This window comes from Sylvia atricapilla, chromosome 4 (genome assembly GCF_009819655.1).
Source record: "Sylvia atricapilla isolate bSylAtr1 chromosome 4, bSylAtr1.pri, whole genome shotgun sequence".
Taxonomy (NCBI): domain Eukaryota; kingdom Metazoa; phylum Chordata; class Aves; order Passeriformes; family Sylviidae; genus Sylvia; species Sylvia atricapilla.
The window spans coordinates 44298176-44586533 of NC_089143.1; the positions used below are offsets into that span (position 1 = coordinate 44298176).

At 39.1% G+C, this 288358-nt stretch overlaps 1 protein-coding gene across 3 annotated transcripts; it reads left to right on the top strand.

The window, feature by feature from the left end:
* Positions 1 to 6058: 6058 nt before the first annotated feature.
* FBXW7 (F-box and WD repeat domain containing 7) lies at positions 6059 to 182063 on the top strand. Of its 3 annotated transcripts, XM_066317720.1 has the most exons (12): positions 6059 to 6178; positions 81411 to 81968; positions 151473 to 151555; positions 154643 to 154784; positions 161932 to 162066; positions 166333 to 166456; positions 168310 to 168446; positions 170077 to 170190; positions 173293 to 173474; positions 174509 to 174734; positions 178743 to 178953; positions 180005 to 182063. In XM_066317720.1, exons 2-12 carry the CDS (start codon positions 81480 to 81482, stop codon positions 180271 to 180273), a joined length of 2112 nt encoding a protein of 703 aa, XP_066173817.1. In that variant the 5' UTR covers positions 6059 to 6178; positions 81411 to 81479; the 3' UTR covers positions 180274 to 182063. The 3 variants fall into 3 exon arrangements, with proteins under 3 accessions (XP_066173817.1, XP_066173819.1, XP_066173818.1); XM_066317722.1 differs by lacking the exons at positions 6059 to 6178; positions 81411 to 81968 and adding an exon at positions 101991 to 102323; XM_066317721.1 differs by lacking the exons at positions 6059 to 6178; positions 81411 to 81968 and adding an exon at positions 148860 to 149033.
* Positions 182064 to 288358: the final 106295 nt, after the last annotated feature.

Consider the following 288358-nt stretch of genomic DNA (forward strand, 5'->3'; position numbering starts at 1 on the left):
GCTGGCTTAGTCCTTGTGTAATCACAGCCTTGGTGGACCTGACAAACTTTGTATTTTGGTGTGGATTTGGAGAACTTTCAGAAATTGGTTCATATGAGTGCGCTATCATGGGTGTTAGTAATGGACTGAAACACCTGCCCGTGAGGTTTCTAAGATTGGAGATCTGAACCCGCAATGTTGCACAGGATAGAGAAAACTGGGGCTCAGTTCCAACCATTTCACCAAATCCCATGTTTTTGCTTAAAGCTGTATCCTTTAAAAGTCCAATTTTGCATTCAGTGCAAAAAGAAAACCATCAGCAGCACTCTTGCATTAAAAGCAAATTAATCTATCAGTATGAGGCACATTTAGACTGGAACTATTTTAACTCTAGTGATATTTGCTTTAAGCTACAGCCAGACATACAATGGTAATTAACTCTATCATTGAAACTAGGATGTTTATATAGATGGTCTTTTGCCAATCTTCTCACTGATTGTACTGTTTCTCTTCTTTTATATGTTACTTCTACTAAAACCATTACACTGCCAATAACAGAATGAGCAGAAATGGAGCAACAGAATAAGGAAAGAAAAAGCCCAAAGATATTGCATTGCATCATCCCTGTAAGTATCAAAAGTGAGGCTATTTTCCTGAGTCAGGGTCAGAATTCACAAATCCTCTCTGATATGATATTATTGCTATGAAACTTACATGTAAATGTCCATAGCAAAAGAGGTGTTGTTACCAAGAGCTAGGGTTTGAGACTGAAATTTCCTGCTGATGAGATCATCAGTGCTATCAAGTCTCTGAGCCGATGCTGCCGATGCTGCATTGTCCTTTATCTTTACTTGCAGTCAGATCCTGGAACTGCTGTAGTTATGTCTGGCTAAACTTTCATCAATGTTTCTTGCAGTAAATTTACTCCCTTTGTCTCCCAAGTGGGAACGAGTCTTGGGAAATAGAGTCCAGTTCGTTGACTGCCTCCACAAAAATTTGCCTTATTTATCTTGGAAATTTTATCTCTTTTCCAGGCTTTTTATCTGCAACTGGAAGTGTTAGACCTTTACACCTCTTGAAAATGAGATCTTGTATAGCTCTTTTTTTTCTTTATCTCTTCATTTTATCGAAGAGAATATTTACATTATAACTCCACTTGAGCTCAGTATGTCCATAATGACCTGTTCCCTAGAGGAATTAAGATGAAAGAAGATTTTCATTTTTGTTTTCTTGTTATTGCTTCTTTTGAATCTCCTCTATTTTATTTGAACGCAGTAGGTTCTATCTACAACCACGATTTTATTGTCTAAGCCTAGTGCAATGTGCTTGCACACGATCTTACAGTACTCAGTAATGCTATGGGAGAAATGTAAATCATGCCTTACCAGTGACTTAAAAAACATTCTTGAAAAGAACAGGAAGAAAAGAGAGACAAATCAGATGTCTGTCTGCTGGGAAGGAGACAGTCTCAGTTCCATCATGCAGGGTATTTAAAATGACCTTCCCAAGGTCAGCCATGAGAGCAGTTTCATTTGTAGGGAATTAAAGTAGAACTAACCGTGTCTTTGCTCGGAAGATTGCCTATCAAAAAAAGGAGCTCCTTGCTTCTTTATCTCAAGTATGTCATATCCTTACATGAAGAAGATAGAGACGATGTTTCATACCATTTAGGAAGTGGAAGCAGGCAGTCTGAATTAGTAGATTTAGTTTTAAGTAAGGTTTTGACAGCCCATGTGCGGCCTAAGCACTGCAGCTCAAAGGGTGAACTTCGAGCTGGATGAATCAATCTTTATTTCACTAACAACAAAATGTGTGGCTCTACTCCCTTGTAACATGCTTATCTTGCCCCTTTTGTCTGCTCCTGAGATTTTTTTCTCACCCAGCAGAACAAGCTGTGATTATGACAGCTGCTGATCTGGTGTCCCCTGCTCCATTGCCTGCCTCCTCCTACACCAGCAGCACAACAGCACAGCTTCCCCACACCTCTGGTCTGTGTTTGGCAGGGGGAAACCAAAGCATGGATAAGCACTATGCTGCAAGCCAGGACTTAGTGTCTGGTGTAACTCCCTCCTCACAGGAGTCCTGCTAAAGGGTCTGTTTCTCAGGTACCAACTCTGCCTCAGAAACCTTCTCCAGTCTAGGACCCACACATGTGTGCACTGCTGATGACCCCATTACATGGGATGCATGCCTCTCCATCCCAAACCCTGACACACGCAGCCTCAGCTATGCGAAAGTTAGAGGAGCTGAAGCATCTGCCCAAGGCAGAGCTTTGTTTTCATTCTCAGTCCTGCAGGCAGTGGGATGCACAGCAGTGCCAGCCATCAGGATATATCTACCTGTAAACAGTTGGGGAAAATAATTTCTAAAAAGTAAGGATTTAAATTAAAATTGCATTAGTCAAAGTGGACTAAACCTTGTACAGAAGACCTCCTTCAGCATTACTGTAATTTGGGTCCATGTTTTCCCACACAAAGAAATCCTTTATTCTTCAATTTATCTGCAAACAGCTTACAAGATTTATCATAGACACCTGATAAAACCAGCATACAAAATTTATCCTGGGTGCCTGATAAAACCAGAAATATGGGCAAATTAGGCAGATTTTTAAAATGGTGACTTAGTATTTGAATGTGCTCCTTTCATTTGTTTTTTTCAACTTATTATGTATGGCATTCTAAAGATTACATCGTATAATACAGGGTCAGCTTTCCTCTATAATAACGATTCTATAGCAGATTTGTTACCCATGCATGTGCTCTCTCCCTCTCTCCTGGCTCTCATTTTCAAATCATCATCTAACTTCTATGCCTTTTCGCATGGAATCTTTTCGGTAACAAGGTTGTTTATAGATCACAGTCTTGCCATTAAGCTTAATACTGATCTCTGGTACGGGAGGTAGTCCATCAAGATTAAAAACAGCATGGGAAGAAAATGCATCCAGACAGACAGCAAGTATCCCTTCAGCCTCTAGGCAGAGTGCTTAAAAGCCCCAGTGTTTCTCTTCCTCTGTCACGATTTCATGCACAGTAATAACCTCTGGCAAGGTTTTTGCATTCTCACTGGATTGTATGTTGAAAACAATACAGTTCCACTTAAAATTGTTCTGTGTGTTATTTTTAAAATCAGTTTTATTGAAACTGTCTGTGTGGTGGCATTCAAGTCTGGCATATGACAGTGTGATTAGTTCTGCCAATGCATTGATCTGTAGCACAATTCCTATTTTTATCCCTACTGTTTGAAGTATAGTCAGTCATGACCACATTTCCATTAAAGACTATGAGCTGAACCATTTTAATCTGTGACTAATAAAATAATCGTAACATTTTCGTTAAATCCTCAGCCAGTCTGAGCACTATCATCAGTGCTGGCAGAGTAGTGATTTTCTGTTTCTTGAGCGATGCATCTGCCATTGTCAGTGATCTACACTGATTAGACAGCCAACTTTTTCCTTCACTCCCAAGTAATGTGTACTCAGTATTAGTGTCCCAGTTTTGTCTGACCTATGTGTGAATTGATTATTCACCTGGCAAAGAGAGAGAACAATTAATAGAAAGCCAGTGGAATAAGTAATATATCCAAGAAATAAGAACCAGTAACCCCTTGACATGGATAGGGTCTGAGGAGAGAGACCTGTGTTCTCTTAGCTCAAGGGGCAGAGATCCATACTGCAGATACAAAAGTTTTAGCATTGCTATTTCCTTTGTAGAGGGCAAAAAGTGCAAGTGTTTTTGTAAACTTGTGGGGGAAAAAACCTTGCCAAAATGAAAATATTATTCACGCAGATTTAATTCCTGTGTGCTCCAGGAATAAAAAGTTCAATTACCCAATTACATATTTACCTATATATTTATTGCAGGGCTGCTTTGTCCTTCTGTGGAAAAAGTGAGTGATGTTCTGTGAGGTAGCATGGCTCACTAGTGAAGGAGGCTTCTGTCTGCAAAAGCACCCCTTGCCAATTTGCTACAATAAGCATAAACTAGGCAGGAATGGATGTGTGAAAGTTCAGCTGGTGAGGAAGGGACGTGCCTGAAGCTCTCAAGAGTGAGAGTGCTCTTCTGCTGCATTGTCCCAACGGGGACATGGGAGAGGTTTGGAGATTCAGGTGAGCTCAAACATCTGTTTTTAATACACAGGAAAATAAAAATCAGGTCAAGAAGGTAACAGCAAAGGGTAAAGAAACACCAAGCAGAAGATGACAGAGAGTAAGAGGCAGAATCAAAACTGAATAGCAGACAAGGAAAAGCTAGTGGGCAATTGGAAGGCTTTTAGTGCAGTCAGACATGCCATGGCCCAACGCTGCGGCTGCCGTGAGGTCTGGGCAGAGCAGCCAATGTCTGCCTGGGCACACCCTGATGTGGCAAAGATCATTCATGATCTTTGGAAAAGGAAGGAAATGCCAGACCTAAGGTACATGAGTAACTTAAATTTTGTTCTTGTTGCATATATTTTATGATGGCAACATAGTCAAATACCACTTTTTTTTTTTTTTTTTTTTTTTCATGAGGCCTAAGCTTTTCTCGGTGGCCAGGCTGAGTGCTGCATTCAGCCATCCCACACACTTAATGATTGACAATTAAGTATTCCGTTTTTACCTTGTTGTTTGTTGAACAGCGCCATTTACTCAGCGTCACAAACCAAAGGATGCCTAGTGAAGCTCTCGTTTGACAGCCACAACTCTGCAATAAACTGGAGCACATGTCCTGTGATGAGTGGCTGAGGGAGCTGGGGTTGTTTAGCTTGGAGAAAATAAAGGCTTGGGGTGACCGTATGACTCCAAAGCTGCCTGAAAGGAGGGTGTAGCCAGGTGAGGGTCAGTCTCTTCTCCCAGGCAACCAGCATCAGGACAAGCGGACAGTCTTGAGCTGCACCAGGGGACGTTTAGGTCGGACACTAGGAGGAATTTCTTCACAGAAAGGGTAGTTTGGAAGGGGCCGCCCAGGGCGGTGGTGGGGCCTCTGGAGGTATTTAAGGAGTGACTGGATGTGGCTCTCAGTGTGCTATGGTACCGTTGACCATGATGGTGTTCAGTCGTAAGCTGGACTCCATGAACTCAGGGGTCTTTTGCCAACCGAACTGATTCTATAATTCTGTTAGAGGCTCTTGTAAATAATGGCTGGTTTGGCCTTAGGAGAGCAGCGACGGGGTAACCATCATTCCCGAACCACTGGGTTCGCGGCGCCCGTGACAAAGTGCTGCTAGGGACACGTAAGCCCCGGTTCCTGGAAGCAGCGAGGGTAACCAGCACTTCCGCCCCTCGGCTCCCGGACAGACGGAGCGCCGGCCGAGCACGGAGGGCGCACCCCGGGACGGCCCGGGCACCGGCCGTTCCCATGGCGGGAAAGGGCGGGAAAGGGCGGGGCGGGCGCGGGGCCGCCCCCTTGTCCCGGGCTGAACCGCGCGGCCGCGGCGGGACCTGCGCGGCTCCACCTCGCCCGCCCTCGGCATCATCGCTCCGCGCCAGTACCGGGGCGGGGCGGGCCCCGTTGCCGGGTTACCGCTGTCATCCGCCCGCGCCGCCGCCGCGCTCGCTCCCTCTCCCGCCCGCCCTCCCCGCCCCCTCCCGGCGCCGCAGGAAGCGAGCGGATCCCGGGGCGCTGCTGCCGCCGCTCCCCTCACCGCGCCCGGCGTCCCCGGCCCGGCCCTGCCCCGCCGCCCAGCGTCCCGCGCCGCCGCTCTCCCCACATGCCGCAGAGCGGAGCGGCCGCGGCGCCGAGCCCCGCCGCCCGGCCGCCCCGCCGCGCCGCCCAGCTGGGGCCCTGACGGCCCCCCCGCCGCTGGAGCCGGGGCCCGGCGCAGTGCATGAGAGGGAGAGCGGGGCGGGGGCCGCGGCCCGAGCCACTCGCCTCCCGGCCGGCGGCGGTGCGGGGACCGGCCCGGGGGGCGCCGAGGGGCGGCGAGGCGGCGGCTCCATGTGAGAGGACGCGGCGGCGCACCTGATCCGCCGCCGGGATAGCCGCAGCCGGGGGCATTCCTCGAGGGCCCCCAGTCCGCAGCCCGCCCGGGGCGGGCGGGGGCCGGACCCGCTTGCCCCTTTGAAGTCACCCGGCCCCCGGCGGCAGCCCCGGGGCGGGGGGGGGCAGCGGACCCCGTCCCGCCGGGGGAGGGGGGCTCCGCCTCGCCGCCTGCATCGCCCCGCCGGCGGGAAGGCGCGCTCGCCGCGAGCGGAGGGAGAGCCCAGCGGAGCCCGTCCCGAAAAGTGAGTGCGAGCGGGAGGAGCCGCCTCGGGAAGGGGCCGGGTGCCCCGGGGCCGCCGGCGGAGCGGGCGGGGGGCCGGGGCGGGGGGCGCGGCGCCGGCCGCCGCCGTTTCCCATGCGGCTCACGTTGCCGGCCGCGCACGGTCTGCTGCCCCGCGCTCCAGGCGCCGCTCCCGCCCGCCGCGGAGACGGGGCAGGAGAGCGGGGAGCCGCTCCTCCGCGGCCCCCGGGCAGGGCCGAGGTCTCCTCCGCAAGTTGTGCCGCCCGCTTTGTGCCGGGAGCGGCGGCCCCCGCGAACAAAGGCGGCGGGCGGGCGGAGGGCTCGGACCCCTCCGTCCCGTCCCCGCCCGGGGAGCCGAGCGGAACTGCCTCGGCGGAAAGTTGTGCAAGGTTGGGAACGGAGCTCACGGCCGCGGTGCCGTGAGCCCCGAGGGTTTCAGACATCCCCCACCCCGCTCCCCCGTTTTCCTTCTTTTCTCTATAGGTTGAGTGGCTCCTAACAGACCCCGCGGCTGCCTCCTGCCCACTCATTTACATAACACTTGGGTGGAAAATGCAGCTAGCTCTTGTCGCGGAAAAACGTTATTGTAGAGTTGCTTATTTTCCACGTAAAGTATTTTGAATGCGTTTTAAAAGCCAGGAGAAGCGTTGGCTCTTCCTGTTTATCGGAGTAGTTGCTGCTTCATGAAGCACGAGAGTGCTCTTGCTCACTCCAGACCTTACTCCGAGACTGGGGAAAAAAGGGTCTCGTTTGGGAATGGGACTGTATTTGCTTGGGTTCTCTTTTGCTTTGCTTTTTAGTATTTCTGCCCCGTGCATAATTTCCCGCTAAGCAAAAGCTGTATCAAAACTTGGAATGTTTTAATGCATTCTTGTTGGCATTCCACGTTCATAAATATCTCAAAAAGATATATCACTTCGTGTTTTTAAAATTACTGTTTTCAAGGTTTAGATTTCTCCTCCTACTGCAGCTTATATCAGTGTAGGTCCTCTGTTCAAGCTGAATAATTTATTAATACAATGGTGTCTGTTTGGAAACCTAAGTATTTATCAGAAAGTATGTGATTTTCATTTGCATTAACTGTTAGAAAAGCTTTTATAACAAATAACTTTTTTGGTTTAGGGGAAGAAATTATTTTTCTCTTTAGATGTAGACTGACAAATTAACTTTACTTCCCCTTATTATGTACACATGCAGTACTTTGCAAAAGTTTTGTTCATTACTTCAATGAAATTTGTTGTCTCTGAATCAGTAAGAGAAAGGAATGGTGTGTGATGATTTAGGCCAGGCAATGTTTTTAAACTGGGAGGAATGCTACTCTTCTGTCTCTTCAAAGTAAACAGAGTTTTTAAAATTTGGATGGTATTTAATGAACATGTTTCATCTTCTGAATCTTTTTGTGAAGAGTACATGCATTGCAGTGTGTTACACTTAAAATAAAAGTAGCCTAAAGACCTTATCTGCAGAGCTGCTTCAGCCTTGTCCTATGTGGACTGTGTACGTCAGGTTATTCTAGAAAGGCACAGTAAACTGTGTGTAAATGCTCATGAAAATGCTCTTCCATAATAAAGTATTGTGCTTTAGTGAATTTGTGGAAACTGATGGATAGTTCAGTACTGAAATGCTCTAGGTGTTCACCGGATAGACAAAATCTGTTTACTGGGATCACTGCTGTTGACTTTAAGATAGTCTCTTGTGACAGCAAAGATTTTGGGTATTTGTCTGATGAAGACCTAGACTCATGCAAGCATGGAAACTGACTGTCAGGAAACTTGTTGATCTTGCTTTGGGGTGGTACAGCTGCTGGTTATTTCACAGGCTCTTCTGGCTAAATCAAGCACGGACAGTTTAGCCCGGTCTCCTCTACCTCTCAGTGGTCAGTGGAGGATGTCTGTGAAAGACTGTAGGCAGCACTAGATTCTTACAGGTCCCTGGCCCAGAACACCCTTCCAGCTGCTGTCACTGTGTTCTTTAGGGCTGTGTCATTTCTGTGTGTTTGGCAACCCTTAGTGGCTTCCTCTTGGGTGAACGTGTTTGGTGGCTTTGAGGGAGGAATGGGCAAGTCCTTGTTTTGAATAAATGTATTGGCAGGTATTAGTATTGGTATTGGTTACCTTCTTAATCCTATGTTAGGAGAGAGGAAGAATCTCTGTCCATTCGTCACCTGTCACAGTTTTGTATTTAGTAGAAAATGAAAGGTGGTTCTCCATCTTTCACTTTGTAACGATTATTGGTGAAATAATAAAGTAAACACTTTTTGGCTCCCTTCTCTGTTCAGCCAAAATCAATAAATAAATGTAACAGCTTGATTAGGCTCTTACTTACATATTAAACTACATGTTTGCTTTTCTCCTTTGAGAACTTTGAATATGCAGGATGTTTTTTGGCTGTAATGAATGTAAGAGGCACTGCGGCTCACTTGTGAGGGGACATTTCTTGGGCAGGAAGAGGGAATGGGAGTAATTAAACTGTTGCAATGTTGTGAATCCTGCCTGGGTCTTTGTACCAGTGGTTCTGGTCAGCTACTCCCGTGTTCGCCCTGTATCAGTGCATACACTGCAGTCATGTATTTTCAATAGATTTTTGCTAGGTTGTTTTGTCAGTAATGTGGATGCGATTTATGTCTGTAAGGTCAAGTACTTCAAAAGTAAGGAATGTCAGAGTAAAAGGAACTACTGCATTCAGTTTTGTTCGTGGTCACTCTGGCAAAAAAACACATGTTCATCTCCTCAAGACTTCTCGTTTTTGCTAAATAGACAGATCTGTGTAATTCAGTAGCTCTTCTCTATTTTGTTTTCTTAGTGTTCTCTGAAACAATTGCAGTTATTTTTACAAGGGTGAAATGATGCATTTTTTCCTATAATGTCATGCCTAACCTACCAGCACGCATCTTTTCCCGTTTGCTGTGGCAATTGAAGATGTTACCATCAGCTAGAGAATACAGCACCCATAGCTGGTTGGTAAGAGGAATGTGTGAAATATTGCCCAGAACTAGCTTGCTTAGTTCAGGTAAACTTTGCCTGAGTCTTGAGCTGGGACAGTTGGCTTTGCTTTGTGCTGGAGAATGAAGTGTTGATGTGTGCTGTTTTGGTGGCACACTTCTGGTGTGATGGTTTCAGCAGCTGTGTGTTTGCAGATAGCTGCAACAGCAAGATTTGCTTTCAAACAGCTCTTTTTTTCCCAATCCAAATCCATTCAACATCATCAGTGTTGGCTATTGCACTGTGAACTAATAGAACTTGTGTAGTTTTCAGACTAAACAAAAATATGGCCATAAAATAGAGAAGCATGGCATGTTTTAATTAAGGTATAAAACAGACAAAGAAAAAACCCCAATTAACAAAAACGTATGTGCTATTTTCAGTTTTGGCTGTAATTTAGAGTTATACCAGTGTTACATATTTTGCAGTCCTATTTACCTCAGCTTATACTGGAATAAAAAGAAAAACAGTTTTTCTTTAACACTCTCATAAAAAGTTGAGTGATGTTTGGATTTTTGTAACCCAAATACGTAGTTATGAAACTGATTAACATATTGATGTACCTTAGATGTTTTGTGGGCAGGGGTCATTGGGATATGGAGGGGAAAGGAATGGGTTTCTTGAAATTGTTTGGTCTGTACACTTTCTAAGCATCTCCAGTGTCAGAGAAGCCTATTGCAGGTAGTGCCTGGCTAAGCTGGCCTAGGTGAGTCTAGTTTGTCTTGTGACCTGGGACTGAGTGGCTGCTTACAGCAGAGGGGCAGCTCTGAGGTAGTTAGGGTTGAGTAATGCTTCCTGTTCAAAGGCTGACTATTCAAAGTTGTCCAAAATATGAACGTTTTGAAATGCTTTTTTCCTTGAAAACCTTTCAGTGGTGCCAGTGGCGTGACCTGCCTGGAGAAGCAGCACTGAGAAGTGTATGAACTCTTCAGCATGGGCAGGCTGACATGAAGTGCACTCAAGAGGGCAGGGCATACTGCGGAACACTTTCTAAGCACAAGATCTGCCTCCTTACCGAGGAGGCAGGAGGGCTGCCCTAGGGTGGAGCCGAGAGGCGTGTGTGTGCTGTGGTGAGATCTGGCCTTGTGGAGCTGGAACTGTGGCGAGTGGGAGGTTAGAGGAGGGTTGCGATAGAGTTGCAGTAATTTCCCCTTAAACTCTTCGTAAACCTCAATCAATGAGTCTCGACACTCCAGTATCCTAGGTTGTAATAATGAATTAAATCTTTCCCCTTCCTCTTCTCCCTCTTTACACATGGGTCTCTCTTTGAAAATTAGAAATCTGAACCGATTCTGGGATAGTCGTTGTGCTTGTTCCTATGTACCTCAGTTCCTGTGTACCTCACCTATGTACCTCACCTGTTCCTCAGTTTCTTGGTCCAATGTCAGAGCTTGTTGTTCTCCCTCTTCAGCACTTCATCCTTAAGAAATGTTGCTCTGGATGGCTTGGAATGTGGGAGGTGACCTTTACATGATACAGGTTTCCAGAGACTTCCCCTGTGTGTTTCCTTGGTCGGTTTATCAAAGAACTTAAGGGTGATGGTGGAGACTTGATTACACATGAAGTTTTGGTGGGTCCTTTTGATAGATTGAAGGATTCCTTAATTTGGTCTTGCAGAGTCAGTTACTCAGCTGTGGCTTTGTGTTCTTGTAGGTTGTGGCAGTGGCTGTGAATTTCAGGACAGGAGCTGCAAACCCTGGGTGTGTGTTGTTGACAGTAGCTACTTAAACTCTGCCCTCTTTGACCGTCATAATGTCCTTACTGCACACATTAGCTCTGTGTTCTCAGGGATGCTGGTGGCTACTTTTGGAGCACGTGCTTCTCAGGATAAAGTCTGGCATGTTTTCTTAAAGGTGAAACTTTACACTTGGGTCTGTTGTAGCATGCAGGACCTGCCTATGCTTATAGGGAGTTAGTTTGCTGTATTGCAAAATTGCATGTAAAAGGTTATTACTGTCTTTATGTAAAATATGGGATGTGCTCTACAGCATAGAATGTGTGTCCATTTATATCTGCAGGAATGATGATAGTCACAGGGAATTCAGAACCGAACAGGCTACTTCAGGACAAGCTACTTGTCTTACTAAATGACTAACAAGACCAAAGCATCATAAGCCAATGGGGAAGAAAAGGTTTCAAGCTTTTCCCCAAGTTCCCTTTTTAGGAGGGTAAGCTGCTCAGTGTGATCCCTGGCAAGTGCAAGCCTTTTCAGCATTGTAGCATACTTCATGCTTGTGAAGTTGCTCACTAGCTATTGCAGTAGCTGCAAAATCTAGCATTTCTTTGCTAGACCTGACAGTAATGGGTACATTGCTTTTGTTGACTTCTTCATTGCCTAATAAGGCTTTAGAATATGCTAGTGAGTATTTTCTTTAATGTTCAAGGCTGTAACCATTAAATAATGATAACCAAAACTACAGCTATGGATTCAGACCTTTCTGAGGAAATGTTACTCATCTTTTGTGGCAAGTGTGACTCCACACAGCTTGGCGTAGTGGTGAATCTCTGTTAAAAACAGGATGTCTTCACCTTTGCTTCACCATTGACTGTGTCTTTGCTAAGCTGTGTTACTTGTGGCCCTGAGCTTGGGCCAGTAAATCTGCAGTTTGCCAGGAGTGTCTACTTCTTTTGCTGTTTGTATCTTCTCCATTTTTTTTTTTTTTTTTTTTTTTTTTTTTTTTTTTTTTTAATTCATGCAATGATACTCAAAGCAAGAGATGATCTAGCACAACAGAAAAGGCCCTGAAACTGTGATCCTGGAGATACCCTTGTCTAAGTTATTTTTAACGTTTGTTTCTGAGTTCTGCTGTGGCAGTTTCATCTGCTGTTGCCAGAGCTGATGAGTGCGTCTGCAGATCTGTGGCGTTTCTCTGAGTGGGTGGATCACTGCAATGACAGGTAACTTTTTTTCTTTACTACAGAGTACAACAGTGACAGTTTTGTGACAGTTTTTATGGCTCTTGAGGGCTAATCTTCAGCATCCTTTAAAGCATGCTAAGACAAAGTTACTGTGGTTTTCAGTGGTTTTATCTTTCTTTTTTTTTTTTTTTTTTTTGCCAAGAAACTTTTGACACTGTTTGTTTCTCCACATGCCTAGATAGTAGTCCCTAGTTGATCTTTCAGTAAGAATGAATTTTAAATGATTGGTGTGTTTGGGGCAGACTATTTGGGGATTGCTTTTCTCTTAACTTGCTATTTGCCTGCAAGTGTTGAGGGGGAGGGAGACAATGATCAGACCTGCTACACTTCCCCCACCTGGCCTGTGTTTAAACCTTCTGTGTAGGCAAGATGGGGCACACACGACCCTTATGACAAGCCTCTGGTGGAAGGGGGCAGTTGTATCCCTCTGCTTTCATGGTGTGCTAGTTGTGTTATCTGTGGCAGCAGGTGGATTCTGACTGTGCTGTCCGTGGTCTGGGTAACAACTAGACTTGGTCACTGCTTGACTCCCAGCTTGCTGAACTTTGTGCTGACCTGCGCTTGCTCCACTCTACCAACTGTGTGATACATGGCCCTGAACAGCCATTTGATGTCCATGAAGCCTGCCAAGAGTAGCATGCAGGCTTTGGTAGCCCCTTAGTAACACGTTAGTAATGCTTACTATGTTTTGACATTATGTATCTTCAGGGGAGTGGTTATATGTGTGAAAGAGGTCCTGCTAATGATATCTTAGGTGGGCTTTAATACACAGCTGAAGTTTACATTTTGCCATATTATAATACAGAAGTGTTTCTATTAATAACCCTGATTATCTCCATAATGGCTGCTTCCTTAGGTTGTCCAGATGTTTAACCTAAATTTGAAAGTTTTGCATACCTGAGTGCATTACAACTAGGGTGGCTCTTAGACATGGCTTGCTGTAGCAAAACAACTTTGACATGTGCAGTTACATTTAATTTGTTTCCAGGACATCCTGTATTTTCATCTCATCTTCAAGGTCCGGCTGTAGGGAGCTTTGAAAAACCGGGTATAGGGGAAGGTGTTCCTGCCCATGGCAAAAGGGTTGGAGTTACATGACCTTTAAGGTTCCTTCCAACCCAAACCATTCTCTGATCCTATGATTTAAGGTTGTGTATTGTATTCCTAGCTTTATAGCTTATTGCCACGGCGAATCTATTGTTATTTGTGCTTTGAGCACTGTTAGGCTTACTGTTTTGAAATCAAGTAATTCCTGATATGCTGGAAAAAAGAAGTGGGCTGATAGTGAAATAACTGAGGGTCAAACTTCAGCTCCTCCATTACTGACATTTGGCCTGGTGGGAGCAGTAGATAACACTCAGTGTGACTCAGGAGCATAGGCAGGAGTTTTGTTTGAAGAGCAGAGGTGGGTGGTGTCCCCTGTCATGGGGTGGGTGTGAGGCTGTCTAGTGAGGGGAGCTGCATGCCGTGGTTGCTGCCTGCCTATGTAGGAGGTACATACAGTCATCCTGCTCAGCTTGTGGTTGTTTACACAGGCTGTGGGAACCTTTCAAAAGGGTGCTGGGAATGACTGGAAAAACAAAAGCTTGTTTAGTGGCACAAAAGAAATGTTAACGTGTTGGTCCTTCTCATTCCTATTGTTTGTTTACACTGCGGTGTGGTGGGAACAAAATTGATTGCGTAGGTTAGGCACAACCTAGCAAAGATTGAAAAGGAGAAGCTTATCATTAAACATTTTACCCTTCCTTCATAAAATAATTTCAAATGTCACAAAGGTTGAAATGCTATATTCACATACTCCTTTATGGAGTTGTCATTTCATATTGTATTTGACCTGCTGAGTTGCTACTGAAGGGAATGGCTCCCAACAGCCTCTCCTACCCATATCTCTTCCTCTACTAGCTATTGGTTTAATCTAAGTTTTTGTCAAGATTATTCAAATTAATTTTGTGCTGTTGGTTTTGTATTATTTTAGTTCCCTGAATTTAGGTGAGAAGGGAACTAAAAAGCAAATTGAGTTGTCTCAGTGTGACACGGAACGTGTGTTAGAGCTGGCGCGGGGGACACACAGCTGGCAGTGAATCCTTTGGGCACTGGCTGGCCATTAGATCACTTAACTGTGCCCTGAAACCTCGTGGTTGTGGTTTGATGATCTGCTGAAACCAGTGTGGAGTATGTGCTATACCTTAAGAGCTGCTCTTGTTCCTCTGTCCGATCTTTGCTTTTGTGGTTGTGCTGTCCACTTCTGAAATCCCCCTGCTTGTGAACCAACATGAGTGCTGCTCTTGCCTGACTTCTTAGCCTTTTCTGTAAGGAGAAAGTGGTATTCACCCTTATAGCAGCAAGACAAATTTAGGTAATCTGAAAGTGTTTACAATCCTTATACTGAGCTGCAGAAGTATTGTCATGTGTATCATGCTGTAAACTATATGCATGAAATAAACCACCTTCAGCTACTACTGCTGATTCAACCTTTAAAATGAGCATGTGCTTGATGTTCAAAGGTTTTTCCCTCGAGTTCTCTTCATATCACTGTCATAAACATGCCAGTCTGGACAAACTAATCCTTTTATTCAGTAGAGCTACATTTAACACAGTGATCAAAGGTGCGATGTACAGAAATATTAGTATTCAAATCTGTAAAACACAAGGGAAACAAATTGTTCTGTGAGCAGCAGAGCTAACTAAACCTAGTTTCCTGTGGATATGTATCCTCTGTCTGCTGCTGTATCCCATCACTGCAGTAACAGTCCTGATTACTGTCCTGTTATCTCCTGTGACCTTCCTTATCACAATGTCAGATCCTGCAGCCTGACTATTACACCACTCTCCATATAACCTACCTGCTTGCTGGAATAGAGGCATCATATGCTGTGGTGGTTGCAGAGCTGAGCAGAGCTATGCTTGGTGGCTGCTGCCAAAGAGGGGAGGAAAATTGCGTTCAAGAATTCTACTGATTGTGAAGCTGAGAGTGTAACTTTTGTTCTGTTCTCTCTGCCTATCCGTTGCCATCTCCAGAAAAGCAGTTGGATTTCATTATAAGGGGCGTCTATCTTTTTTTTCAGAATCACTTTTCACAAACATGTACTGTGGCACTGAAAAGTTTAATGTACAAAGCTTCAAGTAGTTCTGTTCTTCTTTATGATGCTTTGATCTTTTATGATTTGTGATGCTTTAACCCCAGTTTAGTTGAATATATTCTTTTTGCTGTAAAAATCCAGTTAAACTCAAAGTTCTTAGTGTTTTTTTTCTATTCCTTTTCCTTTATATTCTTCTGCATCTCTCAGTTACAGTTAACATATCCAAACTTTCTGATGATTTTTGATCTCTCCTTTAAGATTCCTGTTACTAAGTTTCACCTTTTTTAACTTTAACTACATTTCAAACCATTTTTTTATGCCTGCCTAGGAGAGCTGTATATTTACAAAGTGCGTATAAAATGCTGTATTGAGTTTGTAAAGTACCAGTTAAAATATTCTACAAAATATTTAATGCACATGCTAATTTTTTCTTATACTGAGTATTGTTCTTGTATGGACTGTTGAGAGTCAACATGTTTTTTTCTGAATTTGTTGTTAAGATCCAGAAAGCTGGTAAGTAAAACATTGACCCGGATATACAATGCCTTGTTGGTTATTTTCTTTGTCTGTCATGTGTTTTCCATTTTATCTAGCTTGAAGTTAGACTGCATGAAATTCCTAAGGTTCCTTCTCTTATCCTAACCTTAATAGCTTTTATGTCAGTGAGTTTTGCCACTTTTTCCTTTTTAGACTATTAGGGACTATGTGTTCCAGTTCTAGTGCAGAACTGTGGCCTTCTGCTGTTAACCCTTTTCTGTAAATTAACAGACCACTTAACTGCTTTTTCTTTTTGATGCTTTACTGCTGGCATCTAAATACAAAGGTTTTCCCCTATCACCAATATTAATTTTACTTAATGGCCTCTTGAGACTTTGAGGGAGGTTTTTTGGAAGTCTTTTTTTAAGCAATTTCTCCCTAGTTCACTGTTATTATAAAATTCTACTAGCCTAAAAAAGCATGGTTTCCTTTCCAGAAACCATGCTGTGTAAATTCTCTGATATCAACCTGCGTATGTTTTGCAGTCGTATTCTCCAAACAATTGTTTCAGCTAGCTTGCTATGCATGAATGGCTTATTTGTTTGTAACACATTAAATCATATTTATTGGCTCTTTCAAATGTAGGTAAGTACCGTGTTTTCTCACATTCTAATACTAGGTATTTTTAGTGGGAGGTGATTGTAGTTTTTATTATTTATAAATATTTTTTCTCTTGTTCCTGTCCAATCACTCAATTCTGATTTCTGCTAATAAAATGAGGAAGTGCAAAAGTACCACATTTTTTCCAGCTGAGGTGTTGGTGGTTTAGGTTTGTTAGTTCTGTTCTACTCCCCCAAATTGTGTAGTGGTGTGTTGGCAGTTGAGAAACTTGTGTGCTCAAGTAGTCTTTCTTACACTTTGAATGCCCTCCTTACGCTAGGAGATCTTGAATTTGGATGGCAGAAGCACTGTGGGATGTGCAATGGAAAGAGAACAAACAGGCTATAGAGGTCTCCCTAATTAGTGAACAGGCTGATGCCTGTGACTTTTTTTTTTTTTCCCCCCCCAGAAGGAAATCAAGCTGCAAATAAACCCAAAGTCAGTCATTTAGCTTTTCTCTGGAGAAAAATGGCAGCTGGAACTGTTCAGTAGTAGAACCGTTCTGTTGCCCAGTAAGGGCTTGCACAGGCACAGTGTCCATGAGGCAAAGCCATGAAACTACTGATTATTCTCCACTAAAACAGCCACAACAATGTTATTCCAGTGAAGATACAGTTTTGTAACTAATATTTTGAATGAAAGGTCAAGCTCCTTAAAACATTTGAGTGTAATATCTTTTATCAAGATGGCAGTTTGGGCAGAGGTGTCCAAATATTAAAATACTTCTATATTTTAGTTGAAATGTTCTGTTTTAAACTATGCTTAATAAATAGTTTTAAATGTATTCTAGAAGAATTGGCCCACTGGATCACACTAACAGTTGCTCTTTCTAGCCTAGTATTCTGTGTCTGATAGCCATAAGAGAGAAAATCTTGTCCAGGAACCCAGAAGTTCCCTAATTCTTCACATGACCCATCTCAAAAAATGGATGTATGGAGAACATTGAGAACCAGATAAATTTTAGATGCTTTTCATTTCATGCTTGTTCTCTAGCTACTTTCAGTTATGGAATCTCTGAGCTAGATGTTGTTTCTGTTTATTCAGAAATTCTTGAATGATTTATCTTCTGAGAACTTTTACAATTTGTTCTTGAACCCTTGTAAAATATTTTATCTCAGTTGCATCCTTTTGCAGCAAATCCCACAGATCTTCTGGCTGTTGCCTGAAGAGTCACTCATGTTTTGAAGGTGGCTTCTCCTTGCTTCCTTAGCTGCTGGCTCGTGTTTGTGTAGCAGAGGGCAATGAATCACTACTATTCTTTGCCATTCATGTCACTTGCCTCTGGCATAGTCCCTAGAAATGGGTATTTGTGTTCCTAAAAAGACCATTTTTTCAGGTCCCAGTTCCATCTATATTTAGGCATTTTTTGCTGTAAGAGCTCACCTCTGTAAGACAACAGATGCTCCTTCACTATGTATTTTTCTTGTAGAAATATAGAGGTGCTGTTTGGGTAGCAGTGCTTACTGGTGTTTCATCAGTGAAGTCAGCCCTATGAATGGCACTGCATCTGGAGTTTAGGCTATACTGGAGGCACGTTTGCTGAAGAATTGCTTGATCCTGTGAAAATGATGGGTACTCAAGTAAGGGTAAGGAATTCTCATTTGTGTCTCCAGGAAATGGCAATTCCTGTATGGTTGTTTCTGTGGTCGTCTTTTAATGTGGTTAGAACCTCAGTTTAGCAACTCTGAAGTTTTACTCTATTGATGTTATAGATCATGAAAAAATAAAGAAACACTAGGATCTATCTGAAATTATAAATAGCAAGTTTCCCATATTAGTATTACAACTGTTGCAACCAGGCAGAGCAAACAAAAATTCAGCTCTTCTAATTGAAATTTTCTTTTTGGTCTGTGATGTTAAGAGGACATTGTGAACTTGAATTTCATTATCATCCCATGTGAGTACTTTTGTGAAGAAAAGTAAATTTAATCCTTATTGGTTTTCTGTATGCCTCTAAAGCCTTTATTTATCTTGGTGATTTGTAGATCTATACAAATAGATTGTGTTTAGGAATAAGCATCTATAAGAACAGGTTGTAGAGTCTATTATAAATAAGCCTCCTATAAATGTATAGATTTAAAGAGTATATTATGTACAGAAATATGTAGAAGGGTTCTGCGAGCTACATCTTGAGGTGTTAATGTGTTAAAGGCATGTAACTTAGGGTGTTTGTTTAAAATACTAGTTATTTAAGTTATCTAAGTTATTTATATAATAATCATAGGGTTTAAAATTTTTTTAGAAGTTTTTTTTTAGTGTTAAATTGATTGCTATCATGGAGGAAAAATCTAAAGATCCTTGTGAAGCATTTTAACTCAGTGGTTAATTTTTAGCTGCCACTAGTGATAGGCTATCATATTAGCTCTTCTGGAATACAGGTGAAGATAAATGAAATCTAGGTTTGATCCTGCAGTCTCTGGAATATACACATAGATTTGGCCATTAGAATAGTAGAAGGCTGTGCACTTGCATAATGTTTGTTGCATCGGTAGCTACAAATGTAAATTTGTCAAACTTCTTACTCATGTACTTTCATTGCCTCAGAAAAGAACTAATTGTCAGTTTTCCATTGATAAAAAATCATTAGTCTAAGCTTCTGTTTATTTACTTGTGGGAGCAAGAAGTTAATCTCCGAAGAGTGGGACTTTTCAAGTATGCTTAAGTCATTTAGGAACATAAATTCCACTGCCTTTGTACTGTGAGAGGAGTAGAATTGAACTGAAGGAGAGGATTAATTTGTAAGTTAAGCAAACTGAAAAGTGCAGTTGATCACAAATATCAGACAGTGTATTGTGTTCTTGATTGATTCTTGTATGGATCTTCTCATCCTAAATGATTATTAGACTATAGAATTGTTGGAAGGCCTGATCAGGTACGGGTGGGGAGAATTAGCAAAATGTGACTTCAGGACTTAAATAGGAAAATATTATGTCTAAATTATTTTTAATTGCTGTTTGAAAGTCGTGTGTATCCTCTCTGAAAGAGAATATAAGAAAAGCATTGTGTAACTCGTTAGGATCAGTGTCTTTGCAATAGTTATTGTCCTGCTGATTCCTTTGCTAGCACATGTCAGTGGTGCAATAGTAGGCAAAAGGCTCCTAAGTCCAAAAAAGATTTAAGTGAAAAACTTAGATGGTCAAAACTTTACAATTAAATGATCTGTCTCTTTTTGCTATGAATTTTAATGATAATTTGTTTGCCTCTTGACTACTCACTGATTAACTATTTGTTTGGCAGGAACTGGGAAGTCTGCAAAACTTGTTGTATGACTTGTTTCAGCTATCAGTTGTTTTTCTGTGCTTTATCAGGCTGCTTGACAACTGTTTAATTGAAAAGTTTCACATGCTGTTGAAGTGTTATTGTTAGAATAAGCACTTAATTCCAGGAGGAGGATATAATCTCGTGGTTTGATTGTGAGAGTCACAGTGTAGAGGGGGGGTGCAATCTCTGTCCTAGATAGCAGACTTGTTTATTTTATAAATAAAGATTATTTTTTTGCTGAATAACAAAGGATAGAACTTTGGCTGATTGTACGTATCATATCTCTGAGTAGGAACAAATATTTTACTGTTATTCTGTTACAAGAACTTTCACTGAGAATTCAAATGCTATACCCAGTGTAACAAATGGGAATCTTGTTCTGGAGAAGTTGCAGTAATAAGGATGAAACTTGCATTTTCTGCTTGGGTTGTTGTGCATATAAAAAAGTCCAGTAGTTGCAGTGTGCTTGATGAAAAGACGCAGATGAGAAATGGCAAAAAAAGAATGACTTCAGATTGCTTCTAGAAAAAGGGTGTTTCACTGTTAAATATGAGTAAGAGTATATATACTTTTCCCCGTCACATACTGTTTTGCTTTATTTTCTGTGTTAACACCTTATGCAGCTTTGATACTTACATATTGCTGCTACTAAAATTATCTTTTGCAGGTTTTAAACACAGAAGTTTAGAGGAAATACCTGCCTGGCCTTTTTAGTCTAGCTGATGGTAATTAGATGGAAAAGGGCATTTTTCCCCCCTTCCTTTTGGTGGCCCAGTCTCTAATCACATAATAATGGAGCTACTTGTTACCGAAGCAAATCTAGAAATTGTAAGGGAGGAGACTTCATTTTAATGCTTTCGAGGATTGCTAGTATTGTGCAGCCAAAGTCAAGGCAAAAACACTGATGTTGTTTGAAGGAAGTTTGTGGCAATTGTCATGTTAGTGCTGGTTATTGAGAATAGTTACAAACCCCCTCCAGACAGCAACACTGAGTGCTGGGAACTCAGGTTCAGATATTGTTTCAGTTTAATTGAAAGCAATGGACACAAGTGCTAACAGCATTTTTGATCTTTGCCTGCTACTGCTCTTCTCCTTTTTGTCAAATCCAAATGAATCTTTGGGTCCAAACTGAATGTGTCTATTGAATGGTTTTCTTTTTGTGTATAGTTGTGGTGGTCACTAATACAGGTCGTTGGTGTTGCATAGGAAGCTTTACATAATGAATTAATATGATGGATTTGAGCTCTTGTCAGGGGAGATCTCTTCACCAAAAGCCCTAAATGTTTCTGATGATGAATAGGCAGGAAAGTTTGTGTCCCACTTGCTGTGTTTGGCACAAAGGTATTCTACTATCAGTTTAAGGAAGTGGAGAAGTTAACAGATTTTAGAACTTCTGAGTTGGTGATTTTTAAAGAAAGCATAGTTAAATGCATTCTATGAGGTTTCTGATGTTTCATAGACTAACAAAAGGTTGCTTTATTAGTAGCTTTAATGAACAAATCGCTTTATTGGCTTAGACATACTGGTTGCTTTGTCGGTCTAAACAGCTATGGGTTCTTGTTTCAATTCACCATTGTGCTGGAGTAGAGAAGTGATAGCCATTGACCTTCTGTTAAAGCACAATAAGAAGTTTTTTGTGAAGAAGGAAAGTGTGCAGGGAAAAGAGCAGTGCAGTGCTGTGTCTTGAGTTCAGCAACGTAAAAATCAAGAGACCATGTACCTCTGTTGCTTTTCTGACTAGGTGACTCAGTGTAGTGAACCACCTGAAACAAGAAAAGGTAGGACTGACTTTCTGAAGGCTGTTTTTCATGGAATGTGTGTGTAAAGAAAGAAGGTATTTGTGTCATAACTGTAAGGAAACGTATTAAGCAGGTACTCATTCACTTTTGAATGGAAAGTGTGTTGGTCTTCAAAAAAGTTTTGTTTTTACTATTGATTGTCTGACTTGTTTATTGTTTTATTAAGTGCTTAACACACATGACTTAGCCATAGCTTGCGGGTGAATTAAGTGACCTTATTTTATTTCTTGAATTACTTCCTAAGAATTTATTTAAATGAGTAAATAGTGGTGTTTTTTTTTTTTTTTTCCTCCTGGCTATATGCTTAAGATGCAGAAGAAATTTGCTAGATGCTGCAGACTTTTGTTAATGGTAATAATCAGCTCTCAAAGTTGATGTCTATGATACAGGTTGCTATATCAGGTGGGATGATATTGCAGTCATTTTTGTCATTATCAGCTTGCTTAAAAAACTTATCATATTGCTTGTTAAAGATGAGCATCTTTCTGTAACTAGAATAATAGTGTGGTAAAAGTGGGGGATTCAGATAGATTTGCCAAATGTATTTACTTTATATGACACATGAAGTTGTAATCATGAATGAAAGTATTAGGGACTTCCTCTCTAATGAAAGCACTGAATGAAACCAATTTATCATTCTCTGTAAATACATTTTTATTAGGGATGGGACAGTACAGTGCAGATGGATATTCTGTAGCTGGCTAGTTTGCAGATTTGCTCTTGTCCTTTGGTGGGAGCAACTGCTGGAATATACTTTGCACTTTAGTTACAGTGTTGAGTTTTGTTGTAGGTATTGTGTTGTATGCTTGGTGGTTACGGCTGCTGGGTCTAGCTTATAGTGGTAACTCCATTTGTAATAGAAATAAAGTCTCTGAATTACTTTTTTTTTTTCTCATGGAGCAGTTTTGTACCCTAAATATGCTCCTAATTTCTCAAGAAAAACACATTTTCCCTGCATCAGTTTGAGGAAAACTATGACAAGCCCATGCGTAAATTTATCTAGATTTTGTTTTTGATAAAGTTGTTTCTATAAACTTGTTTCTGAGATTAGGAATGAGATTGGGTGAGTTTGTATAAGAACATGTTGAGGAGAGGCAGCCATATGCTGCCGTATGTGTTCAGACTGTGCATTGCTGATCCTGGTCAGAGGGGACCTGGGTTGCCATCATGCTCTGTTTAACAGCTATAGCTCAACAGCGCTGTTTACAGGAAATACCTTTGGACTTTCTTCAGTTTTCTTCTCAATCCTATAGCATCAACATGTCATTAATGTAAAATTTGAATGGAGGAAACTTAGAGCGGAAAAAAAAGCACATTTTCCCTTTCCCCTTCCTGTGAGGAGCTGGGTAAGATATTTGATTTGCTCTGTACACAGTTTCCTCTTGCCTGTCACTTCTGGGTACTGCCTTCCCTGCTTTTCCTCTTTCTCTCTGGTCTTTCAGCATGTGCTCGGGGTTTGCTTTGCTCTCTGGTGTAGTCTTGGTGCTATCTGCCTATTTCCTTTTGGCGGCATTTTTTTTCCTCTACCCCTTTGCTTGTCTAGTTCTGCCGTCCCGCCCTTGTTTTACATTTTAATGTTGTTGAAGTAGTTTTTTACATCTTCAAAATATTTGTTTTTCTTTTGTAAGCATAAAAGTTAGTTGAGCGAGCCCTGAGTTTGAAAGGAGCTGCACCTTCTTTAGCACCCCCTTCTGACAGCTACTCAAATATGTTCCTCAGCAATTCTGTACTTGCCAATGGGTCTGTATCTCAGTTTCCCAATGTGCAAATTTTAAAGGTGACTTATATCCTCAGTATTGTTTAGAATCAGTTAAGATATATCCCAGGATTTTGGCAGTACAGGAGTTACTATGAAAGTTCTGTAAGTGAACTTTTGGGATTGAAGAGGTTATGGAGCTTCAAATAATATGTTTAAACCCTTCGTATGACTCTGTGGAAACTTGTGTTTTAACAACTTTATTGGTTTTGAAGCTGTGTTGATGTTATGACTGCGGACCCAGCTGTAACTGGAGTATGTGATAGCAGTTATTGCCAGCTGTATGTGTAAAAGATAACTGGCAGTTCTGGTGCAGTTTTCATTGGAAAGATAGCTTAACTAAAGGTAAAGTTATAAAACAAATTGAAGAGTTTCAGCTGTCTAGAACTGTGCTGCAGTTAGCTTTTTCATTATACATTTCTTCATCAATATCAGCTTCCTAAACATCCATCTCAATATTGACTGGCAGCTGACAAACCGCATATATTGAAGAAAAAAAGATACTACAAACATCTGTTTGTTTTAAAACCAGCAGCCATCTGTGACATTAAATGTGTACTGTATAGCCCTTAGGTATCACTGCATCTGCAGTAAGGAGAGTGCATTTGGTATTCGTCTTTCAAAGCATATACCTCAGAACACTGTTCCTCAAGAGAAATACTAAAATTTTTTACTGTCAAGCAGGAGTCATCCGTAATACAGAGAAAAAAAATCCCTCTAGTGGCTTGGAATCTATATAGAAAATGACTGAACATAACCAGCTGTAGTGGGAAATGGTATGTGGAAGAAATTTCAACACTTTTCCCTAGCTTCCTAATAGCCCCCTACCGTGGGCAGAGCCAACCTTTTTTTTAGGTGAATTTGCATCAAATAGTACCAGGTCTTGCAGAGCAACAAATGCAAAGCTTCCCAATGAATCTTCACCTTCCTATGGTAAATATTTGTTCTCCGCCCCCCTAAAATCAACAAATCTGTGGGTCTTACATATTCACACACCAGAATGAAATATATTCAATACAAGTCACCAAATGTTGTTATGGGAGTAACGGGAGGGAAAGCAAATAATGCTAAGCACCCAAGTGAACACACATCTAGAAATGAAAAAGGACCTAACCTCTCTATTTTTTCAGGCAAGCAAGGTATCAAGAGAAAAGGGATAGCTGGAGTTTAACCCAGGTGGGCCTAAAGGAACATTCAGAAGACAAATCTGTGTTTTTAAGTATGGGTTTATGTAGAATACCCTGGCCTCAAAGTTTGTGAAATTGCATTAATTTTCCCACTCATTTAGATCTTCAGTATATCACATGTAAATAGTAGTTGTCTATTCTGCCCTTCTTAAATAACAAATGCTTTTTAAATTTGGCCATTTTCCTAGAAAAATCTCCGTTTCACAAGTTTTCAGCCTTCTCATATTAATTAACATAGCCCAGATGAAATCAGAACTCATATTCTCAACTTGAAGTTGTTCTAAAGACTGTTGTCTGTCCTTTCAAAATGTGGAGGTTTTCTGTGCCTAGTCTGTTTAGCTGTATCAGTTTGAGTAATAGAAGAAGCTTTATAGGTGAGAGCTTTTAACACTTTACTGGACCAAAATTGTTGTCTTAGAAAACTCAACTTTATTTAATTTGAGCAAAACATTAACCTGGCCTTCCAATGTTCAGTGTCTGCAGTTTAGGTTCTAGTTCATCCTTGAGTGAGACTCTGGCTCATTTGGTTTTCATAGGGCTTCTGCCTTGCTAATCAGAAGTTATTTTTAGCTCACATAGCTTCCTTCATCAGTCTTTTGGAGGTGGAAATGCAGACAGAGCAGTGGTGGTGTGATAGTTGGAAGAACTGGGGTTTCTATTCCTAGTTTCTGCCACTGACTTTGAAATTTTCTTATTCAAGAGCATACTATTCCATTTTATGCATCATACTCTGTAAAATGACAGTAGACATCTGTCAAATGTTTTGAGGTCAGTGGGTAAAAGCTGTCAGATCTGAGTGTTTGTTTCAGGGGATCACAGTTTATGATGCCAGTATAATAGTACATTATGAAAAAGAAGCATCATCAGTAGTTCTATTCTGCATTGAAAGGGTAGCCTGTAATTTATGTAATAATCTTAAGTTAATATGTTCTTCAACACACAGGTAGCTATTAATTGTTTAGTGGGAGTAGTGACTTTAAATTAATTGCTAATAGATTTACTGGACATTAGATGTTTTAAGAAAATAAGCAGCTATTTATTAATAAAGTGGTTTTTGCGGGACTATTTTAGCAGGTGCTAAATTTCTGTGCTGTTGATGTTGTTCGAAATATACTTAATGAAATATAAATATTGTTCTCATGTAATGAATGCAATATCCAAGACAGACTCACAAGTTCCAAGTGAGATGTTGCTCTGCTGAATGGTACACATCCTATGTTTCCTCACTCTCATGGAAACAGCTTACTGCTACAGTTGCTGCATTAATCCGTAATCCAATAAAGGGGATTTATTTGAGGGGTTGAAGGCAGAGAGAAGAAAAAAAAGTCTCTATAGTGCCCTATGGGCGACAGTTAAGCTAAAAATAAGATAGGGCTCTTGAATGGCTCTGTGTTTGCCTTTCTCAGTGTTTGAGACATACACATTAAAGTTTCATGGTACTCTGTAAAAACTTTACCAAAATGCTTGATTTTTCTGAAAGATTTAGAACTTTCCTCTTTTCTTTTGAATATGGGATGTACCTTATCTCTAGCTCTAAGATGGCCTATTCGTGCTTTATTTTAAAATGTTGCTCAATTCTTGTGTGTGAAATGAATTTCACAGAACAGCCAATAAGAATTTCTAATTTTTTAATGCCTGAAAATTTCTCATGCTAGAATTATCATTTAATGAACTAGTGCTTTACTCCAATTTCCAGTGTACGGTTTAGATAAGAATAATGATACTGAACTCTTAAAAGATACAAAAACCTGGAGATCATTTGGTGCTCAGATACACATATCATTCTGTGTGTCAGAATAATTGGAAGGAAGTTTAGAAGTTTTGAATCCTGAATAACAGGATTAAGAGTGTGTTTATGATTTAGAGGGCTAAATTTTGGTTTTGGCACCTGCTGTCGCGTGATGCAACCAAAGCCCTGAGCTGTCTTCAAAATACTCGAAGCCTGTGGGCTGCAAAGAGAAGCCTGCAGACATCACCAGAGTGTAACCCACAAAGCTTTGGCTGCCTGGGGCTGGAAATGTGCAAAAACCATGTCCTGGTCTCCAGCTCCTCATTTCTCTTAGCTGGCGGTGGAGTAGTTCTAAAAATAGTACATGTTACAGATGCTCCTGTTACCACTGCATGAAGGAAGGGGATCCTTCTGCTTTCTGTGGGTAGAATTACAGTCCCTGAACATGAGCAGAAGCAGAGCTGCAGGAACCTTGGTGGACACTGGTGTCTGGAGCACCTGAACCTGCTTTCTGGTGCTCGTCAGCTGTTTATGTATTGTTTCTTCAGAGTCTGCAGCTCTTTGAAAACTGTTGTGCTAATTTAAACAGCAGGCAGCTGGAGGGTCTAGCATGCAGTATGCCATTAGACAGAATTGGCCTTTTTCACTTTATTTCAATTTTGGGAATTAGTATAAAGCAGGTCCAGATTTTTGGAAGGAAATATTAATCAGATTGCAAACCCAGAATTTTTCTATCAAAGACAGTCTTGTTTTTTTTAAACAAGATTTGTCAATTTAAAGTTAGTTTCGTTTTCCCCCCCTTCTTTTTGCTTTGCTATTGAAGTGGTGCTTACTGGGGGAGAGTAGTGTATCCCATTTAAGTTTTAATTCTTTTCTGTTTGTTCATTCTGCTGCTATTTTATAAAGTCAGGCAGAATGTTTTGTTAGCAAACAAATGGGAAGTATAAAGCAAGCTGTCCTTCCTTTTCTAACAAATGCTTCCATTATTCTTTCTTAGTAGTTAGAATGCTATGTTATGGGCCAAACTTGAGTTGATAACTAAGCTAGAAATGATAATAAAGTCTTGGTTGTGGGAAATGGATAAAGTTACTGATAAAATTCTTATTTTAAAAGGTGCCTGGTGTCTTCTTCAGAGTTGCCTTTTTTTAGTTTAGACTTACTGGCTTTGCTAACACTTAAAGTAATGCTTTTATTGTTTTTTTTCTTCTGTTTTTAGTTATTTTTGTTGAGATTGGGGTTTAGTTTTATACTGATAATACCTTAACTTGAACTATTGTTAATAGTTGTCTTGGATCATTAAGAATTGAGTTTTAACCAATTAAGGTAGGATGATACATGTAATAAATACAATATTTATTTTCCTGATTAAATACTAATATCGTGAAAATATTTAGATTGCTAGAGAACTGAAAGATCTTAACAATACTGCATATGAATCTGGATGCAGACACAGATTTATCTGTTAATCTGAATAGCTCCATTTGCTAGAGTATGAGACAAGATGCTGCCTGTCTGTATGCAAGTTACACAGAACCTGAGAAATGTTTTCACTGAGAGTAGTTTCAATATTGTCTCAAGAGCTGCATGTCTGTCCTGTTCCTTGTGGCAATTCATTCTTACAATAATGAAGGCATGGATCAGCTGAGTTTACGTATGTGAGAAATTACATATGTGTGTGTATATATATATTCATATGTTTATATCACTAGACCAACTGCCTCCAAGGAGTCCACTGGATTCTGGGTGTACAATAATGACAGATATGCTGCTGTAGACCAGAGTGCTTATTCTATTTGTGTCTCACAATTTTTTCATCTCACGCATCTGTACGAATAGAGAGAAAAAAAATCTTATATGCCTTTGGTAGAAACTCTTATCCAAGACCATGCTGAGTAATTTCTTGATGTTTATCTACTTCAGTGATGTTAGAGTTGCTAGAAAGCAAAAGTCGTTCTGGAAAAATTTATTCTGGCTGCTGGTACAAGGCAAATAAACAGAATCTCTAATTTTCCATACCTGGTCCTAAAATTAGATTGTTCAAAGAATTTGAAAGACCTGGGGAACTGTTAGGAGTTGCTTTGACGCACTGCTCTTTAATCTTATGCAAACTAAACCAAGCAGAAAATAAAATTGCAAACCCTCCTTAGTATCAGGAACTGATTGCTAGGTTCTTCAGCTGTTTTAGTAGAACACTTGGCACCTTACCTCTTTTGGCATTGCAGATTCCCATTGCTGTAAATTTAGCAGCCTTTCTACAAATCTCTACATCTGTGTTGCTTGTGAATTTTCTTTGTAAATCCTGGTCTGAAAAGAGGCATGGCAAGTACTGCCTTAGAACTATAACAGAGAATAAGTTTGTCTAACTTTGTTAATTTAATAACTTGTATATTGGATGTAAAAGGTCAGTAATAAACATTTCCCTATGCAGTAGTTTTTCTTTAATCTGAGAGAAAATAATGTTGATTACCCCTACCAGGAGATGTGAGCTTGTCTCTCAAAGCATCATTGAAAAAATGCCCTGCCATTTGTGTTTACTCTCTCTCCCGATTGCAAAACAGAATTATTGTATGAGTAGCTTGATTCATTGTGTTGGGACCATTCGGGATTATCATGAGTTACTCATAGGAACTGTCACATCCTGAAAAGTTGTGTATTCTGATGTTTATAAAAAACTAAAAGAGAAATGGAAATCTTTTACAAACAAGATATAATTTGGGGTAGTTTCAGACAAATTCTAGGACAATGAGCCCTTGATGGGACCAAAAGATCAATCTTAAATACTTCATTAATGCCATAGTAATGTTTTGTATTTCTTGGTATGAGGTTGTATAGAATTTCTTGTTCCCTCTTCAGATTAGGGGCACGTCAGGGGTGCTGTTGAAGCTTTCTTAAAGAAAACTGGGAGAACACATAAATGTGTAGGCTGTTTTGTTGCTTAATGTTTCCACCAAAGCCATTCTAATTGCATCCACATTGTAAGCCTACACAGGCATTCCTAGATCTGTTAAATTATCTCCATCTCTTAAACGGGACAAGCTTAATTCATTGCCTTACCCCTTTATGACTGTGTATGTAGACAGAAGAAAACACACAAATAACTTTTAATCTTTCACAGTGACCATAGATTAAATTTTTGTACCTTTGTAAGCTTGAAATTTTTCTCACTGTAGCTTGTGTTGTACTTGAAATTTTTCTTGTATTGTACTTGAATTTTTTTAAGTGGTATGTATGCTGTGGCATCCATTTGGTTTCTTCATGTTACTGCTAAATTGCTGAAATAGTTTCCTCCTTGTCCAGCAGTTGCTGACTTTTGTTCAGTTTTGTTTAGTAGAACTGAACTTACATAACCATGAAGAATAAATTCAGATTGCACTGAAAATGTCCTCTAAGTTTTGATTTGAAAGTTTAAAGGCTGCACAGATAGAACTGAGGACCTAATTGGGATTTAGAATTTCTATTGCTGTATATAAAATCAGAAAAGAGCATATCAACATTCCTGCACTATTCTGTTACCAGCTCTGATAATTACCATCTGCTTTGATCCAAAATTTCACTCATCACACAGAAGCTATACACCAGTCTCATTTCCTCCTTCACTATGAAAAGGAAGAGGCAGTACCAATAACTCGAAAGATTTAGCTCTGAATCCAAGGTTGTCTTGATGGACAACCTAAAGCAGTTTGTTCACTTCCTCTTTGGTTGTGTAACTGTACTGTTGAGAAAATAATTTTGGCATACCATGAAGATTTTGCATTGTGTATGAATTGGGAGACAGAAGATCTCGGAAATATGCAGCTGAGATTCTGTGCCTATGGCAGTGTGGTAAGGATACTCTTTTGTTTCGTCCACAAAGTATTGCAGTCAAAAATGCAGGTGTTGGTCAGAGTTCTTAGCTTCCTTGATTTTTTTCAAAGATTTTTAGCTTCCTTGAGTCCTGATAGGCAAACTTTTTGTTGCCAAATTTTCTATGTCAACTGTGATGTTATTAATAGAGGAGTACACTTGAGGGACTCCACTTCATCTGTGTTCTGGTTTATCATCCATCTACTTTAAGCTTTGCAGTAGTTACCTGTAGAATATATTGCTTTTGGATATGGAAAATAAAGCACACTTTAAATATTGCATAGTGATGTTCTCTTCTGTCATGTGCCCATACTGAATTATGTTGATAAGAAGCCAAGTGCTGAACTGAAAAAAAAAACCCTCCTCTTTTGTAGATACTTAGGAAATCTATGTTCTGAAGGGGCTCACTCTGTTTTGCCTTTTCAGCTTGGAATAGCATGATCTATGTTTACAGAGAATTGTGATTAAAATACAGTTAAAATGAGTTTATTTTCTGTTTCGGGAAGCCACAATGGCTATGAACTCTGCAGCATTTCTTCCTTTATCTCCACTAGAGAGCACTACCAGCTTTGAAGGTCTCTCCTGTATTTATTGAAATGCTGATTTGGATGTGACAGCCTGTCCTGGATAGAATGTCACTAGAAATTGTATTGACTTCATGTTGTCTTATCACATGTGCTTATTAGGCGAAATAAGGGGCAGAAGGGACTTTGGACTTCAAGACAAAAATCTAGACTAGCATCTCTCAGACTCATAGGATCACTAAGGTTGGAAAAGACCTCCAGGATCAAGTCCAACCATTAATCCAGCACTGCCTTATTCACCACCAAACCATGTCCCCTAGTGCCACATCCACACACCTTTTGAACATTTCCAGGGATGGCCATTCCGCCACATCCCTGGGTAGCCTATTCCAGTGCCTGACCACCCTTTCAGGGAAGAAAAGAGTGATCCTGACTTTGCTACAACCTCCTTTCAGGTACTTGTAGAAAACAATGAGTTTGCTACTGAGCCTCCTTTTCTCCTGGTTAAACAACGACAGCTCTCTCAGCTGCTTCTCAGAGGACTTGTGTTCCAGGCTTGTTCCAGGCTTTTCCCAGGCTCTGTTGCCCTTCTCTGGACACGCTCCAGCACCTCAGTGTCCTTCCTGTAGTGAGGGGCCCAGAACTGGATACAGGATTCTAGGCGAAGCCTCACCTGTGCTGAATAGAGGGAACAGTCACTGCCGTGGTCCTGCTGGCCACACCAGTGCTGATCCAGGCCAGGTGACATTGGCCTTCTTGGCCACCTGGGCACACACTGGCTCATGTTCAGCTGCTGTTGACCAGCACCCCCAGCTCCTTTACTGCCAGGCAGCTTTTCAGCCACTCTTACCCAGCCTGTAGTGCTGCTTGGGACTGTTGTGACCCAAAGGAATGTCTTGATATCTTTTTAGGCTGCCAGTGTTCTTCATAGCCAGTTTCTTCTGTCCCTTAGTAATCTATAGACTTGCCCTACGTTTTTGCCCCCTTCTTCTAGTGTCATCTTTCCTTTAAACTCTGTTCCCCTTTTAACTCTCTATTTGCTGTAGACAAGACAAATAGTGATTAGGTTTTTTTTCCTCTATACACACATGCTTTATGCTTTTAAAAGCGTGGTGGTTTCCTTTCCTCACTCTTGTCATCAAAGCCAGAGTGGCTCTGTAGAATTGCCAGTGGTGATGGATGTGAGCATCCAGTGGTGAAACAGCTGCATCTAAAGTCATTACCAGTGGCTCTGCTGGATGATACCATGCTCTGAGGGTAACTTGCATCTTGCCAAGGAGGGACCATGATGCCAGGAGGGCCATGCCTGGCTGAGGACTGTCCCTACCCATCCTGCAGGGATTTGGGGCAGTCCTGCTGCCAAGGCTGAGGAGGTGAAGGCAGCAGGGGGCAGGTGTCTGTGTTCTCAGGGTGTGCTGTGAAAGAAGTCTTGCTGAACCTTGCCAGTTTTTCTATGCTGTGCTAAATGCAGTCACCCAATTTAAAACAAAAAAGGAAGGAAAACACTGCTTTTAACAAAACTCCCTTTTTTTCAGTCTTTTGTTTAAAGCTGCCATTCCAAGAGTCTGGTCATTGTTGTTCCGTATATTCACAGATAATGTGGTGAATACTGAAGTGTTTCTGTTGGCTGATTTGTGAAGGTGTGGTCAAAGGGAGAAACATCTATAGGATTTTAACTTTTCTTTTTAGTTTGCAGTACTTCATCTATTGTTGAAAGCAGCATTATGGAGAAACTGATTTTTACGCTTGTGGATTCAGGGAAGCTGGTAGCTTTTTTGTACTTGGATTGCTTGTTCAGACAGTGTAGCTTCAGACAAAACCGTGGACTAACCTAGAGAAGATCACAAATGATGGACTCTTTCAATGTGCAGAAGTCTGCCCTCTGTTTTGTAGAATGCAGAATTACTTCTCTGTGCTTGTTCAGTCGGTTTGGTGTATTGCAGCAGGCAGCCTCTGGCTTGCTGGCAGAACCTGGCTTGCAGCAATGGTAACTCCTGGCAGGTTCTCAGTCCTGAGTGGAGGGCAGGGATTTAAAATCGTGTATGGTTACAGCTCCTCCCAGTGGCAGGTCCTTCTCTGCTTCTGCTTGGTGGTGCGGCAGTCCTGAGAAACACCACCCCGCAGCATTTTGCAGAGGTGGGAAGGGGTCTTTTTGTGTCTGACCGATAGGATCTGTAATAATGAATGGGCTGAGTATTTATAGCAGCGTGCTGGACAGAAAAACTGCCAGAAACATAGGTGTGGTCCCTCACGCAGCATTGCTTCATGCTGTCGCAATAGAGGTTTTAGAAACTGTGTGTCTCCAGAAAGGACAGGACTGCTGCTGTTGTTTTACACATGAAATCACCTTCATTTTTCCTGCAGAAAAACATGAGATTCATATTCTATGCACACAGTTGGACTCTCATCATCTGGCATCATGATTGCTGCAGTGTCCTTTTATCAGGCCTTTACAAATGCAGTTTTGCTCTTGCTGTATCAATCTCAGACTATTTTTGCATGCTGAATTTTGTTCTTGTACGGCAAGCCATTTTAAAAGTGTTTGGGCAATGCTTCCAGGAGGCAGTGGAGGAGATAGCATGACTGTTGGCACAAACTGTGTTTGACTCTATGCCAGTCCATATTGAAATATTTTCTGTGCTGTTTTTGTATATATAAAACCTCTGTGTGTTCACAGAATGTGAATATGTAACGCTTTATTATTAAAAACTGGACAGGAGTTTTGAAAATGAGTTACTCACTAGACTCCTTTCCATTTCTAATTGCACAGGCATTTACATTCATTGAATTCTGTTTCAGTTCTGCACTACATCTTTTACATGTTTAATTGGTAAGCTTTTATATACATCAACAGACTTGCATTGCAAAGTGCAGACTTTCCACCGGGTCCTCGGAGGTTTCCAAGACTTGAGTGATCAAAATCCTGAGCAACTTGATCTGAATTCAGTATTGAACAGTCATTTAAATAGAAGGTTAGAGGCCTCCTGAGAATCCCTTAAATCTAAACTAGTATTTTTTCTTTTTCTGGGGAGATAGAAAACCTGGCTCTCTAGTCAGTAGTAGGGTGCTTCAGTGCTGAAGGACTAATGCAATGGAGAGTCAAAGAGCAGCAAATCAGTCCCTGTTGACTCCAATCAGTATAACCAAGCACCGAACAAATACATCAGAAATACTGTTTCCCTTTCTCTCTACTTCGGGTGGAATGCTGGGGTGTGCTTCACTTCACTTGCACAACTGCAGAGGGAAAAGCCTTCTGGCTGAGTGTGTACCTAGTGGCCTCGTCGCTGCATGGATACCTGTCTTCATTTCCATTGCATCCGAGAAATACTGCTTATACTTCTGATGAATTATTATGTTTTCTTCTCTCTTCTGGCAATCAACTGTAAATCATTAAAATGAGGAAAAACTAGCTTCTATGTAATTCCTCTACATATAAAGAATACAATCAACTGTAAATCATTAAAATATTGAGTACAGTTAATTTGATAAGATTTTAAAAAAGGCCCGTCAGTCTTTTGTAAAAGCAAGTGGTTACTTTTTTATAAGAAAGTTGAGACTGAAATTTTTGCTAATTAGATGGTATTGACTATTATCGTTGGAAAGGCTCAATTTTGATTATTAAGAGATGGAGCAGAAGAACACTGGGGAGGCAGGGTAGACTGTCCAAAAAAATTGTGAAGGATTTCTGCAACCCTTTTCTTTTTACAGGAAAAATCGAGCATCTTTCTGTATGGTGGTGTATGTATGTTAATGTACAGCTCTACAGTGTGGTACAGTTGACACACCACCACCATCACCCCTCCCCCCCAGTCCTCCTTTCAGTTTCAGGGAGTCATAAGGCGATTTTTTTTCATGGTGCCATAAGACGATTTAGATTAGAAGGGACTTTGGAGGTCATCTAGTCCAGACCCCCACTCAAAGCGGGACCAGCTTAGATAAAGTTGCTCAGCATTGCAATCCAGGATAAGTTTTTAATATCTCCAAAGACAGGTATTCCACAGCTTCTCTAGAAAGCCTGCTTCAATGTTTGGCTGTGATATAAGACTTTTTTCTTAGTCAGAATTTCCGTTCTTGAAACTTGCATTTGTAGCCTTGGTCCTATCACCGTCTGTCTCCAAGAAGAATCTGCCAGAGAGGCTCTCTGCAGGGTAGATTGTCAGTTAAGCAGAGTAAAAATATCTTTGTTACTTTTCTATGACAGTAAAAGGCCCATAACACATGAAGGTACCTGAAAATATTTCTAATCTATTCATTTTAAGACATGAAAATTAATATGTTGGACCTGGAAGCTTATAAATCTGAGCACTGGTACAGTATAAGCAGCTCTCTCTGGTATAAATTAGTGTAGGAAGATTCTTGTCTTCACAGGAGTTTTAGCTTTCAGATGGAAACTTATTTGGAATTTTTGATATCTGAAAAGAAGTTTGTCTTCAGTGGAGCCAGGGGTGGAGTGGAGTATAATTATGGGTAAATAATTATGGGTAAATACTCCTTCTTGTCTCCACTGTTAAAACTAGTCTTTTGTCTTTTAAAATCTATGTAAGATCTCATTTGGTCTGTGCTACCTAATATGAAGCAGGTTGAACTCCAGAACTTTTGAGTTTTGGTCCCACAGGGGATCTAAGCTGTGGAAGGAGGCACAGACTCCTCCCATCTTTTCCTTCAACTGCCAGCCAGCAGTGACTAGATTGGCAAAGCTCTTAGCTGCCTTCCTTGAAGACACCAGAATTGTTAGTGCTTGGAAGTTAATGAATGAGCTTTTTAAAGGGAGCTGCTCTTGATGGGTTTGGCCAAGGGTCACACTCACTTTGGGAATACCATCCACTTCTTGCAGCCTCCATGCTTTCATCTGTCCATCAAGACTGATCCGTGTTTGGACCTTTTGTGTGCTGATGTTATTTGGTTTGTGAATTGTGTTCATTGTTAACTTTGTCAGTTATAATACTTTGCAGTAAAAGGAAGGTAACTTAAAACAATGCTTTAATTATTTCCAAAAGAGTTTTCATAAAAATCAATTTTTGAGGATTTGACATGTTTAATTAAAAAGGTACAAAGGTGAAGTTGCCCAGCAAGTTGCCAGTTGTCTCTGGTTTAACTTGACAAGTAGCTTTCTTCTACAAACTTAATAACTTAATATCTGAATTTTTTCTTCATTCAGTATTCTCAGTGAAAAAGTAACTTTTTATTTTTTATTTTTTTTTTAGATAGGATCTTCTCGGACAGTCAGGTTTTTTGTTTATGATTAAGTAGTTGTAGTAAGTACTGATTAATCAGTGTTGTGGGATTGTTTTTTTTTTTTTATCCTCTTTAGAACTCCATTTAAAAATATTTTTATCTTTTTGTGTAATGTTTTCTATTGTTCAAATCTTGAGCTAGATGCATTTTGAATAATTAAATGAAACTGTACTTTCACTGAACTATTATGCACAGAAAGATCTGAGTGTTTTTTTAGCAAATTAATTTGATACCAATTGCTAATTGAATTTAGAATTCTGTTCTTTAACTTAACACTTCAAACAATACAAATTAGTAACTTCATGTACTTTTTTCCTTTTTCCTTTGGGAATGCACACGTACATTTCCAGGGGGGTTGTTCTTCATGCATATTACTCCACTTTGTTCCTGAGCGGACCATGATGCAAAATATTCTTCAACTGTCAAAGTCCTTTTGCAAGAGAACACTGCAGCTAGTGATTTAAAATGCTAGCTAGCCCTTTGTTTGTAATGCTTGTGAAGAAAATGCTGCTGCTTCTAGTCTTTTTCCTTAAATGGCCTTTGGGAGGGTGATTTGCCTCCAGTGAGATAAAACTGAAGAGCATCTGTCATTGCCCTGACACAAAACAAACAACCTGGCTGTTTTGATGGTTGCCCCTGCTGTCTGCTGATGTTGCCCCCGCTGTCTGCAAGAGTGGCAAAAAGAGAACTTTTTCAGGATAGTTCAAGGACTAAGCTCATCCTGAGCCTGCCTGCTGGAATGGTCTTGAGTGAGAGAGCTAATGATACAAGAGAACACCTCTGTGTTGTGGACCGAGCTGCTTATGAAGCAGTTCTTCAACTGCTACAACTTACAGCCAGGCATTTTCAAGGTAAACAAGCACCATTTTAGTTTGGGTCAGAAAGCCACTTTTATAATTCAGTTTCAGTTGCACAAAATACATGAATATTTAATATTTAATAACATACTTGCAGCTGTCTCTTTAACTGAAGTTGTGAAGTATATGCTGATTTGCCTGCTACTGGAGGATGATGAAATATTTAGCTGAATATAAAATTCAATAGAAAATTATTCTTATGGGAAAAATTTAAGGGAAATACTTCCTTAAATTTATGTGAACTTTTGAACCTTAGGAAATGCTAAAAAAAAAACCAACCAACAAACAACTTGCAATTGAAAACTGTAAGGAGGATGGTTTGACATAGTTATGGGCATCGTTTGTACCTGGAGGTGATGTTTTCTGTTCTTCAGTGCTCCAGTATTTTGGCTAATGGGTTCAATATGTGACTGATTTACATTGCACGCAAATGACAAACTTTGCATTCAAAATTTGAGTGGAGAAGCTACTGGCTAGGAATAAAAAGTCAGTGGGAAGCTGAGCAACTATACCTTTCAGATTCCATGGAAAGTGCCTAAAAAATTTTCAGCTTATCTGACATGCTCCAAAGCTTCTGCTACTTAGCTAGGGAGGCTAGTATTCAGTGTCTTTCATCACAGAATTCTGGAATGGTTTGCATTTGAAGAGGCCTTAAATTTATGTAATTCTGACTCCTTCCACTATGGGCAGGAATCCTTCCACTTGACCAGGTTGCTCAAAGCTTGATCCAGCCTCACCTTCACCACTTCCAGAGATGAGGCATCTGGAGCTTCTCTGGGCATCCTGTGCCAGTGCCTCACAACACTTAGAGTAAAGAATTTTTCCTAAGATCTAATCTTAATGTATTCTTTTTCAGTTTAGAGCTAGTCTTCCTTGTCTTATCTCTGCATGCCCTCATGAAGACACCCTGTCCTGCTTTCTTGTAGGTGCCTGTTAGGTGCTAGAGGGATGCAATAAAGCCTCCTCAGAGCTCTCATTTTTTCCAGGCTGAATAACTTCAGCTCTCCCAGCCTGTCCTGAGGGGAGAGGTGCTTCAGCCCTCTGGTCATCTTTTGGGAACTCTGCTCACCTTGTTCTAATAGCTCCACAGTTCTGTTAAGTTGGAGCCCCCAGAGCTGCCTGCAGCACTCCAGGTGATTCTCACAAAGCAGAAGTGCAGAATCCCCTCCCTTGCCCTGCAGCCTGCACTGCTTCTGATGCAGCCGAGAGTACAGTTGGTTTTCTGGGCTGCCAGGTGCGCACTGATGAGTTGTGTTGAGCTACTCCTCGACCAACACCCCCAAGTCTTTTCTTCTCAGGGCTGCTCTCAATCCCTTCTCTGCCCAGTCTGTATTGGCGCTCAGGGTTGCCTTTATGCAGGTGCAGGACCTTGTGCTTGGTGGTGTTGAACTTCATGAGGTTCAGATGGCCCCACCTCTTGATCCCTCTGTAGTGGCAATGTGTAGACTACAGCACACAGGTTGGTGTTGTCAGTGAACTTGCTGAGGGAGCACTCAGTCGCACTGTCCAGGTCACCAACAAAGCTGTTAAAACGGTGCTGGTCCCAATTCCAACCCCTGAAGTACACCACTCATCACTGGTAGGTTGTTCTCAACACTTGGACATTGACCATTGACTGAAACTCTTTGAGTGTGGCCACCTAGACAAATCCTTAGACATGGAGAAGTCAACCTATAAAATCAGTGTTTCTCAGTTTTGAGACAAGGATGTTGTGCTTTGCACCTGTCCCTGCCTTCCCTTTAATCCTGACCTACATAAGCTCTTGATCAGTTCCTCATCCATCCACAAGCAGACTTCCATGCACTCCAGCTGGCCACTAAAATAGAGGGTAACACCCCTCCTTGTCTACCCTACCTGTTCTTCCTAAAGAGCCTGTATAATTCCATTCCAGCACTTTAGTCATAGGAGCCATCCCAACACGTCTGCATGGTGCCAATAAGATCACAGCTAACTCTTTTTTGTTTATTCCCCATGCTGTCTGTGTTTGCATAGAGGCATTTCAGCTGGGCCCGTGATGAAGCCAAATTACTGGCTGAAGTGGCTGGAATTGCCTTGTGGTACCTGTCAGGTGCTCTCTGACTGACCTGTGATCCCGCTCCAGGCTCTGGGCTTCTTTTGCTGGCACTGACATCAAACTGGTATAAGTGGGATAAATTGAAGTTCCTCACCCGCAGCACTGTTGGTTTAAGCCCTCTTCCCTGGCTTGGTGAGGCTGTGACTGAAGAGACACTTGTCCTTCTCTGACAGATAGACCATATTAAGCCCTGGTAGAACCAGGTTTCTCAAAGCAAGTCCCATGGTCCAGGTAGCTGAGGCCCTGGTGGTGGTACCAGTCCTGGAACCATTTTGTTATTTTCCAGATTCAACTGGCCAATTCAGATCCATTTGATTGGGAGGATTGATTATAAGAATCTACCTGTGCTTCAGAGTTCCTTACTGTCACTCTCGGGGCTCTAGGATCCTTTATACTCCTCACATACTCCCAGTTCTATCACTGGTGTCCACATGAAACAAGATCAGCGTACAATAGTATTTGTGTGTTTTCACAAAGTCATTCCTGGCTAATGAAATACAGACTTTTGATGTTCTTGTGAAACTGAAACACTGAATTAGAAGACTCCAAGGCACATCAGTTAAAAAAACTGCAAGAAAATGTGTAAGAGAAGTTTCCCTGGTGTCTTGTTGATTTCTGTTTTAGTCACTGAGAAATGCAATGTTTGTGCCCAGATTGTATCTAATTTTTCTCATGCCAGTTTGAAAGCTTAGTGCCCAAGAGTTCTGGGATTACTTGAAATTTTTCTGTTGTGGAATGCATGTGACACAGGGTATACGACATGAGACACATCCTGAGGAGTGGATGCAGCAAATAGTATTGGCGTTGCAGCTGTGATGGGGTAGAAGCCTGACAGTAAAATCAGGCTTGTTGTGCACTAAGGGACAGGAGAGGAAAGAAGAGTAATATCCCTTATTAGACCAGCTAACAACAAGGGAGGGAGTGCAATTTTCTAGTGTGTGAATTCTTAGGTGTAAATGGAAAATCGTAAATTGATTGCATTCATTAATTAACTAAAGCATTTAATTTACTTGATTTAGTTAGGTTATGGCAGACAAAACAACCAGCATGAGAAAACTGTGGCTTCACCTTGACTGTACCCTTAAGCACTCTATTTACAGTGCCACAACAAATGAAATGAGGTTTGGTTTGAATGATGACTACACAAATGAATGACAGTTGACTCTTTTTATGTTCTAAAAGGTCTTGGTGTCATTGTCACCTTCTCACCCACTGCCAGCTAACTGAAAGAGGAAAAAAGTGAGTCCCTAAACAATGAAAAATAAACCAAGCAATAAAACGTCAGCTGGTCTAACAAGATCCAGTGCTGTCCTGTAGGTTTTATGTTCTTCAGTATCACATTTAGGAAACTGAACTGGGAATGGGTTGCCTGGGATGCACTGTACAAAGTATACCCCAGCACTGTGTCTTGATCATACTTCACGGAGAAAGTAGTTCTTGAAGTTTGAAAACCAATTAGTCACATATTCTAAAGATGACTTGTAAATTGGATAATCTGGGACCAGTGATTTTCAGAACTGTAGAAAAATTGAATACTTTGGCTTAATTATAAGAAACAAACTGTTAAAAGACTGTTAAATCAGATATGAATTTTGCAAGAATCTTGTATTTCTGCTTTCAGTTAATAATTTTAAGTTATTGTTTTACATGACTTTGTATGGCTTGCTTCATCTGCTCTAGTTGCCTACTGCTAAGTGGTTGCAGGAATGCTTATATGTAAAACTCGGCTCCCAGTATGTGCATAGGGGACCCCACTACTTAATTGGTCTTTCATGTTTGATATTACTTAAGTCTTGTTAACGTACAAGAAAATAAAGAGCCTTAAAACCAAAGAACTAGTAGTAATTTAGAAGTAAAATATGACTTTGGTAAGATGGAATGACGTCTGTTTAGGCTGTTATATTGGTGGTTGATCATTCTGTGTCACTAGGGTGCTTATTCTCAGTCAGTTCTCTTCTTCTCCTATGATGGTGGGTCCAGTTGCTGCTCTAATGCAATGGTAACTGTGGACAATTAAATGCCAGGAGTGCTTTAAGTAGCACATGAGATCACATCCAGCTCAAGCTTCCTCTGAGCAGGGTTTGCAATGTTTATTGCTGCGACTTCGCAGTTTCTGAGTTTTCTTCTCCCTGGCAAGCTGTCTGCAGCATGTCAAACCCCTTAACAACTCTTTCTCCTATACTCTGGTCACAGGGAAGGGAAGATAAGCTACAGCTAGTATTAGCTGTCTTTTTCTTGTCCTGCCTTCAAGAAGTATTGTATATTTCTTTTTTCATCTGCTCTTTAATAATATAATAAGTAACTAACTTAGTCTTTAACTTCCTTACTTTACCCAAGTGTCCTAAGGGTAGTAAGTATTAATCTAGTTTTATTGACAAGGAAGTGAGGAACAGAGCAATAAGTTATTTTGTCAGTGTGGTATATGACATCCATGGATTTGGTTGTGCTTCATTTCCTGTGGTACACCTGTTGTCTCAAACAACAGCATCCCGAACCTCTTCCTCTGGCTGTATTCTACCCTCCATGTTGCCATCCCCCAATGTATTGTGTGATGAAGTCATGTGCAGCATAGCACACTGGTCTAGATTCGCTATCTTATATCTTATGAAGTGTGGCCTTTTTTTTTTTTTTTTTTTTTTTTTTCCCCCCTCCCCCTGTGTTTTTTATCCAAATCAAAATTTTCTTCTTTTTCTCTGTCTAACTAAGTGAACAATTATACCTCTGTATTCCCCTCTGTATGGGAGAGAGAGGAGTTTGAAACAAGGAATCAATGACTGTGTAACCTGGCATAAGCAACAAAGCTTTTAAGATTGAAACTTGTGTTAGGCTGCAGTTTTTAGGTATTTTAAAGTAGACAGTGATACTGAAATAGATTCTGCTGATCAGCTTCTGACTTTTGACTTCTAGAAGTTTTGGAGCATCTGTGAAGTGATCTAGATTTCAGAACTGTTGCAGAAGAAAATTAATTATCTCAATAATGTCTAAAGTGCTTATGCAATCTACACAGATTCTTGTGCCAACACAAGGCCAAGGGTGATATGAGGATGGAAACACTTGAGAGGGGAATGAAGTATGTTTGTGAAGCTGGTGTAAGTGGTTCTGCTGCGACTGCCTGTCAGCCTGCAGCAGCCTCAGGTGAGCTTCTCTGCCATGAGCACTGGACACTGGGCTGCTCTAGTTCAGTAAGATTCAAGATGAGACTGTAGTAGAAGTTAATGCCCCTTGTGCTGGTGTGTGTTTAGCTACAGTCATTAGGGATAGAGCTTTCTTCAGTTTTGAGTTCTGGCACACACTTAAGACTTGTACTCTAAAGCATCTGTACTGCTGTTGTTGCTTGTGTTGTCTCGGTTAAGCTCATGCATGATAATACCTTGGTTTTTGTGTGTAGAAAACAAATAGCATGGTATGCAGAGGTAGGGAGAAGCTAACTGTCCTTTTTCTTGGGTCCTGCGAATAAAGTGATAAAGATGTTTGATAGTTTAGGAAAGGTTACCTATTTCCTCAGACCTTTTTTTGAATCACTCCCTGCTTTTGGCATAGATGAAAGTAGTAGAAGGTATATTAGATTCATTATAATAGCAGTCATGAATATGGAATGTCCTTGTAGGTTGTTCTTTCTACTCAACCCCAGCTGAAGAATGGGTATACTATGTGTTTTTGTGGAAAAAATTCTGCATTGCATCTAAGTGTATGTAGATTTGTCTGTTAGGAGGAGGCTGAAGAAAGAGTGTGATTTCTGTTTACCTTGAGTTGGATTGTACTTTATTTTTATCTATTTCACTTTTAGAGGTGAAGTTAATTTAGTCCATTTTGTTAAAATGTGGAGTATCCTCTAAGAAGTACAGTTTGCAAAATGCCCCCTTTCTCTGACAGATAGCTTTGGATTACCTTAACTTTCTTTTTAGCTGGAGGACATAGTTCCCCTTCTAGGATTACCAGATTGATGATCTCATATGAAAAAAAGTGAACAGGCAAAGTGCTTTTTTTCCCTCTTGCATCAACATCTGTTAATGTTTTCTGCTGTTACATGCAGCCTGCTTCTCCTATTGAGAAAGCTGAGAAGGGCATAGGACATCACTGTGCTGTGGTGAACTTGAATCTAAAGTAAAAATAGTTTTTTAAACTTCCATACCCTCTGGTATTGAGCTAGCATTTTTCCATATGACTCACTCATACAGATTGTATGAAGTATAGCTGTGGGTAAAGCTGTGCAGAAAGGTCTGGACCACGACTTCCAAAGAGTTAATGAAAATGCACTGAATAAGGACTTCAGACGGAGTATTGCGAAAGACAATAATTGTAGTAAATATTTTGCCTTACTGTAAGCCTGCAGGTGGGGCTAGAGTTGAGAAATGGTGGGAAAACCCCCTGTTATTTGATAATGGTTATGTTAATGTTGTTAGCTCTTATTTGAGGTAGCCAGTCTTCTCTGAGTTTTTTATGTCTCAAGCATAATGAAGGCCAGTCCACCAGTTTCATGCAACCTGAAGAGGATAAAGGATTAGAATAACTCCATTGTTGTGGTTGTTGATTAAACATGAGATATAATGGAAACAGTGATCTTTGTAAGGCTCTTGTCCTTCTCTCTTGAGCTTTGAATTTGACTTGTAAGGTTTTCTATTTGAAATATTCCTACTGGTTAACCAAAATATGGAGATCTGCCATTTCTCCCACACTGACATGGATAATTTCAATCTCTCTTGCTTTTGGTGTGTTACTTTTAGCTTGTTTTGGCATTTTCAAAAAATGTTGCTGAAAAATTGAGTTTCATAAAGCTGACCTCTATCTGCAGCTCTATGAAGACCTAGATTATGAATGAGAGTAAGCTGCATTTTTAGAAGAATCTGTTAATTTTGAATATTGCTTGAAATTACGGAGAACAAAAAGAATTGCAGGTCTTGCTTGATTGTGTGATTTGATATGATAATTTCTGTATCAAATGGTTGACTGTTTTGCCACAGATGCCTTCTTGCAGTTTGCCTCTTCTTCCTAGAAATACATCTTGCTGGATGATGTGGTATCTTTTCCAGTAATAGGGAAGGAGTTTGGTCACACCTTCCTTGTCACTTAGCATGATCCACCTGTGAAGAGGCAGTGGAATCAGTGTGCCAATATTCTGTAAACATCAGGCTTTCATCACACATAAGATCATGTCCCTGTTACTTCTCATCCCTCCCCATTTGCCTCAGGGAAACAAGGGGACATGGGGTCAGATGCAGAGTCTGGGCAATGTTATTTCTGGGAATGCTACATGAAGGATTTGAAAACAACCATTTAAGATTGATATTTCAGCCTCACCAGGCCAGCAGCATTCTCTTGCAAGGGTGTAGCAGGAGTTGCCTGGTTGTTATTCTGTGCTGTTTGAAGAAAACTTACCATCCTGGCAAAGGTGACAGTGTGTCTGTATTGAGAAGCTGGTTGTCCTCATCCTTATTTCCATCAGTAGTAGTTGAAATGGGTGGCTCTGAAATTTGCAGTCAGATGGCAGGCTACTTTCTTCCTTTTGATATTTGTTGTAGGTTAAGATGTTCTAGCAGCATCCCTCTTTCTGTAAGATGTCAGTTTTCTTCTACAGTATTGTGGGATTTTGTTTCACTTCCATTGCTTGAAAAGGGGTAACTCTCATAAGTAAGTCACCTTAAAAAAGAAGTACCAAGCATAAATTGATAGTGTTTCCTTCTTAAGTAAGCAGCTAGCCTGAAACAAGAGCTCTGAAGGAAAGAAACATTCAGTGCTTGCCCTGAGAACCTCTGAGGAAAACAGTAACTATTTCAACACTGGGTTGTAATCTTGAAGTCAGATAAATGCTTATCCCAAACTCTTTCCCAAAACTCTAAAGGAGGAAAATGACCATGAGTTAAAAACAGGCACATGGGGATATGTTCAACAACTTTCAGTACTTATGATCTAACGTTTTCAGTATACTAAATATGTGCAGGTAGTATATGGTAGTATGAATTTATTCTTTACTTGAAGCATTGCTGAGTTTTTGTATTCAATTAATTTCTAATCTCTACCTTTGCTGGTGCTGTGTAGAAAACTGTCTTTTACATTAGATTTTATGGAAGCAGTAAGAAGAGAAGGGAAAGTAGAGACTACTCAGTGAAGCTCTAAGTCCATTCCTGGAGGAGAGGAACAGCTCCTGTGCAGATGTCCCTGTAGTTAGCTGTAAGAGCTCCATACCTAATTGGGTGTGAGGAGTTGCTGCTGCCTGTGTTCATGACTCAAGTGTAGGCTTCCTGTCTAATGCCAGGAGCCACATGTCTATCAGCAGCACCACTCAAGCTAAGTGATTATAGCTCCCAAGCCAAATTATGAATTCTGTTGTTCTTAAGCCCACTAGAAAAGGCATTCAGAAATCTGCCACTGGATCATCTCCTGCTCTCTCAGGAGACATCCTCACAAGCCCCACACTGATTGCTCTCATTAGACTGCACTCACTGGGGGAGCTAAACCTTTTATTGTCTCACATAGCTGGAAGGTGGTAGAAAAAACTTCCTCATGTTTTAGCGGGTGCTGGGAATTGTTAAAGGGGTGTGAATTTTTTTTTAACTTAGGTAGTAAAAAGTAAATATAAAGGTAGAAAAAGTAAGTATAATTCCTCTGGAAAGCAAAGTTAGGGAAGTTAGCTAGAGGCAAGACCAGGGGCCAGAGGAATCACTCAATCACAATCAAAGAAATGTTGGTATATTGTGGTTTTTGTTTTGGTTTTGGGTTTTGCATTTTTCTTTTGCTTGTTTCTTTGCTTGCCTGCAATAGAAGCAACTGAGCACATGGAGTGAGAAAGACTTTGTTAGAAAACTTGTCATCAACAAAGGAGGTCAGGTGTGAGAGATGAGGGCCTGATGAGATACAGCCAGTGTCTGTTCTTCATAAGCTTGTACAAATTGTGGTTTTGGAACAAAGAGTTGTCTTTTTCAATGCATTTATTGTTTTGGGGTTTTTTTTTTGGTGATTCCTCTTGCGCAAGAGGGGAAGGAAGGAGCCTGAGCTTGATTACCCAGTCATGTCTCCCCAACCCAAAAAGAGGCAAGGGACCTTGAGATAAGGTGATGAATCTGAAAACCACCACTTCTGTTACATTGCGTCTTGGGTGAAATTGGACATGCCTTCTTATATCTTTCCTATAGCTGCTTTGAAATCTGCCTGTAACAGGGGCAGTGTGCTTATCTATTGTGATGGTGTTTTTTAAATTTGTTTTATTTTCACTGACATGAGAACTCAAATACCCAAAGACCATTTTCCAATCTTTAAGTTGCAATCTTGAGAGCTCAGCAGATGATGTAATTTTTAAAGCAATTTGCTGCTTTTCCCAATGTATGTTTTCCAAGATTTTATTACCAGGAGCAAACCTTCAATTAGAAACTATTTTATCTTTTACCTTTAGACCTATTGTACAGATGTATGAAAGCAGTCTTAGTTCTTTTATATGTACCAATAAAGCAGCTTTGCAATTATGAAGAAAAATATAGCTTAGGTTGAGTTTATAGAGCTACAAGTTCTTCTATTATCTTAATTAGATTTGTAAATCTTCATTGATATTGCTGTCATCTCCCTTTCAAGAAGCCTGCATTCAGATCTTCTGGTAAATTTTTGCTGTGCACTAACAAATATATTCTGATTGTATTAAAAGCTAGGTGTGTATTGAAAACAGCTTTTAAAATTTTTTTAAGGAACAATTTGAGCATAACTTTGAGAAGATTGATTAATTTGAAGGGAGCATACAGTCAACTCTTTTCTTGGCCAGGTATTGATAAGGTGGTTGCTGTTGAATTTATTTTCCAAGGCAATGGAACTTTCAGCAGACAGAACAGAGGAGCTGGCCGTGTTGTGTGGCAAGCTCCAGGGTCTCTGGTGCTTCCAACCATCTCTTGAAGAGTAGCCTTAAAACTCATTCAGCTGTTGTGAAAAGTATCTTCCATTCTACTAAACCCATTGAGGTTTTAGCTTCTCTTGCATTCTCTGGCTTTTTTTCTAAATACGTAACAAATAAACATGACTTTTTTTCAGTTTGAGCATCTTACTGTGTATCAGTCGTGTTGTGTGTTGAGAACTTTGCAGTGAGTTTAGACATTTGAACTTTACAGTGTCTTGTATATAGAATATTGATTTTATCCTAATTGTTTATTACTAATCACAGGCTACTTCCCACCAGTTTTAAGTTGTATTTGTTTGATTATTTGTTCACTAGCTATATTTCATAATTTTTGTATTGTTTCTATATGTATATCTATCCTGTACTTTTTTTTTTAGTTGATGCTTACACTTTTCATAGTGTACTGTGTTTTCCACTCTGTGTCCAAGTAATATTTCATTGATGCTTAAGAGCATGTCTGGCTGCTTGCCTATTGAGATTTTGCCTACAGGAGAGCATGGCCTTAGCTTAGCATAAAATCATGTCTCCTTTGCATTTTTTTTTTAAAGAGAAACAGTCTGTTTCTCTTCATCTCTCTTGTGATGAAGAATATTGCAAGAAAGATTTGTTAGCATGATAAATGTTTCTTTGAAACCATAAACAACCCTGTTCTGTTTTGAAGTTTGGACTTGGCCAAGTTTGTGGAAGTCATGAGATCTAAGATAATGATGAAAATTGCTGATGTTCTGAAAGGTAACCGCAGTTCTGAGGATGTTGTGTTCATGACTCTGTCCTGTCAATGAGTACTATGGAGAACATGATACATTTACTACTTAGTTGGAAACAGCGATGTAAGAAAAAGATTCATAGCAACCAATTTTAATTTCAGGTGAAACATAGGGAATAAAGTTTTATTGAAAGTTTTTGTTGATCAGGCACAAGAAAAATAAAATAAACAAAATATAGTGGTAACACAAATGTAAAATTTAAGCAAATCTGTCTTCATGTTTTAAGTGGCTCTGTAGGATATTTTTGGTGAGGGGAAAAAAGTTTGTTCTTCCATTACCTATGTCACTGTGAGTAGAACTTCAACTCTGCTGCCCATAGATAGAACACTCCCCCCGCCCCCAGTAAAATTACTTTGATTTCTTAAAAACATTAATTTATGTTGCAGACACTTCTGTGAAGCCATGGCTGTCAATCACTGGCTCTATCTGCATGCACCAGGGGATCAATAGTACATTAGGTAAGCTGACTTGAGGAGGGGAAGGATTCATAAATAATAAATAGCAGGCTGCACTGCTGGTGCTTCATCTCTACGCAGAGTAATACAAATTCTAGTGAAGTACCCTTGTACTTCCTAACCCTATTAGGCTTGAAACCATTATCCCAAATATTGATGCTTTCCTCTAGTCTGTTTCTTGTTAATAAGTATGTCTGTGTAATCCTTAACTACAGGCTGCCAAAGGGAAAGCTAGTACAGTAGGAACACTTGTGTAAGAACTGATCTGTAGTATACTGAGAGACCAGGATTTGAAGCAAGGGGACGTGGGGGCTGCTTTCAACATTTTCTTAGCCCTATAAACAATAGGTGCTTCTGTAAAGAGATTTTTGTGGTATGCAGGACGTGTGAAATGTTGAGCATTGGAGCATGATCCTTGCACTTTAAATCTGTGTATTAATTTTTTTTCATTAGCTCTCTGCTTCCACATCCTGCACATTGCTGGCAAGCATGCATCAGCAGTAAGACTTTCTTCAGTAATGTGTCTGAGATATCTCTGAAATGTGGCTGGTCAGAGCTATAGCTGCTTTTTTTGGAAGTCGGTTCTTTTCAAGACATTTAAGTAATTTCACCAGATATTACTTTGAATGTTCTATATAATGTGCTCTTTCGATGAATAGCCATGTAGAATCAGCACGGGAAGAGCAAAGTCCTTGGCAATGCCAGCTCAATTGCATCTGCAGATGAGGATTTAAAATTCTGTGCAGCAGACAGTACCTCCAGCAGGCGAGTAAAAGGTTACTGCATTATTTTGCTTGTTTGCTTCTGTAGTCTTTATCTGTGGAAGGGGTTTTCTTACCATTCAATTTGTTGTGCATGCTTGTATATAGATACTACTGGAAATCGATTTAATAGGAGCATAAATATAAAAAGGGCAGAGCAAGGTGAAGGGAGGGACTCAGTTCAGCTTTAAACCAAGGAAAGAGAGGGAGGAAGAGAGAGAGAATTAAGGGGAGGGGAGAGACCAGAAGAGAAATTAAGGTTTCAGTGCAGTGTGAAAGCGAGAAGTTGTTTTTCAGCTGCTTTCACATCACTTGTATTTTTCTTAACCTTTTGCTAGAAAGGATGCTATTGAACAAGCACTGATAGCTCTATAAATGTAAGTGACAATTATTTCAAGTCAGATTATCCCGTAATCAGGTTAAGCAGTTGTGTTAATGTGAGACCTTCTACTTTCAGGAATAGTATGGCATACCATACCATCTTAAACCAATTAAAATGAGCTTTTACAATATTATTTGCCCTTTTTCCTATGAAAAGGCAAAAGTATGTAGTTACTGCATCATTATCTCTTGTAAACAAGAAAATGTTTCCAGTAGTAAGTTATTTTGTGTGTTAAATTTGGGGCATATTCAATGTATTTTGAGCAGAGTATACTTCTTTTTAAAGGTTAAGAGACCTGTTTATGTCTCACTGCTCATTTGAATTAGTTCTGCATTTTTTGTTTTTCTCAGAGCAAAGAGCTCCTTGAAGACTGTTAAAGCTGCTTATATGATCTGCCTCTAACTTGCTTTGAGATTTGATTGTGGTACCTTTGGACATTCTACTACAAATCCTTTCATGCTTCTTTCTTCCTGTGTTCAAATTTGTGTTGGCTTTTCGTGATGTTCTCCCTCTCATAGCTTTGTAGCAGCCGTTCTTATTTCAGGATCTAGTAGACCTGGATAGCGTTTTTCTCATGCAATCTGACTTTCCAAGAAGACTTTTTGTCCGTTTCCCAGATGCTTCAGGTAGTCAGTCTGAGAGCGTAGCAGTCATTTTGCTGTGTAAGCGGCAGGTCCTTTTCCAGCAGAGGCACGCAGCAGGTTGGCAGCCCCAAAGGTGTGCAGGCAGGCACCTGCTGTGTGCCGTGCGGGTCCGTGGGCGAGTGCGTGGGGCTGCGCGGGGTGGGGCGCGCGGCTCTGGGCTGGCACTGCCTCCTCTGGCCACGGCCCAGGCTGGATAGGCTGCGCTGCTGGGGAGGGCAAAACAGGCTGGAAGTGACAACAGCCAGCGGAGGAGTAGTCAGCAAGCAGTTTTGAGAGATTGCCATCCCTGAATTTGCTCCTCTGTTATACAGCTGTCTGTCTCTTTGAAGCAGCTTACTTGCAAAGAGGAGTAGAGGGAAAAACGCACCTTTTTTATTTTTTTTTTAATGCAAGGTATTACTTGGTGATGAGACAGGCTGACTTTTTTTTGAGAAATATTCTTCCTTTTTTTTTGTTTTCTGTTTTTTCCTTCTCTCTCTGTTTAGCAGTCTTAATTTCAGCCAGGGAGCTGCAGAATGAGGCAGCTGGCCAATCTTGAGTGTTTATGGGACAGTACTGGTTCTAATTTCTTTAAGAATAAACTCGTCTGATGAGCAAGTCAATGTGTGGCTGTGGCTGCAGCATTATTTCTTCTTTAATGAAGAGGCTGGGCTGTTCGACCTGCTGCTCCAATCTTCTATCTTGCAGTCATACATCAGAGCAGTTGCAGAGACTATCCATTGAATGTCTCAATCAGCCGAAGAAGGTAATTATATTTTTAATTTTAACTATACCATGGAAAGGGTGCTGTGTAATTTGGATTTACATGATAAAAAGACAAATTTTAGATCTTTTTGACAGTTTTCTTGACCTTGAGTAGCTATCCAATATCATTTTGCCATTATCAGGTTGTGCAGCAATAGAAATGTGCTGCAGTAATTGATTTTGTAATAGGATCAGGTGATTTACTGGATGCACTGACAACCACTTGCTTGCTTGTTCTGAAACGTGGAGCACTCTAATGGATGTTTTGATTGCAGCCTCGAGTTGCTCTGAAACTGCTAGATGCTCAAAGATGTAACATCTCATTTGTCAGCCTATCCCCTTTCCTGATGGCCACTTAGAATACATTAACATGTATGCGTTATGCATTCACTGAGAGTTTGGTCCATGCTAAATGCAGTCCAAGTTTGCACCTAGAGGAGAGTATAGAACAGGTCTTTATGGGTCGCTATTAAATGTTGGGGGTTTTTTGTTAATATGTTATGCTTTGAAGGTAGAAATCTGGCTCTAATTAGAAAACAAAACAAACTGAACTAAACAAAACCCATTCCATATCAGAATATGGATTTTACTGTAGAAAAAGCCATTAGGAGCTGTGATCCAATGAATTAAAGTGGGGAGGGAAGCTTAATTGGATCTACTTTTGAATCAATCTGTTTTAGGCTGATGAAACGTTGTTAAACTCTAAGAGCTTTTAAGATACATAGTATACCATTCCCCTGGAGATTAATCGGAGAGGGGTATAAGTGTGATGTGTGTTACAGTGATTATTGATAGTTTGTATCTAGTTCTTTTCACTTTCAAAAAAGTCATAAGTCTTTATCCATTATTGTGAAAGAATAAGCATGCCCTTTTGAGTTCACTGTTATTTGCTGTATCATATAATAATGAAAACTTAAATACAAAAAAACCCCACAACCATTGAGGTATTAAATGGCTTTTCATTGTTTTGCCCATTTTGGAGTGAAAACTGGTAAGGAAAATATTACATCAAGAAGTAGAAAAGTCTCACAGGGGCCTTGAAGTAAGATAGTCAAAACATAACTTCAGTAGGCTAAAGTATAGAGGATGACACTTGCTTTGGCTGAAGGACATCAGTATGCAGTGTACAATTGGAGGTTGAATAACTAGGATCAAACATGTAACAATTTCTCACCTCGTTGTATATACAGTGATTTCAGTAGCCTGAAGTAAATCAAGGTGGGCGGATTAGAAACTGTTGAACCTGATTATAATTAACCAAACTGGAGAGCTGTTTATTTTATTCACTCATTTATTGACTAATTTATTTATCTATTTATTTATAAGGAGAATACACTACTATTCTCATGCTTGCTCCTGTTGTGTATGGTTTGACATTCATATTCTTCTTGACCATTTAATCTGGCTTTACATTTATGGTTCTTTTGTGTTTGGTTTGGTTTTTTTAACATTGTGAAATGAGCATGGCTCCCTTTGCAGAAGTAGGTTTCTATGTCACCAGCTTACACATATAGTTCCTATCCTTACACACCTAGATTCCTATTTCTCCAGAGTACAAGATGTTTTTTCAGTCTGAAAGAACTGGTCATTGTGTTGGAGTAGCAGAATAGGCCCAAGCCGTTTTTTCAACCTGAAGAGAAGTAGTGTTCAGAGGTGTTGATGATGTTAGGGGTGGCACTTCAATGAGCTTGGGTTGCAGGATCTGCTTAGTGATTATTGAGTTCAGTGATTTGACTTTTAAAAAGGTGCATGTGAAGGCAACATTCTCAGAGTGTTTCAGCTCTTTGTTTTAAATTGCCTTAACAGGCAGTGGGAAGTTTAAGAGAGAGAATAATTAAAAATCACTTCTATTTAAAGAAGTTTACTTGATGAGAAAAATAAGCATAGATTGCTTCTATTTTGCTTTTATTTTTATATATATATATATTAAGGTTAGTTTATACTACATGGAAATTTTGTGACCGTAATGTTGTATATCATAGAAGTATTTGCAAGAAAGTTGATGTGATCTGCTGTGTTTTGAATTCTAAACATGATGATAAATAGCTAGTGGATTGAGTTCTGAAGTTGAAGAGAAAAATCATTGTGAGTCAGCGACAAGAGTAGTCCAATTACTTTTTTCAGAGAAGGCAGCAAATAAGCTTTTTTTGTAAAATAACGTTTTGTGTGCAAACTTGCACTTGAAAACATACAACTGTGTGAAACTGTAACTGGGGCAGGGAAGAGAAAAGGGTTTTTCTGTGGAGAGTGATATGTATCTGAAATGGCAGTGAACTATTATGGTCTGCAGGTACTGTTGCCCTAGTGGAGCAGAAGGAGTAGCAGAACAAATTGAATAGTAGTATCAAAAGTGTTGAAGTTGTATTTAGCAGTTTGAGTTCAACTGGAGACTCATCAAAATGCCCCTGGCGTCTGTTGGGGACCCTTGGGTAACACAGTCCATGCCTGTGGCTACCCACTGTGTCCCCTGTGTTGTCTCCCAGCTCCCACCCTACAGTTGCATCCAGGGCAGATGGGGCAGCTGGTCCTTACCTGCAGCAACAGTGGTATTTTAGGTCCTGGCACCTCCTAGTGCTCTGGTGCTTAAATAACAAAAGCCAGCACTTTGCCAGATTTAAAATGAGTGTTTCTGCCTTACTGTTCAGCCAGAATATTTTTTTGTAGTGGTAGCACTACACTAGCCCAGAGCAGGATTTGTTTTCTAAAGAAATTGTCGTGAAAGTGAGACTTTAAGCATGTGAAACATCAAGGTAAACGTTATAGTAAAATGGTATATTAAAATAACAAGGAAACTGGCTTTGTCTTAAATACATTCACTGTTGAAAATTAACTTTGGTAATTAGATCTCAACATTTGCTAAAATTGGTTTAATTGTGCACGCCATTTAGTGAGATGATTTTGTAGGCTTAAAATATTGGATGTTTAAAGTGTCTCCCAAAGTATCAGCGAAAGGAATCTTCCAACAAACTAGATGCCTTTATTGAAACCCACCACCCCTAGAAAAAAAAAAAAAAATTGAGAGAATTATATCAGTTTTATAAAAATCGATGCTTCTTACATTTTACCTGTTTAACAGAATTCTTGGAAATGTTTCCAAGAGAAATACTTAAAAAAATGATATGTCCTGGAAGATTTTTCAGCTGTCTAATTAGTTTAATTAGATTTTCCTGAAATACATAGTACTAGGTTTCTGTGTGCATGTGCTGTTGTGCATAACCATACCAGCTTCTGTGGGATCCAGAGCTGTTACTGATTGGTAACAAGCATTCACAATAGAAGAAACCCCATGCTTTTATTTACTGATCTCTTTCCAAAAATGTAGTGAAAAAGTGTTGCTAGTTTTGAACCCCTGTGTAGCTACAGACAAAAGATGATGATTGTCTAAACTGGTTTTCTCATTCTGCCTGACCTTCCAGATCAGTTGAGGGCTTCTGCATCTGATTTCTTAATGAGCAATTGACCAGATTGATTAATAGCTTCCCGTCTTCCACTCCAGGTGATTTCAGTAGGAACAAATATTAGGTCAGTGGCCATGGCAGGTTGGTTTAGGGTCTCACCTAAACCTAACTTGATTTAAGCCCAGAATAAAATAACGAGACCATGAAAATGGATGCATGACATACCTTGCACTTCAAAATTCGTCACACATGCTTCTTTTATGAGAGTATAGATGTCTGTATTCTTGCATGTAATGCCCTCATCTTAAACTGGAAAAGTACCAATAGTGGAGAAGGAATATTAAAAAAAAAGGAGCATTGCGTGAAGTTGAATGAAGACTTGAGAATGCTAAAGATTGGATACTAAGGATAGAAGCAGTGAGTTATAAGGAACCACAAACAGGCAGGTGTTTTATTGGAAGGTGGAAAACTTTGCTGGAAGCCACTTTTTTTATTATCTATCTATATATGAATCTTGCACAGCTGCTTATCACAGATTTTGTTTTACTTGTGCAGATAACATGCAATGTGTGTGCATTTATACATATGAACAAATGTTATAGTTGGGATTTGTGTTTTCTTGTTTGTTTCATGCTGCCCTCCAAATTGGTATCAATAGAAATTTATTATGGAATTTGAATGTCAGACTTCATTCTCTAAGAAATATAAATTGTGATCATAAATCTGCATTTTAGTTCTAATGTGTCTAAAGGGAACCTGGTAACTCCCACATGGCTAAATTTAGCTCTGCTAAGAACAGTGTTTAAAAAAACCTCCAAAAATAAAAATCAAAGTATTCTTTTAGCAGAATGAAAAGAAAATACCAATCTAGATATATCCAAAAAAAGAAAAAAGAACAGTTAGGTCTTTTTAGGTCAAAACCTTTAGTAAATTTAAAGTTAATTATTCTTGTAAATGAATTTTTATCTTTAAATGTTGTATTGTACAGATGCTGAATACTGAAAGTTCCTGTTTCTTTTGGAGATACCCACTTTCCCTATCTTGTGTATGGCACAGCAAAAGCAAGGAAGAAGGCATGAGATATTTCAACTAGGCAGGCAGATATGTCTTCTTTGCAGCTTATTTGGTTGTGCTGTCTTATGGCTGCTTTATGCGTTAAGAGACTAGTGTAATTATAACTGGAGAGAGAACGCTTTACTGAATTTCAGAGTATGATGGCCCATGATTTTTAGGAATGAATGATGATTTATGGAGTGTTTGTTTGTTTGTTTTAACCTGATCCTTCTCAGGTGGGCTATTCTCTCTGCCAGCAGCTTAACAGTGAAGGAGTCTTGCAGGCCTAAGGGGGAGAGACTGAAGGTGTGTTATGTTATGTGTTCAGAAAAGAAGCCCTGCTGGAATCAGAAGGGCAGAGATGGCCTGTGAATACTCCAAAGAGTAAGTTTAAGTAGCAACAGGCTTCTTCTGAAGAACTTTCCTTGATGGTATTTGAGTATGGAGATGGTGGTAAGAACATTGAAGCAAGAGGTAGAAAGCTTTCCGTGTGTGGGAAATGGCAGAGTAAGCTGAGGAACTGAGCCAGGGGAAAAAGGACATATAGATTTTTAAATGGTTACCTATGTTATCTGTGGTTATCTAGTCTGACCATCTGCACAGCACAGGATGGTACCCATGCTGCAACCCCAAGACTGAGGTTCAGTAACAGTATTTGGCATTCAGAGCTAAATCATATTGCTCATTCTTTTGATTCAGACTGTTCTGCCCACAAAGCCCTAATCCAGCACTTCTCGCATTGTCATCTATTCATTATTTAAAGATTCTATGATAGTATTTCAATTTTCCTGGCTCTTTATCAAGCTGAAGTGATTTCTTTATTTTTCTTCTTTTTTTTTTTCCTTAAGAGTAGCACATAATTTTTTCCTGCTTTTAGCAAAACAGGAAGAATGACAGCAACCTAGCAAACAGTAATATTTTGTGGTGAAATGCTATTACTGGCATCAATATTTTCAGAAGAACAGCAATGTAAGAGACAAGAAAACCATTGCAGTGTCCTCTTGCTCAAAGTAGAATTTAGAAAGAAAAGATCAATTTCAGAAATAAATGAAATTTCCCAAAGGTGGTAATTGGTTTATCAGAATGGTAGAGTTTTTCTTCATCCCAACAGGCTGCAAGTTCTGATTTGAGTACAATTGCTTTCTTAGAAATGCTTTTACATGTGCTACAGCACATAGAATCCTGTTACTAGTATTAAGGACTATGAGATTCTGGGTTTTAAATTGAGTACTGTCAATTTTAATCAAACCAATTTTTGATATAAAATCTTAGTAACTCTCCACCCAGTTCCCTCTTCCAAGGCTGCATTTTACTCATTAACTTCCACAAGAGAACAATGAGCCATGAAGAGGGAAATGTCATCACAGCAGCAGAGGCTTTCAGGTTCTTGAGCAGTAATATCACTGGAGTAAAACTGAATTTGTGTGCTTGGCTTGGCTGCTTTGAAAGGCTCTCCAGGAAACTTCTGGTTCCTATGAATATTTGTTTTTCTGAGTAGCAGACTACTCTTTGTAACTATGTGCCCTGACTTGGAACTTGTTGACATTCAGCCTTGGGAGATGGTGTTCAGGAACACATCAAGAGTAAAACTCGTGGAGTATACACAGTTCTGGTCATTCTTGCAACACCTGCAGTTGCCTGAAAATATCTTGCATCCTGACATGCTGAATGATGTGGCCTGCTCATTGCTTGGGTAAAGTAATTGCAAATACTTTGTTTCTTAAACATTTTGTTAAAGCTTCTGTTCTGAAGCTTTTAAACAATTGTTTCCTCAGTACTGTTTTTATTCTAGTTTAGTGGTGCTGTATCTGTTACCTTAAATACCTTTGCAGTTTTGCACTGTAGTGCAAGACAGAAACAAACATCTCACACATTGATATGCTATGCTCTGTATATTTAATATTAGAATTAGACTGTCAGTTAAACAATTTCTTGCCCACAGAGTTCAAAAGATTTCTTTTTTAAATAAATAGATATAATTTTTCTTAATTCCGTAAGAAGCTTCTTTTTCCTTTATCATCCCTTTTGAGATGTCACTGATGATATTGTATTGATCCACTAAAAAGGTTTGTGGTTAAAGCTTTTTGCTTGATGTAGGCTGTCTTTTTAATTATAGCTATGCCAGGATGCTGTACAGAACTCTGTAGTTAAGGTTGTGTCAGCACTTACATATGAAATCTCTCATTTTTATCAGTGACTTAGTGCTGACAATAAAAAATTGCTTTGAGGAAAAGCATAGTATGATCTTAGCCTTCAGGGTGAGTCAGTAAGAGTTCATTATATTAAAAACTGTTCAGATGAATCTGAGTTAATGAAAGGTTACAACCTTCTCTTTTACACACAGACTCAATATGTGTGCTTGCAGCTATTGTTTTAAAATTATTTTTAAGGCTTTTTTATGACTCAAGGTACTGCCATTCAGCATCTAAAAAGCAGCAGAATTCAGTGCTCTCTTCCTCTGGGTATCTCTAAAGGATCTACAGCAGTTCTTGAACCTGCCTGCCTCTTTGTCTTCGTTCCCCTCTGCCTGTTCTTCCCCTTCTCCCAAGCCTGCAGCTGCTGTCAGCAAAGGACCAAGCAAGAATGAGGATGGCTGTCTTACTGGGGTTCTGTTCTTGTACTTACCAAATGTTTGATCCCACATGAGAAAGACGTGTGCAGGAGAGTGTTTATCTCCTTATTTTAGAAAGATAAAGCAGCCACTGTAAAACAATGTGTCTCATACTGCAGACTGGTGGTGTTGTATGCTGGCTCACAGTCCAGAGCACAGAGCTATTCCCTAATGATGGGAGCCTAAATGAACAGGATTGATTTTGTTTTTCCCTAATGGTGGTAGTAAGAGTGCTTACCCTTTGTGGGAAAGGGAAAGGTTCGAGCACTCAGGGCTGGGTTCAGTTCCTACTTGTTCCTGCAAGGCTGGAAGTGCTCATCTCTCCCTTTTCTAGAAGACTGCGTCTGCTCCCTGCGTTATTTCCAAATTTCCTCTCAGAAAAAATTAACAGCTGTATGGAAAAGGCAGGACTAAAATACAGCTTTCCCTAGGAACTGATATCCTAGAGTAATCATCTCTTCTGTTTTTCTGTCTTGTTGTCTTAGAATGCTGTAGTGAGGAGAAAGAAATGCTGGTTTAAATCTCCCTCATCAGATTTTGGTCATCAGGCCTTCCTGGGATGGGAAAATGCTAGTGGAAAAACAAACATATAACCAGCACATTCAGCTGTTGATGACTACAAAAAGTGAAAAGAAGGAAGAGAATGTAATGCTCCAAAAACCTAAATTTAAAGAGTCAGAATTGTCAGAGTTTAAAGCATAGCTATGCTACAGATACAAGTCTGGATTTCACAGGAACTTGCTATCACAGTTTAAGTTCAGTGTAGCTGACCTTGCTGGACGGGCCTCTGACAGAATCACTCTTTCACCTGTGTGTTACTAAGATAAGGCAGTTCACTGTGAAATGTACATGTACCATTGCATAGAGCTTGGAAAATGCGTAGAAATACACTTTATTTACATTCTGTGGGCATGTTGATGGAGCATGAGGGCAAAAATTGGAGTGTGAGACTGTTGTAATGAATGTGCAGGAAGAAATTGGGCTGACCAAGTAACGAGAGTTTTTTAATCCTTTATTTACTTTTCACTATTCAAAGCCCTTTTTCAGGGAAGCATATGGAATAAACATCACTTTATAAATGGCAAAACAGACTCTGAAAGTGAAAAGGATGAAGGTTTTTCTTCAGGCCCCTCGCAAATCAGAGCATCAAAACCAAATCTCATCAGAATGCATTCAGCAGTTTTCCCCCTAGGTCACATTTTCTCCACATAGTATTTTCTTTGTGAGAAAAGCACAGAGAAGAATCTCAGGTGACTGCAAGATGGCAAAACATTTGTAGGGGTATTCCAAATACCTTAAAAAGGTGATCCCCATTTCATTTAACTGGAGAAATAAGGCACAAAGAAGATAGTGGCTTGCTGAAATTCTCTCATCTAGACTTGGGATAAAAACCACATCTGTTTCCTACCTTTTTTACACATTTAACAAAATGGTCTCTGTAGCCTCTTGGACCTTATTGCTTCAGTTTCTTTTGTGCCACATCTTCACAAGTACATGTGCAGTGTCTTTGCCAACCGTTGGGAGCTGTGTGCCAACTAATGCAGCTGTCACTTGATTATTTTTTTTCCCCCAAGCTTTTTGGCTCCATCTGCTTGCCTGGTCACTTCCATTGTTTGCTTTCCATTTCCTACTGTGCTGCCTCCCAGATGCATAGTTGTCAGTAATAGTCAGTTTGTGGCTCTCCCTGCCCCCAGTCTCCCCAGAGGATGCAGATTACACCTTTCCTTCCTCTAAATGCCTATGCCCATACTCGCAATTCAGGATGGAGAGTAGAAGAGACTTCCTGAACATGTCATAACTAATGTATACCAAAGCATTTTCCATCTGCTTTCCACCCACAGCTACAGCTATTTCTCACAGTATCTGCAGTGACAACAAAATATTTTTCTTGAGCAGGTTTTGGTTAAGTGGCATATATTGAGGAAGAAAGGAAACAGCTAGACAACGTGGACTGAAGGATAAGTGCAGGAGCTGGGGAAGGAGTTCTGTAATTTTTTTTATCTTAAAGGCATAAAACACCCTAATTTTAAGTGTAATTTACTGATGGAAGATTGGTCATTAACTATTTTTTTACTTAAAAAGTTTCCTTGCATATCATGAGCAATTCAAGATGTTAAAGTCTGCAGACCATACATATTGTTAAGTTAGTGCAGAGCATCACAGTACATGTGGTGAGCCAGCTGAATTTGAAACAACTTAGCCTAATTCAGGTGAAGAATATGGATAGATTCTACCTGCTGCTTATGCTTGTTTGATGCTCAGTTTTATTTGTCTATTTATTTTAATTATCTATATGTGTCTGTATATTTACTTGCAGTTGATTTGGTGCCAATTTTTGTTTGGGGGCTCAAGAAAGCAGCAACAACTTCCAGTTATAAACTCATTAAGTTTTGCAAGTTTTATTGGTCTGAGAAGTTATTTGTTTCATTGTAAGTAAGATTTTTTTTTTAATCTTACTTAGGTGTATATACAGAAAGGCACACAGTGCCTTTTAAATTTCTCACAAAAAAAATTTGTTAGGATCAGATGGGTGCATTGAAGCCTATGCTTAGGTTGATTTTTAAATACTTTGTATATCTGGGTTAAGATTTTGCTCATTTGACACTTTTTCCATCAGAAGAATGAGGAGTTAACATGTATGTGCTGCAGTTTGTGGAATTTCTAAATGAATTGAGTTCCAAGAGAAAATAATAAAACTGCATCTAAGGATAATTATTACTCTCTGGAGACAAAAAAAACCCCCACAAACCAACAAAAACACTTTCCAGGTTGATTCTTACTAGAAATGTGGAGTTAATCTTTCCCAGACTGAGATGTTTCTGGCCATTTGGTGACCTACCTTCCACTGGGGACAAACTTGCAGAAGAGGCATCTTTATTTATGAAGAACATAATGAATTTTTATGTGTTTCAGTGTCAAACTCTTCCTCTAACCTGTTTCATGCAACACATAACATGAGTCTTATCACTATTCTATATTGCTAGTATGGTTACATTAATTATTCTTCCACTCCCAGTAGTACTCCACTTTAAAGTTGTGACTAAAGTAAAATAGCAGCCTTCTCTCTGTGAAAAAGTGTAGGCAAAGAAGTACAATGAATTTTATTGGAAACTATGTTTAATGGTTCTGAGCTGTTGCATTGACTCTGTGACCCCACAAAAGTAGCAAACAATCACTTGGATTATGGAATGTTTCAGATCTGCTATGATCCCATGGCATCAAAAAAAATCTCCAAACAAAACAATGCCCCCACTACCACCAAGGGAAAATGAGCCATGAACCTTGTTCTGAGAGAGCAGAGATGTAAAATGTGTATTAATGTATTAGAGATATTAGCTAATTTTATAGCAGGAGGTTTGAGTGCGGTAAGCACAGGAAGATGAATCTTGGACATTAGTGGATGCATCACAACTAGTGCAGAGTGGCTGTTTAGGGATAGTGAGTTGCAGAAGTGCTAAAATCCAGTGGAATCAGTTTCTTGTAACTTAAAGAACAAACTCTTAATCATCCTCTCATCTTCTTATATAGGAATCACACTTCTAAAATTTCCTCTGTGTGCCAGATTTCCACATACTCAGTGAAATAGATGCTATGCCAATGTGTGTCGCTGACCTTTGATTCTCAGAATTGAAACTCTAAGTGTAGGAATTATGGAAAATAATGCATACTACCAGTACCTGCTTGTGGGAAGAGCTGAGAAATAAAGAAGTGATGGAAGTTTCTTGGCTGTCTAACTGTTACCAGTTTATTTTAGCCATAGTCTGAAAAGGTCTTGTATTAGTACATGTAGCTTTACTGGTGATTGTGACTGGTTCTGTGAGAAGGAAAATGTCAATAGCTGACAACTGAAATCTTGTGCCATCACTTGCAGAGGGATGGCTATGGTAAATGTCCTGATGACATATATTATATAAGGTGTAATTAGGTGACAGATGGTGTCAAACTTCACTTGCACTTGTAGCTGGCATAGTTTTTTTCAGGAGGGAACAGTAAGGACACACTGGTGCATTTTATTCAGCCACTTCTATTCACAAACCTCCAGGTTTTGTACATTAACTCATGCTGTTTGAATGCAATTACACTTTTGATTTTTACAAAAAAGTTCTCAGATGGCCAGTGAAGATATCCCTGATGCTGAGGAAGGCAGATACTACTGCTGTATAAATTTAGACTGCTTTTTAAATGTCTAAGTGTGCAGTAGTTATTGTATCTTGACAGACCATCTATCACAATGGCAGGACTGACATTCCTGCAGCCATGAGTCCCCTATTATCCACACTTAAAACTTTCTATGACTATAAATATAGGCAAGTGCTGTTAATATGTGAAGACATCTGTCTCTATTTGGTTTATACTAGTGATTGTATTGATGACTGACAAACAGCTTCTGGTATCTTTCTGGCAAAATCTGTCACTAATAGTACATTTTATTTCATTTTTATGCAAAGATTGTAGTACAGTCTTTGGATTTTCTCAGAATAAAGAAAGACCTTATTTTGGTCTTTTCTGTTTCTTTAATTCTCTAAAATTGATTGCTGTCCCAAGGTAATGTTTTCTGCCTGTACTAGTCACAACGAGAGTGCCTGTTTGTAATCTTCTACATTTCGATTTGCTTTTACTCATTTATTTCATCTATAACTCTCCTTGGATCCTGTTCCTGATCTGTCATATCAGCTCTAAATAACTTGGCAAAGGATCCTATGCAAAGGTAGATAGACTTCTGCAACTTTCACATGATGTGAAACTTGAGTTGGCCTTTAGCAACCTGTACATTTCAGGATCATATACAGGTTTACACCAGCCTGTGTTGGGTTTGTCAGATAAGAGGAGTTTAGAGAGATGAACACTTTTTGAAAATACTTCCTTATAAACACTTCAGCTGCTTTAGACATAAGTTAGTCCTGTTAGTGAACTTCACTGGCTGACTGGTTTAACATCTTGCTTGTTAGTTTCCTTTATATATTTCTTGTCTTAACAGTATTGATGGTTGGACTCCATCTCTATTGTTAGAGAAGCTTTAAATATTATTAAATTAAGGAATTGAGTTTTTGGTCTTTATGACAGTTTTCCTCTTTATGGTGCACAAAGCCAATTTATCTTGAAGCATAAAATAAACAACCAAGTACTAATGTTATGAAGTGTCCATTTCTGCTTGTTTCAGCTGTTACTAAATATAAAAATTGATATGCTGGAACACTTACTCCTGAGTTGTCGTCTTTCTCCAGGCCTTGCATAATACAGTAAATCAATAATGCACTTTTTTTGCCTACAGGCACTGAACAGATCTGATCCTGTTTACTCTCTATCTAGTAATGAATTATCTATAATTCCTCTAAGACCTTACACTGTATAATTTATTCTATGCTTCACGGTTTTTCCCTTTCCTATCCCCTTATGCATAGTTCACTTCTAGTTTTACACTGCTACATGTACTTGGAATATTCTCTGTTGTGATACACAGCTTCTGAATTCACCTTGCAATTTCTTTTCAAAACACAGTTTTTCGGTGATATCATCTTCTCCCGCTTTCCTGTGTTGCTGCTTCTAATTTTTTAAAACAGTAGTGGGTGACCTAATAAGCTGCATATCAATCCCACTGCAAGCAGCTAAATGTATATCTTCTGTTCTTGGTCTGAGGTTTGTGAATTCTGTTGAGCAAATACTAATCTTTAGACATTATAAACTATGGAGTCCACTGTACCAGAGTCACTTGGCATATTCCTTCTGGGAAGGAGCACATGTATTGAGAGTGAGAGATCTGGTTGATATTTGTCAAACATGTACTTGGAGAAAGGACTTTGCCTGTCAAGGACAAACAAAAGCACCTGCTTTTGGATTTCATGTTTATGTACTGGGTATGAAGGTTACTGGTAACTAATTTGGAGATAATAATGTGCATATTAAAAAACAAAATCTGGGGTTATTTTACTTCTGCAGATCCAAAAGACTTGAATAAACTTTCGGAAATGGCACTGAGATGGAGCAGCACTGAGCATTTCAGTCATGGGGAAAGTATAATGAAAAGGATAGAGGTAATACGTGGACAAGCAGGAAGAGAATAATTTCCTACAGCCTCTTTTTGGATATGTTAGCACTTGGAAAGATGTGTCATTCTTTTTTTGGATTTTCTTTTAAGAGATAAGATGGAGCTTTACAGACCACTTCATTACCATCTTTCACTGTTGCTACTGTTGGTCATTACTACTGAAGCATACAGTCACTGAACGTGTGGTCACTGCAGAACCAAATAACTGAATGCGCAAATCCAGCTGCAGATGCTTTTCAAAACAAAGAAACTTCTCTCCCGGTGTTTTGGACTCTTGTTACATCTTGTAAACTTTTGTAAGTATTTTATAAAATACAAATGAACACTTGATCTGCAAGTGTTGATTTTTGAGGGTTTTGTGTTAATGGCTGGATGATTCCAAGTCACTCTTGGAATAGCGTATGGCACTACTGCTACCGGAACGCAAGAGATTCAGTTGGCATTTTATTTCTTCTACTTTATTACCACATCTCCAAATATTAGAAGTCTGTAGCTGTCTCTACATTCAGCTGTTCATCTGTTTCTGCTTTGAATTGTATTTTATAGATAAAAATTACTAATCTTTCTACCTTCTTATCTCTTCCATGCATCTATGATCTGCTAAAGAAGAACAAAAACAAACCAAGTCCAAGAAAACAAATGAAAAGATAAACAGCAAAAAACCCAAACCAAAAAGGTAGTAACGTTCTTGATGACGTTCCATTCCTTGAAGCAGGCTCTGAGTTCTGTCATCAGCCTGGATAGTGGAGCTGGCCTGTCTACATGTCTGCATCTCAGGCTCTCCCTGATTGCTCTGCTTTCTTCTTGTAGATCAAAAATGGTACAGCAAAAATTTTTCACTCGAACCTTCTTGGAGATGTGAGTAACAAGAAGTGGTGGCAGAACAAAACAGGCACATGTGAATGCAATGTAGTGGTAGAAAAGCCATTACAACATTCACCTCTAGAACAGCCCTTTTTTATAATTCCAGTTGTGGAATGCATTTGCCCTTGCACAACACATTTCCTTGAACCCACTGATTATGGGATTGGTGATACCTTTTCTTCTGCTTTCAGTCTATTTGCAGATTTGTCTTATATTTTGTTAAATTTCTGAGGTTATTGGAACAACTTAAATTAAAAACCCACCAACAACAAAATCCGTTTTTAGAACTTAGAGCAAAGTTGGGAGCAAAGCACTCTGTCCAAGTAGTAAATTCTGTGGTGAATTTGCCATCTGCATATAGACGTGAACTTCTTTTTTTCTTCTCCCTTGAAATTATCTGTCCTCATGAGCTTTCTCAGGATGTTCACTTATGAAAGTGATTGCTAAAGAAGCAGGAAGCCCATGAATTATAGTAGCGAGATAGGATCTTTCTGGCAATTCCAATTGACCAGTACTCCCTTGCTCTTATGTTTGTCACGAAGAAAATAACAAAAAAATTATTTTGTTGCTTGGAAACTGTTAAACATTTTAATTGCACTTACAGCTTTTTCTCTGATCAAATAGGGAAAGTGCCAGCAGTTCATTTCTATGTGTCACTTGTAAGGTACATAGAATTTCTGAGATGTGTGTTATGTCTACAACTTTGTAGCCCGTAGATGCCAGCTACTTTCTAAAACTATGATTGAGATCCTTGGCTGACTTTGGGCCCATCTTATCAACATAGGGAAAGTATGGAACAGAACAGAGCATGAATCTGAAGTGAGCTCTTGCCACTTTCCCAGGTGAATGTGACTGGGCCGTAGTGGGCACTGAGTTCAGCTTCAGCTGGGCTGACTGCAGGTTGTGGCTGCATGCTGCCTGCCCTGTGCCCCTGAAGTAAATTGTTCACCTCTAATCTGTGTGTGGAACTGCTCTTGTTAGTGCTTCCTAATCTATTTCAGGCAAAACGAATCTGCTTAGCTGAGAGTTTAAACTTGTAAGCTAACCTGGCTCATTCTGACTGAAGCAGATTAGTGATGCTTATGTACGCAGGTACGCCAGGAGATCTGGTTGGAGGCAGGGATAAGCAGGTTGGGTGTGGGAGGCTGAGCCTGTGCCTCAGGAAGGGTGTATGCATGTATCTCTACACTCCTATTCTTTCCGCAAGTCCCTTTAAATAGCTTATTTTAATGTGTCAAGAAGGGTGCTTTAAAAGCAAAATAAATCTTGTGCAGAATAAGCATGCTGAGGTGCTTGCTGCGTGCTTGTTTTTTATTAGCTGCTAGTCCTTACCTATTTTAAACGTAATATATGACTGCTTTGTTGCAATTTTATCTAATTCAGTGATCTAGGGTTTCCCTATAATTCTGGTTTTAGTCTTCATGTACCTCTAGGTATAAAAAGTTCAACTAATATTTCAGTTTCCACTGGAATTATATGCACACAAGTACAGAGGAGAAAGACCAACTACATGATTTTTCAAACATATTTGTTAAAACTGCTGCCAGACTTCTCAAGATGATTTTTTGTATTTCAAAAAGTCCTACTAGAAAGTCTGCTGAAGCTTTCTTCCATTTTTCTCTGTTGCTTAACTAAGAGAATTTCTGTGCGAGCTCATAGAAATCTCATGCTTTATTGAGGTTGGTAATGTGATCTCTACTAAGTCAACCATTTGTCAATGATGGAGCACTCATCATCCAATCTCTATTCCTTCACCAGTGACAGAAAGAGCTAGTAATGCCCAGCCTACTGTCCTGCTACTAGGAACTGAACATTTTCCAGATGTTAGGACTCATCAGAAAAAATCTCTGAAATGTTTTCTGTCTTGTAAATTTATCACCGGTGACTGAATCGGCTTAGGATCAGACTTTTTTAGGTTGCCACCTCCTTCCACTTGTAACAAGTCCTTTAAAACAGGTCCAAGTCTGTTCATTTCAGATTTTTTTTTTTCTGGTGAGGCGTAGAGCTGGGAGAGGCAGATGTTGCTCTCTGTGACAGTTTCAGCTCCAAACCAGATGTGCAGCAGGATTTCTTTGCTCTCTCCCCCTATCCCTGAGACTCAAAAATCAAGGAATGCAAGACTAATTGGGCAGTCTGTGAAAAGTGGCTTTGGGCCAGAAGTTCCATGAGGAACCACAATAAATTTACACTAATCAGTATTTTTTAAATGGTCAGTTCTTCAACAGAGAAGTGAACACTGAGTGCAGGAGCTGCTGCTGAGAACAGCCATGTTTCTGAAACAGTTGGTACTTTTGGTGTCAAAGTAGTTGTTTAACATATTGAAAAAATACACCAGAACTGCCTAAAAGAGCTTGAGGGTTTTAGGTCACTGCCTACCCATGGTAATGAGATATCTTGGAAACATATACTTGATCTCACTTATGTCTGAGGAGTAAGTGCAGATCTGTAGACCTCGGTGGTGCCATTACTCCACGTTGACTGCAGTACCATTGAGAATGGCTGTGAGCTCTGTTGGAATGGATTTCAGTCCATAAATCCTGCACTATTACAAGTATAAAATAAGTTTTTACTAGGCTTTGATAAAAATCTGTGAGGAATTCACCAAGAATTGAAAGCTTTTCTTAGAGCCTAGTTTCTTTCCGTGATTCTTACCGAAGAAAGCAAGAAAATTGGTGTGCTAGGTATTTCCCAGATGTTGAGGTGATTGGAATGGAAATGTAAATACCTTAAAAAGTTCAGCTGTATTTTTTTTAATGTTTTATACTTCATACCTAATTGTTGCTTCAGCTGAGCAAGTAGTTGATTCCTGTGTCTTGGTGAGTAAAAAGTGACTTCTGAACTTTGGACAGAATGGTAACATTTGTTAGTCATCCATACATCTGAGAACATGGAAGCCCATGTGTAGATTATAGGAAAAATTAAAATACATAGTGTCATGAAGGCTGTGAGGGACAACTTGAACTTCCCACTGCGTGTACTATATTCTGTAGTCCTTGGTGGAGGACTAGATTTTTTTAAAAATCAAGCTATTAACTGAGAGAGCCTTACAGTGACTAAAAGCATTTTTGGGCTGCTTCAGTGAGAAAGTTACTGTAAGGTCCATTTTACAGGCTCCAAGCTATGTCATAGAACATAACCTAATCAGCCAGGTTTTCCAGTAAGAACAAATATAAATGCCCTGGTTTTGATGGTGTTGTTGCTATCAACAGCTAATGTGTTATTCAGAAAGTCATCCAATTTGGCATTCTATCAGTAGAAACAGTTGGAGTGAAATGCAACTGTTTGCAGCTGGACTGTTCCACACATCACTCTTACATAGTAGTGATAAAACAACATTCTGAATTAGCTGGATAATGGCCTCAAAATTTGTATTAAATCAGTAATTTTATGAATTTTGTTTTTTAACAGCTTTTCTGTTAGGTTAGAAAATAAACAATCAGCCCAACAATGTGCTTTGTTGTGTTCAGTGGATCCACAGCTCTGTTCTTTTTTGTCGACAAGATTTGGCTCTTCCCTTTCCTGTTGAGTTGTGGGTTCTTGTGGCACTTAGACAGACAAACCATTTTGTCTCACAAGATTGTACCATTTCAGCTGATTTGCATTTCCACCTATTATCAGCAATCTAGCAAATTTCTCCTGAATATCAGTACTTCGGTAGGACCTGAGCATCTGCTTGCTTCCAAAATATGCTGGTCTCCAATATGCACAAGGCAGCTACGTGGCATGGCAAAAGACCTTTGCAAAACTTGATACACCTGGTGTACGAGCGAGGGCAAGCACCAGGTTTGGATGGGGAGTGGTGCAGTCAGTGTTTGATCAGTACAGCTGGTGCTGTTTAGCACTGTCTGGGAAAGATAGAGATTGCTGTTCACCTACAGGAGTCTTGAAAAATCAGGAACATAGATTAGCCTACAGTAAGGTGGATCACTTTACTGTGGAGGGCTGTTCCTCTTTGCAGCTGCCGTTGTGTGGTGGGCTTCTTGTTGGAAAGAAACTGTCTTAGCTCTGCATGCCTTTTTCCACCATAGGCATGAGAAATGATGCCAGCTGTGGTGAACTGGTGGGTTGGTGAGACTCCTGACAGTAGTCAAGTTTGCATCCATAATGCTAGCAGGAGAGCATGCCTTGCTTTTACTGAAGTGTACAGCCTCAGGTTTATGGGTAGGTGCTTTTTTTGAAGTGGTGTAAGATGTTAATTGGTCCCTAATCATTGCCCATCTCTGCTGGAAAGGTGTAAGATCTGTTGTCCTCCAAACAGTTCATATCTGTCATTCTTAACCCAGTGCCAGCAACACCATATATGTTAGAGGAAACTGGTGAGATAAAATTCATTTGAGGCTTTTTTTTTTTTCTGTAATGGGTATGGAGAGGAGAGTTGATTTTGGTGAAGCTCCACTGAAAATGTCCAGTGGCAGAGCAGTAACAGCATCTTAAATTACATGATTCACTGGAAAGAATCTCTATAACCTGTTTTTCATCCACGCAAATTATGATCCCAATTTCCAATTTTAAGATTGTTTATATTTGTCTCCAGCAGTGTCTCGTTTATTTGGTATTTCAGGTATACATGGTCAGTGCTTTACTGCATTGAACATGGCTCTCTTTACTGCTTGTAGTCACATAACCTTTCCTGCTAGGAAACTGTTGTAGAGCAGAAACAGGGGATATTAGAGCTGATGGCTTTGTAGAATTGGAAAGAAGGTTTGAATGCCTGCCTGACATAAATATTGTAGGCCACCTTACATTCTGATCTACCTCTGGTCATGCAAATAGAAAGACTTACTTTCCTGGTCCCAGAAACAGTTTGAGCAAAGAAATCTATGTTTCTGTAGGTTGTTAGCAGATGCCCTGCTGCTGAATCATACTGCTTAATCAGTTACTGAAATAAGATTCTCAGACAGCCATTTTAAGGGCATTAAATCAATAACAATAATTGCAACCATTTCCATTTCTCCGGTGGAGCCTGCTAAGAGTCTGTTTGGGCCAGGGCCAGATTCTTTTAGACAGGCTGGGATATCATCTTCCTCCAAACCTGGCACTCACTCGTGCTGTTTGTCAGCAAGTGCCTTGTTGTTCTGCAAGGTCAGATTTTAAATCTAGTGCTATAAAGCTTCTCTGTGACACAGAGAACATAACACTTGGGAACCAATGTGTGCTAGGCAGTGTTCTGGAAATGTGAGGTTAATGAGAAGGCATTTACTGTTTTTTTAATACCGTGTGGAGACTGTAATTGGTTTGGATTTTTATTTTTGTAATTTTTTTTTCTTTTAGGCACTGGAAAATGTGTTCTGCTTTCTTCTAGTAGTATGTGACCTTGTTTTACTTAGGTCTTTCTACAGATAAAGATCCTGAGGATGCAGACAAGCCAGAGTGTTAGTAGATTTCAGCAAGTCTGGTAAATGCTGCCCGTATGTTTCTCTTTGTATTTCTTGCTTTTATTAAAAGTAGAGAAGTGCAGATCAAAGGATCTTCCTTATCCGATGTTGATGCAGAGGCATTTAACGTGTTCATTGACTAGCTCTGGAAGAAAGTACATAATTTGGAGTTCATCTTTGGAAGTACAGCATTCAAAACAGAGACAGTATTGCTCAGTGGATACTGCAAAAATCTGATATAACGTTCACTGCTGAACATTTTATAAGATATGAATTGGGACTGTGGACAGATAGGCTTTCTTCATAAAAAATGTATTGATCCTTGTTCTTTTAGAGCAACCTCACAGGAATAAGGCTGAGCTGTAGTTTTTCCCACCAAAAAAGTAAAATCTACCAGTGTTTATGTCTTGTGTTGCTTTCATGAGGCATGTTTTCTACCCCAATCTGACCTCAGCTACCTTTTCTTATCTCAGAAATTTGGTTTATAACTGGTGAATTAAATAAGAAATGCCTTTGTCTATCTTATGTTGCAGCCTTTTACTCTGATCATGTAGGACTACATGATAGCTCAATCAGAGAATGGATCAGACCACAGTGGGTCATCTGGTCCAACCTCCCTGCTCAAGCAGGGCCATCTCAGAGCACATGGCACAGGATTGTATCCAGACACTTCTTGAATATCTCCAGTGAGGGAGACTGTACACCCTCCTCTGGACCATCCATTCTGGTCTGCAGTCACCTGCACAATAACTGACTTCTTCCTCAAATTAGGTGGAACTTCCTGTGCATCAGTTTCTGCTCACTGCCTCTTGTCCTGTTGTTCAGTACCACTGAGCAGAGCCTGGCTCTGTCCTCTTGACACCCTCCTTGCAGATACTGACAGACATTCATGAGGTGCCCTCTCTATCTTCTCTTCTCAAGGCTGAACAGGCCCAGCCTTTTCTCCTAAGAGATGTGCTTCAGTCTCTTAATCTACTTGGTTGGGCTCCACTGGACCTACTCCAGGAGCTCCAGGTCTCTTGTCCCAGGGAGCCCAGAACTGGATGCAGCACTCCAGGGTGGCATCACCAGGGCTGAGTAGAGGGGCAGGATCACCTCTCTTCCCCTGTTGGCTGTGCTTTTCCTAATGCACCCAGGGTACTGTTTGCCTTGTCCTTCAGATTTTTTTTAAAGAATAGGCAACTGAAACAGGAAATTAAAATAAAAATTTTGGGCAGTAGCCTGGAATAAGCATTGTCAGTTGTGGATCTTGAGGTGAAATTTGTTGTTGATAACTTGTGTGTTTAATTCTCTCATCGTCTTGCTTAGAACAATATAAAAAAGTGTAAAGTTCAAAAGAAGGGAAGCCTCTTTAGTATTAGGAGAATATTCTTCATTTTTACCATAACCTTATAGTAATTTCTAGGAGGTTAGTCTGCAACTGAACAGAATAGTGAGATTGGACTTCTCCTGGCATAACCTGCATTGCTTCTTCTTTACATCATTAGTCATTATTAAGAGGCTTGAAAATATTGTTCTGTGCATTGAAGCTTCTTGGGAGTAAAGGGAGTTGATTATTCTTGCTTGTTAGAGGTAGTATAAGAGTGGCTTGAAAAAGGGATGTTTACTTCAACTGTTTATCACTCAGAGAAAAGTGTTCTTTAATAGCAATCACAGCTCTTGATTCTCACTTTTCTCGGCATTAATTCCGCTGTCATCCTTTTAACCACTAGAATGCTTTTCAGTGTAAAGGGTATATATGTTCCCATCTGTTTTGTGTTGTTGTTCCATATTAGAAGACTTTTCTCAAACAGCTCTGAGGTAGGGGACAATTTGGTAGTTGGTATTAATTTCCTGCCCTTCCGTCTTTTTTCATATAACTAAATTAATTTTAAATTTGACTATATTTAGCTGCTCTTTGTTCTCAAGGTCTGTTAGCCCAGTTCAGTCAAAGATGACCTTTTTTGGTCCATCTCTTCTGCCCTGTGTTCTAAATCACTTTTTATTTTTTTGGTTTTTCAATGTATCTGCTCTTCTGTTTATCTGCTTGTTTGTGCTGCATTTCAGCAACATTTGCATTGTAGTTTTAGTCCAAGAAATCATGTAACCATTTTGCCAGAAGCTGACGCCAGCCATCTAGTGAAATTGCAAGTCACTATTAGCAAAACCTTTAATTTCAGGAAATGTACCCAAAATTACTTTTACGATTAGTGGACAGGAAAGAAACTGAGACAGAGAAGTCAGTTGGGTACTTCAGAAATCATTTTGAGGTTTGCAGGCAAACGTCTTAATGGCAATGGTCTTGCTGCCAAATGCTGTTTTGCTTTTGCCTTCAGAATAGTTTGCATTAATAATGAGCAGTTCTGCTTGGAAGTTATTCATGTATTGCTCTTACAATGCAACTCTGTGAAGCAGCACCAGGCAAGGTAGCAGTCTGTGTGAATGGATATGTAAAGTGGTTCAGCATACTGTACTGCTAAGGTTTTTCCACTGGAAATGCATCCCAGCCCCAGGGCCCATCAATGTTATGGATGCTGAAGAAATATTTAGGTTTAGGCTGTTTTGGCCATGCAACACTAGCCTTTGTGTTAAGCCTAGTAGTTGTGAAGTAAGTCTACACTGAAACTAGGCAGGGTTTAATCAGCAGTTTGGTCATATGTTTTGTCTCTGTGTCACAGTGGGAGCAGAGAGGAGGTGACAACAGCTCTCATTTGTGTATATTCTGAGGGAGAGGCAGGCAGCTCACCATGCCCTGGGAGCTGCACTTGTGTTGCATGTTCTGCAGTTGTTGAATGTATGTGTTAAACTAAGATGGAGTATATTTCTAATTTAAGACTTAAAGTGGTGATGAATTTACTATCTTCCTAGTGAGCTATTACAGTGAGTAATTATCCTTATAGTTAATTCCATTTGTATTTTTTCTCATTTCAGCCTTTAGTGATTGGATTTTGCTTCTTGTCTGTTAGATAAAATCTAAGACAGTTAGGAAGAATGAAATTGTTTCATCACAGTAAATGTTACTGAGTGATAGTCCTAGACTTTGTAGTTGAGATTTCTGGTTCCATGTGTTGGTACCTGTGGCTTAATGTGTGTTAACTCAGAAGAGTTTTTCCATAACACAGTAACAGTGCAGCGCAGCTTAACCAAAGTTCTCTACTAGAAAGCTAGAGGGTCATCCTCATCATTCCTCAGACTCTTTTCCTATGGATGAAAGACCTTAAGCAGTATAAAACTATCCTAAGCAGTTTTTGGTCTGGGCAGCTGGGGAGGTCTTTGTATGCAGTGGTGTTGATTATGCTGTAAAACTATCCCCAAGGACACCTCTTGTAGGGAATATAGATGGTCTAGTCTGGGGACAGAAAGGCTTGTGAAAATAGAACAGAATGCATGCGTACTGTGGAGGTGTCAGGCCAGCTTGGAAAGCCCTCACAACTACCACAGACCCACAAACTTCACTTGCTTGCTTTTTGAAAAGAAGGTTGAATTCAAACCCAAAATTATCCAAACCTGTAAAGTTTTAAGGAGTGCTTCGTCTCCTTTTGCACTGTAAGAGGATTCACGATCCTTTTTTGTAGAGAAATTATTACATGTATCTCTATCATAGATAAGCGTTTGGATGATTCTGTTGGTGTATCTCTAGCCTTCACTAAGTAGGTGTACAACAGCATCCTTTAATTTGAAAGGCGTATAGGAAACTGCCTGCCCAGTTTTCTAAACTGAGATTTCTTCAGCCCACATGCTTCTCAAGTAATGTAGCTAAAGATACTCTGTTTATGTTGCTTTAAGTGTGATCTAATGTTTGCTTTTGGCAAGAAACTCTTCCTTGTTAGTATGCACAGAAAGTGTAGTTGACACTAGGCTGAATTATCAACTTGCTGTTCTAAATTGAGCAAACAAAGATACTTACGCTGTGTCTCTACCAGTAGTAGTGTAGGCTTCTTGTAATAATCTAATTCATGGGGAAAAGAATTAGCAGGTATTCATTAGTTATTCAAGGTAAGAACTTTTAATTTGGAGAGGTAAAATTTTAATATAAGAATCGAAGTAATGGTACAGTTGTTGTAGTGGAAAGGTTAAGACAATGTAATTGAAAATTGTGTGCTTAGCTTTTATACCTCAGAGGTCCTTTCAGTGGAAAAATAATCACTGTCTGATATTGAATGGCAGCATGCAGGATTATATGGAGGACATGCCTATTTTATTTTTAATAGTTGCTGGAAAACTTGTCACCCTTTGAATAATTCAAGGCTTTTTCTTCTGCTTTTCCTTTTCTAAGGAAAAGGGTAGAGAAGCCTTTCATTAGTTCCACATGATAGTTAACTTGTCACATTTTACAGCTTAATCCTTCTTCTTTAAAGAGTTTTTAGTGAAAAGACAAAGCAGCCATCTTCTGCATAACAGTCATTACTAATATAAATACTAAAAGTAACATAATTGTTTATGTGAACACAGTAAGATTAATGATAATACTGATCTCCTCCTACTGCGGATTGTTGCCTCCCGTGATATCTTCCAATGAATGCAAGTGAGTGTATTCTACATTATATCCATTCACTGTTCTTGATGAAAACATAACAGTGCAAAATTAAAATTAAGGAGTTACTTTTGTACTTTTGCTGTTAGTCTTCCCTTTCAGGGAGCGAAGAAGTGTGAACACTGTTCCTGATAAAGCGGCCTGAGCTCCCCACTTGTACAATAACACTGTACCAGTGTGTTAATAACTTGTCTGTTGGGATATGGCTTTCAGGAAAACGATTTAAAATTGGGTGGTTTGGGGTGGCTTTTTGGTTTGTTTGTTGGTTTTAAATGCAATTTTCCTATTACTGTGTAGTGGAGGCGTTTGACAATTTCCTCATGGGTCACTTTCACATTTCCCTCTTATCTCCACCTCATCCTTGCCACAGCATTACACAGTGATTCTCATTTTCTCATGAGTCAAGTTTTGAGGTAAAAGCAGAACTTCTGTAAGACATTATTCACTGATTATTTGCTATGTTATTCTTTTTGAAACAAGAAAAATGCAAGCATGTTTTGAAACACTTCAGATACAAGAATTAAGCTCATTAATTACTTACAAAAAAGTGTAGAAGGAAGAATCCCCTAGTTTCTCTCTTCCAATAGGATGATTGCTTTAATTTGGACATCAGGTCTCTGTTAACACATTTTATAGCATGATTCTTTGTGCTAGAGCATTAAAAACTGCTATGACTTCAACTCAGATTATCCCTTTTTAGCCAGAGCAGCCCTTGTTTTGAGAATGCACAGAGAGGAAGAAAAGGCCCTTGGTTTAAAGCATTTCGATTTGATACTCCTCTTGCTATTGCAAAGAGAATCTGTGAAATCCATATGAGATATAATACATCCAGGTTCTTGTGTCTGTGTGTTCCTGAACCTTGTAGGTGGTTGTATGATCATACATATTTTATCATCATCTAAAGAATGTGACTTGCTTGTAGCTCAGACTGTTTCTTTTAAAGTCTTGCTTATGAAAGGTCTATTCATCTCTCTTCTACCTCTGATATTTCTTTATCAAGCCACTTAGCCTAAATACTGCTAAATATGCATGAATCCTCATAGCATTTACTCATTTTCTAAACTGTTTTTTATTTTTTTATTTTTATTCTCATTTTCTAGTGGGTTTTGTGTGCTGTTTCGTATTTTATCCGTGTTAAATACTTTATGTGGCAGAAAAGGGTAGCATTATGTGACAGGTCTTTCATTCTCAGAATTAAAGCAAAGTTTTCTTTTTAATGGTTTCTGTGTGTTTGTCCCCAAAACTGATAGCAAGGCACATGGGTCTGTCATGCCCTCACTACCCATGTGTTACCAGATATTGTCTCTTTTAAGTAAATTGCTTTGTTTTCTGTGGGGAATGGATCAGAATTAAGCAAAGTGAGACTGTAAAGTAGCACTGGAGGCTAAAGGGGATTGAGAAATTGAGGCCTGGGATTGGAGAGGGAGCCGTGTTCAGTCCTGGGAGGAAAAAAAGTAAGTTGGATGGTGAAACAGGGAGAGAAGGGGTGAAGTCTGATGAAATAGGATTGTGGGGTTAAGTAGGAGCAGATGAGCAGTGGGCAGAGACATCTTACAGTAGACCATGTGTGGTGGGAAACCTGTAAGTGTCTTTGGTCAGAAACATTCAGGAGGAGAGGTCAGGACACCAGGACTTGGTGGAAAGCTTCAGCAGGTAGATGAAAAGTTGTGCCTGAATTTCAGTAGAGAGGGAAATAATTAAAATTGGCTGCAAAAGAAGATTAAATACAGCTGGACATAATTAAATTTAAACAGGAAACTTTGTGGTATTTTTAAAATTTAATTAATACTAAATATTTTTTTTGTTTGCTGTCAAATTTATGTTTGACATAAGTAAGTAATTAGAGGAGCACCTTCATTTATTTGTTGCTTTGACCACTTTGCACTGAATAAACTACACTAATTGATTGTTAAAGTATATTGAGATGGTGAAAAAAGAGCAGGATAATTTATAATACAAGCAAAACATTGCATGTGCTGTTCTGTTATGTGTTGTCAGAGCTTTGCTGGGAGGTTAATAGTAAAACAGGGAATCTTTTTAGGTGCTGTTTTGTTCTGGAACCTGGAGCTGTAAATAATGGAGTTGACAGAGATTTGAGGTGCGTATGTCCTTAGAAGAAGTAGTTTATCATTCTTGGAAAAAGCATGGGTTCTTGTGGAATGAGACATTAACATTACATTGTTAATGATGTATTTTATTTTGATGAAAAGCTACTGAAAGTTTTTAAATATCTATTTCAGTCTTGCTCTAATCAACAATATGTGTTGATGAAATACAGAAGGTTTTTTATTTTCTTCATCTGAGCCATGTATTCAGCACAGTTGTGTGACTCCATTACTTTGATCCTGTTTAGTGTCCTTTGTAGTGCAACAAAATTATTCTATAACTTTCATTTAAACTCATAACTTTAGTTAAATTTGTGGCTTTATCTGAAGTATCTTAACTCTGTTAAGTCCTTGTATGAGAATAATTTTCCACTACCTTAAGCTTTAAAAAAAGGTGGTAGATTCTTCATTTTGTATTTCAGTTATGGCATGTTGGCTGCTTTGGTTTGTTACTTAGCTAGTGTTCAAAATCCTTCCCATGTACAAACTGTGTAGCCAGTAATCAGACTAATACATCAACTATTTTCTTTAACACATCACTTATGTGCCTTGTTCGTAGTGTTTTGCAACATTAGCTATCATGCCATTACTCAAATACATATTTCTCTTTGGTAAAATATGGTTCACAGTCTCAGTGTTAACTCTGTTATTTATTTATACCTGCTTGATGATGCATGTAAATCCCCTTTGCATGCATGTTTTTTTTCAAGTGGGCTTAGCAGGCCTTAGATGGGCTGACTAGTTAGGTGTATTTGCACTTTGGTACTTTGGGCTTGGATCAAGTGCACCTTTTAAAGCCTCATTCCTCATTGTCCACACCTGCTCCCCAATAGAATGAGTTGAAGCACAGCTGTCCCAGAACATCTTCTGGGTAAAACTAAATCAGAAGGTGTGCTCCAGCTGTGAGGGTTGTTTTAGACTGTGGGCAGTCTGGGAATAAATCACTTCCTCTCCCCAGAGCTGGTATGCCGTGGATGGTGCTCTGTCTCAGCTTTGCACCTCTGCCCCTACAGCGCTGTACTGCTTGCTTGTGAGGACCAATGCACCAGTGTTGTTCTTGGGCGCAGTGTGCTTATAAGTGTCTTATACTTTTTTTTCTGAACGTAGATTTGGATGTTGAAATCTTAGGAGATCCTTTGCTTGGGTGAGATGTCCCTATTTTGCTTTGTATTTACCTCAATGAGTATTGCACAGTTAAATAACACAATAAAAAGCTCAGCTATATTGCAGTGTTAAGATTTAGTCAAATATCTACAGAAGTTTTTGTGTTAGGTCAGTTGCCTTTGTCCATTAAATCTGTAATCTCAAAAGCTTTGTTCTAGGAGTGCCCACCAGCCATAAACCATGTTGTGTCTGTAGCTATACAGTCTTTTCATTAAATGCTGTCATGATACTTAGGCTAGTATCCAAGTCAAATACATTAATTTCCAAGTAAATTATTTAAAACCTTTTCACAATCTGATATATTTTGTTAAGAAACAAACCCCACCACTCTCCAGCCTCCACCTCTCTATATCCACCTCATTTCCTTTTTTCTTTACAGTTTCAAGTGATAAAAATGGAAAAATAAAAACAAGCAGTACTGATAGAAATTACATTTTTCCATAATTATGTGGGTTTATAGGTTAAAAATATTTAACTAATTTTTTATCTGTATTAGCAGGATAGAAATATTTCAGCACTAAAGCAGGAAGTGAAGTGGTCATCCTCACGGTACAGAGTACAACCTGTTGTGGCAGATAACACTGGGCAGTTTTCCTTTTAACCTTCTACTATTGCTTGGCATTTCTTGTTGTGAGCAACTGTTGTTCGTATTTATTTTTATAATCTATCTCCTGTGAAAATGTAATTGATAAAGCTGAAGAATTATGCTTAAACATCATTTAATATTCAGTAGAGGTGGGAGCTGCATGCAGTCTTCAATAGAGGTGTGGGATGCTTTCATCTGCTCTGAGTTTACTGCTGGATGAGTCTGGAGACTTCCATTTTCCTTAGGAGTTCCTTGCATTTGGTTTTCCCATACACCTCAAGTGTTAAGAAACTTACCTGGGAGTTGCCAGGTTAGATTCATTGACCAAGTTTAATGCCTTTGCATATTTATGCAAAGTCTTGGCACTTGCATTGTTATGTTTGGGTGTATGTCTGAAAAAAAAAATCTTCCTGGTGTGAGACAGGTAGGGAAAATAACAGCTTTCTTCAGTGGTTCTTCTGGTTTTTAGTTAAGTCATTTTGATCTCTGACTGTGGATGGTGTATAAATTAAAGAGACACTGTACTAGCTGAAAACACGTCATTTCAGTTCTCTGGAAGTTGACTTGTAAATACACTTCTTCCTGCAAAATAATAATCCTTTCTTATTCCTTATCTAACTTATATATGGAAATTATTGTATCTTGTGTATTAGCTGACAGTAGTTAATTCTGAAAGCACTTACATGACAGAAGGCAGCTTTAATGTTTCGTATCTCTCAGATAATGTACATCCATCTGTTCTTTAGCAGATGCATCACCTCTCTGCATACTGATGATTTCTGATGTCGCACTGCTTGTAATTAAATTTTGATAATGTATTTTACAGGCTTCTTGAAAAAACAAGTTGAGTTTATTCATGCAAATGCAGAGTAAAATGGAGACCACTAATGACTAAAACTAATTTCATGAATTGATGATCACTCTAAAATGTGGTAATAATTAAAAATATTTACTAGTATTAGTGTACATTTTTAATTGGCTGGAATTTCATCTGAGTATAACAGTAACAACAGTGATTTTTGTCACTTAAACATTTAGCATATTCTTGCATTTGATTACTTTAATGTTTCAAAGCTGACCTTTTATGTTAGTTGTTTACTGATACCAGTTGGAAGTATGTATTAAATTATTGAAACAAATGCAGCATTTGCAGTTTTATCAAGTGCATACTAAACCAGTAATTGCATATATAATGCTGCTGATACTGAAAAAATGCAATTAAACTTTTAAGCTACACTCATGGCTACTTAGAGAAACATATGTGGTAGAAACTCGAATTTCTAGATTGAAAAGATGTAAACCTCTTGTTTGTGTTTTCCTTTTATTTAAACTACTGATTTTTTACATTATTTAGTGCTTCAAATTTCCAAGTTGAGAAAATAAGGTGTAGTATTGTTTCGTTCATAATTCCCAAACTACATAGCAAACCTGATATGTAAGTTCTGTTACCATCAGATGATATATACAAGTAAATTTGACTTTTCATGAAATGTTGTTATTAAACATCACTCCCACATGCTAAGGTTTCTGCGCTTTGGGGAAAGATGTTAAATGAAAACATTTCTCTTAGTGAGCACTCTTCATGGAATCTTTCCTAAGTGCTCCTTACTGTACACAGAAAAATAAACACATTTGAATGCTACCACTTGAGTATAAAAACATAGACATTAGCTTCTGGTTTGGGTCACGTGCACCCAAGTGTCCTAAAGCTTTTGTTCCGTGGAAAAATCAAGAGTCACCACAGTGTCTGCTTCCTTCCATTGAATGTGTGGCACTTAATTGTCTTTTAGTGTTAGCTTCTCATTCACTGATTGGAATTTAATGGATACTTTATTTGAGCACATATTTCAGTGACTGATCTTGTAAGATTTTATTTGGAGGAATCGTTACCTGGGTAGGTAACATGGAAATTTGAGAACACTCTCTTTGGCATGTAAGTAGCATTTCCATGAGGAAGAAAGGCGCAGAGAAGTGCAGGGAAGAAAGGTGCAGAAGAATCCCAGCTATGAATACTCCTCAGAGAAAGAGTGGGAAAACACCTGCAAATGTGTTTTCTGCCTTTTATGGTACAGCGCACTGAAAATTACAGTAGAGCTATGTTTTCTGCTACTTTGTTCCTTGCTAACCAGTAAGATGAATGTTTTTGCAAATGTCATGGAGCAAAGTTGGGGTTTATCTGTTCCCTGTCTATCATACAAGGCCCTAGGTTTTTTGTTAAAAAAATATTAAACTGTAAGAGATAGGTGACTTAAGAAAAATGAGAGAGTGATGGTGCTGGTGGGGTATCATCCTGTGCTGAAGTACTCATGGAAACATCCTTTACTGCTCCTACTCCAAGGAGACCCAGTTGTGCTCCCATCCAGTATTTGTGGTGGTGTGCTTTCTGAATCTCTCTCACAGTGTGGCCTGCTGAGTCTGTGGGGTGACCTCTGGACTCCCAAGGGCAGTGACTCTATACACAATGACAAAACTACTTTCTCTCTGCACACGTTTTCATGTACTGCTTTCATAGCCTATGAATCTGATTACTTGTTGAGTTTTGTCTGACTTTATCTACTCAACACATTGCTTGAATCTAGGGAAACCAGAGTCTGGATATGCCAGCCTCCAAGGCTGTATAGCTGGATATCTGATACTAGATTTAATAATGAATTAGTCTGTGTTATAGCTCCCTGTTCTTATATATTGCTTGAAGGCACATGGATAGCTGAATGCATGAATAATTTGGAAATTGCATTAGTATTTTTCAGTTTCTATTAAAATGCACCTAATTTCGGCCTTTTTTAACATCTCAGAGACTCATTTAACAATTATTGTAGCTTCTTGGACTTTGGAGAACTTTACTACTAACAGTCATATTTTTTTCCAGGTGAGATATGTGCCATTTCTGGGCCACACAGGTTGCCTAGTGATGTCCGCTTTTGACCACTGGGCATCTCTCTGGCTGACTTAAGGCCTGGCAGTGATAAGGCTGTATTCTCTAATGGGTGTTCTCTTCTAAATCTAAAAGAAAATTAGAATAACAAGAAATGAAGCTTTCGATTGCATCTGAAAATATGCTGTTCTTAATGCATAAGACCAAAAGCAGTTTGTTTTTGGAATAATATACTAAGTCTGTAATCAATGAGAGGGAAAATAAATGCCGTTTGAAATGATCTGTTTATAGAGTTTTTTGCAAGTAATATCTCATACTTCTGTCTTCTGTTAGCATGAATGTTAATGATTCTTGTGGATTCTCTAGAAAGGCAATTAGTTCTTCTAAATTTTGCAGAAACTGATGCTTAAACAATCTGATCATACTCTCTTTGACAGAACAAGTAGTTCTCTTGCTAGAAAGTTGCCTGCAGTTTTTTGGGTTTTTCAAGTTGTGTGTCAAGCCGAAGTTATTCCTTCTTTCCTGGAAGTATTTTAGTTGTGAGGAATAATACAATGAAATAGGATTTTACTGCGTTATCTAATTAAAAAAAGGCACTTTTGTAATTTTCCACTTTTTCTTTATCTCCTTAGAATGTGAAAGCATTTGCATCTTCAGATAGCCTAGCCAAGGTCCAAGAAGTAGCAAGCTGGCTTTTGGAAATGAATCAGGAACTGCTCTCTGTGGGCAGCAAGAGGCGACGAACTGGTGGATCTCTTCGAGGTAATGCTTCCTCAAGCCAAGTAGATGAGGAGCAGATGAATCGGGTCGTAGAAGAGGAGGAGCAGCAGCAAAGACGACAACAAGAGGAGCAGCACATTGGGAGGAATGGGGAGATAGGAGGAGAAGAACCTGGATTTGATGACAGGCATGAGTCTCAGCAGGAACAGTTAGAAGAAAATAATAATAGACTTATTACAGTGGATGAAGATTCCACTTGTAACCAAGAGGAAGATGATGATGAACATGCTGGCGATCAAGAGGAGGAGGTGGAAGAGGAGGAGGAAATGGACCAGGACAGTGATGATTTTGATCAGTCTGATGACAGCAGTAGAGAAGATGAACATGCTAACAGTAATAGTGTCACAAATTCCAATAGCCTCGTGGACTTGCCCGTTCACCAGTCATCGCCATTCTACGTGAAGACAAAGGTGAGAAGCTATATTCTTTTGTGCTCTTAGTCCTCTTTTACTTTGGATTTTGAATAAAAATTGCATATTTAGCATAAACTAAAGTTTTACAATGAAGTAAAGATTTTTTTCCTGAAGAGTTTACAGTGAAGAATTTATGTAGTCCAAAAAAACTGATGTTTTAGCTGTTAATAATAAAAATATTTGCATGCATTTGACATGAGCAAATACCCCTATGTATTTTAAGGAATACCATTCTGATGACTATGGTCAAAATACCAAGATGTTTCTTTACAAATATTTTTATATAAGACCCTCTCGGCGTTATTTATGATATTTTTTCTTCTCAAAGTGGGCTAGAAGGGAAGGTAAGCAATCGTACGTGTGTTTTGTTCTCAGACAAGATCTGGTTCATTTAGGGGAAAACATTGTAATGAAAAAGTAGGGTGGAATGTTATAGAAACATGAAGTTTCTTCCTGCTGGCCTGCTGAGGTCTTTGACAAAATACAGGTTAAAAAAAGGGTGATAGCCAGTCATTCAGTTAGGAAGTCATTATGAAATGTCTTACGGTGTCCTGCTTGTGAGGACCTTGAACCTGTGTGCTGGTTGTTGAAAACTTCAGATTTGCAATGAGAATCTGGAAATTAATCTTGTAATAAAGTACTTCTATTGGTACTTATATCAGCTAGCATTTTGGATTTAAAAGAAGTTATTTGGTTATTGGCTGCAGTGTACATTTGTACTTCACTATATTTTCCAAGTTCTTTGGGAAGGGGTAATTCCATTAACTCTTAGGAGCAGCAAAATAATGAAAGCAGTGATATTGACTAGTGAGAAAGAGAAGCAGGCCGGTGTTATTTTGGAAGAATGTTCTTCCTAGGTCTCTGGACTGATTTTTTACTCATTAATTGTTAACAGAACACATAGCCTCCTCTCACCTTTCAAAAAATGAAACCTCCTCAAACTTTTAAATTTTACTTAAAAATTAAAACCTGATGTAAAATAAAACAAAACCACAAAAAAATCAGTTGACATAAGTTAACAAGTTGAGTGTGAGCATAAATGTACAGAGATGGATAATCAGTCTTGAAGATGCACCTGGAGGTAAATAGAGTGAACATTTTCTTCTGTAATCTACAGTGATGTTTTTGTTAATAACAACAGTATGCAATTCACTCCATGTTTAAAGTATTTCAGCTGAGATCTTTGATTTTTGAAATGTTGTAATGTTTTCTCATGAGTTTTAATATAATTATATATTTATAATTCTACTCTTCAGGGTACTGAAGTATATGCTTTCTAATTTGGAGTGAAATACTCTCATACTTCTTATAATTGAAATCCTTGGGGTTTTTTCAATGCATTGTTTTTCCTTTAGTATGTTTCGTATTTAGTATGTTTTACTGAGTATCATATAACAACTTGTATCCAGTATGGACAGTCTTTAATGCAGGAAATTCTTATACACAAAACTTAGTTTTTAAGAAGTCTCTAAATTGGAATCTTGTTGGAGTGCTTTGTAAGTAACTATACTCAAACAGTACAGAGCAGAGCATAATTTTCAGTGGTGGCCAGTTCTGAAGCTTTTTAAATTGACTTCAATAATGAATGTAGCTTTTTCTTTCTTTTCTTGAGGCATATTTGACATGAACTGAAATAAGCTGGTTTAGCCTGAAGGAAGATCTCTGAAAGATCTTTGTACAGATGCAAAATTTCTGTGTGGTCTCATATTTGATTCAGAGCTGGCCATTTTTGTCTGTGCTCTGTCCCTACGCTGTGCTTCTCCAAGAATTGTTGGGCAGCCATGTAGCAAACCATATTTGGGATTATTTTCATGGTGCAGCTCTGTTTTGTGAAGCTTCAACTTGTACCTGAAGTATCAGTGCAGGTTAGAAAGCTACTTGAGCAGGCACTGCTCAGCACCGTGGTTACACCTTAGAACTGACGACATGCAACATTAATGTTACCAATTCATTCATTAACCAGTATTTAACCAGAGGAACACATTCTGTGTTCCAAAGTGTTGTGGAAATACATCTGTGAGATCATGACTAATTAATGTGCTGCTTTTGAGAAGAAAAGGAAGTGTTAGCAGACTCATCAGATATATTTACAAGTGGTTTCTGGTTCTACCTGTTGAGGATAGAGTCATCCTAGGAGACTTGAACCTGGCAGACTTATTTTTAGCTTTTCAGACATGTTTCTCAGTGTTTGTAGACGATTACAGTTCTCATAACTCTGGCTGAATTACCTTGCTGTGTGCTACACTCTCTGAAACTTGCTTTGTGCCACCATTATAGGCACTAATGGCTGAATGCCCTACTCCATGTTTGTGTGTCAGATGTAAACCTGGCTCCTCAGAAGCATTCCTGATGCAACACAGTTTGTTCTGCTGGTACCATATGGGCAGCACAGTTTCACCACTTCCAAATACCAAGAGATAATAGTGAGACTGAACAAAATAGCAACTGCTACCACTGCAGGTGTTGTGCACCTCATCTTAGTTTTTTAATATCTCTCTTCTTTGTCCTTCTACTTTTTCTTCCTTTCCTCATAAACTACTGAATAAAGTCTTTCTCTAATCTGACTTCTTTTGTTTGTTTGTTGACCTGCAGAATCCTGTGTGGCTAAGGAAGGAAATGTCATATTTCCCCCATAACACCACAGTTGTACTCTGCTTGAGTTTGCTGCCAGTCACCCTAGCAGCAACAAGCATGCCGTGTTCTACCTAATGAACATAAACCCCATTATATTTATATAAATTTTTTTCATAGATGCTCATGGTTTTAGATAATAGATATAAAATACATAAAAATATTTGCCTCATACTACCACTCTGTATCAGCAAATAACTGATATAATTGCTGCCATAATGTGAAAATGTGTGTAAAGGTTATGGGCACTTGAAATGAGAAGGCTAGTGGTTCAGGAGAGACTTCATTGCGTTCACCAACACCACACAGGAATCCAGAAGGATCCTTGTGGTTGCCTTTCATGATTTCCTGCATAAAATGTTTTGGTTTATTTTCATGTTGTCTTGAAGAGCCATTTAACAAATGTGTTTTCTTTTTCCCTGTATGTTAAGCAATCCCTGAAAGATCTCTTAAATGCAAATAATAAGGACAATGTGTCCATTTGGCATATTTTACTATTTTTTTGTTCTTGTTATGATACTTCTCTGAGCACTCTGGAGTTGGAACATTTGTCTTGAATTGCAGATGTCTTTATGTCTTGATCAACAATCTGAATGAGGGGATCGAGTGCACCCTCAGTCAGTTTGCAGGTGACATCAAGGTGAGTGGGTGTGTTGCTCTGTTGGAGGGCTGGAAGGCTCCACAGAGGAGTCTGGACAGGCTGGATTAATGGGCCAAGGCCAATTGTATGAGACTCAACAAGGCCAAACGCCAGATTCTGCTCTTGGCTCACGTCAGCCACATACAGTGCTACAGCCCTGGGCAGAGTGAGTGGAAAGCTGCCCAGCAGAAAAGGAGCTGGGGGTGCTGCTGGGGAGGAACTGAGCATGAGCCATCATGTGCCCAGGTGTCCAGGAAAGCCAGTGGCATCCTGGCCTGTATCAGCAGTGGTGTGGCCAGCAGGACCAGGGCAGTGATCATCCTCCTGTACTGGGCACTGGTGAGGCCACAGCTCAAATCATGTGTTCAGTTCTGGGCCTCACTACAGGTAGGACATTGAAGTGCTGTAGAGTCCAGAGAAGGGCAGTGGGGTTGGTGAAGGCTCTGGAACACAAGTCCTGTGAGGAGCAGCTGAGGCAGCTGGTACTGTTTAGCCCAGAGGAGGCTCAGCAGAGACTTTATTACTTTCTACAAATACCTGAAAGGAGGCTGTAGCCACGTGAGGGTTGGCCTCTTCTCCCAGGTAACAAGCGATAGGACAAGAGGAATTGCCCTGAAGTTTTACTACAGGAGATTTAGATTGGATATTAGGATACACTCCTTCCAGGAAGGTGTTGTCAAACACTGGAACAGGCTCCTCAGGAAGGTGGCTGAGTTACCGTCCTTGGAGGTATTGAAAAGACATGTAGATGTAGCATTTTTGGGACATGGTTTAGTGTTTGACTTGTAGTAGTGTTAGATTAATGGTTGGACTTGATGACCTTGTGAGACCTTTTCCAACCTAAATCTGTGATATCAGAACTGTAATTAAAACTCAGTAGCAGCTGTGCCAAGGACAATCAAAAGTTGTTTATGCAATGTATTTACCTATTTATATATAAATAACTCCATGCATTGAGATTTCATGTTTGACTGATTTGTCTAATATGATGCAAGCCTTTTTCAGAGAGCTTTCTGTTCTTTAAGGTTGTCCTATGTCCTTTGTACCTACAGAACTGATGCTCAGTTCCATTAAAGTGACCAGGGTTTTCTCATGTCAGTTCCTTTACTGTTTGTTAATTTTTACTCCAGTTGATCTGTGTCTTGTCAAATGTTATCATATCTGTTTTTAAAGTACTAAATAGCACAAGAGGGCCAAGTAAATATATGTAACAGTCTGACAAAACCATGTTCTTGATGCTGATTCTTCGCAGATTGCCTTGTATTTGTGGTATCCATTTCCAGTGCTCTGTGACAACTTTGTATTAATTGAGTTCTGTTGGGTAACAATTAACCACAACATATGCAAACAAGTACTCTTACATCCCGTATTTCATAGCAACTGCACTTAAATGCTTTTATCCCTCTACATGTGGGATTCTGCTGCAATGCAAGGACAAGAATGTATTACTGGCAGTTGCCATCACGGTGAAACAGGTCATGTAAATTATCATTCTTGCTTACCTGAGATGTAAATTGTCTGTGTACCTGTGCTCATACTCTTGTAGTACTAGCAGACATATTGTGCCAGCAATATTTTATGTTTATCAAAATCGTTTTTTATGACAGAGATGATACCAACCTGATTTTGTGGAAGAAAATGTCATCAATGCTATAATCCTATTTTATGTCAACCAGTGCATTATTTTCTCTTGTACTGACAACTGGGTTTCACCATAAGGTTATCTAGGTTGTACTCTGTTTGCTTTTCCAAGTTTTTTTCCTGTAAATCATTAGGTTTATTTGATATTTTTGAAATATTTTGATTGTTCTAATTCTTCAAAATACTTTGATCATAGTACATACAATCTTTAACTTGTTCCAGGTTTTTTTTTTTTGTCTTTGTTTGTATCTGTTCCTGTAACTCCCAGTTTCATAGTTTTTAAATATTAATGACTTTAATATACTTTAATATTTTGGTTTTAATTGATGTTTTTTGTTCCCATTAAGATGAATTGTTTATCTTGAACTGCTGTAAGCTTTTCATATTTAGAGGAGCATTGGCTTCTTGATTATTATTATTATTGATTTCTTATTATTTAGAAATAGTTTCTAAAGAGCTACAGTAATTTATTTACAGGTTCTATCATCTCTGGTTTAGGTTTGACGGAAAATTGATTTTGTGGAGAAAATGCCGTGATCACTTGTGTGCAAGCTCCTACAAATTTAACTTGGTTCAATTAGTTTTTATATATCTAAAATTTAACATTACATAATACTTTTAATATTGTAATATTTTAATAATCTTGAAGCCACCTCAGTTGGGAAATAACTACTTAAAAAAAATTAAACACATGAATTCATGAAAAACATTAGCTGCATTATTTCCAGCAAATATTAGCATAGATTTCTACGGTGTAGGCAAAATAGCTACTTGATATTAGGCTAACAGGAGTGAAATGTATTCTGTAAGGACCTGAATTTTAAAATCTGTGTGAGCAGGTGGAGCAGGAAGATTGTTAGCTGGTGCATAGCAATTTTTCTTGCTTGGGGTTTCAGAAAACACTTTTGTCTGCTCTGCTTGTCTGGAGGGATTTCTGAAGAAGCATTTGAGCGCATTTACGTGAGATGCTTTATCCTTTTGGATAACAGGCACTGTTCAACAAAAATCTTTGCAACAGCCTCCGCTTACTTGAACATTTATTTCCTTTTCTTCTATTAAGACTGTCATAAAACTTGCAAATTAGGTTATATGAATGTGAAATGTTACTTCTGTGTTTACTTATTTGGATTGTGATGGCGACTTCTCATAAGGGGTCAGGCATTCATGCGTGCAGAACCCTCCAATAACTTCATTAATTAGTCTCCTCTTCAGATGCAGGTTTGCTTGTTGCAGAATTGTGGGTTGTGATTGTTTTGTTGGTTAGCAGAGCTTCCAGGGAAACAGAAAACAGATTAGCTAAAATGAAGATTAAAAATTATTGTGTAGTTTGTGCATCTACAACCACAAAACCAACTTTGATACCCTTTCAGAAGTTGTCATATTTTAGCATTTGCACCATTACTAAAGGTAATAAGATGTTTTTTTAGATGGAGACATTTAATACATAACAAATATTACAAACAACAGTGGTAAAGGCTGAGAAGCAGTTTAATTTTCATGTAAAACCAGTGTACTTTGATTGCAGCATCCTCTACCATACTTTTTACTGTACATTTGGCTGTAAGTCACAAGACAGAGTGTGTGTAAGTAATGGAGCTGTTCAGGAGCGCCTCTTCTTGATTGTTTATTGACATGGGAGAGTGGAGAGAGGGAAGATACAACAGATAAACTGGATTAACTTGGGTGGGGCTGGAAGAGGATGTACCACAGGAAAACCTGTCCCTTGGAGCTTAAATACCCATCTCTTCTGTTCTGAAACAAATCTCAAGTCCTGCTCACATAGAGAGTTTTCAGCTCTTAAATAGTTCAGGCTGCAACAGAGTTTTTTGCTGCAGGTGCCTGGTCTAAGCTTGTATGTAGAGCCACAGAGATAAGGATTTATTTTTTCAGGGGCTTTTGGCTTTGTATGAAAAGACTGCATTAATTTTTTTAACTGAGGAAAAACCTAAGATTGCACTGGTTTCCTCAGTTATGTGAAGTGAAGTGAAAAGGACTCCTGTGTGAAATTGCTGCTCTGCAGTTATTGTCAGAATTATTGATAGCCTAAAAGCAAGATAGGGGAATAAGGAGAATCAAAGATGATTACAGAAATGCTGATCCTTGGGAGCAGATTTTTTTCTGTGTGTGTGTACAGGCAGTACATGGAATTAGGCAAAAGTTGCAGTGTGTGTAGGTGGAGGGAGGTTTGTGTGTGTTAATAATTTTTCTCCTTCTCTGAGCAGCAGAGGGGGCTGCTACTGCTTTGCTGCAGCCCTATGGAGACTTGTGCGGTGTTCTTTGCAAAGGTTTTCCTTGCTCCTGCAGCTAAAAGCCTGAAGCATGTTTTTTAAGTGTAGGGAATAAATGTAACTGGAACAGAAGGACTCAGTATTTTTTATTTGTCAAGAAATATGTTTCCAGTATAGGAAATGATGTAGGAATATTTCCTTTAAAAGGACAAGTATTAAACTTATTTTCAGATGGCTCATGTGATGAGAATGTAATGTATAGTTCTCTGCTCTGAGTACACGGGAGAAAGAGCAAAAACTTCATACTACAAAAAGGGATTAATTTTTTGCCTATTTTTTTTTTTTGCAAGGATCACATGAAAGGTATGTAGATTCTTCATGCCTTTCAGTTAATGCTTTCAAGGGTTTTAAACTAAGTAATAACTTGCCTAAAGCTGTGTCAGAAAGGCTACACATAAAAATTGTTCTGATTGTTGAAAAAAGGCAACAAAAAAGCAGTGACAGTTTTTGGTTTTTTTTTCCTCTTGCTTTTTTCTATGATTCTATTTTTTTAATTGAAGGGAATCTTGTCGAGGCATACAAATGCTTTAAGGGCAGGTGTTCAGATATTGGGGGCAGATGCTTATTCAGCGGTGCCCAGTGACAGGTTAAAGGGTGATGAGCACAAACTTAAACGCAGGAAGTTACATCTGAAAATGAGGAAAAACTTTCTTTTGAGGGTGGCAGCACCCTTCTCTTAGAGGAACATTCTGTCCAGAGAGCCTGTGGAGTCTCCTTCTGTGGAAATACTCAAAACTTGCCTGGACATAATCCTGTGTAATGTGCTCCAGGTGAACCTGCTTTAGCAGAGAATTGGACTAGATGATCTCCAGAGGTCCCTTTTAAAGATTTAATGATTCATAACTCCCAGCTGGAATTACTTTTGCATTACCATGACAAGGTCTTGATGTTTACAAAGCAAGTTTTGTTGTTTAAAAATACATTTTCTTTTTACTTTTCTGATACAGAGCCTTGTTTTTTGTATTGGGCAGTAATAACTTTAGAAATATTTATACTTGGAGATTAATATAAATCAACACTTCTAACCTTTGCTTTCTTTCCCCATTTATATTCCCCATAGTTTAGTGCTAATCATTCCAAGCATGCAGGATCATTTGAAAAGGTTACACAACTGTCATTAGATGTAGTTTGTTAAATCTTAAAGCATCCATGGAAGGAATGCAGATTCTTTGTTTCTCTGTAGATAGCAAGTTACTTCTCCAGCTTTACTAACCTGCAGCATGCTTTGTACAAATACCAGTGTTTTGTTTGAAAAGTACTTTTTGCTTTCTGTGCTTTTACTTGGCCATGTTAATTTATGATTTTATTTGCTGCTCAAGGTTACTAGAGGTTTAGCTATCTATACTTCTGCATTTTCTAAGTAGAATTTCCCTTCACTTGTACATAAAACTAATATGTTACATAATTGCCTCTCTGCTTGTTTTTTTTTACTCTGTAAGTGGATCTTAAAAGTTTGCTGATAGATATGTGGGCTCTCTTTGTAGTAATGTGGTCATTACTAACAGAGTTTGTGGCTTATCTAAGAACTTTGCTATTTAGTTCAGCTATCTCATGCAGAGTTCTTGAAATACTTAGCAATTAAATTTGACTGTTACGTTAACATGATGTAGTCAAATTAAAGGAATTTATATTAAATTCTAGGGCTTTTTTCCCTTTATGTAGGGTGTCTTACCACTTTTCAGTATGATTTTTACAAATATTACAACAATTCAAGGACAGTTCTAATATACAATTTCTGAAGTAAGAAATTCTGTATAGACAGTAAAATCAAGAACCTTAGTGTCTGGGAAGAAAGGAAGGAAGGTAGTTTAACAGAAAACATTGATTCTGACAGTTTGGGTCATAATTTGGACTACAAAATTCTATTTACTATGTAGATTTTAATTGATTTTCTCTTTTCCCTTCACTGCAGAAAGGTATGCTCTTTTTTTTTTTGTAAATGTGGAAAGAGGTAATGCTGATTTAGTTTCTGATTACAGCAATTGCTTACTAGACTGAATTCTTAGCTGACTAAGACACAAGTGATTTTCTGCTTCTGTGCCAATAATTGAGGTCAATCTTTAAATTCCAAGCAAGGGATTTGCCTCAACTAGGCATAACTGGAAAATAAATTTGCCTCAACTAGGCTTATCAACTGGAAAATAAATGCACAGAGCTTTGGATTGCGCCAGTTTGCTCTGTAGAGGCATCTGCCAATACGCAATTGCCCTTTCTTTGCAGTGAAGCCTACATCAGAGCATACACCTCCCCTTCCTGCTGGTTACCAGACATGTCTGGTGTGTTCTCCTGAAGATCCATGTAACTCTTCTGTAGCTTATGTTGGGTGGTTGTTCAGTTTCCTAAAGCAGGAAAGTTGCCCGCCACCTTGGGCAAGGGGGATGCAGAAACAGGATAAATACTTGAGGTGTCCTCTGGTCGCTTGGCTTAGGCGTTGCTCCCTAAAGGTAAATATTGGGGAGGTACTTGCTTATGTTACTCAAACTTCCATATCAGTTTATTTTATGTAGAATAAATTAAATTGATGCCTTCAGGATAACTACCTGAAGCAGCATCTTGTTGTCCCACGCTTTTTCATAGACTTTGAAATCAATGTTGGTTCAGCACCCACGTGGTTTTTGCTCTGCATCTTTGTTGCCAAAATAAAAATGAGCTTTTTTTTTTTTTCCCAGAAGAAAGAAAAAAATCTGCAGTAGTACTATTTCAACTCACCAATTATATGACAACAATATTATGAAGTAGAAATCATGCAAATGTGCTTCACAATCCTTTCAGTACACTCACTCTGTTGGGATATGTGACTTGTGTAACAAATGCGTTTGGGAGCTCTGCCCCATTTAAATGTGCCATTTGTTCCTTCTGTTGTTCTTGACTATGTGGCACATGCTATTGCCTGGTGTGATCGTTAGCCCAAGTATTTCCAGTCTGTAGTGATACAGCAGTATTTTCTTGAGCATTTATCAGTGGATGCTGTTGCCCTGTCTGTTTCAAGCTGCTTCTCCTTTTGAAGCTTTACTGAAGTTGGTATTACTAGTTATAAAATTGAATGCAAATGATGAATCAAAGTGTGGAGAAAGTAAAACTTTTGCTGGTGAGTTAGTTTTTTGTTTTGTTGACAAATCCTTTCCCAAATGGTAGTCAAATATTCCTTTAGCTATGAATTTGAAGTGTACATTTAAAAAATACAAGTTATGATTAGTAAACATCTTGCATTTGCTGATACTTGTACTTAAAAAATCATGGGATCTGAAATTAACTTAGGGAGCTGGACAACTAGAAATTGATCTGAAGGCCAAAACTAAGTAACGCCTGTTTCAGGACTAACATTTTTTCCTGATATGTTTCTCACTCAGAGCTCTTTTGCAGATTACAGGATATGTATCATTTCTGTAGGACTTTTCATTCTCTACAGAACATGTGGCTATTCAACAAATTGTGCACAGTGAAGGAATTTACATACCTTTATAAATTCCTGAGTATAAGGAGAGAAACTAGACAATGTCAATTACTCTGCTAGTTTAATGATTTCTGAAGAGGCAGACTGCTTAAAAACAAAATTTCCAAGCTGCCTCAGCAAATGTTTGAACAGACAGCATCTAATGTCCATCCACAAAAGGTGATTTTTGACACATGACCTGTTCTTCTTTGCTAGTGCATGGTGTCTCACCTGTCCTTGCAGCTGTGCTTGTGTAGTAATGATGTACTGTGCATTTTGTATAGATTTATTGATCAGCTATTATGTTTTGTTTATTTGAATGTTTCACAGTTTGGTTTATTGGTGAAATTTCTATTATAAAAATCCCTGTAAAACCTGGAACAGGTGTTTCTATAAATGATTCTTTTTGTCACACCCATCTTCTCCCTTTTTTTCCATGGAGTGGTTAATGAAGATACTTTCTAAACTTTATGCAAAATTTGTGGTACTTCTGCCCATTCTCTCTGGGCCAAAGAAGTTCAGGAATTCACCAAATTATTATAAAATGTTTTATGTTAAAAAAACTTGATGTGCCTTGACTATGTATGGTACAACTTTTGATGTAATATTACATATAGTTAAGAGCTATTGAGATTTTAAGGGAGAAAAGCATAAGTTCTTTTGGATAGACAGTTATCTTGATCATGATCAGTGAAATACAAGCGGAAAGCATTGCTTTGGGCATCTTTTCTTCTGTCCTGTTTCTCCTTTTTACTCTTCTTGCTAATTTCAAATTTTATTTCTTTAGTTTGTATCAAGAATTGGGAAGAGGGAAAGGATCTGAGAAGGACACAGTGACTAAAGAAGTGCAGAGATTTCTGTCCCAAATCAAGGTGGTCCACACTAACAATTTCTTTGTTTAAACCTTGCTTTTTAAAATCTTTGTTCTTACCAAAAGGCAATGTTTTCTACTGATTTTACTACCTGACCGTATATTGCATAATATGAAAGGAGTGAATTGTGCCTTTTAGTAATACTCAGTGTAATTCAGTCTTGGAAGACACTGGCTATATTTTTCAGCTGTGTCATGACATATTACTCAGTTAATGCTTATAAAATTTTAATACATTTGTTCAATCCCTGGCCCCTCTGTGAAGTGGAAAATGTACTTATTGCCACCACAGATTGCCAGCAGGGATAAATTCCACCTTATTCATCATCAGAAGTCATTGCTACTTTCAATAAAGCTTTAGCAACATTTCCTGTAAGTGCAAATCTCATTCGTACCCAGCTGATTGATTTCAAAGTGGACCAGGAGACCCTTTGTTCTTCTCATTGAACTTAAGGATGGCAGCTACTGTGATCATTATTGGCTCAAGAATATTGAGTACTAAAAAAAATTAAAAGACAACAAATAATAAACACTTTTTGCCAATGTCATAATTCCTTCAGTTGTGATACCTTGGTCAGATTTCTAGAACACGCAGAAAATAATTGGTTTAATTAAAATTAATATGTAACAATAAAATAAAGTAAGGAGAAGTGACACAGCTAAATGGAAGAAATCAGACCAAAAATCATTCAATATCGATCAATTGTTCTTGTCAAATGTTGTCCCTCAACTTTTAAGCTGGCCTTCATCCAAAGCAAGGACACTTTCTGTTGGTACTCAGAGGCACTTACCCTTCTGAACAATTTTTGGCTTTGGTGTAAACTGCTAGTATTCCATGCCCTAGAGCACGTATGCTGCACACTGGGTGTGCAGGTATTCCCATGTATTTGTTCTGGAGGACAGGCTGTTGACAGACCCTGACTCTTCCCACACTGTGCCAGTCAGAATTTGGTGCTGGTGCACTGCATGTAGTTCTTGGCAGGGTTTAGTACCAGAATACCAGTAAGCTCAAAGCTGGATTTGGTCAACCATACTAATCAAGAATGCCAGCCCTTCTGCATACTACCTGCTTTCTTCTGTGCTCTAAGCATTCTTTACTTCACATATCTTGAGCTTTATAAATAGCCTCACACCCCTTTGCAGTATGCTGTTACCAGCTGAAAAGGATTATGTAGCTTAATTTGGTGCTATCAAATGAATGCCATTGCAACAATCAGTTGTTGCATTTGTTAGATTTATGTGTATTTATGTGTGTTTTACAGTGCTGGTAAGAAAAATAGTCTCGTATCAAAAGCAGCCTTGAAAATCGTTTTGTTTCAAACATTCAAACTATATTTTCCACTGTTCAGCCTTTATTTTAGCCGTTGTCAGTGTAGCTAATCCATAGAGTGTTGTCAGAATTTTTTTTTAATGCTGAATGAACAGTCTTGAGACAGAATTTTGCTACAGAAGAAAAAAAAATTGTTTAAGTGTGTAAGATGATGGAAATATTTTTAATGCCTTTTTGATATTTTTGGCGATTTTTTGTGTTCTCATTTAATATGTAGAAAGAAAGGTCTAAGTCCAAGCCTCATGTTTGTCTTTTTGTGCATTATTCAGAAACTGATAAACCTGCTTTAAGTATTTTGGTACTGCTTTGTGCATTTTTGTGTGTGTAAGTATAGAAGTAGAGATTTTCTCATTTAAAGTGTTACACTTCATATGGATGTGTGATACAGTGATAAGACAAGCTGGATTTTGCAGTATGGAAAATAATTTTTCAGTTTCCTATCTTCCCTTTTCATAAAAGCAGCCTCCTTTACTAAAAAACCACCTGCTTTCCCTTCCCCTAGCTTATCCTCAGCTGGGAATTTGACTTGCATTTTAATCCTGTGTTAAATATTGCATGACTTCTCTACCTGTTGCAGTTCTTAATTCTTGTCTCAGCTTTATTTAAAGGTGCAAAACCAGCAGAAATAAGTGGTCAGCAAATAAATTCCTGCAGAGCAGCTGTAGAAATTCTTTTTAACAGCTGTTGCAACACTGACTAGACTAAAAAGTTAACCTTGCTTATCCAACAAGTCATGTTATAGCCAATAAGAACTGGGCAGACATTTCTGGAATATTTCTAAAATGCAAGATTATGCAGCTGGATTTCTGTTGCATATCTGGAATGTTTTCTGAAATATTTGCTGGAGAAATGAAGACACATGCTTCAAAGATAGTTCTTAAAAAAGTGACAGTGACAACAAGGATGGTAAATACAGTGATAAAGTTAGGGGACTTGTAGTGTAAAGCCAATTAACGGAGGCCTCCTGTTTTAATGTAAGGGCCTTGTAAGGTGGGCATTACTTTTTTTAGGTGCTCATGGCTAAGTATTTTCTCATGTTATGATAGCATCATTAGTATTGATACTATATAGTCTCGTCAATATGCATTTTACTAGACAGTCTGTGTTGTTTTCCTAAACACTTCATGAGACCTTACAGAAAACTGCCTTGTGTGAATGCAGTTGTGCTCTGTTGTGGTGGTACTGTTGGATTGAGGGCACATCCCATGCCTGTATCTGCATGTACCTGCAAGTTCCCCTCCCGTTCTTTTGAGATGGAATTCTGCACTTGTTGAGATGCCTGGGGAGCTGTCATCTTTTTTGGATCAGTATCACATGCTAAGGGATCCATGGACAAAGAAAGGTGATCTAATAGCTTGTTCTTGCCCAAAGGCAGAGGTCTTGACTGTTCTCCACTTCTAAAAAGTTTGTCTCTTCATGCATATGGTTGCTTTGTGAGCTGCTTACAGTTGCTAATCTAGTGGAAAAATTACTTAGCAACAACAAAAGTTGATAATTTTCAGGTTTCCTACTTACTGGAATTATTTCAGAGCTCACATGCCTGACCAATTTTACTGCCTGTTTATTGGAGAGTTGGGGAAAACTGGCCAAATATAGAAGGGGGAAGTGCTAGTCTTCTTTTTGCTTCTAGAGTCTCCACTGGATGTTCTTGTTTCCTTTCAGCTTTAAAGAAGATGAGCTGTGGGACTGAGCAGATCTAGTAGAGATGTTATTTTGTTACAGTGACATTCAAACTCAATTGAACTGGTGGTTGCAATTAGAAACTGAAAGTAGTGAATCCTTGATATTGGTTAGTCTGACTTGCTGCTGGGCTCCCCATTACACGAGTATTTAAATCCAGTAGGTCAAATTTGAGTCTCATTTTATTCCTCTGTGCGCTCACACTTAAATGCCAGGATGCTTAAACAGTTATGAGCATACACATAGGCATGAAAAATATGTAGTAGGTATGTTTATATGATGATCTCCCCTTAGCTGATATACTTGATATTTCATCTTCCCTGGCCTCTGGTAGTGAACTTTGAGGAATGCTGTCTTGTGTAGTGTGAAGTCTTTTGCCAGACAGCAGCTTTACCATCATCCTTATCTATATTTTTTTTGAAACTTAGTAATTTTTTTTCAATATAGGAGTGTTACACAAGTTGTACCATATTCCACCAGCAGTTACAAAAGGCTCTTCCGCAGCAAGAATTTTAAGGCAGGTCTTTAGTATTAGACACAGTAGTTTATAATGACCATGCCTTGATATGATTTCAGAGCCGGAATTATAACCAGGAATTAAGTTAATTTGAGTTAATTCAAGTTAAGAAAATCTGAATTCAAGTACAATTTGAGTATGTATGATAATCTAACATGGAGCCAGACTTTGCTCTTTCTGCTGGTTGTGTTACAACAGGTGGTTTTCTCATGGACTATGGAAAAAGCCATCAGTTTGCATGTTTATTTTATGTAGAATAAATTAAATTGATGCTAGTTGTTTTGCCCCATTTGGTTACTATTCAAGTGTACGCTTTTTAGGATATTTTGATCTCATAAGATCAAAATTGTCCTCCATATTGATCTCCTTCATAGTCTCTTCAGGAGTCTTCATTATGTTTTCTTATATGTGGAGATTTTTGTATTGAGTAAACTTGGATATAACAGAGCATTTTAGAGCAACAGGGTTTTTTTTCTATTCAGCACCAGTAACAGAGTTGCAGTTAACTTGCGTTCAGCAGTGCCTCTTATCTATACCATTTGTTTGTTAACCTGCGTAAAGCAGGCTAATATGCAATCTCTCATTTGAAAACTACTTGTATATTGGTATTAGAAATCCCTCACATAAATAAACTTATGACCACAGTTGCTGGATAAGTTATTGCTAGTGTCATGTAGGCTGCCTTGCTTTGCTGACAGAGTGGTTCTCGGTCTTTCTAGACCTGGGCAGGGACCAGTATGAGTATCAAATGAATAATAAGGCTTATGGATAATGTAAATCATAGTGTATTCTGTATGCTACAACTGTGTGGAGCTTTCTACAGATTTTTTTTTAGGAAATAAATGATCAAATATATTCAAAGGTTAGTGATGTTACCACGATTAATTTGAAGAGGTGACTTCTGAAATGTTGCAGTTCTCTGCTTTATCCATTTGAGGGCAGCTGTTCACCGATGTTAAGAACTGTGGAGAGCCTGTCTGGGGTTCTGCTATCTGCATTTTAGTTTTTCTATACTTGCAAATACTTCATTTAGGGCTCTCTAGGTCTTGAACTGTTCCACCACCATATAAAAATGTCGTGCTTGTGTTTAGGTTTTATTTCCAGTAATGTTAATAGGCAAAACAACTCTAGAAAAAACTCTGGGAAATTTGCATGAACTGCTTTTTGGTGTTGGGATAATTACCTAGATCTGTGTCTTAAAATTATGTCTTTCCTGAGTTCAGTATACTGAAGGAACTAGTTAATTTTGTAACATTTGATTCCTGGTAAAGACCTCCTAAAAAGCTGACTTTGACTTACTCTGGATGGCAGGTATAAAGATTATTGCTGCTTTGTACATGCTTTCATTTTACAGGCATCTTTTCAGTGGACTGGCCAAAAAGAAACAAGAGTCTTCTGGATTCTTATGTTTACTGTTGAAAGTCCGTGGCAGTCTTGGCTTGAGTTTAAAAATACTAGTTTTTCAGGCACCTTTATGTGATTTCATTTCAAATGTGATCTTCTGATTAAAAGGACAGGCAGGCACTTAAAAAGAGCACCACTGGAAATCAGCCTAACTATATTGAGAAACAGAATGTTGGAAAAACGTATTGCAAAGCATGAAAACTCAGATTTTCATAATTTCACATTTGTCAGGTTTATACATATTCTCATCCAATATAATGCAAAAGTATACATCTTTAAAGGTAAAAGCAACAGAGTGGCTGTCTAAGCTTAACATTTGAAGCTTAAATTAGAATTATATTTGGAATATGTATGTATTGTACAAATATAAAAATAAGTGATATCTAGTACATGCAATGTATTTCTGACATAGTCAGAGATAGACTTCTGAGATAGTCAGCCTTTACCATTTTTGTCTTCTCTCTTACTGCTTAAAATTAGGTGTTTTTTTTCTGGCTAAGGACTTTCACTTATTAGAAGTTTATAACTTTCCAGCATTAGCCTGGGACCTTTAAGCATTACTGTAAGACAATGAATGATATTTACAGTCAGAAATGTGTAGCAAACACAAGACTAAAAACTAGAGTGATTGTAAGTGGAAGTAAAATTAGGACAAGACCTCATCTGCTAATGCAAGTTTATTTTCTGGGAGACAGTGATAAAAAAGCAGGGGAAAATAGACACAGGAAAAACTAATTTTTCTCTTATTGCTATAGTAAAGTGTAAAATCTAATTGTGTAATTTCACATTGGAGAAAAAAAGGTGCCTTATTTTGCTGTGGTTTTATCCACTAAAAGGGGACTACGCTAATTATGAACATGATCCTTTTTTGCAGCTAGGAGTGTGTCCCTTTGGAATTACTCTAGGATAGTTTGGAAGTTCCTGGGGAAAAAAACCACTGGGACTTCATCTCAAACCACAAAAAAGAAGGGCTGATAATCCTGTGTTTTGTGTTTTCAGAGGTGTAAGAATAACCTGTGACTGGAACTGATGTGGTGAGCAGTGCTTGGAGAATGCAATACTTGGGTCTTGTTTACTCCCCAGTTGTATGTAAATCTGTAAATGGGCCAAGTTATGTTTCTGTTTTGCACTCATGTTATGAAACTAATATTTTTTGAAAGAAGAGGGGGAGTAAGCCTGTAAAGTAGTAAGATGCTAGGCTCTGGCATCCACTAATAAAAGCTGGTGGTCTGGCACACTCAAGTTCTTTCAGCAATTGTGCAATACCCTTAAAACTGAGTTTAGTTCAGCAGTTTCTTCTAGTGCATACAGACAATTCTGTATGCAATTAAACGAGATACTGAGTATTTGTTAAAGAAGAAAGTAAAGCCTGCTTTGTACAGAATGTTGTATTTGATCCTGATCTGATCTCAAATTATGTTTATACAATTACATTATATATTGCATTTTGCTAAACTTCACACTTTGTTGGAACAACTGAGGCGGTAACTAGTTCATCAAAAATGGAAAATTGATCTCTTGCTTCTTTTTGAATGATACATCAATAGGGTATGTGAGTTGATCTCTTTTGAGTTTTGGTTCTGTTCTTCACTTCAGTTATTCACAGTAAAAACTAAAAAAGGCTGCTCTTTTCCCTCTTCGGAGTACTTCAGTGAAATTTTCTTATTTGAATAAAACCGAGATTCCGAGACACATATTCTGAAGCGTTCCAGTCAAGTGAAAGCCTAGTATTTATATAAAATGTGAAATACTTCAGAATGAAGTTATAAAGTAATGCCATTGCTGCTGTGTACAGGCTAATGGTAAACTGTTCCTTGGAGTTTTAGCAGAAAGTATTAAGTAGGAAATGTAAAGAGTCTTTTGGAAGAAAATGTATGTCTAAATGTGCTTTCAAGTAACATCTGGATGGGATGGTAGAAAAGAAAACAGCCATCTGTGCAAAAAAATACTATGCTACCCAGCATTCTGTCACAGCTTTTTTGTATGCAACATCTGTAAAGAAATAAGGATTGTCTTGTTTGTCTGAGAAAAATACTGTGTTAAAAGTAGATGCTTACTGTAACTTATTTATACTCCCAGTGAAATGTTAGGGATTTTTATATATGTTTTTTTCTTTTTTCTTTTTTTCTCATAAAAAACTTTCCACATGCAAATGTTTGGTCAGGGAGGCCCTCTATATGCAAATGAGACATGCTTACAGCTTGGCTTTTTGAAGGGGAAACAAAGAGCTAAGTGGAAATGCTAATACAGTCATATTTTAATGCCGTCTTTTGTCAAGTTACATTGTTGTGCTCCAAGCATTAAAGCATTACGGCACTCCCTCTTTTGCCCTCACATAATTATACAGTTAATTATCTTTGCTGGTTGGTGCATAAAGAGACTTGTAAGATTTCTTAATGGTCATTTATTCACTGTGTTTTGGACTGTACTCACTCAGTTCATACAAGAGCTTTGATGGTTTTCTGCATCTCTTATCAGCAGTTTCATAAGACATTTTCACTGGCTTTTGTTTCTTGCTACTTAGTTTTGTTCAAAAAGGTTTTCAAAATATGAATATGTTTTTAAGAAGCATGTCCAAGTATATGCACCAGAAGGGGATTGTGGGAACATACTGGAGACATTTTAGGAAAGCTAATTTGGTCAAGAAATTATTCAAAATGGAAGTAAACTAATTGTGGAAAATCTGAGTAATAGACATTGCTTTGTATCTTTGTTCAGTGGAGTAAGAACTTTTCCTGGAAAATGGCCCTTGGATTTGTTGCTAAGGGCAAGCAGACCTCTCCCCACATCCTTAAAGAAATGCTGTGTTCTTGGAGAAAGAGCCCTACGTCTTTCCACAGGTGTGATGCCTGAGCAAACTGGTACCCAAATTCATGGGAATTGAGTTGGCCAGAAGAGGGAAAACTACTGTTCCGTAGCATCCTTAGAGCTAAAGCCACTTGGATGTTGCTCCCTCTAAGGTGGCAAGGAGGAAGGTTCAGACTGGAGTACCTGTACATAAGTAAGGAAGGCCAGGAAGAACAAATTAAAAATCACAGTGTAGCATCTACGTTTATTAAATGAGCTAGTTTTGTACCAATTTTTAGGAGACACTGATTTTTTTTTTCAATTTTTTAAAATCCATTTTTATGTCATTTTTTTAATTTTTGGACAATATACTATGTTTTTAGAGACCAAAGCTGAGGAACAGCAAAGTCCAGATAAGTTTTCCATTTAATTTTACTGACTGTCCAGAAGAAATCTATTTGAGGAGTGATAGAATTGATCCTGCAGTAACACTGTCACCCTCTGAAGGTTGGAATCTCCTTGGATTCCCTTTCTGAAAGCCTAATACCAACTTGTTAAAAACAAAACAAAATTAAAAGAAAATTCTTTCTTTAAAGTGCAGGTGTAAGTGACTGTGCTTATTAAAACTCCAGGCAGTCATGATTTTCTTCTTTTTCAATCTGCAGATCCCTTTTTGGAGAAGGGCTCTTCTGACATTGCAGGGGAGGTCCACCAGCTGTTTGACTGACAGGAGCAGTCTGCCTGCCCCTTGGTGGTTTAATTCCTGTCTATACTAGGATAGCTTGCACTTCACTGAGCAGCAGACAGGTCAGGACACTTGGCAGGAGAAGGTTGAGAGACAAAGGCAGCAGGCTGTGGGGAGCTGATTCACCAGTCTGAAACTTAAAGGAAAAAAAAAAAAAAGAAAATCATGCAACTTTAAAGCAAAGTTCTTAGCAATGTTCTTGCGGTGCTAGTAGACTTGACAGAGTAAGAACTATAAAATGTCCAAACCTGGGAAAACTGCCATCAACCATGGCTTGGTTCCTGTTGATCTTAAAAGTGCCAAAGAACCTCTACCACACCAAACCGTGATGAAGATATTTAGCATCAGCATCATTGCACAGGGCTTGCCCTTCTGCCGTAGGCGGGTAAGTGTAAAATCTTTAGAGCCTGGATTTTCATCACTTGTCTTGGAGCTCAGTGCTTTGTCATGGTGCCTTTATTCCGTGAGGAAGTATATAGGTTTGTTATTATCTATTCACTCAGGGTGCTATAGAGGAGCTCTTTGGTAATTTATTTCATCAATTCTTGTGCTGTAATTTAATTAAAATCTGTACATGTTGTCTTAGCTATTACTCATTTTAAGGAACATGTCGGTGATTCTGTTATAGCTGTAAACCGTGTAGGTGAAAACAAATGCTGTACAAGATAGGTGCACTCATAAATGTGAATTTTACTGTTATTCAGTCTTTTAGGTCATGAGGATAGTTTGGGGTATAATTCATAGAACTCAGTTCTGAATTGTAGTGGCATATACGACTTGCTGCATATTAAATTAGAGCATTTAGAAATGTTAAACTAAATAATATTGAAACATTTTTGGTAAGAATTCTTAAACTACAATCTTGATACTTTTGTAACTCAGTAAGGAAGATAACATTTTTGCTGTTACATAAAATAAAAATAGCATGTTACTATGTGGAGGTTGCGATATAGTTTATATATAGACAATCCTAGCCTGACAAACTATCACGGGTCTTATACTACAGCTTCAGGAGCTGTATGAATTAAGTGGCTCTTAAAATACATTATATGAGTTTTCTCTTGCTGCTGTATAAATACTGTCTCAGTTTATTGATGCAAGTTTTAAAATCTAGCTCACCTTTTGTAAATATGCTGGCTTTCTTTGAATGCCAGCTTACTGCTTTTTAGCAAACTTAGTTAAATCGCAGACAAAAATTTAAATTTGATAAGATCACCCTGGAAGGTTTGATTTTTTTTTTTTTTTTTTTTTTTTTTTTTTTTTTTTTTTTTTTTGTACTATGTGGTTTGGAATATCTTAGAATGTTTCTTATATGTAAAAGGTAGATGTTATGCATTGAAGGCAATGATCTAATGTCAGTCTGCAACAATGCAAAATTTAGAACATATATATACACCCAGACATGACTGTTTAATATTGGATCATGTGCATTTCAGAAAAGTATTTTTTCTGAAATTAGATATTAGGCGTATGTGTTTGCTGAACATGAAGTAGGAACATTTCATAATGCTGAAACTGATAAAGTAAGTTTCTGTATGTTAATAGAGTATTTTAAATTTTTTATATGATTTGGGAACTGTTTGTTTGAAAGTTAGCATTTGGAATATGTTTGCTTACTTTTAGTTCCTTTGACTTGGAAAAAGCTTAGTGTACAGTGTACAAGATTAGATATACTCCACAAGTCTTTTTGTGGCTATGTAAGTATGGTGTACTGCTAGAACTTTACACTGATGTCTTATGTGTGGATTTTCTATAATGAGAAATATGATAATACATTAACTTATCACAGATACAAAAAAACCTCCAAAACAACCCGACCAACATCTAAAGGAGTTTTCTCAAGATTTTGCACTGTTCCAAAATGACCAGAGTTATCTCATTTGTCCTGTCCTACACACCGCTCAAACAGTCAGTTTAATGTTTTAGTTCTAGGAGGGTTTAGAAAGCTGTTCAGCATCTACTTTTTTATTAGCATTAGGACTAAAGAGAAAATTTAGAAGTACTGTAAATATATGCTTTACCAGCTAAGCTGTCATCAATCTATTTATCTTGTATTCTGAAACTAATAATTCTCAGTATGATGGCTGCTGATGGTGGAAAATATGAGAGCTCCACCTTTAGTCCCCTGCCTTGCAGCACTCAAAGCCTGCACGTAACTCCCAGCGATGACCATATTGGGTTCCTTCCATGCTAACGCACAGGGGTTGCATACAAGAGCTGCATGTTGAAAAAATCCAATAGTAAAACCCAATCTAATTCTTCATATCAACAGATGAGAGAGACAGTGCTTCTGTCTTCTAGGTTTATTCTTTTATTAAACATAACAAAAACCAAAAAAAGTATTTTTATGCAAAATAAGAGTTTTGACACAAAGTCTTTACTTCATGAACTTCCAGTTTTATTTTTTAAGGTTCTGCTTTTCATTTAATAAGTAATGCATTGAATTATTTAGTACTTCATTTTCAGAGCTAAGTTTGATGTGCTTTAAAACATGAGCTACCATTTTTTCCAGGTTATTGACTTGTTAATATATCAATGCCACCTTTTTTTGGGTGAGTGTATGATTGGGCCATTCAGACATTGATCTGACTTTAATATTGACCTTCTCCTTGTTTGAACTCATTTCTTCCCCTCCTTAATTGTACATTAGACCTAACAAAACATCTTTAAAATGTGTTCTGTGATCCTTGAGAGTGAAAATACTTCCGTTATGAGACCTGACAGTTCATAGCTTCTGCATCCTCTGCATTGGTTATACTGGGCTTCTATCAAGAAGTGCACTATAAATGGTCACAGGACTTAGCAGTTTGCCCTTTTGCATTTTGTCAGTTTGCTCAAGTAGTTAAAACATTTGTCTGCAATACCACTGATCTGAATCCAGTTAAAAATAGTATTACTTAGCATTCTTTGTGTAGCACTTGAGAGTAACTTTAGTGCACAGCTATGGAAGTACTGTACTTACACAGTAAACCTGTGTATTCTTTCAAAGCTGTCAAGGAAAACACGGATGCACTATCACCAAACATAGACATAGCTGTGGTCCTCTTTAGCCTTTGACACATCTTTCATAGGCACTGGAGTAGATTTTGCAGTATAAAGTGAAGAAGTAATGAATACCTTTTAGCTGGTACACACTTCAAGTGTCAAATATCAATGTAGCTCTTCAGTGCGATGCAACTGCAGCTGATCATTGAACATACTTACAGCATAGTCACGTATGTCACGCATGTTCCAAAATCAAGTGCCACATTTTGTTTGCCATGGTAAATACTTCCAGTTGACAAAAAATTGGTCCCTTAATTAAGTATAGGATTTTTTCCTTTGTAATGCTCTTAAACCACTAACAGAAGTATTTTTCCCTTCTGAAGTCTTTTAATTCTCGACTCTTTGAAAAGCTGTATTTAACAAATAGATTTTTTTCCCTCTTTAGTTACCAAGGGTTTTTTTTTTTTTTTGCTGAAATTTCTCATGAATTGTCTTGAAATATCCTCTTGAAATCTGCTGTATAACAATTTTATCACATTGAATGTATCTTTTCAAGAAGTGCTAGTAAGCTGGAGAATTTGTGAGAGTGGCTTGTTCACTTGCAGCATTCTTTCATTTCAAGTGGATTAAAGTAGCACTGAGTTGTTAAAAAGCAGGGGTTTCAGTGTGCACCCTGTAGTATTCCAAGCTGGAAAAATCAAGGTAATAAACGTATCCATTTTCAGTGTCGGTAATCTCAGGAACACCAAAATGTTCTGTTATACTCTATCATTTTGTGAGAATAGTTTTCCTGTAGGTATGTTTGTTTCACCCTTAAAATACATCCAACCAAATTTAGGCAATTTGTCAGCTTAGTTCATCAATTAAATGCTTCTGTCTGTAGGACACATTTGTATGTTGAGTGAACAAAAGATAAAGCATTTGAAGCATGACTTTTTTCACCAGCCTTGTGTTCTTCATATAAAAGAGCATCCACTGGTCTTACACATTTGTTACTACAGTAGAGCACTTGGAGTGAGACTCCAGTTCTGTTTCCTCCCTCTGGCTGACAGGTATGCTAGTAGCATATTTAAAATACTGATGTGACTTATGCATGGACAGCTTCACTTATTTGGACTTGTTTCTTTATCCCTTAATTTCTGTGTTAAAACAACCAAAGCACTCTTTTCACTGTCAATCAAATCAATGTAAATGTTTGTGCCAGCAGTTCAACCAAGTAGTCCATCCATTCAGTTTTCCAGGGAAATATGGTCCTGAGCTTTTCCACAAAAAATCATATTTCTTGCTTGAATACAGCACTTGATTTCATGGTAAGAAGATTTTTAAGTAAGAAGTTACTTAATGGACAAAAAACTGTTTAGCTTTCTCTGAAATTATGTATCCTCCTATTTATACTTCCCTGTACTGCAGATAACTTTGGATCAGGTTCTGAATAATGTAAAAAAGCACTAATCTATTTGCTCCTTAAACAAAAAATAAGTAATTTCCCTTGGAATTTCTCACCATTTGGTAAGAAGAGATTGACAGAAGAGCATAAAGAAAAAATATATGAAAATGTGCATGTGTGTGTATATATATATATATATACACATACGTGTACAGTTTTCTAATGTAAAACTAAAGGTAGTCTTCAGAGTCTGTCACTAGACAAATCACTAATCAAATCAGAGCAATCCCAAATGCTTGCATCTTTTACAAGAGAATTTTTGTTTCTGGGCTTTGTGTCAGGGAACTTCCGTTATGACCTCTGGAGTTAAGATACCTCTGAGTGACTGTCAGAAATAGCTTTTTTTCAAGGTAGTTTAGCCTTTGCTTCAATTTCCATTGATTTTGTTAGAAAATTTGTCAGAGAAGTACAGATCATGGAGACTGATCAGTTGATACTTAACAGGAAAGGAAATTTGTTCTTGACCTATGTCTATTTTTCATAAAGGGGTGTGTTCATTGCTTTGGATTTTTAAATATTCACAACAAAGCCTATCTTCTAGACATTTTACTTTTATTGATAAATTCATAATTCATTATCTTTGGTGTTTCTGTTTTGGAAAATCTTTGGAATGCAACAGAAGTACTGCAAATGTTCAGTAGAAGGAAGTTAACTGAAAAGGAAGATGGTTTTGAGTGGAAAGAAAGGAATACTGAATAGTTTCATAAATGAGGGTCTAAGGCTAAGTCTTCTGTAACATTCTTCCTAGAGGGTCACACCTTTAGAAGATAAATAATCTTCAATAATGAACTTTGTCCTCTATTTTTTATTTTCTTTTTTACATATATGCAGTATATCCACCCTGAATCTGCTTTTTCCGTGTCTTTCATCTATTCTCACAAGGGAAAGAAATGTTTTTTGTGTGTGAATTGGTAGCCTTGAAGGAAAAGCAATATGTTACTTACTTTATCAATTTGTAACAGCAAAAGTAAAAAGTATCTTTGACACTCTTTTTTTTCTTCTTCCTGCAATTCTCTCTTTCATATTGTTTGCAAACAAACTTACTCTATACTGTACTTGAGAGGGAATAGTACAGGTTTCACAGAAGTGGAAAGAATTGTACAGATCCTCATTTGTCTGGTCAGCTCAAGGTGGAGTGATTCAGCCTGGCTCAGCTGAAGTGTCCCGTGGTGTCTGTCCCAGGCAATGCTCATAAGAATTCTGCCAAGCCTTACTGAAATCTGTCTTTTAAACTCTGCATACAGTCACATGTAGCCAGTGTTTATGGCTTTGTAGAATGAGATGAGGCAGAAATAGGCTTCTCTCTAGCCCTGCCCTTCTCTGGGGCATTTGAGAAGCTCTGGGCTTAAGATAGCCATTTGTAGGAGGAAGCACTCAGTTTGCTGTTCACACAGCTGTTCCCTGTATACGCTGGAAAAAATAAAATTGGTGGCTAACCTGTGCGAATCTAGTCCAGTCTGGTGTAGTGGGTCAAAAATAGGTGGACAACTTGTTTGAGGTGTTGTTGGCTGGTTGGGGATGAGGGATGTCCTTGTTCTCAAACCTGCACTGCAACACGTGTCATAGCGCTCCCAAAGACTGCTTTTTCAGAATATTCAGGGATCCTGTCGCCACACTGGCTCTTTGGGAGACACTGTTATTTAAATAGTTCTACCGATTTCTGGCCAAGATAAAAGCAGCAATTGGAAACTCATTTATATTTAACACTAACTAAAATGTTTTTCTTTATGGTTTTGATGCATTTCAAACTTGGATTTCCTCTTGCAATGAGCAGTGATGTCTGTTACAGACTGTAGGAGTGCAGATGTTAGAAGTATGTTATCATGATTCTGTAGGCAGTCCTTTCCCTTCAGGAGGTGTCAGAAGAAAGGTTTCCTGGGCGATTTTACTCCCTTGTGCCCAATTGTTTAGACGCCTTTAGAAGCCTTTATTGTCATGCTCTTTGAGCTATTCAAACACACTGGGTTGACTTTGTAAAAGGTCTTTACCTGCTTAAAGTCCATCTGTTTTGTTGTCTCAAACTGTGGAGGTTATAGCATCCAGCAGAAGAGGGAATGGGAGACAACAATGATGCCATAAACTGACCCAGCTGCTTCTTTGCTGATAGATCATGCCAGAGGGGAACTCATGAAATGTGTAATTAAATACTTAATGTATTGCTTTGAAACCTAATTGCTTTAACTATGAATCTCCCTTTTCTCTTTTTGCAGTCCCTTCTATCACTAGGCAAACACTTTTTGTCCTTCTGCAGCAAATGAAGGCACTTTAATTTCCTGAACAGATCTTTTTCAGGTATGGGGGAAGAATCCTTTGTGATGAAAATATTGCTCTGCTGCGTCATGGTTATCCTCAATACAGAAACACAAAGAGGGCAAATTAATTTTAACTGGCAATTTTTGTTCTGGTGTTCCCCAGACTTTGAGTGGAAGTCAAACTGAACTAGAATGACACTCAGACAAGTCATAAGCAGGGTTGTAGCCTTAGCGTCTTGCTCTTGGATCTCTGCCTCTTTCCACAACCAATTGGCTGTCACTCTTTATGTGATGAGCCCTTTCTGTCAGTGAATGATGGTTTTGCCAGTTTGAATAGCTCCACTGCTCAGAGCAATAATCCCATCTCGTTCCTAGACTCACTGCTTGGCCTGTGTTTTTCTTTCAAGCGCTGTCTGTGGCTCTGGTCTACTCTGTCTCATTCTCCCCTCACCTAGTTTTGGACTGGTGATTCTGCTTTCTCCCTACAGCTTCCCATTGATCTTCATCTTCTGTTAAAGTGGGCCTCTTTTCTGGAAAATTTATTTACCATGTTTGAAAATGCAGTTTTGTGTAGGAACAACAGCAATATCTTTCTAAATGCTGCTCAGGTATTTTATAATGCTACTCAGTTTTTTGAAAAGGCAAGGAAAAAAGCATTGGAATTGACATGGCTTTTCCCTTTATTTATTTATTTTTAGTCAAGGAAACACGTACTTTAAATTTGTTCTGTTCCTTAAATGGTTTGGGTAACCAGCTTGATTGCAAAGCTACTTGGTAAGAGCTTTGAGATGGTTGCATATAATTTGTGTGGTCATGTGTAGTTTGATCACATTTCAGAAAAACATTTCTAGTTACTTGCTCCTCACACTGACATGATTTTAATACTGAAAGATGCAGTCTATGAAGTAGGGTAATGATTTTTCTTTAAAAATCAGATTATAGTTGCAAACTGTAGTGCATTTTTTATATACTGCAAATATTTATGCTTGTGAAAGAGAAGTTCTTGTTATATATGTCATATGAAAACATTGATGCTTTGCAAGAAGGCAGTACAATAAACCTGTTTTTAATAATTCTGCTGCTACTGTAATACTTGGAAGTAATAGGCAAGTAAGATTTGTGTGTGGTGTTTTTCATTTGTTTTGTAGATCATATTCTAATATATTGAAAGACAACCAAAATTCTGCTGACCCTAAACTAATTGATAAAGCAAGGAGAATAAGTTAAAATACATAAATGATGCTAGAAGTCTAAATGCATTCTTGTACATATGTTCTTCTCTTATGAATTATCTATGTCCAGCAGTACTTCCTAAAACCAGCTTAGTTTATATGTTGTATCAAAGGCACTCATAGAACTTGGAAAATGCTAATGTATTCAACTTCTTTATTAGCTAGGGAAACTTCCCCCCCTGCTTCCCCCCCAGGAAATAGTATAATAATGTACCAAAGATAAGTAAAAATTTGTGTTTTATTTGGTGAAACATGCTTCTTTCTCTCCTGTCTGTTTCAGATGGGTCATTATTTCTGGCAGTTTATTAAGTTTGTATGTGGTGCATGGCTTTGCATATGCAAGGTAGTAAATAGAGTTTTATTTGTAAATTGTGAAAAAGAGGCAACTGGTTTGTAGAAGATGCAGGTAGGTGAAAAACTTATTCTAGGAATCTGTAATATGTAAACACAAGGAAATTTGAGACCAAATGTTTTCATATACAGAACTTCCTGTGCAATTTCTAAAATTGTGTTTCTAAGTTTATAATGTAGCTAGTGTACAATGATGGTAAACAGTTACAGCATACTGATCCTAGATGGTATCATGTGGGATCTTCTCTCATGATTTAGATGCCCCCATTTATGTATGGAGACATGGGTTTAAAAAGCATAATTTTATTTGCAAAAATCCATAATATAATAACATATTATATATTATATAACAAGTCTGATATGCTGTATGCAAAATTGTCCCTGCACAGAGAGTTTACTGCTTGTAGAGATGAAAGACAGAAGATGAAATGGGAAAAGAAACGCAGTTCTTTACAAACAGTCATTAGCTGCTGCTAGCAGAAAACTGTTCCTTGGTTCACAGGCCAGGAACCTGTAGGTGACACCATACTGGTCTCTTTCTAAGGATCCTCTCCCAACAGCATTTTACTTTTTGAAATTTGAAAAAGAACAGCATATAAAGTGCACACAGGTATATTTAGTGTATTTTTAGTGCCATATTTTTCCCTGTTTGTCCTGTGTTTAGATTCTCACTACTATAATTAAACAGTTAAGATTTTGTTGCTCTAAGACAATCTGCATGGTGTGGTAAGTACAAAAGACAGTCTCTTCTAAAGCATGCTGCTATTAATAAACCCTAACACAAGATTACTTTTCATGATAACAGCAGCAGCTGGCAAGAATGTTTGCAATTTTAACATATTTACAGCATTGCTACATTCCACCTTGCATTTCTCCTATGGTACGTTGTCAGTGAAATTTCAGACCGAATTCTTACCATGAATTTCTTCATGGCCTCGCAGTCTTCTCTTCTTTTGCCTTCCCTTCTCCAAATCCTGTCTACATATCAAGCTGTTAAAAAAGGTCTTGTACTGTCTAGTGCATGTTCTATCCACATAGTTTTTATAGATCATCTCTTTTCTTTCCTGTCTCTGTACACACACAGTATTCCTGTCCTTTGCAGAGCTCTCTGCTTATCCTGAGAACAGTTCTGTGAAGTTCTTTCTGCCTATGCATCACCTTTAAGAAGACAAAGAATTATCTGTTACTGGCTGTATTTCCTAAGAGAACCAGATAAGCCATCATGCTAAAAAAAAATTACAACTTCTACAACATCTATCACTTGATTTTCAAAATACATGTGTTTAGCTTTAAGTTTAATAAATTCAGTATTAAAATACTGCATGTCAATCAATTTCCACTGCCTACCCTTGCTTTATTATCTCCAGGCAGATGATAAACTCTCATAGTTGGTACTAATTCTCTTCTCTGAATAGCATTCAGAATAGATGCTTGTGCATCTTTCTCCTTTGGGAGGAATATTTTTGTTTTAAACAATAATAAGCTTCTGTTAATTTAATTTATTATACCATGTATGCTTGCCACTTATTTGTAGTTTCTGTTCACACTGATACAAGAAATAGGTAACAGACAAAAAAAATACAAATTATAGAAATGAGACTCTATCACCCCTTTAACCTATGGCAGGATCTGTGGTGTCTGTGCTATTTCTGACTGAGATTCATCTAATGGTATAAAATTGCTTCTCATAGAAATGGTTAGTTTTCTCATCATGTTTGAAATGTCATTATGTGTTGAGGTCATTTTGCACTGTGAAAATTTGACACTAATTGCAATTAATATCTAGATTTATTAAGGGCACATACATAGCAGTGCTTCTCCACTTTAGAAAGAAGATGGGTTAGAATAGCAGCAGCTAATTTGGTCGGTGCCTAATTAGTATGAATATTACATGGATTGAAATTGCAAAAGTAGGTTCATTTTGAGGGTTTGTTTCTGGATTTTTTTTTAAAGACACACCATGCCCCTGCTGTATGGGTTACAGAACATTCATAATAACAATTTTGTTGGGATTATTCCATCTAATTGTCAGATTAATTTGCTGTTTGTCGATTTCCTGTAGCTTCTTGTCCACTTCTCTTTTCTTGTTGCAAAATGAACTGGTCATCATGGGAGAAAACTTGAGTGAGTTGTGGCCATTCTCTCCCAGAAGTAGAAAAAGAAGAAGAGGAGGCAGCTTGAGCTGCTTGTTTCTGAGCTGTGTGAGTGGTAGTGGGCGTTCATGAGATCTGTTGGCACGGCTCAAGTAGCTTTCCAAAAGGCCTGTGCCTTGTGCTGCCTTACTGAGAGGAATTTCTTTGGAGCATCTGGTTAACACGGATCACTTTCTGGCACCACCTCCGTTAATTACATCTGCTCAACCTGTCCTCCTTGGTGTGTCTTGTGCATTCCCATGAAGGGTTGTATCCAGATGCAGCTGTCTTGCAGGCGCAGCACTAAGCCCTGCGCCAGTCTTGAGATTTCTGGGAAGCCGTCCAAACTTCTGAGTGGGTGAAGAGGAAATAGTTTCTTGTTCTGAAGTACTGGCCCATTTTAATTTGAGCACACAAGTGAATGTTTTAAATGTCCATAAATGCTGCATATTTGTCCGTTTATGGCCATGTTTAGCAAGTCCAGCTTTACTTTTCTTGATTTAGAAAGAGCTCATATCAGAAGTGACCTGTTCTTTCTGGTGTGTGGAGAAAGTAAATGCTTCAAGACATCCCCAGGGTATTAATTAATTCCTGAAAACATGTCAATGAGGGGAGGTGGGTGTGCAAACCTTCATGCCCCCTGCCCCAGTTTTTCTCTTTTTTCCTTCCTGATACTGAGGGAAACCTGCAGTAAAAATTCTCACTAGTCATTGAAGTGCAAAAATATTAAAACCCATAATTTGCACCTCTGGAGTGTCTTACTGACTTATGGGACCTAATTTATAGAAACAAGTAGTACTGGCAGCCCCTTGCAGTGGACACACAGACCATATGAATTCATAAGTGCTGAAAATTTTCAGCTTATTCTTTGGGCTTCAGTAGACAATTTATGCCCCCCCTGAGGTTATACATAGTTACCCAGTCATAATAGGTGCTGCAAGTCTAATAAAACTAATCTTTCAAGAGACATCTGTGTTTCTTTGCTCTCAGCATATTCTGTCTTTTGTGTATGTATGTTGATAGAAAAATTGAAACATGTTATTTAGTAATTGGCCCTAAGGCCTTGTATTTTCTCGGTGATTTTAAGATTTGTAATTCAAATTTGCACTACTTAAGCATGAAAACGTTTAAATTGAACTGTTGTCTCTGAAGTAACTAATCTTTGTGATATAAACACAAAAATGTCTTTTTTTTTTTAACCTAGTGTAACAACTGTGCACAGTATTCATGTATTAATATATTTGGAAGAAGGTAAATAGAATCTTTTGTAAGGTGCTTATATTGACACAAACCTCTGGGGTTAAATGTATTGAAAAATAAAGAAGTACATTATGTAGTACTTTTAAATGTAGTTTAAACTGTTTTCCACTTCGATTTTAATTTCAGATTGTCTGTATCTGAAATTTTTCTTCTTTTTTGCTTATCCTTCAGAACCATGAAGACACCTGTTTGTGCATTTTCATGCAAGCAATTCCTTCCTGTGAGGCAACATGGGGCACATGCCTTTTTTTGTCCATCTTTTGAGCTCTCTTTACTAAAAGTTTTAAATTCTGTACAGGGTTTTGAGAAATAGTTTTGATGGTGTGTGAATATATGGGGAATGAATTTGGAGTCTGAGACTAAAGTGTTGAAAATGTAAAGAATTGCTCCTTTTTTTTTTTTTTTTTTTTTTTTTTTTTTTTTTTTTTTAAGCTGACTAGGTGAGCATTCCAGTAAAGAGGACATAAAACATATGTTGTCTTTGAAGGAGCAGTGTGCCAGGTATTTGATATGGCATTCCAGAGCATGTAATGACATGGATCACAAAGATGTTGCCCTATTAAAAACCTAATATATGCAACCATCTTTGTATTTCTAAAAGAATGTCAGTTGCTACTAAGAAATATGCTAAAAACCTTTCTGAACTTATGAATTTCTTTGACAGTGCTTGTGAACTTCAAGGTCTATTTTTAAAATACAAAATACAATATATAATTTTCATTCTGTAGCACACAATATTATAGCTGGTAGGCAGTTGTTTCCTTTCTTCTTTCATTCAGAACTGGGGACTCATGGCATCTCGTTATCTAATGCTATTTAATAATAGTCCTCAGAATACAAACACAGATATAGGTGCTCTTCTTTCAGGGAGAGTTTCAATATTTCTTTTTAGCTTCTTGCCAATAAGTAGAACCAGTGCTGCTTCATAGGACTGTCCTAGATTAGGTGTATCTGTCACAGACATATCAAAAACGATATCAAACACAAAGGTTTTATCTGGCCTCTTTTAGGTGTGCCTTCATTAATGGTTTTCACAAATTGACAAATTGCTAAATTTGCTACTATTATCCAGCAGAAAAAAACTTAAGTTTCTTTAAAATTATTTTTTCTTTCCATCTATGTAATCTTATATTCTGACTTTAAAGTAATCAGGTACTTTTTTGTATAAACAAGAGCTCATGTTCAGTAGGGAAAATATTAAATGGGAAAAACCTTGCATGTTGTCTTCTCATGCATTATAAATAAGGAAGCTTGATTTTCCTTCTTCAGTCCTTTGCCCCTCACATCTTGAAAAGAACAAAATAAAAAATTTTCCCAGCTTACCTTCTGTATGCATTTTCCTTTCTGTACACTCAAAAGACAAGAATCAAGATACAGTTGTAAGTAGTAGCTTCATAAACAGATGCAGAAATGGAGGTAATCTCGCCTTATGTCCTTCTTTTCCCTGTTTCTTTCACCTTATGGCTGCTGTCATGGTCTCCAAACTTGGAAACAGCTGCTGCTAAGAAACCCTTTCCTTGTTTGACTTGGAAAACAGGAGTGGATTTTTTCTGTTAAACTGTAATGGAAAAAATACTCGTGTTGAATGCTGGCATGTGTCTGATTGCAGCAAGTTAGAAGTTGGAGGTCTCTGAAGTAGTAACACACTGTTTCAAGAACTGGACATGTGGGATGTTCAGACTCATCCCTGATCCAGAATGCATCTGGCATCAAGACAAAAGCAGATGAGAGACCACCGCTACATTTAAAATGCAAAATGTGTTGTCTTTCTTCATTTATAAATGAGGATGTTTGTGCTTCAATTTACAGCCATGTTTATTCTCATAAAAATACAAAAATCTCTAAATATCACTCTCACCTGAAAGTAAAATTGAAAATGGTCAGGAGTAATCAGTTTACTCTAAATAATTGGAAAGGTTTGTCTTCTACAAATGTGACCTGAGCTGCACTTCTGCGGTCTTAATGCAGTGATTTAGGGTTTTTTACAGTGGTTGCTTGACGGAAATGGCATTTTCTGCTTCTCTGGTGATGATGCTTCAAATTTCAGAGGCTGTTTAGCAATACTATAGTTATCACAGGGTGGAGGAAGCCATGCAGTGCCACTTTGGTCCCAGGCTTGTGTCATAGATGCAGCATTGCTTGGTTGACTACAAATGACATGAGATATACAGAAAGTGGGACTGACAAAAGGTGGAACAGAAAAATGAGTTGCCATAGTACCAAGCAGCCAGAGCTGTACTGCTAAAAATGTGACTGTTTCTGCATATGCATGTCAGCAGAATAGAATATCTTCGTAGTGGTAGAAGGTATTTTTTTTAGTACTCCCAGGGTGATAGTCCCAGTTGACAAGAACTTTACCTCAGTTTTAAAGTGGCACTGTGCATTATACAGTGAAGTCTCCTGAACAGGAATATATTCTTCAGAAAGAATATATCATGACTTGAGAATACATTAATTTCTTATAAAGAGGACCTGACACCGAGTGTTGGACAGGCAAACTTTGCCATAGTGCCATTTTTGAATGTTGTTTTATGCCTTGCTTGCAGAGTCAAAACTGGATTATTTGTGCTTATAGAGATCTGACCTCTAGATGCCATTGGAAGGATAGAAATACAACCCCTGTTCATAATCAAAAACCTTTCATTTAACCCTATGCTGAAATTGTTTGCCACAGTCTCTTTCATAGAGGAGGAACCCCTGAAGTGGTCATGGTAGTTCCCTTGAGATTCAGCTTTACTTCATAGCTCAGAATGTGTTTTAAGGGAAAGATACTGAGGTGAGAGACACTTGTGTAAAAAAATTGTAGCCAGAGGAGAAAATAAAATACATAAAATACATAATCACTCAGATACTGTCACTAACTGTAATAACTACTTTTCAAGATTTATTATGAAACAACTTCAAACTTGTCTTTTAAGTCCCCTTGTTTCTACTTGCATGTAATCAGAAGAGGATTTGAATTTTGTTTCCCCATTTTTACTAGAGAATTCTTTGGATATTATCTTTATGGCTGGGGAAAAATGATTGCTATACCTAGCATGCTATTATTTACCTTTTTATTAGAAACTACTTCTTGCAGCAGTCTGTTAGCAAGGGAATGCCCTACCCTCACCTTGGTTAAGAAGCTGTGAAAGATGTCCCTGTAAAGCAGCATGGTGTATGTGTAAAGACACAACAATAATAATTGCAGGAAAATCTGATGAGGGATGCTGTAAGTTCAAAAAACAGGAAATCATCTTTAAGCATCCTTTTACTATTTTTTTTAAGCATGCAAATTGCACCAAGATTTGAAGTTTCTCTGCATAAATATCCAAAACACATAATTCAGAGAAATGCTTTGCACCCTTTTTTAAACTGTTGATAGGCAAACTGAATTTTTCTCTTCCTCTTTGAGAAGGTTGTGCTTGTGTGCAGGTGACTGGAATAGCCTGGTAGACATGGGTTTAGTCTGTGAGAAGATTAATTTATGATCAGACTGTTAAGCTAGGTGGGTTTTTTAGCCTCACCCAAAGGAACATTTGTGATATTCTTGTAAACCATAGTATGTCTAAAATGTCCCATGGATTTAATAAAGGGCACCTAGAAGTAAGAATTCTGATATGTCATTTATTTAGAGTTACCATACCAGTGAAAGGGACAGAATACATTTAGGATATTTTATAAGCAAAAGAGTTTTGTAAGGCACTTTTTCTATTTAAGACTATGCTGATTTTACGTACCATATGAACATTTGTAGCACACAAAGTAATTTGAGCATAATTTTTTTTAAATTCCCAATTTTACCCCTCTACTTCTTTAAAAAAATGTATTTGGCCTCTGAAATGTAACGATTTGTTTTGTGGTCTCATTGTGTACCCTTTTTCTTTAATAGTGAAAGGTATAATTTTGGATCAAAGTGGTGTTGAGTAAGGTCCTTGTCGTCTTGTAGTTCATTTATGCTAATTTGTCACACTGTAGGGGGGGGCAGGAGGAATGGCAAGTTCTTGTCTTGGCTTGAGAGAGATTTCGGAATGTGTGTGCCAATGATACACTGCGAGATTTGCCTCATGGAGATATGGGACACCTTTTTTTTATTCAATCAGAAGTTCCTGACTGACATTCTAGTTAATGCTACCAAAAATAAAACCCCATACATCCATCAGAACAACACATTTTGCATTAAATGACAAGCAAAATAGCAATTGAATTTTAAATTAGAAGAAACAGGGTGCTTTGGGGAAAAACTGTATTATTTAAAAAGTTGAGGGAATTTATAAGATGTATGAAGTAGCTTAAATACTCATAAATAATTTCTCATGCCATTAAGAGTTGATTCTGATAGAAGCTTTGCTTTTCCATTCTTTGATAGAACTTTGTGTCATGGCCTAGTATATCCATGTGTTTTATCCATGTAGTGTATCCATTTAGTATTTTTTTTTCTTTCCAGAGAACTGTTTTCTGAATTGGTTTTGTTCATCAGTTCTCATCCACTGTGTAATCAAGGTGGAAAATTTATACCTTTTTAAAATGGGAAGGTGTAAGTATGCATAGCAAGGGAAGAAAAGGTGGTTTTCCCACTGAAGTAAGAGCTTGATTTTATTCTGCTTTTTCTCCATTGTATGTATGTTTTATTGGGGGAGCAAGGGGCTATCCTATAGAAAAATATAGGAAATTTGAAGTTTAACATAATTGCTGTGTTAATATTCAGTGATTTTCTGTTGTTTTTTGCTTGGTTGGTTTGGTTTTGTTTTAGCTCCTTTTTAGTTGGTTGGGTTTTTTGTAACATCATGCAGCTTGTGAGCTTGTGATGTTGTTTCTGTAGTGGACGTGAAGGGGCAGTGTAGTGCTGCTGATAAATCTTCCTCTGTGTTCATCTTTTCAATCTCCTGTAGAATATCATGTTTAAAATGTGTTTATTTTATCAGTTGTGTATATGTGCATTACTCGTATGATAATTCTTTTAAGTTAAAGAAATATTCTAGGAATATCAATACAGTTAAGAGCATTGTTGTTTAAAATGAGTCACTGTTTTCTCCTTGAGAAGTCTTTATACTCATAAACATTATATATATATATAATACTGAATAATTTAGATATTATTATTTTAAAAAGACTGTTAGTGTTTAAAGGCTTCCACATGGTAAAAACACATGAAGATTATGGACAAGTGCTGGAAAAGTACAGCCAGACTTGAAATATAAAAGGGTATCAACAAAGCAACTTTGATGTGATTTTTGCTTGGCTGTTTGTTTTCACTCTTAAAAGTATTAAAGTACATTTGAAGTACTTATTCCTTGTGAATGGCACATTCTAAATGAATTAATTGTCAGAGCTGAAATATTGAGGGTGCCTGATAAATTTGTACCCAGTAGAATAAGTTGGTATCTGAAGGAGGCATTCTGTCAATGTCTCATGAAACCACCATTGCAAAGAGAAGGGTCCTAATCTTGAGAGGTATTCTCTAAAACAATGCGTATAGGTATAATCCTCAGATATATGGGAAGAAAGATAAAAAGAAATTCCTCACTGTGAGGGTGGTGGGACCCTGAAGTCGGTTTTCCAAATGAGTTTTGAAGGCACCATCCTGAGAAGTGTTCCAGGTGGGTCTGGATGGGACTTTGAGCAACCTGATCTATTGGGTGGCACCCAGTAGGTGCCACATGATCTTTGAAGTCCTTTCCACCTCAAATTATTCTGTGACTCTTTGATTATTTCTCATGTAACTGTTTTCTCAACAGCTCCAACATTCATTCCAGTCTTCTCTTATGGTTTTTGGTTGTCGTAGTTAGTGTTTTGTCCAAATGCTAGAATAATGAAGATTTTGAGGTTAAACTTAAAAAATTACTAAGTGTAGCTCCACCAGCCTCAGTGACGAACCTTTTCTTGCGTATTTTTGAATATTTTATGCTATGTTGTTGAGTTTTCTCATAGACAACTTCGGATTTGTTTCTAAGTCATAAAATACAGAGTTTTAGAAAATTTTATATGAAACATAAAAATTCCAACTTTCACCGTTCCAGTTTAAATCTTCTAAAATAAGTGAGGCTTTCCTTGTTCATTGGTGCTGCTTTAGTACCCCAGGACTATAGTTTGAAAAGCTAAATAATAATACTGAGCAGCTTAGGCTCTTTTGAAGATACCAAGGCATACCTGGGTTAGTGACATAGCAAATAGCACTTCCATAATATCAAATTCTTTCCTCCTGGAGTGCTGATGAGCTGAAGAAATACATGTTTCTGAAAAAAGCAAAAGTAATTCTGGCAGTTAATTTTTGCATGGGTTTGAGTATTGTACCTTCTCTCATAATAAACCACTTTAATTTGCTTAGTGTTTTAAAGCTAACAGCTTTCATCCTGGTGCATATTAAAAAATCCAAGAGCAGAATTAAAATAAGAACGGAGTAAAATTTGTGCTAAGTTTTAAGGACAGAAAATTATGGGAATCACTAATGATTTTAATGACTAATAATAAGTATATAAATTGAATATTAACACTTTTTTAACCAGTGAGGAGTTGTTTATGATTAATTGATCATTAGCTAACATGTTATGCATCTCCGTATGTTGAATATATCTGTTACCTGTTTTTTCTTTCAATGAAGTTTTTATGAGTTCTTTAAGGTGCTAAAAAGATGAAAAATATCTTTAATGTGTGCTAGAATTCTCCAGGAAAGATCAAAGTACATGTTCTTTAACCTAAATTCAATAGATTTGACTTACATTAAAATTTGAAATTAGGTAGAGACTTCCAGTGAATGTCAATAGTAGGGGTTTTTCCGTTTATTACAAGGTCATGATAGACACGAGCAATAAAAATATCATCTGTGAATACCATTGTATAGCTACATGACAAGCTCTTTCATGCCCTGAGAAAATTGCTTTCACTTTTTGTTTTTGTTTATTCTGTGATCACTAGTGAAAAGAAGCCAGTAACATAGATGATTTGTTCTTCTTAACTCTTTCAGTGCAAAGTATAAAGATTGTTTGCTTTTTTAGGAGCTTTGTTGTGATGACCTTAGAAGTAAGGATGCTTTTTTTACCCAGATAAAAGGCTTCATTCTTCATTACTTTTAGAAACAATGTTGTATTTTTATTGTAGCATGTCTCAGTGGATGAATCTTTGAACAACATTTTACTAGACTTACTTGTCACTAAAGACAAATGTTAGGATGCTGAGGGATTGTAACAATAAGACTTTTTAATTAGGAATTTAAAATCTCCAAACCCTATGTATCACACTTTTGACAAAGCACTTGCTTGGGCAGTGTCAATACACTATCTTTTCCCATGTTTTTCTTTGAAAGTGTTAGGCTCCGATTCTTCAAAAGCAGCAGTAACACGCTAGATGCCGTTGGGAAATTGCAAACAAGGAAGAAAGTCCTGTATTTTCACATCAGCTTTATGTATCAAAACTGTGTGCATCTTTCACATCTGCCAGTAGACAGATGTGTGTAATTTCAAGTGCAAAAGTGCATGTGCCATTTTAAGATTTTATGCAAACAGCATATATCAAATTAGCTACTTGTATAAACAAATACTCAACTCCATGCCTTGTATGCATGTCAGCTGAAGGCAGTTACACACAAATTTTCTTAAAAGAGAATGTCACTTATGCTCACTGCTTTAAAAGCTTTTCAGTGTCTGGAGGGTAGCATGACTGTTGTCAGCATTTAAAAAAAAAAAAGTCTTAAAAAAATGGATAGACTGAGAGGGCTATTATGCAGAAAGTTAATAGATAGTATGGTTCTTGTTGGTCACACATGCTGAAAGTACCAGAGACTGAAGTACCAGAGTGTGTTCCTGTTCTTAAGGACTTCCCCCACCCCCGCCAATGAAGAGATTTGTTAATGAATGGAAAACTTTCATTAACAAGTTGCCTCCTCTAAAAACTAACTGAACTTGCAAATTATCAGAATAGCATTGGCATATCATTAGTACAGGACGAGTAAGCCTTAGAAAATTTGAAGAATTGGTTCATGCAGTTTCAACAAAAGTACTTTAGAAATTGGGCTTTTCTTTGGTAGCCTGTGCCCCTTTGGCCGCTTTTCATTTTCTTGCTATCTGTGTAGACCCTTTTTACATTTTTTCCAAACCTCCCCCCACCCCTGTTCAATAGCTAATCTGCTAAATTCATGCTACAACTGCCTCATTGAGTGGATGCGTTGTTCTGCCCGCTTCGTACCAGCTTTGTTACTGTGCAGTATTTTTCAGCTGTTTGTGCTCATTACCATACAGCTGGTATTTAGAGGAGAGAGGGAAGCAGGCAGAAGCTTTACTGTCTGCAAGTATAAGAAGCTCTTTTGCAAATGGGGTACTGGCAGATGGGGCATGTGTTTAAACGGGTTTTGCTGATAACAGACTGCATTAAAAATCATTCTGAGAAAGTCTAAGGTCAGCCCCATGAATTCAGAACTTGAGAGGTATTCAGCTTTTGGAAGACCTTTATAGAATATTAATTAACCCAGGTCCATGAAAGTGACAAATTGATTGTTTGCAAAAATGTTAGATACTATCCTGCTGCCCCCACTTTACGGTTCATTTCCTTCAGCATCTCCTGATTTGGTTTGTGGGTTTTTTAAAAAACAACAGGATTGTATATACTGTGTTCATGATCAGGGCTGTTGCCAAAACAAATGAGTGAACCAACAGTAAAATCCCAGACCTCATGAAAGGAAAAATAATTTTTCTTTTGATGTTGTGACTGAACTTTGCATTATTGTACAATTATATAACCCTTTACCAGAAGCCGACCCTTTACATACACATGGAAATTGATTCTCTTGCTAGCAGAATGAGTAGCATTGCACTGGCTGAGGTGATCTGAAGAGGTAATTGAACAAAGTTTGTGTCTAAAGCCAGTACATCTTCTACTGGCTTTATTGCTGCAGCTGAGAAGGGAGAACAAGCTTTAAGGTCCTGGGGCATCTCTCCCAGGCCTGCAATGGAAGCCAGAAATTACAAGGCTAAGTGCAAGCTCAAAACAGGTGTTCTGCATTTAGACATATAAGTTAATCATTTACTTTCTGAAATACAAGGTAATTGGCATGTGCTAGCACAGCTCTGTGTGGGTCTAGTGCATGGCCCTTGTAAGAGGATCATCAAATTCCTGGCATCCTTCTGGAATTTGGTGCATTTTGGCATTGCCTGAGCCCCTTGGGATTCCTGGGGTGACTAAACAGTCACCTTGCACAGATGAAGTGCTCTGACAGCTCATGAAGGGTGGAAACACTGCTGGGTTAACATTCCTCAGAGTACCCACACAGTCTCTGACCCTCCCGGTCCTAATCCTCCAGGAAAAGCTACAGAATGCTCTGCAAAGCGTTGAGCCGGGGACAATAAAACCATAGAGTCAATAGAGCTATTGATTTCATGGGATGCTATAATCTTGGGGTTCTTTCCCCTTGTTGTACCTCTTTCTTTCCCATTGGAGACAAACTCCTCCTTCATTACTAGCACTGCCCTTTCTGCTCAGTGGGAACCAGCCAGTCTCAGATGTATACCTAATATGTATACCACACCAGGTATACCTGGAACCTTATCAGCTCAACATTTTGGTGTCCTCCCCTTCCCCCATCCCAGCTATATTATTTGAGAGAGTGAGAGATTTTGCCCTACCCATAAACCTTAATTTACTGATAATAAGGACGTGTGCTGTATTTGTAGATGTTGGTCCTGCAGCACAGCAAACAGCTGCTGTGTGTAAAACCAGTGCCTGGCAGTGAGAAGATGAGCTCTTATTCCAAACCTGTTATGTGTAATTTAGACCACGTTTTTATGTTCTTGAGAGAAGAAATCGAGATGCTTCTTACCTATTTAACTATTGACCAGAGTTTAATTTCACGAGTAGTTACAAAACATCAGGAGATTTTAGAGAACTGCGCTGTTCAGCTGCAAAATTCCATCGTGTCTCTATAGTGTGAGCCAACACTTGGAAAACATGATATGAAGAGTTCTGCTTTGAATGAGTTAGTGAACACATTCAAAATTACATTGATGACATTGACTATTTAAGCACAGCTTTATTTGACTTTTGAGTTGCAAGTGAAATGCTGTTCACTGGTTATCTTCCTTATCTGAAGCACCTTCACTCTGTGTTTGTCAAGAGCCAAGTGGGGAATTCACTCACTGCAACTTGTTTAAGCTCTTTAAATCAAATATGATTTATTAGAGTTTCTGATGTGTATGGAAGTGCATTAAAAAAAGTAATGGCCAAAGTAAGACCCTGTTGTGCTAGCTGCTCAAGCAGGGATAGTTCCCCTCCACCTCCTGAGTTTATAAACTCTTAGCACTTTGCTTTCACACATCTGTCGTCAAATGCAGTTATACAAAAGTGCAAGAAGAGGTTATGAACAGCTGCCATCTTCTGAATTCAGCTGTGCTTCCTGGAGGCTTTATTTGCACACCTCTGCCTCCAGCCCACCTTCCTGCTTTCGCCCTCTTTTTCCAGTACTGTCTAGAAGTCTGCCAGAAATTATTTCCTTCCTTCATCTTTGCTGGCAAATGGATCCTGTAAATGATCTAACTTGCTTTAGGCAAAGTTAGAGAAGTTTAAAAGGCTATCAAAAGTGATTTAAGCTACCTGGAAAATGTTTTGCATGAAGGAGATGAAAGAGCAGCAGAGCTCTAAGGTCAGTAACCTCTTGCAGAAAGGTGGTAGAATACCCAGGGGTTAAATGCCTTTAACTGGCCAAATGAACATGTATCTGTGGTGCATGAAGAGCAGATGTAAGAGCTGCTGTCACTGTGAGGGCCCTCCTGCAACTGCCTGTGCTAGTATCACTACTTTGATTAAAAATCTCATGCTGGAGGTTGTAGACAGACGTTCACTTGGCTAAAATCCATGCCACTGGAAACCTCTATCTCCCCCAGGCATGTTCCTATTGCCCCTTTGGTGGTAATTATGGCCTCACTGGAGCCAGCAGAGCTCCCACACTGGCTGTGGAGCAATCAGCCAGAAAAGCTTAGCCAATTTGAATGGGTGATTTGCATTAACCCGGCTAATTTCACATAAAGTGGATTTATTGTTCCTTTGGTTCTGCTGTGGGGACAGCAGCATCTTCTGTTGGCACAGCTAAACATGGGGGAGCCACGGTACAAGTGCTGCATGGTGTCCAGGTGTGACAAATGGGCAGCTCCCTGTGTAAGGACCCCACTCAGCGCTGTGCCCAACCTTGTGGCTTCAATTTAGGTTTCCTGGGAGGTGGTTTGATGAGTAGAGATGAACAAAAAGCTGAGTGTATTTCAGAAGTCCCTTTAGCTAAATTAAGAAAGACAACTGTAAATTAATGAGGCAATTCTTCCATAGCAGATGGAACTTTATCATCTAAGTCTGGATGTTTTTAAGTATCATGTAACTTCAGCATCAATTTGAATTAAGTTCATGTGTAAAACTCAGTCAGTGAGAGTATTTGGATGATAAATAATTAAGTTTTTGCTGTAAAAGAAGTCAGAGTGCACAGATACATTTTTCATATAAAATATGAAATTATTAAATTCATGGTACAAGTTAGAATCTCCCAGATCTGTGATGTCATCTTTGTGGCAGGGAACTTCAAATGACTGGGATTTGTGAAAAGCAAATTACATTTTAAAGTCTGAGAACTACCTTGAAAACCTTTTGTATGTTTCTACCTTAAATATTCCTTTGCATTGTAATTTTTATAGGTGTATTGTTTGTATTTTCCACACTATTTAAAGCATAGTGCATGCAAAAACTAATGTGTTACCTAATGGCTAGTAATTGTTTGGTGCTCAAAACAGATGCATGGGTTGGAATGGACTCAGGGGTCTCCGGCAATGTGTCTTTGCCTGTTACATTGCCTACATGTGAATTTGGTGATAAAGTCTGTGGTAGGCTCTAAAGTGCCCATAAGGTAATAGATGCAGTAAAAGCTACAAGAAATTTTCCTAATATTTCCTGATGGAAAGCAGGCGCCACTGTGGATGAAATAGAATTCATCTCCATCCAAACCCTCATCCCACTAAGGATATTTTATACTGATTTGTTTCAGAAAAGTTCACGATAAAAACCTTCAGTGAACTGGAAACAGTGGAGAAATCAGTGTAATGAGCAATCAACATCTGAAGCAACTGACTGGCAATGAGAACACATCAAAGACAGTTTTCAGAGAAAGGGTGGAAATTACTGAAACTTCACAGTGTTCAGAGACATTGTGGTTCTGTCTTTGTCATGGTGGGGTCCTGGATCTCCTATACTGGATATTTCATTGTGTTTGCAACCCATGGGCAAAATCTAATTGCAGTTACTGACAACAGAGAATGTCCTCTTGAAGTTTTTTTCTCTTGTGAAAAGATTTTCTGCTTCCCCAGTAAAAGACAGGCTTTTAGCTCAGTTTTTCTGTCTGGAATATTTCTGCTTTGTAGGACTTTGCTGACAAGCCTGCAGTGTTGAGTTTTGGACAAACCATCCAAACCAGTGAAATTGCCCAGTTTAAACAAACAAACAAAACATCAGCCCTATATCCCTGTTTTAACAGCTGTACTTTAAGCTCAAGAGCTCAGTGAAGCTTCAAGAAGAAGTGTTTTGAATGCTTAATATTAATTAGGAAACCTTCTCCAAAAAATGAGGCAAATGATAATAATTAGGAAATTGTTGTGGGGTGGGCCCTTCATGCGTATTGTTGAAACACAAGCATAACAAGGCATAATGGCAGGTGGAAATACCATAAGGCAAGATATACCTGCAACAGCATAGAAGTCCTGAAGGAAGGTGGTTGTAGCTTTATTCTCCAGGCTTGTAGAAATCCACTTTGCTGACACATGCCCTTCTCTAGTTCCACATTGGTGCCACTCTCTTCAGTTGCACTCATTGAGTCACCAAGTAGCTGTCCGTAAGTTTGTTTAAATAAAGTTCTTGGATGTTATCCTGTAAATATATTACGTAAAGCTTTGCAGAAGTCACAAGTGCTGTATTTTTATCTTGCTTCAGATCTTGAGATATCGGTGCAGTATGTTCAGGTTACACAGTATCTTATGTAAAAATTCAGAATGGAGCGATACAGCATGTTGCTATAAAGTCTCTTCAGGAAGTCTTTTAGCGTAATCCCAACCCATCTACTGTTCTCTTACTGTGTGTATGACTAGTGACTGATAAAGTCACTTCTGTTGCTGGATCCTATATTTGGTTTGGGGAGGGAAGAAAGTCCTAATTCACATTAGTTTTGCACACATATGAATGGAAAGCTGAAGCAAATTGATACATTTTTTCAGCCTATCATGGTTTCCAGTCAGTGGGGTGAATACACAGTGTCAAACAAGTCAGCCTGAAGGCCTACACAGAAAGAGAAAACCATGGAGAATGAGTTGTTCTCTGAGAATAATGTCGATAAAGGAACTGAAAATGGCCTTAATTCAAAATAGGAATTGCAAAGAAACAAATACCCTATCCCTCCTGAAGATAATATGAGAAATACAAAGATATCTCCCATTTGTGAAATAGACAGACAAATTATTATGATGGATGTCAGCTGTGAATAATAGCCCTTATTTTGGTCCACGTGAGTTTAGGCACTGTACCAGGAGGAGTGAGAGTACAGCCTCCATTGGCTGCAACACAGGGGGACACTGAGGTCTTGAAACTGTGGCTAAGAGATTTATTCTGGTTAGCTGAAAACATCATCTGATGAGGAGTTTATAAGTAATGGCCGTCATGGGTTCAGCTGTTTCCAAGGTAGAAGGATAGTCACCTTCCTCTTGGTGGCAGAAATTTCCTGTTGCGGAGTGCGTTCTAAATCAGATGAGAAATGTACATCAGACAGCATGGTTTGCCAGGCAGAAATTGAATTTTGGGGTAACACCTGGTTTGTGGGTACCTATCCACCCTGGTAATTCACTCAACAGGTTGCTGGTTGACCTTTTTATGTTGAGGGAATGGGCAAGGGGCAGCAATAAGATGATGATTATTATTATTTGGTCTCCCTACTTGTCAGGATTTAAGAGAGAGCTGTCTCACAAAGCTGGCAATAATCTAGGTGCAATATGTCATTTTTCAAAGCAGGACTGAAACAGACAAGTTCTGTTCAGGCTGATGAAGATGGTGGCGAACCATCTTCATGATTCTGCCTTACCAATCAGATCTGTTATTTCAAGGCTCTTTTCATTGCCGTCAGATTCAAAATGATGATTAACATTTGGACCTGCAAATGCTCCTTTACCTACACTTGGGGAATACAAAAAAATAGCTCAATTAATTTGCAGTAAGGGATGTAAGAAGTCAAAGTTCTTCACTCCTGTATTTCTCAACAAAAATCAGGATGGACGTTTTTGGAAATCTTAATGTGAACCATGTTTTTGTATTTCCCTCCGTGAGGACCCATGCAGCGGCTGGACTGCATTTTCAGTCCTTCCAGCACAGCACCAGTTGATTCTCTGTGGGAGTTGTCATGTTTGTTATCCATTAAAGCAGACCCCTTAATAGCTCCTATCACTGCCAGGCAAGCTTTAGAAGTTCAGAGTGTCTCTTTTGAGACTTGGTATTATACATCTAATTCAGACAAGTATGTCTCGCAATCACTAATACATTGTTTCCAAAGAAAATACAAGAATTATCCTTTCCTCTCTGACGCATCAAAGCCCAGCTCATAGGAGAGTTAAATCTCCTGGCAAGAAGGTTGTGGTAAGATTTGCTATTCAGCTCTGCAACAGCCAGTTTGCAAAAGCAGACTAAATACCATTGAATTGGCTGTGAATATTTTGCTGTGCATTCTTGACAGACATCTTCTCTTTGATATGTTCCCTCTACAAGGGGAACTGCATAGCTTGTATACAATCTTTACGATGCTTTTGGTTGTTGAAACTTTTAAGTGATTCTTTTTTCTGTGGTGGGAAGGAAGAACTAATTTTGTCACTATCTGTAGACAGTAGGATGAGTAAAAAAGGAATCCCTTTTGAATAACAGGTTTTCACATGTGGTCTCATTGTAAAAAGAGGATCCATCCAAAATACAGAGAGAAATCAGTATTAAAAATTTGATTCTGTTTTGTCTGAAGATATTTGTGCTATGAAAACTAAGTCGGGGAATTTTAGCCTGCAGGTTAGGATATAGTTAACCTTGACTGTAGAAACTGCCACATGGTAGGAGTTCCAGAGAGCAGGATGAATGGCTTTGATGCCAGGTCTGGTTTGCCTGTAGTTTCTATTTTCCATCTGGCATTTACAGCACCACCTGAGGTAGGAAGGTGAGAACACGACCACCCCGGTTGCCTATGGCTGTTTTTTCCATTGGTATTTGACAGACCTCAGAGCTTGGAGATGTGAGCTTTGGCCTGTGAAGGGAAGAAGTTTTGAGGCCAAACCAGAGATTTTGCACCTTCTTTTCCCAAAAGGGAGGTCTTTTTTCCTATTTCAGTTTAAGCAGAGTTGAAACTACAGGGAAGAACCCAGTCTGCTGTCTTCTGTCCCCGCTTGTAGTGGTGACACATGATGTTTGCCATAGAGTTGTTTTGTGGTGAGAGCCAGTAAATATTAAAAAAATCTTTATTCTCTGGAAGTGTATTCAAGATATGAAGCCATATTTTTAAGAGCAAAAATGCCTTTTTAATTAAAATGTGAGGTTATAATAATGACTTCTGGTTGGCAAAAAACTGATTTACATCAAGCCCCAACTTAAAACACAGTGCTTGGAGCACCATGAATACAAAATTCTATCCTTTCTTATCCCATGTGTAGGAAGAATCCATCACAATTGCAGATACAATGAAGCAGTGGATTTTGACATTTTATTAAAGTTTGGACATGTAATCACTCTTCAGTGTTCTTTCTGTTCAAAGGAGCCTCAGCAGAAAATAGCATAAAATTACCATGCACTGATAATGGAGAGAAGCATTGAACTTCAGATTTACACTCTCATTACTTGTTCCATCACATTCTCAGTTCTTTGTTGTGTTGTCTTTATGGCTTCTGGTGTTCTGAGAGTAAGGTTTCCAATCATTTTTGGAAGTCTAAAAGAACATACTTTATAACGGCTGAATTCTGATATGACACGGATTAACAAAAATATGGAAGTTCTTTACTCTCAACTCTCAAAAGCAAAGCTGATGCATTTTCCTACTGTTTTCTTTTGATTTCTTTTCCAAACACACAAGAAAAGTTAACTGTCTCTGACAGTTGAGGTAGATGTTATGTTGTATTTCTCCATGGTAAAGTTCTTATATACACTTTAAATACTAGCATTAAATTCTGGACTCTTATTATAAAGAAAGTCACTTTAATTTGTAAAGTTACTTTTGTAATTTCTGTCATGAGGATTTTACATATAAATATTTGTCTAAGTTGCCTTTTTTGAACATCTTGGCACAACAAACTCAGCTAAAATGGAAGGAAAATTGTTTATGGGGAGAGTGAGAAACTTTCTAATCTCAAGAGAAGACTATAATGTTTAAAGAAAAACATGTTTTTACTCATAGAAGAATTATTAAATAAATCCACTAGGTTCACTAAGTAATAACTTTTCACCTCTTGCGACTGCTGTAACAAACAAAAGAAAAGTTTATTATTATGACTTTGGTGAAATAGGTGGGAATTGCCTGTTTATTTACCAGTGAGCAGAAAAAAAGAAAAAAATCAAGTGTTCAAACAGAAGTTTAAAAAAGGATAGAGAGAGAGAGAGAGAAGGTTGTAAACTCTTTGTACTGTCTTTGACTTTGTACTTTTTTGCATATTTGCACTCTCCCTCCCAGGATATTTTCGTATTGCAGATTCTGTGCATGAGTGGATTTCTTAAAGAGCTAGCAGATACAGCCTTTAAAGGTGTCCTTCAGGTTGGTTAGTAGATTAATTTCTGTAAACAGATTAGGCTTTGTCAAAGCGTTTTGGGGGCTTTTTTGAGGGGGGTACTGTCATCTGTGACATCTTTGCCTCCTACAGGCAAATCACTTGGATGATGACTATGCCTTCATGATAGCATAGAGACATTTTCTGGTTCGATGAAAAGTGAGCATTGTTGCCTCTGCTGGGGTACTTTTCCCAGAAGTGATGATGTTTTCTGTAGTAGCTTTGCTGATGTAACTCTAAAGTCTTATGGCTTGGAAAGTTCTAATTTTACTTGCTATTTCTCTGCTAACCAAACCCTTCACTTGGTTGCAGCTACGATGGGCGAAGAGCACTTTTGTTGGCAAAGAGTTCGGTCTTAGCAAGAAGCTGCAGCAGCTTAAGATACTATTTTATCCGGCTGTTTCTGGGTACTCTGCTCCCACGGCACAACTGGTAGAAGGAATACACTAGTGATCCACAGCCACGTGTCTGCAAAACCCAGGAGTTTACTTTAGCAGTCAGACCACTGCAGTCACAGATAAGCATGTGTTGAATCCTTATAGATTGTTTGCCTCAGTGAGTTCAGGTAAAACAACCCTTCTTTTTAAGGGTTGCCCTCTTAATGCCCTCTTAAATCTGCTGGCAATGTTGTTTGTCAAAATGAAATAAGGCTCTGCCAACTCAGCTTGTTTGGTTGGAATGGATTGGGTTGGGCTGTTTGTGCAAGAGGTGATTTGCAGATGGGTCCAGGGGGCTGCAGAGGAAAGGATGAGTGAGCAATGACAGACAAAGCCTGTTACCCACTGAGGCACAGTGGGCACTGTTTCCACTGGTTGTCACCAGTACAGCAATTGTGAATTGGTGTGGCAGTATGAGGTCTATGGAAAGGGGTGAAAGAAATGAGTGATTGGAAGATATTCTAGGTATTTCATCAATGGGTTTGGAGAACACACCCTCATTAATAAAAGCCAGTTGGTTATGAGGTTGAAAATTTGAGTGCAGATGCATGTTATGCATAATATCTGAGCAGAATGATTTCACTGAAAGGCCTTTCCATCTGGTGAAACCAAAACCACCTCTAAAATACATTAGTAAAAAGTTACTAGATTTTATTTTGCTGATACCTCATTTTACACCTGCAGAATGAAAGTGCAGTTTCATTTAGTTGTCCTGACTGATAGTGAAGGATTCATTGTGGAGTGGGCTTCAGAGCATGTAATCAAGGGTTTCTGAAAAGTTTATGCTTTATCTGCTAGTAGTATTAAACCACTTGTTGCTGTTTCTCACTGCTTCTCCAGCCTTTCTCATACACTGAGAAAGCAAGGTGCTGTGAATCCAAGCCTTCACTTCAGGCAGCTGCTGTTAGCTGTCTGCAAGCTGACCCCGTGTACATTTGCTGACATGAAATTCTCAGCAGAACTTAGGCCTCTGGCACGTCTGTCCTCTGTGTAGGTTACTACAGTTTTCCCTTCACAGGGCTAAGGTGTTGCACAAAGTTACATGTAGCAATACTAGAAATGGAACTCAGGACTCCTTTTGAAAAAGGAAGATAAATTAGACCAAAGGCTGGTTTCTTCACCTAACTTGTCTTTTGAACTGAATAATTGAAATGTTTTAGCAATGCTGTTTGTGTAACTATTTATTGAAAACACATATGGAAGAGATGACTTGGCATGTCCCATCTGACAATAGGGGATTTTACTGTGTATATGGGGGAATGAGATGGGACTGCCAGTATGGGAGAAGCTCCTGCAACAGTAACTGCAACAGTGGATAGCAAACACAACTGAATTTCATGACAGATATCTTGACATTGGATTAAGTAATTTGCCTCTAGAATTCCTCAAAGAAAGCCACTTTTGAAGTCAGATGTGCCACTCTTTGCAGGTATTGGATTTGGGAGGTTTTAATGATTAAAGCAGCAGTAATATGGGCTTATAAGATGTTGAGTCAAATCCTGGCAGTATCATTAGGCCCCAGTGAATTTAGTGCACTTATCCTACTGATAGGGAATCCAACGTATTTTGGCTTCTGTGATTGTGACCAGTTGGTACTGTGAACATGTCATCTTCCAGTTCAGCTAAGTTGGCTGGATGAACTGCCACCCTTTGGGCTACTTGCAGGTATTTGTCATGCATCATGTCAGCAGACTTCTGCTGTTTCAGATCTGCCACTTAAGCTGCTCACGTCATCACTTCTTAGCCTGTTTAAGGGGAAAAACGTGCATTTATTGCCCAAGATCTACTACTATATATAGTTGTATAAGCCAATTTAGCTCACTGACTGAAATCTCTTAAGGAAGGGAAAGTAATCTCTTCTGGTACAGCTATATCCAGCAGAGAATATGCCCATAGTATGCCATTTTGAGAGCTGGTTTTGACAAGTTTGTTTCAGAAAAGCTTATGGAAGGTACGCTGTCTTACAGTGAAGAATGTCTGTATAGAGGCCTTGGCATTTCCTTAGGTGGTGATGGCAGTAGGCATGAGGAATGCTTCTGGAGCAGATGTGCCTCTGATCTAGAAGTGTTCTTGATGTGAAGCATGTTTAGTTGTCAGTGGTCATCTTCACGTATATTTGAAAATAGGATTTGAACTGGTAAAAATATAGTATTCTCCTTTTCCTAAATATTTTCTTGTCAGCTGCAGTTTTCTGCTGATGTTGTCTACAGTCATCGTCTCTGCTCTTCACAGAGGCATTGATGTGGAGAGTGTGTGCTTGCAGACTTGGTGTTCCCAGCCATGGCCCCAGAGTTTGTTTACAACCAAAACGTGGGAATGGCAACATGAAGAAGCAGTCTTGATTCCTAGCCAAGTTTTTAGTCTGTTTTGCCTCTAGGTTCAGCCCTCAGCTTGTGAGGCCCTCTGTCCATTTGGTCTCTTTGAGCTGGGGTCTTTACCATATCTATCTCTAAGTAGTTCTTACTTTGAAAGGACAATCTTATTGAGGAATATTGATGTTATTTGACAAACCTTTGTTATACACATTGAGTTGTCTGCTCCTTTCCTTACCAGCTTCGAGATCACTCTGAAAAGTGATAACAAATCAGGAGATTCTTGAAATTAGCTTAACGTGAAGAAGCAAATATACTCAATTCAGTTACTGGTTTAATGCAGATCAAGATAATATTCTCACCTCATTCCAAAGGCCCCTAAAGGAATAGTGCAATTCCAGGATGGCATCCATACAGATGAAAGGTAGTATAACTGCATTATTTGGAAACTACTGCAACTACTCCTCTTTTCCTTTTCATTTAAAAACATTTTGAAGACACTAATGCTGTGTGGAGGGAGGCTTAACATCTGAGCACTGGGAATTTTTTTTTTAGTTGTCCATTCTTCCAGAGTATTTCTGAGAACTATGATCTTGTTTCAGGGAAACAAAAGGTGGTAAGAACTAGTTAATTTGCCTTACTGAAATTATTGTGTTATCTGGAAGAAATTAGTTGATAATTTCTTTTAGACTGAGGTTTTGGTTGGGCCGGACCAGATTTGTTCAGGTCTAGGTGTTATTGCCCAAATTTTTGTTAGAAAAGTGTGATAGTGGCCTGGCTGGTCAACTGCAGCAGCCTTTGACTCTCTTGTTGATACCATCAGCTGGCTGATTGCATGATGGGGTCATGTTTGGAGACCAGTTACACATTCTGTTTTATCCAGGGCTAAGTCAGTACCTCAGTAGTGAGAAATGATGAAGGGTGTATGAACACTCCTTGGGATCTCTCTAGCTGTCACATACCCTTGAGCACAAATTCTCCTCAGGCGTTGAAGACATTTTGAGTGCTTATTTATATATTTATAAAACCAGAAAAATGTTAACTGCCAGTTGCAGATATAGAAAATACCCTTCCAAAAGATCGAGAGGGTTGGATTTGGTATGCTGGTTTTTTTCATAGCCTTTGTGATAGCTCCTTAGCCTGGTATCCATCCCCATTCTCATACTTGGGCATCTTCTAATTTTTTAATTCAAGAGTTCCACTTTTTATTGCAACAAAAAAAGTATAGTTTTTGTGGAGGTGAAGGGGGAATTATGATTAGTTTTCACACCTTCTTTTTTAATTCTGAGATGATATTTCTTTTGGTGCAGCCATCTCTTTAACCTCAGTGTACAATGCCTCTGCTTAGAAAAGAGTGTTAGTATCACAACTCTTCAAAACAGATCCTTTTAGATTGTAATAGATGTCCCTTGGAAATTGGAAATGGAAAATGAATTGGATTTTCTGTGTCGTGGAACTGTTGACCCATGCTTTAGATCAATGCAGGCTCTGGCTGAGTCTTCCTCTTTTTTCTTCTCCTCATTTAACCTGTAATACTGAACAGCTAACACAGCTTACGAGTCACGTTTCTATAGCTCCTTTCAGAAAGCCACACAAAACTGCCAGCCATCAACCTGCTGTAAAAGCAAAAACCCACCATGCCTAAAGTAGATGCACATAATATGGTAATGTAACCAGCTACCATGAATAGGAAAGTGAAGAAATCTCAGTTAGTGTTAATGTTCTTGCTTCTCTGTGTGCACACCTGCTGAGTCACATTTAACTTTCCTCTGTGATATGGCAAATTAACTACTTAACATTTTTTCCTTAGGTACTTTGCATAAAGAAGAAAAAAGTTTGTTCATATTTTCTGGTTTACCTGTTGTGCTCTTCAGGACTGAGTAGCCCACACATCTTGCCCCAGATGTGAGGCTTGTGTGTCTCAAAGGAAGAGAATTTCAGAGGGCTCTTGGAAGGACTGCTGATAAGGAGACTGACATTCCTATCTTAAGTTGAAATGTACCTTAGTGTTTTAGCTTTTAACCCAGTAGTCTGCACTACCTAAAATGCCTGAATTACAGGGAAGGTTAGTATCTTCTGCTGTCTTTTCCTTGACAGGTTGATTGCTCAGTCTAAACTTGAGGCTGTTGGATTCCCTTCTTAAACGAACTATCCACCAAACTTTCTTTGTATTAACCAGAATCAGCAAATTCTATACTGTGCATAAGGCACATGAAAAGACTGTTGCTGCAGTTTTAAAAACCCCAGAGCTTTGCCATATGACTTGTGACCATGTAGCATTCTCATGCTGACTGGCTTAGAGGGAACGCCTTCATTTTTTTCAGTCTTGCACATCAGAGAATGAGGGGTGCTCAGTGCAATGTTGCATGCGAATCCAGAGACCACCCGCTGTTCCTAAACTCAGGGAATTAAAATCATTTGTAACCAGGAGAGACACTGGATGAAGTTTGCCAGAAATCTAGTAGGAACCAAAATAAAAGAGTCCCTAGTACAGGTCAATCAATTCAGCTTTTGGAATCAGCATGGCGTAGGAGTTCCTAATCCCTCTGGTGATAGTGGTCTGCCTTCTAATTTTAGTCTCTTTCAGTTTACTTGTAAAGCACAATAGACCAGTGGAAAAAAGTCTGCATTTTAAAAAAGTTTTTGAAGAGCAGGCATGAGTCATACCTGTCCCTGCAGGCCGTTAAAAAGCTGCCAACAGTTAGCTGGGAAGAAGTGTATTTAAACTGTGTTCATGCCAATTTAAATCACTTTATTCAAAAGCATGAATGAGGTTGTAGTATTCCATTAAGACTGTTGTTATCAAATTTTAATGAGGAACTATATTTACACAAGCAGCAAATGAGTTCTTCCCAGAATTTTCTTTTTAATCAAATATTCCTAAACATTGTCTGTGATTTTACAAGGGACAAAAGTGAACGTTGTTCAATCTTGTCCCAGTGGGGAAATTTAGCTAACAACTGGGCTGTGTTTAAATAACTGTACAGAAATTGAAATTTAGGTTCATCAGTGAATGATCTGGTCAGTGGCTCATAGCATGTTTTGTTGAAGGTAGGTAGTAAAATGAGGATTCAGGTCCGGCCGGTTTTTAAGGCACAAGTTCTGCATCTGAAATTAGACTAAAGGGAAGAGCCCACATGATGTGTGAAGCTTGTGTTAAAGGTTAAATTAAAAGGGACCTAACTAATGCTATTCTGCACTTTGATTTTTTGCCAACTTTCTGATCAAAAAAATGAGACTTCTGCTAAATACCAGACTGCAGGCTGGTGCTCTCATCCTCCTCCCTCCTGCTTCCCTTTCCCATTTCCATTCAGTCTCTCCCTGTCACATCAGCAGGCCTATGACATACAGCAGGATATTTTTCCATTTCTCTGAAAAAGATTGGCATACATAAACCAGTTTGGCACTGATTGAATATTATAGATGGAGTATGATAATAAAAGGAAAGTGGGTAAAAAAATCCCTAGAGATTTGTCAGAACATTGCTGGCATTGCTTAGGCTATGTTATAGCTAATAACAAGCTTTAGTAGTTGCTTTCAGCAAAATAAAAGGAATAGGAACTAGGACATGTATTTGCACAGACTTTATTACAGAATCTTAAATCTCTCTTCTCGTGTACTAATTTCAAATAATAGTTTGCAATATTCTACATTTTTTACAGTTAATTTAAAGTAGTTATAAGATACTTCCCTGTACAACCAATCACACTGGTGACGTGGGCAATTCCTTGGCATTTTACTTTGTAGCATTTAATTGGTAAATTAGTAACATTAGATGACTGCATTTCCTTAAGTAATTGGATTTTTGAAATATTGAATCTCTAAAAACTTACAAACTTTAAAACCACAGTTGCCATCTAATTTTGTGGTTACAAGTCAATGGAACTGCAAACAAAGGAATTTTGAAATCTTTAATTTACTCCATCCTGTCTATAAATAAAGAAATTATAAGCTTCAAAACCAAGGAGTTTAGTTAACTGTCTTGCTATTTAACCCACAGCGAATGGATTGGTTTAGGGAGCACATCAGTTCCATTACACTGATCTGGCAAGTTGACAGAAGTTTTTAGAGAAATGGTTAAATATGTGGTGTCTGAAGTTATATGAAGATTTCAACATGCAGTGTTCCTTGAGGGTAAAAACAGAAGTTTTTGACACGTAGGTTGTTTTTTTTTTTTTTTAATTCAAGTAGAAGTGTTACAGTTTTATAAGGGAAGCATAAGCTTGTGTTGAACAAAATGCTTTCCCAAAAGAAGCTTAGACATAACAGTGGACAGGTACAGTAATTTTCTTTTTTTATGCTGTAGTCCTTAGGTTTTGCACAGGTAGCACTGTTTGAAAATATCTCAGAAACACTGTGAAAGGTGCCACCTATTTCGTACTTCTTGAATTCTGTGAAACATCTGTTACAAAGAGTTGTGCTGGTAAAGCTAAATTCAGTATATATCTAAAAAGAATACTAGCAGTTGTCATCCCTCTCATCTGGATGAGGGCCTGGTTACCCGAAGTTATGCAGTGCTGGGTCTCTTGTGAGAGACAAGCAAGCATGCCATGTGGTTTCTAGACTGGAAGCACCTGTTCAGGGAAGAGTGTTTTTAGATGGGGCAGGTTTGCTGGTCTGCTTGCTCTGCCTGTAGCCCATTTTGACATGCAATTGCACAGCATAAGGTTAATGACAGTGGGTTAGCAAGCCTTCAAAGCATCTGGTGTGACCCCGGGATGCCTGGCATTCCTTTCTGCTCTGCAAAGGTTTGGCATCCATCCTCCACTGCAGGAAGAATGTACTCAGGAGAAACCAGCTCACAGGGCTCCCCCAGGCCTCTGGAGAGAGGAGAGTTGTCATGGCAATAAACCATGAGTGCTCATGGAAGAGGACTAAGTCCTATCCCTGTGCTCTACCATAGGCATGGGTTGGGTGAGAAGAGGAAGCTGGATCAAGCACATAGAATGTGCAGTTTTCCCTTTTATAACCACTTAAAGCTAGGGCAGAGTGTGTGTCATGGGAAAATGGCCATTTCCATGTACCAGAGACACTCTGGGCAGCAACAAGTCTGCGTCCTACTGGATCATAGTGCTGATCAGACTGACCTGACTGACCCAAGGCACGCCAAGCATTCTGTAGCCAAAGGCAATGTAGGCAGAACTGCATCTTCCCTGTAGTGGCTGCTTTCAGCTGCTCTGCGGATGTGGGCAAGAATGGCAGAGAAAACACCAAATATCCTCTAGATAACTTGCTGGTGCAGGTATTAGACAAAGCAGAGGAGAAGCATTACCTGGTGCTCACCAATGCAGAGGAGCTCATTAGACAGGTTAAGACTGAAGGCAGCCTAGGCTGTAGTGACCATGCCCTGGTTGAGTTTCTGATCTTTAGGAACACAGGCCTGACAAAGAGCAAAGTCAGGACTGTAAGCTCCAGAAGAGTGAACTTTAAGTCCTTTAAAAGTTAGTGGATGAGATTCCCAGGGAAACTGACCTTAGGTACAGAGGAGCTGACCAGAGCTGGCAACTCAGTTGACACAACAGAGAGATGGGATACCATCCAGAGGGACCTGGGCAGGATTAGGAAGTGGGCCCATGAGAACCTCTCAAGGCTGGGAGTCCAAGAGCAAGGTGCTGCACCTGAGTCAAGGCAATCCAGACATGAGTACTGACTGGGAGATCTGGTTGAGAGCAGCCCTAGGGAGGGGCACATGGGTGTTCTGGTGGACAGAAAGCTGTGAGCCAGCAATGTGCTTGCAGCCCAGAAGGCCAGTTGTGTCTTGGACTGCGTCAAAAGCCCCTTGGGCAGCAGGGTGAGGGAGGGGATTTTACTTCTCTACTCAGCTCTGTTGAGACACCACCTGCAGTGCCATGTTCAGCTCTGGGGTCCTCAGCACGAGAAAGACATGGACCTGTTGGAGCAAGTCCAGAGGAAGCCATGAAGATGATCAGGGGGCTGAAAGCACTTCTGTGAAGACAGGCTGAGAGAGCTGGAGTTGTTCAGCCTGGAGATAAGAAAGCTCCAGGGAGACTTCACTATGGTCTTTCAAATCCTCAAGAAGGCTTATAAAAATAAGGGAGAGTCACTTTTTATAGAGGCAGGTAGTGCCAGGACAAGGGGGAACAGTTTTAAACTGAAAGATGAGAGATACAGGTTTGATATTTGGGAGAAACTCTTTACCCAGAGGCTAGGGAGGCACTGGAATAAGGTGCTCAGAGAAGTTATGGATGCCCCATCCCTGGAATTGTTCAAGGCCAGGTTGGATAAGGCCCTATGCAACCTGATCTAGTGGCATCAAAGACCATAGTGGAGGAGATTGGAACTAAATGACCTTGAAGGTCCCTTCCAACCCTGGCTTTTATATAATTCTGTGTCCTGCTGTTCAGATGTCCCCTGCCTTGTAGACACTTTAACACTGTATGGAAAAATGCTTCCCCTGCATTCCGGGGAGGGAGAAAACATGGTCAAGGATGGGAAAAGAAAGGAGTTTTAAGGTGGGACAATAGGTCTTGTTAGGCTGATGCTGTGGAGAGGGCATGAGGGAGGAAACTACTGGGGAAATACTGGGCTAGAAGATTGATACAGGAGGCAAGGGCCAGAGAATGGAGGACCTTGGAGCCTGGGAAATTCATACGTGTTCAACAGAACAATTGTCTCTCCAAAGCTGAGACTCAAGGATCCTACACTTCTGTTACCAGCAAACTGCCCTGGCACATCACATTTCACCTTCCTCTAGAGCTTTGCACCAAAGGTGGCATCCTGCTGTGTTCCTCACTGCTGGCTACCCACAGTGGTGGGTAGTTCCGTGTCACTGGCACACTGGATAGGGAGTCAATGCATTGCCACATGATAGGGTGAATTAATTCCCTTGATGCTATAAAATGGATGCCAGGATGCCATGCCTAAAACATTGGAATGTTTGCGTTTGCAAACTTGATGCACGTGCACAGGTGGATAACAGTGTAATTGCAACCTCAGACACTGTTTGTTTCCACAGAATCTCTTATTTAGTGTGTACCATGCACAGGCTGTCTTGTTAAGCAGTTTTTTCGGAGTAAAAGCATCTTATTCCTGTCATTTCAAATTCTTTTGAATGCTTGGTTTTGTAACCTTTATACTCCCTTTAGTAAAACAGGTAGTAAAAGAGATTTGACATTTTTAATAGTTTTTTCTTTACATTCTTCCTAAATCCTTCTGGTTTAATCTGTAATTCCAGAAATTCTTCTGTCTGTAGCCTAAAGACTCTCAACTAACCCCTTCTTGTTCTCATATACCACAAATTACAACAGAAACTATTTTGTAAATAAATTTGTGTAGATTATGCCAGATAAATAAGCACTTCTCTTGGCAATTCAAATTAAGGTATCTCAAAAAAAACCAAAACCAAAAACCAAACCCCAAAAACACCCCCCAAAACTCTGAAGAAAACAGCAGTGGAGACCAGTCCTCCATTTGTATTCATTGCAAAGAACAGAAATTTTTGGTAAGCCTGCCAAGTCCAAACACACATTTCTTTTTTTCTACGAAGGTGATTTGCCAACCTGCTTATATTTGAAAACAGTTTGAACTTTGGTGTTCAAAGGCAGATATGCACACTTCTCCTATTTGGAAACGTTCTTGTCAATATAAACAAAACAACTCAGCTCTGTGGTTGAAATACTGAAAAAAGAAACTGATCTCTAATAATTTTTTTTGTATTGTATTTGTCATCTTTTGATCAGCAAGAAGGGCTCGTGCTCTGTGCCTAAGAACTGTCTCCATGCATGGTTTTCTAACTTCATGGACTATTGTCACATGCAGAATCTATGAAATGAACTATAATAGGAATATAAAGTAAAATTATTTAAAAAATACCCCAGGCAGTGACTGCTATCTTCATATTGTGCCAACAGAATGCCCTGTGCCCAGGTGGCCTCTGCTGGCTGGTGTGGTAGCCACTGCCCTTGCCTTCAGTGGTGGGTACGGATATTGCCAAGGGAGGGAAGTGGATGGGATGGTGGTGCCAGCCTCCTCCACAGGGCAAGTGTAGGAGCCAGTGGCTTGCAGGGACTGCTCTGCGGGGCCACTGCGGCTCGTCCAGTGTGTAACAGGCAAGGTCATCGCTTCAGGAAATTTAGGAATGTCCGTCGGCCTCTGAAGCAACTGCTGCTGTGACTCAGAAGCACAGCCTGGTTCAATGTGAACTTGAGTGATTAGCACAGCTATTATTGCATCTATAAATAGAATTCATCTTACAATATATTAAGTTTAATGATATAATAAATAGATTACAGTTAACTTTAATAGGAGCACAATGAATGGAGACACAGTTCTTATGAAGATCTGCTGCCATTAGAGAATGTTTTGCGAGATGTATTATATGTAATACCTTCTTCCTTTGAAAAATGAATAATCTTATAAATACCACGTAAAAACAAAACTCAAAAAAGCAACTCATAATGTTCCTGTTGCACAGAAAGCAGTGAAGGATGTGAAAGTGCAGGTTGCATTATCAGCCTTAACTCTGCTCCTTATGAATATGCAGTATGAAAAAAAATGTTTATTATATGCTAATATTGCTAGTTTTAAAACAAACCATATATCTCTGTGTAGGAAACTTGCATGTGGTTACTGTCACGGGGAATTAAAAGCAACAGGAAGCTTAGCTGCACTGATATTTTGTTTTAATTTATCTTTTTCTTTAACAAGAAGAAAAATGCTTTGGGAAGAAAAATGTTCTGGTTTTGTTGGTTTTACTCTGTGAAATAATATAGAGTTCTAATGAGATGAGCTTCCTGGAGTTAGAATGTGACAATGTTTAAAGAAGGTTGGCATTATACCCCCTGCCTGTGGTTCACCTTGTTGTGCTTGTTTTGTGGTAAATCATTGAGTGTCCATTTCCATTTATCACAGACTGAAGTATATTCTTCAATGCAAATAAGTTGTTCTGGTGATAATACAATCCTCTGGGTTGGGAGGACAAAGCCTAAACCCCGCAGTTCCTTGCCTTTTCACCTAGTGCTGTAGTTTCGCAAATGTTCAAGGTAAGGTAGCTCTTCTGGGGGCTTGGGGAGGTTAAAAAGGGTAGAGCGGGCTGTACCTTTTGCTATGTAGGCACAGATGTGTGTGTGAGGGAGGTGAGGAATCTGACCTGGCTGGAAAATAGCTTAGCAAAAAAGTGATCCGAGGTCAGTTGCCACTGTAGTTGACCACAGAGCCATACAAAGAAGGCTGTGGTGGCACCTGAGAAGGTGATACAAGCATAAAAATGAATGGCCAAGGGCAGCCACAAGTGCAGGAGCTGTTGGTATTTTTCTTCTTCCCAGTGGCTGTGCTGGCTTAAATGCACATGAAGCTATAGCTGAGAGAGTGATGCCTCTAGGTGTAAATAATAGGCTTATCCTCTCTGCATGGGACACTCAGGTCATAGTTCCTCGTACCTTTTTCTCGGTGGTGTAGCTGGCTCAAGGAGTTTGTGCCCTGCCTGTGAATTGCTCATTTTCTTCTGCTGGCTCAGTTGTTTGTGAAACATGGTGGAAATTTAATCTAGCAACTAGTTCTGAAAGAAAGAAAAAAAGAAAACCCCAAGGGTAAAAACTTAAACCCATCTCTCTTCACCCTCCATCAGTTAAGGAATCTGATTCACAGGGTGCTTCTACAGATGTTTGTTCCTGCAGAAATAAGGGCAAGAGCCATTCGGGGATGGGAATGAGCAGGTGAGACTGGCACATCTTTAAGCTGGTGTTATCACCAAGGAGGAGTGCCTGGATCTGTTCCTTTCAATATTGGAGGTATGACAGCTTTGGCTGTATTCCTTTAAAATAACCTAAGCATTGAAGCATATGTTGCAAGTTCTGTGCCCAACTACAGGGAACCAGCAAAGAGGACAGGAGGTATGACCTTCAGAGGGAAGTTCTGCTCTGCTGGAGACACATTGATGCCATATTACATTAAGCCTGTCTGTGAAATCTCCCTGCTCTTAAAGCATAATTTGAAGTTTATTATAAGCATCCAATGTTGAAATCTGTTATATACACTTCATGTTTAAATCCTTTTCAAAGCATTTTTTCACAGCCATTAACTAGCATACTTTTCGAATTCTATCACAATGTATTTAGAACTCTATTTTTTTAAGGGCAAGTATCTTAAGAAAGTGGTTTATGGGAAATCTCAGCTATAGAGATATACACCTTATATAACTCTGCTATATACCTTTAAAATGGTGTTTGTAATCAAATTCACAATATTCTAATAGGATCAGGATTTATAAATAAATATTAATTGATTTTTTTCAGTTGCTCCTGATGCTATTTCCTTCCTTGCAGAAACAAAGCTTAAAGTCTTTTTACAATTTTGTTTGACTAAAGTACCTTACTTTGCATGGAAATAACAGATAATCATGTGTGGGAAATTTCATTTTGAAAGCAGTCTTCAAAATGCTTTGCCAAGGAACATTATAAGTTAGTGAAACAGTTTGGTATTACCTATCATACTTCATAATACATATTCTCCACTCCACTTAAGTAAGCTTTGGAAGGCTTCATGCAGCATAATGTAATGCCTCTCTGTGTCCTTCCTCCCCTAATAGAGTTACTGTTGGTTTCACTACTTCCTCCCGAACCTTAAGTTCATCAGTATTATAAAAATAAGTCATTTTTCATAAAGCTGCTGATCAGTGCACATTGCAGTGTCCAAAATTGCTTGTACTACACTTGAACTGATCATAAGTGTAAATTTCTTCCTGCAACTATGTTGAAGCAAACATGCAGGAGTGAACCTTTCTAAGCTTGCTACACACATGATAAATAAATTGAGCAGAAGTTCCTCTATCTGAACTGATTCTGGGGAGCCAAATGGCTTTTGTTCTTCCCTCATAGCTGTAATGTAGCAGCTGCTGGTCACAAACTGGTGCACCTAAATTCATTTCTTCATGGCCGGTTCTGTGGCATCAATACTAATGGTATATTCTACACAGTTACAGCTGTGTGATAGGTGCATCCTACACTGTACCCTTGAACTTCCTTAGCCAAATACCCATTTTCCTTAACTGGTAAGTGTGCTAAACCTTTGTCTCACCCTGCCCACAGATCTGGAATTTACCCATAAAATACTTCCAGCTCAGCAACTAGGATGCACACTAGTAAATCTCAAATCTGTAGCCTGTAAGGCTGCTGCCTAGCCCAAACTGAACTAGGAGAAACTGTGAGAACATGAGATCTCTATGATCCCAGTGAGTCACTTGTTTAATTTCATGATAGTTCAAAAAGAAAAAGATCTGACAATAATAGCAGTGCCTTTCTGTAATGGAAAGGCCCACCCCGGATTACTTTGAAATATGTTAAACACTTGCTATCGTGTGGAATATTTTTCTCCTTTTCTGAGACCTTACACATGTTGGACTCTATCATGTGCCTTTTTCATTGAGTGAATGGGAACTTAGACTTTTAAGTGTAGGTGTCCTAAGCTAAGCTGTAGTTAAATGTCTAAAGCAGATGGCAGAAGTACCTCTCTGTGGGGCCAGATTCTTGCCTGAATGGGAGCATTTGGCAAATTAAATGAAGTATGTAGTTGGATGAATAGGTCGAATATAGAAGACAAAGTGCTGGCTGCTGCAGCTGCCCAAACTAGATTACCGAGCAGAAGGGGAGTGTTTAAAGCCTAAGTGGGTCCAAATTTGAGAAAGGGAAAAACAACTAAGCATGACCCTTCCTCTCAGGTCATCTTCACTGTGTCCAGGGTAAATCTTGCACAGCTAAGGATTTGGCCCCTCCCGATTAGGATGTTTGATTTCCTGGACAGAAAAAACCCTGCAATCCTATTAGACAACACACAAAAATCCCTCTGAAATGTTTCTAAAGGAGTCAGTCTGCTAAGCGTCTGCTAAATGTGCAGAGTACACAGAATCCCTTCTGGCACTGTCTTGAATGATGCATTTACCAATATTAATGGAGATACCAAACCATATTGCTCCACAGTTCCTCCTGCACACAGTATGCTCCCAGCACGCATATGTGTGTATGTGAAATGCCAATTATGGTTTTTGCATTCCCTGGTTTAAGCACTGGTGTTTTTTCAAAATGCTGACTGGCCGTTACCACAGTCAGACCATCCTGTAGTCTCTCCACTCAAAAATGTTTCTCCAACTAAAAAAAACCAAACAAACCAACAACCAAAAAAAACCACCCCAACAACAAAAAAATGTTGTTTCTTTGGTCTGTTGCACTGTAATCTCTGTTCTTCTGGGGATTATATAGCTCTGCGGGTGATTTCTGTAATTCATTCTAGTCTTTCATTAGAAGTAATAGACGGTCTTAATTACAGCATGCCACATGACAAACTGGTAAAGGTGCTAGAAATGTTGCCAACAGGAAAAGAATTGGATGCTGTGAATTTTTTTTAATTAAGAGTTGGCAGTACTGACGGGAAATAAGATTGGACTTGTGTCCACTGAAAACTATGTAATTTTGGTGTAGACATTTTTCTAAATGTCATGGATTGTTGTTTGTGGTTTTAAGAACTTGAAAAATTATTGTCAGCTTAAACAAAGTAAGACCAACCTTTGAAATTAAATATATACCAAACAGGGAAAGAAATACGGTAACTTTTGATCTTTCTCTTAACATTGCTTTAAACAGTAGTCTTCCTCAGTGTACCTGAATTTGTAATGAGTGTTTACTTTATGCCATCAAGGATTCTTGGGGTATTAAGTTACTGTAATAAATATTATTTCAAATGTTGGTAGAGATGTAAGTGAATGTACCACCTTTGCCACTTTCTGTCAGGCTCTCATAAGCACCTGCAGGGTTGGGGTCCTATTTTTCCACCTTTGTATTTTCCCAGAAGGCACAGAGTGAAGCTGTGTCACCTCAGTCTTCCCAGGTTAGGCAGTTCCACATTACTTTTGCAAAACCTTAAGTAATTTCCTGCAAGGGGGAGTGTGGTGCATTCATTACACAATTTTTTTTCTGGGGACAGGGTGGTTCTCGAAGTCAAGGGAGAGAGAAAAAGTCCTTTCTGGACAGGAATTTAGAAGTGGGAATCTAACAGTAGGTGCCCTCATCCTTTGGTGGAGCATGTTTTTCTCCAATAACTAGGGAGAGCCTAGGCTGTGGTTAGGAGTTTTGGGGAAGAGTAGAGACATCCAACTAGCATAATTTTGCAATTACCCAGAGACTGTCAAACTTAGTTTGAGATAGAGGGAATGTTTCTTTATTTGTGGAGAATCAAAAGTGGGACTACAGAGAAAAATACTAAAAAGGTGAGAGACGGAGCCATAACCATGTGCAATTTTTGGTTTTTGAGGAAGGCAGATTGCTAAATGAGAGATGGTCATTGTTCAAATGTCATGTCTGTCTGTGATATCTGTATATAAAATAAGGTAGGAAAAAACCCAAACCTTTTGTGCAGAATAAATACCTGACATACCAAGTTTTCTACTATTAGCAAATGATTGTTGGGGTTATTACATGGGTCCTGACTGTGGCAAAGTGATTAGTAGTTAAGTCAGTGGGTTTTTTTACCATGAGTGAATATCTGCCAATCATGATCAAAAGAGAAGTAATCTGCAATAGTAGTACTCCAAAAGAGAGGAAAATAGTAATTTCTAATTATTATTCAACTCATTGACTGCTTAATTCTGAAGCGCATTTTGTTCAAAAGATAAATCTAGCCATGCTGTCAGATTACACTTGCCTTTGGGCTGGGGGAGAGGCTAATCCCTGGGGATTTTCTGCCCATTCCAGTTTCTGTGCTGGAGCAAGAGTAGCCATCATCTCCCCTCTGCATCGAGTGCGTGCACTGATGGGAGAAGGAGCAGAGATAGCTGCGAGCATCACAGGGCATTAGGCAAGCACATGAAGTACTTCTAAGTCCTCACAGAAATAATGTTCAAATTCTTTCTTACTCTGATGATTTGAGTATTAATTTGCTTCCTGTGATTATTTAATGTGTATATGCAGCTGTGATTTTTTTTTCCCTTCCCCTTTGCATGTGATGTGCTAGCAAAGGAAAGCAGTAATAGTCTCCCGGGATATGTACAGCTCTGTTCATATCTGAGGTACGAAGTCAACTCAAGACCATTTTGTTCTCATAAAATATACAGCAAGGCAGTTTAATGGATAATGGCATAAATGCCAAGATTTGATGGGCAGAACCATTTTCACTGGGAGATGAAAAACACTGTGAGGACTCAGTGCTGGATGGGAGATACATAAAACCACAGAGGTAGAATCTCTGTGCTGGTTGGGGGTAGTAATTTCACCTTATCTGGGTGTGCTAACGCCTGCCACACTTTGCAATTGCTAAGTAATATTGCTTAGGAATAATATGAGATTTTTTTTAAAGTACTAATGAGGAAGCTAATGGGTTTTACAGAAAGTGCTTCTACTCCTTTAGACGTGTCTTCTATGAAGGTAGAACCTTTTTTTGTACTGCTTTGGATGATAAAGATGGTTTCCCCTCAGGTCAGTAGGAACAGACTACATGCCTCCTTTTGAGTGCATCGGTCTGGAGGGCTGCTGAGCATCTCCAGTTTCCACTGCACCCGGGGAAAATTATAGGGGAATGCTGCAGCTTCAGATCATGTTCAGGGTATGCTCCGTTCTGAACTTGGGCAGAAAACTTTGCAGGAGGAAAAAAAAAAAAAAAAAAAAAAAAGAAAAATTCCTGAAGCTGAAGTCTCTTTAGTTGTCTGTATAGAAACTAAAAAAAATCAAGCTGCCTAGCTGCTGTGCCGGTTCCAGGTACCTGTCTGAGAGCCCAGCCATTTGTCAGGAACTTCAGTGCCCTTGAATCGAGCCGTAAGGGTGAACTGGACAGATTTGTTGATGTGAACAATGACCAAAAAAGGAGCGTTCTTTAGCTAGTAATTACCAAGGGCTTTCCTTGTGCTTTCCCTGAAATACGGGTGAGAATCCTGCGCAGGATGTCAAGCCCGAGCTAAGATGGCTTGGTGCCGCCCAAGAGCTCCCCTGCACGGGAGAGGGGAGCGTGCGTGCGGCCAGGCTGTTCCAGGTGCGCGGGGAGGGCTGCCTGCCTCCCTGCTGGGGAAACCCCGCTCCTGCCTCCCACAGCTCCGCCGCGCCTCTGCTCTGCATTAGTATTTTAATGTATATTACATAATTGCTGGATTCGGCTCTTTCAACTCCTAAATCTTCAAAAACCGTTTATTCTATTGTTTAGCCAATAGAGGGTATTTCAGCATCTTTTTCCCTGGCAAAACTGTAGTGCATTTCAAATTATTCTAAAATTACCCGCACTTTTGAAGGACTAATTTGCGTCTGTCCACGGAATGCAGTCATGGACGAGTCCAGCCAGGCTCGCCGAGGGCGATGGTATAATTATAATTAGTGGAAATGAGCTTGTTTTCCACCCGCTTGGAAAACCGTGGAGAGAGTGGCTCTGAGGGAACAGAGCGAGGGCTGGGGGCAGCCCCTGCCTCGGAGGCGGCGCGGGAGAAGGGGGCGAGGGGGTGGAAAGGTGAAAGGGGGAAATAGCCCGAAACCTACGCAACGCCGGGGTTAGGTGTTTTGTTGTTTGTTTTTTTTTTAATTTCCCCCCTCTGCGCGGGGTGGGGGCGGTTTCCCGCCGGCGGGGCCCGCGGTCCCTCCCGGCCGCGCATCCCGCAGTGCCGCGCCGCCGCTGCGGAGGCGGGCGGGGAGGGAGGGACGGGGCGGGCGCGGGGGGCGGGCGGAGGCAGGCGGCGGGCAGGGCGGGCACGGGGAGCCGCGCTCGGCGCGGGCAGGGCAGGGCAGGGCCAGCCGGGCCGAGCAGCGCCGCCGCCGCCGCCCGCCGTGCCCGAGCATGTCGGCGCGGGAGGCGGTGACCTACCTGCCGGAGAAGGGGCTGTACTGCCAGCGCCTGCCCGGCCGCCGGGCCCGCGGGGCGCCGCCGCCGCCGCGCAAGGGGAAGCGCGCCGACACCATGGGCTTCTACGGCACCCTCAAGATGATCTTCTACAAAGTGAGTGGCCGCAGCCTGCCCTCGCCGCGGGTGCGCGGCCGCGGAGGGCCGGGGGCAGGCGAGGGCGGGCGGGGGCCGCGCGGTCCGCGGGCGGAGACGTGCCGGCGGCGGGGGCTGCCGCCCGGCCGTAGCTGCAGTCAGCGCGCTGCCGGGGAGCGCTGCCAGCGCTTGGTGGCGGGCGGCGATGCGGAATGCAGTTTGCTGCCCCTTCTTTCCGTTTTCATATGCGTATATTTCTAAATATTTTTTAATATGCTGCGATCTCCGTTAGTTTGATAAATAAACGCTGTCTGAAGGAGTTGTGTTTTCCTAGCGACAAATTAAATGTTTAGAGGGATGTTTGCTTGACGGTTTCTGTGTTTCGGTTACACAGAGGTCTTACTGATTTCCGAATCTTGTCACTAGACCTCTGCTGTAGAGAAAGTTTTATCTTCTTCATATGATAAACGGCATTTTTGGCCGTCTATTTACTTAGCACCTTCTGAGATACTGAAAGTCGTTCTACGTGGTGGACCCCATGTGAAAGTTGCCTAAAATGTCTGAAAAAAACCCAGCCCAAAGAAACAGGTGAAATCTTTATTAGGCAACATAACACATATTTCTTTCTTCACTAATGCAAAAGAATAAATCACCAGAGCTGATTATTTTGCTGTAGGCTTTCTACTTTTTATTTTTAAGGTGTGCTTTTGCAAAACTGCATCTCCCTCTTACGAGAAGCAGAAGAGGAATACGATGATTATAACCTCTCAGAAAGGCAAGCTGGAAATAAAAAAAAATCCCTTGAATAGGAAAAAATCCTTTCTGAAAAGTCTATCATCAAATACTGAAATTTATTCTCAAGCATCTTACTTACGCTTCCAGTAATTTTGCTGGCTCGCCCACCTAGCACAGCAATAAAAGATGGGATCCATTATTTTTCAGTGATCCTTGCAACTGGTTTTCTCGGGGGGAGCAAGGGGGCTGCTCCTCCTGGGGCGTGGGGAAGCAGCGAGGGTGAGGCTGGTGATTCGGCAGCATGCAGGGCGGTTCTGGCTCAGTGCTTGTCTGCTGAAATGCTGTGGAGTGTCCCATGTGAGGCATGGGCAAGAAAACACAGCTACAAGGCAAGCTCTTCTGGTTGTGCTGTAGCTGTTCCCGTAAAAACAAGCCTTAGCTTTCCTGTGTTAGCACTAATGAAGCAGAACACAAGATCTTTATCTTTAGGTAAAGCCGTAAGGGTATTTTAAAAGTATAAATAACCATAATTACAGCAAAAGTATATGGACCGTAAGCTGTAATGAATCCTGATGGATTTGGGGTGTTTTGTTTTAGATAGATAGATGGATACAATAAATAGTTAAATAACTATGTTATAATACAACGTTAAAAAAGACCAAATCAGTTGTGTAAGAAAGATGCCAACTTTTAAACTGTATCTTAAACATGAAATTTTGAAAAAAGGAAGCAAATGGTTATACTAAAGTCTGAAATGTAATACAAGTAGTCTATGTATTTTGCAGCTCACAGCTGTAAACAGCAGTAAACATTCTTCAGCTGGTTAAATTGTTGTGGTGTATCACATCTCAAAAAACAAAAGGAAAACCAACAAAAACTCAGAAGTTGCATTTGGCACACGTATGTCTCATTTAGTCCAAAAGTCTGTGGTTAAAGATTACCCAAATATGTAGAAAGTAATCTCTATTTGTCTGCCTGGATAAATATGGCTTTCGTTGGTTTCCGTCTCTTTGGTAATTTTTGCAGTCTGGCTTCCCCTTTTAGCAGCTGCCCTGCTCATTATTTGGTTTTGATCATATCTAATTGCAGGTGACATTCGAGACTGGGGTGTAGCCTTTTTCATCCTTACCCTTCTTGGAAAAACACTGATCAATCCATCAGTCAGTTTTACTGCAGTTTTGTACGTTTCTTCAATGTACAGCTTTAAAATAAAAGTATAGGCAAAGGAAAAGATACAGTAATTTATTTTTTTTAAGGCCCTGAAATAAATATAGTTTATAATGCAGACAGGCTACCTAAAATTTAACCATTTCAATAAGAGATTAAGCAATGAACTTTAACAGAAAGAATCCAGAGCTTTGGTTTAGTTCCTTCCCTCCTCTCCTGTGAGGACAGAGAGAGAACAGTTTAGCGAATAAACCATCACAAAATAAATTAACACAGTTCTGCACACTTTTTCACAATTTGGAAATTAAAAGAATGTAATTCCAATAGATTTTTGACCCTAAAATAGCAATAATATATACATGCACCCTATAAAACGTATCAAATATTGCTGAATTTAGAGAATAAAATGCTGCTTTAAGTAATTTTATGAGTGTCAACTTTTTCAAATTATGTATAAAAGTAGAAAGTAAAAATGTGTTAATTTTACAGAAGTACACATAAATAAGGTTGGTTGTGTAACTAAATCCATGTTGTTACTCTTTTTCCCTCACCTTGCAGATGAAGAGAAAGTTGGACCATGGCTCCGAGGTCCGTTCTTTCTCTCTGGGAAAGAAACCCTGCAAAGTCTCAGAATACACAAGGTAATTAAATGCAATGACAGATCACTGGATCCTGATTCCTGCGTATATCCTGTCTTTCCAATTGCTGGGCCTGATTAATTAAGCTCCTCTTAATGTTAAAACACTGTAAAGCAAAGAAGAGGTGGTATCAGCATTTGTATATTGCTTTGCTAATTTAAATTACGTGAACTGAAGATGAGTTTTAATGAAGTAGCCAGACTTGCATTTCTCCAGTTGAGGTTTGTGTTTCATTCTAAATATAGCATGCCCATTTACTTAAGAGACTTTTTGAGGGCTGGAGCATTCTTGGGAATAAAGTCAATCAGATTTAAAAAGGGACATAACGATAAACCCTAAGACTATTAAAATTGTGATCAAATGTTTGCTATGGTAACAGGAATGAGATAATGGAAATTCATGTAGGCAGAGCAGACCATCTGATCTTAACAGGAACACACGCGTGCTTGCTATCCACAGTGTGAAAGTATTACGTGTTCTGGTCCTCTTCCTTCCTACTCCGGTGTGGTCCCAGGAAGCACAAATATCTGCTGCTGTTCCCCTCAGGTGCTTCTGGGGTAAAGCACTCCTAACCATGAGCAGCAGTAGTGGAGCAGGGCTGTGGATGCACACCTTACAATTGTGTTCTTACTATGTAGTTGCCATAACTACATTGTAACTACATCCGTTGTGATTGGATGTCACATTGCTTCCCATCCTGCTTGAATTTACATTATCTTACGTTTTTTCCCCACTATAAGCATTGTTCCTCCCATAAGCGTTGCATTTGCCTCTCAAGGCTCTCTGGAAAGGGCACTTCTTTTGAACACACTACAGTAGTGTTCAGTCACTGATGGCTCATTCAAGGTAGTTTATACTTTATTTCTCTTTAAGAAAGAGGTGTATTGGGTGATGAGTGAAAAGTTAGGCAGCAGATCCTGGGGTTGCTTTTCAGATGTGTAAATGCTGCAGGAGATAAAGGAGGTGATGTGTTGTTGCTGCGAGGCACTTGTTGCAGCTTCCACATCCACCCAACCTGGCAGGTGGTATCTTCTGATTTCTGGGTCAGTCTAATGGAAGGACTCTCTTGTTGGCCACCATTTCTTCAGGTGACACACTGAGCTCTCTGCAATCCCAGAAGAGTAAACAGTTCAGCAGTAAAGAAAGTATGCTTTTTTCTCGAGTGTGTCTGTCTGATTCAGAGAAACTGCTGGACTTGTTGAGCTTCCACAGAGACCTGACTTGTTTCAGGGGAATGAAAACAGAGAGGAAAAACGAAGCACGAACAAGTATCTTGTGGTTTAATCTCAGGTCAAAGGAAAGAAGCTTTTAGATCCTGTTTTGAATAACTGTTTTTGACTGAGGGCCAGTTTACAGCAGAAGAAAGTGTAACTGTTCTACTGGGGCAAGTTCAAGGCTACATATTGCTCAGAACCAATAAAAGCTAATTTTAAGTGCCTTATTTTGGACCTTGAATGATAGGCCTTGTGCTGGATCTCTGTGCAGGTGATTAGAATGACTAAGCTGTAAAATCAAATTTTGATTTTAAAAATACTTTTAACTGACATTACTTGGATTTTACTAGTTCGAGTAGTTATTGGCATAAAAGATTCCTAAGTAACATTTGATCCTTCTCTCTTAAACTCTTTGATTTGGTTTTATCTAAATAATATGTAGGCAAATGATGCAGTTCTTGTGCCTGCTTGTTTCCATTTTCCCTAGGATCAGGCACTCTAAAATTGACCAGCTGATGAACTTTGTTTGCGTATAACAGGTAAAGTCAGTAAACAAATGCCATTAAAAGGATCCTTCATCTCTGAAACAGTATTTTCCTACCAGCTTCTGTTTCTGTTATTACTCAGCAAAATGAACAGTTAAAAATAGGCCTGCTCAAACCAATCTTTACTTTTCTTGACCAGTTTGGGTAAATGTTAGGACATGCTATGATTGTCCTTCAGAATAAGAAAGAGTAGAGTGAAATATTTGTAGAGCATAATGAGGTAAATATTAAAATGAACTTGCCTTGCATCATTTAAAGCTATTCCTGTAGCCACAAAAAATCAGTAAACCCTCTAAGCTCATGCCTACTAAAAAGCTGGGTTTATCCTACAAAAACACCAAGGGTTTTTGGAGTCTCACACTGTATTTAAAGTGTTCATGCTTGTGCAAATACTGCTGGGGTTCCATATTTCCTGCTAGGGAATACAGCTTTGATATTCTGTGAGCGAAGTACTTTACATTATGTAAAAAACCAGCAAAACAAAAACCAAAAAACCCAAACCCAAAAACAAAACAACCAACCAAACCAAACAAAACACCCCAAACCAGAAAACACAGTCAGCTGTATTTCTTTAGACTCTGACAATAGTAGCTTAATCCCAGCTCTTTTAAAAGCTCCATTCCATATGAATGAGCTGGTTTTTAGCATGTCAGAGTGAAAAAATCAAACTGTGATTCAGAGAGCACCTTTGGCTCCTTTTCCCTTTTCACTTCACACCCCCCTCTTAATTCCTGTGTCATTCCATCAACACACAAACTTTAAAAGACCATATAGAGTATTTCAAAGCCCAGTTCCAGACCACTAAGCCACTAGAACTGCTTGATATTACTAGCTCTTTGTCAACAAAATATATTAAAATCTAAAAATAGATACTTTTTTCCCCTTCTGTTTGGAGATGAAGCAGCACTAGCACATTTCATGTAACAGGTGGAACTCTGAGATCTGGCTTCCTACATCCCCAGGCAGAAGGCACTAGAGTAGCCCAGAAGGAAAGGAAATACTTTGACAAGGGATGGGATGTGTAAACCTGTATCTTTACACACAACTTGCTGGCCAGTTAGCAGAGTGATAAATTTTCAGCCTTGAAATGTGATCCCTATTTCTCCCCTAGCTGGAGGGCTAGCACTGCAGTGGTAGAAGCAGGCAGAATTATCCAAGTGGGGGACTGACCTCTTGAGTGACCAGCAGAACAATTCTTCACGTTAATGCTTTTGCATGAAGCTAAAGACTTTAAGCAATTGCTGCAAATTATGTACTAGATTTTTTTTAGTTCTCTTGTGAGTTTTCCTCGATGTTTTACGTACGACTGTCACTTTTCCTTTGTATGGCAGTACCACGGGGCTGGTGCCATGTTCAGCCACACCGACGACGTTTGGGGACCTGCGGGCAGCCAATGGCCAGGGACAGCAGCGGCGCCGCATCACATCCGTGCAGCCGCCCTCGGGCCTCCAGGAATGGCTGAAAATGTTCCAGGTAACCCTGCCTGCAGGAATGAGCATCTCAGGCAGCTCTGCCTCCGTGGTTTATGTGAGGGAGTGCTGCAGCAGAGTTGGTCCTCCTTATACATCCCAGAATGTCTCTTGTTGATTGTGTTGATTGTGTCGTTGATTGTGTTCTCTTGCAATAACAAAGATGGGCATCAGCTTTAAGGAATACTTGTTCACCATTTCAGCAAAAAATAACAGCTTTAACTGGTCTCTTAATAATATAATCCTTCATGTTTAATGCTTTCACATTTTCTGCAAAGTCTGTCCAAAGTGTAAAGGCTACCTGCATGGCCCCAAGCCATTTTCACTTGAGATTAGTAAGCTTTGGTGCATGGTTTGCTTCAGTGCAGTTATAGCACTAGATTCATCACAAGTCTGGTGTCTTCTAAGAATAGAAAGAAAAGTTTATCAAAGATAGATTAAAAGGAAACTCAGTGTGTATTTTTACTGATCTCTGTGTACTGAACATGTCAGCCAGCACATGTGTACACAGCTGAAGGGAGTGAGGGAAGGAAGAGGTTTTTCCTATCTTTTAAAATGCCTTCAGCAATGCCTAAAAATTACTTATCTGGACAAAAGAAAAGATGTGAAGGACAATGCTATGGACCCCTTGAACAGGTTAAAAATGAAATTTGCCTGGATACCAGTCAGGGAGCACCTGAGCCAATTTTGTGAATGTTAATACAAGCGGAGTTTGGGGCAAGTTTCTGCTACTGGTCCAAATCCTGTACCATGGAGATCTTAACATTTTGCTCTGCATTTTTAAGAAGCAGGGATGAGTCTTAGTCATTGATTTGAAAAATGGAAATATTATGTCTTCCTATCTTGATTAATAAACCATTCCTTCTAAAAGCATTTTCAAAAGGAGCAACTAACAAATACAGGCATTGTTTCAATTACTGTAACAGGCAAAGATAAAAGAACAATATTGTAGATACAGGTATCTATCATACAATTTTGCAGGCAGAAGTGTGCTTTTGGCTTGATTCATGCTGCCACATAATACCATTGATCTCAATCACTGTCAGTTCTGAACATTAAAATAATAATGTAGAACCTCTTTCCTCTTTATTTTTACACATTTATGATCTGCTTAAACCAGTGGAAGCTTGAAATTAAGATTCTTGTACATATAATTTAATTTCTTTAAAATATTCACATTTAATTATTGTGGTGTATCTTTTTTGAGACTGTTCATAGAAATATGTCTTTTTAATCCCTAATAATCGGATTTGAATGGTACTACTACACACACACATATACATACATATATATATATGGTAACATGATACTACATTACATTGTATTTTAACATTTTGTAATGTTAAAACACTTGTAATAACAAAAGCTTTTTTGTTACTGACAATATGTAACATATTGTTACATGAGATTGATAGTGGTACTTATATATTTTTGAGGAAGACTAGGAAAGGCTGAAGTGTTTGAGAGCGTGGTGCAGACACCCATGACAGTAAGAGCAAGGCTCTTGGCTATTTGATTAGGATAAGTAGTCTATAAGGCATAAAAATTTTGCCTATGTAGACAAATGTGTACGGTGTGTAATGTAGAAAACATGTTTTAATAGGATATGTTTAGATACTTTCAACTTGTCTGAATACTTAGTTGCAGTACTAAATGCCTAAGTGTTGATCTATAATATTGAGAGAGAGAGGGAGGCCTGCCTTTCCTAACTGGAGATCATTGAGCAGCACTTATTGATCACGTCTGTCACTGGTAGTTTTTATTGTATTCACAAAAGGGAGTCCCTTTTGAATTAAAAGCTTTCAGAGTCACGTAGCTCTATCTCAGTGTTACATCTGCTTGCCTCCTCGTTTTCTATGTGCTTATTTTTTACATGAGTTCCATGAAAGGGGCAAGTCTTAAACAGCCAAGTGATAAAAGCACATTCATAGCAGAGGTAGCTCTGCCCAAAGGGCAGGATTAGATGGCACATGCAGCATCAGTCTTGCAATACAAAGTTTTGCCTGTAGAGAAACAGGAAAGAGAGGGCTTGCTTTGTGTTCTGTGTGCTCGCTAGTCCAGCTTAATAGCTCTCTTATTTTATATGAAAATATATGTCCAATTAATTTGAAAGCTAAATTTCTACAGGCATGTTAAGGGGACATATGTACTGTTTCAAGTAAAACTGTTCTTTGGCATAGAAGCTGGCAGTGGCCAGTGATACTTCACTGTTTTGAGGACTCTCACCTGTACGTTGGCCTTTAGTCCTTCTTCTGTGTTATCTTTTCAGATAAAATCAAGACCACTCTGCAAATATTAAGAAAACTTAAGATGGTCTCTAATGTTTTTTTTAAATTTACTTTTTATATGTACTTCCTGTTGTTATGTTTTATAGCTGATCTAAGCTCTTAATTTGAAAGTAACAAAATAATGCGTAAGGGAGAAACAGTTGTGTAGTTGCACTTTCCCTTTAAAAATAAAGTTGTACATGGATTTCAATAAAGTCTGGAAAGAAGAGTAGAAAGGCATTTTGTTAGATTTTTATAAATTTATTATAAACCAGTTAATTTCTTAAAGGCCTATTTATTTTTTCTGGTTTGCAGTGGTTCTTGACTTCGGGTCTTTTTAAAATTCACTTCAAGAGTTTTTAAATCCCAGTGTCCAAGTGTATCTTTACAAAATTTCTTCCTTTACAAGAAGTTTTAAATCACCAAATTGCTTGCCATAAGGAAAAAAAAAATCAGCTGGATGCTAAGTTTGGTCAGAGTTGGTATTTGCTTTAAAAATTACTAAGCTCTCCATTCTTCCTACTAAGTGTACTTAGGGTGTTGGAGTTTTGTATTTAAGTAATTTATTAAAAAATGGCATTTTCATGGAAAATTGATTTTGAAAAGTTGTTCCACACACACTAATATAGGCAATCACTTTGAATAACTAGCGAATGCTATAATTTTACCTACAACTGGAAGCATTTTTTTCACAGCCGTTTAGTGTCCAAAATGCTTTTGCCTTATCTGGCTGGCAAGAGCACCATTCCTTTTTTTTTTTTTTTTTAACATAAATAGTTGGCTTAGTCACCTAAATTCAAATTGCTGACCATTCTCCGTTCCAAAGATACTCAGGAATGAATACATGTACAGCTGAGTAGTCTTCCTCTTATATGAAGCAGACAGTAAAGATTGTGCCATAACCAGCATTGCAGCGTTTTCTGCTCTGTGTCTTGTAGTGGGACTAGGTCAAGGGTTGGAGTTTCTGTGCAAGCCCTTCATGCAGCTCTGGAGGGATCTGCACTACAGCTTCACGTCCCTCTTGGCTGTGTCACATTTACTGGTTTGTTTCAGAGGCAGAGGAGCCCTGCAGACTTACAGCAGGTCTCCTCCCTGTCCCTGCTTCCTTCCCTTTGGTTTGGCTCTCATGGCAATTTTGTTACATACAAATTTCAGCTGGTTTCAGGAGAAACTCTGTTATCCAGCCTCTAGCAGGGATGTAGGGTCTGAGCCAGTCACAGCCCCTCTAGACAAGGTCCACCACAGGTGCTGCAAATGTTCAGCCCAGGGGACCAGACTGGGGACTGGGACTCTGATATGGGTTAATGAGGGGACTTCAGCTCCAGCTGCTCCTGAATCCCTCCTGGTGTGACAAACTACTTGCTGTACAGCTCTACAGCTGTAGATGGTGTTTCTTTCAGTGCTTATGTGCTATTTTTATCCAGGCTGAGATACCCTGGAGGTGAGGGATGGCAGGGTTTTCTATAACTGATCCAAGAGCTGGACCAAGAAGAGGAGCCCTTCTGCAGGTCTCAGTAATGACAGACCTCCATTAACAGAACTTAGTAATGGAGAACAGCACCCTGAAGTTAAACTCTTTAAAATAGATTGTCCTTAATATACCTATTAGAGCAAAAGGATATAATTGCTACATGCTGTAATTGTATAAATTGAAGGTAGCAGATGAAAGCTGAGCAATAGAAAGAGTGCAGGTCATGGAAGAGGAGAGGTGCAGAAACAGATGATGGTAAAAAAACAGGTGGCAGGTCAGACAGAAGGTATGAGGTGGGAGTTATGGAAGCAGCAAAGATGTGGTTTAAATTGATTGTAAGAAAGGGAAGACATTTACCCAGAGTAGTGAAGGGGGAAAAGAAGGGATAGTTTCCAGGTAGGTAGTGCTGTCATTGCAGCAGCTGTTGTGTTGTATGAGGAAATGATATGAACAGCCAAAAGGCTGACAAATCAACATCTTCCTAAGGAAATGAGGAAAGAGGGGGTATGTTTCTTTAGGATTCTGAAGTCATTCAAAAAGGCCCATTCTTCAGTTTTGAAGACAAGGAAAGCAAAGGAGAACAATTAAGCAGAAGTGTTTTAAAGATAAAGTATATTCTTTACAAGGATCTTCAATCTGAAAGGGAATTGCCTGGTAGAAATCCAAGGTGTCTGGTCATGTCGCCACCTGTCTCAGAAGTCCCTGGTCATCTACAGGGTTTGAAACTTTGCAAACTGTTTGGCACACAGTTACTTTTTCTTTCTCTTCAGCAAAATTTGTTCACTGTTGTTTCTCATCAAAGCCACAAAGTCACTCTGTATCCTTTCTGCCTAATGAGCTACATGCAGTTTTCTTGCAAATGGATCAAGTTACAGGGCCCAGAAACAGAATTTACTAGTCTTGTCTTCATTAATGCAAACAGTTGTGTTCATCTGGCAAGGCTTCCTCACAATTTTCCATGCCAGACATTTCCCTCAGAGACCCCTTACCAACTGTAGCTGGAGGTTTGTTTGCTTAAGTGAAAGACTGAGGGGATGATGTCCTAGAGACAACATTTTGTAGCAGTTGATTGCTTCTGTAGGAAGCTGCCTGTACCCCTCCCCTAATGATGACAGACAGATAAAAGAAGGTTCTGCTTTTAGTCAAGAGCAACTCTTTCCCATTCTTGAATCTTTTCCCTTTTCAGTCCAGATCTGTATTAAGTTTTCAAAACCAGCTAGGTCTAAGAGAGTTACAGATTAAGACAGCATACACTGACATTATTAATCAATAACATGTTGGTAACTGCCAGGAACATTTGCTGCAGCAGCAAACAATGCTCTTCAGGTAGAGCTGTTTGAATTTAATAAATGTTGCTGCTTACAAATTAAGAGTAGACTGACCTTGGAAATTTATATTATAAGGAAGTAGCACAAGTATTACTTTCCCTCTTTTTAATTCTCCTAAATTCAAACACGGCTGACAGATGAGATTAAAGACTGCAAACGTTTGTACCTAACACCAGCTAAGCTGTGGGTTAATGAAACAAACAGCAGTTGGAAAGTTGGTGAGATAAACAGTTCTTCAGTACATGATTTATGGAGAACTGCTCTGTCATGCAAATGTTTCTATTGAAAGAGATTTATAATAAAAGCTGTTTACAACAGCACTGCTGCAACTTTGGCCGAGACAGTCTTGTTTCTTTTTAATATTCTGAGGTATTGGGTATGAGACATGAAAACCCTCATCTCCTGTGGGCACACTGTATACGCACAGGTGGATGGGGATTGTTTTCTTGCTAGCTTAAACCATTTTACCAATTACCTACAGTGTGTGGAAAGGCTCAGGGCAGGAACTTCCTCCTCCATTTGGGTAGGCTGTCCAGCACCTGGTGCACAGTTGCTGCAGGGCAAGGGCATGGCAGTGGGGTGAGGCAGCTGCTGTGCACGGCTGCTCCCACGGCAGCCCCAGAGAGTGCTGGCTCTGTAAATGCAGAGCTCTGAGCCACCTCCACTGCCCTGAAGGACTCGGGTCACCTGAGAGTCCCCTGGGCCACCATTTGGGTGAATGATACTTCTACTGACATTTCAAGTATTTTGACGTTTTAATTAGGGAGAAATGATACAACGCAGTGATCTTTCTACATCAAGTAAAGCTGGGTGTTTATCTGCTTTGCATTCACTTTCAGGAATTCCTCCTTCTTCTTCACTTGCTGCATTGTTCTGCAGAAACTGCACAGTACACAAACATTGTAGTATTGTGGAGACCAGAGTGAATTGTCAGAGTCAAATACAGGGAATCGAAATTTAGAGCATGGGTAGTAAAAGTCCTGAGATACAAGGCAGATTTATACAGAAATCTAAACTGTAAGGTATCTTGCCCTTTTTTTTAAAGTTTCAGTTAGCCTCTTATGCTAACTGTAATATCGTTTGTATGTGCTAATTTACTTGTAAATGTCACTCTAGAAGACATTCAAGAATAGGAATGTGAATCTGCTCTCAAAAACTGTGATGTCTCATATTCTCTCTAAGGCTTTATTTGTGCTCTAATTCTGTTGCTAATCAGCTAGCAGTAGCTGTTGTTTTTTCCTGTAATTTTTTTTTAAATTGTTTTCACATAACGAATCAAAGCTCTTTGATGAGCACAGATGAGTTTAAGACATGACTTTTAGATCCGCAGTATATTAAATTACTAATTTTTTCTTCCTACAAATGATGCTCCTAATCTGCTATGCTCCCAATTGAGTGCCTTATTAAAATCTTCAAATTTTATAGCATCCATTAGTAAAAACGTGGAGTAAGAAATTTACCAATCAAAATTCCCTGTTTATTCAAGTGTAAATTGATACTTACAAAATATGCATTGGTTTATAGCCAGGATTCTGAAATTACAACATTGTCACTTAGGGACACACTATAGTAATAAGCAGACAGTAAGGTAACTTTTTTCAAGAAAGTTTTTTACTTTCCTTTCCTCTTATTTCAAGATTTTGGTCTAGCAGATGAAACATGAAGGTTAAACACTATCATCTCACTTGAATGCACAATAGAGAATGGGAATTCATTCTATTGCAACCCCTCTGTTGTCTGTAGCATGTGCGTAGATTTCATCAACTTCAAAAGAAGCTTAATTAATTCAATTATTATTACTAAATATTATTATCTATTTAATTGCCAATCTGTATGTGTGCATATAACAAATCCTTTCTTAGCTTATGAATTAGTGTAGTAATTTTGAATATTTTGTGTTGATTAACTCCTCATTTTTGTGTCATTAGCATGAGCATTTATCTCCTGGCTTTTTATATGCTTGTATATAGTTAGATGAGGAAACTTAATTTGCCTTATTGGCACAGCAGTGGCACTTACTGATAAAAACCAAGGCAGTTGTTAAAATAAACTCACTGTTTCTTTCTTCTTCTTCTTCCCTTTCAGAGCTGGAGCGGACCAGAGAAGTTACTTGCTTTAGATGAACTCATTGATAGTTGTGAACCAACACAAGTAAAACACATGATGCAAGTGATAGAGCCCCAGTTTCAAAGAGACTTCATTTCCTTGCTCCCAAAAGAGGTGAGACTTATGGGATAATACTGGATTATGAAGTGCAGTGGCTGCCATCTTTAGAAAACTTCTGTGTTAATTTTGCCAATATAGTGATATAAACGCATGTTAGAAGTTCACAGTTTGGAACACTGCCATAACATGGCTATTGTCATTTCAAGTTGACATCTCTCTATCTCTTGATAGCATTTAGATATTTGGAAATACAGATGACCCCTTTAAACAAAATCCCAATAGCTCTAAAAATATCTCTGTATTAATTGGACCAATTGTGGGTTTTTTTGAGGAACTAATTCTGTTAGGGCACACACACACAGAAATCTCCTCTTGATGTAAGACATCTCTGCAAATTATTCTGTGAGTGTAAGCATTATTTCTGATGCTGTAAGTGGTGAGTGTTTTGTTAATATTATTTTTGAATTTATTTTAGACTAACAGAGCCCTAAAATCTTTGCCAAATAAACCAAAAAGCAGAAACCTAATAAACCCAGTAAAGCACTTCTTACTAAGGATCATGCCAAACTGTAATTAAGCAGATGCCTTGCAGTAAATCCATCACCGAAAATCAGATCATGTTGTATCCAGTTAAAGAGAAACTGAGATTTAGATTTTGGTGTGTTTAACTAAATGCTGTCCACACAAGAGCAATTTGTGATGTCATCACAACTAGAACATGAGGGTAGATGTGCAAGGTTATTAACCCAGTTTGCTGCAGTTATTGAATGTAATTAAAACATGTTTTTAGTACTTCTCACCTTGATTGATTGTAGGCAGTTTAGTCTCGGCTCCTAACACTTTGCAAAGCAAGTTCTTTTAAGTTATTCTGATGTTTGTATTTGGTTGCTGTGTTTGACATGGTTTTATTGCCTGATGACTGTTGCATGTCTCTGTTCTTTGATACTCTTTTCTGGCATATATCCTAGTTTTGGATACTTGCATCTGCAAAACCCTTCTTTCCTTTACTACACTGTCATATCTTCACAAGTCTGGATGTGTCACAGCCTTCCCTTGCTGGCTGGCATTTGTAAGGGTTGGAATCAGTTTATGCAGCAAGTATTAACTTAGTACACAGGACATGAGATTAGTATTTAGAGAAGTATTTCCTGCAGCAGCCTTCTTAGGGACTGGAAAAGACACTGGGGGAGGAGAACAATTCAGCAGCACCTCTGCATGGTTGCCATGTTTCTGGAGAAGCTGCCCAAAGCATCAGAGGCAGAGGAAGGCAACAAGACTTTGTATTTTGAAGACCGAAGGTACTATGCCACTTCTGCAAATTCAGTCTGGAAATTTAACAAAGAATTGGTAACAGTAACTCAGATATCAGTTCTCTTCGCATGATTTTGTGGGAGTACTCATTGAAGTACAATTAGCAATCCAGTTACACTGTAACTAAAGATCATGTTATAATTTTAATTTTTGCAATTTCTCACAGAAAAGATACAGTACTTAGCAGTAAAACTTCCTCACTGAGGTTTCTTCACTCCTCTGTAAACCACTAATGTTTTTTTTTTTTATTTCTAGTGGGTTTCCTGCCTCTTGAAACCAGAATATTGTAATGTGTAGCTTCATGACAGGCTGACTTCACCGGTGAAGTTGGCTTGAATAATTTTTGCTTCCTAACCCCGAGTCACTGTCACCAAAATTAACCGAGTTAAAAAAAGCCACTGAGCTGGCTCCACCATCTCCTGTGCTGTTCCCTCCTCCGGATCTCCTGAGCAGGGCTGTCCCCAGCTGCTGAGTGCTGGCTGCAGTGGGGGTGACGCTCTGAGCGAGTTGTTGGGGTCAGTAATTCCATGCAGAGGCTTCCCTGGCGAGGCCGGTGTCCTGTGCAAACGCGCTCCCTTGGGCTGTCGCTCCGCATTAACATCCCCGGTTAGCTCCCGTGCTCTTGGATGCAGTGCACTGATTTTAGTACCAAACCAGAACAGGATGATGATGTGGACAGGAGGGCTTGGCTTCAAAACCGTTGTCTGCAATGCAGAGTCGGTAACTTAAAAGCCAAATAACCATGGAAATGTTTGTTTTCCTCCCGAGAAAACAGCAGTCAAACAGTTAACATGAAATACTCTTGTTTTCCTGCTGAGACTTTAGAAATAATTATTCAAATTACTTATTTATGAAAATCAGGTTGAGAAACCAATAGATAAAGCATTTTGCTGAAATCAGACATAGAAATGTTGTCGTTTCTGTGTGTGTAAATGAAGAAAAAGGCAAGGAACTGCTTGCTGTTGGGTATTATTACCACTTCAGCGGAGAGTAGTCCTGAATCCAGTTCAGTCAAAGGTCAGCTCTTTGCTACCTGAAATTTTCTTATAACTAGATCCATGAGCTGAGACAAAGGGATGTCATCTTTTATCCACTGCTAATCCTAAAGTCAGCTGCAGGCTGTGTTGACCATTGATGACTATTTAGATAAATGTAGTCTAAAATAAATGTTACCCATATTTAACCTGGTTTAGCATCAGTTGGCTCATGGGTTTAATTAATGCCAGCTTAGCAAATGTCTGTGTCTGTATAGATAGGACAAGTAATATTTAAACAAACTCCTGTCAACTGAGGAACATTCAGCAAAAATTGGAAGGGGTCTGTGTCATAGTGGAGTTTTGTCACATGCAGGTCTATGTGATGTGTGTTAGGAAACAACACTTCAATAATTTCACATGCCAGGAATGAAGACAGAAAGTCTAAAAGGACAAGTACAGTTATTGCTCCTGTAATAAAGAGCTTTACACCAGATCCCAAATGCTGACTCCCTCAGCAAGGAGAGAAGAAGTTCTTCAGGTTTGTGGCCTGGGGTGCCTGCAGGATCTAACACATAATTTAAGGCACAGGTCCCTCAAATGTGGAGGTCTGTGTGCTCCTCATGAGCTACAGGTGATGACTTGAAAACCAGGTGTGTGTACCGCCAAAATGTAAACAGTTGTGAAGTGATGAATTTTTATTTCCTGCTCAGTCAATAGCTTATCTAGATTTCTAAAAGTAAATGTTTCTCACAAAATAAAGTCCAAAATCTGCTGAGGTAAACAGCCTGCAGTTCTGACTTCCTCAGTAAATTTCAGTCTTTGCTGCTTTGAAGGGCAGATTCTGTTTATAGCTATCTATCTATCTCTTAACTTCAGCTAAAAATTAAATTGAAAGTCCTAAACAAAATACATGGCAAGCAGAAGTAAAAGTGTGTGATCTGACTTCCTTGACAGCTTCTGCATCTGCATCCTGTTAATTACTGACCAAGACCCCATTGTGTGAGCATATTAGTACTTCTCTGTATTAGTGTTTATCAATATTGTTCTTTCTGCAGAGTTTTTAGGGACTCTGTGCATTTCCTGTGACTTTCCTGCATTTTACACTTATTTTCCATGACTAGAGAGTTGCGTTGTTGCTGTCAAGTAGAAAAGCTGTACTTGGTCATCATACCCTTAATGATCCTTGTGTTTTGGATTGTGATTTTTATGCCTCTGTTTAAGGCTTAATGGAGATGTGGGATTTTGGGGGCTTTATTGTGGTCACTATATGGCTTAGCTCAGTCAGGCAAGGTCTGAATTTTTCCCAAGAAAGTTCAGTTTTGTCACATAGAAAGGCTCATCATCCGTTTATTTTCTGGTGCTCATCAGGATTTGCCCTGTGGTTTTGGTAACAAGCTGTCTTAAAGTTACACGTCGTGATCCTACTGCATCCCAATCCATAATGCTCCTTGTAACTCCATTCAAGAGTGTGTTTGAATTCTCATCAGAAAATGAGCGATACCTACACTGCCTTTCCTAGGGCTGCAGAGAGGGTTTGAGCTCTGGGGAATGCAGCATTTACTTGTTCTGTATTTGGGCTTTCTGAGTGATGTTACTCATCACAATGTACATCCCTATTTCCTCACATGGTGAGCGCTTTTTAGTTCAACTCTCAAAATAACTTTTGGCGCAATTGTTAGCTAAAATAACATAGACATAATGACTTTGGTAATAATTCTTATAATGATTCAAAGTAATGTGGCTTACATTTTTTTAGAAATGTAATAACTATTTCAGCTGACATCTATTTTCTTGTGAATGCAAGAATCATTTTGTGATATGATCTGTAAGGATTTAGTTACTTATGGTGATTGTTATATTTCCACATGCCCACAGGAATAAACTGGAGTCTGTTAACTTTCAGAGATTGTTTAATAATTTATCATTCCAATTTTCTGGATTTCAGCCCCTGATGTGTGATAGCAAATGGAGTTATTTCACTTTCCTCTTCAAAAGCAGTGCAGAAAATACACTTTCTTCTTATTTTTTACAGCTGGCACTGTATGTGCTGTCATTCCTGGAACCCAGGGACCTTCTGCAGGCAGCCCAGACATGTCGTTACTGGAGAATTCTGGCTGAAGATAATCTTCTCTGGAGAGAGAAATGCAAAGAGGAGGGTAAGGCTGAGCAGAATGATGGATGTAATGGTCGAAGTGTTGCCATCATAAAAAGTGCAGTTCATTTACATAATAAGCTTAAAGTTTTACGAAGGCAATTCGTGTGACTTTAGATTTAGTGCTAGTTATGCTTTGAGCTACATGGTATGTATCTCTGTGGAAGGCAGGAAATAGAAATAATCCATGGAGTGCTAGAGTTTAGGCTTGAATATCTTATTTATACCAGTTGCATGTTTTTAGAATACAGTTGGGTTTGCTTTTTGAGGAATATGTTTATTCAAAATGCAACCAAAAGAAATAACAGCTGAGGTGTAAAAATGATAGGAGTATAGCCTGGCACTTTGTAGCATGGAGGAAAAACTGATTCAGTGGTTGGTAGAAGGGCTGCTGTAATTTCACATCACTTGTAGGGTAATTAAAGGCAGAGATGGCACATGGTAGTGGGAGAAGGTGCTGAAAGATTTGCTTGTAGAGGGACACACAGTCCATTAGCCGCATGGATATTACCCTGCTTGTGTCAGTTCAAGAAGATATGGTGTTCCAGCACTGATATGAATGGGCAAAAAAGGCTCCCATGAAAGTAGCCACGTATTTGTGCACATGGAGAATGTAAGCTTTTATTTTTAAGGAAAAGTACAGGAACAAGGAATCTGTTGGGGCCAGGGTGGGTGGAAGAGCATATACATGTGATCCCAGAACAGTCTGATCTCGGACACAGGACCCTGTCCAGACTGCATTGGAGTATGGAGACAAGGACTTGTGAGGGTGTGATTCAAAGGCCTCAAAAAACATAACAATGTCAATTGTAGGTGGCTATTTGTGAGGGCACCTAAACTAATTTGTTTTCTTTTGTGATGGAAAGCAGGTGTCTGACCTCCTAAATCTTCTCTAAAGATTCTCCTCTTAAAAATTTCAGTGAAAATGCATTTAAAGGACAGAGTGAGAAAAAAGGAGAAGGTTGAGAGGGGAATGAGCTTACGTTTGTGAGCTTACAAGACTAAATACATCCAGGCAGGAGAGCACAGGCAAGCAGGCCAGTATTGCAGCTTCTTAGCTTCAGTGAGCTGCTCAGTAACATGGAGCCCTTAATTCAAGATTGCAGGCAGAGATGGGGCTAAAGGCAGAGGAGTGAAATCCACATACTGGCAAGAGACAAGACTCCTGCCAGTAATGAAATGCAGTGGAGAGAGGAGCTGCATAGAAAAGAGAGCAGGGTGAGAGGATTGTAAAAAAAGCTGTAGCTGTAGTAGCAAGGCTAAAACAAAGCACTACTGCTTAAGTGTCAAGAGAGAAAGGGCATAGCTATACTTAATTTCCAGCCAAGAGAGGACAATGCCAAAAGCACTCAGCCTTTCAGATCAAGAAAGTAATTAAAAGCTCACTAATAGCAGGAGTCACAGTGAACTTAAAGGTAATGAAGATGGGTAACCAGAGTGGAGAACCACAGACAGAAAGGTTGACTTCTTGAACTGCTCCAGAATAAGCATGTAAGTGGTTAAGGAGGTTTTTGGACAATACCCATTTGTAAAAGGCAATATTCTGCTGCATTGCCTCGGAAAGGGGGATCCAAACCCAAGCTAGGAGGTTGCCAGCAAGGAATGATGAACTAGAGCATTTTCAGTTGTGATTATGGTAATGATTATGCTGAACTGAGAAGGACAGACAGAGTATAAATCTGAGGAGCAGGGTGGTGTCACTGACACACAGATGCTGGCGTGCAGGAGGTTGATACATTTCTGCCATATTTTAATGTCAGGGGTCACAGTAAAGATTTGGGAGGGAAGGTGTTTTCTGTGGGGTGGCCTCATCTCTTCCCCTCCCCCCCCCCCCTTTTTTTTAAAATTCCATTTTAGGGATTGATGAACCATTACATATCAAGAGGAGGAAAGTAATAAAGCCAGGCTTTATACACAGTCCGTGGAAAAGCGCCTACATCAGACAGCACAGGATTGATACCAACTGGCGGCGAGGAGAACTGAAATCGCCCAAGGTGAGGTTCTGAGCTCTGTGCACGGGGCCGTGAACAAAGCAGGATCAGCTCGTGGCTCGGGTTCTTTCCTTTGGACAAACAAAACTATCCATGCACAAAAGGCAGTGAATTGCTACAGAAAAAAATAATTCGTGTTTTAGCTTCTCCTGGCTTTAAGTTATATTCTGACCACCATTTTGGCAATGTGTTATGCTTCGTACTGCAGAATCCTTTCACTGTTCTTCCAGGAATTTCTGTACAATTTTGTGAATTCCTGTAAGTATGCCAGTCTCTTTGAGATTGGTAATCATTCATTGAAAGTACTTCTATTTAAACATACAGACAATATAAGTGAATATGTATGTATTGGTAGAGGTGGGTCATGTTGCAACACAAAAATACTCCACAACTGTTCTGTGATCAAGTCATGCTTTATTTTTAAAATATATTCTTCTAAATTGAGCAGCACAAGACAATGATTTCATTCTGTGTTAAGATTTTGGGGGGGGTTCTAAATGTTAAAATTATTTTAATGACATTGGTATTTATCATTACATCCTTTCCAATCTGAAGATATGAAGCAATATTTCAAACCTTTTGTAAATAAAATAACAACTGTCTAATCAAACCTGATAATGCGTAAGCAGCCAGAAATGTGAAGAAACCCCCTATTCATTAAGGTTTTAAGGCAATTTACCTGTTTTCTTAATTAAAAGCAACAATATAAAATAAGAACAAAAGAATTCCCATGGAAAACCTATGGCTGTATCCTGCTGTTTATTTGGCCATGTCTTATGTACATCTCTGGCAATGGTTCTGTATTTCTTGCCTTGATATGCCACATCAAGTTATCTTGGAATTATTATTAAAATTACAGCCTCTGGCATTATCCAAATGCCATTTCATTTCAATGAACATCTTGAAAAATGTTTGGATATCTTAAATGTATTCTAGTATGGATTCTACTAAGGATTTTTTTTTTTTTTTTTTTTTTGGTGTATTGCAATAACATATACAGAATTACAGTTTTTCCAAAATCAAGCATTGAAATCCCACCTCTCTAAAGCAACATTCTAGTCCACATTCCCAGCACACGAAATTGTTGCTTTTGTTTGTACTTAATTGAGTTGATGGTTTTCTAGTTTTTGACTTTGGTGTTGCCTGGCATTTAACACAATGCAATGCTTGGCTGGGAAGGGAAAAAAATAGATGTAGACAGCCTTGACCACTGAAATACAAGTACTCAGCAAATAATCAGCCCATCTTTTTTATTCAAGATTGAAACAAAAGGTAGTAGTAACTCGGCTTTAAAATGAAGAGATGAATAACTGCAGAGGCATAGAGCAGTGTCCAGTTACTAGTTCAGCCCACTTTTGTCAGTGATTTTTCCTAGTACCTTCAGGAGGCTTGCAGTAACTGTGGTGTGCCTGCTAAGCAATGCAGCATCACTCCACGGAAGGAGGGAAACACCTTCTTTGGTCCCAGCTGGCGGTAAATTAGACTTGACACACGGGATTAAGGGGCCTTATTATTACTGAAGCAACTCTAGCATTTTGTAATTTATGAATCAGAAGAGCACTTCGTTTCTCCTCCTTCTCTGTAATCTCCTGCATTAAATTGTGACTCTTGCTTTTGTGTTCTTGCTTGCCAGGTGCTCAAGGGCCACGATGACCACGTGATCACGTGCCTGCAGTTCTGCGGGAACCGCATCGTGAGCGGCTCCGACGACAACACGCTCAAAGTGTGGTCAGCAGTGACAGGCAAGGTAAGGTGGCTGCTCTGCTGGATTCCTTGGGAAATGAGCCACAGGTAGGGCAGGGGCACAGCAAAAATGCTGCTGTGCCAGCAGACCTCCTTGCTGGGTGGCCTTTGGTGCCTCTGGAGCAGGAATGGGAAGGTGTACCAGATAAACGTGCAGGTTGCCTTTTCCCACACAGAAACTCCTCCAGTTCAAAAAAGTCACCTTGATGTGAAATTGCAATGCTGCTCATGTTACCACTGGCATATATCCTTGTTCTCTTGGCAATTCTGCTATTCTTGTGGAGTCGTTTGTGACATGGATTTTAAAGAATTTAGACAGAAACATTACTTTATCTTCCTTAAAGCTTAACTTAGGCTACATTTACCCCTCTGGATCTCCTTTTCTCACTTGACTTCTAGCATTCTTTCTATTGTTTTCAAGTTTTTGCAATGGAGTGTTCATTTTACTGGCTCAGATTTCAAATACAGAGTTTGTTTTTCTTTCCAAGCGACTATATTGCTGAGCCACGAAAAAAAAAATTAACTTGCTTTAGGTTTAAATATTTCCTATTAAATTAGATCCAGCTCAGGCAGGAATTTAATAAGCTTCAATAATTTAATTCTGGCTTAGAGGAGCAAAACAATATGTGCAATCAAAAAGACAGTACTGAGCATTTCAGTCATGTTGGAACATCACAGCTACTCAGCTCACAGGTTTTGTTTTTTTTTTTGAGGTGACTGACTGACCAAGGATGTAGAAAAGGCCTTGGGGAAACAGTACTTTTTTCTTTTAGACTGGTATTGTGTGCACTTAGCTGGGTTTTAATGGTATAGATAACAACAGGACAGCTGCTGAGGGTAACATGTTCAAGATGTAAAAGGTATCCACTTCATAATGTGGAAGCTGAATGCATTCAGCATTTGTCATTACATGCCCAGAAAATCCTTGAAGGGATAGTTAATCCTGCTGTGGGTAAGAATAAAATTAAGAGCCATAGGCAGCCTCACCCTGCTGCTGTTGGCTTCCCTACAACAAACTGTCTAATGAAGGATCCCATAATGAAATTTACATGTATTTTAATTGAAAAGGGCAACCTAAACACAAATGAAAAATACTTTCTTTGTACATACCACACTCCCAAAAGCAAAACGTTCCCTTAAATATATCAAATTAAGCACAGTGGCATGACTTAACAATTACTGTTCAGTAATTTTTTGAAAGTAATTGCAAAACCTAGTGTGACCATTTACCCAAACCTTTAATAAGAGAGCCAGAAATCGTGTCTGAAAGATGGAAGCATGCTGTATCAGCCCTCATGCTTACTGATGCTGAAGGATAAATAAAATAAAGAAACCCTAAAGGTTGGTTTGTGCAAATGAACATGACTAAATAATTCCCTTGACAGATGTAAGCCCAAAATAAGGATTCCGTGTTCTTACTGCTTTAACAGGATGATTTCTTAAAATATGAGCACGTTGAATGAAATAAAAAAAGGAGAATTGTAGAAATGAACATCAGCTATGAAGTGAAAAAGATGAATTTGATAGCCCTGTATTAAAGCCAGGAGCCAGTAATTGCAGAAGAGCAGTTAAAAAATTGTTAAAGAACAGGAAATCTGTGTACAACCAAAAAGCAAACCATTTTCAAGGATGCTAGAACGAGCAGGATATTAACAACAGGAATTACTATACTGTCACTGATGCAGAAAAAATACCTTGGAAGAAAATTCATGTGACGGAAATACAGCATGCAGTGATAATAGAACATTTCAGCAGAAATTCATGCTAACTACCAAAGTTATGATTTTTCTTATTGGAGTTGATCCAGATAATCTATATTTGATTTTTTTTCCCCTAAAGTAACCTTTTTTACCTAAAGTAACCTTTGGCTTAAAATTTGTGCATTTTCAAAAGGTATGGTCACAAGAAGATCTGTGACAGGACAGTTAGAAAGCCAAAATGCATCAATGTTTAAATGGAGTAAACCAAAAGACTAGGTATTTAGGATACACTATCTCACATAAAAAAATACGGGACTGCGTCAAAAGGAGTCAGCTAACAGTTAAAGGAAGGCCATGGCAATTAATGCCACTTAGCATTAGATTACAGAAAAAGAGATCCTCAAACTGCCTTGACCTCTTTTCTCGTGCAGTTACAGGTTTGACTGATAAAAATAATTGTGCAGAAGTAGATGGCTGTGTGCACTGAAAGACTCTATCCCCACGACAGAACTGAAGAAAATAAAATAATGCAAAAATCAACATGGCACATACTTAAATGGGTTAGAAAATGGGTAATTATAGAGATCATGTTGTTAAAGTAAATGCAGAATCTTCATGGAGTATCTGTCTAGAGGAGTCTTGCAAGGATCTTTCGTTGTCTGTGCTAATTAGCATTTATTGCTGCCTGGTGGGAAAGCATATATAGTCATTACTTGTAGGGAAAACAGGCTGGGAGACAGACAAGCCATTGTTCCAGGCCGACAGGGGTTTTATACAAGAAGGTGTGAGCAAACACTGTCTGTACATGGTGAGAAATCATGTCGTACATTTGGGATCAGAGAAGAGAGGCTGTGCTTATGTAGTGTGGGATTCTCTCCTGGGCAACAGTAAAGTCTGAAAAAGGGCTGAAACCTGGTTTTGCAGGAGTGATGCTGTAGCTGTGGTTTACAGAGTGTGGTGTTTCTTAGATAAACAAACAGAAAAATGCAACAAAAATATATGGTTTATAGATTGGTGGTAAAACTACCAAGAGTGTGTTGTGTTCTCTCTGCTTCTCACACACTTCAAAAAGCTATTGGAAATCCTGCAGTGACTCAGAAAAATGCCAGGAAAATGACTTAAGGCTGCAAAACATGTCCTTGCATTGAGAAATTTGGAACGACAGCTTAGTTTGTCAAGGGAAAGATCACAAGAAAAAATCCTTATAGTTGAAGTACCAACAACTGGGAGAGAAATTTGATAAGTATTTTTTTAAAAAGGGGAAATTTTTTGTTCAATCAGAGAAAAGTCACTGGGGTCTTCTGACTCTTGCTACGAGATCTGACTCTTACCTCCAAGATTGCTTTTTCTTAAAGTTTCCATTCCCCCGTGTCAAAAGGGTAACTAAGGAAAATGTTTCTTTTCAGTGTTTGAGAACACTGGTTGGGCACACAGGCGGAGTGTGGTCATCACAGATGAGGGACAATATCATCATCAGTGGCTCTACAGACAGAACACTGAAAGTCTGGAATGCTGAGACCGGGGAATGCATCCACACCTTGTACGGACACACCTCCACCGTGCGCTGCATGCACCTCCATGAGAAAAGGTGAGGCTTTGTGCAGAGCTGCAGCCACAGCCTGGCATTTAGACACTTGTGCTCACAGAAAGTGCTCCTGAAACTTGGGACCTCATCCAGCCCCGAGTGAAACACGAACCAGGCAAAACATAAACCAGCACAAGGGAGGAGATGATTAATAGGAGCAGAAGCATAAGAATACAAAATGAAGAACTGAAAATTGAGTCATGTACTTCAAAAAGTCACAGTCTGCATTATTTCAAAGCTAATTCTTTGTTACACCATGATCTAGTCTCCCACACTGAATAATTTCTTCTTTTGTCAACGCTACAAACTTTTACTCATTTTACCAAATAACCTTCTAAGTATTGTAACTGCAGTATTTTATTTAAATTTTAACTGATTATAACATAATTTTTGCAATAGTAAACCATGTCTTGATTAAACAAACGTTGGCAGAGCTCTGTTACTTGGCTGTGGTATGGAACTGTTGACAGAGAGATAGTTGGTTGCATTTCTATTTTGAAGATTGATGAGGTTTTTTCTATATAAAGTCCATTAATGTTCATTCCATCTAATTTCTCCCATTGCCTAAAAAACCTTATAGAAGTATAAACTGAAAAAAATCAAGCAGCATAACTTACTTTACTAGAAGTGAAATTTCTAAAGATCTTTATTTGTTATAATTAGTCAACTCAGTTATTTAAACAGAATGCCTGTAGCACTAGCTGGAGCTCACTATGTTCATAATCTTTCATAGGTAGATACAACAGTCCACAGAATTTCTCATGGCATTGTTTTGCTGTTCAGGAATGAAATGCCTTTTTTAAATACTGATTGCTGATTATATCAAGTAGACAGATCTGAGGAGGTGAGTAGAGCGAGGAAGAAGAACACTGCAGTCATTTGAGACCCCACGAAAATGCCACACCAAGCCAGAACTTCGGTGGCTGGTGCACCAACTCTATCTAATGTCCCAAATTAAAACTGAGAAGCCAGGTGTGGTTGTTGCAGTAATCCCATGTCCAGTGCTGAGTACGGGAGGGGTTTTCTCGTTGCTGCAGGGTGGTCAGTGGGTCTCGAGACGCTACGCTGCGAGTCTGGGACATAGAGACGGGCCAGTGCTTGCACGTTCTGATGGGCCACGTCGCTGCAGTTCGGTGCGTTCAATATGATGGCAGAAGGGTTGTAAGTGGTGCATATGATTTTATGGTCAAAGTGTGGGATCCAGAGACAGAGACCTGTCTGCACACACTGCAAGGGCATACTAACAGAGTCTACTCGTTACAGGTATGTGATTTTTATCTGCTGCTTTAGTTTCCTTAAGTAATATTTAAAGTCAGTTTATTTCCTCTTGTTTATTAAGTTGTGGGTACCTAGTACAGAATTATAGACCACAAGAATGCAGAGGCCTCTGTGATAAACCCCTCTTTCATTTTGTTACACTAGTTATATGTTGTCTTAATTTAGTAACTGAAATTTTTTTAGAGTAGCATTTTTTTTTTAAAGGACCCAGTACTGTAAAGCCCAAATTCTATACCAATAACTTAAATTGTTTTGTGGACTGATGGGTTGTTTGGTTGAGATTTGTTTTTCAAATCTTGCATGTGTTTTGGAGCTATGTTTTTGCTTTCCTCAAGAAATTCCAAACTTATTGTTTTAAATAAATCAGAGGATATAGCAATTGACAATGTGCCAAAACCCCTTTGGATTAATGTTCTGATTTATAGAGATCTGTTTATCCTCATTTTCTAGTCCCATCTTCCAATTCTAAACTATAATTCACAGTAAGGCTGAACCTAAAATTTTAATGATCCTATGTAAATCTCTAGCCTTCTACTTCCTCTTCTCTGGGTACAGGCCAGATATACAAGTGTGAGGCATTTCAACAGCAACATGTTAATGTAGGTGCAGGTTATTGTGCTGCTTTGTGGCATCTCTCTATTGCCCACCAGTTACCCACAAAGCTGGCAAAGATACACACAAACCTCATGTCTTGGGTCTTCTTACCTTTACTAACCCAAAACATCGTTTTGTTCATTCACAGAGTCAAAGCATCACTTCCAGGCATTGAAAGGCAAAAGAAATTAATTTCATGCTTGTGCCTGTTCACACCACAATCTGGCAGGACTTGAAAAAGAAATCAACAAAGACAGTTCAGAATTGGGAAATGGCATTCAGCATGTAACTGCTGTGGTTTGTGACTCAGAGAGTGAAGCTCAGTGCTAGAGACATTTTTCATAAAGTATTTTATATCTCCCCATAATGCATAAAATATGAACAAAGCTCCTAATTGGTTTCCTTTCCCAAAAACATGTAGCAACATTTATCAAAAACTCCAGCCCTTCTCTTACATTCATATGCTCAGGAGTATTTTCTAGACAAGCAGCAAGCAAGTTAAAAATGCTACTACCTACCTACCTCTCAAAAATGTTCTGCGGATTTCTTTTGTGTGGGGCAGTTTGGGAACAGATGTTATTCTGACTTCTCTTCACCACTGGCTCCTGTTTTGGCTTACAAATATTTATGTCTTGCTCTGATAGTCTGGTAATAATGGATCGAGTAACTGGGTTGTGTTACACATCAATATGTTCTGAAACAAATGCGAAGGGGGTCAGAGAGGGCAAGCTGGAGGCTACAGGTACTTACAGGTTTGGAACAGAAAGATTCTTTAAAATTGCCTGGTGGCTCCTGCCCTTCAGCCTAAGTAGCCCCACACAGCAGAACTCCCATAAATAGAATAATCAGATGGAATAAGCCAGTCCTCCATGGCAGGTTCTGTTATAGCTTGATATTTCCCCATGTGTAGACCTAATATTTTCCAGAGATCCTTATGCAACAGTTGAAGAGCACTAACTGTGCTGAGTTTTCTTACTCTTTCTTACCTGCCTTCACAGTAACCCACAGATTCTCAAGGTTCATGGATAACTCACTGATCCAAACCATTGTCTGTTTTACTGCAGCACCATCGATTTCTCTTGATGCTCAGCCTTAAACCTTTCTTTCTGAATACCTTATGAACAGGGAATATAATTAGTTGGTGGGAAAGGGGGAAAGGAATTCAAAATTTGTTACATCAATCAGGTTTAGTTCTTTTAATGATAAAAAAATATTCTCTACTGTTTCCAAGTCTGTTGGGCTACTTGAAACTCCTTGTCTTTTTATCTGAAGTCTGGTTATTTCCCATCTTCTTTTGAAAGCAGGGGGCCCAAAACAGGGTCCAGTCAAAGTCTTATCAGTGCTTGCTAGAAGTGAGAAGTTATTTTTTATGCCTTCCATTCAGATACTAGAGGATCTTTTTTAGTGTATTTTCACCAGAAATGCAGTGCATACAGCAGATAAGCAGTCTGTGTGCCAGTCACTCTCCATTTTTTTGAATCTAGGTGCCATGCCCAACCATGTCTGACTGCAGAGATCTAAGATACTCATTTTCTGTGGGTCTTATAAGAAGCAGCAGCCCCAGATAGTCGAGTTCCCTTAACTGGGCTTGTTCCTTGTCTTATCAGGTACCAGTCAGTCCACATGGACAAGTAGTGTCAGATTGCCTTAAACATAACCAAGATTCCTGTCCAGCCTCCCTTCTCTGAGGCTGCAGCTGGACTTTCATTCATTCCCTGCCAAGTTCAGATCTTCACACTTTTCACTTGACTTCTACACTCTTTGCCTTTGGTCAGTTCTACTCTTTCAAATGTTACTCAAATCCTAATGAAAACAGTAAATGCCAGACCTCTCTGAAACTTCTTCTGGTATCTAATAGTACTCTGGGCAGAGTAATAGCATCTCTGCCTCAAATTTGTCTTCCTCCTTGTAAAAATACAACCAAGACATTTGCTGTTTCACATGGCTTTTTACTCCATCACAGAAAAAAAAAATCATGGTTAAGAGTATTTTCCCACAAATCTGTGTTTGCTGCTACTTACCACATTACTAAGGGCTTAAAAGTTCCTTGTGGAAATTGAAGTTAAGCTGATTGATCCATAATTCCTCTACCCCATCATCTCCTTCAATAAAGGAAGGAATTGTATTTGCCATCTGAAACTTGTCTGTCTTCCATGGGTTCTCAAAGATAGCAGCAGATGTCTCTGAGACTGTCTTAAAACAATTTGCCTTATGTGATTTTGTTCCCCCATTCTAGCAAAAGCTTGTACTCATTTGTCATTGGCATTAGTGCTGTGAGCCTACGCTCACATGGCCGAGGACACAGACAAAAAGAAGTTAAATAGCTGGCCTCAATCAGTGTTTCCTTCCCACTGAGGATAAATGAGGGGTTTTTTGCCTTCCTCATGGTGTGGTTGGTTTTTTTTTTGTTTTGTTTTATGGTTTTGGTTGGGACTTTTTTACACAATAGTGAAATGGCTCTTGCTAATTTTATCTTGTGTTGTTGTGCCCTGCCTTTCTGGTTTTGTCGCAGTGTGCTCTTTTGAACACATCTATTGATCTAGTTTCTGCTTTTCGTACAATTCCTTGTGGTTTAGCCAAGTGGGTCTCAGTAATTTACAATACTTCCTATCTTCTTTCACACAGGATAGTCTGTGTCTTTAGGAATGTGCCAACTGTCCTGAACTCTTCTTCCCCTCAGAGAATAGATACATAAAACCCTCATGGGAAGGAAGTCTCAGGAAGCCCACTGGTTTTGTTCTACTGCTTTTTCCCTTTTTTGAGAATTCTGGACTCTAATGTCATTGTCACTATAGTTCAAGTTATTTTCCACCTTTCTGTTCTCTACATGGTCAGTCCTCTTGGTCAAAAGAATCTCGTATCTTAGCCTGTATGCTTTCCCTACAATGACTGGAAGGTTACACTTCCTTACTATACACAATTATGGTTACAAAATAGCTAAATTCCACATTTTTCAATTACATTTCCTTCCATTTTCTTATGTTGTGACTTTTGTGTAGGTGATTCTGGAATAATGTTGTCATTCTCCTGCTTTAAGTCCCTCTGACTTGGAAAAAGGCAAGATGGGGCTTTTAACATCTCCTTTAGAAAAAGTAGTTTTGCACACTGCAGGCTAGTCAGTATCTGCTGTGTTTAAAGGAGAGGTATTGCATTTCAAAGACCAGTGGCTCAGGAGTCTCTTTTCAAACCATGTTTCTCAAGAGCCCACGTGTCTTCAACAAAAAATTGCACTGACCATTAAGCACCTGCTGTAGTATCAGATGTGGCCATCTCTGCTGAGTTCTTACTTTGTACTGCAGTTTCTGAATGTATATAGTATTTAACCTTGCATTTAGTGAATTTAGTGCATTTAGTAAGGTCCTAATATAATTGTTTGTAATAGATTTGCCTTTCTTGTAGTTTGATGGTATCCATGTGGTGAGTGGATCTCTTGACACTTCCATTCGAGTTTGGGATGTGGAGACAGGCAACTGCATTCACACTCTAACAGGCCATCAGTCACTCACAAGTGGAATGGAACTCAAGGACAATATACTTGTGTCTGGGAATGCTGATTCTACAGTCAAAATCTGGGACATTAAAACAGGACAATGTTTACAGACATTGCAAGGTAAGTTTAAACTATCTTCATGTAAATCAAACAGCCTACAGTGATCTGTGCTGCAGATTCTACATAAAAAAATCTTGAAAATAATTACGTACAAAGGAACAAGCACTGACCACTTAAACCTTAAATATTTTTCTGATGACAGCTGTATGATCTTTTTCTGAACTAGAAGAACAAAATGTATTTAATCTAATCTATTCAAATCACTTGCCTATTATGAAAGGCAGATGGTCTGGACTGATAGCAATTTGCTATGGGTATATTATCCTAATAAGCCACAGAAATATGTAGGAAATTACATCTCAAAATAGACAGTCAATGTATTTATTTAGGGGTCACTTGAATGTTTCAAAGCTTACAGTTTAATTGGATCAGGAGGCAAAGTACACTGTCTGTTGCAATAAATCAGGAGATGCAAGTGGAAGATGTTTTCTTTATTTCAGTAAGAAGAAAGATCTTTTTGCTTCTCCATGTTGACAGTTGCCACTCCGGCATCATGCACACAAACATATGGTTGTGTTTCTCCCCACAAAAAAGGTCTTATATCATTCTCATATATCATATGCAGCAGTGCTGGCTGGAGCAGAAAATTAAATTTCCCTGTAAAGCAAACTGCCTGCTTTAACATATATATTTATATGTCTGCATAAAACTGTCAGTATTTACTGATGGAGTAATCTCATAATAACACTTCAAAGGGACTTGGGACAAACTCTTACAGTGGTCACCTCATTGTGGATTGTTAAGTGAATTTTCATGAATGTCCAAGTGCGTGTTTGCCCAACTGCTGATATACAGCACAGTGAGCTCACTGAAACAAAGACGAAAATACTGGGAAATATTTTTTATACATGCCTTTGCTTTTTGAAAGCATGGCAAGGCTTCTGTACCTTTTAATGTACAAACCCAGGAGCTGTAACAGATAGTTCTCTAATAGTTCTAATAGATGGAAAGAGCTGTATGCAAATAGTGAGGTGTTTATTCTAGATGCAGCGCTGTCTGACATTGCTTTCTAATTAATTACAAACAGAAATGTTTTTGTTTACTCTTACAGGTCCCAACAAGCATCAGAGTGCTGTGACCTGTTTACAGTTCAACAAGAACTTTGTAATTACCAGCTCAGATGATGGGACTGTAAAACTTTGGGACTTGAAAACGGGTGAATTTATCCGAAATCTAGTCACATTGGAGAGCGGGGGAAGCGGAGGCGTCGTGTGGCGAATCAGAGCTTCTAACACAAAGCTGGTGTGTGCAGTTGGGAGCCGCAACGGGACTGAGGAAACAAAGCTGCTGGTGTTGGACTTTGACGTCGATATGAAGTGAAGGGCAGAAAGATGAATTTGTCCAAACGTGTAGACGATGTTCTCCTTTCCCTCCCCCTGAAAAAAAAAGAAAAAAGAAAAAAAAGAAAAAGGAAAAAAATCCCTTGTCCTTGGTGGTGCAGGATGTTGCCTTGGGGCAACAGATCCTAAAGACCTACAGACTACGAAGGAGAATACAAAGATGACAAACTATAACTGACAAGAGAGGCTTTTGCTGTCTCGTCACATAAAAAGGCTACACTTTTGACCGGGGCAGCTTTGCAGAAATCCAACTTTAGAAATGAAACCAGGTGCAATTAATTTCTTTACTTTCCTCCAAATGCTCCTTGAGCAATTTGGAGTGAAAAAAAAAAAATGTTACAGTTCTTGTTAACAAGTTATTTTACCACCAAGATCTTGAAATAAGCTGCACAGGCGAGCCTGCTCGTGCACCCCTGGGTCACCCCGGGTCCCGGCAGCCCCTCCGAGCAACGCGCTGTCCCTTACCCCGCTCCGAGCAGGGGTTGGACAGGACTCCCTCCATGGTCCCTGCCAACCTCCACGAGCAGTCACTGGTTGACTTTCAAAAACTAGAGAGCATCTGCAATGAGAAAAACAAACAAAAACAAAGAGTCCATTCCTGGTATGGAAAAGCTAAAATATTACTGTGAATTGTTTTGTACAGTTTTATCAGAGCTTTTTTTTTTTTTTTTTTTTTTTTCTTTTTTTTTTTTTTTTTTTTTTTTTGCCAACCATTGCCAATGTCAATCACAGTATTAGCCTCTGTTTAATCTATTTACTGTTGCTTCCATCTACACTCTTCAACGCATAAGTTGCTCTGAGGTGGCAAGTTGTCCTGGGTTTTGAGAGTCCTCTGATGGATTTAATTCGCAATGCTGGTGCTAGAAGTAGGTCTTCAATTACGGGATTGTTGTCCCACCCCTGTACTGTATTCCCAGTGGCCAAACTTATTTATGCTGCTAAATGAAAGAAAGAAAAGCAAATTATTTTTTTTTATTTTTTTTTCTGCTGTGACGTTTTAGTCCCAGACTGAATTCCAAATTTGCTCTAGTTTGGTTACAGAAAAAGACTTTTTGCCACTGAAACTTGAGCCAACTGTGCCTCTAAGAGGCTGAGAGTGGAAGAGTTTCAGACAATTAAGAGTGAAGTTTGCCTGCAAATAAAGAATTGAGTGTGTGTGCAAAGCTTATTTTCTTTTTTCTGGGCAAAAATTAAAACACATTCCTTGGAACAAAGCTATTGCAGCCTGTTCTGTGGGGAAATTTTTCTTTGTGAGGGCTGTGGTGAATGGAATGAACATACATTAAAAAAAAAAAAACTGACAAAATTTTTAAAAAATATTATAAAATACAAAAATTAAAATAAAGTTGCTGGTCAGTCTTAGTGTTTTACAGTATTTGAGAAAGAAACAACTGTTACAGTTATTGCTGGGAGGAACTGACAGAGCAAAAACTTACGTTTTTGTAAAGATGTCACATGCAAACAAAATGAGGAAAGAAAGAGTCAAATGGTTTGCCTCATTCTCCAAGAGCCACAACTCAAGCTGAACTGTGAAAGTGGTTTAACACTGTATCCTAGGCGATCTTTTTTCCTCCTTTTTTTGTTTTTGTTTTTGTTTTATTTATAGTCTGATTTAAAACAATCAGATTCCAGTTGGTTAATTTTAGTTATGTAACAACCTGACATGATGGAGGAAAACAACCTTTAAAGGGATTGTGTCTATGGTTTGATTCACCTAGAAATTTTATTTTCTTATAACTTAAGTGCAATAAAATGTGTTTTTTCATGTTAGTACGTCTTTTTTTTATTTTTATTTTCTAGTTGTTAATTTCATATTAAGTATCCTGTGAGGAGTAAAGCAGGTCAAGTTGCTCATCTTACTGGTAGATGCTAAAATATATCTTGGGACTTTTTACATAAGCCTTCCACAAACAGGTGTGTGAGTGTCCTCTCCTTCAGTTGCCATGTAGGACCTGTCACATGGGTCTGGACAAACATGCAGGAAAGACATTCACTCCTTCTCACAAAGAGTGTGTCAGGACCTTGCTCTGGGGAGAGGCAGCTATAAAAAGCTGCCAAAGTAAGTAAAACTTCTTCCGATAGCATCTCATTACTGCATCTTAAATTGAAACCTGATGTTTATTATTTATGGATTTCAATCAGTTGATTGCAGCTGACACCAAAGAATAAATCCATAAATACAACTAAAATCAAAGTTAGGATTGTAGGAGAGCCTGAAATAAAGTTTCAGAACAAATAATAAAATAACATCATTCCACATCAGTCCAACAGCAGTTTTATCAGAGCCCTGAAACCAAGGTAAGTCATCATCTGTCGCAGAAACCTAGCACTGGAGTGTCAGGTTCTGTCTCAATCTCCTTGACCAAAATCATTGTTTTCTTCTGTGAAAGCTTTTCTTTTAGGGCACAGTATTTGCTTGTTTGTGACAGTTTTCCCCTGTAGAAAGCTGTCATTAAAAAACAAAACAGTAGAAGAGAAAATGCATGGATGGAAAGGAAAAATATTTATATACTTACACATTTCTGACTATGTGCAAACAAAATTTTAATTCCAATCCGTACATTATGCAAAACATGCATTGGTGAAGGATCATGCTTCCATCTGGCCTCTAGAGATTAAAAAGCCATCCGAACTGACAGAGCAGCACCAAATTGCAAAAATCTGTTCCTTAGGTTGGTGCTTAAGGAAAAAAAAGCTTGCAGCAAGCACTGACAATATAAAAGCTGTGATTGCCTCTTACTTACGTAGAAACAATTAAAGAGGTAATCCTTTCCTAAAATGGCAGTGAAAGACTGCCAGGACATTGCATGGCTCTGCTGGGAGTGCAGGCCAGGACTCTGAGCCCCCCGATGGCAGAAGGTGCGCCAGTGTGGGCTGAAGTATTTGTGAGAGGGGACGGAAATAGAAGGGCAGAAATATGAATATTTAATGCAGTGAGCCGAGCAATAGCTTTTAAGATTATGTAATTTTCTTCCCATGATTTGTAGAAATTGCAACAACATGTTTTCAAAGAGCGAAGGTGCTGGCCTGATGGTGCAGGAGGATGAGAGGTTTCTGAGTAACGTTGCACTGGAGGGCAGGAATACAAACCTGGGCGGAAGAGTGAACTGACAGAAGAGGGAAGCTAACAAATCAAAGTATACAGTCAGTTCAAGTACATTTTAGGCAGTAAATATGACCAGGAGGAAAACGTGCTTAACCAGAACTGAGAAGTGTTCCTGTTGACAGTGTAGTTCCAGCAGTACCTAAATGTTCAAATGAATACAGAATAACTTGAACTTGTTAAGCAAACCATATTTTCAGATGCCTTCATCACAGATTTAGGTTCAAATAAACTATTGGCTGCAAAGTCAAGATATGATTGACTGTTATGTTAAATACAAAAAAACAACACAGTACTTAAAAATATTTTTAGAAAAACTTTTCTCGTTCAATAAAACAGCTTTATAAAGTTAATTGTGTTACCCCTTTGAAGACTTCTAATTTTGTGAAGTCTGTTTAGGTTTGTAGGAGTTGCTTATGAGCTATCTGAACAACACAGCTCAATAAACGGAAATTTTGTGATTTAAGTGACAGGATTTCAAAGATGGGCCTGTAGTAAACATGTTACGTGTAAGAAACTGTTGGAGCAGTTTCTCTTTACACCCTCCCTTTTGTTGATGTACTCACCATAATATAGCTCACAATATAAACTCTCTTTTGGCAGCACGTGCTCCAAGTGAGACTGCTTAGGAAACATCTTCATCCTGTGTAATTAGATTTTGATTTTAAGGTGGGTGGAGTGGGGTTTTTTTTCTTTTTTTTTTTTTTTTTTTTAAGAAGAACATAGAGAATACTGGTATAAGACTATAACATCTTTATGCTCTCAATACCAGGCACTTCTTGAATCCAGTGTCTTAGCCATCATAGGCTATGTCAAAATACTGCAGCTATCCTAGAGAGATAACTGCAGTGGTGTTTCTGGCATTTCTGCTCTCTTCATGCTGATTCCCCTTTTTCTTTTAGTTTTAGCCCTAGAAAGAGCTTCCTTATTTTCTCCTGTATGTGAAACCAAGTCAACATTAAGATTTTTTTTTTAATGTAATAATTTTTATTGGACCTTGATTTGATCCTACACTAAGTCAAAACTGGTATTGCCACTTCCTCCCAGAGCCTGTTCCTGTGGTCCAAATTTACTTATTCAAGAGACAGGACCAGGCATTTAACAGCTGTGTCTATACCAATTTGTAGTTCAGATCAGCAGCTTTCCCAGCAGAACACAGTGCTGCCTTGGAGACCACTAACAGGATTCCTTCAGGGTGTAACTAAATCTGGAGCAGCTCTCCAGGAGCACACTCCAGGCACTCAAGCCACTGGAGGAGCATGTGGGACCAAACCATAACTAGTCCAACACCTCAAAAATACATTCATGTGGACATTAGGTCTTCAGGACCAGCACTGTGTAATTGGCATTACAGTTCTGCTCCTACTGCACAGCACTAATTGCTGGTGTGGACATAACCATCAACAGATCCTCTCCCACAGCACTCCTGGCTCCTCACTAATAATCAGAACCAGCTCACATCCCAACAGAATTCACCTGATACCAGTTACAAGATTTGCCAAAGCAAAAAATCAGATGCCTTCAACTCTTTCAGCATCTCTATGGAGAGGTTCTTCTAATCAGTTTATGTAATCCAGTAAAAAGAAATGCAAATCTCTTACAATCAGTCTGGTCAAAATCTTCTACCAGTAAATCAACACCTGATTATTCAGAAAAAGAAACAGTGAAGTTGTGCAATTGTACAGAAGAACCAAATAACAATAACAGTAATAATAATAATAATAAAGGAAAACTTGCCAGTAATGACTTTGGACACTCCGACAAACTGTTTATCACTTAAAGGATAATATCCAAGCCATACCAACCCCATAATTTTTAATAAGAGTGGGAATATTATTTTCTTTCAATCTCCTGCCATTCTATCTATAACCTTGTCACTGTGCAAAGATACACGTGCTGTGGATTGACATTTAGCATTTTATGATGATACATGATGTTTATGATTATACATGAAGTATATGGTCTATTTGATAGACTTCCTCTAAAAAGGGCATATACAATTTTTTAAACACCTCTTCAAGCATTAGTGCAGGTTTATAAGTACAACAGATGTTTTTATATAAAAGCTGTTCTAAGTTGCTTCTGAGCCAGTCTGACAAACCAGTTGTAACCAAAAAGTCAGCAGCCAGCCCAGGGTCTTGCTCCCTGCTGAAGTTGCCCACTGGCCCAGCAGCTGCAGCAGTACTTCAGGGCAAAGAAATGGTGCTTTGTGCTACCAGGAGCACAAACTGCCGAGGGGAAATGCTGCAGCACTCTGTGAGACTGCAGTTGCCTAAGAACCAATGGCTTTATGCCCATGTACACTGCATTGCTCTAGCCCAGCTGGGACAAGAGTCCTATAAAATCATAACTGAGCTAGGACAGAATCTCCCCAAGAACTAGAGATGGCAGAAATCATTAATCAGAGCAGTTGCCAATTCAGCAGTGGTTCTAAATTACAGACTGAGACTTGGCCAAAGGCATCCTTCAGCTCTTCTTTGTCCTCACCTCTGCCTCACTTAGATTGAGCCTCAACTCCCTGGTCCCTTCTGACAATCTGATCTAGTCCAAATTTACATAGTAGCAAAACTTTTGGTGAAAAGTTTTTGTCCTCTGTGCTGCTGGAATATACCCTGTACATTTTGCCATTTAATGCACAGGGACAGCACAACCTCGAGTCTAACACTGAATGCTCCGAGGTGTAGTGCATGGAGATGAGAATACATCATTCATCCCAGAGTGAGAGATTCATCATAAGTGTCACTAAAATCATCCCCAGCCTGAGTCTAGACTGAAAGAAACTGTTTTAAACCTGGTTCAATTAAGTAAATTTCAAGCTGATCTCAACTCCTTAGTTTTCCAGTAATGCCTGAAGAATAGGCACATCGTAAGAAGCTTCACAGTCAAAGCAGGATCGTAAGTGTTGTCTCCTGGAAGCTGAGAGAGGTCATGGTCTAAGGACAGTGAAAAACATGGAAGGTCTATGTAAGCTGGATCAGAAGTGACCTGTGGAATTCAGAGAAGGGCAGATGACAACAATTTGGGGCTTTCTTAGGGCAGGGTGGGGAGGCTTCCCAAGAGATCATAATTTTACATCCTACAATGGCTACTGTGGGGAATTTCATCATTGTCACCAACAAAGCACAGGAATAATATTTTTAAAGAAAGCTGTTAGTTGGGATGCCCTGTAATTGAGGATACGACCAGCCCTGTTAGCTTTGGCTCACCTGAACTGCTCTTACCTGGAGCAGATTGTTTGATGAGAAGATGAATTAAATGTCCCCAGACCTCCTCTTTGTGTCTGGTTCCTCATGTCTGAGATGCAGTTTTTGCAGGCTGCTTGCAGTGCATTATTTGAGAGTGCTTTGTTCTTTTAATTTAAAACAGGAAATCTGGAATATAGAAGATACAAAAACTTTAAAGGCAGTTTCCATTGCCAAAGGAGTCGCATTTAAAATCAAGTTAATTCTCTAGATTAAATATTCAAATCTGACAGTGTGAGAAGTGCTCACACCTTCAAGAGGATTGATGATTTCTAAGGGACAGAAGGATTCAGACTATGGCTGTAAATATCAGTGTGGTAAACTGAGCAGCACCACTCTTCCTAAGCAGGAGTTTTATTTTGAGCTCCTCAGCTTGAAAATAATTTCTAGCAGTGCCACAGCTTTACAAATACACAGAGATTATAAAACTTGTTTCCTTTTCCCTGATATACAGAAAATCTGAGTACTACATTCCTCTCTCTTTTCAAACTGCCATTTTCTTTTAACTTTCCTGATACATTTCAGAGCTGATTTTAAATGTTCACATTACAGTTTGGAGTAAGGAAGAACTCAAAAGCTGCAGACTAGATAGGGCTCAAAAATGTTCCTTCAGACAGTTTGCTGCTTTTTCTCTGCTTTTGTGTTCCTCCTGTCAATTTTCAGTAGACAGAAGTGAATGTTTCAATTAACTAACATCCACATTTTCCCAAATAAACAAGTTTTATAGAAACATTTTTTGTTGGTATTTCTATTGCCCACTTAGCACACACTTCATGCACTGGATGCTCTTTACCATTCTGCTGACTACTGCAGCAATTCAAATACTCCAATTTCATGCAGAAAAACACACAACATGATGTTCTTTGTGTACATCCTTCAGTCTCACACATGCTTTTAGATTTCAAACCCACAAACTGGTATTGTGTGGATTTACCTACTTATGGGCAGTAATTTCTGAGCAGAACCAGCTCTTGAGGCCTCACTGTTTATCACTGTTGGCCATACAGCACAACAGGGACAACCTGGGGCAGAGGAGCAATAAAGGAAGAGGAATGCTTTGTGTGAGATACCACTAATGTGTTCATCTTGTAAATGGGATATGGCTCCACTAAGCCCATAAGTCTCCAATTTGATTTGAAAAATTCAAGACTTCAGCCTAAATTTAAAAAGGCTCAAACTACATATTCCTTTCTATATATACACATTCTCATCTTGGAATACTTCAAGCTTTACATATTTAAAAAAAGACTTGACAACTACGTAATTTTTCTGTTTTCCTCTATTTACGCCTCTTTTTCTCTTTTCTTTGACACTCACACTTCAATTTCCTTATGTTTCCTTTCCTCCTTTGTCCTGTTCCCTATGTTTTTCTTTTCATGTTTTACCATTCATGTCCCTATTTTCCAGATTTTTTATATTCCTCATCTTTTTCCATTTGTGAACATCTCTGTTTTGAACTGTCAGAGCCAGCTCTCCTCTTTTCCCTTATTCCAAGATCTGAGTTGGCGAGCTGGAGTCTTTTTCACACCCCTCTGTACATACAAGATATACAGTAGATACATAAGCCAGAAGCAAATATAGAGCACTCAGAAAAATTAATTTCTTTTTCTGCATCTAATATTTGTCTATCCACGGTCCACAAATAATTCAAATGCTCCAACAGCAATAGGATCAGGCCCTTTTAAACACAGACTGGTCTATCACCAATTTCATAAACAGCTGAGCAACAAGCATTGTCTAATTCAATACTCACCAAGCATTCCTTCTGCTTTCTGACAAAATATAATATTTAATTTAAAAATTATGTTTTCTTGCTCCTAAGGAAATGTAACATGTAAAGGTAATTTTGAAAACACTCTTCATTATGAAACATAAGTAATATGATTTTCTAAATCTGTGCCATATTTGGAAGTTACTTTTGTTAACAAACATTTAGAAGACTCTCCTCTGGACAGAGACTGATCATCCTGACAGATGCCCATTTTATAAAGCTCTGTATAATAAATAAGAATTTGAGGCTGCAAATGAACCTACATTCCAAACTCAACAGTGGTGGCTGATACTCCTTCCAGTACTACAACACAGCACAGCTGGGATAGCACAGTCTGTCAGAGGATGTTAGGAATAATACAGAAACCATGTCTAAAACAATCTAGTGCACATTGCTCACTAATTCTTAATAGGCACTGACAGTGTGAGCAATAAAAGCTCCAGAGCCAGCGGAGGATGTGACTGTGGACCAGGTACACTACCCTGGTGCTGCTGAGATTTTACTGTTCTAGTGACACAATATATGGCACTGGAAAAAGCCCCAGACATCCAGCACACATCTGAGACTTGGCTTCTGCATTGTCTTAAACCAACATAACTCAAAAGGATAAGCAACTACTAAAAAGGACACAGTGTCCAGAGCAACAGTCATGGATAAAAAAGATATCCTCATCTTTGCAGAACAAAAAGCAGTAAAACCAAGCAAACAAAACCCACACAACAGCAACAAGCCAAACTAAAAATACTCAACCCGAAATCTCTGAATCTTTTATCTCCTTGTCTTAATTGTGTCTTAATGACACTGTTAACAACTGCAGGTAACCTCCTCTCCCTGTAAATGTATTCCCACTCAATACATAGCCCAAACTGGGTACACCATACTCACAGACTGTATGGCTGCATTTACTCAGTGAAAAAGAGAAATACAATTTGCTACACAGGGTATTTTTTATTTGCTTGTTCTATCCAAGCATTTTGCTCTTGCTTGTTGTTTTACAAACAGCAGAACAGCAACCACTGTACTTCCCCCATGGCTTGAACCAGACTGACAATAGATGCGTGTTCCTGCTCATCCTTTCCAGGCTGAAGGATCACTGGATCAGAAGAAATAAGTTAGAATTAGACAGAGGTTCAAAGTTCAAAAAGCAGAGCACGTGACAAGCATTGTGGCTTGAATGCCTGAGGTGCAGAAGCCTTTCCCAGCAGAGTACCTTGCACAGCTAATGGGTGCCACCACATAGCAGACAAAGGCAGCTAAACCCGACATGAAAGGGTGCAGAAACTCTCCCATAGACATAATGAATGCACCAGAGAAGGAAAAAAAAACCTTGGGTCTAATATCAGAATATTCTGACTTGCTCTTGGAAAATCTGAAAATCCACATGACACCCCCATTATGCAATCTGATTTATCAGACCGCACAAGGCAGACAAAATTGTTGTGACAGGAAGATAAGAGTTCCTTTAATCATTGACTTTCCAGACAAATTAGCTCTAATTAGTACCTGAGTCCAGTTATTTATGCACACAGACCAGAGCTTAAATTTTCTGCATCACAGAAGCACCCTATTCCCAAACATCTGGCCAGCAGGAGCACACACAGACATCCCTCCAGCCACCAACCTTTCCCTCCAGGCTGGCTACATACCCAACAGACCCTCTATAAAAGATCTTGATCTCTCTCTCTCCATGGCTGTTCTCTAAAAATTCAGGATATTGTCCATAAAGATTCTTCTTCCTATCACTTGGGCTTTCAGAAAAAGCAGCAAAGGTGAAACAAAAGACACTGCTTCACAGGCAATAAGTAGCTGTATGATAAACTGGAAGAAATTACCCTAGTCATTAAATAAATGAAGTGAAAGTAGTAATATCTCATGCTAAACCAAAATATATCTTGTCGACATTTTAGGACAATTCTCCTATACTTGATAAGAGGCTGGAGACAGCTAACTAGGAAGTTCATGCAGTGTATTTTCTTTTGCAAGAGGGATGGCTATTTCAACCTGCTCTTCTTACAAAATGTGGAAAACCTATTTTCAGTATAACCCCCGTCTCTCTGCTAGCTCAGGGTGTAAATTTTGCACTACTCTTGGAAAGAAACAGGGTTTTCTGAGAGTCATTCCTGTTTGGAAGCCTGCTGTGGGATGTAGTGCATCTTCTGACGTCTGTATTTGGTAGCAAGAGCATCCCACTGCCTAGGTTTCCATCTCACATCTTCTTAGGCACTTTCCAGCATCCCAATGTGCATTGAACAGTGAGCAATTGAGAGTTCAAGCAAATAATGTGGAGGAATGGATAATAAGCCCCTAGGAATGCATCCAGCTACAGTTATACTCCATGAAGGTTAGAGGCCCAATTCTTCCTCATTTAAATCTGATGTTGAAGGAATTCATAGTGCTTTATCCAAGCTACTAATTTGCAATTTTACTGCAAACAATTTACAATCAAATGAAGTGAAAGCTAGAAGCAAAGAGTACATTAATGACCTAATTTTCCTTTTGCATTTCTCTTCATTTTATCTTTCAGTGAAGACCAATCTTAAAAAATTGGATAATTGGCCAGTAAATAAATATAATTTTTTTCTTTTAATTATTACAGCATAAAAGCTGAACTGTTGGTATGAACTGCAGCATTGTCTTCTGCTGAGGACAGTCCTGTATGAGCAACCTCTAGCAACAGAAGTTTGGATAACAACATTATTTTTCAGACTGAAAATTCATATTCTAACGAAGTAGTACAAAAATGCATCACAGTGTCTGAATAAAAAAAAATAGTGTTCTGGGCTAGATATATGCAATTTGTAAATTATACAGCCATGTGCATGCTAAGATGCTTCTTAAAAGTACGGTAACTATTCTGTCAAAAACACAGCAGGAATGTCAAAGCAGCTTTTGTAATACTCCATTGGAGCTTTTTCTACACCAGATGCAGCTAAATCAGTGAATTATTGTTTTCTTAGATTTAGAGGCAGTCTAAAGGCATTGGTCAAGCACCAAGCCTCAGCCTGGGGGAAGGAGCTGGGGAAGGTGGTTGTTTCACAGGACAGTGGTCAGTCTGAGCCTTGCTCCCGCAAGACACTCCCTGCTGCCCTGTGGAACTGGCCCTAGTGGTGAGTTCATCTGCTGAGACTGCTGGAGAGCTCACACTTTCAGAAACAGTTCATTTTCTGGAGGTTTAGGGAGCTGAGCTGGCTCAAGAGGGTCAGTTAGCTGCCAGCACAGGGGAAGCAAGTGGCCAGGAGAAGGCAGGTCTGCCTCTCCCAGCATCACAATGAGACACTAAAATCTCAGCAGACACTGAGTTAGGCTGGTATCTCAAAAGGTGCTAGGGAAGGCAGAGGTGCTGCACTCATCTCAACTCCTGCCATTCCCACATCTCCTGTCTCACTTATTCCCATGCCACCCGACACAGATAGGTAAACCCCCCTGGTAACAGTACTCAGGTCAGCTTATAAGCCATGTCCTCTGACCAGCTTAACCATCCCAGCAAATACCTGGGATGTAACACTGGGCCAGACTGGACTGCTTTCCTTAGAGAAGTGATCAGATGTTTGCCCCAGCTTAGTTGTCCATGTCTAGGCAATTAGCAGACCCTGAACACTGACCTACATGCTGTTGGAAAGAAAGAACACTTCTGGGGGAAATAGAGAGACTGATGCTCAAGACGCCACAGGCTGTGCAGCCTCAACATCACCAACACCACCAATTCAACTCCTCCTTGCAGAGGAGACAAATCAAGCACCCATAAACTAAACTTTCAAATCCACCTCTGTGCTCAGCCAGCCCTGCTCATTTCCATGATGCTGCACAGAAAAGCAGGAGGCTGCTGGAGGAGCAGAAACCCCACAAGCTGCTCAGAAGGTGTTCAACATCTGCAGTGGACCCTGCTTGTTTCAACTCTGGGTGTAGCTGCACCATGTCTGCTCTTTATGAGCCCAAAGGAAATGCACAGCAAGAACCTGCAGTTACACAACTTGATCCCAGCATGGAGGAACAAGTCCAAGCTCTGCTTAAGATGTGAAACTGAAAGACACCGAGACACAATCGGGCAGAAAGCTGGGCCTGGCCCAACTCCACTGAGTAAGGTAAATCAATATGCCATCGAGGAGAGAAATGCAGCACGGTAAAAGGAAGTTTGGATGGCAGAACACGCCCTGTCCAATGGCTTGAAATTGAAATGCTTTCTTCTTCTAGCTAAGTAAACACAGCACAAAGCATTCATTTGAACAGAAGCATATGACAAAAACCCAAAGTGCAACAAGCACTTCCCATATGCACCCTCCCAGGCTGACAAAAGAGGCAGTGAGGACCTGCACAGCTGAATCAAGCATTAGTACCCAGAAAGAAAACAGTTTTATCCCAGGTCTTGCTGGGCTGAGAAAAAAAATAACTGATTCAGATAACTTGAGCAGGACGTTAAACCACTGAATGAGGAACAGACATGACTTTCAACATCGAGATACCCGTCAAATAGGCTGCATTATTTTCAGGACTGAATCATAAAATGCTTTGGGTTGGAAAGAACCTTTAAATTTCATCTAGTCCAACCCCCCTGTGATAGGCAGGGGCATCTTTCACTAGATCAGGTTGCTCAAAGCCCCATCCAACCTGACTTTGAACATTTCCAACAAAGCTACATCCACAACTTCACTGGGTAACCTGTTTCAGTATCTGACCACTCTCATCATAAAAAATTTCTTCTTTATGCCAAATCTAATTCTACTCTTTTTTAGTTTAAAACCATTGCTCCTTGTCTTGTCACTACAAGCCTTGGTAAAAAGCCGCTCTCAATCTTTCTTGTAAGTCCCCTTTATATTTAATCTCACTACCGTTCTTACTGGAAAATGCCTTGAGGAATAGGCTAAGGAAACACAGCCTGGTAAAAGAACCCAAATGCCTCAGAGGAAAGTAAATTGCACACCAGGGAAGGCAGCAGTCTCAGCTACAGATATAAAGAAGATGCAACTTGAAAACCATAAGCAAATGTATGAGATAGCTATTAAGAAAAGGGACACACTGTATTGTGCAGGACCGTTCACCCTTGCACAGAGCCAGCCAAGTGAACAGCAGCAGCAGTAAAGGCCAGCAGTGCTCCTGCAGTCACAAAGGGGGTGTGAGCTGCCTCGGAGGAGGCCTGTGCCCTCCCAAGGGGCAGCACTCAGGGAGGCAGCAATCCTGATCATCAGCTCTCGCCACAAACTACTTGGCAAGGACAGGGAGGAAAACGCAACTGCAGTTTTAAATTAGCTTTTGCACTCTACTACTCATCTTACAGCTGCTTCATGGTGGTCCAGCCTTCCAGGGCAAGGCACAGGAGCTGAAAGATGCCAACTGCCAGTGGCCTCAAGGCTCATTACAGTCACAGGCCACCATAGGTTTTCCTTAGGTACAGAGATTACCCAGATAATCTTCTCTTCCCACCTTCCTCTCCTTGCAATCACCTTTGAATGCAAAACTGTTGACCTGAAAGCTTTCTGCTACCCTACAAACTTCTCAATCATTTCTCTATGCTAATGTGTTTCAAGAGTCTAAATTAGCTAACTTGCATTTTGGCACCAGAGTAAGGCAGAAAACTTTCAGCAATGACCTGCAAAAGGTATTTGTGAGAGACAAATTTGCCAAGTGCTTTGGCAACAAATTACCAAATGAAAGATTAGGCTGCACAAGCAGAGGCATAAGCAGAAGATGTACACAGAAAAGGATCACTTTAGGACTATGCATTCAGTGCCAATCCCCTTAATGTGGGAAAACAAATAAAAGGATTCACAAGGCAGATATCCAAAGAGTCCAACAGGCCTAAAATGAAGAGGACATAAAAACAGAACAGCTTACAAAAGAATCTACAAATATTTGAAGATGTGAAACTAGGAAATCTGTGGGTTAAAATAAAGAGAAGAATCTAAGCATTTACAGGAAGAAATCAAGAAAAATCAGATCGTTGGGAAAAAGTTGCTTCACAGTAAAATTTAATAGGCAGTGGAATGGTTTCATCCAAGCAAGCAGCTGAAGTTTGGAGAACCTTGGCTTTGAAAGCACATTAAAAAAAAAAAACCACAACAGAACAGCAATTTAGATTCAAAACTTGGAAAACATATGAGGCTGTAAATCATTGAGAATAGAAGTGTACAAGCTCTTAAAGGCTTCCACAAGGAAGGAAGGAAGGAGAATACGCCATGGGATAGGAATACAGGCCTTAAGCCTCTCCCCCTCGCAGTAAGCAATTCTCTTTCCTTGCCCTGCCAAGCCAATATCGACTTTCTCTAGCATGCGACAGAGAGGGACGTGTTCTAGTGATGTGCAATTATTCTTTGGAATGCAAACAGTGCTTCTGACAAGCTGCTGTAATCTCAACGGTGGTCTCTAATGGAAGCTGTCTGCTGATTCCCATCTCCATTGGGACGGCAGCCTATGATGCAACTCCACTGTCAAGTCTGGCCTAGACTGTTCCCCTGAGATACCAGAACCATTCAGCATGTTGAAAAAGTCATTTTAAGAAACATAGAAACGTAAGTGCTTTATCCCTGCTTGACTCCATGCCAAGGGAATCGCACAGAAACCTTGGGATGTTTCTGTGCTAAATATTATGTAACAGCTACTTCTCTCATTTGAAATCCTCAGTTGTTTAACAAAACAAAAAGCCACACAACCCTCCCCAGCCTCCTGATAATTAGAAAATCTTCACTTTCATAGTCTACCAGAAACTGCCACAATATAAGATCTCTCAATTTCTTTATCTTCCTCTCCTACAGATGCAGGACTTTTGGTCTTCAAGCAAACTTTATTTCATTTCTCCTTGTTTCTTACGTAATGGTGTAGTCAGAGCTGTTCCCTTCTGAATCATTACTCTATGTCATTAAGAACAGCTCTCTGCTATTTTTAAGCACCAACATCCTTTAATCCCTTCATTAATTTAAATATATTCTAAAAGACACTTAGCTCTCTACTGGGACTCCAAAAAAACCACTCCAAGAGGAGAGTCCTACAAAGGCTTCCTTTTCCAACTGCAAGAGAACTGTCGCGCTTGTTCCCTGCAAGCATCAAAACTGCTGTGTGTTTCTGCTGCAAAGCAAAAATACCAACATTTTCTAGCTCAGCTGCAAGATCAGTGGCTGCAAAAGAAAGAGTCTATTTCTCATGACTCATTTTTGGAAAAATCTCACAGCAACATTGTCTAGCAACATTGAAGTCTCCAAGTTCAAAAAGCTGATTTTTTTTTTTTTTCTTAAATGGAAGATTGAAAGGGTTTCTGGAAAGTAAAGAAGTGTCACTTATAAAATATAGCCAGAATTTCTCAGCCGAAGGTCTCCAAAGGCTTTAAAGGAATACCAGTATCATTATCCTCATTTTGCAGATGAAAAAGAGAAAACATGAGAAGGTAATGCCAATGTCAAGGTCATCAATTCAACTCAGATTTCCTGAGATTGTTCTCTGAGACACAGACCCATTCTTTATCCAGATTTATTTAGCATGTAATGAAATAGTTGCAGAGAACTTAGCCTTCTTCTGAAAACATAAAAATTAGCTTGTAACATTGGTTTTGTCTATATAAAATCAAGATTATACACACTGCTTTCCTTATTCTCTACTTAGTTTTGACTGAAGAGTCATTAGAGAGAACAAGTGAGCTTAGTAAAATGAGAACATTACTTAAGGCTTGCACAATATAATTGTACTTTAAATCCTAGGGTGAAATTTCTGAGCTAACTGAAGCTTATACTGATTTCAGTCAGGCAAGATTTTCACCCGTAATGTGTGGTAAAAGGGAAGAAATATAACTTTGTAAAGGCACTTTAAAGAAGTACTACATTCAAAGGGGAGAAAAGTTAAGTGAATGAAGTATTTCATGTAAACTCAGTGAGCTCATTTCCCAGATGAGCCAGATATCTGCTGAGCTTGCCTTGAAGGGCAAAAAGCAAAGATGGCTTCACCTCCTAAATGTGGCCTGGGGCACAGTTAGGATGATTTACCTTAAGACAGTTTAAATGCCCTTGCCTTATTCTGACTGAAGATCATGTCTCCTGACAGACAAAGACACTGAGACATTGAGGTTAGGTCTGAATCCAGCCCCAAGTCTCCAGAATAAAATAAAAAAGGCACACCACAAACATCTGAAAAGAACAGCAGTCTCTTCTCATAAAAACTACTGAAGAGCATGTTTGCTAAACGTGAGGGGGCAGTAACAGTAATTAAAAAGAATCTATTAATTGAAAAGCTGACATTTTCATGAACAATATCTGACACCCACGAGCAAATAATTACAAGAAAGCAAAAGTAAAAAGTGCCAGCCTGATATAAGCAATGACAACAACCTTGTAGATGAGAAAAGTTTCCAAAAAAAGTCTTCAAGAACTTTTGGAAGACAAAGTGATGTTTAAAGACTGAGAAAAGGAGAACTCTGAAATACAGAGTAGGAAAAGGAGAACACAAAGATTCTGATTTCAGAGCACCTAACTGTAATGGCTGGCAAGGATAGGGAATAACGAAGATTTGTTATTCTACTGGCATGGAGAAGACAGCAAAGGTGACCAGCAGCAGTCAACTCAAATTACAACAATCCAAACTCCTGGGGCATTATTACAACCTATCAATTGTGCCCTGACCTGTGTCATGCAGCCCTTCCATAGTGAACCAAAGGGAATGTGAGTAACATAAAGCATGAACATTCCTACTTCAAAAGCTGCATTTGAAGGATAATCACTAGCTCATTGTCTTACTAAAACTCACAGGGAGTCGTTTCACTAATGCCTTGGGTGATGTAATACATTTGCTGTGTGTACAGACGAGGAAAGTTGAAAAGGGCAAAAACTGATGAAGATCAGGCGTAGAATCCCAAACAAATCTAAGAAAATGGAAGAGTGGTCTGAAATAAATTGGAGTGCCTCAGTAAAGACAAACACTCAGTGCCATACTTCACTTGTCAGTGAGCTGAAGGTCACAGCAATCAACTGCCCAAATACTGGATGACCAGCCAGGAGACAGAAGACAACGTGGGGGTTTAGAATGCCTCAAAAATCAAATATCAGTCAACACTGTCACACCGTTAGGACAAGAAAATAAACCTCCTAAACATTACAGCATTAAGAGCTAACAAACCTCCCCGAAGCAGTTTGTTCAGTTTATTCTACATTTTAAAAACTCCACCGACTGTACACCACTTAGAATTTAGAGGTGAGAAAACAAGGATGAGAAATGTCTGGATAAAAGACTCTTTGAGCAAATGCTGAAAGAATGAGTGGTGCTCCATCTGAGGAAGAGAGATACTAAGAAATCTGCTAATATATATATATAACATGTACGTGAAGTGCTGCTGCAAAGAGAAAGAAGTAGTATATCCTCTCTGTTCAGGGATAAAACAAACCACCAACAAATTTAATAAGCTTGCTTAATTTTCATAACAGAAATCTCTCTGAAAAGGTTAGATAAACATTAGTAACAATCTTTGAGGTACAGCTGAACTGCCCTGGAGATAGGGATTAAACACAAACTTGAGATCCCTATTTTTAAATGATTTTTATGATAAATCCTACTTTTTAGAACACTGCATATGATTCACTAACTAGGCATATGTGTCATTTACAAATGACTATTTTCAATGTGTTTTCTCTCTCTAGAAAACACAGCAATTTTCTTGACTCTGATTTGTGATATTTCCCCCACAGTTTCTATCTACAGAAGCATTTAATTTAGAACTTTGCACATCAGACATGCACATTTGAACAGTATGCAGTATTCATGACACTATCCTGGCTGAGTGAGGCATGGAGCCAAGGATACTCTGAGAGCGTAGGCAAGGGAGAAACAGGAAGGAGCAGAGTCAGCAGGGCTTTTGGAGGGAGGGAAATGTAGGCTGGGAAGAGAAAAATGAAAAGGACCTAGGGCTAGCCAGAAGAGACCAGAGAGTAATGAATTTCAAAGTTAGGGCAACGCTCCAAACTTAAAGGAAAAAGTGATCTGTCCTGTTAAAACTCCCCACTGAACATGCTGCCTTTCCATGTTTTTTATCCTCCCCTCTTCCCCCACCCTGGGCCAGGATAACTGGAGTACAGAACCGTGTTTATACTTGTTCTACTTATTGAACAGGATCTTAAAATTGTGTGAGGTGGAGGAGGGACTGATGATGAGCTGTCAAAGAAACTGGAAACCAGAAATAATCCAATATGAACTTCACTGGAAACTGATGTGAGAGCAGCTTTTGAGGGTTTTACTTTTTGCAAGAACCTGCAAACAGGAGCTTCACTGTAAACCAACATTTTGTTTAGAATGTCTTTCCAAATGGTAGATTTCCCATGCCTTCTATTTTCCTAAGAGAAAGGTGGGAGAAGACCATGAAGGTATTAAAATTTCCACTCCCTTCTTAGGCACTTTACAACTCTACCTTCCAATGTACTGCTTCCTATTTAATTACCACTTCAAACAAGGCTGCATTATATCCGCAGTCAATGCTTTGTTTTGCTTTCCAACGGGCAGAGCAACATTATAAAGAAGATTTAAGGCGCGTCACTAACTGCCATAGGAGGAGAATACAATGTCCTTTGCAGAAAGGCGTAGAAAAAACAGTGTAAGTGTGGTACCTTGCTCAAAGAGGGAGAGCAGGGGAATTAGAGAAATTGTTAGCAAGGACAGTAAAAGAAGGAGGGACACATAGAAGTAAAGGGATGTGGAACTTGTCCCTTCAGCGTTTATGTTGAACATTGAAGGTGTATGATCTAAAACATCCTTCAAATTGATGCTACACGGCCACAACACTTGAAGTACTGCAGTCACCAAACTGGAAAATCAGAACACAAGGTGCTTGTTGTCTTTCCCTACTTTACTTAGTAAGCACCAGCCACCACCTTATCTGGCTGTCACTTCCCCCCTACATTTCTGCTATTGCATCAAGAATACCACTGTTGCCAGTACGCCACCAAATGTTACCATTACTCCAAAGGAACAGAAAGGGCCTTAGGCAATTTCTACTGTTTGCACCACTGCATCAGCAGGCACGAGGGCCTTCTCTGCACTGCACCATCCACCACTCTTGCTTCTTCTGAAGCCCTGAATGGATGTACTATGAGCAGACATGAAATCACCTAAGATAAGCAAGGAGAGACAGGGCATTTTTTCCAAGTTTCTTATACTGAAAAGTGGCAGGTTTTTTTGATGTCAGAATACATGGATTAAGTTGGGATGGTATTTTTCTGCCTGTTTATATTTGCATCTCTCCAACAGATGGAAGGTAATAGCTGCAGCACTGGCCAAACTGAGAATTATTCTAGTGTAGGCAACAATAGTGATCACAAATGGTAAAATGAAGCGAAAGTTCAGACTTCGCTCATCAATACATGATTTTCTCCTTGCCACAGAAAACTTGGCAATAACTGCTTCCTGTTTTTATCCTTTTTGAAAGCAGCCAGAGAAATTCACCTATACAAAACTGAGATTTCAGCATGGGATTTCCAAAAGTCATCTAAATGACTTCAGAGCATAGCTGGGCAGAAATTCTCATGTTTCTAATATACAAACAATACTGACCTTTAGAACATACCTAGGGAGCATTTGTTCCCTAAAGGAATAAAAATTTAAAGTATCTGTGTTTCCGACCAAGCAGGATTTTCAGGATTTCCTTTCAAGTAAATCAGTGCTGCTAGACTACTCCATAGCTGAGAAGTGTGGGAACTGCAGCACTGAGAAGCTGGGAATTCAGGCTCGTGAGGTGTCACAAGTCAGAAAAGCATAAGTTTCAGCTGCCAACCAGCAGGTGCAGAACTGAAGAAGCTGGGATTTGGGGAAAACCACAACTTGCCACATAGCCTTTAAAAGGCTAAGCAGTCATGAAACCAACTCTTTTGAGTCTTTTGAAAGAAAACCTGGAATTTATTAGGAGTTTTTTTTGGTTGGGTGGGAGTGGGGGGGGTGTTTGCTTGCTTTTAAGAAAAATTGAGATTTGAAAATGGATTCTGAATGAAATCTATGATCTTATGTCACTTAGGTCATTTAGAAAATCTAACTGTCCTGTAACTAATGTGAAAGAACACCTGCAGAGAAAGATTAATATAGGAGGGCAAGTTCATCTCTGCAGTTAACAAAGCCCAATTATACTTAGCAGATTTCTGTAACAATATATTACAGTACCAAAAGGAATTGCAACCCATTGCCAGCTTTTTGGTCCCAAGACAAGCAAGGAAAATTCAATATCACATTTTGAAGCTTATCTGGACCACTAGGTACTTGCCAGAATGCAGCATTACAGCCCACTTTTGGGGTGTTCAGTGCTGACCCTTCCTTGTACATTAAATTCTTTTCAAAGGTTTACACAAAAGCTGCAAGGTCTACAGACAATTCATCTTCATTTTGCTTATTATTAGATAAGAATATTGTAACTATCCATAACTGAAGCATGAGATCCAGCCAAGAAACAGGTAATGGCTGGTGACCTCTGAGGGGCAATAAAATCATGAGTATTTGGGGGCTGCCTTAAAAGAATTAGAAATCTTTCAATATTAATTTAAAAAATATTTTATACAGATTTTAAATTTTCTTCTTTCTCAGATACCACACCCCAAAAGATGAGAAGCTACATGTCTATGTCAACACTTAGCTGAAAAGCCATGCGAATATTCAAACTGAGATGGAGATCCCTGAAACACAAAACACCTTGTCAAGGCTTCAAAAATTTTATTAAATGATAGCTTTCTACACTATACGATCTTCTTACCTATCATAGGAAATGGTAGGCAAGGTACCAAATTAAATGAGCTGCACAGCCACAAGGCATAGTGCAATAAAGAATCCATTACCTAAATCATTTTATATCTAAGCAAAGGGAAAATGTAAAGACATTTACATTAGTGTCTGATATGAATGTAAACCCTGTATTACTGATGGCAAAATGATAGTTCAGCTGTCCATTCTCTGTGTGATTGCAATACTGGGCCACACATTTATCAAACTCTACCTTCTATTTAAAAATGTATTAAATATGTGCATGAATTCTGCATTATTAGCTAGCAACAAAGCCAAGAAACTTTTTTCTACTGTTTTTTATTTGCCATCAATGCAAAATTGGGGTCTGAGAAGATATTACAAATCTTTTTTTTTTTTCACTGAACCACTACACAAAGTTTATGTGTTTCTGATAGAATTGTTTATTATTACAGAGTCAATCACACAATGCAATTTAGATGATAACCATACTTAGATTTTCTTTTTCTACCCTTTTCAAAGCTCTGAAAAAGGAAAAACATGCAAATGCTGATCTGGACATTTTTTAAATGTGGACATTTTCTGGCTCAAGGACATTTCTACAAGATAGGTTGAAACAAAATGGGGCAAATTTTGCTTCCTATATCCATGTGCACAGTTCAGCTGAAATAAGTCTGACTGCCTCTTAAACAGACCCCATCATCTGAGAAATCCATATGCAGCAAACTGAAAACTAAAATGGAAAATGGAGTGAAATCAAAGGATACTCTTTGGTCTGAGGTTGGACCACCTGGCAGTAACTTCTCTGATGTCAGCATATTACTAAACACCTTCACGGATGGACTCCCAGTGACTCCAAACTACGCTTCCTCTGTTCCTTGTTTGTTCCTGAACAGCAATTCCCTACCTAATACCATGGGAAACCAATGTAGCAGCACTATGAAAAAAAATAATGTAATGCAGTGCTCCCCAACACTACCTTGGTTTATTAGAGAATTCATAGCTCTTTCCTAAAAAGAGAATGGGTCTTGTCCCTAATCTCAATTCAGAAGATGGCATTCTGCTTTTCTAAGGTTAAGTCCCTTGTCAAGAGAAGAAGAGAGTAAAAAAAATTGCCATCAAAGTCATTAAATTAGATTGATATGGGGACCACATTCTGCTGACCACAATTTGTTAACGAATACACATCTGGCATAATTTATCATCATACTCACTGAGTTAATAAAATACTATAAAATGGTTATAACATGTACTGCCATGTCAGGTCACATTCAAGATAGTTGATGAACGATCAAAAACTGTTAAAAGGCAAGGAAAAGACAGCCCTAACAAAACGAAATCAGCCCTTTAAGAACATTATTTCAGTGCTTCTCAATTGCTATTACCAACTCAGCTGGGGAGAAGTGAGATACCAAAGTCATTTTCCTTTCTTGTATAAAATGACAATGGTTGACTTTTCTTTTTTAATGGAGACCACTGTATTATTCATTTTGTTTCCATTCTTATTCCAAGAAGATCTGTTTTTGTAAATAGCCAGTGAAATGAAAACCCATGCATACATTAAAAAGTCTAAAGGCTAAGTAAAAATAAACAGACAAGAATTTCTCACCCATATTGCACACAACTGAGCTTCTCACTTTACCATGATTAGAAGTTTCTTCCAGAAAATAAAGCTAGACAGAAGTACACTTTTCATTTTCACAGCTCCATTATAATGATACATCATAGAAATAATTGTCTGCTATAGCCTTGTAGAAAGTATTTTTATAATAGTCTATGCAGTTAAAAGTAATTTCATTTGACTGGAGAACAGTATATGTAATGCCTGCATTAAGAATAGGAAAATAGTATTAATTAATACAGTCCTGTAAGTTTGACCTGAGGAACATGGGAGAATTTGGAAAAAAATTTCAAAGGATGGGTAATGAGTGACATGGATCTAAATGCAAATGGGCTAAAATTTAAAGAGTTCTCCAGACTTACATGGTAAGATAATCTATATTTTAGAGACAGAAAGAAATAAATTCAGTCTTATATAGGTAGATTTCAGTAAAGCATTTCCAATGGAAACTATATGTCAATTTAGAAAGCTAGTGGGCAGGCAGCTATGCAAAGAAAAAACGGCAACAAGAAGTACTAAGGGGAAGAATTTCAGACAGCAGGGAGCTTGGCTACTGGAGTTTTTCAAGGATAAATCTAGTTTAGTATTTTCTTTAATAACCTTGGCATGAACAACTGGGCTAATGAGAGGCAGTGATGTGGAGTGTCGCTGCCAATATAAGAGGATTGCAACACCTACCCCAAAAAAAATGGATTACTTTGGTGACAAGAACAATAGAAATTTGATATGAGTCCCACATGAACAAAAAAAAATATTGTGATTCTGCACTTGGAAGCTAACTGCAAAAACTGCTGCAAGGAGCTGAGAGCTCATCAATAAGAAATTACTAAGGTGGAGAATGAATGGTCTGTAAGATTCAGCTGTGAAAGAGACAAATGTAATGCTAGGAAACATCAATCAAGGTATTTTCTGTAGACAGAAAAGTATTTATGTCATTGTACGAGGGCTTTCTTTCAGAAACTGCACATGATAATGTCTTCAACATTTAAGACACAGATTCACAGACCAGAACAGGGCAGAGAAGTGCTGCCACAACCATTCAGAAGGGCATATCTTAAAAGAGAAGGACAGAGAAGATGAAATGTTTAGACTGATAGAAAACTGTGATGTTATCTGAAGGGAAAGGAAAAAACAAAAATGCTGACAAAAGAGTAAAAAATTGTATGAACTGGCCATTGAGCTGAACATTAGCAGTGGTTTCTCAGATACTAGGACAATTTGGTTGCAGAAGAGCTAATCACTGCTGCAATGACACAGAGCAAAAGAAGAAACCGTTTGAAGTGTCTTATCCATTAGAAAACGTAGTCGCTACATTAATGGTGGTGCCTGATCTGTTATAGCTTGCAACAGCAAGGGACTCAAGCTGACACTTTCAATTGTATGTGTGTGAATATGCTGGCCTGCATCTATTTATAAATAAAGTAAATAATAACAATATCCATTAAATACAAGAGAAACAAGAAAAGCCTGCAATTTTATTTACTTTAGCACATTTCAGCAATCAAAAGCAGAAAAGAGCAATTTAGAAGAGATTAGTGGGTGCTAATGCTTCCCACTGCATTAGAGGACATTTTCACAGGAAAACTGACAGCGTGTCTTAGGGAATGACACTGATAAATAAAGACAGAGCAGTGAATCAAAAGACATGCAGATCTTCTCTAGAAGAATTTCAGGGTAACGAAGCAAATTACTTCTGTGTATAATGTCTGAAGTGGGTTTTTTTCCATAGTGTGCTTATTCCTAAAAACACCCAAGGTACTAATGAGAACAGATGTAACAGACCTTCCCCTAAAAGTGCAGCCAACTAGGCACAGCACACACAATGCTATCTAGTTAGGACGTCTGGCTCATAAACTTTACAGCAAACAAATTCCTAAATTATCACATTCTTAACACATATTTTTCCATTAACATTTAATATTTTTATGAGTTAACTATGTTAAGAAAAGCAGCTTTATGCTGTCCATAGTTCAATACTAAATATTAGCAGCAACATATCTGTCCCTCCTCTAGTCAGTGTTATCAAGAAACATTTAGGGGTCATACAGCACCTCTTACTATCAACTGGCATCAAAGCTGACTCTAATAGCACACAGTGACTGTGCTGGGCATGGGTGGGTTGCTTTGTTTCTCCTTGACGGGAATTTCTGGCCAGCTAGTAGAGATGCTAGTCTGGCATCTCATACAGATGTAGATTTGCCATGTAGGACTGAAACAGGGTGAAGAAAAATTGAAGGAAAAGAAAATAAGTCAGCTATTTTCCAGGAAGGATGTTTAACATTGATAGCAAATTCCAAGGTGTGTTTAGTTCAGCTTGTCTTGACATGACATCAGGATCTCACTGCTTGGTCCCAAACCCACTCTAGCCCAACCACTCAGCAGTATTACAGCCTTGAGAGTTGAGGGAGTTGGCCTCAAGGAAATACTATTAATTTCTGAGGTGAAAAACCAGAGATTGACACTTGTGCTTATTTTGCACAATAAGTCCATTCAACAGTACTCAGGGACAAGCCAAACAAAAATGAGGCTTAGTCTCTTGAGTACACATATAGGGAAGATTACAATGCACACCATTTTGTGCATCAAACACAAATCATACCACGTTTTGTGGATGCGTTTCTGGGATTATCGGGAGGTCTGAGATTCCCTGGATGCACACAGGGACAGGAGAACAGACTGATGAACAATCAGCCTTCTTCTCATTGAACAGCTTCCATGGCTCACTCAAATCAATTTAACATGGCTGTTATGCTGAACAACAAAAAAAATCTCAAACAAATCCAGCACTGCTGAAACCTGATGCTTGCACAATACACGCTCTCCTGAGTAATCTGCAGCAACCAGACATTGCCACTGCATGAGTCCCATCCCTGCAAAGGGAGGTTAATATGCATCAGTGAGAGAAAGAATATTCTTTTCTTCCTCATGGCTTTGGCTGGGACATGATGCAAAACAACAGCTTTCTTACCCTACCTAGAGAATTTCCTCACCTCCTCCTGAAAAAACATTCCATGAGCATTTGTTAACTCATTCAGCACCCCTGCACTAGGCCCCCTTTCTAAGCCCTGCCTGAATAATGTGATTATGCCATGCCATTTATTCAGAAGCTAGCAGAGCCATGTGAGGTATTGGTCACAGTTTTCTGAAATGCAGTGAGAGCTGCTGTTGGCCTGGGATTCCTGCAGCTCTGCTGAACCAAAAGGCTGCTGTTTCAGGCAGCTGAAAGATGCAATGACACAGCTGACTTGGAGCATCTCACTTCTACAGCAGAGCTGAACCTTGAGCTCAACGGGAATGGGGAGACTTCCCAATACCAGAGACAAGAATTTGCCTCTGTGATAAGGAGGGGCTATTGAGTCAAAGCAACCACGCTGAGGCCAACAGTCTAAAATACTGCATGGGACCAAGCAAGGAAGATTTTTGTTCATCTTCATTTGCCTGAAGTAGGCCAGGATTTACTGAGGGGAGCTCAGTTTGAAAGACTTTTCCTAGTCCCTTGAACCAGACTTGGACAGTGCTGGAATCTCCCACAACCCAGCTCCATCAAAGTGAAAGAAATGTGGCACAACTGGGTGCAAGGGGAGGCATGCCTAATTCCAGCTGTGTAAGTGCCACTGCAAGATATGCCCACCCCAAGACTTCAACCACCCCACACACCTTTTTTTTTGTCATTCACCCATTTTACAAAAACCTAGCCAGAGTGTACCATGATTTACCTGAACTGAGAGATTGGAAGAATGTCCTGGATTCACATTAATGTCCTCACACATATCTACATCATTCAATATAAAAACACGCTTTCTTCTTAAAACTATGACTTGGGGATCTCTGAATTTTGCAACTTGTAAACATACAGAAGATAATTAACATGAGGAGAAGTCTGAGGCAGTTAAGTGTAAGGTAAAGTGTCACAGAGCAAGTGGAAGAGCAAGAGCTTTGCAGAAATGCTGGATTTACTCAGTAGATCAATTTGCACACTGAAGGCTTAAAAGTGTTTTTCTTGTTTGTATGTAATGTTAGTCTACTACATCAATAACCACATAACCGGTTTCCTCCTATTTCTTGTCTTTAAATATTGTCTCTGCATCTCACCTTTAAGCCACACCAAACTGATTTTTTTTTACCCCAAAGTATACAGTCCACTGACTGCAGGTACCTTGGAATCACACCTAAGTGTTATTTAAAAATGTTTTGTGGACCTATATGGAAGATCAAGAGTGGGGAAATCTGGGATTTGAGATTAGGGCCAGCTGAATTTTCCATTTCATCTGCTAGAATAAAAAACTTCATTTATCTTCTGAAAAAAACCCACTAATTTCCCATTGTCAGATAGCATGGCTGCAAATGAACACTGTACCTCTGCGGTTGTTGAGTGCAGAGACTGCTCTATCCAGATTTGCAGCTGCACAGCCAGATGGCTCCAAGTGAGATTCCCCATTGTGCAATCAATATCAGCTGGAAGAAAGGAGGAGTATTAGAGAAGAAAACCTAAAGGTTTCTTCAGAAGGAATTTCACTTGAGTGGCTACAGTCCTGTTTCTCAGCTCAGAATGGGAAGTTGGGGTGAGAGGACATGACCATGCAAGCCCATGAGGATCAGCCCTGTCAATGGAAGTCCAGGATGACAGAAGCCTTTTCCAAAGTTTAGGCAGCAGCGTATCACCACCATAAGCCCCTTCCTTCATAGGACAGAGAAAGACTTCCTCACTTATATACAAAATGTCATCACTTTGAGTGAGTATTCAACTGCTGCAGTGCTGGTAGAATTAGAATCTGCTGTAAAGGAGGAGGCAATGTGCCAGCTCATAAAGCCTGACAACTCAAGGACAATTCCTGCTGGATTCTATCAGCTGAGGTTCAGAGATTGGCCACATGACAACTGCCACTTACCAACCAACAAAATGGTTATTTTTTTATGCTGATTTAAAACCTAGATGATCCCCCCAGAAGATTCATAATCAGTAATACTGAAGGAGTATAAAACAAATCTGAACCTCCTTCCTTCAGTGAGAAAGTGAATTTTTTTCTCCCAAGATGAGGCACTGTCACTCAGGATACCCAGATTCCCTGGCTTTGACTGGTCATTTGGCAAGGAGACTTGAGTTGTTTAATTATTTCTCAAGGAGGGACAAAATGACAGTGGAGCATGCATTTGGAAGGCAGAAAGGCAGGACCTAATGACAAGTTTGCAAGTTGCTGAGCAAAATCTGCTTCCTGTGATAACTGCTTGCTGCTTTTTTAATATTATCCGTGATGTCAGAGACTGATCTGCACCCGCAGAGGCAAAGACAAGAAGGACAGTAATTACGTAAGTACTGTTGCAGATTCTTCTTACTCTGGATGCAGGGAGGACTTGCTAAAAGGCATTGCACAAATCAGTAAGACATGAAGTGCTGTTCTCCAACAAACTAGCTTGTACCCAAGGTCTTGAAGGGCAGCAGCATCAGTGCAAGCAGTTTCAAAGGCCTCTGCTGTTTTGCATTATGAATGACAGCCTAAAATGAGGTCAGCTTTTGTCTGCAACAACTATTTTACCAGACTCTCAGATAGCTCCTCTCAGGACTACAGGGTTTTATTAGATGGGTGCACAAAAAATGAAATGTACCAAAGCTTACTACAAAGAACTTGGTCTCTGCTTCTGTTACAGCTGAACCCAGAGTACTTTTGTGAGTTTTGGCCTAAATGTCACATATGCACAGTAACAGAACAATATTCACTTCTCTAACAGCACCTTGCACTCCAGTGTAGGAATGCAGGAAGTGAAAGAACACTATGAAGAGTCTTCAGAGGCTGCTGAGGTCAAGATTTGCAGGGTGTGGTAATGCTCCAAACTCAATTTTGATCCTTTCAAGGCCAGTGCAATGACACAAAAGTGTTACAACATCAGTTCTAGGCATAATCTTCAACTATTTCCATGACTAAGGCTCCTATGTTCAGAATAGCAGAGAACTGACACAGGGTGAGTCTAATATCTGCTCTGCCCCACTGAAAAGTAATACTTTCAGTTCAACTAAAGGCATTGAACCAGCCTGTTATTGATGAGAAATACAATGTGTGTGATGTGTAAAATGGTGGCACAAGTCTTTGAGTTGCATTGAGTTGCATCTGCTTAAAACAGCAAAGGTAAAAGCTATGAATCCAGCAGTAAGGAAGAGCACTATAATTCTCTGAAGGCCAGGTGAAGGGCAGGTTATGGACAACAAGGAGCAATCCAATTTGGTTAGACTAGGTAAGGTAAAATTTACAATGGCTATCAATCCTTGTGCTTTAAGGCATAAACTGAGCACCATCTGGGGCCAGAAAGAAATTTCCCTCTGTGGTACACTATAACACAATTGGCTGCGTGTATGTCTTCCTCTGAATCATCACATATTGGTTACTGTCAAGATACAAGAGTGCACGGATCACTGGTCTGTTCCAAAGCAGCAATTTCTGTGTCGTTCGCTCTCCTCTCAGTCCTTACAGGCTGCGATAATGTTATTAATGCCGCAGCAGTCATTTTCCAATATATGGTAATAGACTCTCTGAAACAACACCGATAGAAACTTAAATGACTCCAACAACTAATCAAAAGCACTAGTCTACATTTTTATGGTGTCTGAGTGATTTACCAGTTCTGTTTTGGAAAACAAATATCCCAATCTAATTACTTGTATTTTTGAATTACACATCAAGCACATTATCTTGCACTGAATTTAACAATAGCAATAGTATGAAGAAAAAAGCACCAATGATGTTTAAAGAAGTAATTTGGAATTCAGCTTTGAATTTATTTTAAAGAGAAGAAGTAAGTATTGTCTTCCTGACTGAGATTTATTAACATTCCCCCTTTCCATTATCTGAACATTTCACTTGCCCTAAAGCACATCTGTAAAGACAGTGAGAGACTGCACGCATTTTCTATATCCATAAATTACAGATGTTGCTCTGAGCTACTCATCTATCACGACAATTTTGCATAAGAGTAAGACCAACCTGAAAAGTATCCATCTAACAGAGAATATAGAAAATAATTAGAAAAAACATTCAGTCTGCAGACCTAATTTGCCTTACCAGGAACATTCTTTACTCAAAGCTTTATAATAGGGTATGACAGAACACAGAAGGAAATCAAAGCTCAAACAATACTTCTGGGTATGAAAACAAAGAATTTGATGCATCAGTAACATGCTGTTGTCTATACACACAGCTATAACAAACTCAGTAAAGAGGATATGGATAATTTCAGGACATCTTCTGTGTTGAATAACTTGCACCAGCTAATATTTTCCAACCAATAACATTATGTCATATATTTTATGCGTTAGCATATCTGCTGTAGTTTGCCTATATGCATCAATGTTTTGTTTCCATAAACATGCTGTGTGCACCTATGGAAGAACAGAAGACTTGTATGTAACATAAGTGATTACCCTAAAGCTGGAATGTACAGAACAGAAAGGCAAACAGAGGACAAATTGCAAGCAGGAGCTTTACAATGAAAGATTTTGCCATCAGAGAGCCCAGTTACTGTATTTTAACCTTTCCACTTCCATAGGCAACTGAAAAATTAATAAATGCAGAGAGAGCAGATAACAAGATTAAGAACACAGACACTCTTCTAGGTTGCATAAAATACACAACATGACTTAACTGAACAGAAAGAGGGAAAACAGTACTTGTATGAGATCAAAGAAAGACGCACACTCAAACACTTAATGCTAATCACATGTTTATCCTAAACAGAAGACAAATACTGCATTGCTACATTCAGAGCTGGCTTAATGGAAAAAAGACAGGCGTTCCATGTCCAGAAAAAAGTTCCTCCTTCTCTGTAATCTGCATTTCAGAAATCATAAAATACCTTGGGTTATGCCAGGTTCTCTCTCTCGTACAATCTCTGCAAAAGCCACCCTTTCCCTTTGTTTCATAACATGTTTTTGTAAAGATGAAACTACAGGTTTCTAACCCTATGACACAAGCTGTTGGTTTTCTTTTCCTCTTCATCAAAACAAAAATCTCCTCTGGAAAGAAGAGTACTTCAGTTCTGTTCTGACTTATGCAAACAGAAGAGAAAATATTATAGAAGCAGCTGTAACACATGATACAACAATACTTTAGGTTTGATTTCCCCACAGTAAAATGAAGAATGCCTTATGAAACAAGGGAAGGAAAACGAAACAGACTAGAGTAGGAAATTATTAGCCATTTCTTATAAAATTATTTCCAACTAGAAAAAAAAGTGGTTTATATCAACACTTCCATCTGTCAGCTCCAAGAAACCCAGTTAAAATTTCTTGACCACCCACATTGCATCCACTAGGAAAGACTTTTAAAACTGGGTGTCTGTCAGACTTACACCTGTATGTAAGTACCTCCATGCTCGGATTTTCTTAAATGCTGAGCACCTAGCAGTCCTCTACAGATTAGAACAAGAACTGCTGGGTAACCAGAAAGACAATTTTAAAAAAATAAAAAGGACTTATCTTTTTGTTAGTATGATTGCACTATCTGTATTCCATCTGTACAACTCTCAAGAGGTTGCAAAACCACCTGCTGAATAGAGACAGGCACTGCCGGCTTCAAGTGTGAGCACATTTTCTCACCACAGAATTCCTAGTCCTTGTGGACACAGTGGACAAGAGACCAGAGTTAGAATCATACCTTATTTTCTGGAAATCAGTTACAGTAAGATACAGGGCACATTCCCCAAATACGCACTTTAAGGTTTAATGGTGCAAGAGACATTAAACATTTTATTTAAAACATCACTATTTCTTCCACAAGTGAACCACTGTTCTTTAGACTTCCATACAATCAGCCTAGCAAGTGGAAAGATTCTGATCACTACATTTTTTTTCATCATAATGACAAACAGTTTTGCTTGATGATACGAATAGAAAAGAGACCCCTGAACCTTCTTTTATTTTATCTTTTTTTTTTTCTCATACAGAAAGTAGATTTCACAAGAAGGTTAGTAACGAAACCCTAAAAATAACATTTATAAGAATAAAGTCAAAACCTGGAATAGTAACAAACGATGTACTGTAAACACAACGAAATTGAGGGCCATTTAAGTGAGGCAACATCTTTGATCCACTGCCTCTCATCACCACTGAAATCTGAGAAAACACACAGAAACACGTTGTGTGTCCCCTCAGGAAACTGAAATACAGTTAATTAAGAAACAGATATTTGCCTTTTGATCCTTCTAATAATTCTCCCTCTTTCTCACTGACATGTACACAGAGCGATAAGAGAATGAAGGGTTTAGGTCATTATTGCTAGAGGCATTATTTTCCACAACCCTTCCCTCCCACGGTGCTATGAAGAGCTCTCAGCTCTTGTCTGTCCTCACTGCATATTATTCATCTCATACGCACACTAATACTTACAAATAAGGAATGTGGTTGACCTGGCAACAGGATGTTCATTTCCTATTTTATCCACCATTTCTTTTAATAACATTAGTCTCGGCTAGCTAGAGAAGAGTTCTAGCATTGCACAGTTTAGCATGTTTCAAGTTATACCAAGCACAAATAACAATCTCCAAACCACTCCCTGTTGGGAGAAACACTGCACTTCAAGAACAAGTTTCTGCCAAACAGGAAAATAGACAAGCATAATCAAAACCTTCCGTCTAACTTGTATAATTCAGTATTACTTTAGGACATTTTTTTTCCCCAATATGCTTACCTAGAATCAAAAGGATTTAAAATTATACTCTGCAAAGAAGTCTCTGGGCAAGCAGGGGTCTTGTGAGAGGAAATTAAAAAGGAGTCATTAGACTAGGGAATAGTCTATAGGATACAGAACTATAGGATAGTCACCTATCCAGGACAGACTGATATATGAGAAATCTCTGACCAATGCAAAGGCCCAAGAGACTGACGTTGTAGCCCTGAAAAGTAAGAGGAACATTGATATGTGAAAGTGTTCATTTGGGGTGCCTAACCTGAGGTAAATTTACAAGGCCTTAATTTTTCAGAAAGGATGACACACATCATCTGAAATTGTAAGCCAGTATTTAACAAATCTCCTGGAAAACACAGCAAAATAGGAATGTGAACTTGTGTTCCCATTCTGCTATGATGATTATTTTGCTCATATTCTGTATCAGTCCCTGGAGAAGAGGAATCTTGAGGGGAGTTCCCATGGGAATTTACAACTTCCTCATGAGGGGAAGCAGAGGGACAGGCACTGATCTCTCCTCTGTGGTGACCAGTGACAGGACCTAAGGGAAAGGCCTGAAGTTGTGTCAAGGGAAGTCTAGGTTGGATAGTAGGAAAAGGTTTTTCACCCAGAGAGTGTCTGGGCACTGGAACAGGCTCCCCAGGAAGCACATGGTTCAAGAAACATTTGGACAACACTCTCAGGAAAATGGTGAGTTTATTGGAGTTGTCCTGTGCAGGGCCAGGAGTTAGACTTTGATGATGGACTTTGAGTTGGACTTAGACTCAGGACATTCTATGGTTCTGTGATTTTGTACAGCTGTAATGACTCAATCTCAATTTGCCATATGACTCAATGATCTCTGTGAGAAAGACAGCATCAAGATGCAGTTAGTTGCATCATAGGCAGCCTATGCCACATCTTCAGCTTAATTTCTCCAAATAAGTGGCACTATAGATAAGCTCTGATTGCTATCACAAGTGCCACCCTCCTCACAAGACATTCAAATCCTTCCAGAGTACCTCTGCAAGATTTATAGACAAAACCATGAAACACATTGCAACTCTCCTCTTCTAAATAAAGACGGTGGCAATCCCCAAGGCTGTTTGTGGAAGCTACTGTGCTGGGGACATAATGGTTGCCTACACAGCAACACAGCACCAACATCTAACTTTGTACAAAATGTGGAACAGTATTGAGTTCTTTTTGGCTCAAAATACTTAGCAATCAGAATAAACATTTTCTTTTGTTTGATTACTCCTCCAACTCTTTCCAATTAAATCAGGCTGTTATGCATGTTTTTGACATACATAGCAAAGAAGTGTGAAACCCAACAATATATATGTCTTTAAACTGAAATTTTGCATCACCAGGTTCTTGCAGAAGTGCATTAAAAGACAGCTAATTTGAAAGAAGTGTTTGCCAGTAAAGGCTGGAACACAGCCAGAAAGCTACACTTCACAAAGATTTTAATAGCTATGAAATGTTTGGTACTTTGTGCTGAAATTAGTGAACAGGCTAATTTTTTCTCTGTAGGAGACTACACTCAAAAAACCTGCAGGTGTGAGACCTGAGTTTATGAGTATGCTTCCTACACCTGAAGCCATTTCCCCACTACGCAGTTTGAGCAGCACTGCACTGTTCAGGAGCATTGAGGAGTAGCGTGTCTGTAAGTCAGGATTTTGAGTAGTATCAGCATCATACTGTGATGAACGTGCACCACATCAGTTCACACTCCTGCCTGCCTCTAGACTACAGCGTCTGTTCTTCTCAGAGATAATGATTGAATTTGATGGCTATATCCTCCAGAGTCTCCTCCCTCCAGCATTGCTTCACACCTGAGCAAACCCAAGTGTGAAATGCTTCCACTCTGATTTGGTAGCAGTTGGAATGCCATCTTTACGGGGTATAAAAAACATTCAAGACAGCAAAAGTTCAATCTCTGTATGTAGTGACACAGTAGGTCCATAGCAACTACATAAAAACATCTTCAATTTTTGCATTAGCAACATTTCTTTTAACACAGTATCTACCAGACTACCCACGGGCTTCCTTGCTAGATAGATCTTTCCAAATAAGACATGATGCTGGCATTAAGTAAGGCTATGTGTTATCAAAACCAATCCTGAAATAGCTACAATGCATAGTTGGTAAGTCCTTACCAACATTTTTCAACAGAAATCTCCCATAGGAATTAATCCAAAAATGTTCACAGTACACAAAAACTGTTAATTGATAAGGAAAATCGAACTTGCAATTACAGGCAAGTTTTCCCTTAGCATGAAAGTTCATCTCTTACATTCTTGTCAGTCCAGAAGAAAATTGATACAGAAAAATCACTTGGAGATACCTCATCACCCCGTTCTGGACAGAAAAAAGTTCTCTGTACGTTATTGACATAGGACATACCTTCACTAATCTGGAATTTTTTCAGGACCTTTTATTGATAAAATTATTTTCTAAAATGTAACAAAAAAAAAGTGTTGGACTGAAAGGCATATCCAGTCCTTTCCCAACATACTGCTGGTGTCAAGTCTGTCTCCTCAGCACCTTTATGATAATTTTAGCAGCAGCCAATATCAGCATACAGGTTAAAAAATAAATTTTTTATTCAGCTGAGTCAGATAAGGAGGCAGAGTTTGTAGAAAAGCCTGGAGGGCTTCCTTACAGCCAGAACAGTTGCCTAGCTCTAGACTGCTTGCCAGTGGGAGCATCTGGGGAGGGTTGAATCTGGGACAACACTTCTGGTATCCCCAACAGCGTCAGGTACATTCTGTCCTTTGACTATTTCATAGGTGTATCCACATGTTGTGCAAATGGCACTGTCACTCCGCATTGCTCCGCTTATTCTGTATACACTATCAGGTACTTACAGTCTTCAGGGTTCTCTTAAGAGCTCTCTGACATTCCTGTCATATGATGGGATTTGTAGGTTGTCTGTACTAAGCCAAACTTCTGCTGCCTCTCAAGGGACAAAGGAGGTGCCAAATATAGAACTCAGGAGTGCCCAATGCTCACAAGAACATCCAACTGGATACAACACAGGTACACTCACTGTGAATATGTCTGAAATACTTCTGACTGATCAGACATGTTCAGTGTTGCCTGTGAGAATGTTTTCTCTTGGCTCAGCACACTAAGAAATGGCTGCTGTTGCCATCCCAGAGATTCAGATGTGGCTACTGCTGTGGATAGGAGAATAGGTGGTGCTGCACTGAAACCTCCCTTTCCAGCTTGTCCCTTCCTCATAGCTTGCCTCATGCCTTCCCAGCCACCACACCTTGTTAGAACAAGAAAAGGAGGGAGCATGCCACTCCCTCAGCTGCATTTCATGATGAGGCAGCTCCCTTTCTCCTCCAGGGAAAATAAAGGAGTAAATGAGGCAAAACCATGGGCTCTCTGCGCTGGCCTGCTCATCTTGCTACAGAAGGGGATGATACAGCTGTTCCCCCAACACCTGCTTTTATCCAGGTGTGGGAAAGAAAACTGGTCATCAGAAACATGGATCTCTATTGAAAGGGAAATTAATTCACTCATGCTTATATCTGGTTCACCTTTTTCCATATCTCCTCAGGAAAATCAAAGCAGAATGGTTTCTATGGGCTCCAACTGGTTATTACAATACTCTTAAACCACCGCTGCAATTTTCATCAGCAGAAACTCTCAGTTTTACCCATGACTGTCCCAAGAAATTCTTAGCTGCACTCTGGAATCCTTGCTCTTGGACAGCAGCAGGTCCTGCTAAATGCAGACCATCAACTACAGAAACATGGCTGCCCAGGTCAGGAGGAAGTCTTTCCAAAATATTAGTATTTAGCAATAGACCAGAGAATTCAGAGTTAGTTAACTACCATAGCCAAAGATGTTTTGGTTTAGTCAACGACTAGCTAATTCCAGCTAATCACGTATAACCCTTTAGTATCATCTGTTCTTATAAAATAATTTCTTTAAATGTGGTAGCCATCACTATCTGTAAATTTAGTACTTTAGCATGGCACTTTTTTATGATTTTCCGATTTAGAGAAGGATTTGTATAGAATTTCTTGGGGCAAAGGGAGGGGAAGAGTACTTCATAAATGGTCTTCATCCCTCCTATAAACTGCTCATTCAAAATGCAGGATTGAACAGCATTTGGAGTAAGAGTCTCTTTAGCACTTAGCCCTAAAGATGGTCTTCTTAATAGTCAGAAAATCTGTGGAGGAAACAGGTGAACTAAAACATTTAATGTGTGAGGTGCATTCTACTGAGTTCCACAGGGTCCCGGTGATTTCACATCCTATATCTAAACTCCTGTTGAAGGTGGTTTACAATGGCCATTTCAATTAATACATAGCTTTTATCAGTGCCCTCACCAAAACCACATCCATTATATGGGAAAACTAGATTATATAAACTTGATTTCAAGATGTTAATCATTGTCTGGGAAAGGCAAGCAGTTATGAAACTACACAGGTTATCCTGTAGCATTAGTAACAGACTACTATGCAATCCTCAGTATCATCTCCTATCCAAAATTCATTTTCAAATAAACCCCATTCTATAAAGAAGTTGGAACTGGAGATTTGGAGTAGCTTTATGCAACATTTTTGTTAAAGAAATTAAGTTGGTGCTTTCTTTGTGGAGCTCTGGATTTGAAATCTCTCTAGAGAGGCAGTTTGGAAGGCTAGTCATTGTTTAATTAGTACTCATCTCAACCAGCATCTGGAGTTAAAGATTGACAAGGAGGTATATATTCAAGAAATTCTCAGAGGAATTTACTATCAGTAACTGAATATGCAAAGTTCAGAAAACTACTCATCCTACCTCACTTTAGCTTCTTCAGAGATTTTCTTCTTCTAATTTGGCGAAAAACAAACGCAAAGTAAGCGGGACTGCATGCTCTTCTTCTACATCCATGCCTAAAGAGAATAATCCACAGGCTACTGTAAAATCACTTCCTTTTTCAGTTCCCAAACTCAACACAGGCACACCTAAGAACATATGCAGGTAAGGTGTGCTCTGAAAACAACAGGAATACCATTAACTAGGAAAGTTCGGTAAGGTCCTGCTTAGGAATGCATACAGCTGGTCTGGGTATCAAAACTGTTAGGGACCAACATCTGCCCAGAACCCTGGAAAAATCAGGATCTTGCACACAGGTCTGGAAGCAAAGCTTAAGTAACAGTTCAGCCATGTGGAGTTTTTCTCAGCTTCTAAGGAAACCACCCTCCCTAGCAGACTATGACTGTTTAGTTAGCCCACAATTACAACTTGTTGGAACAGCATACACACAACAGGCAGAAACAAACATTTAGTAGGGATATTTGGGTGGAAAAAAGCAATTTGCAACTCACCAATTACTAGCTGTTTTGAACTATTTCTACAAGGGCTTTAAAGAACTCCATTAGATAGATTCTTCAGAGATGTTAGGCAAAACTATGCCAAAACACTGCACTAAAAATTACAGGTCACTTATTCTGATTTGCTATTGCTTTACAAAAAATTTCTTTTTTTCCTAATAACTGCAGTTTTGCTTATGGATGGCTGTTTCAACCCATGGGAAAGCAAGCTGTTCTGTATAGGTTACCATATTTTTGGGAGTAGCAGTATGGGGCCAGCTCTCACTTCACCTCACCTCTAGCAAGGACAGCTATGCTGGCAACTACTTCTGCCCCACTGAGCAAGAAAAGAGCAGGAGTATGTCGGCAGCAGTTACCTGGAGGTGAAAGGAAGGGTTGCTTAGGTCAGTGCTTCTCCTATCCCTACAGCAACAATGGCATTCCTGTCCTGGCCTTCATCCTCAGAGCAGAGGATCACAACTTTGCCCTCACATCTGAGATGCCTTAAGCTGAGATGCGGCTCACAGCAAGATAGCTCAAAGGAAGCATACTGAAAGCATTAATTTTTGTATTTTATATTAATGTATACAAGTACACAAACAGACCAACAATTTCCAGTAAAAATCGTCTATGGCATCTAATAAATTCATTGTTATGCTGGGAGCAGCCATGATGAGGAATCTTTTTAATTCATAACAACGCTGAAGAACAAAGTCATCCAACATCCAGCCCCAATATTCTTAGCAAAATGAATTTCTGTCGGTTGCAAGTAATTTTATTTTCTGGGAAAATAATTCCATTTGTATCATGCCAAAGACAACAGAAGGCCACAGGTATTTCTCAAGCAGACTGCTTCTTTCCCTTCTGAAATGAGATGAGTCAAAAACTAATTAGAAAGCCAAGGAGAGTTGCCCAAGTGGGGATATAGACTATAAGCTGTATTTGCACGATCACCTTTTGCCTCTTTAGATGTAAATTCAGTATTCCAGGTCCACTTGCTGCCTAAGGAATGTTGTTAAATCTTGAGTGACCATAGGAAAACTAAGAAGGGGAGATAGGAATTCCAGCTGCACGGCTTTTAAACAAATCCTTATCAGATCACTCTCAAAGCACAGAATTTGTTCTCTCTTGCTTTATTAGCTGGAGGTAAGGTGAATTTACTGGGAGTTAGCTATGGATAAGAGGAAAATTTTGATAACAGAACAAAAACACATAAAATCCTGGAGACCCAGCTTGTAGGGTTACCCAATCTACTTTAGTATTCAGCGAGAAGGAAGATTTTTCCTCCTACACATGCAAATACCCTCCCCAAACTACCCTCCATGGCAGGTATCTAACTAACAATACCAGGCACTGGTGTTGAGAATGAGCCTGCCTCTGAGTTCAGCTCTGCCCCATGGCAGAGGCATGCTCTATTACCAATGGAACTGTTTGCTGCTGACCATGGAATGGAAAGAGACTTCATTTGGATACACATGCATGTCTTTGTTAGTAGAAACAAAAACATCTATCAAAATCCACTGTTGCAGGTCTACACAAAGAGCCTCACATCTAAATAGCAAAAACGAAGGGGAGAGAAATTCACTAATACTGTGGTGCAACTAGGAAATGGTAATGATAGTGTATTTATTCTCATGGAATAAAACATTAGTGTGCAAAAAGCATACACAATATTATAGCAATCACAATCAAGCTGAATGAGAACCCCAAAGATCCTACATTCTAATGGAACCATGTATTTACAAATACATCATTAAACCAAATATTTAGCCTGCACTTGAGAGATGTCATCGAAGTAAGCTTTAGTTTTCTTTCATTCTGGAATTTCTACTTGCTGAGAAAAAAATGCATCCTGGGGCACAATTCCTGTTGCTCCCCTCTATTTCCATTCATGCCCACACATGTCAGTGCCTGCCCCTTTTTTTATTCCATCCATCTTGCTTGTTACCACTCTGTAACACCCTTGGTTCAATCTCAGCTCTGCTTGTCCCCATCCTGCCTGCAAACTCTTCTTCAATGCACCTCACTGGTCCCTCTTCTTCCTGCAAAGACTCTTCCCTAGTTTCTCTTCCACCTATTTTTCCTCCACTTTGCAGCTCCTACCCCTTCCCTCCTTGCTCTCCCCAGTTCCCCAGGGCACTCCTGGGGTTCCTGCACCCAACCCCTCCAACTCTGCCTGCATCATGCCAGCTTTTCTTCAGACTGCAATGGCATGAGTTCTGAGAGGACAAAGAGAAAAATCAGTCCTGGCACTGCACAGTGCCAGAATGAGAAGGGATTGAAAACAGAGAGAAAACAACTCAGACCCCAAAGTTCTAAATGTATTCAGCTGAGCAGGCACTAAAAACACCTGAAGGGACAGAGCTTGCTGTGTGGACACAGAACCTTTACAGCCCCTGAGCAATACAGACACATGTACTGAGGCTTACAGCTCCTACTTAAACAGGTTCTTCCCTGCCCCCCAAACCTAAAGCTGGTTAGAAAACTGAACACTTCTGTGAATCTTGCACTCAGCCATTAGGTTCTGACAAGTCTGCCTTGCTGTGCAGGCTAGCTTAGCCTTTCAAAGGCTCACAAACTGACCAAAAATGGAGAGCTTAACATAGCTGCATGTAGATTTGGATGAATGCCCTGACAAATTTCAAGTCTCTGCTTGAAAACTGGCTAGAGCTTCAAAAGCATAACAGGTATGCATTAATTTCAAGATAGGCAAAACATCTTTACTCCTTAACCTTGTTCTCATAAATAGACAAACTTACTTGAAACTCTCCCATAAAGCCATCTAACTGAGGCAGATGCTTGGCTTGAAGAAATTAATCACAAATGCTTATAATGTGAAAATCTGTATACAATTTAAAATGAGGTCATTCACACAAACAAATCAAAAGAAGAAATTAATTCACTACTTCCTGTGGGCAGGCAGGTGTTCAGCCACCTCCAGGAGAGCAGGACCCTGTCACACATAATGGTGACTTGGGCAGAAAAATGCCATCACTCCAAATGTGTCCCCCACAGCCTCCTTCTTTTCCCCACTTTATATATTGAGCATGATCTCACATGGGCTGGAATATCCCTTTGGTCAGTTTGGATCACCTTTCTTGGCTGTGTATCCTCCCAGCCTCCTAGGCACTCCCAGCTTCTCACCAATATATCCATAAAGAAAGCAGAAAAGGCCTTGACTCTGTGCAAGCTCTGCTCAGCAACAACAAAAACATCTCTATATTATCAGCTCTGTTTTCAGCACAAATCCAAAACACAGCCTTGTACTAGCCACTATAAAGAAAATTAACCCTATCCCAGCTGAAATGCAGCACAGTGGCATTTGCTTTCACTATTAAACCGTCTTTATCTCAACCCATGAGTTTTCTATCTTTTACCCTCCGATTCTCTCCATGTGGCTGCATGGGGCTTAGTTGATGGCTGGGGTTAATCCATGACAGGTCTCTATTACAGAAAGCACCAGATTACACTATCTCCACTCATAATTAGAACATAAATACTAATCCCTTTAATTGCTTTTTCCATTTTCTTGCTATTACATCTACTGTAAACTTCACCCTTGAAAATTCAGCCATCAGTTTATGTCAACACTTTTGTCCTGCTGGGGGAACAGGCCAGCCCACTAGGTATTAAAACAGATTCAGTGATCAGCTTTTCAAGAAGACAGAGATTTTGAGTCCTATCAAAGACTTTCTGTATTTCTTCTCTCAAGTTTTTCAAAATACTGAAAAGGGTTATTTAGAAGATAAAGCCTTTAAAAATATCTGTATGTGGTCAAATTTAGCAAACAGCTTGAAAGGGCAAGGAACTAAATGAGAGTATGTTTCCCTCTTGTTTAATGTTCTCGTGGCAATTCATTCAGAGGATTCTTGGCTCACCACTGATGTTAGTATGATTTGATGGTCCTTAAAACAGTGCACAAACAGCTTCTCCATTTCAAAGCTGAACCTGTCATCGAGGTCTCCACAGAGACCTCACATCAAGAGTTGCTAGAATTGTGAGGTTATCCACCATAAAGGCTTTCTTGATGGAAAATGCATGTTACACTAACCCAAAATTTCCATTGGAATTTATTTTAATGTGAAAAGGCCTATCTTAGGTTTCTTTGGAAACAAGCAAAAAAAGATTAGCAGGCATGCTGCTACTTCCAACAAGTCCTCTAGGACCTTCATATTTTCATTGCTATTATTATTAATGGCAATTTCCCCTGACAATCAGTAAAACCTGTGGTGCAAGGCAAAGCCGAACTGCCACACAAGTTTTTGCATATGAGCTCTGCCAGACATTCTCAAGAATAGCACTGGAATATTGTTAAAGATGTTACAACCTATTCTCCTTCAATAATGTAAGCACAAATCTCAAAAATCATGACTCGACCTCTGAAACAAATTGGTGTCTTTACCAGAATAGGAAAGATACTTTAAAATGGGTCATATAGATCAATACATCCATTAGAACGGTCACAAGAACCTGTTCATAACTTTGTGTTGTAAAGGATGTCACAAGATTAAATAGCCTAAGACCAAACAAAAATTACCTAAGATTTATCTCATTATCTTTCTGAGGCAGGTTCTGTTCGAACAATATGGAATAATTTCAGCAACCTCGACAGTTCTGTGAAGGTTATGAAGATTTTGTGAAAGTAGTGCAAATAAAAAAATAAATGAATAAAACATTTCCAGCAACATGGAATTCTCTTTACTCAAACTTTCCTTAGTCAAACTTTTTAAAAATAGGTTATAAAGTCTCCTAATTATAGAGTACCGAACCTCATTCCGTCAATCACAGCTCTGGATCCTCTCAGAATAAACACTACACTACTGATAAATGTACAATATTATTCTTAATACCATTTAGCTCCTTATATGAGCAAGGGCATAACTAAGGTGCTTGATGCTGATCTATGCAGAATACTCATGCTTAAAGAAGTCACTGTCAATATTTCACTTTGCTGGATGAAGCGTAACGAACACTAATGAAGAACTTTGTCATGGTTTTCTAAAGAAGAAGTCTAATAGCCTGGGAATCCTGACACTGAACACATTAGTTCATTCAAATCTTGTTTTCCAGTCCTTCACCTCACCTACCCACCTTTGATTCCAGTCAGAAAAGTTAATCTATTTTTTTCCTCTATCAAATATATAATCATTCTACTCTCAGGAGTCTGTTGCATGAATCCAGACTCCTCATATACCCACAAGTACCTAGCCTGGAGAGGCTAAGTAAAACAGACAACATGTAGTACCATAATTGCACAATGCAGCAAGGAAACAGGCATTAAAATTATATGTTCTCATTCATTCAACACCGTAATTTTACAGCCAACTGTTGGTGTTTTCACGTCCTGTAATACAGTTATATGTGCTTCTGTAATGCACATAATCCTCTTCTCCTTAGGAAGCTCCAGGAAACACACTTGTTGATTCACACCAGAGCAGATCATTATTGAACAAAACTAGTATTTGTGTGTGAATGTGCAACAAGAAGCAAGTGAAGTGGATCCCAAAAGAGCATCTTGCTTATTTTTGCATCTCTAGTTTTGCTGAGTTTATTAAAAAAGCTTCCCAGTTACAAGAGATCTCACAGCACAGCTATTCCACTTTGTGCAGGCATGCCATTCAAATTAGGTAATAAAACTACTAAGTAGTAAGATTCTAAGTCTCAGTATTTGGTATTGCACAAAGACTCTAAAATAGCTTTTTACAATACCTGAATGAGATGAACAGAATAACCCCAATAAATATACAAAAGGGGTAGCTCTTAGTAGCTCTGTCCTACTTTTAATGCTTTTACTCTAACAGCAATGCTATTCTCTACCTCCCCTGTAGCAGACTGCAGTTTTCTCCCTTCTTTGTAGCAGGGCTAATAAGCTCTGGGTTAGCGCAGCTTAGACCTCAGGCTACTAGTATGTTGAAATCAATTATGCAAAGCCCATTCATTTTGATACAATGTACTAAACTGCTGCTGTCACCGCAGTAGAATGGCTGCTCAGATTGTTGTTTTGGATTTCTCCCCCATTTTCTTTTTTATCATGACAATATCTTCAACCATTGGCAAAGTTGGTATTCTTTACTGAATACACTGTCTCCTGCCTAGAATGCAGTGCCCACTTCAAGATTAATCAAAACCAACTTGAAATTCAGAAGCAATGAAAGCTTTAAACCTGAATTCTGTCTATAGTATAAATTTTGTGCACAATAAGATTAATAACACAATTCATTCAGTATATCAAATGACCAATTTAGTTACAAATGACCATTCAAAGATTAAAGAAAGAAAATTCTCACAAAGTGTAAGACTTGCAAAAATTAAGAAGACCTGTAACTTTTGTTTTTAAATGGTTAGACAATTAACAAGATATTACCATTTTTAACACCAAGATACTGAGATATAATTACTTCCCTATAAATTTAGGATATAAATAGATACCTTACAGTTCTTGAAACTGAAAATGGCGTTAGCTGTCTCAGATTTCCAAATTTTTCTAACAATCATCCATTTCAACAACAATAATCATTCTTATATGAAAATATTATTTATAATAATTGAAAAGGAACAATAGTAAAAAAAACACCCCAAAACTAACCAGACTCAAGAGACATTTTGACTATATACATTAGTTTTTTTTAAGATACCAGAACCAATCTATTAATTCAAAGGCACTGTAGGTGGACTTCTCAAGGTAATTTTCAACTTGCAACATTGGTAAGAAATCCTTTTCTTTTCTGAAAAAAACCGAACCTGTCTCTGTCAGTTTAGTATGCCAAGTCAGCTCTACATCGGGTCAGACAGGAACTAGAAAGGAGGAGGGAGTAGGATTACCCTTTTTGGCAATTGCCAACCATTTCATTAGCAAAGCCAACTCATGCAACCTTCACATCCTACCTTACTAAAGTCTGTGAAAAACGACATGAAAATACACTAAAGCCATTAAACATAATGAACTTAAAATGCACAATTCAACATTACATCTTACTCAGAAAATAACAGCCCTTAGAACTCACGTTGAGCCCACAAAAGAAGTAAAAAGTTAGTAGCTGAAGAATCCCAAGTGACTTATATGTTGCCAGGGAGATAAACTCAGAGAGAAACAGGAAACAATGCTTCAGTCTATAAATGTGAAGTACTAATGTGGAAGGAGGAGCATAACTTTCAACTTGCAGATCCCAAGCTTATACAAAAGACCCTGAACAAAGGACACACAAGAACACCTCAGGAGGGCTGCTGAAAACAAAGTATAAGTACTTCACTACGGAACTGAGCGTATATTTCCAGGTACATTATTTCTGACAGCAAAGTCAGTACCAAAAGTATCTGAGTTCCCTCATCCGTTCTTCATCTGTTTCCTTTATGGCTCTATATACAGCCCATTGTTCCCTGTAAGGTGCCAATGTGACTGAAATGTCCCAGATTAAAATAGACAAAACCCTCTTCTAATTAGACTCAATAACTGTGACATAAATACTTCCCAATAGTAAGAATGATACAGCACTTGAATACAGAACAGGGAAATGCTCAAACTAAGTCATGCATCACATAATGAAAGGCTGCAAAGTTAGAGAGCAATTTCCCTCTAAATGTACAGTCCTGAGTTTCAAAGACTGTTTCTAAATGCCTCCGGCACAGACAAGCAGGCAGTGTAAGTATTCTGAGCCTAAGTTACTCCTTCGCAAGGGTTCTTGTGAACCAACAAACAGAAAGCACACCAACGAGGTGTAAAAGGATCACCTAGTGACCTGCCACTTGATGAGCTGACACTCTCAGTTGCAACCACCCTCAAAGTTATGCAAAGTTTGGGAAAGAAAGAAGGTACGACAGGCCACAGGAGAGCTGTGCCCACCGTAAGCACCGCGGGAATGTAAACACAGTGCAGCATAAATGCTGTGGATGTTGGCAGAATGCAGCTCTGCTGCTGGGGGACCAGCTTGCCAGCACTGCAAAACTTGTTCCTTTCCCATCTCCCAGCCTCCCCCAAACCCTTTCAATTCAATCTCAAACTGCAATGATCATTAAAAACAATGAGTACGTCTGGCGCAAGCAAACGTGCCTTGACTATCAACGATTCATTAAGTACCTGGCACTGGATCCGTAATATGGGATTCTGACATGGAAAGAAAAGCTTTAGAGCTCATTCAAAAGTACGAGGTTTACATATAAAAGACTTAAAAGGTGCATATTTGTCTAACAAGTAAGAGAAGGCTAAGTCCTTTGTGATGATGTTGATAGTTTCATCCCCTCCATAAGCTAATTTTCCTATTTAGATACCACCTTCTCCAAATCACAGATAAATTAAGTCAACTTTAGTTAATGTGGTAATGATTTGTAGTGAGTGGCAGAAATTCCCCTGTAATTATGCATGAATTGATGTGTGATTTTCTAATGAGCTTAAGTGAAGAAATCATCATTTTGTGATAAATGCTTTATTTCTTAAAATGCTTGTAACACATTTCTAATAAATTTAATCAAGCAACTCGCACTCATGTAACATTTACAATTATTAAGTGTGCAGTCTTTTACACTGCCTTATCGCTTTGGCTGATTGCTGTGTGTTAAAGTTTAGCATTTCATAAACATGGTTATAACAACCGTTATGTTATTTTTGCTCAGAACCATGAATTATTTCAATTTGAAGTTAATTTACATTCTGTACAAGCTTTGTGCCTCAAAGGCAAAATTCTTTTGCCATTTACAAATAGACATACGCATTAGGAAATGAAATTAAGTGCTTCTACCTTTCTGGACACATCTTGTCCTTCAACATGTCATGTAAGGGACAGCAAAGCCTCACTATAGTAAGCCTACTGGATTCCAAATTTAAAAGAACTCCCGGAGTACAACTGCTTCATCCCACTGAAACATCCTGTATCAGCCACCCTCAATCCTGCCAACTCTGCTGCACTGAAAAGCAGTATATATTCCACCTGGTAGCAGAGCTGAATTTCTGTGGATGCTGAAGAGTCAGAAAACCTTCTCATATGACCTGAAGGCACCTTATCCTATGGTCTCTTTGCTAGAAATTTTAGCTCAGAACTTTCCTCTTATAGCAAGCAAATAGATGATCACAGTTCTAGAGATTTCTATGAGTTGCCCCATCTTTAAAGACTGGAAATCAGATACTTCCTGCAACTCCACACATGTAGGTGCTGTGGTTACCCATCCCCACCGTAGCATATGGGTTTGCAACTTTCTAAGAGGCGATCTGCCTGACCAAGGGGAGCCTCCAGCTCTGCTATGCTTCCTCACACTCTCTTCAACAATCTCTTGCTTGAGCTTCTGAACAAAAAGGTAAAAGAGGAAATCTTTCTCAGCATTCCACATCTGCAACTAGATTTTTTTTTTCATTTCTCTCTACAAATGAAAACTTTATATAAAAAGAATATTAAACTTGAGATGTTGAAGGTGGCCAGTTTTAAATGCTGAATCAGTGTTAAGTGGTACTAGTAGCAAATCTCAAACAATTTTCTTACGTGAGTGCTGTCCCTGGAGCTAGAAAATGTATTTTCAAGAACCAGACATTAGCACCTCAAAAGACAAGAAAAGATCTAACATTTCATATATGCATACACACGAATTTTTATTTTGATGGAAGGGTGGTCTGAAGCCATTTAAATTTCAATTGACATGAAGAATACAGTCTAAAAATAAACCCATCCTGCTGTCATAAGAACAATAAGGAAGAGGCTTGGAATAAACTACTTGAGCACTCTTGAGTACTCTGGAACACATAATTAATGCTAAATATCAGCTAATACATTGATTTTGGCTTGAACTTACTAATTTATTAGTGACGCCAAGTTCAAATGGTCTACATCCAAAAGGACTTTATTAGATGTTCACTTCCCTTAAAATACATAGAAAAATTGTAGCAGAAGCATATCTTATCAAGTTTCTCTCTTAAGAACCTCTATATTATAGCTGTGAATAAATCCATCTAGATTATAATATTTCTTTCTATCTTCCCACCTGTTCTCATGTGAGGTCAAAAAGGTGAGTGACAATGACAAACTGAGATCCTCTTCCTTGAGCATTCCTCCCTCATCCTCACAGGCATTTTTCAAGTTATTTCCCTCCACTGGTACGAAGTTCAATCACAGAAGTCAGAATCAAGCTTCAGACTTCTCTGTTCTGTCAACACGTTATTGCCTAATTTTGCCCTCCCACAGCTTGAATGTATTTCACAGCCTAATTCAGATCATTTAATCATCCTCCTTCAAATATCCAAACTAAACTCCTCCTCATCTCAGTTACAGTTACACTCCCTGTTTATTTCTTAAAGTTTTCATGGAAAAAAATTAGAATCTACTGTTGTCACGTAAGGCTGGCATTTTCAAAGGAGGAAGATACTGAACTTCCACTGGATTCCAATGGGAGTTGTACCTCCATTTGTTTTATATGCTTCTGGATACCTCAGGTCTAACATATCAAATACATAGTGTAGGAAAGACAGAAGGAAGCAAAAGGTTTGAAAAATGCAAGTGAGCGGTTCTCCTCAGAAGACTAAAATAATTGTCAGTTCAATGCTCAGACTTCAGCAAAACCAAACATCTCCTGACTTGATTCACTTTAGAACTCAGTGCATAGTCTTAATTCCACTGCTTGCTCACAACAAAATACTAGAGTTTTGGTTTAAAGTTAACAAAGCTTCAATTTATTGAACCTCAAATGTCAAAATTTGCATTATTTTCCTGCAGCTGTGTGTGCTATTCCAACTGGCTCACGCTTAAATGTTACTAAAAAAGCCCATCAAAAACACAAACAATATGTACTATTTTATTAAAAGCTGTTAAAATCTCACTTTTCTTTTGCAAAGTTCTTCTGAATAAAGTTGTGTACATTTTTCCTTCCCCTGAGAAATTTATTTAATATAAAAAAGAAGTAATGCATTTGGAAGTAAGTGTGGACAGAGCATTGCAATTTCCCTTTCCAAGGAAACAAATAAATACTCAATATTTTTCAGTTAAATAAAAAACACACGCTATACTTATACATTTTTAAATCCAGGCTAAGTTAGAGATACTATCTTAAAAACATTGTGTTTCATTCCTGTCTCCAAAAAGGTCCCATCTCTGGAAATGTTAAAATAGTACTTTTCTTTTTCAGGATTTTTTATTCTATATGATTCTAGAGGTAATATTTCTCTAATCTTGTATCCTGTATATGAGATCAGTTATGACATCAGTGATCATTCCATATTTCAGTGTAAAAACCATTTTGAAAGGTAAAATGCTCCAAAATCATCTGGAAATTGTAATATCAGCATTGAGTTTTCTCAGCCTGTCCTCACATTCTGTAGTAAAATGGAAACATTGCATTCATCTGATCTGTATCTCAGATTAATTCATCAATAATATTTTACAATTTTATCTGGCCATCAACATTTTATGAACATTATTTGCACTTTCCACCGAGCTGTAAAAATAATGAACAATATAAATTCTAATTTTTATGTTTCACTGAAGCACTGAATAGTCAAACTTAAGCCAAAACATCTCTACAATGAACAAAGAAAGATGTACGACAAGTCCATTTTTAGACTACTGTTGAGCTACACACTTCGTTATAAACTTAGTTTCGTAAAATGAAAACGAAGTATGCGCTTCCTCCTTCCTACCCAGTCTGTATTGATACAGGTACACAATCTGTCAGGCAGTAAGATACACTTATATACATTGTTCATTGTTTACCTAGTAACACTGCCTAATTTTGGAATAGCGCTATCTATCCATCATGGCCGGCAGATAGTAACAATAATAGACACTTCACCTGAGCAAAAATCCTTGCAGATTCTGCCAAAATAAGGAGAGCAAATTGAGGAGTAGTGCAGCCAAGGAGTGTTCTCTAATCGACTGGCACCATCCCTGCAGTGAACACCCCTATAAACAGGCATGAGCCATAGACACTGCAGCACACAGCTGCTCTCTACAGCTCCAGCTCAAGAAAGTGTTCTGGTACATAACTAAATCAAACAAACTCCCAGATATCTTTCAAAACACGCACCTTTCTCATCAGCTGTCTTGTCTGTATTGGCACATTCAATTTTAACCATAAAGAGGACAAATAGATCAATACTGAAATATTTCAGTAGTAGGCAGGACATAAACTCAAGTAAGTTTCAATATGTTGCTAGCATTACCTGTGGCAGTGAGTGTTTTCATTTTAACTGAAAAATTTCACTTTATCTTGAACAACGTTGGCATAAACAAAACACATGGAATGGATGAAATGAACAGAAAACAACTATCCCCGAACCGATTTCCAAGAGTGAACGGATATTCTTTGGATGAGTTAGTTGGGATTTCATATGAGTCAAAGCTCCTAAAAAGTTAGTGGTATTAAATGAATAGTAAATAGCACAGTTTACCCCCCAAAATTACAAGCCCACTCAGCATCTGCCCATGATATTTAGCTATTGAAAAACACTGAAGACCAATGAGCACACTAAAATGTACCTACCCCACCTGTTTCAGTGCCACTTATAGTCAAAATTATGGCATTAACTCACAGGCTCTGCATCCCAGGAACCACCACGCAGTGCCAAAAAATCCTTGTAAAGTTGTAATTGCAAGATTTCTGTTTTGTCATCCACTTCAGGGGCAGACACATGTGATGTCAACATGCCAGCTCTTTAGTATTAGATGGAAATAGGATGAGATCACTAATTAAAACTGGTTAAATAACAAAAAATTTAAAATATTTTCTATGTACTGCTCTCATTTTCCAGTGCAGAATACCTGCTGTCTGCCCTAAAAAATCTACATGGTTTTTCAATTAAAGTTTCACTGAAAAAGAGGAAATATATTTCTAAGGAAATATACTTTCATGTACCAAAAAGCCCCCTAAAAAAGATATACCAGAGGAGGTGCAGTCAAGCACCAGATGAAATATGGCTTAGCTAGTTTTTTATACTTAGTCTTGTTTTTGTTACATTATTTACTTTATGTGAAATTTTTGAATAAATGCAGAATTAAAGGGGAATGACTTCCCAGACCTATGCAGTAATATAGAGAAGGCTGATGGCAGTAACTTTTTTTTCTTACATACTATAAAACCCTTGAGATGTTCCTATTAATAGTCACTGACAAATGCAGAGAAAAAAACATAAAGACCTGAGTCAAGTTTTAGGAAGAAGGGGACTTATCACTTGTGGAATTCATCTGGGTATTACACAGGTTGCTGCAAACATAAAGCCATTGAAAGTCCTTGCTTCAGGGTTCTGGAGTATAAAATATTCATGGTGTATAATTTTGCATAATTTGTTTAGCTACTGAAGCATGATTTAGTTCCTTGGTGCACAGATACAAAGAAAAGAATGAATGAAAGAACAAAATATTTGACCAAAACGAAAGATCTGTTAGTATTCTTTTGTGTGGTGTATGAAAGCATCCATATGCACGCAAACTAGTCTTCAGATAATACAAATAAACAAGTGTGCATGGATATCAATACCAAACCGTGTTTGGTGTTAGATTGTCAAGCTTTTTTTCATTTACTGAAGACACTAACTTACCCCAGCCACACGCTGTACTCTCAGAAATATATCTGAGCTGAGCATAGACAAACTTCAGATTCAGAAAGGATCTTCTGTATTCACCAGCTCTAGGCTACTTCCTACTTGCTCAAATGCTCTGTATACAAAGAACAAACACAGCTATGAAGAACCCAAGTGGTGTTGTGGATAGGGTATTCAAAGATATTGGTATTTCAGCCTGATTTCTATTTGAGCTAAATCTAATGCAAAATGAACTCTGCCATTTAGAACACAAGCCACACACTGTATCCTCGATTTGCAAAACCAAGCACAAATGCAGAGGTGCCCATGATAAATCCACACTCCCTTTCTGACAGTGTCTCTGCACCAAAGTCTCAGCGACCAGATTCAAAAGGACAGCACAATATAGGAGGGTGTGCTCCTTCCTCTTTAAACACTCTTCTTTGTCTTCACATTTTTACTCAGTTGCATAGTAAAACCAACTGGCCTACACTGCCAGAGCTCACACTTAAAAATACAACAAAGAACAGACAGGGAAGGGAAAGAGTGGCAACAAGGTAGTGAGAGTCCATATTAAATTTTCTTTTACTGAACTTGTGCGCTCTGCTTTCCAAAAATTAACTATTTGAAACAGTTAATTAAAAAGTGTAACCTTTTTTCCATATACAGAGTCAAAAAGGTTACTGACACTATTGCTGTGAATCAATCTGTTAATTGCTATTTCAACATATAGATATGCACACCCTTGGAAACACCCAAGTAAACACATCTGAATAGAAAGTTATTAGACGGACTTTTACAATAAGTATTTTGGGAGATAGAATTTCCACTGTTACAATACTTTTACAACCATCTATAAATCGTAACACACTTTACACTTTTAAAATAACAGTTATATTTCTCTTTTTTCCTCTCTTACTTCAAACACATTTTACTGGGAGTCTGGCTTAATCAAGAGCTTTTGGATCAGGACACTACCAAATATAAGTGGAAATATAACTACAAACAATAACATGAATTACATCTTAAAGAAAAAGTGTCAAAAGTGGATCATAGGAATAGGCTCTCCATTTCTCTAAGACAATAGATCAAATAGTACATTTTAACTATATGTAGACCTTCTCAGCTATTCTATCTTAGGTCTTATGAAACTCACATGGAAAAAAGATGAAACACAGATTGATGCATGCATTGCTCCGCTCTTTCACTTTAGCCACTGATTAGCCATGGAGACCACGGAGAGCTGCTCTTCCTTGTCACAGTGCAAGAGAGGGGAAAAGAAAGGAGTAAAATCCTCATGAAACAAGCTACATGCATTTAATTTTGAAAAATACTTTGTTGAATTCTGATGTCTTTTTGTACAGGAAATGACTTCTGTATATTTATTTGCAATCTAAGTGTCTTTACATAAAGAACACCATTTCTGTCCACTACACCAGTTTCAATGTAATTAGTATGTCATAATCTGTGAGGCCAGACAAGGAGAAAAAAAAAAAAACAACCAAGAACTGAAACTTGTTTTGACTTCACTGGTGTGTAAAAAAATGTGAAACAAGAAACCATCTATTGAGTGCAACCTCAAATGAGCCCTACTACTGCCAGAAGGAACATTATCTTTTCATGCAAAATTACTTTGCCACCATTTTTAATTCATGTAAAATTCAACAAGTACGTAAATCAGATAGAAAGACAGAAAGAGTAAACACACAATAGAAATTCCTTAACATTTTTTTCATAGTCTCTGAACAGCAGATCAAACTTGACCATTTCCAAGTAACTGCTTGTCGTTGCTGTCTTTGTACCTCAAGAAGCTCTGGGAGCAGGAATTAGTTGGGGTTGGTCCAGCAGCAGCAGCCTCTGCAGTGCCTGCATTTAGCGCCCATTTGCGCAAGTGGAGAACGACAGCACATAACATACTGGTTATTTAAAGTCCTCTGGAAAATCATGTCACCATTGCTGAGTGTTTCCATACCTCAGGCTATATGAAGACAAGTTAAGTGTTGCTGATTCCGAACTCTACCATTTTGTTTTATTTCACTGTGATGGCCAGGCTGGGAGTCACCCAAGACAATGAATGTAGCCATAGCCCTTCTTCATGGTAAACACATAATTTCCCCAGTGATCCAGTAAGCAATAACAAGAAGTTATGTGTAGTACATATAGTGTTTCTATTCCCCTGGGTTTAATATGGCTCACAGTAAAATTGATTTTCTGGAATCTTGCAATAAACCTCATCAAAGTAAATGAAACCCACGCTGGTTTTTTATAAAGTGATTGGATTTGCTGTGATAAATTAACCCTCACCATCAGAGAGACTCCCAATAATGCACTTGCTCAATTAAACTCCTCCAGACTCTTTAGATTTTAATTTTTCTATAGGACTTATTTAACTCACTCAAAGCTTCCAACTTAATGCTTTGCAGAAAGGATAGCAGCTGAAAACCATTCTCTCTCTTCTCAGACTAAATAGATCAACACAATTTATACTTGCTGAGCACTTGCTTGACACTATCCTCTAATCCATATAAAAAAAAACCCACTGATAGCTACTCATATGCTGTGGGAGTGATCAGTAGGAAAAAAAATTACTTTCTGCTTACTATGAGCTCCTAATCAAACACTAGGAACTGAGAAGGATTTAATAATTTTAAACTTTTGTACACATATGAAATCAACTTTTGTAAGAGAGGCTAGGGCAAAATCCAATGGATATCCTGCAGAAACCTACAGAAGCCTGCCTCACACTGCACTATCCCTTCCCAACAGATGATGTTCATCTAAACCACCTCGACCTACCTAATCTTCTGCCAGTATTTCAGTCATTCCACTGTTCAGCTGCCATTTCAGCAGGAGGTAAAATGTTTTAAAAAAAAAAAAAAAGAAACAAACAAAATTTCAAAGTGACCTTCCTTAACATTCCTCAACAGCCTCCAGTGACTTCGTCAAATAAAAAAATGTCTGATGTCTATTCACAGCTACTGGGCAATATGTATGAAAACTATTTTTGTTGTCATATTTATTCCTGCTTAAATGAAAAAAATATTCATTTAACCAGGAGTAAAACCTCTGAGATTTTTTTCTCATTTCCCAGACTGTCTGGGGAAAACATGCTGCAGTAAACAATCATGCCCTATTTTATTCCTACTTAAATGAATTATCATAATAATAATTACTAACAAAAACATCTGGTTTCTGCTCAGCACAGACAGCAAATTCTTTGACACATTGCTTGCATTTCCCCTTCTTCTTAGTCTCCAGGCTGAGGGTCTCAGGCTTTTTTTAGACCAGTATACATGCCAACTACACAGCATGCCTGATGGTACAGATTTATGGAGAGACTCCTGATGACTATGAAATGCTTCCTCTGTTTTTTCTGCCTCCGGAAAATTATGCCTTTGTAATAATATCTTCTCTTTAGAGCATCTCCCTGCTTTTTATACAGATGACATTTGCATGTAAACAAGTTCTTGCTGTTTTTCTTCACTACTAAAAAACAGGAAAAGTAATATTCCCTTTGACATCATAATGGCCTGTTACTCTAGAATGATCCTAATATCACTATTTAAGGTTTTGAATTAAAAAATGGGGCTATATAAAAGCAATTTAATTTTCAATTTAATCAGTATTTCTACTATACAGAGTGGTCTTATTTTTGTAGAAAAGATGAAGAAAAATTCAAATCAACTAATCTATCAAGATGAGACTTTGAGCAGTACTAATATTAACTACATTAACAGCACCAGATTTTGCATTTCTATAATGCTTTTTATCAGAGGTTCTGCAATTGTGGCTCCTTGAGTTGCTTTGCCTCCACTGAGCAATGCCAAAATGGAAAGGAGAGCTCAAACTCAACAGCAGCCATAGTCCAAGCAGCACAGAAGCATGAAAAAGTAGGGGGTGGGGAGAGGACCACAGGAAGAGAAATACTACCTGCTATCATGATCTCTGCACACTTTTTCTCAATGTACAAGGGAATGCAAGGCCCCCAAGAGTTTCAGTGGGTTTTAAGGGGTGATATGCACGAAGAAGCCTAGACAGGGCCCAAAAAAGATTAAGAAACCATCAGACAAGAAAGAGCTTAACATATCACCTGGGAGCCACGAGATTTAAAATGCAAATCCCAACTTTGGTGAGCCATCAGCATCTCTGGCCAGTGATGCTATGCAAAGCTTCTCCAAAGGAGCAGGAAGCTCTAGTGGCGGGACTGGCATTTACTTTCACAGTGCGGCTGCAGCCCAGTCTGTTCTGAACAAACTCTGCATGCAGTGTGGCCTTTTCCAAAAGAGTCTGCCTGGGAAGTTGCTGGCATTTCACCATCATTTAATGGCCACATTTCTACCTTTCATCTTCTCCAAGCCATTAGTCTGGGGAGGTGCCTTTTCCCGAGCAGAGCAGGTGGGCAGGGTGCCCAGAGCCCTGGTGGGGGCACAAAGATGACTCTGCCCCTGGGCTGTTGATGCTCTCCCTGTTGCCTATAGCTGTCTCAGGGCTGCTCTACACTGCAGGCTCTGTGCTGGTGGACACATCTCAGCTGCACAGCAGCCCTGAGCTCCCTCAGTACTACCATGTTAGGTCACCCCAACCTCATGTCCTTGCCAGAGGGACTCCTGTGCCAGAAGTACAAAGGGGATTTGCCAGAGCTTGGCTTGCAAACAATTTATTAATATCAAACAATTTCTGGATGTCAAAGTGTTTGAAAAAGTAAATAAATATTAGTCTCATTTCATAAATGGAAATGAGAAGCACTGAGACACTCAATAATATGTAAGGAGCCAAGAGCAGAGTTCAGGGGTCTGGTCTGCTCTGTCTGATCGCTCCTGCGATAGTCCCCTTTATGTTTTTCAAATAATCTATTTATAGAGGCCATTGGTCTGCTGGCCATTCTTGCTGAGCATGGTCATGTAAATATTTGGTTTGGGTTCCCCATGATCTAGCCCTGCAATCTATGTGGTGTCACTCACAAAAACAGCTTAGTCCTATACACACTGATATAATCAGTATCATCTGTTTAACATCTCTGTTTGAACCACAGATGCTTTACCTTTACCTTTCTTTCACCTAAATTTAAGTTAATCACAACTGAACATGATACGTTAGATTTGAAAGTTAATAATTATTAGCTCAAGTTTATAAAATTCCTCTTACAGAAAAGAAGCAATTAAAATTAAGAATGTATTCACTTAATAATAAAAGGCCTACACTAACACATGGGTCAATATATTTAAATGCTTTCAGCAAATGACTATAAATCTTATTAAAACATTTTACATTCTTTATATCTTCTTTATAGCCTCCTGTGAACTTTCAAGGTTAGTTCCTTGTCACTTTTTCAAATTTTATAACACTGAAAGTTATCTCCAACCTACCACTAAACATTTAAGAAACAAACAACCCATACCCTTCCAAACACAAAATTCTACCAGAGTTCTACTATGTAAGAACATTTTTAAACCCATGAAGGAAATACAAGAGAACTATTATTTCTAATGTAATATGGACTTGAATATATTTACAGCTTACAATATATGATCAAGAATTTAGGTTCTTGTGACATTGTATTTTACGTGAATCTTTAACTAAAGAATAACCTCGGGTCTTGAGTATGAGCCAGCTGATTGATATCTAACTGAAATTTTGTAATAATAGGAGAAGTATGAAATATTTTTCTATTAAAGAATACGCTAAGCATACGAAAATCATAATTTTTTAAACTATGATAAATTTGATTCTATTCTGGTTAAAGACTCTAATCTGCAGGAAATAGTAATACAAATAACCTCGTGGATTCAACTGCATATGATTGTGAAGGCTTTAGTATAAAATTATCTGTTCCAAGAAGAAATGAAAACCAAGTGGAAATAGTCTTCATGATCCTAAAAGAGAAATTAATAAGAGCCAAACACAAACTTCAGAGGGAAGCAACTTAGGATTTATCCTTGCCAATACTAACCTCAGGTAGCTTTCATTTTCCAAAGGAAACAAAGAAAACGTCACCGTATTTTTAATTGCTGTTACGGAATATATCCATTTTACTATGTTGTCTTTCACACAGACAGGACCAAGAGTCCTCTGTTGAGGTCTGATTTTTCTACTGCATTTCATAGATACAACTCCAGTGACATTGACAAGGTTCCTCACAGCAGCATTTCATAAAACTACTACACGAAGTCATCACAGAGATGACAGGAGATAGAACAAAACGCGGCAAGACAACTGCTCTACTGTGAAGTTTGCTCAGAATCCATGTAAGAAAAGCAAAAACAAACAAAAAGTTCCTTCTGGATGCAGATATTGGTATGCACAGGCTAAGTTCGCAGTAACTTCACCTATATTTCTGTTGCACTCTTGCATTCTTTTAGAAAGGATTGCAGGTTCTTCTACTGTAAAAACTAGGAACCTTGTGCATCCCAGCTTCTGTGAGAGCTGGAGACAACCACAGGATCCATGTGATATGGCAGCAGATATTTCGTCTCTACAAAGCACGTAACAGAGAGTATGATACTAAGAAATTTGCAAAGACCTTCACTTTCTCATTCCAATCTCATAATAAAATTAGATTAAATTAGTGGACAAAAATATCCAATAGCTACAGACACTACTTATAAATCATATAATGAATAAAAAACATTAAACATGGAGGCCAGTGATGAGTCAAGCCAAATTGACCCAAAACCAGATTATTCTGCTTGTAACTTGTTGTCTCTAAATAGCAATTCTTGAACCTCCACATTTTCTAATAATGCACTTCTGTACACAAAGCATTTTCTTCCTTACTGGCATCACCAGAGCACTCAGCATTGCTGAATATTGAACTGCTTCTATTTATATGCCTAAACATCGATTTAGGAGCCTATTTTAAGCATCTCAGTCTGAAAAGGTTTCCATTTGCTCTGTAAGAAAGGACTGAAAGCAGCACTAGGGCACTGCCAAAATGTATAGCTTGAGTAGACTAGTGAGCCCCAGTAAAACTCTGTCCCAATGCCCACTCACTCTCTATCTTCCCTTCTCCTTCCAAAGAGTTCCTTAGATTTCCAGATTCATGTGGAGCTTTCAGCATTTACTCTAAGAGCCCAGAACAGAAAGGTTAAGAGGCTGGCAGTGGAGGAATCACCTTCTCATACACAGTGGTGAGCCAAGCTGAGTTCCAAGGTGCAGACAGCTGGTTTTGTTCTCTCTCTGGTCAGACATGGGCTGCCCCTTCTGATGAAGCTGAGGCTTCCCAGTTACACAAGCACGAAGGACATACAACTTCTCTGTGAGGAGCTGGGCTATGCAGAGGAGGGCTGCTTTTTTTTCTTGTCCAAGGACTGGTTACAGCAATAGCCCTGAAGGCAAATAGCAACCAGATACTTTAATAAGCCTTGGACATGGTACTTCCTGTGAGGAAATCTAGTGCAACATTTGGGGAAGAATTATGAAAGTGGGAAGTCAAATATACATATATTGTTAAAAGTAGGAAAGATAGCAATACATGGATGTATTGTAGGGAAGTTCAGATAATGGAAAGGCCAGTACAGTTGAAACTGGAGTCAAGATGTTGTAAGACAGCACAGGTGACTGTGCTGTAATAGACCAATGGACTTCTAACTGGACTATAATGGAGGAAGGTTTTCAGACCAAAAAAAAAAAGTTACCTCAACTTCACTGGAAGGTGGAGGGAACATCTCTTTAAAACCAAAGACTCAGGAGGGGAAGAGTCCCCTCAGTGAAAAACATGTTCATCTGTCCTCAGACAGGGGCACGACAGAAAACGTGTCCACAGAAGGGATTTTGCTTCACATGCTGAAGGAAAAGGCATCTCTGGGAATGCACAAAAAGCCCAGGGTTGCAATGCAGTGCCATCACTCTCCAGTGGAAAGAACCATATCCATCTGGCAGGAATGGTGAAGACAAACCCAAGCAATAAATGTCAGAGCTCATTTGTTACCAAACCCAGAGCAGCACTCCCAAGCACCTATGACTGCAGCATGGACCTGGTTCTCACCTACAAAGCAAGGGGATAATGGAAACATTAATCACACTGAAGAATACCTGTATTCACTAGAAACCTTATATTATCACTAGGTAACACTCAGGGGCTTAAAAGAGCCTTCTCCTGATGCGATTACAGTGTGGAACAAGATTTTTAGTGACTTTCAAAGCACAGTTCCTTCTTGAGATTCTCTCATTGTTTCAAAGAGAGTTGGCAGTACAAAAGGACAACAAAATTGATTCAAGTGTCCTGCCAGGAGACACCTAGATGGACAAGGAAAATAGCAGTCCCTAATCAAAATTCAAATAATGATCCTGATTAATTAGTTTTTAAAATTCACTGTATGGTTAATTCTAAAAATAATTTACTGGTTATTTTGAGAGAAGTCTGCCTGATTACCTTCTAGGGAAAATTTCTGTACTTGAATCATGTGACATACTAACTTTGATTTAGAAAATATTTTTTAATATTTAAATAGATCACAGATCTCCTCCCTGCAATTGCTCTGACAGAGATCCCAGCAAATTTTCTCAAATGTCTGCAGCAGGAAAGATACAGAGGGAAGATAACCTTTCCCCTTCTCTTTCTTTCATCTGTAATTTCAGCAGCTCTTGTCCAGACCAGGAAAGATAATGAACTGCACATTAGACTGTCCTATCTGGCATTCACAGTCCCAACTCATCACTGAATAAATCCTTTCTTTAGACCTAAATTTCCAGTAATCTTGTTTTATGCATGCCCCATTTTCTCCAATACTAATCTTCTATGTCACTGCTTTCTCTTCCTCTGTTTTCCCTCTTTACCATTATCCCTGTGCTTCCAGAGGGTACCTACCCTTCCACTCATCTAGACTCTTCTGCCTCCTACTTACACAAATTTTCCCACAATGTCTTTACCCATCAAACCATCCTAGGCCTCAGTCTCCTTTTTAACCCACCTTTATGACCTGGCCTACAGTTCACCAGCGGCTCTGCCCCTCTGAAGCTGCCTCATTCCCAAGTATATAAACCAAATGTCTGCATTCTCCTCTTTCCCCTGGTATTTTATTGATGTCAGAGTAGGTCTCCATCTCCTGACATTATGTGAAAGCTCTTTGCCAAGAGAGTAGTAAAGGTCCAGATGAAGGTCAAAAAAATGTGTGACCCCCCTATCCTAAATGCAAATACTCAAAGGAAACTCTGCCCAGCTTGATTCAGCACAGCCCAGCAAAATACTAAGGGGAAACAGTTGATGCCCTGAACAAAAAACATATCCACATTGATCTTGATTATGTCTAACACAGAAAGAGGTTAACAACTAACAGTATCTCTTACCATGGGATTCATTATAATGTCAAAAGAGCTGGCATTTCTGGGACAATGGATGTATTAGTGTGACACATCTTGCTACACAAAAAAGGAGGTGGATTGCCAGTGCTAAAATGCAGGAGATCCTCTGCATTTTTAATACACTGAACAATACAGGGTCATGTTTTTTCACCTCTTACTTGAGATTATCTACTTGAATCTCTAAGAATGAGACCACCTCCTGGAAAGAAGACTTTATCTGTCATCTTCGGAATTGACATAAACTGCCAATGAATTCATCTGCATCTGCTAGAGAACACTCAAGTCATCACAGGATCAGGATTTTACCTACATAAAAATAAACAAACACAAATAAAGCATCTACCTGAGCCTCCTGACTTGCTCTATCGAATCCACAGCTGTATGGTTCCAGATGAAGAAGTAGAGATACCAGTTTTCTTATTAATTTTTCTATTTCAGAAAATGTGGAAGACTGAAGATTGTAACTTATCTGAAAATACTGGACAGGAGGGAGGAGAAAGTAGAAGGATAACATACCAGTGAAATGTTGACAGCTTTCTATTTTTTGCCAATTGTTGCTAAAATGACAGACAGTGATTTTTATGAAATGTATAATTCAGAGGAAAATTGCCTAGATAACCAAGTTAAAAATGCTTTGTCTTTCCTAACAACATTATGCAGCAATCAGTAAAACCCAAAGTACATAATACAAACTGAAAATGCAAGAAAACAAATCTTTTCTTTTCCCCTAAGTCAACAAATTTTCTGAGCCCAAATAAAATTCTTGGCTTTCTTTCAAACCTTCACAGCTTCTAATCAATAGTTTAGTCATACGATGAAAAATGATGTATCCATATTCTTCACCACTGACATTTGCTAACTGTCTCCAAGGTCGCATTGATTGTCAGTTGTTCAGTTTACCCAACTTCTGTTTTGAGCCAAATAATATGATCTTTGTTTCATTAATATTTAATAGTAATTTAGATTGTGCCAGATGATCTTAAAGCTCATTTAAATCAGCTTGAAGATAATATTAAGCTTTCTTCTAGTATAATCTATTACCATAAATGATTGTGTCATCTGCATATAAATGGTGAGTTGAATATGATAATGAAGTGCAAAGATTATCAATATAGAATGACAAATGCATCTGACTTAAAATAAATCCTTCAGGAACCCATTTATTCTGTTTTTAGTGGTAAAAGATGCATTGTTTCACTTCAAGTATTCTACAGAAAACATAAAGGATTTGGATCGTAAGTGATAATATTTATCCTGTGTGAAAAAAGAAAATAAAAATTCCAAATTATACAATTCTCTTTTCCAAATTATAAGATTCTCTTTTCAAGTATGGCAATTATGGATTGTATAAATCTGTATAGTTTATATGCTTTCATACATCAGGCTTTAATCAATTATTGTGGGTTTTTTTGAAAGAGCAATTACAACAAAGAATGTGTTTTTATTTAGACCTGGTTTAGTTCATGTTTGTTTTTCACTAGATGGCCATTTAAATTAGTTCATTTCAATTACTGTTAAATGCCTTGCCCATTAAAGAAAAGTACCTGAATGCAGTTTATGGTAGGAGACCCAAAACTGTTTCCTCTAAAAACAACAGCTGTGAGGGCTGCAGGGAAACCCTGTTCAGCAATAAGGCAGCATTTAAAATAATTAAATCGTCAAATTCTCTAGACTCATGGGTTTAATCAAAATGAGTGGACAATTTCAGGGTCAAAAGGAGCTATTACAACAGTGAGAAATACTAATAAATACATTAAAAATTGTTAAAAACAGTTGAAGAGAATGTAAGTGCATTTACCAGTAGACATTGTCTAAGGTCATTATATAAAATAATCATGACATGACAATGAATAAAACACAGCAAGGCGAAAGGTACTAGTGAAACTCACACTCAGTGAGAGCTGGAAGAACAGATATGGTACATCTGAAAGCCCTCTCTTTTGCTTTGCAGTCCAAATCTTCCCACCCAAAATTTCAGGTGTTTTGATATCACAATGACCTTAATATTTGTAAAATTTTACATATTTGAACTAATCATTTAGCTTGGATGGAAGTACTTATGGAAAAAGATCCATTTTGATCTCCAAGCATCTCAGCTCAAAAGCTCTCCAGCATTTTTTCTGGCAGATTCATGTTGCAATAAATTGGTCATAAATAAATCTGGACTAGAAAGTGGAAGTTTTATTTATTCAAGAATAAATTCTGGGAAAGCCTTGTAAATGTGATCATGGGAGTAAGAAATGTGGAAAGCAAGACCAAGTTACAGAAAGGAATGTAAATTAAGCTAAGAGAACTCCTAAACCCAGAAAATTAATTCTGCGGTCTCTATGGAATCCAGTCCTCAAGCACAAGCAAAGAGTTTCAAGAGAGAACAGGATTTCTGGGGGTGTGCACCACACTGAGGGATGGTTTCTGGTCCTTGTGTGGACCAGAAAGGAATTTTCTTTCCTTAGTCTATCATTTACTTCTGGAAATTGGATGACATAAAACCCAGGATGTAAACAGACTACAGCTGTGTTTCTAGTGATGCAAAATTCTCAGATGAATGGTGTCCTGCTCACACACAAAGGATTAAGCTATTCATCCGATTTAGGATCAGGAGGACATCTGTTCTCCAAGTCAGATTAGCAGGGATCAGAGGGGTTTTATTTGTCCTAACAGTAATTTAGAGCATGATCAGCTTCTTGGGATCATACAGAAGTTAATTTTATAAATATTTTGCTAGCGCACAGACCTGGAAGACTAGAAATACCCTCCACTCCTGCTTTCTGCATGTGACACGGCACAGGTGCAGCTTTTTGATTTTTACTACAATTCTAAGTTTCTCTTAAGCGTTGAGAATTATGATATCTGGTGTTACAGGATGATTTATGGATGTTTCTGAACTAGTATCTATGGTATGTTTGTCTGCCAGAACAAGACAGGAAGGGTTCAGTTGCCCAGATGCTGCCTGCTGATCCTGCATTCTTACTCACCTACGCATATGTACATCAAGTGCAGTGTGCTCAAATAAACTCCCTGTTATGCCAGAGATGTCCAAGGTACAGGAATTAATATCAAGCCACCTTTATAAATCAGATCCTACTGGAAAACTTCCCACACATACACCCCATAAATTATAAGGCTACGTACATGTCAACTAACAGTAACACTATTGTATAATAGATATAAAAGCATGAGCACAGACAGATTGTTCTCTTTGTAGAGTACAAAGGGTGCAGAATCCAACGTAGAAAGATGTTTTCTCAGTCTGTATCAGTTTTTCTGTACCAATTTTTTCTGATTAAAAATTTGAATGCAGCTCAACGTCAACTGGAACGCAAAGCAGTGTGAAAATGATGAACGACTATTGGAAGCATTCTTATAAAGTAGAGCTATTTATTCTTTGACTTAGATTTGGCATTAATGATTGATTTTTGGTCTTTTTAGCATGTAGAGTTAGCATTTTCCTTCATTCAGGTTGTTCCCTTAAGAATCAGCTAGGACACTGATGATAACTTTGAGGGAAAAAGTCACCAAACCAAACAACTAGAATTTGTTTAGGCTCATCATGTAAAAGATTTTGATGGTACAAACTGCAGAAAGATCAGACCTTAAATTAGTACATTTATAATTAAAATTTTAAAAAAGCCTTTCACTCCTGAAATTATAATAATAATAATCCTTAAAAAAGAAAATACAACCAAGCAAGCTTTTCCTTTGTAGGTTTCAAGCTCAAATCCAGATAACCTGGGTAGGTACTAAAATTGTTGTCATCTCATGGATACCTAGTGTCTCCCTAAATTAGTTCAGTAAATCTCAGCTCAAACTCACGGCAATACTTTGCAGTAAATGACAGGATGTACAGGCAACAAAAAACCCCACACGGATCCTGAAAGTCCAAACTCCTTAATAACCTTCTGTTAGTCAGAAGGAAGGACTGTTCTTTTTTGTGCCTTAGTAAGCATGTCTCCACCACACAGTTAGCTCAGGCTCTAGCTCAAGCACCTGTAATCCACAAAGGTAACCCACTGACACAAATTATAAACAATTTATAAGTCCAGACTGACTTTTACTGGCTGAAACTTAGTGTCACAGCTGTACCTCAGACTCAGAGGTGAGTAACATATAATGAGAATGAACGGGAGAGGACGAGGAGGGGAAACACTTCAGTGTCCTTGATCTTCCCACTCCATCTCCAGCAATACTTAAGGGATGAGGTGACAAAGAATACATACAAGACAGATTTCTACCAGATAGGTAAGAGAACACAGCCTTTTCTAATTGCCGCAGCCAACTGTGAGGGAAGGATGATTTTAGTAGTTGTGTTTTCTGAAGCACCGACAACTATGACCAAGAAGGTCAGAGAAGACAGTATTTCATTAATCAAGGTGAATAAAGAGGAGGACTTGAACAAAAGTTGCAGTTCTCTGAACAACATGAAAAAAGCCTGATTCTCATGGTAGTGGTCTGGAGACATATTAAAATTCAGAGCCAATCTGGATGGCAAGGACAGGAAAAAAGAAGAGCTTTAGGCAATTTGCAGGCTACAAAAGCTCCAGTGACAAAAGGTTAGGGGTACTGGGACAGTCAACTGATTGGCCCATCAATGTACAGCTTCTATAATGCTCTGAATATCTTTTGTACTTTGATATTTGGCAAATCAGTATGGATTAGAGCTACTATGTGGGGGAAAACTTGACCATGGTGGAGAAGGCAAAGCTGGGCCATCAGCTAAAATGGCCTTACTCTAACAGGCCACAGCTTTAGTCACTGACCTTTAGTGATCACCTGGCAGCGCTCTGAATAGTCAGAACTCACATTTCAAAAAAAGTAAGAAAAATATGTAAATTGGTTTAAACAAAAGTGTGCACTATAAAGGGTTTGACATGTACAGGTGCAACAGACCCCATAAAGAGAAGTGAAGGCAGAAGTTCAGCAGGTTAGAGCCCAGTGCTAAAAATGACAAGACTGTAGGTTCAATCTCTCTATGGGCCATTCACTTAAGAGTTGAGTTGATAATCCTTGTGGGTCCCTTCCAACTCAGAATGTTCTGTGATTCTGTGACATTCTGGACTCTCTGAAAACACTGTCCAGCACCTAGAAGACATTCAGGAAAGGAAAGAATATGAAGTAAAGTATTTTTTTTTTCAAGTGAGTATTACTACTCATATGTCAGCAATTCTCTCATGCTCTCTTTCTGTGACACAAATCTATTTGTCTTGCACCTCTCAGAGCAGAGCTGAATAGAAAGCAGTCATCATCAGTGCCCTTTTCCCTCCATTTCCCTTGAGAATGCTTGCAGAGGTGAAACTAGGGATGGTGCTTGAATGCTGCCAAAGCTCAGTTTTACTTTAGAAACAAAAAGGGTCATTTGGGGCTGGGCCTAATGCAACTGCGAAAGAAAAAGGGACAAAGGACTGCAGAAAAAACACCTACAGCTTTTCAATTTACTAACCTAGTCCCACTGCTACAAAAACACAGGTCTACCTCACAAAACAGGGGCATGAAGGAAAGACTTCAGTGGCTTAAGGAGCTGCTAAATAAAATGCAGATAGTATCACTGAAAAAAGGTAAAATGTGTTCTTGAACCTACATAGATTTACTCTACTCCAAATTGTCTACAACAGGTGGCAGAGTCTAGATGCAATGTATTTTCTACCTTGCAACAGCTGTGAAGAGGATACTGACTGAAATGTTAAAGAGATACTGCTTGTTGCTACTGTCTCACATGACCAAGAGCAGTTCCAGAATTCAAAATATTTCCTTGTTCTGAAGTTAAATTGGGCTACTGTGACATTCATTCTGTAATTTAATACTCAAAGGCTATGAGAGACAAACAAAGGAATGGGAGTAGAAACTTGCAACATTTTCCACATTTTGATAGGTTTTTATACGATATTAGTACAAGACCAGGTAAAGCGCTTTTTCATATTTCAGGCTTCAGGGGCCAACTCTTTAGCTAGTGCAAGGTGGTGTAGTTTTGTTGACTTCAGCTACAATTATTCACATTAGTCAACAGCTGCTATACACATCCCGTGTAGTCCCATACTTACAGCTTTATCCAAACCAAATTATAATGGCCAAATTAGAAATCCAGCTAACTGACTTCTGTTAACTGACTTCCAAAGCAGAAGCCAAAACAGCTGAGCAACACTAGGCTAGAGTATCTAAAACTACAGGATTTTTCCCTAAATAATCAGGGGAAATCAAAAGGAGGAAGCAAGTGAATGAATTAATGATTGAATCAGTGTGCTTCATTTAGAGGCCTTGACAGAATCATCTCTTATTGTGCAACTTGAACGTATATTTTCTCAGATTAATACTGAAGGCTACCTACAGAAATGCACCAGTTTATTATCATCATCAGAAAAAACCGCAACATATACGGCATCTTAGAGAGGACCATAAATACACATTACAGTCACTCCCTTCTTTGTCTACATAAAACTGTTCCAAATGTAAGGACCCAGAACCATAAGAGCTCAGGGGGTTGTGTTGTCCTTCTTTGTGTGTGCCTCTGTGTGTTAAATAAGCATTCTAAATCTGCTTTTTGTTATTGGCAATGAAATTGTAAGAATCAATACATACTTTCAAGAATATAAAGTTAATTTAAAATACAGGACAATGTGTATATACAACAGTTTATCTGGCTTCTATATAAGTCTGGGCAGCTGTCCTAGTACCCATTAATGTTAAATATAACTGTTTTCAGAGATTAAACATCCTACAACTTGATAAATTAAATACACTTTGTATATATATATATATATCTGATGCATGATATCATGTTCTGTGCATAAAAGATCAATGGATGCTTCTATATTAAATACAATTTGAAGACAATTATAATTCATAATTCAATTTAATCCACCTTAAATTGGAAATGTTTATTCACTATCCAGAAATCAATCTCTTTAAAAAATGTGTGAATTCACATTTTGCTTCTACCATCACTTATTTTCCTATTTCACCCTAACATTGAAATAAATAGATTTTAGAAAGCCTTGTAGGCAAAAATAAATATACAGATATATCAAGATTTTTACATACATAGCTTCGATCTGTATATACATTTACTATTTCCTCATTGATAGAGCATTTCTATTCTTCAAAAAGGAACTTAACAACTTTTCCTCACAAAAAATGAGCAAAAATAAAGGAAACCACTGAATTTGAGTCTTGTCAGCTGTAGCACAGTGAGAGTCAGAGAATCAGTGGTAAACAAGGAAAGATTACATTGTGGCCACATGAAACTCAACTCTAATAAGTCTGAAGCAGATTCCCTGAAATCATAGGAACTGCCACTAACATCTGTTGGCTATGTCTCCATTTGATTTAAATAATGTGCTTGTTAGCACAGTTTCCCTGCAGCCTGTGTTGTACAGGCATCTTTAGACTTCCAGTAAACATTAGCACAAGAACAGCCAGGGGGACTCCTAAGCTTCAGCTCACAGCCTGTGGACCACACGTGGTCTGCAATGCACAGGTGCCTGGACCCCCGTTAACAGCACTTCAGTCTGCCATGGAACTGGTGCCTGTCCTTGGCAGGGCTTGCTCTCTTCACTCCAGAGGGATGCCAGCACAGCAGTTCTGACACCACTGTCTTTTTATGCTGCCATTAAAACCTGGACCTGACGTGCGGTCTACTCACACCTTGCTCAGGTACCCTCTCCTGAGGAGAGGGGTCCATGTCCTCCCTGACACCACAGTGCACATTCACAAGGGGAAGGCCCACGCACAACACAGCTGCGAGAGAACAACATCTTGGGCATTTTCAGTTTGTAATAAAAGTGGAGATAGAACAGTGGTCATGTCAGATGACAGGTTAAAGATTATTTGTTTTGATCCGATGTACTTTTACTTTATATTCAATACGGTCCAGTTAACAATCCACTTGAAGAATCTTGATGTGCAAATGGCCTTCAAGTACTTAAACAAGTACTTGTCCTTTTCCAAACAAACTCCTCACTGATAAGGTCCCCTCACCTCTGCAGCTAAGCAGGATCAATTTCAGAATCTGTGAAACACCACTTTGAAGAGACCTTTAAAGTAGCCTTGTTGATTTATTGGTTGGACTCAAAGTCCCTCCATTTAGTAAGCTTTTCTTCAAAGTAATTCTGTTGCATCTACTGAATCATTTCATTTATGTGTTTAGATAAACATTAAAATACCAGAGAGAACATAGAGAAGTTCCATTAAAATGACACATCAGATTCAATCTTAACCTCTATTCTATTCTACTGATATTCTACACTACTGATACTATTTTATCAGTAGTGAACTATCAGTTTTGCACTTATGCTACCATTCAAAAAAACCTTAACAGTACCCAGACATTCTACAAATCCCTCAAACTACACATGGGATCAGACCAAATTAACTCTTTCCTACAGATCATCAGATCAGCTCTCTCCATTTTGTACCTTCCAAGACATGCAGTTTTCCCTGTGAATAAGGCTGCCCTCTCCATTCTGCTGCTTGCAACAAGAGCTTCACCATAGCAGAGTGCTTTGGGAGGCATGCTGCAGAGGTGCTGTGGCCACCACAGTTGCGTCACCAGAACATTTGACCTGACTCAAATTAAGAGCCCCATCCTGATGGAGGATCTTTTCACATATTCCCTGCATATATGTTACTGAAAAATGAGTCTTACAGAGCTCTTCTTGCACCAGCAATAAAGAATTCTCAGGGGAATTGAGAAATGCTTGAGCCTACAGGCCTTTTTTCCAGTATCATTTACTAAAGGCTGAAAGCTGGCTACCCTAGAAGGTGACCGTGCTTAGCATCTTGAACCTTCAGAACCTCCAGCCATAAAATAAGAATAAAGCTATTTCCCTAATTCATGGGAATGTGAAAATCAAAACTGCAAGGGATCCAATTTACAAGGTAAAAGGGATAATAAACATTCTATAGAGGGCTGCATGAAAATAATTGTCACATGATTTTATTCGACAAATAAAAGATATTGATTTAGACCTCCCTGGCTACTCACAAATGTTCACTGAAAAAAAGAGTGAAGTGGAAGGCCAAGAATCCCAAAGTTCTAACAGGCCTTATTGTATTTACTTTGGGCTTTTACTCCCTTAGCTGGGGAGCCCATTTAGGATGCTGGTTGATCTTACATACAGTAAATGTACACTACAGGACAGTAAGTGGAATTACAGATTAGAGTACCAGCTTCCGAATTCCCTATTGTTAAGTGGGTTTAAAAGTGAACTTTATTGTTAGGTGGTTTTAAGGTGGGTTTTTCTATGTCTGATTTCTGAACTATTACGCACATGTATATACAGTTTCTCCTAAAACTGTCAGGTAACTTGCTTCACTTGTGGAACTGAAATGTAACCTTTAATTTTACAGCCTCTACTTTAGAAAATTATGCCTTTGAGTGGCTGAGACTTTTGCATGGTGGGAGTGGTACACTAACCACATAAGAAGTGGAATACCACAAGAGAATTCTTTGTGCTGTGAATAATGAGTCAGGAATACAGTTATGAAAAGCATATAACTCACTCTTTCATCAACATGCAGACTCTTTCCTAAAGCTATTCTCATCTTCTGCAGCCACTGGTAAAATGCATAGACATAAACTCAGATTCAGTATAAACAAACGAAATGTAAATGTCAGTGTGGTTGTAGCCCTAGAGCTGATTTTGCCACAGGATTAGGCTGAATGTAAATAAGAGGAAAAGTACAGCACTTTGAAAGAAACGTATCAATTTAAATGAAATAAGGCTACTTATTTTACCTCACAAATCACAATCCAAATAAGATTATCTGGCTCTCTGGGAAACAAGCCCTGAAGAGCAATGAGTATTTGCCTTTTGTGACACTTGAAAATCTTTGGACAAATTCACAGCCCACTATTTGCAACCCAACTCAACAACAGCCCACTGCCGAGCTCTCGCTGCTTGTCCCTTTGGTGTCTGGTTTACCTTGCTAAACAGAGCATCCCCAGAAGCAGATCTCCCTGGGAGCATATGCAAGTAGATACAGGATGACTGCCAGCCTCCTACGCTCCAGGGATACTTAATCCAGTCTCTGTAAGCATGTACATAGACACTCTCCCCCTCCCCAGACACCACACCCCGGAACAGCTGAAAGAACAGGCCTTAACTCTGCTGTAACTTGTCCAGCATGTTCGGTTTTGTAGCCTCCATTTGACTCAAACAAGGTTTAGTTCTGATTAAACCTGTCACAGCTGGTTTGTTTCCCTAAACAAGAAAAACAAATTATTGAAGCACCTCATTGGTGTTTTCTAAAACTTGAAAGACAACCTTGAACAAGCAGGACAAGTTTACACAGCTCTAGGTATTATTGCATTAATATAATCTTTCTATATTCAGGAATAAAATATATGAGAACCATTATTTATAGTATGGAATAGTGCTAGATTTTTTTTTAAATCACAGAAAACTTCATTCTTAGTAGCATGTTTTCTGTGAAATCAGCATAAGCATTCTTTTTCTTTAAAAATCTGGGTAAAGTAAGAGCCTGTAAAAATCTCCTTTTAGGTTTGGGTCTCAGCTCTTTAGGAGTTTTTATTTGTGATTCTTGAAATATCTTTCAGCTTAATCCTTTTTCCTAGAATCTTTTCTGGGAAATATACACATAGATAGTTTTCCAATTAGACTGTTTTAATTCTATTGTTATATACTGAGCACAATACTGTAAAAAATACAGATTTTTGGGGTGATGTGGTTACAGATGGACATTCTGGGATATGGACTGGTCTAGCTTGCTTTGACCCACTGATGAATGACAAGGAACACCTCAGTCCCTTTCACAGGTTGACAGTGCAAAGATGGCCTTTGAACAGAGGCTTCTGCAGCATCAGATGACGTAAGACTTGCGATTATTTCTAAAGTAATTGCTTTATATAAGATGTTATAAATGTTAATAATATTTATATTTAAACAGTGAAAGTTCAAATTACAAGATATCCATCTGATCAGTGTATATACTTTGTAACTTCATGCAGCAATAAGAGGGATGTTTTCTGAGCACATGTAAACCATGATTCAGAGTTTCACATTGCACTATTCATATTGAAGCCTATGACAGTTATCAGACAACACACTACCAGGACCAGACATCTCTGACACTGGTAATACTGAGCCATCAGCATCAACAGAACAATATCCTTCTTGTTTGATACTGTTTTAAGGCAAGAGTATGACAATTATACAAGGAGAAGCACGCAACAAAAAGAAGGCTCAGTGCAAGCACCAGAGTGAGACAGCGGTTGACAAGACCCATGAGGCTGAAGGAGCTGCTGGCACTGGGGTGGACCCCTGCAGTATCCATCTTTCTTCTCTTGGTGTGAGGCAGCACTGGACACAAATGAACGAACACAGATGCATCCAGCAGGCAATAATAAAATAAGCAGTGAGATCAAATCAAAGAAAGAATGAAGACATTTTATCCCATTCCCCTAAGCACTTGATTGTTAAAGCTGCTGTGATTGCCTTAGGCAAAGTTTGACCCATTGACTGTCCTGAAATCAAATACGGCGGTACATTTTTGAAAAGTACAACCTCTATCTACATGTCTCAGACATTTTTCAGGGACATTTAGTTCAAGTAAACTGCCATGAAATAAACACAATTACATTTTCTCCTCCTACGTTACCCTGCAACTCAGTCACATTCTGGTTTAAACTTTTGACTCACTTAAGTTTTATGCTGGTTGTTCATTTTATAATCCAGTTGTTATATGTTTCATTCTCTTTACTTATTTCCTTTTGCAATCATCCTAAGATAGGGACTAATTATTTTAATAGCTCTCATTACAACATGTTGGTACATTAGCTTTTCTTTTTTAAATGGAGTTACATTTATACAACCTCTTTATTTTTTTTATTCTCACTACACCACAAGCAAAATGGCAAACTCCCTTATGAGTTATAGAAATAAACTGTGCTTTTAGCAAACTTCTCAACAACAAATCAGGAGAATGGGAGTGAGCATGATCATAGGCTTGGAAAGACTCATGCTCAAGGAATTAAAAGGACAGAAAATACTGCAACATCAGTGCATCTAAGTATGCTAAATAGGCTTTAAAATTAACAAATGCTTGAAAACAGGACCAACCTAAAATGGCTTTATAAAATATACAAGCTTGAGAAGGATGTGTGGATACACCTTTGATAACAGTAAATGTTAAAAAAGCAAAATAAAACAACCCTTGTGTATGCATAGCCATCTGCATGTGTAATCATCTAAATTCCTCCTCTCCAAAGTGAGCAATTTTAATGATCAAACAGGTTTTCCCTTACCCGCATCTTTGCTGCTTGAACAGCCCTGATTATAATTAGTCCCTTATGCAAATGGCCTTGGGAGGAGAAGCGACTTGGAAACGGGAAGGAAGTTCCTTGAGAAAACACCAAGAGATAAAGAGAGGTGTCCAGGTCCTTGGACATAACAGATATTTGCACTGCTGGCAGAGCTGACAGAGCTCCTCTGTCGTGTGGATCCATTTGTTTATGCCTGTGCCTGCATCTGTCACAGGCAGGCACCTCTGGCTCAGAGAAAGAAGGTTCCCCGACAACCCCGCCCCCACATTTGCTCACCCTCTTTACAGGCAAACACACCAACCCAACAGTGCAGACTGGAGGAGGAATGCAGACTGCTAGGGAGCCCTGAAAGTCTCTGCTCAGCCTCCTGCCTAAAGCAGGGCTACCTCAAAATGGCACAGGACCTTTTCTCATGAAGCCTTGAGGGTCTCCAGAGATGGATTTTCTGCAGCCTCGGCTGCAACAGCCTGACTCAGGGCTTATCCACCCTCTTTGGGAAACACTGTTTTCCCCAATTCCCAGACAGCTCTGCCTTTGCTCCAACTTGTTGGCTCCTGTCCTTTTCCTCTCTGCACCTCTGAGAAGAGCCTGTCTTCTCTGTGGCTCCTGGCAGGTATTTGAAGGGAAGAATTCCATACCCCCCTGCCTGCTCTTTCCTATGCTGCACCACCCTCGGGCCCTGCTCTGGATTTTCTCCAGGCTGCCAAGACTGGTCTTGTTCCAGGAGGTCCCAGATGTGGACACACAGAGCTCCAGCTGAAGCCTCACGAGCCACTGAGCCCAGGGCCGCCGTCCTTTCCCTGTGCCTGGCAGCCACACTCGTGCTCAGGATGTGGTTGGCCTCCAGCACGGCCAGCATCCACTCCTGGCTCTGTTCCTCTGCAGGGCTGCCCCTGGCCGGCAGCCCCAGCCGTGCCCTGAGTGTCCTGGGCTTCCCAGCAGGTGACCCTGCAGCCGGCACGGCCTTCCCAGTGACAGGGAGGGACCCGGGCCAGGCATCCCTCTGCAGGGCTGGGGCTTTCCAGCAGCCACCAGCTCCCTCCGAGTCGGTGTCACCTGAGAAGCTCCTCAGGCCAGGTCCTTTTGTGCTGTTGGTCAGCTTCTGGCTGCAGATGTGAAGCAATGGCAGCCCTAGAAGTGACTCATGCCAGAAATGCCAGGCATAGTGAGCCTGCAGCTAAAGTATGATGGTACTGCTGGAATTTTAAGCCTGATAATTCAGCCATTTTCTTGCCCATTTTGTAATTCTGTAATTCATATTTCCTAAATTTGACTACAGGGATACTACAAGAGACAGTGCTGAAAGCCTTGCTAAAATAAAGCCACTCTTCTTCCCTCATTAACAGCGCCAGTCTTTTCGACACAGAAGGCATTCATGCTGATCACCTTCAGTTTGTCCTTTAAAATCGACATTTTCCAACCCCCTTCTTATCCTCCACATGCCTGGAAATAATGTCTATGTCAAAATTTTCAGGGCTTAGGGGATGTATGACTGTCCAACCTGTAGGTTTCCTGATGGCTTTTTTTGAAAAAGAGTGTACCATTTCATTCTTTCCAGAAATCTCCCCAGGTTGCCATATTCTCCTAAGATAAGAACTTAGCTTTACAATGTCATGTGCCAGCTTCATCAGCATCCTTAGATGCAATCTGCCTTAGCTGATGGATTTTATACATCAAATGCACTTAACATAGTCCTTAAGCTGGTCTCTTCCTACCATAAACACTCTTCCTTAAAATCTCCATTGTTAGGTGCAATCTAGAGATCTGGAAGGCCTATACATACTGAACTGCTGTAAATACATACTCACAGACACTGCATGCAGAGTACTCAATCAAATGACAACCAGATATATATAAACCTGCCTACCTGTCAGTGGTAGTGTACTAGACAATTAAATACAGTAAGAGACTTAATTAAAATTGCTTACAGTACATGAGGGGACGTTGCCAGTACAAGGATACTGGCCTAAGGAGCACTGTTCATCTGAAAACATAAAGATATGCCTACAACCCATCTGACACTAAATGATTTTATATTCAGCTACTAATAAATGCAACATGGTATTTCATAGGGTGCACTGCTAATAGTGAATACTTGCAATAAACTTATTTTCCAGTCTGTGCATCTCACGCTGAGGAAATGAAACAAGATTTGGGCATCCACCAGTATGAATTTCAGTTTGGATTCTGTGCCTTTTTCTTGTTTACCAGACTCTGTTATCCTGCATGTGTGCTGTGTTTGAAGCATGTTGACACACTCTGTCTTGATGCAGCTGGCACCCCTGATCAGTTCCTGGGTGCCCAACTTGAAAGCACTTGAAAGGAAAACCACAGGGCAGACGATATGGTTGGCTCTCTAGTCTGCTAGATTTTGGCTGACCCAGCATAGCTTCATTCCGGCAGAGTTCCTTTATTTTGTATCTCTTCTCTAAAAACCATGGACATTTGCTAATATCCTGCGTACTAATTTGATTTTCCAGTAGCTATCACAACATCAACATCATAATTAAAAACATAATTTCCTAAGAAGCACTTTGAACTTTGAAAGCAGCCTTTTTTTTTTTTTTTTTTTTTTTTTTTTTTTTTTTTTTTTTTATTCCTACAGTTTAGTCCAATCTACCTCCAACACTCAACTTCCTTTTGATCCTTCCCTGCAGACATGGCCAGAGTAGCATAACTGCATGTTGGTGATTCTGACCAGGAACTGAAAACATGATCCGCACTCAGACTTTATCTGGCTTTTGCTCTAGCTCCTCACAAGCTAGTTTGGATTAAGGCACAGCCCACTGCATATACAGAAAGATTAAAAGATTCCCAGTTTTTGTACATCTTAGCCAAAAAAGCAAACAGCCACCACTCAGTGCAGGAGTGACTGCTCTATTGAAGATGTGCTTTCCAGCACCAATTCTGCAAACAAACTGTGGCAGTCAAATATCTCCTGCTAAAAGCAGTTGATGAGCTTAGGCTGTTGCTATCCCTTACATGCAGCAGCTCTGACGTGGGTGTGCAAAGTAAAGCTGTGCTTTCCACCACCAAGAGGGACAGACTCCCATGCTTCTGATGTGTGCAGACAATAATATCCTGCTCTATCTCAACACCAAGTATAGCAGTGGTAACAGCACTTCTGAAGCCTGTCCTCCAGAGAGCCCCTCTTTAGATGCCAAGGTACACTAAAGTCCTCTGCCTGAAGCTTCATGTCAGTTCACAGTATTAATGAAGACATTAGGGATTTTCATTTTAGAGAATGCTTTATGATTTTGATACCTGATCAGTTTCTAATCAGGTAAATCTAATGTGAGGAAAAAACTTAAAAAGTTGTTCTATATCACTGTTCATTTTGTCTGCATGTGGTCATGCAGGGTAGTCTTACCTTTACTTAAATGCTAATAAAATGAGACAGTTCCACATTATGAATATCTCCTCATTCTTCACGCACAGCCAACATTTTTACATATTAATAGCCAACTTGAAGGCAAACATAAGGAAGGACCTGGCTACTAACATTTTTCATTAAGAGATGAGTGAGCTTCCTTCTCTCCTTAATATTAAGTTTTGGCATGATTTAAAGGACACTGAGTTAAGATGAACCATTTGTCACTACTGGGTCACTACAGGAGAAAAACCTGCTTGTTACATTGAAATAGCTAATGGCACTTTTCATTAATATTGAGTCCTTTGTACTCCCGTCTCTCTGGTTCTGGCAGCAATTCCCTATGACCACTGCATAAGATTTCATTATGATACTTATCCTTGAGAAGCACTTTCACTTCCCATAGAAATGACTGGAAAGATAACGTTGTTGTTCTACAGTCAGCTCTTCTCTCCCATGCCCTTTCCACTCCTTTTATTCAATTTAAGGAAAACAATAAGAGAGACTTAACTCCACTTCTTTCCCTCCCTCTCATATGATGAAAATAAGATAAAAAACCTGTCAGATCTGTCACTGAAATTTCAGTTTATTTATTATGGAATAACATTGTTTTTCCAAGGGAGCGTGCTATTCAGCTTTTCCTGTCATCATTATATACTAAGAGGGAGGGAGGATTATATGGTTTTGATCAATAAATTCTTTTGTGCCAATAAATGTGAAAATTTCAGGACAACAATTTGTAAACAACCAACTGACTGGCTTATTTTTCCCCTATAAGAACCTCTGTGCACTACTGCCATTGCTGCTCAGAGAATTTCAAGAAGAGATAATAAAGAATCCTGACAACCTTTCGGACAGCTCTTCTTTCCTCCCCCCACCCCACCACATCTCTTTTTGCCTTTCCCTGTCTAAAAAAAAATGTTCTCTTCCCCTTGGCTGTATTTTACATTCTGCTTTTATTTTTTTTTTAATCTGCCCCTATTCTTCGTCCCCCTCCCCCACAAGAGCTTGGGGGCCTTCCTCCCTCCCTCACTGTGAATACCATTACCCTAGGGACATCAGGAAATTTTTCAAATGTAAACAAAAGCATAAATCCCTTTGCTTGTCTTTCCCTACTTTATTCTCTTCTCTATTTCCCTTCCCCCTACTTCATAAGTACTTTTGTATGTTTAGCCACCTGCAGAGATTGAGGGGGAAGACATGAAATCAGAAGCAAACAAAACCTCTGCTTGCTTCAGCTTAGTCATTAATAGCACCATTAGCTTATTGAACTCCAGGATATATCATGTCACAGTTCATGATTCAGGGTCTCTCAATTGCTCTTGCATTGTTTATATCCTGAGTCAGAGTCTTTCAGATAATTTAGGCTTAATCACTCTTCTGCAACAACAGTCTTACGGGTGCCATTTAATCAAATCTATCAGTTATGCTCTGAGACATCTTGAGGTTTCAGAGGAATCACCAGACACTGCGTTAGCATTTATTTACTCACAGGAGTAAAAATGTTCTTTGTGCTTCAGCTTACTGAAAATGCTAAATGACAAGGAAGCTGAGTGAACCAAGGTATCTGTATCGTTATGTCAGTGTGGGAACAGGGAGCTCAACCAAAGAGGGAATGAAATACGGGAATGAGGAAAGAACCCTGACCTCCAACAGCAGCCATGAACCAACCACCCTGAGTTAGTGCACACATTTTGTTTGGCTTTCTTCTGTGACCAGACTGATCCAGACAGAAAAACAAGTACTTATTAAAACTGTAAACAACAGAATAAAAGATCCTCATTCCAACGTGTGGCTACAGCATCTGTCATCTGAATGCTTCTGAGGAGTGTTTTACAACACGGACGTATTTATTCTTATGTTCCCTCTTGCTCTTCAATTGAAAATCTGAACAGCCTCAACTTGAGTTCATGTGTGATCTACAAGTCTACCTATTGCCACTTCAGTCTTGCAAAGTTATCAAAGCGAAATGCTGAGGAAATGGTCTACTAAGAGCCCTTGCTGCAGGAAAAAGCTGTGCCCTTAATTTCAGCTTTGATTTCAAAGAATTAAGAATAGAAGGGGAGTATAAATTCATTCAGTATAAATAGGGTTTTTGAGGTTTTCACATTGATTTTTTTTTTTAAACATGCAGTGTTACTTTTGTTTTGTTGTAGGAAATGTTACATTTATGCACAGGCTGGCACAGAAACCAGGCTCTAATGTGTTGTCTGTCAATTCAGACACACAGTCAGCATGGATATACATGTATCCTCTACAGCCCAAAAGCATAAAACAGGAGAAAATTTAATCTTCCATTGTTATTTATGAAAACAGTACTTAAGCATTTTTTCCTGCTTCACATTGGAGAGAAGACTATCACATATAACCTGGCCCCTGAAAAAATTAGGAAGTTTACTTAATTTAGATGAGAATTTCCCAAATTTAATTCATATTAATAATTTTCCAAATCTAATTCATATCACTCAAACACTTTTAAAAAAATTGCTCAAATCCAATTCCTCCACAGGTTCACCCAACTGACAACTTTTAGAGAAGTACTATAAAGCAAACAACATCCTTTTTCATACTCTTCGCATATTACAGCAGGATGAGAAGCTTGTTCCCAAGAAAGAAATTTCTCAAGCTTTGTAGAACAAAATGTTCTACTTCTAAACCACATGAAACCTGCAGACAGCTAAGTAATTTAATTCACTAGTATTTGCAAATTTCTCTAAAGCACAGAATACTATTAGTCTTTGGATTATGGATAGGGAAATCAACACAAAAAAAATTGAGCTTCCCAATGTTCTTGCAGCAAAACAAAGAACAGAACTAGTACCTCAAAAGTAACAACTATATATCTGGAGCCTACAAACACTCTGTGCTAAAGGATCTCCATGCTCCTGATTCATGGTGTTAGTAAGCACATGAAATAGTTTATGCAGTGTGTTACCCTCTGAGAGACAGCTCTCTTTTCACTTTTTAGAGAATCCTGAGGGTGACTGTTTCCTGCTCAATACTGTTGCCTGGTTCTTGGGAGCTTCTCAACAGCTGTCTGCCCTGAGACCTTCCCTATCACCCTGTGAATTACAAGTAGAACATTCATCTGATTTGCTTTCAAACCTTGTATGATAGGCATATATATCTGTATCATCTGCTTCCTCCTTTAATCCTGCACTAAGCCTCAGGTCTGTTTATCAGCCACGGCATCCTGAGGTACCAGACTACATTCAGTGATCTTTTCCACAGTCCATCAAAGATATGAATTGACAACTCCTCCCAAATATAAAGAACTAAAAACATGCTGATGGCACAACTCTTTTCTCCAATGTTTGCTGCTTTTCACCTAGGCCATATTTGCCTGGAGTCTGTTAGGTTGTAGCTGCTGTGCAAAAGCTGCTGCACTTCTTTCTTTTCTCATTCAGTCCCACCTTGTCAATGGACCTGATCAAGACAGTTGTCTACACTAGTAGCCAGGAAAAACGAAGTAGGTGAGAATGCTACCTCTTTAAGCAGAATTTCTTCAGGCTGAATCTCTGATCCTTTAAAAAGCAGACAAAACTGTTAGGAAGGGTGTCTGCTTCATGTACGCTCTAGATGCCTTTCTTCTGCTGCTGTGCACTAAAAGACGTTCTTGGTTTCACGTTCTTTGTGTCCTGAAATGAATGAAAGCAAGCCTGCAATGCTTTTTATCACCCCAATCTAATTTGCCTTATCCTCACTTTCAGGTATCCTACTTGCAGGTAGCTAAATATCACACACTAAGATGTTCCTAAAATGCACATCTCAACATTTTTCTGGCATATTTCGCTGTGGTGTTTTTTTTTTTTAAACAACCTGTTTCTCTCTTCAGTAACAGAACTAGGAGAGAGCACTTCCAAAACAGTAATATGAGTACACCGTGGACCTCACAGATGTTCTTCAGAACAGGGTTTGTCACATTCGCTTTGACCATGCTTTGCTGTTTGAAAAGAACATGCTCACCATTATCTGAAGTGATGGAATGAAGTGGTTTTGAAGTAATTTGTCTGGGTGGGAAATAAAAATGCTATTTAGGAAACAGCCAAGACACTACTTGTTTACACATCTGTTCAGAAACAAGCTTGCTCTTGCTCATTCACACCATCTACCTTGACCCATTCTTTAGCAGTGCAGTTGAGCATAAGTAATTCAGTTACCTGACCAGCATGTTATTCACCATGAAAACATTCATGACAGTATCTGCCACTTTTGTTGGCCAACAGGTAACACTTGCAAGTAACCAGCATTCTCAATTTCTACCTTAACTGTGGTAGAAGTGGTGCCTTAAATTTCTGTTAATTTCATAGGGTTTCAAGCAGTGCTAGAAGTCTCATAACCATGAGTTGTGTACATATCTATTTAGTGATGCTTTACGGCAAGTATATATATATATATATATATATATATATATATATATATATATATATATATATATATATATATATATATATATTTACTCCCCCCCACCCCCCCACGAAGATTCTAGCTATTCTTGGAAACCTGTAATCTAGCTTTAGAAAATGTAATAGTTTGAAAAATTAGGTTCATAGGTTCATTTGTCACAATGCCAGAAACAACTTGGCCCATTAAAATCATTCCCATACACATCAAAGACACTGTCAAAGACTAGAATGATTTGAGCGAGACGTTGAAACACTGCAAACAAAATAAGAGTATGCTGTGCTCTGACTACCATTAGAGAAATAAAACTCTTCTTTCAGAAGGCAATGGCACTAACCATAAAGAGGCAGTGTAGAGGCATATCTGAGAAAACTTCATGAATAATAAGGATAGTAAAGTATGGAATAAGTTGCTTAAACTGTTCTCAAACTCCTACACTATTATGCTACTTTCATAGGCAAATGCTTTTCAGGAATACCAAGATAAAGCTGAACCTGTTATGGAGAAGAGAAAAAAAAAAAAAATCTGTCCATCTCCAGCTTTTCCTGAGAAAAATTCCAATGTGACCAACACTGGCTCCTTGCCAGTTTACTCTGCCTGCCTCATCACTCCTTATCCCCTGCTCCACCAGTCTCTAATACGTGTACCTCCTTTTGGTGTTCATATATCTTCAGTCTCATGCCCAACCTGCAGGTCATGTCTCTCTGTGTCCTTCTGAAGCCCTGAAGGTACCTGCTCCCAGCGGTGCCTTAAAACTGGGATAGGACTACGAGGGAGGACAAAGAAAAAGTTACAGTTGATGCTGCTGAGGTCTCCTACCTTTGAGGCATGGAGGAGATACATTGCTGCATCAGCTTGGTTTTCTTTCAGACTGTGTCCCTTTGTGACCTCCTGGTAGCACTGCCTTCCTCTGACAGTAGTCATGGATACTCAGCCCAACCTCAAATGGGAGGAATAACCTTTTACTTTGCTCTGTTGCAGATCGTGGCTTTAGTTGATGTTTCTCAGCAGGTATAACTGATGAGCTAGGCAATCTCTTAATATCCCATTCAGCCATATTTCCATCATTCTCTTCTCCTGTGATTTACTAACAATAAACTAGATTAATAGAAATAAAGATGAGACCAAAAATGGACGGAAAAAGTGCTAAAATAATTGTGTGAAGGAATTAAAAAGAGAAAAAGGAAGAAAATCTTTATTATATAGAAACACAGTGGCCCAAACATTTAAACATGCCTGTTAAAAATTTTCCTGGGATCCTGAATTTTCTAAGTGCTGAGTATTTTCATCTGCCAGTAACCCTTACCTGGGTACTTGGAAGTCCTGTCATTGAATCAACTGCTCTGAAAAACCAAGTCCTATTTCTTCTTCCCAGTGCCTGAAGTGACTGATGCAGATGCAGGTGTTAAATTTTAGGCACACAGGCTTGAAAAATACAAGTGATTAGTTCCAGGGTTAGTTCCAAGATAGATTTACTATAGCTAGACAAAAATCCATAATCCATCTGCTTTACATTTTAGTAGAAAAGTAGACAGGTAAGATAAAGCTGGTTTAGTGAACTACTGGAGAGCCTTCACCCTGCAAAACCACCAGACTCTGGAACATCTCCCAGGTAACACATATCTTGGCTTAAATAAAATAGTACTACTCTGGTCTATCAGAGTAATATGAGGCACTTTTTATCATTTTAGTATCACACATCTACTCTCATGTGTATTAGAGCCTGGGCACAATTAGAAAGAGCTGTGACCACTGGATTCCCATTAAACAAAACTGTAGCTCTGCGCCCCTGTCTTTGATTGCTCAGGAAGGGGAATGATTGCCCTTATTTTGGACTGTACACCAGATCTGTGCTACTAGAAAACTCTCCTAAAAACTTTATTTCAGCCTTAGATTTAAGAGGCCCTTTTATGTTCTCTAGTTGTATCTGACACATGCAGACCTTCTCCCTTCTAGAAACAGGCTTCACGTCCTTTGAGATGCAGATTAACTTGGCAAAGTTAAAAAGTGTGGTGCATCTTGTACAGTGCTGTGCTATATTAATAACCAATAACAATTTACAGCCCTTCAATAGGGAAAATTCTGACAGATCAAGCAACCCTAAAGCATTTGATTGTGAAACCAACTGAACCCCTCCATGACAGTAAGATTCCTTAGGGACTTAGGGACTGATTTATGAAAAAGTTAACTGTTAGAAATAGAAATCCACCTTTTTATTCAGATATAACTTTACTGTGTACTGCAGGGTGTCTGACTTGTGTGCTCAGGAAATGAAAGGTGAAGCCCTGGTGCATTTGCCTGTGCTCCACAGGAGAACATTTTGACTGAAGAATCTCCTCTTGTGGAGCTTCTGTCACTGATTCACTGACTGCAAAGCGCAAAGGGATGGGGTCAAACGCCAATTAGGAAAGCTTAGTAGTCTATTTTATAGTACTGTTTTTTCAGGGGAAAAAAAAAAACCCAAAAAAAACCCAAAACAACAAAACAAGGGACATGAAGAGAAAGCAGAAATGACACAGGGAAGAAGCACATTGAACTCTCTCAACTTTGAAAAGAACATTTTTTTAACCCTCTTTAGGGAATGCTTACTTTTTCCATCCCATTTAATAAAACTGATCACAGAGAACTAATTTCTGCTAGGTAAATAGCAACTGGTACATCAATTTCCTGCCAGCAGCTGCAGTTTCAACAGTTTCAGTCTTTCATTCAAATGTGTGAATGCTTTGCTTAAATTGCACATTTCTCATTTAGTGTACCTTGAAAATACATGCTGTCACTCATTCAACCTCTGAGAAGAGTTTGGCTGTGCTGTGGCTTGCATAAAGCAGCACTAGAGAGAATCATTCAAGCGGGTAAGAGGAGACATTAGAACACGCACAGGTAGAGTTTGGGAAAATAAAAAAAGCTTCTGCCAACAATTCTGCGTAGCAAATGAAGCATCCCAGAGCAGAAGTTCTAAATCAGCTCACCAAATCCATCTGATTTCTCTCAAGGGTTAAAGGCCAACAACTTGTGTTAGAAATGAATTATCCCACAGACTCAAGGATCTTGAAAAAATAAAAGGTGTCTCTTTAAAAAAGTCCAAGCTGGAAGTCTTAAATGTAGCAATGAATTAATGCAAATCTTCAGGAAATTCTACCTTGGTGTTCAGCTCCTGTACGTAACCTTTCTTTTTGTCCCCAACTGCTCCATTATATTGACAGGAAGAAACTAGGATGCCATTTACTTAACCTAGCTAATATTTCTCATTCGTAATTCCTGGAATACCAGTTCTCCTCCCCTCCAGCCTGGGAACCATGTGATTTTGTGTGTTCTTACCACTGGCTGCTCTGGGGATTCCAGACCTTCTCATGTACCATGCTGACATTTTGCAATCAGCCCTTTTTGGAGCCCAAGAACAAGTTACAAGAGAGAATATCTCTTGGATAAACTAGAGCTTTTCAAAAATTTCCAAATGAGGCTTTGTATGGGTTTGTTGCTTTTTCCCCACTAGATAATGGCTGCTCACAGGTATTTCATCTTTTTACAGTAGTAGTAAAATTGGAAAAATATACAGATTATGCTGCAAACCATGTTTTCAAAACAGCTGCTCAAAATAAAATAAAATTTAAAATTTAATTTACATTTGAGTTAAAATAAGCCTGGTTTCTCTATAATAACACTGTTTTAGGAAGGCATTTCAGACTTTCCCCCTAAAGTCATCATTCTTATTTTTGTTTTGAGACAAGACAGACTTAAAAACACGAAACTTCTAACCAAATGAAAAATCCGGTTTCTGCATTTTCAGAATAAATCTAGTTATTAAATATGTGGTGTTTGCCTGCCCTTGTTCTTCTCTGATGTGTACTGTCTACATGTGTATCCACATTATGCCTGCAACATGATGCAAATCCTGGAAGCCAGAGATTGACTCCCAGTATCGATCACTTATCTGAAGTCATGATTCATTAAGCATGGAGTTTGTGATTCTATGAAAGGGAGTAGCAGTTAAAAAGTGAGCATATAATTAGGTACATCACCATGACAAAACCCTTCAGTACACATCCTTTTTCTTTTTTTATTTCTAACATGTTAACTAACATCTAAGTGTTTTTCTAACACATAGATTTATACCGTGTGTGATTTCAAGCAGTACCCCAGCATTTACCTACCAGATGGCAGAATTCCTGGGAAGAAAAAAGACTGAAGATCTGATAAACTGACCTCCCAGAAGCAGCATCACTTCATGTTTCAGCAAGAGCACCTCATGCAACAGAAGTGTGAGCAGAGCTCACATGGCAGCTATGGGTGCACTCTTCAAGGATGTCATCGGTGATGTTTCAGTTCCGGCTGAGTAAGCAGGATGCTCCTTCCCAGCTACCTCACTATGTCTTTTCACACAGTTGGTCATCCAGAGAGATGCCTTCCATATTGGAGCAGATGGTTCCTTAATCAGTTGGTAACAAACTCAAAAATACAAGTCTTCCTAAAGCACCTTGCACTGCTAGTATGAGCCAGACAACAAAAATCTCATGTTTCCAGCATGCAAAGCAGTCATGGATGGAGATGTGCAGCTCAGAAAACAAACGAAAACACAGTTAAATCAGTAGTTTTGCTTAGGAAAAATCTAATTTTCTAGGTTTTTTTGTAATTTTTACATATAGTAAGAAATCAGAATTATTTCTGGGTCTGATTTTGTCCTTACAAAAGATTTAAGAGAACATGTAATTAGCGCTTCAATTAGGTTCACTTTCCCTGCTAGTACCTATCCAGGAAGAGGTTTTCCTAGGCCAACAGAAAAGGAAAATGTTTCTACAGATCCAAAGGTTCTTCCCACTAACAACATTAATGCCATGTTCACTATTAATTCAGAAGCATATGAGATGAGAGGAAATGGAAAGTTAAGCATTCAAAATTCTGTCACTGATAGGTAGAAATAATTTTTTTAAAATGTATTTGGGGATGCTAGACAGAAATAGTTGCCAAGTAGTTACTAAACTTCTACAGATAACTAATTTTTACAAATTAAATTAGTAATTCAGAATGACCATGGATTAAAAGTACCATTCTGTAAAGATCAGTTGCTTAGCCCCATTGCTTAGTCTTCCTAGTAATTTGCCAACTGCTGCTAACAGTTCACTAAACTTTAAAAAACCCTAACATATTCTAACATGTGAGCCAACAAACATTTACACAGGGAAATTAAGAACCCATGAGGCCAAACTAAAAAGGGAAAATATTTCTACAGATTCAAAGATTCTTTCCACTAACAACATTAATATCACGTTCAGTACCATTGCTAAGACACACATTCTCTCCATGGAGTTTCATTTGTGCATGTCAAATGCACAAGAAAGGACTTCAGGAAAAGGCAAAATTATTTCTTCTTTCTTAAGGAATGATGTTTGCTACTTCTGCAATGGGAGATAGGTGCTGGAGTGCCCCATTACTCTTGGACAGTGGCATTAAGCTCACTAGAAGGAAATCCTGGAATGACTGCAGCAATTGCGCTCATTAGAAGAGGAACAGCTTCCATCATAAGAAATAAATATTGGTAGTCCACTGGAAAAGCAGAAAGATACTTACTTAATGCCTACCAAACTCACACCAGCAGGCTTTTTTCCAGCGAGACTCTGTATTACTAGCAGGTGTTGCAGGACACAGCAAAGAATTTATCTTCAATAAAATTTGTTTTAGCAACAATTTGGTGTACAGCTGCCCAAGCAATCCCAAGAATCAACTGAAAAATCAGATTCATCTTTTTAATTACAAAAATTTAAAACCCTGAAAATTTTAGTTTTCTCATAATATTCTTCATTTGATCAAAGAACTGCTGAATGTGTAGATTTGTGAAGAGAGCAAAGAGTTTTAATTTTCCCAAAGTCCTAGCTGAGAAGTATTAACATGGTTTTACAAAACCTCTATAAGACTGGACTGAACCACTCTGAAGAAAAATAAAATGTGGGTATGAGTCTAACAACAAATTGTGGCAGCTGTCACAAACCTAGGTAAAGCCCTCATACTGCCTTCATCTTGAGGCATGTAACATAACCAAATCATAAAGCAAAAAGTTACATTCTTAACAAAGCATTCCTTTCCTCTAAAATGACATGCCATCATTAGCATCCATGCTGCTAACTCTGAATGATGTGTTACCTACTGTTCTAGCTACTGAGCAGAGAGAAAAATGGGAGAGAGAAAAGGTTCCCTACAGTTCTGAATTGATCCTACAGTCTGCCCTGGCACACAGAAGGCAAACCTTTACAGACATGAAAATTGATTCAGGCCTTTCAGTCTTCAGTTTCAACCACAGCATCTGGAAGTCCCTTGGGCTGATTTAGAGGCTGAGGTACTCATGTGTGCTGGAGATGGTTGCATTAGTGTGTGTCTCTTCGGAATTAAGAATGACTCCTTCCAGATCAAGCTGTGTGTCTTGCCAAAGAGTGCTGTTGGCAGGAGCAAAGGACTGATTCAAAACCTAGGGCCCCTTAATAAAGTTACAAAATAAAACTAACTTAAATACATACCAGAAATCCAAGAGGAGAAAAACCTCATCTCCGGGCACTTGATTCTCTCATGCTACTACTAAGTTGGAGAGTCAAACTAAGCTGATTGTTACAGACCTTTAATTCTCAAACACCGCAATATTTAGGATAAAACAAATGAAAAATTCAGAGTACACGTAAAAGAAAAGCCAGCCGATTTTCTTACAGTTCTTAGAAGAATGGTGTTTTGATTTCTTTTACCACCTACTTTTCTACTAAATCACTTAGTGGAAAAATACAATTTCCTATTTCTTATTTCTTTCTTTGTGACACGCCCAGTCATGGCTTGCTGTCATTAGTAAAAAGTACCACTGGCCAGTGGTACCCAACAGCAGCTTTACTTGATAGAAGAAATAAGTACCTGTCTTCTGCAAGAGTCTCTAGCTTCAAGCCAAAATAACATGCTGTTTCTGCACTCTTTCCTCCAAACATAATAATGTCTTTTATACCATCAAGTCATGTGGTTGTCAAACACAGAAGTCCTTTTCACTCTTTTGTCTTCTCCTACTGTTCACAAAAAGCCAAATATCTTTGCAATGAAAGGTCTCACATTTGGCTGTATCCTGAGAGAGCTCTGTAATCTCTCACCAGTATCCTGGATTCAGGATGTCAGCTCTCACTGAACCATGAAGGCAGCCTAACAGTAAACTAGATTCTTCAAAATACTGTTTGCATATAAAAGCCCCCCAAAAATCAATGGACTGCTTCTCCTCAACAATATATTTCTCTCTTAGGATGCAGTAAGTACTGTCCTGTTCCTTTCTGTCTGTATAAAAAGTTTTACATACAGTTCAGGTACAATAAGTAGAAAAAGTAAGGCAAACTAGTCTCTTTTTCTAATTACCTATTACCTTCTTTCTTTACTGGTTATGGTAGAGAAAGTCACTTCTGATTCTGAAACCAAAGAATACAACCAATTGCAAGGTAGATGAGGTAAGAAAAAGCCTCTATTCTCAAGAGAAATTTTTTAGCCCTATTTATAAAACAATGAGGTTATAAATAAACTAGCAAGAAAAAAATCAAGAATTTAAATTATATTTGAATAAATATTTTGCTTCTCCTTTGGCAAAAGGTCTCTCAAGAGAAAAAAGAACATTCATATTTACAAAGCAGTAGCTTGTGCAGCGGGTCACGTTCTGAGTTTTTTAGTTTTCAGGCCTCTCTGAAAGATTGCTTTCCCTTTGCCAGCCAGGCCTTTGATATGCTTATCATGCATTTAAAGCTATTTATGGATGGATATATAATCCTGTCTAAACCGATTAGAAAAAATTAAATCAATCCACCAGCATCTACTATATTAAATCATGTACTCATTAGGAAACATTTCTGGAAGAACAAACCCACTCATTAACAATCTTAGTTAGGGGGAAAATGGCTGGGGTAGAAACCCAGACATATTCTCTTTCTCTCATTTCTGTGAGTGAGAGAATTTAACAAGCAACTGTTTTCCAGCAGTTGACCGTGAAACGGATCATGTTTTATTTATTCTGCACAAATGGCAAATCACAGCAAAGTGCAGCCTTGGGATTAATCAGTGGGCTTTTATCACTGGGGCAGCGGTTGGACTTTGGTCCCTCTCAGAGTGCCTACAAATCACTCTGATTAGATGCCTGTCTGAAACATATATCATTTGACTTGGCTAGCTTCAGGCATAATAACTGGAAGACTGTATAAAGGGGATGAGCTTCTACAGGGTGGGTCACTAAGGCTTGATATAAAGGGTGAAAATTAGTGTGTCTGAGAGAAGACTAATGAATAACAGCCAGCAATGCTGTGAAAGTCTAATCTAGGAAAAAAAAAATGTTACAGAGCCTTGAAACACAGAACTGTCCCAATTCCTGGATAAAGGCCTGGCACTTTTACAGCTGAGCGCTGGTGGTAGTGCTGGTCACACAAGTTGCAGCTTTCCCATCTCCACTCAGCAGAAGAAAAAGAACTACTATGGAGATGACTCAAGATTCAACACAAACGTTATTGGAAAACTTATATTGGTTAAGACAATTTGTAATTGATGCAATGATACCAGCTCACTTCTGTATGGCAGGCAGGAGCACCTGGCCTAATGAGTCTACTGTGGAGACACTCAAGCTTGCAGGTTCAGTCATATGACAGTGACTTGGTCTTTCTGGGAACGTAGGCAGAAGAGGACCTTAACATTTAGCAATCCCAAAAAGAATACGTGTATTTTCTGGTCCCACTAAAATATGCCCAAATTTGGCCCAATTCAAACACATGAAAGATCCTGTTTCAGAGATGCTGAAGCTCTTACCAAGGATTTTAGGTTTTTCTACATTCCATTTACATTGTACATCGCCCTCTCCACTGATGATGACATGGGAGGTTCAAATCTCAACTGCTTGATTTTCCAGTTCCCAAATCCAGAAGCTTCTCTAAACTACCTGCAGAATAGATGTCCCTGCTGTGGTGCTGTGCAGCTCTCCAATATGACTCTTCACACAGAGTAATGATTTACTGCTGCTACTGTCAGCAAAAGCAGTACTAGTTGCAATCTGATAGTAACTGCATCAACACAAAATAACAAAGGTTGTAAATCTAGCCCTGAAGGTTTGGATTCAAACCTTACATAGCATTCTATGTGTCAAAATGGTTTATTGAAAGAGTATGTACTTAATTATTAGAAATGTGCTTCATTTGATTGCCACACGATACACAAACTTGCAGAGTCCATTTCTGGCTTTTGGTTTCCTGACTTGGCTGTATATGTTTTTCCTGCCTACACATATAGATCCCATATTGTCTATGAACTAAAAAAAAAAAAAACCCACCTTGGACTCAATCTGGATATGAGGTATATATTAATGTAAACCATTTTCATTTGGAAAAGTAGGTATTACAGGAATGTTACTTATTACCTCCTGCATGAACATGATAGATGTGCTTTCTCTTTCCTTTGCATATTACTCACTTGATTCCTCTTAGCCTCTTGTCAATACCCATATTCACAGCAGCTGCTTCTGTTCACTGAACAGAAAGGAAAAGTATTTTTCTTTGAAGATGATGTGAACACTGTTCAATGAATCATTCAGCAAGTACTACTGCAGCTCCGTCATCCTACAGGCTGTATTAGACTCAGGACCCTTGAATCTATAGCCAAAATAAGCCTTAGTATAGAATGTCTTCTGTAGTTAAGATAAGCAGTAGCTTGCAAAGTATTAAGGGAAAATCCTATACTCTGATCTGAGGTATATTATAATAGGATCTACTTAATATTCAATAGAGCGCTTTCAACGCACTTTCATTTTAAATACAATTAATGTATTGCAATCTCACATTTATGTCTCTTGAGAGCCTAAGAATATTTTCTCCATTGTACTGCAAATGGAAAAGAATCCTTCAGTGTCCTGACACATTCCTTTGGAGACTTTCAGTGCTTTAAATCAAAGCACCAAAACAAGAGTTTATTGTAGCAACCCAGAGGGAAGCATCATCTCCAATATCCTGATTCTCTGCAGCTGCTCATTCAGCATGGATGCAGGCTGGTTATTAACACTAACAAATGGGGACTCCCTTTGGAAGAAAGACTATGTCCACACTGCATCTTCTTTGCATGTAAGAGGTATCCACAAAAATTTAGGAAAATTTATATCCAAATGCATACCTACTCATATTCTCTAATTTTATATGTATGAAGTTTTCATTACAGGAAAAAAAGGTATGCAAGGTGAAAAAGGCCATCAAGTTGAAGATTTAAGGCTTCAGAATAGGCAAAGAGAAGTTTTAATTCAATTCTACTGTACGTAGAAATTATGATATTGTTATCATTTATATGCATAGAATTTTTCAATTGGACTCGTGTCTTATTTGCACTCAGGACAGACAGAGCTTGGAGTGAGTTGTTATAACCCCTTGGTTACTTTTACCCTAAATTTGCCCCTTAGCCTTACTACTTACACAACAGTGTTTCTATGCTGACTACAGAGTTGCTAATTTTCCCCTGCTTTTTTCTACAGTATTCTCGCCATAACACCTCAGCTATTCCAGTCAATTTTGTTACTGTCTCCATTTCTCAGACAAAGCAAACAAGGTATAGCAGAAGTGAAAAGAGCAAAAATTTATATCCTAAATTGATAACACAATTTTATTTATCTGCTTATATAGCCTTTTTAAAAACTTTGTATTTTGAAGCAAAACTCCACTTGACATCAGTTGTGGCTGTGAGAGCTCAGCACTTTTACAGTACTGTAGAAAGGTTTGTAGAAAGCAAGATCTATAATAAGTGACAACTTATAAAAATTTAAGAAACTTCCCCAAATTATTTTGTGGCAGATGCAGGAAAAAACTACAAGGGATAAGAATGTAATTTATTTGATTTTTCCATTACATCATTCTCCTGATAAACCCTTCATTCTTTCACTACACACCTCATTTTGCAACAATGAATGATACCATTTTTATTCTATGTATTTAATGAGGCTAGAGCCTTTTGGAGGAAAGAAGCATGTAATAAAATAGTGCATTATGGTGTTTATGGACATGAATACCAATTTAAGATTGCAGAGAATACCATACTGCAGTATTTCTAAACTTTTGGCTTCCTAAGTTTTACAACATTACCATTGGTTTAATGTATGAAATCACAGTAAAAGTGTCTAGGCTATTAATATAAATTTCTTTATGCAGAACAATACTTTATAGTGAGAGCTCCAGATATAGTTTAGTACAAGCTTCTGCTACTTGAATTAATGATGCCACAGAGGTAGCAGGCCATTATTTCTCAGGAGACCAAGTGTGTTTAGAAGACAGACCTTTAAAGTAGATTTCATAACCATTTACTAGTATTAGAGGATGCTAAAATTAAGAACTCTCCAGCATTTTTTTTAATGTCTCAGGTTTCAGGAGGAATATGCTCTAATTTATTGCTTCCTTCTGTACTTCTTAATCTTTCTTTCACACTTGGCATGATGCATGATATGAGCAAGGGGAAATTGCAGGAGAAGTTCTGATCAATCAGTGTAATCCTGTGACTGCACATATTCAGGGACTTTGGGAGAGACTGAATTCATGCTAATTGCAGCTTGAGTAGTGCATCTTTCACAAAATTAAAAATATTAGATCTTCCTACAGAAAACAGAATCACAGATTTTGCCAGCAGTACTACCTGTAAAGAATTAAACGTTCTACTTAATCTACAAAAATTAAGAAATCCAGTGTAGGAAAACAGAGAGGCAAGTTTTAGTGCACCCAGACTTAGTTACTTCGGGATTTCATAGGAGATTATATGAGCTACCTTGCTTTTCATTCAAGTGATTTAATTCCATTTCTGAAGTAGCACTACATCTTAGATCTTTGAAGAAAATCTAGACAGCAATAACAAAGCACCTTGCAGAAGAATTCCTTTGAGAGAGAGGGAACAGGAGAAAGAAAGCAAAAGGGAGTAAGGCTTGTCCATACTTCTGATAAAACGTACCAGAATTAATTCAAAATTTTGGCAGTTTATTCATTGCTGTTCAGGATAGATTTATCAAGAGTACAGGCATTCTTAACTCTTGAAAAAAAATTACTTTTCAGGTACATATCTATGCTGAATGAAGAATATGGATGATGCCATATTTTAACTCTGGTACTCAGAAAAACATATTAGATTATCACAACTTAACTGAAATCAGAACAAACAGGATATATGATGGATTGTTAGAATATAATTCAAATGCTTTTGCTCAGAAAAGCATAGAACTTGACATAATGAGAAGCATGCATTTTCTGAAAACACCATGCATCTCACACAGAAAACAATCTACCTCTACTTCCATGTACATAAAACATCCATCTTAACAGCTGGAGAATGCTGCCAGGCAGTGATGTGGGCCATAAGGAGCTTTAGCAGTTGCATTCCTTTCCTGCCTCTCCCCTGCAAATACTCTTGGACCCAGATAAGCAAAGGAAAACAGGCAGATTGTAAGACAAGCCATGGGGCAGTAAGTTATTTCTGATGTAGAAGTATGTCTTTAACAAATGGAAGCTAGTGGCATGATACTGGATACAACTTTATTTTCCTTTCTAGGTTATGGAAGCGTCCTAAGTAGGATAAAAAAAAAAAAAAAAAAAAATCACAAGAATGTGATACTAGCCCTCATCCCAACTAACAGCAATGGGGAAATGACCCATTCTACTCAAAGGCACGGAGACACTCTGCCATGCATTACTATGTTCCCTGAAGCCTGTAGTCTGCACATATGTGTATTTTAGACGGGGACACAATCCCAAACTCTGCAGGGGCACTCTCTCTTGCAGGGACAAAATATAGCCCACCAGGCCTCCTACTAAGGCAAAAGCTTCCCCCTCACTTAAAGTCATCTGGCTGCTCTGTGCAGGGGCTGTTCCTACTCCATGCCAGTTTGCTTCCAGCACCCGCAGGAGCTGCCTGAGGCAGGAAGACGTGTCCCACTGGGAGTGCCTGATCAGTACCAGCTGCTCCTGCCCCAGTGGCAGCAGCTCCCTCAGCTCCTATAGGTACCTGTGGAGCTGCTGCCTGCCAGGGGACAGGGGCAGAATGACGCTTTTCAGGATAGAAGAACGTGGCCTGGTGTAAAGCCTCCCATGCCCCATTTCAAACGCTACTCACAGCCAAGTTCAGCTGGCCCTGAATCTTACTCTCCCTCCAGATGGTGATTACTGCCCACACGTTGGTCTCGAGCCATAAGGCAGCACGATCAAGGAAGGCCTGTAGCGAGATGTTCGCAGTTGAAAAGAAACAGAGCCAATCATTGCAGAAGGAGCAGACAGCTGAGAGAACAGCATGAAGCTGTGCTCCATGGTCTGAGCAGTGCTGCTTGTACAATTAAGCAGCTTCCAACAAATCTGACCTCTGTTCAACCGACTGCAGAAAGCAGACAAAAAGTATCCTCCCCTGGAATAACTGCTCTGTTCTGCTACAACAATGTAGAAATTGGCTCTACCTTAGGGGTTGTTCCACCACTGAAACCTGTTCACCTTTATAAAGCACAGCAGAAGACTTCACTGTAGTTTTTACTCAAAATCTAACCCAACTGGAAATGTGCTTATTAATAGAATGACCCTCCCTGGATAGCTATAATGTGTAAAAAGAACTGATCATGGTCAGACACCAGACTGGCATGGACAAAGCTAAGGAGTAAGTGAAGCATTGTTACTGTTGCTAATGTCCATATGACAGTAAAGGCAGGCAGAGATGCAGGTTTAAACACAAAGGTTTGTAAGTACTCTGATCACAGCCCAGAGGACTTCAGCCATCTCCCACAAACACAATTTCCACTTCAATGCCTACCAGTTCCATTGTTCAGGTGAAATACCATTGACATCATGATACTCTTCAAGATACTTCTTACGAATCCATTTAATTTTTAACTAAGTTCAGGGCCAAAAACTTGAATTCAACCTATAACTAAATAGATGGGGAATTAAGAAATAAACTAATTCAGATTGCATGATAGAAAAAGTGCATAGCATTTTGCACTTAGTATATCTTCAGCCAAGTGCTGATTCCAAGTGGATAATGTGCAGTGCCTGCTGCTTGTTCTGGATATAAAAACAAGTTATATTTTGTCCATCATTGCCATTTTACTCCACATTGCATCAAAACTGTTGCTCATGTCATGGCAAGAACCAGGAGAGAAGAGACAGATGATGGTGGCTGTGAAGGCTGACAGCAGGTGACAACTGAGAGAAAAGAACAGTGCTATGCTACCCTACCAAGACATTAAATGACACAAGACATGAGGGTCCACCCAAATAAAAAAAAACACAAACAAACAAACAACCTCCCCCCAAAAAACATGAAAACTTAATGAAGGAGGAAAAAAAAAAAAAAAAAAAAAAAAAAAAAAAAAAAAAAAAAGTGACCAATCAAAAGGACACTAAAAATGACTCCCCAAAAAATCCTAGCAAAACAAAAGTGGTTTAATTTCATATCTGAATTCCTAAACCAGAAGTAATTTTGTGTACTGATGAAGTGAGTACATTAATGCTGTATGCACTCCATGCCTTTGATTATCAGGACATTTTTAACTATACACAAAATTTTAGACTATCATTTGCCTCTGTTTAATCAATTAGGACTGGATTCCCATTTGTGGTCAAAGTTTGTTCAGATCCAACTGTTACACAGGGGAAAAAATGAAACTTCCTAATATCTCTATACTTCCTGTACTATACTGCTTATGCCCTTTCCTCAGAAAAGAAGACAGAGAGCTGCTGATAAGCCCTGCCTTCCAATGTCAGGTATATCTGAAGTTGTCTAGTGTTCTATTTAAGGACTCCATCAGCTAACAGCCCCACACCACCTGCCATCAATCACCAGAAAACAGTTTACAGAGCAAGGATGGTTTAGACATTTTAAAAGTGACTAGAATATTTTCCAACCTTTAATGTATTTTATGCCACAATTTATTCTAAGATTTTTGCTGTACTTTGTATCTAAAAAAAGACAAGCATCTCAAATAAAGTTCACTTACTCTAGGAAACCCCTGGTGGGGCCATAAACTGAGTACTGACCACTGAATACACACCTCCTTATCTAATGCATTATGTTCAGTACGTGATACAGCATGATTCAACAGAAGCTTTTCTCACTCAAAGATACAGTATCTGTTTCTATGGATTCAGATTCCAGTGTGTGCAGACTTCATTTCAAAACACAGTTTGTGCTTTTCTGAATAAACAGGTTTGAATTAGGTCTGCAACTCAGCCTTTATAAATTTAACTATAGCACATAATAGGATTATTTACCGCTTTTATAAAGTGACAAGTGTCTGCTACACAATATTTGGGGAATTATACAGTTTGAATGCCTTTGGTTAAAAGCCTGCCTCCAGCCTCCATATTTTTATAAGATCAAAGCTAATATTTCTCTGTTTATCCCCCATTCAGAAAGATGATGTCAAATCTCAGCCAGAGTGTTTTTTTGCATTCAGACTTTAACAGCCACTGATTATCGCCTATCACAGATAAAACTGCTGGAAGCTGTTTGGAAAAATCCTCATGTAGCTTTCATTTCCTGTATCTTCTTCAATATGCCATGAAGGATGCAAAGGTAACTCCCAACCCAGAAGAGAGCTCAGGCCAAGGCTGCCCCACAGCCTCCAATTATTCTGGCTGTGATGGAGACCCCCTCAAAAACTCAGACACCAAAATTTTCTTGTTCTGTACTTGTTTCTGCAAGAATTCTCTGCAAGTACAAATCAAAGGTGTGATGCAGGTTAAGTCTGATCCTATATTTGCCTCTAAATTACTACTCCCTGCTCCCCCATAGATTCTAGAAACACAGTACCCCTGTTGGAGGGACAAACAAAGGATGAGGAGGAGGGCAGGTGAGGGAAGGAAACACTTTTATCTCCATACTCCATGCAGAAGAGGAATACGGAGATGCTCATCTTTTTTCATTGTATAGGGAGAGGCAGTAGAGTTCCACGTCAGGTAAATTTCAGGCAAACAAATCTCCCATAGAGGTGGAAATGATCCCTTAGCCTGCTGAGACCAGATTCCCACAATCATGGGCAAGAGTAATATAGATATCTTATTCACAACATCCGTTCTAGACAACACCATAAATCATGTATTTCACACACACACAAACACCCTTACAGAAATTTAATGTGCAAAAGGAATGGAGAAGAAGCGACTAAAGTCCATGAAATGGCACTGGATTATTTAGGTAACACTTTGAGTAAATCTGAAAAGGCTCATGACTTGTATCACACAGCACCACAAAAATCAAACCATACAGCTAAAAAACCCAAACAAACACACAAAAAATCCACAAAAATCAAACAACAAACAGCTGCACCATTTTCAGAGCAAATTTCCTGCCAAGCCTAAAGAGGACAATGACAGTCCAAAAAAACCACACCAATCAGGTAATAATTCAGTGTAACAAGGAGCAGCCATATACCCTGATTTCAGCTCCTCTCTAGCAGAAATCATTCTAATTGACTCAGGGGACAACAGAAGACAAACAAGCCTCAAGACAGGCACCCACTGCAACAGCCCTGTGCCTCACTGGGAAAGGGTAGGAGAAATCCCTCCTGACCCACAGAAGAACATCAAGAACCCCTGGCCTCCGGATGCACAGATGCACAGGGATAATAAAACACAAATCGTCATAATTATTCCAGTTATTCAGATTCTTTTCAAGGAAGATAAACCTTTGATCTAGGAAGATAACTTCTCTTTTCCAAGGGAAAACAAACAAAGTCAGATAAGTTGGGACCCACAACAAATTTCTTGTGTCAGAAATGTTCTCTTCTGGTTATACGATTATATTACCATAAGGTGATCAAGACTCATTTAAAAGATTTGCCTTTCACAGTACTGGGTGGAAGTGTTGGTTTGCTGGAGGTTAGGAAGGCTCTGGAAATGGATCTGGAAAGACTGGATCTGTGGTCCAAGGCCAACCATATGAGGTTCAACAAGATAAAGTGCCAGGTCCTGCCCCTGGGTCACAACAACCCCAAGCACCCTGGCTTTCATCAGGAAGAGCGTGACCAACAGGACCAGGGCAATGATTGTCTCTCTGTACTTGGCACTGCTGAGGCCGCACCTCAAATCCTGTGTCCAGGTCTGGACTCCTCACTGGAAGAAACACATTGAGGGGCTGGAACATGCCCAGAGAAGGGCAACAGAGCTGGTGACGGGTCTGGAGCACAGACCCTTTTGAGGAGTCTGTGAGGAGTCTTTTGAGGAGCAGCTGAGGGATCTGGGGGTGTTTAGCCTGAAGAAAAGGCTCAGGAGTAACCTTACTGCTCTCTACAACCACCTGAAAGGAGGCTGTAGCCAGGTCACAGCTGGCCTCTTCTCCCAGGTAACCAGCGACAGGATGAGAGGAAACAGCCTCAAGCTGCACCAGGAAGAATGTTGGACATTAGGAAGAATTCCTCACTGAAAGAGTGGTCAGGCTTTGAAACAGCCTGCCTAGGGAAGTGTTGGAATCACCATGCCTGCAAGTGTTATAAAAGGTGTGTGGATGTCACACCTGGGGACGCATTTTGTTGGTGAACACAGTGATGCCAGGTTAATATTTAGACCTGATGATCTTAGAGGTCTTTTCCAAACTTATTCAGAAGGCTAGGTTTCAAGTGTCTCCAAGTTTTGCTTTTTCAATAGTTTGCAGGATTTTGTCCAGAATCATTAAATAATTTTTATCATGTACTAGCAAGTATTTTATCAAACATCTTGGAACTTGAAACTTGCCTCAAATCCATTTACAAAGGTGCAGTGAAACAACAAAATGGACTACTGAAAGTTAAACAAAATTAATTCCTTTCTAGGGTTTTGGTGGTAAAATAACCCTGAGATTACCAAGTCTCCCAATGAAACTGTCATTACAGCTCCCTACACACTTAAAATATTCTCTGTAAAAAACCCTCAAGTTTCTAAAAATTGGTTACGTACTTGCAGACAGAACAAAAAGTAAAAATGTCACTTCATATAGTCATTTTAGCACAGAATATGGTGTATTGATTTTAATGTCTTTAAATATGCAAAGTAAATGGATTTTTTCTAACTGTACATCACAGACATGCAAGATATATAACAGCTGTACAAATCAATTAAATGTCATCTAAGATCAGATCCCTGAGCAGTAAAGTTTGTGACAAATATTAAAATAATGGTACTCCTGCCTTTATATGCTGCATTAAGGAAACATGTAGAATATATGCTTTGGTGAAATTTAATGTACAAATGTAAGTAACGTAATGTACAAATGTAAGTATCAAAATGTGAAAAATTAACCACAGTAATGCTGCTGCTGAAAAGATGAGCCTTTACTTTCCCTGCCTGCTTGATCCCACTGATTCCTTATCACTGGCAACAGTTTGTTTATTTGGGCATGCCATCATCTAGATTCAAAAACTGAACTGACAAAAAACCCAGCAGTTCTGAAGGGGGAGGAAAATAAAATAATGCCAACTCCAATCAATAAAAAATCCATTAGGTTTTGATGAAACGAACTCCCTGACCCTAGGTGCTATTACCAGGACAGGTAGGGGAACAAAAGACCACCATCTCTCAGCACCTGTGTGAACTTGGAATACCTTAAACAGATCATAGAAGTCATGCTGACTCTGGTGTGTGGGATGAAAATGTTTATTGGTATAAGCTGGACAATTTTTAACACTGTTACAGAACCCAGGCCCCCATCAACTTATCCAGCCAAGAATATGTAACATGTTTCATCAAACTTATACAAGGAAGAAGAAAAAATTATATTAACAGCAGGGTCTTGCATAAAGTTCCTTTCTTCACTAGTATCAGGGTTAGCATCTTAAGAAAAAATGCTACATTCATTGCTCAGGGTCATAGAGGCTGCACTTAGTCTTATTTTTAGATTATTATAGTAAAGTATTTAAGAAAATAGAAAAGGTCCTCTATGAAATCATGCCCATTAATCCAATTTCTTGTAAAATGTTCTATATATTTTGCACTTGCATATCTCAATCTTGCTAAAAACATGGTAGCTGAGAAGACACACTAGTCAGCATTAAACAAGTAGGTACTTTTAAACCTTAACTGTACATGGTAGCATAAAATTACAAAAGGCCAAAGAACCTGTGTTTTGGCCAGAAGGAAGAAAAATTATACAAATGTTAATAAGAGATTTTTTTAAGGTCATACTTGTAAAATAATCCCCGTGCAAAGAAAATGCAGTTAATATTCTTACCTAATGCCCCATTTCTTCATCTCCATTCTACTTCAGTTGTGTAGATCTTGGCCAATTTTTGAACCTAAGTATTTGTGAAGCTCTTTGTGGGCTCTTTTCTCTCCTCATATTGCTTTTTAGAGGAAGCAAAAGATACTTAAATTAACCTCTGTTGCAACTGCAGCTGAGTCAGTCAAATTACACTGGGGATTAATTTGTCTGTGTCTAACCATGCTCTGAACAGAGATTGCTGGTCTGCTCAAATAAACTTTTGCCGAGTTGCTTTGTGTTTGCATTTTTTAGGTGAGACAGCACATGCATTTAGGTGTCAAGGTCCACAGGCAGCTGGAACCCTCTAAATGTAAGGTAAATTTAATTGGTTTAGGGATAGGACACTCGTAGTCTTCAAATGCAGAACTCCCTTGGCTACAGAAATCAGAGCTCATTCACCGAGGGAAACACAAGACCTTCCATTTGCAAAAGCTCTTCTGCAGTGATATTATGTCATGGGTTGGCATCAACTTCCCTGAGGTAAACAATCAGAAATATTTCAGAACCTCAAATAACTAAGCAAAGTATTGCTGGCATATAGCACAGTGAAGAAATGAGCAGTGGTTCCCGCAAGAGCTGGCACATAGAAGAATTCCAAGCCTCAGGGTGGACATGTTAAGTCCTTTCAATGCTTAGTGACAGCAATATACATAAGTTGCATTCTCATATCCATTAGGATACAAATATAAATTAGGATAGAAATTAATAACCTGATCTGAAAACGTTTTTTTTGGTGGTAGCAAACAAGCACAGTTGGATCCAGGAACCAAAGCCTGAAATTGCACAAAGAAAGATGAAAGGTGATGTCTGAGAAGAACATATAATACAAGAAGGTTAAAAGAGGAGAAAAAAAAAAAAAAAAAGAGGAAAATCCACTGCCTAGACAGTGTGGTGGTAAATTACATGTCTCACTATGCTTCCCATAGTCCCATAGTCATAAAGTTTTCTTGCAATCTCACCATAACCCCTTTTGATGTATGTCCTTTTAAAATTAACTTCTTTAAAAAGACTTATGCATGAACTGTTCTTGTTAAACTGTTTAACACTCCAATTAAAACAGTATGAATAAAAGAACATTTTGTAACTCAAGGTGACTGAAATCCCAAATGACTGCGTGATCTTAACTTCAAGTTCTTGCCTTTTTTTTTTTTTTTTTTAATAGTTCTTCTTTCTTTTCTGTGATCCCTTCTTGTTCTCATCTTAATTTAAAACCCAGTCTGTCAACCTTCTGTATGATATCAATTGTCAGTAGGGTACTACTCGGTACAAATCAGTGTCAGATGAAACCCTTAAAGAAAGAAGTGTCTGTTTTGAGAAGAGCTCTACATGCACACAGCCAGGTAAGTGAAAAGCATACAGTACTAAAAAGAGGCACCTAGGAGTATTTTTTGGAGCTTATCTGATTATCAGCTTTAAATCAAAAAATTCTTCCTTTCTGACAATATGCTGTAATTAATCCTAATCAGCACTCTCAATTCCTTAATCCAGTGGGCTGCATCACTTGCAGAATAACTTCAATAGAAAGCACAAAAAATTCAATCATGAGATTAATAAATTAGGACCTTTCACAATGGTGCGTGTGTGAAATAAATGCAGAGAGGATGTGTTGAGGCCAAAACTACTCTCTCATTCTCGAAAAGAAAAACATAATAAATGTTTATCTGAATTAATAGATTATCTAGTCAGTCCCTCAGGTCCTTCCAGAGAATCTCATGACAGAAGATATTGTAAAGACTGAAGAGAATTCCATACAGAAGCAGTACATCACCAGAATGACCTTCATAGAATATTAATGAGATTAAACAAAAAACCTAACAATAAAATAAATCCAGATCCATATATACACTGCTATAATTACAAAAGAGTATCATGCTTATAGCAGGAATTCATCACAACTGTCTTTTTCTAATAAATTAACAACTGGAAGTCAGAATTGGCATTTAACTTATTTCCACATTTCAGCATGGCATGCTGCCTATACCTGAGACTCTCACCTCTATTTTCCTCCTCCTTATTGTAAAAACTATTTCTTCTTCCCTTTTCTGACCAATACTGCCATCCTATGACCACCCCTTTACTCTTTGTAAATGCCTTCTTTCACCTGACTTTAGGACTCCAAGTCTCCTTTGTGCTCTCTAATCCCTGATGCCCAGGCAGCATCTCCACCTACAGGAAGTGCAGCCTCTTCTTGTTCACTGGGTTCATCTTCTCTCTTCCTCCCCTTTTCACTACCAGACTCCCACCCCATGATCAGAACTTCTAGTTAGGCCATAACTCCTGGTCAGCTGTCACAATTCAGGGACCAGTTAAGCAGCAGTTTATCCAGAATCCTTCTAGAAAAGAACCCAGAGCCGTGTCAGACAGCAGGGCTTGGTCTGCTGTAAAAAACACTGGTAATGTCTAGGAAGGCTTCACTTGCATCACTAGGCTTGCCAGGCTCCTCCACAAAAGACAATGATTCATCTGCAACCTTTGGAGGTGCGGAGGAAGAAATCTCAGCAGCTACAGTCCCAATGCTCCATTTGTAAGGCTAATTTTGGAAACAAAATGAAAAGTGGGGAAATTTGTGTGATTTTACAAAAACTAGACTAATTCTTAGCTTAACAGTTTGCAAAATGGCCTTCTTGGAGTCCAAAGCCTGGCTCTGCACCAAACCATAGTGTAATAAATACCAGAGGTTTAAAGTTAAAAAAGGTAAAACTCTGAAAGGCAAAAGGATTCAAGACCAGTGTAAGAATATTAACAGGTTTTTAAGTTAGCATGTACATGAACACCACAGAAAATCTAAAATGAGAACAAGAAATTACTTGCTAACCTTTGCTCTGTCTGGGTCTTTTGTTCCTGCTTTTCTGAAAGGTGGAGTCAATGCTATTGGTGACATTTTTTTTTTGTGGGAAGGGAGAGAGAGATGATTACCATCATCAAGAAATGCCATTGCCATGCCAGAACAGGTATAGCTGAATATTAATCATGCAAAAGATACAGCTCCCTGCATCTAGACAGACCATTACTGAAAACAGTGACTTAATCTTAAAATACCAAGGAAACATTGTGAATGCATGAGTTCGATACTGATAAGTTAAACTGTCTTGCTACCAAAAAGTGTGAGCTATGCAAGTAAAACATGTCTGTGTGTGGAATTTGTCCTGCCAGTGGCTCACTTGAGGCATGAGTCTCCTCCCCTGCGACTATATACCCTCCACATACAATGCAAACAACTCAGGTCTTGCATCAGTCATACAACATGACTTAGTTGAAACTAGGAGTTCATATAAACAGTAAGTACATTCAGGTGAACTCTTTAGTATCAGAAAGTTGGATTTTTGTCATCTCATAGTTTCCTTTACTGTCCCTCCATTAACAGAGAATTCAGTTGTCACTTAATGCTCCTTAAAGGAACATGAATGAATATTGAGACGTTATTGCCTTCTGCCTGTTCCTAGAATTAACAGCAAAAGGTAGCAGCCACCAACTGCCTGGTAGTTCAGCAAGATTTGCTGAAGGGTCAGAAAGGTAACAGGAATTTCAGTCAAAGGCTAGACAAACTATCTCCTTCAAACTATCAAATGTCCTTCAAAAGTAAACACACTACTGCACTTAGAATTTTCCTTCTGGGAATACAAGCAGAAAGATAACAAACCACATATGTCAGATATTATGCACATCACTTGGCATCCTCTGGAAAGCATTCAGAGAAACTATAGTGATGAAAAAGGTATAAATGCCTATATAAACTTTTTCAAAAATTGTGAAGGAAGTAGTAGCAAAACCTTGCTTCAAGGGAGCTTCCTTGTAGTTTATTTCCAGAAAGGTTTATTCCAGAACAGAAGCAAAAAATGATAAAACCAAATCAGATTTAAATGAAAATAGCATCTTCTATGAAGGAAAGATGGTTTTTTTCTGATTCTCCTGGACCTAGCCATATCACTCTTTAATAAAGAGCAATTTCTGATGCAACTGCCTGTATTAATCCCTAAGCTCCTGAAAGAGATGCTTTACTCTCGACTCTTTGCAGAGCTGTATAGGGATGATGAGAAAATGATTGTTTGCAGAAAATGAAGTCCATATTCAGCAAAAAACTGTTTGGAACCAAGAAAGCTTTCCACAACATGAATATGTGTATGGGTATGGCAGCTTGAGACAGCAACATCAACCTAAAGTAACCTACCACATGAAAAAAGCCCCAGTTTTGGTTGGGTTTCTTTAAAAGCATCTTTAGACTTCCCTAGAGAAAAGCTCTGCCTGCAAGTGATGACCATGCATGATATGCAACTACTGGAATTCATGAAAAGCAGTTAAGTAAATTCATACACTATTTAATAAAGATATAAATGAGGAAAAAACAGAGAGAGAACAGCATAATGTTAGCAAAGTCACCAGTATGAAAGATTCCACTCCCAATAAAACATCAAATCTATCAGAAATAAATGACTGCAGTGGTAACTCTAAATAGCGTGCAAGTGAAATTGACCTCAAAAGACCTTAAATTATATCCTAGTGAAGGTACAGCAAGTTATTTTGTCTCTGCAGTTAACTGTGAGGGTAAATTTCACGTAAGTTTTGAAGCCAGCTTTTCAAATCATAAGTAGATCAAGGAATAACTATCAATACATCTACCTTAACTCAAGAGAAGTCCCAAAACACTAGGGCATTCAACAGAAGTTTGATTACATCTGTTTTTTAGGGATTTGAAGATAAACTGTAATTAGGAGATAGTAGAGTTTCTAGAAGATCCTAGTAGATGAGGCTTTGAAATTTTAACCAGGAGGGAATTAACAGATGAAACAAAATTTAAATGATACTAGCAAACAAATAATTAGCCATCAAGCAGGATTCTCCCTGCAGATTGTCTTGTTAAAACAGGTCAAACAACCAACAACAGTAACAAAAAACCCTGACCCTCCCCAAAAACCAAAAAAAACCAAACCCCAAACAAAGAACCAAAAACCAAATAGAAGTCTGCAACAGTTCCAGAGATGAAACTATTTTCCTCAGCTGAAATGTTTTATACAAAATTATGTATACACCCAATGGAGTGTACTGGGAGCTGTCACTGAGGAAATATATAATTCAAAGCCTCTCAAACTGCAAAACACCAACAGGACTACTGAGGCAGGGGACATCCCAGAATCTGTACAGGGAAACTAATCCCATGAAAGATTAACAGACACTGGCCCAGCCAGCTTCTCCCACACCAGAGAGAGCAGGATCAGAACAGAGTGAGGCATTTTCCAAAGTAAAGAGTGGCAACTGCTCCTCAGAAACAACTGGATCCTGCTCAAGCAGGTTATCAAAAAAGAAACTCATACTTAGAGACCTGCACCAATTCATGATTGGACCTGAGGTCAGGGACACAGGGCAAGGTATTATACTTCATCCATTATACCTCACTCCTGCATCAGGGGTTAGCCTCAAGCTAGTATAACAGTAAACTGATCCTGTTTACTTTTAGACAAGTAATAGCAGTATCTGGCCATGCAAAAAGGACATATGGTTTTCCAAAACTAGGGAACATGACCTAGCAAAATGGTAAAAACTGTTCCTTGATTATGACTAAGAAACAGTAGGTCCAAATGGCTCTCATAAACAACTCTGTGCTATAAAAAGAAATTTGGGTGCTAATGTGAGTCAAATAGAGGCATAATTTTCATTTCTTGTCTGTTTAGTCATTTCTCCCAGCTTTACAATTGTGTTGAGTTTCCTAAATAAACATTATTATTTTCTTTCATCTACCATCGGAAATGCAAAGCAAAGGACAACAATTGATCATAATCATCTTATTGGCAAGGTGAACCCATAATCAGAATTCTGGTCTAAGTAGAATCCAGTGTATTAGAAAGCTCTGCTCAGAAATCCCTGTGAAAACAGTAATAAATCTAAACACTAGAGAGAAAAAGGTGGTACCCACTAAAGATCTTTGAGGAAACACTGTGAGGAATTCTGATGATGACAGCTGACATCTTTGCTGATGAGAGTCAAAGAAGTGCCCAAAGTGTCTGAAAAGCTGTCTGGACCATTGGGCTCAAAGGCTGTTGGCCAGCAGTTCAATGTCCTACTGGCAATAGAAGTGCCGTTCCTCATGAGTCACTTCTAGGGCTGCCATTGCTTCACATCTGCAGCCAGAAGCTGATCAACAGCACAAAAGGACCTGGCCTGAGGAGCTTCTCAGGTGACACCGACTTGGAGGGAGCTGGTGGCTGCTGGAAGGCCCCAGCCCTGCAGAGGGATGCCTGGCCTGGGTCCCTCCCTGTCACTGGGAAGGCCGTGCTGGCTGCAGGGTCACCTGCTGGGAAGCCTGGGACACTCAGGGCACGGCTGGGGCTGCCGGCCAGGGGCAGCCCTGCAGAGGAACAGAGCCAGGAGTGGATGCTGGCCGTGCTGGAGGCCAACCACATCCTGAGCACGAGTGTGGCTGCCAGGCACAGGGAAAGGACGGTGGCCCTGGGCTCAGTGGCTCGTGAGGCTTCAGCTGGAGCTCTGTGTGTCCACATCTGGGACCTCCTGGAACAAGACCAGTCTTGGCAGCCTGGAGAAAATCCAGAGCAGGGCCCGAGGATGGTGCAGCATAGGAAAGAGCAGGCAGGGGGGTATGGAATTCTTCCCTTCAAATACCTGCCAGGAGCCACAGAGAAGACAGACTCTTCTCAGAGGTGCAGAGAGGAAAAGGACAGGAGCCAACAAGTTGGAGCAAAGGCAGAGCTGTCTGGGAATCGGGGAAAACAGTGTTTCCCAAAGAGGGTGGATAAGCCCTGAGTCAGGCTGTTGCAGCCGAGGCTGCAGAAAATCCATCTCTGGAGACCCTCAAGGCTTCATGAGAAAAGGTCCTGTGCCATTTTGAGGTAGCCCTGCTTTAGGCAGGAGGCTGAGCAGAGACTTTCAGGGCTCCCTAGCAGTCTGCATTCCTCCTCCAGTCTGCACTGTTGGGTTGGTTTGTTTGCCTGTAAAGAGGGTGAGCAAATGTGGGGGCGGGGTTGTCGGGGAACCTTCTTTCTCTGAGCCAGAGGTGCCTGCCTGTGACAGATGCAGGCACAGGCATAAACAAATGGATCCACACGACAGAGGAGCTCTGTCAGCTCTGCCAGCGGTGCAAATATCTGTTATGTCCAAGGACCTGGACACCTCTCTTTATCTCTTGGTGTTTTCTCAAGGAACTTCCTTCCCGTTTCCAAGTCGCTTCTCCTCCCAAGGCCATTTGCATAAGGGACTAATTATAATCAGGGCTGTTCAAGCAGCAAAGATGCGGGTAAGGGAAAACCTGTTTGATCATTAAAATTGCTCACTTTGGAGAGGAGGAATTTAGATGATTACACATGCAGATGGCTATGCATACACACGGGTTATTTTATTTTGCTTTTTTAACATTTACTGTTATCAAAGGTGTATCCACACATCCCTTTCAGGCTTCTGTGTTTAGTATAATTATTTGCAGAGTGGTCCTGTGACTAGACACTTTCAGAGGTCCCTTGCAATGTAGTATTTTCCCCAGTTTCATCTGATATTAATCCTGTGGATACTTATAAACCCAAAGAAAAAACCTCTTCAGTCATAACAGCGGAGTGACATAATTGCCAGGGACAAGACTCTAAACCTGTTGATAGCAGAGATAAGGTCTTAGATAGAATGAAGAAAATGAAGCCTTATCACAGTATTGATCTTCCAGGACCTTCCAGCAGAAATTTTAGAGCAGTAAAGATGAATGCGCAAGTCCTTAGCTTTTGCCAAAATAGGATCCAATAGTCAATTCTTTTCAAACCCCAGAAATCACAAGAACACATGAAATATTAAAACATTTACACTGGCAAGACCAGAAGATTAAACAAGCCCCAGTTACTTCAACAATATAACATTTTACAAGAACATACAGAATTTTTCCCTTTATAGCCTCAATTGATGAGGGCTGACTTTGGAAAATTTCCCTGAATCCTTCTAATCCTGCATATAACTCTCATCCCTTTGAGAAAATGAACACGGATACAATTAGACTGTTCAAGAAGCACTTAGCAGAATATCAGACTCGGTACAATAATAAATAGCTTTTCCCATTTCACCAAGGCCCTATCCTTACATCTCACAAATGCCAAGGTAATAGCTGACAGAAACAATTTTTCCAGTTTCCAGTATCCAAGAAGAAAGCCAGACAATGAAGGGGCAAGTTTCACAACAAAACCCTGGCACGAACTTTATCGTTTACATGGATCAAGTTGCTGAAAGCTATACTTTACCATTTCAAACAAATGACCCGGTCCAATGATTAAGCCAGACTTGACAGCAGATGCTGAAAAAACCCATCAGCCATGTCACAGAACCCTAGACCAGCAGCTGCTGTCTGCTTTATTTAACAATGGGGATTGCTACCAAAATCCACATGCTTCCCCCTGGTCACATTTCTCTGCAACCACCAAGACACAGGCATCTTAAACACCATGAAGTCCAGTTATGACGAGCTGTCCTCGACACCATGCCATGTCCCAGATTTAATATAAAAGACATGGTGAGGCTGGCCCAAGAGAGCCTGCTAGGAACCAGCCTGATTAGTAGAAACAATCCAACAAGAGGTCTAATGGAGGCTAGAAGCATTGCTGTTATTTCATTCAGCAAAACTGTTTTCAAATGTAATAGTTGAATAACTGGGT

Excerpts from the sequence above, each read along its gene's own strand:
- FBXW7 (XM_066317720.1), top strand. The coding sequence starts at position 81,480 with ATGAATCAGGAACTGCTCTCTGTGGGCAGCAAGAGGCGACGAACTGGT. Across the intron at positions 81,969-151,472 it reads CATTCTACGTGAAGACAAAG|ATGAAGAGAAAGTTGGACCA; the intron begins GTGAGAAGCTAT and ends CTCACCTTGCAG. Across the intron at positions 162,067-166,332 it reads TTTCCTTGCTCCCAAAAGAG|CTGGCACTGTATGTGCTGTC; the intron begins GTGAGACTTATG and ends TATTTTTTACAG.